General features: G+C 50.1%; 1 protein-coding gene and 1 pseudogene across 1 annotated transcript; one reads left to right on the plus strand and one right to left on the minus strand.

Annotated features, from left to right (window-relative positions):
* Positions 1-18,362: 18,362 nt before the first annotated feature.
* Positions 18,363-18,683, minus strand: LOC142434546 (elongin-C pseudogene; annotated as a pseudogene).
* Positions 18,684-21,427: 2,744 nt separating this feature from the next.
* UTP14A (UTP14A small subunit processome component) lies at positions 21,428-236,581 on the plus strand. The gene is made up of 16 exons (XM_075538716.1): positions 21,428-21,557; positions 22,093-22,243; positions 23,298-23,373; positions 24,117-24,187; positions 25,173-25,237; positions 218,121-218,263; positions 218,562-218,717; positions 224,663-224,782; positions 225,218-225,312; positions 225,784-225,907; positions 225,991-226,068; positions 226,415-226,808; positions 230,118-230,515; positions 232,316-232,509; positions 232,654-232,753; positions 236,175-236,581. The coding sequence occupies exons 2-16, from the start codon at positions 22,221-22,223 to the stop codon at positions 236,457-236,459; spliced, it is 2,322 nt and encodes a 773-aa protein (XP_075394831.1). The 5' UTR covers positions 21,428-21,557; positions 22,093-22,220; the 3' UTR covers positions 236,460-236,581.
* The last annotated feature ends 44,346 nt before the right edge of the window (positions 236,582-280,927 follow it).

The raw sequence follows: 280,927 nt of genomic DNA on the forward strand, positions 1-280,927 counted from the left end.
TTTACCTTCAAGCCTTTAAGACCCCAGACTCAATACCTTTTGATAGCCGGGCACCATCAGCTTTCTTCACCACATTTGCTTATGCACCCATTTGTACTCAGGGATCGTATCATGGAGTTCTGCACCGAATATGATTTTTTGCTTTTTGATGCCTGATAACTGATCCCTTCGGGACCTCGTGATCACACAGGCTTGTGTGTTCTTCCATGTGGGCTCTGGGCTAGATGGCCACTTGTTTATCTTCAAGCTGTTAAGATGCCAGACACTATATCTTTTGATAGCCAGGCACCATCAGTTTTCTCCATCACCTTTGCTTATTCACCTGCTTTGTCTTCAGCGGTAGTGTTGGGAGGGTGAGCATCATAGAATGCCAATTTAATAAAAGAAAGTATTCTTGCATTGAGGGAGTACTTGAGTGGAGACCCAATGTCCTTCTGTTACCTTAATAATAAACCTATAAATATAGGCACATAGATCTATTTCCCCATCCTCATATATAAATATATTTGCATATGTACATGTCTTTATCTAGACTTCTATAAATTCTGTTTGCCTCCCAGCTCTTTCCTCTATTTCCCTTGACTTTCCTCCTGTCCCACTATCATGCTCCGTCTTCACCTGGGTTTCAGCAATACCTCTTCATTACATTACCCTTGATCATGCTCTACCAGGCCTCCCACACCCACTTCACCACCAATTTGGATCACTTGTTGTTCCCTTGCCCCTGGGTTTGCTAACACAACTTCCTTTCCACCCACCTCCCCCTATCCCATGTCCCCCCAGAACTGTCGGTCCCTTTGTTTTTGCCTCCAGATTATTCATCCGGCCTATCTTATTTAGACAGACCTGCGGAGATAATAACATGCACAAAAACAAGACAGAGCAAAACCAAGCAACAATATACAACAAAACAACAACAACAAAGCACTGACAAAGAACAAAACCAAACACAGCAAGAAAGAAAAGCTTGTAGTTAGTTCAAGGATCGTTTGTTGGCCTTTAGGAGTGTTTTCCAGTCCAGTCTGTTGGGGCACCATGCCCTGACCCCAAAGACTACCTTCAGTATTTCCTGGGGATCTTGCCTCTCAATTCCCTTGCTGTTCTGCTGCACTCCCCCAGTGCTTTGTCTCGGTGTGGAGGGATCAGATTGGGTGCAATTCCCACACTGTGTCTCCGGTGCTGTTCCGCACAGGGCCATGAGTCAGTGAGAGGCGTCATGTCCCATAGTGGGGTTGGCTATGTGTTCCTCTCTGTGGACTGGCTGCTCTAATTTGTGTCCTTGTGCTCAAGGCCTGATTGTGCCAGGATGTACTCCACTCTCTCCTACTCGCCCTTCATCTGCTCCCGTGTGCTCTGATCAGATATGTCCCTCTCCCGGAGCTGCAGATTCAATGCCATCCTTTGAAATTAATTCTTTTGGGGGACGGACAGGCGTTCACTCAGTATTTGGTACTAGACCAGCTCCCTAGACTTATCCATTGGTTCCCTACTCCACGCCAGAATGTTGCATTCACACCTTGGTGCACTGGATTGGAGTCTGGTCCCTCTTCCCCTGTGGAGATATAAAAATGCCCTCACCTTGAGTGGGTTGGTGCCCCATGCCCCTGCTCCCCATTTCTTCCTTCTTTCCATCCTTTTTTTTTTTCATTTCCCCACCTCCTCCCCAGCTGTCTACCAATGGCATCCCTGGATTTGATCTGGTCCCCGCCATACTACACAGTCCTCACCCCAAGAGTGTTTGTATACAGTAGCTTTTTCCCTATGAACCTCTTGCATTTATTTTAATGTTTACCTCAGCGCATTCATGTTGTACTTGTCCTTTTGTACCTGACTTACTTTCCTTAGCATGATTTCCTCCAGTTCTTTCCATGCCACGATATGCTTCATACGTTCATCACAGCTTTTTAGCGATGCGTAGTACTCCATTGTATGTATATACCATTGGTTTTTAATCCAATCATCAGTTGATGGAAATTTGCGTTCCTTCCAACTCCTTGCAATTGTGAACTGTGCCACAATGAACATTGGAGCACAGATGTCAGGACTTGCTTTGTTTCTTGCTTCTGGTTATATGCCCATTAGGGGGATTGCTGGGTCATATGGTAACTATTTCCATCTGTTTTAGATATTGCCAGATTAATTTCAATATTGGTCATATATACTTGCAGGTCCACCAGCAGTGGATGAGAGTTCATGTCTCCCCACAGCCCCTCCAACACTTGCTGCTTTCTGATTTTTTTAATTGGGATACCTTTGAGGGTGTCAGGTGGTACCTCATTGTTGTTTCAATTTGCATTTCTCTTATGGCTAAAGATCAGGAACATTTTTTCATATGTTTGTTGGCCATTTGGATTTCTGCCCCTGTGAAACTTCTGTTCAAGTCCTTTGCCCACCTCTCAAGTGGGCAATTAGTTTTTTTTTTTTTTCCTTTTTGGAAGCTAGTAAAGTATTGTAGATTTTAGTAATAAGGCCTTTGTCTGATGTGTCATTGCTAAAGATGTTTTCCCAGTCCGAGAACTCTCTTATTACTCTCTTGGTGAATTCTTTCGATGTACACAGGTATTTTATCTTCAGTATATCCCATTTGTCAATTTGTGCCTCCTCTGTGTTTGTGTCCTTCCCTATTTCTGATAGCCTGTGTATTCCCTGCGCCAAAGTTCTCAAGTTGGTCCCAATTCCCTCATTGATGGCTCTAATAGTTTGGGTTTTAACTTCAAAGTGTGATCCACCTTGAGTTTATTCTTGTGCATGGATTGAGATAAAGGTCTTGCTTCATTTCTCTGCAGGTAAAAATTCATTTTTTCCAGCACCACTTGTTTAGGAGGGCATCTGCTTCCCATTTTGATATTTTTGGGGCCCTTATCAAAGATCAGTTGTCTGTATGCTGATGATTTTATTTTTGGGTTTTCAGTTCTTTTCCATTGGTCTGAGGATCTGTCATTTTACCAATACCATGAGGTTTTGACAACTGTGGCTGCATAGTATGTGCCAAAGTCAGGTAAAGCAAGCCCTACCACTGTGTCCTTCTTCTCGAGGAGTTCTCTGCTAATTCTGGGCTTCTTCCCTCTCCATATGAAGTTGGTAATCAGTTTTTCCATTTATTTGAAGAAAGATGAGGGTAATTGTATCAGGATTGTATTAAACTTATATAGTGCCTTTGGCAGAACTGACATCTTGACTATATTGAGTCTTCCTATCCACGAGCATGGGATATTCTTCCATTTGTTCAGGTCACTCTTGGTTTCTTGAAATAGTGTTCTGTAGTTTTCCCCATATAGATCTGTTGTTCTTTTAGTCAGGTATATCCCTAGATATTTCCATTTTTATTTGGCTATTGTGCAGGGTACCACCTTTTTAATCTCCTCTTCTGTGGTCTTATCTGATGTGTATAACAGTCCGATGGACTTCTGATTGTATCCTGTATCTTGTATCCTGCCACTTTGCCAAATTCCTCTATTGCTTCCAGTACTCCCCTTGTGGAACTTTTGGATTTTCCAAATATAAAATCATATCATCTGCAAATAACGATATTTTCACCTCATCCTTCCCCAGACGAATACCTTTGATGCCTCTGCTTTGCCTTATGCTGTTAGTTAAAACCTCCCGCACGATATTAAATAAGAGTAGGGACAAGGGACATCCTTGTCTGGTCCTCTTTTTCAGTGGGATTGTGTTTGTCTTTTCTCCCTTGACTACCACATTGGCTGTTGGTTTTTCATATAGAGCTTGTATTGTCTTGAGGAACTTTCCTTTCATTCCTATCTTCTCTGGTGTCTTCAACAGGAATTGTTGTTGGATATTGTTGAATGCTTTTTTCTGAATCTATTGATATTATCATGTGGTTCTTACAGTTTTTCATGTTAATGTGATGAATAATACTAATGGTCTTTCATATGTTGAACCATTCCTGCTTCCCTGGTATGAATCCCACTTGGTCATGGTGAATTATTTGTTTTATATACTTTTTTATTTCTCTCTTCTTTTTAAATTATTTTTTAATTAATCTTTTTATTGGGGCTCATACAACTCTTATCATAATCCATACATACATCAATTGAGCAAAGCACCCTTATACATTCGTTGCACTCGTCATTCTCAAAATTCGCCTTCCTTGTATTTTTGTTGGCTAGTATTTTGTTAAGGATTTTTGCATTGGTGTTCATTAGGGATATTGGTCTGTAGTTCTCGATTTTTGTGGGATCCTTTCCCGGTTTTGGTAACAGTTATACTAGCTTCATAGAAGGAGTTCGGGGGTTTGCCATCTTTTTCTGTGTTCTGGAAGAGTTTGTGTAGGATTGGTGTTAGTTCTTCCCTACATGCTTGGTAGAAATCTCCAGTTAAGCCATCTGGTCCAGGGGAATTTTTTTGTTAGTAATCCCTTGTTAGCCTTGTCTATTTCTTCTATTGCTATGGGTCTGTTGAGATTCTTGATGTCCACTGAGGATAGTCTAGGGAGGGATTGTTTTTCCAAGAATTTGTCCATGTCTTCCAAATTGTTGAATTAATTGGAGGACAATCCTTCATAGTACTGTATAAGTATCTTTTTTATTTCATTAGGGTCTGTTGTAATGTCCCCTCTTTCATCCCTTATTCTTGCTATTGAAATTTGTTCCCTCCTTTTTTTAGTTAGGTTTGCCAGTGATCTATCAATTCTGTTTATCCTTTTAAAGAACCAACTTTTAGCAGTATTAATTTTTTCCCATAGTTTTCTTATTTTCCCTCTCCTGAATCTCAGCCCTGATTTTTATAATTTCTTTTTTTTTGCTTTCATAGGATTGTTCTGCTAACTCTGCTCTAGTTGTTGTAAATTTTGTGCCAGCATATCAGTCATGAGTCTCTCTTCCTTTCTCAGGTACGCATGCATTGCTATGAAACTTCCTCTGATGACTGCCTTTGCTGTGTCCCATAAGTTTTGGTACGTCATGTGCTCATTCTCATTGGTTTCTAAAAACTTCCTAATTTCATCTCTGATCTGCACCAGTAAGCACTCCTTTTGCAGTAGAGAGTTATTCATCCTCTAATTGTTTGCTCTTGGTTTCTTTGTCTTCCTTTTGTTGATTTCCAGCCTTATGACACAGTGGTCAGAGAGAGGGGTCTGTATGATTTCAATGTGCTTAAATTTATGTAGATTTGCCTTATGCCCAAGCATGTGGTCTATCTTGAAATATGGGCCATGTGGGCTTGAAAAAAATGTGAATTTATTTTTTGTATTTGGATGAAAATCTCTGTAAATATCTATCAGATCAAATTGTCTAATTGTGGTGTTTAGATCTCTAGACTCCTTGTTGAGTTTCTTTCCCTGTGATCTATCTTTTTCAGAGAATGGTGTGCTGAAGTCACCGACTATAATTGTTGAGGCCGTGATTTCTTTTTTAATCTGTTGGAGTGTTTGGTTGACGTATTCAGCGGGTCTCTGATTTGGGGAATATATCTTTGTCTACAATTACCTTGAGCATTATATAGTGTCCCTCCTTATCTCTTTTTATGGTTTGCACTTTGAGATCAATTTTATCTGAGATTAGGATTGCAACCCCTGCTTCTTTTGTATTGCTGTTTGTTTGGTATGTCTTTCTCCAGCCTTTGATTCTCACCCTGTATTTGTCTGTAGCCTTAAGATGTGTCTCCTGTAGGCAGCAGATTGATGAGTTGTGCTTTCTAAGCCAGTCTGTTATGTCTCAGTCTTTTAATGCCTGAGTTCAGAACACTGATATTCAGAGCTATTGTCTCGATCTGCGGACTCTGTGATGCCATCTTATACCTTTTGTGCTGGGAGTTTTCCTACTTTCTTTTCTCATTAGTGTGTTTTTTTTTTTGTGTGTGTGTGTGTGTGTGTGTGTGTGTGTGTGTGTGTGTGATTCTTGACTTCTTTACATCCTTAAGCCAATGCTATCTTGGGGTCTGTTTTCTCTTTGTTGATCTCTGGGTGAGGTTGTTCTATGTGGCAGTCTCTTATTTATGCTTGATGAGTGTTGTTCTTCTGCCCATACTGGGTCGGCAAGGATCTTTTGTAGAGCTGGCTTTCTTCTAACGTATTATTTGAGCTTTTCCTTGTCTGGGAAGACTCAGACTTCTCCATCTATCTTGTTCAACAATTTGGCTGGGTAGAGTATTCTGGGGTTTGTGTTGTTTTCCTTCCATTTTTGTTATATGTTACTCCACGTTCTCCTCTTCTTCATAGTTTCTGCTGATAGGTCTGAGCATATTCTTATGTGGGAACCTTTATATGTGATTGCTTGTTTTTCCCTAGCTGCTCTCATGATTTTCTCCTTTTCCTCAAAGTTGGATAGTTTAACTATTATGTGCCTTGGTGGCTTCTTGGGTTTTAATCTAGTTGGTGTTCTTTCAGCCTCCTGAATGATTGCCTGGTTTTCATTCATTAATCTGGGGAAGTTTTCCTCCAAGAATTCTCTCACTATTGTTGCAAATGACTTATTTGTTCTGTCTTCCTCTGGTAAGGCAATAATTTTAATGTTGTTCTGCTTCATAGCATCAGACATAGCTCTTAGGTTTTCTTCAGCTTCTCTGATGATCTTATTAAATTATTGTTTGCATTTGTTAAAGTCTACTTGGCTGTCCTCCAAGTCACTGATGCTGTTCTCTGATTCCTCCAGTCGATTCTCAAGGTCCATGTTTCTGCTACTGGTTTTTGTTATCTCCTCCCTACACTCCTGTATTTGCCTTTGGTATATGGCCTTTATCTCCTCTATCATTTCATCCGTTTTCTGTAATGTTTCCCTCATACCCAGCATGACTTCAAGCAGCATTCTGAAAATTTCTTTCTGTGGCAGCTCAATGTCTACTTCTTCTATGTATGTTGCTATGTTCAGAACATCTTCTGACATTTCCTTTTGTTTCTCCTTTTTTTCCCCTTGAGGTCGTTGAGGCTGATGGCTATTGGCGTTGCGTTGTTTCAGAGGAGCCAGGTGCCATTTTCCAGGGAGTCAAAGAGCACTGGCTCTCTCTGGAAGACCTGTAGGAATGTTTCTTCGAACTGCCTACATCTAATTTTACTATGGGATTAACCTACCATTTTATCCTCCTGTGGCTTCCCTGTCAGGAGAGTGCCCCAGAAGGCTGGTGGGTTGTCTGCTTTGGTGTTGTGGAAGTTGGACAGTGGTTCCTGCAACAGCTTGGAATGTTGATGAGTGTTGGCCAAGCTTTCTTATGCCCCCAGGTGCACAGACAGGAATTTCACAGGGTGGAGCTCACCTAGCTGGGTGTGGTGCAGCTATAAATGCCCTAGGTTAATGGGAGTGGTCTGGAGGTCAGCAGTGGAGTGTGAGAGAACAGGAAAGAGACAAAGAGAAGGGAAAAAATTTAAAAGTAAGACCGTTTAGACTGTGCGGAAATATAGGAAAGAGAGGGAAACAAAAGCAACTATGCAGCTGAGTCCCATTCCTCGCCTGTGGAGCCCTGTGCCGAGGCAGCATTGGCAAGGCACAACTGAGCCAAGAAAAAGCCCCTGCGCAGCACTCAAGACCTGACAGGACAGAGAGCAGAGATGTAAACAACAGCAACAATGTAGCTAACCCCTGTTCCCTGCCCGTGGAGCTGTGAGGGTTTACTCCCCACCCAGAAGTGGCGGTGGCAAGCTGTGCCTGTTCCATGAAAAAGCCCCAGCACAGCCTTCTAGGGCTGTAGGGTAACAGAGAGCAGAGATGTAAACAGAAACAACAATGCATCTGAACCCTGATCCCTGCCGGTGAAGCTGCAATGGTCCTGGTCCTGCCCTGAGGCAGATGGGGACAAACTGTGGCTGTGTTGAGAACAAGCTCCCCTACGGACTCCAAATGGTCCCAGCTCTGGCAGAGACAGTGGTGGGGCCAAAGTCAAACCCCAGCCGGCTTCCACTGAGGCAAGCCAAAAGCCCCAACCCCTCAAAACCCCATGGGTCTGTGCCTACTTCTTTATTATGCTCCTCTTGCGTTCCAGCTGTGTTGAATTTCCCTCTAAGAAACTCTCCTGGGCTGGATTCTGCGGATTCCCTCTGGTATGTGTCACTCCATCACCATCTTCCCGGAAGTCCATACTTTGTCATATCTTACACTGTCTGATGTCTCCCTTCACCCACCTTTTTGTTGTCCGTCACCCAGAGAGGAGGTTATATGTAGATCCTTGTAATCAGTTGGCTTTCTACTCTTGTAAAGAATTACAGTAAAAAAGAAAAAGAATTACAGTCAACAGAAATGTGGGTGAAGGGAGACAGTGGATGGTGTAAAATATGAAAACTAATAATTTATCAATTATCAAGGGTTCATGAGGTTGGGTGGGTGGAAGGGTAAGGGAGGGAGGGGGAGGAAAGAGGAGCTGATACCAAGGGCTCAAGTAGAAAGAAAATGTTTGAGAAATGATAATGGGAATATAATATGTACAAATGTGATTGACATAATGGATGTATGAGTCCCAATAAAATGATCTTTAAAAAAAAAGAATTGCAGTTTTAGAAACTCGCAGGGGCTGTTCTACCCTGTCCTATAGGGTCACTATGATTCAGCATTGGCTCAGTGACAATGAGTTGTTATGAGCAAAATATTAAATGATGCAGAAAGCATTAAAAGAAAAGCAAAATAATGAACAGAATCATGGTACCAAAAAGAACTAGTTGACATTCCACCATTTCCGAAGACATCATCTGAGCAAGAACCCATGTTGCTGAAGGGAAAACTGCACTGAAAGCATTCACCAAAAAACAAGGTTCAAGGAATTCATGGAATCCCAATAGAAATGTTTCAACAAATGATGAAGCAATGGAAACACTCATCTATGCCAGGAAATTTGGAGGACACTGTCTTGGCCAACTGACTGGAAGAGATTTGTATTTGTGCCCATTCCAAAGAAAGGTGACCCAACAGGGTGCTCAAATTAGAGAACAATATCATTGATCTCACACGAAAGAGAATTTTGATGAAATTATCCAACAACAGTTGCAGCAGTACATTGATAGAGAGCTGCCAGAAGTTCAGGCTGTAATCAGAAGAGGATGTGGGACAAGAGATATTGTTGCTCATGTCAGATGGATCTTGGCTGAATACCCGAAAGCATAGAATACCCTAAAGATGTTTATTTGTGTTTTATTTAGTATGCCAAGGCATTTGACTGTGTGGATCATAACAAGCTGTAGGTAGCATAGAGGAGAATGGACATTTCAGAACACTTAGTGTACTCACATGGAACCTGTATATGGATCAAGAGACAGAGCTATGCGAACACACCAAGGGAATCCTGCATAGTTTAAAATCAGGAAAGGCATGCATCAGAGTTGTATCCTTTCACCATGCTTATTCAATTTATATATTGAGCAAGTAATCAGAGAATCTGGATTTTATGAAGAGGAATGTGGCATCAGAATTGAAGGACAACTTATTCACAATCTATGATATGCAAATGGAACAGCCTTGCCTTCTGAAAGTGAGGAAGACTTAAAGCACTTATTGATGAGGATCAAGAATCATAGTCCTCAGTATGGATTACAACTCAATGTAAAGAACCCCAGAATCTTAACAACTGGATCAATAGGCAATAACATCATGATAAAGGAGAAAAGATTGAAATTGTCAAGGATTTTGTCTTACTTGAACCCACAATCAGTGCTCACACAAGTAGCAGTCAAGAAATCAAAAGGTGTTTGGGTAGATCTACTGCACAAGACCTCTTTAAAGTGTTGAAAAACAACCAAAAAAGTGTTGAAAAAGAAGTATGTTAGAGGACAAGATGTGCTTTATCCATGCCATGGTGCTTTCTCTTTTAAAAATCCTTTTTATTTTAATAAATCTTTTTACTGGGGGCTCTTACAGTTTTTTTAAAAATCACTTTATTGGGGGCTCATACAACTCATCACCATCCACACACCATCCATTGTGTCAAACACATTTGTACATTCGTTGCCGTTATCATTCTCAAAACATTTGCTTACTGCTTCAGCCCTTGGCATCAGCTCATTTTCTCCCTCCCTCCCCCCTCCCCCTCCCTCACGAACCCTTCATAATTTATAAATTATTATTATTTTATCATATCTTACACTGTCTAATGTCTCCCTTAACCCACTTTTCTGTTGTCCATCTCCAGGTAGGAGGTTTTATGTAGATCCTTGTAATTGATTCCCACCATGGTGTTTTCAATCGCCTCATGTATGTGAAAGTAGGACATTGAAGGAACAGGGAAGACTAAAGAATTGATGTATTTGACTTATGGTGCTGGCAAGTATTATTAGACTGCTGAAAGAACAAATAAATCTTTCTTGAAGCAAGTACAGTCAGACTGATCCTTAGAGGCAAGGATGGTGAGACTTTGTCTCCTGTACTTTGGACATGTTATCAAAAGAGAATACTCCCTGAAGAGGGGCATTGAAAAAGAGGAAGACCCTTCACGAGATGGATTGGCACAATAGCTGAAATGATGGCTCTAGTATAAGAACAAATGTAAAGATGGCGCAGGATAAGACAGTGTTTCCTTCTGTTGTATATAGGGACCCTATGAGTTGAAATCTACTAAACAGTACCTAACAACAATAACAACATAAGAAAAGGGGGTTTGATTGATGTGTCATGGTCACAATTGTCATGTATATTTTAAAAGGGAGCATGAGAAACAAAATTTTCAAAACTATTTATTTAGTTCTTTTTTGCAAAACAATCTTATCACCCACAAAGTACTCTCCATTACACTTAATACATTTGTCAAATCTGATATTTGATTCTTGGAAAGCATTTTAAAAACTCATCTGTTTGGATGGCTGACAACACCTCCCTCATTTTTTTCTTCACCTCTTCTACGTCATCAAATCTCTGACCTTTTATGTGCCTCTCCATTCTCAGAAATAAAAAGAAGTCGATGGAGCAAGTTCAGGTGAGTCAGGTGTGTGGGCAAGAGAGGGATGCTGTTTTTCTTGTCCAAAACTGGTGCACTGAGATGGTTGCATGAGTAGGTGGCAAAACCAGTTCCCTGTCTGCCACAAATCAGGCATTTTTTGTGACACAGGTACACTGTGGCACTATCTTTTCAGAACCTCTAAATAGAAAGCTTGATTAACAATCTGATCTAGTGGAATGAAATCCAAATGCACTATGAGTCAACATTTTCATCTGTTCAGGAAGATGACGAATGTCCAGAACGAGGTTTGTGATCAATCGACATTTCTCCTTTTTTGAACTTAGAAAACCACTCGTACACTGGAGTTCTACCCATAGTGCTGTCCTTGTAATCTGTGTTCAACATCACAACAGTTTCTGTGGCATTTTTCCAGAGCAGGAAACAAAATTTCACAGCTGCATGCTGTTCTTTTGAATTGACCATCACAAAAAACAAGGTTTCAGTGAAGCTGCTTTCATGAAAAAAATTCACTGTGACCAGAGAGAACCATCCCAGGTGAAGCCACTGGGTGCACTAACTTAGAGTGAGTTGCTGGATGCTCGCCTAGTGGGGAAAAATCGTACTATGAAAGCTCTGCCCAGTAGACGGAGATTTTTCCCGTTGGGGGTGGTGGTGGTGGTTAACCTCCTTGTATTTTGAGATATAAATGGATTTTGAATTCCTTTCATTTTAAAACTTTAAAACAATTATTCGTGGTGACAAGTTCAATTTGTGAATGCATGCAGTCTTTAAAGTAACAAAAGTAGAAATATTAGACTTAAAGAAAACATGCACTAGATTTAATTAATCTTTGTGCTTCTAATCGGCACATCTGGTTCAGTCAGGTGCTCGCATAAAGTAAAATGGTGATATAAGATTGTGAAAAAATATTCCATAATAATATATCAGATAAAGAGCTAACTTTCAAAATGTATAGGAAACTATAACATCTTAACAGGAAAAATTAAAATAACCCTATCAAAAAATGGGCAATACATACCTACAGGTCCATCCAGCAGTGTTTGAGAGTTCCTATATCAGCTATGTGGTCAATTTCCCCTTCCCCTAGAAGAACTTACATTAGAGGACTGCACTGAAGCTGCAGCTCGGGGAGAGGGACATGTCTGATCAGAGCACACAGGAGCAAATGAATGAGGAGGAAGAGAGAGTGGAGCACAGCCTGGCCTACCAAGCGTGGAGGACGATATCCCCGCTCCAAACAGCCAATGCACAGAGTGGACCATATGGCTGATCCCACTAAGAGACACAACGTCCTTCATTGAACCATAGCCCTATGTGGGACACCACTGGAGACTCATGGTTGGGATTGGCCTGGACTGACCCTGCTACAGCGAGACAAAACAGTAAAGGCATGCGGCAGAGCAACAGGGAGAACAGAGCAGGGAGCTCCCGAGGGAGTGAAAAGGATAGACTCTGGAGCCAGAGCGTGGCGCAAATGTGGTGCAGAAAGCTGATGGTGACCAGCTATCAAAAGATATAGCATCTGGGGTCTTAAAGGCTTGAAGATAATCAAGCAACCATCTAGCTGAGAAGCAACAAAGCCCACATGGAAGAAGCACATCAGCCTGTGTGACCACGAGGTGTTGGAGGGATCAGGTATCAGGCATCAAAGAACAAAAAATCTTATCATTGTAAATGAGGGTGAGTGCAGAGTGGAGACTCAAAACCCATCTGCAGGCAACTGGACACCCCCTTACTGAAGGGTTGCGGGGAGCAGACGAGCCAGTCAGGGTTCAGGGTAGCAATGATGAAACATACAACTTTCTTCTAGTTCTTAAATGCTTCCTCCCTCCACTATCATGATCCTAATTTTACCTTACAAATATGGCTGGACCAGAGGATGTACATTGGTACAGGTGGGAACTGGAAACACAGGGAATCCAGGACAGATGACCCCTTCAGGAGCAGTGGTGAGAGTGGGGATATCTGGAGGGTGGAGGGAAGGTGGGGTAGAAAGGGCTAACCGATTACAGGGATCTACATATAATCTCCTCCCTGGGGGACGGACAACAGAAAAGTGGGTGAAGGGAGACATCGGACAGTGTAAGATATGACAAAATAGTAATAATTTATGAATTATGAAGGGTTCATGAGGGAGGGGGAGGGGGAGGGAGGGGAAAATGAAGAGCTGATATTAAGGGCTCAAGAAGAAAGCAAATGTTTGAAAATGATGACGGCAACAAATGTACAAATGTGCTTGACACAATGGATATATGCATGGACTGTGATATGAAGTGTATGAGCCCCCAATAAAATGATTTTTTTAATGGGCCAAAGAAAAGGGACATTTAGCAATATATACTCTATTTTGAGCAATGAAACAAGTCTTAGCATATCATAAAGGATTAAAGCCGTAAAATGTATGCCCTCAAGTAAAACGGAAATAGAGGAAAGAACAGGAGGCAAAGGACATTTATAGAGGCCTAAAGACAGGCATGTACATATGTAAATATATATATATATATATATATATATATATATATAATTATAGGGGAATAGAACTATGTACTCATATCTATATGTTAAGAATTAAGGTTGCAGATAGACATAGGACCTCAACTCAAGTACTCCCTTAACACAAGAACACTTTGTTCTAACCATCCGGCATTCTGTGATGCTCACCTACCCGACAAGATCACTGAAGACAAAATGAGTGCATAAGCAAATTTGGTGAAGAAAGCTGATGGTGCCCGGCTATCAAAAGATATAGCATCTGGGGTCTTAAATGCTTGAAGAGAAACAAGTGGCCATCTAGCTCAGAAGCAACAAAACCCTCATAGAAGAAGCACATCAGCCTGTGTGATCATGAGGTGTCAATGGGATCAGGTATCAGGCATCTAAGACCCAGAATAAAACCATACCCAATGTGAATGGGAGGGAGGGGAATGGAGTGGAGACCAACCACCCATTTATAGACAATTGGACATTCTCTCACAGAGGGGTCACAGGAAAGAGATGAGCCAGTGAGGGGGCAGTATAGTACCGATGAAACACACAACTTTTCTCTAGCTCTTTGGTGCTTCCTTCACCCCACTATCATGGCCTCAATTCTACCTTACAAGTCAGATTAGACCAAAGCATGCACACTGCTACAGATAAGAGTCCGCAACATGGGGAATTCAGGATAGATAAACCCCACAGGGCCAACAAGGAGAGTAGAGGAAACAAGAGGATTAGGGGAGGGTGGGGGGGGGAAGGGGAATTGATCACAAGGATCAATCTAGAACTCCCTCCCAGGGAGACAAATAACAGAAAAGTGGGTGAGAGGTGACAGAGGACGATGTAGGATATGGAAAAAATGATTGATAACTTATCAAGGGTTTGTGAGGGAGGGTGGGGGAAGAAATGGGGTGCTGATATCAGGGTCTCCAGTGGAAAGAGAATGTTTTAAATATGATGATGACGGCATATGTGGAAATTTACTTGACACATTGGTGGAATGTATTGATTGTGATAAGAGATGTAAGAGTCCCCAATAAAAGTATTTAAAAAAGAAGTCTGCCCTCCAAACACAATCAAATTACATGATCAATAACAAAAAGATCTCTGAAAACCCCTAAGTATTTGGAAACAGAAACACATTTCTGAATAATTAATGGTTCAAAGAAGAAATTAAATGAAAAATCAGAAGAATTTGATCCAGAGAAAAACCACAAACATAATGCAGGAAAATTTGTGGGATGCTGCAACAAGAGTACATGTGTGGAGGGAGATGTTTACAAATCAAATGTCAATATTAGAAAAGAATAAAGCTTTCCAATCAATGACTTGGCTTCAACTTTAAGAATGTAGGCAATGAAAGACAAATTAAATCTAAAGTAAGGAAAATAAAGAAAAAAGATCACAAACACGAGAAGCCTCCAGTTCATCTGATTAGGAAAAAGAGAAAAATGTCATAAAATAATAATATCAGCAATGAGCGAGATGACATCACTATGGATGGCGCAGATATGAAAATATAATAAGGAAGTTTTATTAATAACTTTATGCCAATAAAAGCTGAAGATCTGAATGAAATGGGAAAATTCCTGACAAGACATAAACTGCATATACGAAAAAAAGTAACTTGAATAGCCCTAACGCTATTAAATAATCTGAACTTGTAATTAAAAATTTTCCCGCAAAGAGAACTTACATCCCTGCACTGGTGAAGTCTAGGAAATATTTACTGCAGAAATAATTGCAATTCTACACAATCTCCTCCAGAAATATTGGAAAGGACTATATCCCAAGCTGTTCTCTAAGGGAAGCAGTACACTGATGTCAAAACCAGACAAACAAATTGCAAGAAAAGAAAGCCACAGACCAAGAAAAAGAAAGAAAAAGCCAGAAAGTCACAAACCGATTATCTTTCATGATTACATGCAAAAATTCTAGGCAACCAATAAATAATACCGAGACATATGGACATCCACATAAAAACTAATGTACTTGGACCCATAACTAATGCCATATGCAAAATCTAACTCAAAATGGATCATAGAATTACCTATAGGAACTAAACAAGTACAATTAGTGGAAAGAAACAGAGTAGCCAACCTTTGTGGTCTTGAGTTAGGGAACAGTTCTTTTTTATTGTTGTATTAGGGGCTAATACAACTCTTATCACAATCCATACATACATCGATTGTATAAAGCACAATTGTACATTCATTGCCCTCATCATTCTCAAAACATTTGCCCTCCACCTAAACCCCTGGCATCAGCTCATTTTCCCCTCCTTCCCCGCTCCCCCTCCCCCTCCCTCATAAACCCTTGATAATTTATAAATTATTATTTTGTCATATCTTTCTCTGTCCTACATCCCCCTTCACCAACTCTTCTGTTGTCTGTCTCCCAGGGAGGAGGTCATATGTAGATCCTTGTAATGTTTCCCTTTTCCAATCCACCCTCCCACTATCGCCACTCACACCACTGGTCCTGAAGGGATCATCTGCCCTGGATTCCCTGTGTTTCCAGTTCCTATCTGTACCAGTATACAACCTCTGGTCTAGCCATATTTTTTGGGGTGGGGTGGGGTGGGAGGAAGCGTTTAGGAACTAGAGGAAAGTTGTATGTTTCATCGTTGCTACATCGCACCTTGACTGGCTCATCTCCTCCCCAATACCCTTCTTCTATAAGGGGATGTCCAGTGGCCTACAAATGGGCTTTGGATCTCCACTCCGCACTTCCCCCCTCATTCACAATGATATGAATTTTTGTTCTGATGATGCCTGATACCTGATCCCTTTTGACACCTCGTGATCATACAGGCTGGTGTGTTCTTCCATATGGGCTTTGTTGCTTTTGAGCTAGATAGCTGCTTGTTTACCTTCAAGCCTTTAAGACCCCCAGACGCTATATCTTTTGATAGCCGGGCACCATCAGTTTTCTTCGCCACATTTGCTTACAGAGCCATTTGTCTTCAGCGATTGTATCATGGAGGTGAGCACACAATGATATGATTTTTTGTTCTTTGATGCCTGATAACTGATCCCTTTGGCACCTTGTGATCACACAAGCTGGTGTGCTTCTTTCATGTGGGTTTTGTTGCCTCTCAGCTAGATGGCCACTTGTTTACCTTCAAGCCTTTAAGACCCCAGATGCTATATCTTTTGATAACCGGGCATGATCAGCTTTCTTCACCACATTTGCTTATTCACATGCTTTGTCTTCAGGGATTATGTCGGGAAAGTGAGCATCATAGAAAGCCAATTTAATAGAAATATTCTTGCATTGAGGAAGTACTTGAGTGGAGGCCCAATGTCCTTCCACTACCTTAATAATAAACCTATAAATATATGCACATAGATCTATTTCCCCATCCTCATATATATATATATATTTACTTAGGTACATGTCTTTATTTAGACTTCTATAAATGACCTAGCTCTTTCCTCTTGTCCCACTATCATACTCAGTCTTCATTTGGGTTTCAGTAATTCCTCTTCGTTATATTACCCTTGATCACGCCCTACCAGGCCCCCTACACCCTCTTCATCACCGATTTGGATCACTTGTTGAGGGAACAGTTCTTTAAATCAATGCCCAAACCATAAATGACAAAAGAAAAAGAAATTGCCTTACATCAAAATGGAAATCTTTTGAAATTCAGTCTTTTATTTATTTTAAGATTATTTACTAGGCACGTAATTTTTCCCTTCCATGTATATTCCTTGTATTTCCATTTTAACATTTTTATTGACATAACAATTGAGTACTATATGATTCATTGGCTTAAATATATTTAAAAGTGGTGCATACAATGTAAGCTTTTGTCATATAACTAATCCAGAAAGAGAAAATATAGCCCAAGGAATAGGGATAATTACAGTTGACTCTTTAACTTGGGTTTGAACTGTGCACGTGCGCTTCTACAAGGGATTGTTTTTATCTTTTATTTTACTTTATTAATCATTCTATTTGGGGGTTCTTAAAAATATTCTAACAGTCCATCATTCAGTTGTATTAAGCACACTTTTACATGCTGCCCTCAATATTTCCTAAACATTTTCTTTCTACCTGAGCCTTTCATATCAGTTCCTCCTTTTTCCCCTCCCTCCCCACCCTTGTAATCCTTTATCAATGATATATTAATTATTGTTATTTTGTATCTTACTCTGTCCTTTGTCTCCCCTCACCCACATTTGTTATTCGTCCGCGGGGGTATGAGGGGGGCGAGGATTGTTTGTAAAATATCATGTGACACTAATCACCTCTGCGTGAGCAGTTCGTCTCCTTAGTTAATTGCATATTGCAGTAACAATTCCTCTTTCCTGGTTCTTGTGTCTTTTTTGTGTTTCATGCAATACCATAGACCTTGCCTAACGTCATGGAATCCATGTGAATTAATGATGCTGGATGCACTCAAGAAGCAAAGTTATGACAAGAAAATTCGAGTTGCTTGATGTGCACTGTGGATTAAGGACTGTAGCTGCGATTGTCAACATGTCAAGATACATGGATCCAAAGTAAGCCTAAAACACCATAACTGCTTCCATCAAGTCGATTCTGACTCACAGTGATCTTATACAAGTCTTCCAGCTTATAAACCTTCACATGAGCAAATAGCCTCATCTTTCTCCCACAGGGCAGCTGGTGGGTTTGAACCTCCAGCCTTGTGCTTGGCAGCCCAATGCTTCCCCAACAGTACCACCAGGGTTCCAGCATAAAAAGGCTTTATGTAAAAAAAGAAAACTAACCAAGCTTCAGCTATGCCAGCATGAGTGAAAAGCTTGCATATTTTGCAAAATACCTTTATACCTAGGCTTGAAAATGCAGCTTTTATTTGGGTGCATACAATAAGGGTTGATCAGTTGCATGTCATGGTTTCTGGTCAACAGCAGGCTGCTGGTAAACTTTGGGGGATTGAAAAGTTATTTGGAATTTTGACCGCACAGGAATTGGTGCCCCTAACTCCCACATTGTTCAAGGAGTGACTGTAATTGGGATTCATATATCTGATAAGAGACTTGCATCCAAAATTAATAATTTTTTATTATAATTTAATTTATTTAACAATCCAAGAAGTTGGTGGCCATCAGCAGTTCCAATGCAATTTCAGGTACAACTGGGAATTCAGGAATCTCAGTGGAGCTGTTAGTGTAGCAAACCTTGTAGGTAAAATACATACATACTTTTGATAACACATTTAATGGGATCGCTCTAAAATTGACCTCACTGGTTTCATTCTCAGCAAACTGACCTGGGCCACTCAACATGGCTTTTATTGTTCCTGATGTTAGTGCATGTTCTCTTTTTACAATAAATTCATGGCCATCAGAAAATATCAGTTTGACATACATGGCATCCAGGCCTTCATAGCCACCTTAAGTTTTTTCTCCTCTCGATCCATTACGCTCTTGTGAAATTCTAATTCACTTCCACAGGAACTTTAGTAGCCTCTTGGTGAGGCAGAACCCCCAGAGCTGGTAACCGGCTTTCGTCTGGCGGAAGTACCCAGCGTCCTCTGCCTTCCTCCATGTCTCCTCATAAAGAATTTGTAGTTAAATGAGCCGCCATGTAGCAGGGAAGCAACAAAGCCCATATGGAAGAAGCACCAGCCTGTGTGATCAAGAGGTGTTGATCGATGTTCAAGAGTGTGAATATAGTAGAGACTCCAAAACCAATTGTAAGATAATTGGACAGTCCCTTTCAGAAGGGCCACACAGAAGGGATGATAAATCCAGGGTGCGGTATGACACTAGTGAACCATATAACTATCCTGTAGTTCAATATTTCCTCCCCTTACTATTATAGTGTTTGTTTTACCTCACTAATCATGCTAGATTTGTGTATAGTCATTTGTATATTTAAGATCATTCAGTATACAAAAGCCAAGACAGATAACCCATTAGAAACAGTAACAGGAGTAATGCATCAGTCCCTGAGGATACGGAAAGAGGGGGATACGGGGGGAATGGGGAGCTGATAACATGTATAACCCCACTTGATGGAACCGAGCAACAGAATTGAATGGGAATGGATATATTGGATTGTGTAAGGTATGGCCAAAAAATCCTATTGTAGGGAAAAAAATTAATAAGGGATGGGGGTGGGAAGGGAAGGGTTAAAGGAGAGCTGATATCAAGGAGTTCAAGAAGTAGGAAAATGTTTTGAAACTTATTGTGGTAACAATTGTACAATACTGCTTGATGCGAATGAACTATGGAATGTTATGATATCTGTAAGAGCTCTCAATAAAATGATTTCAAAAATCATGAAGAACATTGACAACTCAACCATAAAAGGATAAGCCAGCTTTTAAAAATAAACAAAGGCTCTGGATAGACTTTCCTCCAAAGAAGGCATGCATAAGAGATTGATAAGCAGATGAAAGAGTTGCAGATTAACATTTCTAGTCATTTGGGCAAAGCAAATCAAAACCACAATGAGATACCAGTTTACATCCATCAGAAAAGCTATAAATAAAAAGGCAGACAATAATAAGAGTTGAAGATGTGGAGAAATTGGAACCATTGCTAGTAGGAATGTAAAGTGATACAACTAATTTGGAAAACAAGTTGCAATTCCTTTATCAGATGACCCAAAAATTCCACTCAGGTATATGAGTAAAAGAGTCATGCTGTAAAATCATAGAAGTTTTTATTAAACAAAATATTAAAATGTGGGGTTTTCAAATTTCTATTGTTTCAAAGCATATCTTTTATTTAACCCTATCCACTTCTACAGGCAATGTTTCAATCTCTCTAATCCTTCACCAAAGAAGTCTATGCACTTCCATTTACACCACGTCAAAACAGCATCCTCAAGGGACTCAAATCATGTTCCTTTTAAATGGCTTTTGAATTTGGAGAACAAAAGAAGCCTGATGGGGCAACAATCCAGGCTGTAATGTAGATGGGACAAGGTTTCCCAGACAAAAGGCTCATAAGACAGCCCTTGCTACTCTCAAAGAATGAGGTGTATTGTCATGATGGAAAGTACTTTCTCAGTGCAAATTGCCTGGTCTTTTTTTTATCATCAATGCAGTTTTTCATTTTCTTTAACTTTTTCTGAATAATCCCCCATGTTCATCCTGTGTCCTTGAAGAAAATATGTCAAGATTAACCCTTTAGAATTAAAAAAAAAGTCACCTTCTGAGGTGACCTCTCTGGTTTGAATTTAACTGACCCAGCAGATGCTTCCAGAAGCCACTGTTTGATTTGACCCAGCTTTTTGGGTTGTACTGATAAATCCAAGACTCATCCTCAGTTACTATTCATTCCATACGGTTATCTTTTTGCTTTGATCTTGCTCATAGACTGATAGAAAGATCAGTTTTTGGTCTGGCTAATCTCCATGCAGCACTTTGGGTGCCCACTCTTTTTTGAAGACCTCCTACTGAGACAAATATATTACTGAGAGTTTATCGGCAGCCATGTGGAGAAGCGTTGAAAGACATTTTGTTTGAAATAAACACATGCAACCATGACCTAAAGCCACAGCAGCAATGCTTTTTGAAGGATCCTTGTATGCCCCAAAATGAAACATACAAACATTTGTACACACATATTCATCATGTCTGTAGTACCAAAATTAATACCATCATAATAGCTACAAAATGGTGTTCTAGGCAATGGAATACTACTCTGTAATAAAAAGTAATGAAACACTGATACATGCTAGAACATGGATGAACTTTGAAAACATTATGCTAAGTGGGGGGTGGGGGGGAAGAATGCGTCACAAAATATCCATTCACACAAAATATACAGGTACTCCACGAGAGAAAGATGAACTTGTCTACACCCATAAAGATAGATGGTCTCAGAAACCTTATATAGAGCACCATGAGTTGGAATTAACCCCGTGACAAGTGGGTTTGGGATAATGGGAAGCCTGGGAGGATGAGGTCTTTGGAGAATGATGGCTCAAGGATATGAAGTTTCTTTTTAGTGATGCAAATGTTCCAGAATTGTTTGTGGTGATGGCTGCACGACCCTATGTACATAGTGAAAGCCATGGAAATGTACTCTTAAAAATTGTTACCAAAACACTGCAAAGGGAATGCATAGCCAAAACCATTTCCTGAATGACTAAGAAAAATTCACAGTATCAAATGCCAAGTGCCTACCACTGGGGAGACTAAAACTGCGGAAATATCCGTTTTACTGTTTTATTTTACTTTAGATGTCAACCTATGATCTGGTCAAGAGCCGTTTCAGTGGAATGATGGGACAAAAACGAAATGGGAATGGCTTTAAAGAGTAAGTGGCAAGAAAGTTTTTGTGTGTTACTTTTGTACATATATTGTAATTTGGGGAGGGGGTGTTCAGTTTATGGGAGGGGACAAAGAGTAAACCCCCGACACAGCTCTTTCTTAGATAACTCTTGTGGCATAGGAAAAATGAAAACGGCAGCTCTTATTACATTACAAGGAAGTACAAGATCAAAGTGGTTGTTTCCTTTAACTGGGAGGAAATCGGCTTTGTTCGCCGCTGAATAGCCAGAGTCCAGTACAATGCTTGGCATTTCGCAGGCCTTCTGGAGACTACGAGCTGGCCGGCGGCTGACTCGCAGGGTGCTGTCCAAGGCCGAAAAGCACGGGAGTCTTTCACTTCTGTACAAAGGGTCGGCTGGACGCGGGCGGCGCACCCACCTCGGGCCGCTCAAAAGGCGGGGTAGGGAGGGCAGAACCTGCGCTGGGCAACGCCCAGAAGTGGGTGGAGACGGGGATGGCCAGCCTCCGGTTTACCGCGGGCTTCCGGAAGCGCCTCTCATTGCTCGCCCCTCTGCCCGCAGCGCATGGCGGAAGTGCCCTGATGGTGTCGCGCGTGAGTGATGAAAGCCGGAATTGCTTTGCGGCAGCGAGAAAACTGCTCCTCTCTCGACTTCCGCTCCTGACCCACGTGTGAGAACGAGCTGCGAAAATGAGTGCGACCTCGGCAAAGAGGTGAGGGGCTTAACGGGAGACCGGATCGCTTTGGGGCCCCAGGTTCTCCGGTTCGGGGGAAGTGGAAGCACAGTGATGTCTTTCCCAAGGCCCCACTCATCACGATTGCTGCGATCCATTTTAAACTTCTCCTGGAATGCTTTGGGTTTCCTTCGCACCCGTTGCTGTTTAATTTGTCAGCCTAGTCCCTGGGGGCTCCGAGGCGACTAGCTCTCCCTCTCCAGCTAAGTTACTGTTTCTTTTTAGTTCTCACTTGATACCTCCTACTTCCTCCGCCAGTTTTAGTCCTCCGCACTGGCAAATGCATGTTATCCACGTCCATCATGGAAATTTTTGCTAATTGGGAGTCACCCTAACGTTTTCTCTTCTCCGATGTTTTGTTCCCCCCCACCCCCCCCCATGGAAGAACTAGGTGCAATCCGTTTAGTAATGGTTACCGGCAATTGTTGGTATATTACTGTTGGGGAGGGCATTCTGTAATGAAGATTTCTGGATTCATATTCCTCTGTTTAGCAAATACTTTGCCTAGCAAGCCCCCGGGAGAAAGGGCTTACGCACTCAACTGCTTACTTATGTACTCAACTGCTTTTATCCATGTCCTTGTTTCCCCATTCCTGTGAACAAGTGATCAGAAGTCACTTTCTGAGTAGGCTGCGCTTATCAGAATATCTGCCTTGTAGCCTTAGAAATAATTGTGAAACTGCCTTGTTCCAAGCACTGGCAACTTTTGCCACCTTATCTACATCTGGCATTTGTACTGCTTTGTATAAGTCATTGGGAAATGCACTACTAACTATTCACTAAGGAATGTTAATTCAATTTCATAGTTCTGGACTACTTTCCCCAACGACTTCTCACCTCTTAGGGGGAATGCCTAACTTCTGAAGTCCAAATTCACTATCTTGACCAACCTCCAGAGGTGTCTCTATTGTTTGGACTATACTGTTCCTGGGGATAAGGCTGTTTTGTGCTGTTGAGATTGTTTGAACATAAGTTCTTTCAAGTGATAACATGGTTTGTTTGTTTTTGTTTTCTCTATTGCATCCTTTAACAGCCTTCTGGCTTTGAGCCAGCAAGACGAACTCGTGGATTTGCCAAAAGACTTCCCTTTAAGTTCGAGTGAAGATGAAGTAGGTGACAACTATTATCGGCCCTTTCTCCTTTGCCTCCTGCCTGTTAGGCTACTTAGCAATTCCTAGACAAAGGACTAGTGACATTGTATCTGTTTAGCACTCCCAAAGAAATATTGTTTCCTGTACATAACTTTGTATCAAGTGCTAAGAGGATTTGAAGAAGTTAAGATCCAGTTACTTTCCTCAAGTTGCTTGAGTGGTCCTTATTCTATGATTTGACCATTTCCCAAGTGTGGATTCTTGTAAAGTTATATACTGCAGTATATATTGACAAGGTTGTATTTTCAGCTGAATCACCAACAAATGGTATGGAAATTCCTTGTTCCCTTGACCAGATTGATTTTGGGTGGGGGTGGGGGGTGGCATATCACAGAGCACCTGCTTTAATGACAAGGTGTTTTGTGTTCTGGTGTGTTTCTCTCCCCCTCCTGCTATGTAAAAGCTGCCATGGTTAGTGTGTTTGGCCTATGATTTCTACTGTGTCAGGTCAAACACGTTAAGCTAGTCATCACCTGCAGACTCTTTAAGGCTCCAGGGCCCTTATAGTAAGGAGTGTGGTTTGTGAAGCAGTTCCTAGTTTGGATTGGCATTTCTGCACACCAGACCTTCCTTATTTGATTTCCCAATTCCCCACTGACTCACCTTTCCCCACCACCCCAAAAAGGAATGGTACATGAGCCTGGAGTTCTGCAGTATCTTTTCTCTTCATTGCCCTGTGTTTTTCCCTTTCCTGTGTCTAGGGGGAAAATGATGGAGAGAGGAAGCATCAAAAGCTTCTGGAAGCCATTAGTTCCCTCGGTGGAAAGAATAGGTAAGGTTTCCAGCAATTTTGGTGGTTCAGAACTAGCTAGATTCCAGGAGGCTTGCCTGTCACTAGCATTCATTGAATGGTAATACAGTGGATTAGGGTAAAGGCTGCTAGCCGCTAAATGGACAGTTCAAATCCACCAGTTACTCTCAGGGAGAAAGATCAAACTGATAGTTCTGTAAAGATTTCCAGCCTTGGAAACCCTAGGGAACAGTTCTACTTTGTCCTACAGGTTCATTATGAGTTGGAACTAACTCACCAGCAGTGGGTGGATTAAGTCAATTAAGACTTTAGTGTTGGTTAGCACTCAAGTTATTATATAGCTGAGTTAGCAAGACCGTGTGTGGGCAAGCTACTTATCCTCTCTGTACTTCAACTTCTTCAATTATAAAAGGGTAAAAATAACCCTTACTTGTTGAATTGGCATGTTTTGCTATGTATATTTCCACCACAATTAAAAAAGAAAAAAATACTACTTATTTCACAGGGCTTTGAGGTTGAAATGAGTCATGGTCTTATAGTGCCTGGTATATAGTACACATGATCTCTTTGTTAGTTATCACTGTGTTAGGCATGGGTACATTTATATTCCTACTCAATCCATATTTGAGTCTTTGGAAGTACTGAACAGGTATTATTTGGTTGGAAGTCACCCATTTTGCAAAGGGTTCAACTTCAGGTGTCTGAATCCCAGTCCAATTCCTTTTCCACTATATTTACCTTGTCTTTCATGTGTTTTGGAGGAGCACATTTACATTCTACATTAAGAGGAGAGGTGAAGGCTAGATTTCCACCTCTCATTCTAGTAAGGTAAATGTTCATAATCGGTGAATACAATGTCCAGGTTCAGAACTAGTTACCTAGTGATGATGTAACCTAACTCTAGGGGGAAAATACTTCAAAACTAAGCCTTGTTTGAACAGAGAAATTTTTGTTCCCCCAGTAAAACGTACCAGTTCATGCTGTATTCTATTGTGCCTAATTTCAGGTGGAAATTGACTGAGCGTTCAGAGGCCAGTCTGAAGGTGTCAGAGTTCAATGTCAGTTCTGATGGTAAGTTAAAAACAGATAACCATGCATTGATCTTTGTCCCTAGGAACTCTTTCATGTTGTTAATGAATTGTACCATAAATGCCTGAAAGTAGGTGAAGAAGAGAAGTCAGATGCCCTTTAGTTTCTCCCGTTTCTTCTAGGCTAGGGTCAAGGCCTTGTTACTGGGTTTGGTGGAATACTCCTGAAGTAGAAGAATCTGAGAGTGGCTGCCTCTCACTAGCGTAATATTTATATAACTTTGTTAAGTGGTCACAATTTCATTTGTATTTCAGTTCTTACAGCATCCTTCTCAAGAAAGCTCATGATGCGTTCTCAAGGACCTTCATCCTTCTAGTACAGTGTGTCCTTACTTTTAAAAAAATTGTCTTCATAAGCAATCTTTTTTGATTGTTTTCCCCCTCGATTGCCACTTCCTCCTAGCCCCAAGAAATTAAATACTATGGAATAATATTTTGTTGTGTAGGGGTAATCTTTGGAGAGACATAAATCTTGGTGATACTTGAGATTCTACCACTCCTAATTCAACTTTCACCCCATTGGTGGGGAAGGGCACAGTATTTCCCCTCAAGGACACTGGGCAGAATAGTGGCAGAACTGAGATTTTAACCTGATATCAAGTTTAGATGCCAAATCTTTTTTCACCACATTTGCAATTTAACATAGCTTAAAATGAGCTTGCGCTTGTAGTAGATGCTAGTGTAACTTCTCTGAGCAAGAAACAGTGTAGAAGCTTATTAACTCAGAAAATCAATTTTTTCTTCTTCACCAGGTTACAAACATTTAATTTACATGCAATCAGTAATTACAGGCCCCTGGAAAGCCCATTTTGTCTGCTAAATTTTTGAAGTACAGACAATGGCTCATAATGACAAACAGATGCTACTTTACAACAAGCATCAAATATTTTTATTAAAGATGACATAGTAATACTTTTCTTTTTAAAAATAGTTTTATTGGCATATAGTTTACACATCATACAATTAAACTGTTCAATAATATTAAGATGAGATGTGCACATTTCGCCACAATTTCAGAATATTTTCCTCTTGCACTCACTCATTGTTAGCTCTTCATTTCTCCCCATCCTCCCCTGCCATGCCCCTGGTCAATTAGCAATCCAGTTATTGTCTCTATAGATCTACCTATCTTCAATTTCATATAAAGAAACTCATACAACACATAAGCAGGAAGCAAACAAATCAAAGAACAATGACTTGTGCCCATAGAAATAATCTCAGTTGAAAAGCGGAAATTATTAAAACCTGAAACAACTTTAAAATGGGTCAAAAAAAAAGAACAAGTGATAAGGTAATACTTTTTACCTCACTGCACCCTCCATAGTTGATATTACAACGCTCATGTCTTGATAGCCAGGCTATTCATATCCCTTGGACTGTGTATGGAGGGGATTCCCTGGAGACTTAATCCATGTGGGGAACGGGCAAGGAAATTTTGGGCTTTGATTGTTATCTATAGCCTACTGCAAATCAGGTGTTCAAAATTTAAGCTCTGTATCATTCTCTATATTTGAGTTTTTGTCATTTATAATACTTAGATCACACAAGCTGGTGTGCTCTAATAACTGGGCACCTTGTGGTTTCCTCACCAATATATTTAGTGATCACTTTATGAGGGCAAGCATTGAACACTCTTCTTTTTCCCCTTTGGTTGAAATTTAATAAATAAATCACAAAATTTAACAGAAAGGTGAATATACTTTGTTAATCTTAATACAAAAGTAAACATGAACATTTTATCATCTGAAATAGTTAAGTATGAAAACACAAGTCTGAGTGAATGGATAAACATAACTAAATTGATAATTAAAATATAGATTATATTCTTTTAAAAATCATTTTATTGGGGCTCATACAGCTGTTTTCAAATTACATCAATTCATTGTGTCAAGCACATTTGTACATTTGTGGCCATCATCAAAACATTTTATTTCTACTTGAGCCCTTGATATCAGCTCATTTTCCCCCTCCCTAACGAACTCTTGATAATTTACAAATTATTTTTTTCATGTCTTACACTGACCGATGTCTCCGTTCACCCACTTTCCTATTGTCTATCCCCCAGGGAGGGGGTTATTATGTGGATCATTTTGATAGATTTCCCCTTTCTCCCCCCCACCTTCCCCTTCCCCTCCTGGTATCACAACTCTCATTATTGGCTGAGGGGTTTATCTGTCTTGAATTCCCTGTGTTTTCAGCTCCTAACTGTACGTGCACCTCCTCTGGTCTAGACGGATTTGTAAGGTAGAATTGGGGTTATGATAGTGGTGGGGGGGAGGAAGCATTAAAGAACTATAGGAAAATTGTATGTTTCATTGGTGCTATACTGCACCCTGACTGGCTCATCTCTTCCTTGTGACCCTTCTGTAAGGGGATGTCCAATTGTCTACAGGTGGGTTTTGGGTCTGCACTCTGCACTCACCCTCATTCACATTGATATGATTTTTGGCTCTGAGTCTTTGATACCTGATACCTGATCCTATCAATACCTCATGATCACACAAGCTGGTATGCTTCTTCCATGTGGGTTTTGTTTCTTTTGAGCTAGATGGCCGCTTGTTTAATTCCAAGCCTTTAAGACCCCAGACATTATCTTTTGATAGTCAGGCACCATCAGGTTTCTTCACATTTGCTGTGCACCCATTTTGTTTTCAGCGATCGTGTTGGGAATGTGGGAATCACAGAATGTAAGGTTATTAGAACAAAGTATTCTTCCATTAAGGAGTACTTGAGTAGAGGCCCAATGTCTGTCTGCTACCTTTATACTTTTTTTTTGTTTTGTTTTTCTGCTACCTTTATACTTAACATATAAATATGTACATCTATCTATTTCCCTGTTAGATATAAATATATTTATATATATATACATGACTATATTTAGATCTCTATAAATGCCCTTTGTCTCCTAGTTCTTTCCTCTATTACCTTTTATTGTCCTCTTGTCCTACTATCATGTTCAACCTTCATTTGGGTTTCACTAATTCCTCGCAGATACACTGCCCTTGATCAAGCCATACCAGGCCTCCTACACCCTCCCTGCTGTCGATTTTAGATCACTTGTTGTTCCCTTGTCCTTGGGTTTATTAACAACCACTTCCTTATCCCCCTCCTCACCTCCCGTGTCCCCTGAAACCACCATCCCCATTGTTTTCTCCCTTGGATGGTTTCTCTGGCCTATCTTATCTCAATTGGCATACAGAGACAATGATAAGCACAGAAACAATACAGACCAAAACAAAATAACAAAATTAAACCACCAACAGCCAAGGAAAATGACAAGCCTATAAATAGTTCTAAGTCTGTTTGTTGACCTTTCGGAATGTTTTCTAGTCCAGTCTGATGGTGGTATATTTCTGCAGACTTCATTGCTTTACTCCCTTTGCTGCTCTGTTGCATGCCCTTAGTGTTTCGCCTCTGTGATGGGATCAGATCGGGCACAATTCCTTCACTGTGTTTCCAGTGCTGTCCCTTATAGCAATGTGGGTCAGTAACGGACATCTTGTTTCGTGATAGGCCAGCCCTATAGTCTTCTCTGTGCGTTGACTGACTGAGCAGGAATCTTGTCCTCGGGGCTTGATGAGCCACGATGTGTTCCACTGTCTCTCCTTTCCTCTTTGTTTGCTCCTGTGTGCTATGATCAGATGTGCCCCTCTCCCTGAGCTGTAGCTTCAGTGCTGTCCTCTGAAGTGCATTCTTCTTGGAGGGAAGGAGTAGTGTCTACATAGTTGGGATTGGGGCCGGCCCTGCAGACCTCACATAAGCAGTCTTAAGACTAAAAAATACTTTTTAATTTTTTAACAATTAGCATTTTTTGTTGGTTAATCTAATAATATATAACGATTTATGAAAATGAGTCTTAATAATTGTTTTTTGTTTGAGGGTAGAATTGAGTGTGAAAACAAATCTAATCCTATATTACTAAATATGTCTCTGGTTTATTTTACGTGAAAGAACATTATCATTCAACCCATTGGGCATAAGGAAAGTCTATTAATATTGTCATGAATTTAGTCAATGGTATAGAATTTAAAACACTACTAAACAAGGGATATTAGACTTGAATAGAAACTCAGCAAATCTCATAAGAAGTGCTACTATGTTAACAGTATCAGGAACTGCACTAGATCCTAACAGTAAAGTCTTCTTAGTGAGTGGTTCTCAACCTTCCTAGTGCCACATACAATTGCTCATATTGTGGTACCTCCCAACCATAAAGTGATTTTCGTGCTACTTCGTAACTGTAATTTTGCTACTGTTATGAATTGGCCGAACCCTGTGAAAGGCTCGTTCAACCCCCCAAAGGCGTTATGACCCTGAGGTTGACAACCACTGGTTTAGAATACGACATGCCCTCTTGGGCCTTGCATCCTAGTGAAGGAAAACAGGGTAATGCAATAAAGCCAGTCAGTGGCACTTTAGATTATTTTTGTACAAAGGCACAATGCATGGTGAAATAGGGACTCTGGAAAGACAAAGAAGGGACCACCTCATGCTAAGGGATTAAGGCTGGACAAAGTAATACATAGATTAAACCTCTTTAAAGTTGAGGAAGAGTACCAGTATGATTGGAACACATTGGGTGCTGGCAATGCCAGGAGATTAGAGGGGTAGAGCTAGGTAGGATATCGCTTAGGGCAATGGCTTTACATCAATTTGATTTTGATTCCATTCTGAATGTAATCCAGTGATTTTCAGCAAAACATAACACTGTGATTTCTGGCTGAAGAATGGTTTATCCAAGAGTTAGAGGCACAAAGCACAAAAGAAAATAAAAAGATGGTGTTGTCAATGATTGTTTTCTTCTGCCAAACCAAAGTTGTCATGGTAGAATAGTCGTTACACATTGTACTGTTAATAATGCAAAGGTCAGCGGTTCCAAGCAAAAAACAAAACCCTCCAAGGGAGAGAGTTGATATTCTACTACTTCCAAGAGTTATACGTGATTGTAAAGACGTGTCTTCTTGCTCTCACCCAAAGGAGGCAAGTGGCTTTAGTAGTTGTGCGTTGGGCTACTATTCACACTGGATGCAGTGAGCTACAGGGTTTTCTACACCTACAAATGGCGGAAACCATGTTTAATATGTGTCTTCCGTCCTCCAACCGAAAGAACCCAGGAAGCCTCTCACTTGACTGTGGGCTGTTTATAACGGACAGGTGGAATGTTTGAACCAACCAACCAATCCAAAATCAGAGGAAAAAGTTGCTACTCCTATTTAAAGAGTGTCTTGTCAAGAAGTGTCTTCTACCTCCCAACCAAAATTGTCTTTGTGCTGTGTGCTTGCCAACTGCCATTAAAAATGCAGAGGTTGGCTGTTTCAACCCACCCAAGATCCTTGGGATTGATAGAGGCAGAAACCCTGTCCTTCTCTAGACTGTAACAGTCCTTGCTCAAGAACTTTCCCTTCCTCCCACCCCAAGGAACCCTAAATAGCATAGCAGTTGCCTGTGGATCTTTATAACGGACATGTTGATTGGTTCAAGCAACAAACCACTAAAAGAGAGTCTGGTCCTTCCACTCCTGTAGAGTTGCAAGGTTTTATCAGGAAGGGTCTCCCACCTCCCAACCAAATAAGTCTTTGTGGTAGCCCGTTTGGCTGTTAATTACTTGAAGGCTGGCTGTTTGAAACTCCCAGCATGCCGTGAGAGAGAGAGCAACAATGAAGGCGAGTTACAGGGTGTTCTTCACCTTCAAAGAGTAGCAACCCTGTTTAAGAAGTGTCTTCCATCGTCCACCCGAAGGAACCCTGATAGCCTAGTAGTTGCCTGTGGGCCTGTTGATTAAAGATATGTTGATTGGTTCAAGCACCTTCCCCTAGGAAAGAGAGAGACTGGACTTTTTGGTCCCACAAACAGTTGCAGTCTTTTGTCAAGAAGCGTCTCCCACCTCCCAACCAAAGTAGTCTTTGTCGTAGCCTGTTGGGCTGTTAATAACTTGAAGACTGGCTGTTTGAAACCCCCAGCGCTCCATGAGAGAGAGAGAGCAACACTGATGGCGAGGTACAGGGCTTGCTTTGCCTGCAAAGGGTGGCAACCATGTTTAAGAAGTATTCTTCCATCCAATGCACGAAGGAACCCTGTTAGCCTAGCAGTTGCCTTTGAGCTGTTGATAATGGACAGGTTGATTGAACCAGCAGACTGCTCCAAAAGACAGAAGGAGAAAGACAAAGGAAGGACTTTTACTCTCTTATAAAGAGGTACAGTCTTTTGTAAAGAAGGCCTCCCACACCTTCCAAGCAAAGTAGTGTTTGAGGTTGCTCATTGTGCTGTCAGTAACTACTAGGCGGCCTGATTGAAACCCTGATCTGATCCTTGAAAGATAAAGCAACACTGAGAGGAAGCTACATGGCTTTCTAGGCCTACAAATGGTGGCAACCCTGTTTAAGCAGTGTCTTACATAGTCCACCCGAAGGAACCTTGGTAGTCTAGCATTTGCTTGTGGGCCTGTTTACTACGAATAGGTCCATTGGTTTAAGGACCTTCCACTAGGAAAGACAGAGAATGGACTTTCTAGAACTGCAAAGAGTTGCACTCTTTTGTAAAGAAGGGTCTCCTACCTCCCAACCAAAGTAGTCTTTGCGGTTTCCCATTTCACTGTTAATTACTTCTAGGCTGTCTTTTTGAAACGCCCAGCCTCTGCTTGAGAGGGAGAGCAACACTGAAGGCTAGCAACAGGGCTTTCTTCGCATACAAAGGGTGGCAACGATGTTTAAGAAGTGCCTTCCATCCTCCAACTGAAGGAACCCTGGTAGAATAGAGATTGCGCCTTGGGGTGTATACACAGGACAGGTTGGTTATCTCAACCAACCAACCAACTGATCCAAAAGACAGCTGAAGGAGAAACGGGAAGGATTCACTACTCTTATAAAGGGTTACAGCCTCTTGTCAAGAAGGATCTTCCACCTCCCAACCAAAGTATCTTTGTGGTTGCCCATTGGGCTGCTAGTAACTTGTAGAGTAGCTGATTGAAACCCCCAACCACTGCGTGAGAGAGAGAGCAACACTGACAGCAAGTTACAAGGCTGTCTACTCCTACAAAGGGTGGCAACCATATTTAAAAAGTGTTCTTCCATCACCGTACGAAGGAACCCCGTGGCCTAGCAATTGCTTCTATGTATGTTTGTTACGGAGAGGTTGATTGTTTCAACCAAGCAACTGCTCCGAAAGACAACGGAAGGAGAACCGCAGAGGAAGGATTTGCTCCTCCTATAAAGGAAGGCAGCCTTTTGTCAAGAAGGATCCTTCCACCTCCCAACCAAAGCAGTCTTTGTGGTCTCCCGCCGTTTGGGATGTAGGTAAACTTGTAGGCTGGGTGGTTGTAACCCCCAACCGCTCCTTGGGAGAGCGAGCAACACTGGCAGCGAGCGACAGGGCTTTCTACTCCTACAAATGGTGGCAACCCATGTTTTTGCAGTGTCTTCCTCTTCCAATGAAATGAAGTCTCATAGCATAGCGGTTGCCCGTGAGGCTGTTTGTAACGGACAGCTTGATTGCTTGAACCAACCAATAGCTCCGAAACATGGAGGATGGGCTACTCCTATACACACTTAGAGTCTTTTGTCAAGAAAGGTCTTCCTCCTTCCAACGGAGGTAGTCTTTGTGGAAGCCCGTTGGGCTCTTAACCACTTGAAGGCTGGCTGTTTGAAACCCACACCGCTCTCCGTGAGAGACAGAGCAACCCTGACGGCGAGGTACAGGGCTTGCTTTGCCTACAAAGGGCGGCAACCATGTTTAAGAAGTGTTCTTCCATGCACCGCACGAAGGAACCGCGGTGGCCTAGCAATTGCCTCTGTGTCAGTTTGTAACGGAGAGGTTGATTGTTTCAACCAAGCAACCGCTCCCTACAAGTGCGGAAGGAGAAACCGTGAGGTAAACTTGCTACTCCCATAAGGCGTTGCAGCCACTTCTCGAGAAGGGTCTTCCACCTGCCAAACCAAAGTATCTTTGTGGTTGCCTGCTTGGCTTTGACTAACCTGTAGGCTGGGTGTTTGAAACCCTCAACCGCTCCGTGAGATAGAAAGCAACACTCACAGCGAGCTACGGGGCTTTCTACACCTACAAATGTCGGGAGCCCGTGTTTTTTTACTGTCTTGATCCTCTGCCCGAAGGAAGTCTCGTAGCATAGCAGTTGCCTATGGGACTGTTTATAACCCACAGGTGGTTTGCTTAAACCAATCAATGTCCCGGAAAGACAGAGGAAGGATTTGCCACTGCTCTCAAACATGTAGTCTTTTGACAAGAAGGGCCTATCCACCTCCCAACCACAGAAGTCAACTTTTCCTAGAGTTGCCAGTTCCTGTAACCTAAAGGTCGGCTGTTCGAAACCACCCACTGCTCCTTGGGAGAGACGGAGGGACAGGGACACGCTTTCTACTCCTTCAGAGGGTTACAGTCCTTCAAGAAGTGTCTTTTTCCTCACAACCACCGGAACCTGGTAGCATAGCAGCCTGTGGCGGGCTGTTGACAATAGAGGTTGGCTCTTGGAACCCAACGATTGCTCCTTTGGAGAGAGAGAGAGAGAAGGGGGGGGGGGAGAAGGCTTTCGACTCCTTCCAAGGGTAACGGTGCTTGCTCAACAAGTGTCTTTTCCTCCCACCCCAAGGAACCCTGGTAGCACAGCAGGTGCCTGTGGGTCTGGTCGTAACGGACATATTGACTGGTTTAAGCAACCCACCCCTAGGAAACAGAGAGGCTGGGCTTTGTACTCCTACAAAGAGTTGCAAGCTTTTGTCAAGAAACGTCTCCCAAATAAAGTAGTCTTTGCGGTAGCCCGTTGGGCTGTTAATGCCTGGAAGGCTGGCTGTTTGAAACCCCCACACCCCGGGGGAGAGAGAGAGAGAGAGAGAGACAGCAACACTGACGGTGAGGTACAGGGCTTGCTTTTCCCACCAAGGGAGGCAACCATGTTTAAGAAGTGTTCTTCCATGCACCGCACGAAGGAACCCCGGTGGCCTAGCAATTGCCTCTGTGTCAGTTTGTAACGGAGAGGTTGATTGTTTCAACCAAGCAACCGCTCCCTACAAGTGCGGAAGGAGAAACCGTGAGGTAAACTTGCTACTCCCATAAGGCGTTGCAGCCACTTCTCGAGAAGGGTCTTCCACCTGCCAAACCAAAGTATCTTTGTGGTTGCCTGCTTGGCTTTGACTAACCTGTAGGCTGGGTGTTTGAAACCCCCAACCGCTCCGTGAGATAGAATGCAACACTCACAGCGAGCTACGGGGCTTTCTACACCTACAAATGTCGAGAGCCCGTGTTTTTCTACTGTCTTGATCCTCTGCCCGAAGGAAGTCTCGTAGCATAGCAGTTGCCTATGGGACTGTTTATAACCCACAGGTGGTTTGCTTAAACCAATCAATGTCCCGGAAAGACAGAGGAAGGATTTGCCACTGCTCTCAAACATGTAGTCTTTTGACCAGAAGGGCCTATCCACCTCCCAACCACAGAAGTCAACTTTTCCTAGAGTTGCCAGTTCCTGTAACCTAAAGGTCGGCTGTTCGAAACCACCCACTGCTCCTTGGGAGAGACGGAGGGACAGGGACACGCTTTCTACTCCTTCAGAGGGTTACAGTCCTTCCTCAAGAAGTGTCTTTTTCCTCACAACCACCGGAACCTGGTAGCATAGCAGCCTGTGGCGGGCTGTTGACAATAGAGGTTGGCTGTTGGAACCCAACGATTGCTCCTTTGGAGAGAGAGAGAAGGGGGGGGAAAGGCTTTCGACTCCTACCAAGGGTAACGGTGCTTGCTCAACAAGTGTCTTTTCCTCCCACCCCAAGGTACCCTGGTAGCACAGCAGGTGCCTGTGGGTCTGGTCGTAACGGACATATTGACTGGTTTAAGCAACCCACCCCTAGGAAACAGAGAGGCTGGGCTTTGTACTCCTACAAAGAGTTGCAAGCTTTTGTCAAGAAACGTCTCCCAAATAAAGTAGTCTTTGCGGTAGCCCGTTGGGCTGTTAATGCCTGGAAGGCTGGCTGTTTGAAACCCCCACACTCCGGGGGGAGAGAGAGAGAGAGAGAGAGAGAGAGACAGCAACACTGACGGTGAGGTACAGGGCTTGCTTTTCCCACCAAGGGCGGCAACCATGTTTAAGAAGTGTTCTTCCATGCACCGCACGAAGGAACCCCGGTAGGCTAGCAGTTGCCGTTGGGGCAGTTTCTTAGGGACAGGTGGATTGTTAGAACCAACCAACTGCTCCGAAAGACAACGGAAGGAGAACCGCAGAGGAAGGATTTGCTCCTCCTATAAAGGAAGGCAGCCTTTTGTCAAGAAGGATCCTTCCACCTCCCAACCAAAGCAGTCTTTGTGGTCTCCCGCCGTTTGGGACGTAGGTAAACTTGTAGGCTGGGTGGTTGTAACCCCCAACCGCTCCTTGGGAGAGCGAGCAACACTGGCAGCGAGCGACAGGGCTTTCTACTCCTACAAATGGTGGCAACCCATGTTTTTGCAGTGTCTTCCTCTTCCAATGAAATGAAGTCTCATAGCATAGCGGTTGCCCGTGAGGCTGTTTGTAACGGACAGCTTGATTGCTTGAACCAACCAATAGCTCCGAAACATGGAGGATGGGCTACTCCTATACACACTTAGAGTCTTTTGTCAAGAAAGGTCTTCCTCCTTCCAACGGAGGTAGTCATTGTGGAAGCCCGTTGGGCTCTTAACCACTTGAAGGCTGGCTGTTTGAAACCCACACCGCTCTCCGTGAGAGACAGAGCAACCCTGACGGCGAGGTACAGGGCTTGCTTTGCCTACAAAGGGCGGCAACCATGTTTAAGAAGTGTTCTTCCATGCACCGCACGAAGGAACCCCGGTGGCCTAGCAATTGCCTCTGTGTCAGTTTGTAACGGAGAGGTTGATTGTTTCAACCAAGCAACCGCTCCCTACAAGTGCGGAAGGAGAAACCGTGAGGTAAACTTGCTACTCCCATAAGGCGTTGCAGCCACTTCTCGAGAAGGGTCTTCCACCTGCCAAACCAAAGTATCTTTGTGGTTGCCTGCTTGGCTTTGACTAACCTGTAGGCTGGGTGTTTGAAACCCCCAACCGCTCCGTGAGATAGAATGCAACACTCACAGCGAGCTACGGGGCTTTCTACACCTACAACTGTCGAGAGCCCGTGTTTTTCTACTGTCTTGATCCTCTGCCCGAAGGAAGTCTCGTAGCATAGCAGTTGCCTATGGGACTGTTTATAACCCACAGGTGGTTTGCTTAAACCAATCAATGTCCCGGAAAGACAGAGGAAGGATTTGCCACTGCTCTCAAACATGTAGTCTTTTGACCAGAAGGGCCTATCCACCTCCCAACCACAGAAGTCAACTTTTCCTAGAGTTGCCAGTTCCTGTAACCTAAAGGTCGGCTGTTCGAAACCACCCACTGCTCCTTGGGAGAGACGAAGGGACAGGGACACGCTTTCTACTCCTTCAGAGGGTTACAGTCCTTCCTCAAGAAGTGTCTTTTTCCTCACAACCACCGGAACCTGGTAGCATAGCAGCCTGTGGCGGGCTGTTGACAATAGAGGTTGGCTGTTGGAACCCAACGATTGCTCCTTTGGAGAGAGAGAGAAGGGGGGGGGGAAGGCTTTCGACTCCTACCAAGGGTAACGGTGCTTGCTCAACAAGTGTCTTTTCCTCCCACCCCAAGGAACCCTGGTAGCACAGCAGGTGCCTGTGGGTCTGGTCGTAACGGACATATTGACTGGTTTAAGCAACCCACCCCTAGGAAACAGAGAGGCTGGGCTTTGTACTCCTACAAAGAGTTGCAAGCTTTTGTCAAGAAACGTCTCCCAAATAAAGTAGTCTTTGCGGTAGCCCGTTGGGCTGTTAATGCCTGGAAGGCTGGCTGTTTGAAACCCCCACACCCCGGGGGAGACAGAGAGAGAGAGAGAGACAGCAACACTGACGGTGAGGTACAGGGCTTGCTTTTCCCACCAAGGGAGGCAACCATGTTTAAGAAGTGTTCTTCCATGCACCGCACGAAGGAACCCCGGTAGGCTAGCAGTTGCCCGTGGGGCAGTTTCTTAGGGACAGGTGGATTGTTTGAACCAACCAACTGCTCCGAAAGACAACGGAAGGAGAACCGCAGAGGAAGGATTTGCTCCTCCTATAAAGGAAGGCAGCCTTTTGTCAAGAAGGATCCTTCCACCTCCCAACCAAAGCAGTCTTTGTGGTCTCCCGCCGTTTGGGATGTAGGTAAACTTGTAGGCTGGGTGGTTGTAACCCCCAACCGCTCCTTGGGAGAGCGAGCAACACTGGCAGCGAGCGACAGGGCTTTCTACTCCTACAAATGGTGGCAACCCATGTTTTTGCAGTGTCTTCCTCTTCCAATGAAATGAAGTCTCATAGCATAGCGGTTGCCCGTGAGGCTGTTTGTAACGGACAGCTTGATTGCTTGAACCAACCAATAGCTCCGAAACATGGAGGATGGGCTACTCCTATACACACTTAGAGTCTTTTGTCAAGAAAGGTCTTCCTCCTTCCAACGGAGGTAGTCATTGTGGAAGCCCGTTGGGCTCTTAACCACTTGAAGGCTGGCTGTTTGAAACCCACACCGCTCTCCGTGAGAGACAGAGCAACCCTGACGGCGAGGTACAGGGCTTGCTTTGCCTACAAAGGGCGGCAACCATGTTTAAGAAGTGTTCTTCCATGCACTGCACGAAGGAACCCCGGTGGCCTAGCAATTGCCTCTGTGTCAGTTTGTAACGGAGAGGTTGATTGTTTCAACCAAGCAACCGCTCCCTACAAGTGCGGAAGGAGAAACCGTGAGGTAAACTTGCTACTCCCATAAGGCGTTGCAGCCACTTCTCGAGAAGGGTCTTCCACCTGCCAAACCAAAGTATCTTTGTGGTTGCCTGCTTGGCTTTGACTAACCTGTAGGCTGGGTGTTTGAAACCCCCAACCGCTCCGTGAGATAGAAAGCAACACTCACAGCGAGCTACGGGGCTTTCTACACCTACAACTGTCGAGAGCCCGTGTTTTTCTACTGTCTTGATCCTCTGCCCGAAGGAAGTCTCGTAGCATAGCAGTTGCCTATGGGACTGTTTATAACCCACAGGTGGTTTGCTTAAACCAATCAATGTCCCGGAAAGACAGAGGAAGGATTTGCCACTGCTCTCAAACATGTAGTCTTTTGACCAGAAGGGCCTATCCACCTCCCAACCACAGAAGTCAACTTTTCCTAGAGTTGCCAGTTCCTGTAACCTAAAGGTCGGCTGTTCGAAACCACCCACTGCTCCTTGGGAGAGACGAAGGGACAGGGACACGCTTTCTACTCCTTCAGAGGGTTACAGTCCTTCCTCAAGAAGTGTCTTTTTCCTCACAACCACCGGAACCTGGTAGCATAGCAGCCTGTGGCGGGCTGTTGACAATAGAGGTTGGCTGTTGGAACCCAACGATTGCTCCTTTGGAGAGAGAGAGAAGGGGGGGGGGGGAAGGCTTTCGACTCCTACCAAGGGTAACGGTGCTTGCTCAACAAGTGTCTTTTCCTCCCACCCCAAGGAACCCTGGTAGCACAGCAGGTGCCTGTGGGTCTGGTCGTAACGGACATATTGACTGGTTTAAGCAACCCACCCCTAGGAAACAGAGAGGCTGGGCTTTGTACTCCTACAAAGAGTTGCAAGCTTTTGTCAAGAAACGTCTCCCAAATAAAGTAGTCTTTGCGGTAGCCCGTTGGGCTGTTAATGCCTGGAAGGCTGGCTGTTTGAAACCCCCACACCCCGGGGGAGAGAGAGAGAGAGAGAGAGAGACAGCAACACTGACGGTGAGGTACAGGGCTTGCTTTTCCCACCAAGGGAGGCAACCATGTTTAAGAAGTGTTCTTCCATGCACCGCACGAAGGAACCCCGGTAGGCTAGCAGTTGCCCGTGGGGCAGTTTCTTAGGGACAGGTGGATTGTTTGAACCAACCAACTGCTCCGAAAGACAACGGAAGGAGAACCGCAGAGGAAGGATTTGCTCCTCCTATAAAGGAAGGCAGCCTTTTGTCAAGAAGGATCCTTCCACCTCCCAACCAAAGCAGTCTTTGTGGTCTCCCGCCGTTTGGGATGTAGGTAAACTTGTAGGCTGGGTGGTTGTAACCCCCAACCGCTCCTTGGGAGAGCGAGCAACACTGGCAGCGAGCGACAGGGCTTTCTACTCCTACAAATGGTGGCAACCCATGTTTTTGCAGTGTCTTCCTCTTCCAATGAAATGAAGTCTCATAGCATAGCGGTTGCCCGTGAGGCTGTTTGTAACGGACAGCTTGATTGCTTGAACCAACCAATAGCTCCGAAACATGGAGGATGGGCTACTCCTATACACACTTAGAGTCTTTTGTCAAGAAAGGTCTTCCTCCATCCAACGGAGGTAGTCATTGTGGAAGCCCGTTGGGCTCTTAACCACTTGAAGGCTGGCTGTTTGAAACCCACACCGCTCTCCGTGAGAGACAGAGCAACCCTGACGGCGAGGTACAGGGCTTGCTTTGCCTACAAAGGGCGGCAACCATGTTTAAGAAGTGTTCTTCCATGCACCGCACGAAGGAACCCCGGTGGCCTAGCAATTGCCTCTGTGTCAGTTTGTAACGGAGAGGTTGATTGTTTCAACCAAGCAACCGCTCCCTACAAGTGCGGAAGGAGAAACCGTGAGGTAAACTTGCTACTCCCATAAGGCGTTGCAGCCACTTCTCGAGAAGGGTCTTCCACCTGCCAAACCAAAGTATCTTTGTGGTTGCCTGCTTGGCTTTGACTAACCTGTAGGCTGGGTGTTTGAAACCCCCAACCGCTCCGTGAGATAGAATGCAACACTCACAGCGAGCTACGGGGCTTTCTACACCTACAAATGTCGAGAGCCCGTGTTTTTCTACTGTCTTGATCCTCTGCCCGAAGGAAGTCTCGTAGCATAGCAGTTGCCTATGGGACTGTTTATAACCCACAGGTGGTTTGCTTAAACCAATCAATGTCCCGGAAAGACAGAGGAAGGATTTGCCACTGCTCTCAAACATGTAGTCTTTTGACCAGAAGGGCCTATCCACCTCCCAACCACAGAAGTCAACTTTTCCTAGAGTTGCCAGTTCCTGTAACCTAAAGGTCGGCTGTTCGAAACCACCCACTGCTCCTTGGGAGAGACGGAGGGACAGGGACACGCTTTCTACTCCTTCAGAGGGTTACAGTCCTTCCTCAAGAAGTGTCTTTTTCCTCACAACCACCGGAACCTGGTAGCATAGCAGCCTGTGGCGGGCTGTTGACAATAGAGGTTGGCTGTTGGAACCCAACGATTGCTCCTTTGGAGAGAGAGAGAAGGGGGGGGAAAGGCTTTCGACTCCTACCAAGGGTAACGGTGCTTGCTCAACAAGTGTCTTTTCCTCCCACCCCAAGGTACCCTGGTAGCACAGCAGGTGCCTGTGGGTCTGGTCGTAACGGACATATTGACTGGTTTAAGCAACCCACCCCTAGGAAACAGAGTGGCTGGGCTTTGTACTCCTACAAAGAGTTGCAAGCTTTTGTCAAGAAACGTCTCCCAAATAAAGTAGTCTTTGCGGTAGCCCGTTGGGCTGTTAATGCCTGGAAGGCTGGCTGTTTGAAACCCCCACACTCCGGGGGGAGAGAGAGAGAGAGAGAGAGAGAGAGACAGCAACACTGACGCTGAGGTACAGGGCTTGCTTTTCCCACCAAGGGCGGCAACCATGTTTAAGAAGTGTTCTTCCATGCACCGCACGAAGGAACCCCGGTAGGCTAGCAGTTGCCGGTGGGGCAGTTTCTTAGGGACAGGTGGATTGTTTGAACCAACCAACTGCTCCGAAAGACAACGGAAGGAGAACCGCAGAGGAAGGATTTGCTCCTCCTATAAAGGAAGGCAGCCTTTTGTCAAGAAGGATCCTTCCACCTCCCAACCAAAGCAGTCTTTGTGGTCTCCCGCCGTTTGGGATGTAGGTAAACTTGTAGGCTGGGTGGTTGTAACCCCCAACCGCTCCTTGGGAGAGCGAGCAACACTGGCAGCGAGCGACAGGGCTTTCTACTCCTACAAATGGTGGCAACCCATGTTTTTGCAGTGTCTTCCTCTTCCAATGAAATGAAGTCTCATAGCATAGCGGTTGCCCGTGAGGCTGTTTGTAACGGACAGCTTGATTGCTTGAACCAACCAATAGCTCCGAAACATGGAGGATGGGCTACTCCTATACACACTTAGAGTCTTTTGTCAAGAAAGGTCTTCCTCCTTCCAACGGAGGTAGTCATTGTGGAAGCCCGTTGGGCTCTTAACCACTTGAAGGCTGGCTGTTTGAAACCCACACCGCTCTCCGTGAGAGACAGAGCAACCCTGACGGCGAGGTACAGGGCTTGCTTTGCCTACAAAGGGCGGCAACCATGTTTAAGAAGTGTTCTTCCATGCACCGCACGAAGGAACCCCGGTGGCCTAGCAATTGCCTCTGTGTCAGTTTGTAACGGAGAGGTTGATTGTTTCAACCAAGCAACCGCTCCCTACAAGTGCGGAAGGAGAAACCGTGAGGTAAACTTGCTACTCCCATAAGGCGTTGCAGCCATTTCTGGAGAAGGGTCTTCCACCTGCCAAACCAAAGTATCTTTGTGGTTGCCTGCTTGGCTTTGACTAACCTGTAGGCTGGGTGTTTGAAACCCTCAACCGCTCCGTGAGATAGAAAGCAACACTCACAGCGAGCTACGGGGCTTTCTACACCTACAAATGTCGAGAGCCCGTGTTTTTCTACTGTCTTGATCCTCTGCCCGAAGGAAGTCTCGTAGCATAGCAGTTGCCTATGGGACTGTTTATAACCCACAGGTGGTTTGCTTAAACCAATCAATGTCCCGGAAAGACAGAGGAAGGATTTGCCACTGCTCTCAAACATGTAGTCTTTTGACCAGAAGGGCCTATCCACCTCCCAACCACAGAAGTCAACTTTTCCTAGAGTTGCCAGTTCCTGTAACCTAAAGGTCGGCTGTTCGAAACCACCCACTGCTCCTTGGGAGAGACGGAGGGACAGGGACACGCTTTCTACTCCTTCAGAGGGTTACAGTCCTTCCTCAAGAAGTGTCTTTTTCCTCACAACCACCGGAACCTGGTAGCATAGCAGCCTGTGGCGGGCTGTTGACAATAGAGGTTGGCTGTTGGAACCCAACGATTGCTCCTTTGGAGAGAGAGAGAAGGGGGGGGAAAGGCTTTCGACTCCTACCAAGGGTAACGGTGCTTGCTCAACAAGTGTCTTTTCCTCCCACCCCAAGGTACCCTGGTAGCACAGCAGGTGCCTGTGGGTCTGGTCGTAACGGACATATTGACTGGTTTAAGCAACCCACCCCTAGGAAACAGAGAGGCTGGGCTTTGTACTCCTACAAAGAGTTGCAAGCTTTTGTCAAGAAACGTCTCCCAAATAAAGTAGTCTTTGCGGTAGCCCGTTGGGCTGTTAATGCCTGGAAGGCTGGCTGTTTGAAACCCCCACACTCCGGGGGGAGAGAGAGAGAGAGAGAGAGAGAGACAGCAACACTGACGGTGAGGTACAGGGCTTGCTTTTCCCACCAAGGGCGGCAACCATGTTTAAGAAGTGTTCTTCCATGCACCGCACGAAGGAACCCCGGTAGGCTAGCAGTTGCCGGTGGGGCAGTTTCTTAGGGACAGGTGGATTGTTTGAACCAACCAACTGCTCCGAAAGACAACGGAAGGAGAACCGCAGAGGAAGGATTTGCTCCTCCTATAAAGGAAGGCAGCCTTTTGTCAAGAAGGATCCTTCCACCTCCCAACCAAAGCAGTCTTTGTGGTCTCCCGCCGTTTGGGATGTAGGTAAACTTGTAGGCTGGGTGGTTGTAACCCCCAACCGCTCCTTGGGAGAGCGAGCAACACTGGCAGCGAGCGACAGGGCTTTCTACTCCTACAAATGGTGGCAACCCATGTTTTTGCAGTGTCTTCCTCTTCCAATGAAATGAAGTCTCATAGCATAGCGGTTGCCCGTGAGGCTGTTTGTAACGGACAGCTTGATTGCTTGAACCAACCAATAGCTCCGAAACATGGAGGATGGGCTACTCCTATACACACTTAGAGTCTTTTGTCAAGAAAGGTCTTCCTCCTTCCAACTGAGGTAGTCTTTGTGGAAGCCCGTTGGGCTCTTAACCACTTGAAGGCTGGCTGTTTGAAACCCACACCGCTCTCCGTGAGAGACAGAGCAACCCTGACGGCGAGGTACAGGGCTTGCTTTGCCTACAAAGGGCGGCAACCATGTTTAAGAAGTGTTCTTCCATGCACCGCACGAAGGAACCCCGGTGGCCTAGCAATTGCCTCTGTGTCAGTTTGTAACGGAGAGGTTGATTGTTTCAACCAAGCAACCGCTCCCTACAAGTGCGGAAGAAGAAACCGTGAGGTAAACTTGCTACTCCCATAAGGCGTTGCAGCCACTTCTCGAGAAGGGTCTTCCACCTGCCAAACCAAAGTATCTTTGTGGTTGCCTGCTTGGCTTTGACTAACCTGTAGGCTGGGTGTTTGAAACCCTCAACCGCTCCGTGAGATAGAAAGCAACACTCACAGCGAGCTACGGGGCTTTCTACACCTACAAATGTCGGGAGCCCGTGTTTTTCTACTGTCTTGATCCTCTGCCCGAAGGAAGTCTCGTAGCATAGCAGTTGCCTATGGGACTGTTTATAACCCACAGGTGGTTTGCTTAAACCAATCAATGTCCCGGAAAGACAGAGGAAGGATTTGCCACTGCTCTCAAACATGTAGTCTTTTGACAAGAAGGGCCTATCCACCTCCCAACCACAGAAGTCAACTTTTCCTAGAGTTGCCAGTTCCTGTAACCTAAAGGTCGGCTGTTCGAAACCACCCACTGCTCCTTGGGAGAGACGGAGGGACAGGGACACGCTTTCTACTCCTTCAGAGGGTTACAGTCCTTCAAGAAGTGTCTTTTTCCTCACAACCACCGGAACCTGGTAGCATAGCAGCCTGTGGCGGGCTGTTGACAATAGAGGTTGGCTGTTGGAACCCAACGATTGCTCCTTTGGAGAGAGAGAGAGAGAAGGGGGGGGGGGGGAAGGCTTTCGACTCCTTCCAAGGGTAACGGTGCTTGCTCAACCAGTGTCTTTTCCTCCCACCCCAAGGAACCCTGGTAGCACAGCAGGTGCCTGTGGGTCTGGTCGTAACGGACATATTGACTGGTTTAAGCAACCCACCCCTAGGAAACAGAGAGGCTGGGCTTTGTACTCCTACAAAGAGTTGCAAGCTTTTGTCAAGAAACGTCTCCCAAATAAAGTAGTCTTTGCGGTAGCCCGTTGGGCTGTTAATGCCTGGAAGGCTGGCTGTTTGAAACCCCCACACCCCGGGGGAGAGAGAGAGAGAGAGAGAGACAGCAACACTGACGGTGAGGTACAGGGCTTGCTTTTCCCACCAAGGGAGGCAACCATGTTTAAGAAGTGTTCTTCCATGCACCGCACGAAGGAACCCCGGTAGGCTAGCAGTTGCCCGTGGGGCAGTTTCTTAGGGACAGGTGGATTGTTTGAACCAACCAACTGCTCCGAAAGACAACGGAAGGAGAACCGCAGAGGAAGGATTTGCTCCTCCTATAAAGGAAGGCAGCCTTTTGTCAAGAAGGATCCTTCCACCTCCCAACCAAAGCAGTCTTTGTGGTCTCCCGCCGTTTGGGATGTAGGTAAACTTGTAGGCTGGGTGGTTGTAACCCCCAACCGCTCCTTGGGAGAGCGAGCAACACTGGCAGCGAGCGACAGGGCTTTCTACTCCTACAAATGGTGGCAACCCATGTTTTTGCAGTGTCTTCCTCTTCCAATGAAATGAAGTCTCATAGCATAGCGGTTGCCCGTGAGGCTGTTTGTAACGGACAGCTTGATTGCTTGAACCAACCAATAGCTCCGAAACATGGAGGATGGGCTACTCCTATACACACTTAGAGTCTTTTGTCAAGAAAGGTCTTCCTCCTTCCAACGGAGGTAGTCTTTGTGGAAGCCCGTTGGGCTCTTAACCACTTGAAGGCTGGCTGTTTGAAACCCACACCGCTCTCCGTGAGAGACAGAGCAACCCTGACGGCGAGGTACAGGGCTTGCTTTGCCTACAAAGGGCGGCAACCATGTTTAAGAAGTGTTCTTCCATGCACCGCACGAAGGAACCGCGGTGGCCTAGCAATTGCCTCTGTGTCAGTTTGTAACGGAGAGGTTGATTGTTTCAACCAAGCAACCGCTCCCTACAAGTGCGGAAGGAGAAACCGTGAGGTAAACTTGCTACTCCCATAAGGCGTTGCAGCCACTTCTCGAGAAGGGTCTTCCACCTGCCAAACCAAAGTATCTTTGTGGTTGCCTGCTTGGCTTTGACTAACCTGTAGGCTGGGTGTTTGAAACCCCCAACCGCTCCGTGAGATAGAATGCAACACTCACAGCGAGCTACGGGGCTTTCTACACCTATAAATGTCGGGAGCCCGTGTTTTTCTACTGTCTTGATCCTCTGCCCGAAGGAAGTCTCGTAGCATAGCAGTTGCCTATGGGACTGTTTATAACCCACAGGTGGTTTGCTTAAACCAATCAATGTCCCCGAAAGACAGAGGAAGGATTTGCCACTGCTCTCAAACATGTAGTCTTTTGACAAGAAGGGCCTATCCACCTCCCAACCACAGAAGTCAACTTTTCCTAGAGTTGCCAGTTCCTGTAACCTAAAGGTCGGCTGTTCGAAACCACCCACTGCTCCTTGGGAGAGACGGAGGGACAGGGACACGCTTTCTACTCCTTCAGAGGGTTACAGTCCTTCCTCAAGAAGTGTCTTTTTCCTCACAACCACCGGAACTTGGTAGCATAGCAGCCTGTGGCGGGCTGTTGACAATAGAGGTTGGCTGTTGGAACCCAACGATTGCTCCTTTGGAGAGAGAGAGAGAGAACGGGGGTGGGGGGGGAAGGCTTTCGACTCCTTCCAAGGGTAACGGTGCTTGCTCAACAAGTGTCTTTTCCTCCCACCCCAAGGAACCCTGGTAGCACAGCAGGTGCCTGTGGGTCTGGTCGTAACGGACATATTGACTGGTTTAAGCAACCCACCCCTAGGAAACAGAGAGGCTGGGCTTTGTACTCCTACAAAGAGTTGCAAGCTTTTGTCAAGAAACGTCTCCCAAATAAAGTAGTCTTTGCGGTAGCCCGTTGGGCTGTTAATGCCTGGAAGGCTGGCTGTTTGAAACCCCCACACCCCGGGGGAGAGAGAGAGAGAGAGAGAGACAGCAACACTGACGCTGAGGTACAGGGCTTGCTTTTCCCACCAAGGGAGGCAACCATGTTTAAGAAGTGTTCTTCCATGCACCGCACGAAGGAACCCCGGTAGGCTAGCAGTTGCCCGTGGGGCAGTTTCTTAGGGACAGGTGGATTGTTTGAACCAACCAACTGCTCCGAAAGACAACGGAAGGAGAACCGCAGAGGAAGGATTTGCTCCTCCTATAAAGGAAGGCAGCCTTTTGTCAAGAAGGATCCTTCCACCTCCCAACCAAAGCAGTCTTTGTGGTCTCCCGCCGTTTGGGATGTAGGTAAACTTGTAGGCTGGGTGGTTGTAACCCCCAACCGCTCCTTGGGAGAGCGAGCAACACTGGCAGCGAGCGACAGGGCTTTCTACTCCTACAAATGGTGGCAACCCATGTTTTTGCAGTGTCTTCCTCTTCCAATGAAATGAAGTCTCATAGCATAGCGGTTGCCCGTGAGGCTGTTTGTAACGGACAGCTTGATTGCTTGAACCAACCAATAGCTCCGAAACATGGAGGATGGGCTACTCCTATACACACTTAGAGTCTTTTGTCAAGAAAGGTCTTCCTCCTTCCAACTGAGGTAGTCTTTGTGGAAGCCCGTTGGGCTCTTAACCACTTGAAGGCTGGCTGTTTGAAACCCACACCGCTCTCCGTGAGAGACAGAGCAACCCTGACGGCGAGGTACAGGGCTTGCTTTGCCTACAAAGGGCGGCAACCATGTTTAAGAAGTGTTCTTCCATGCACCGCACGAAGGAACCCCGGTGGCCTAGCAATTGCCTCTGTGTCAGTTTGTAACGGAGAGGTTGATTGTTTCAACCAAGCAACCGCTCCCTACAAGTGCGGAAGAAGAAACCGTGAGGTAAACTTGCTACTCCCATAAGGCGTTGCAGCCACTTCTCGAGAAGGGTCTTCCACCTGCCAAACCAAAGTATCTTTGTGGTTGCCTGCTTGGCTTTGACTAACCTGTAGGCTGGGTGTTTGAAACCCTCAACCGCTCCGTGAGATAGAAAGCAACACTCACAGCGAGCTACGGGGCTTTCTACACCTACAAATGTCGGGAGCCCGTGTTTTTCTACTGTCTTGATCCTCTGCCCGAAGGAAGTCTCGTAGCATAGCAGTTGCCTATGGGACTGTTTATAACCCACAGGTGGTTTGCTTAAACCAATCAATGTCCCGGAAAGACAGAGGAAGGATTTGCCACTGCTCTCAAACATGTAGTCTTTTGACAAGAAGGGCCTATCCACCTCCCAACCACAGAAGTCAACTTTTCCTAGAGTTGCCAGTTCCTGTAACCTAAAGGTCGGCTGTTCGAAACCACCCACTGCTCCTTGGGAGAGACGGAGGGACAGGGACACGCTTTCTACTCCTTCAGAGGGTTACAGTCCTTCAAGAAGTGTCTTTTTCCTCACAACCACCGGAACCTGGTAGCATAGCAGCCTGTGGCGGGCTGTTGACAATAGAGGTTGGCTGTTGGAACCCAACGATTGCTCCTTTGGAGAGAGAGAGAGAGAAGGGGGGGGGGGGGAAGGCTTTCGACTCCTTCCAAGGGTAACGGTGCTTGCTCAACCAGTGTCTTTTCCTCCCACCCCAAGGAACCCTGGTAGCACAGCAGGTGCCTGTGGGTCTGGTCGTAACGGACATATTGACTGGTTTAAGCAACCCACCCCTAGGAAACAGAGAGGCTGGGCTTTGTACTCCTACAAAGAGTTGCAAGCTTTTGTCAAGAAACGTCTCCCAAATAAAGTAGTCTTTGCGGTAGCCCGTTGGGCTGTTAATGCCTGGAAGGCTGGCTGTTTGAAACCCCCACACTCCGGGGGGGAGAGAGAGAGAGAGAGAGAGACAGCAACACTGACGCTGAGGTACAGGGCTTGCTTTTCCCACCAAGGGCAGCAACCATGTTTAAGAAGTGTTCTTCCATGCACCGCACGAAGGAACCCCGGTAGGCTAGCAGTTGCCGGTGGGGCAGTTTCTTAGGGACAGGTGGATTGTTTGAACCAACCAACTGCTCCGAAAGACAACGGAAGGAGAACCGCAGAGGAAGGATTTGCTCCTCCTATAAAGGAAGGCAGCCTTTTGTCAAGAAGGATCCTTCCACCTCCCAACCAAAGCAGTCTTTGTGGTCTCCCGCCGTTTGGGATGTAGGTAAACTTGTAGGCTGGGTGGTTGTAACCCCCAACCGCTCCTTGGGAGAGCGAGCAACACTGGCAGCGAGCGACAGGGCTTTCTACTCCTACAAATGGTGGCAACCCATGTTTTTGCAGTGTCTTCCTCTTCCAATGAAATGAAGTCTCATAGCATAGCGGTTGCCCGTGAGGCTGTTTGTAACGGACAGCTTGATTGCTTGAACCAACCAATAGCTCCGAAACATGGAGGATGGGCTACTCCTATACACACTTAGAGTCTTTTGTCAAGAAAGGTCTTCCTCCTTCCAACGGAGGTAGTCATTGTGGAAGCCCGTTGGGCTCTTAACCACTTGAAGGCTGGCTGTTTGAAACCCACACCGCTCTCCGTGAGAGACAGAGCAACCCTGACGGCGAGGTACAGGGTTTGCTTTGCCTACAAAGGGCGGCAACCATGTTTAAGAAGTGTTCTTCCATGCACCGCACGAAGGAACCCCGGTGGCCTAGCAATTGCCTCTGTGTCAGTTTGTAACGGAGAGGTTGATTGTTTCAACCAAGCAACCGCTCCCTACAAGTGCGGAAGGAGAAACCGTGAGGTAAACTTGCTACTCCCATAAGGCGTTGCAGCCACTTCTCGAGAAGGGTCTTCCACCTGCCAAACCAAAGTATCTTTGTGGTTGCCTGCTTGGCTTTGACTAACCTGTAGGCTGGGTGTTTGAAACCCCCAACCGCTCCGTGAGATAGAATGCAACACTCACAGCGAGCTACGGGGCTTTCTACACCTACAAATGTCGAGAGCCCGTGTTTTTCTACTGTCTTGATCCTCTGCCCGAAGGAAGTCTCGTAGCATAGCAGTTGCCTATGGGACTGTTTATAACCCACAGGTGGTTTGCTTAAACCAATCAATGTCCCGGAAAGACAGAGGAAGGATTTGCCACTGCTCTCAAACATGTAGTCTTTTGACCAGAAGGGCCTATCCACCTCCCAACCACAGAAGTCAACTTTTCCTAGAGTTGCCAGTTCCTGTAACCTAAAGGTCGGCTGTTCGAAACCACCCACTGCTCCTTGGGAGAGACGGAGGGACAGGGACACGCTTTCTACTCCTTCAGAGGGTTACAGTCCTTCCTCAAGAAGTGTCTTTTTCCTCACAACCACCGGAACCTGGTAGCATAGCAGCCTGTGGCGGGCTGTTGACAATAGAGGTTGGCTGTTGGAACCCAACGATTGCTCCTTTGGAGAGAGAGAGAAGGGGGGGGGGTGGAAGGCTTTCGACTCCTACCAAGGGTAACGGTGCTTGCTCAACAAGTGTCTTTTCCTCCCACCCCAAAGTACCCTGGTAGCACAGCAGGTGCCTGTGGGTCTGGTCGTAACGGACATATTGACTGGTTTAAGCAACCCACCCCTAGGAAACAGAGAGGCTGGGCTTTGTACTCCTACAAAGAGTTGCAAGCTTTTGTCAAGAAACGTCTCCCAAATAAAGTAGTCTTTGCGGTAGCCCGTTGGGCTGTTAATGCCTGGAAGGCTGGCTGTTTGAAACCCCCACACTCCGGGGGGGAGAGAGAGAGAGAGAGAGAGAGACAGCAACACTGACGGTGAGGTACAGGGCTTGCTTTTCCCACCAAGGGCGGCTACCATGTTTAAGAAGTGTTCTTCCATGCACCGCACGAAGGAACCCCGGTAGGCTAGCAGTTGCCGGTGGGGCAGTTTCTTAGGGACAGGTGGATTGTTTGAACCAACCAACTGCTCCGAAAGACAACGGAAGGAGAACCGCAGAGGAAGGATTTGCTCCTCCTATAAAGGAAGGCAGCCTTTTGTCAAGAAGGATCCTTCCACCTCCCAACCAAAGCAGTCTTTGTGGTCTCCCGCCGTTTGGGATGTAGGTAAACTTGTAGGCTGGGTGGTTGTAACCCCCAACCGCTCCTTGGGAGAGCGAGCAACACTGGCAGCGAGCGACAGGGCTTTCTACTCCTACAAATGGTGGCAACCCATGTTTTTGCAGTGTCTTCCTCTTCCAATGAAATGAAGTCTCATAGCATAGCGGTTGCCCGTGAGGCTGTTTGTAACGGACAGCTTGATTGCTTGAACCAACCAATAGCTCCGAAACATGGAGGATGGGCTACTCCTATACACACTTAGAGTCTTTTGTCAAGAAAGGTCTTCCTCCTTCCAACGGAGGTAGTCATTGTGGAAGCCCGTTGGGCTCTTAACCACTTGAAGGCTGGCTGTTTGAAACCCACACCGCTCTCCGTGAGAGACAGAGCAACCCTGACGGCGAGGTACAGGGCTTGCTTTGCCTACAAAGGGCGGCAACCATGTTTAAGAAGTGTTCTTCCATGCACCGCACGAAGGAACCCCGGTGGCCTAGCAATTGCCTCTGTGTCAGTTTGTAACGGAGAGGTTGATTGTTTCAACCAAGCAACCGCTCCCTACAAGTGCGGAAGGAGAAACCGTGAGGTAAACTTGCTACTCCCATAAGGCGTTGCAGCCATTTCTGGAGAAGGGTCTTCCACCTGCCAAACCAAAGTATCTTTGTGGTTGCCTGCTTGGCTTTGACTAACCTGTAGGCTGGGTGTTTGAAACCCTCAACCGCTCCGTGAGATAGAAAGCAACACTCACAGCGAGCTACGGGGCTTTCTACACCTACAAATGTCGAGAGCCCGTGTTTTTCTACTGTCTTGATCCTCTGCCCGAAGGAAGTCTCGTAGCATAGCAGTTGCCTATGGGACTGTTTATAACCCACAGGTGGTTTGCTTAAACCAATCAATGTCCCGGAAAGACAGAGGAAGGATTTGCCACTGCTCTCAAACATGTAGTCTTTTGACCAGAAGGGCCTATCCACCTCCCAACCACAGAAGTCAACTTTTCCTAGAGTTGCCAGTTCCTGTAACCTAAAGGTCGGCTGTTCGAAACCACCCACTGCTCCTTGGGAGAGACGGAGGGACAGGGACACGCTTTCTACTCCTTCAGAGGGTTACAGTCCTTCCTCAAGAAGTGTCTTTTTCCTCACAACCACCGGAACCTGGTAGCATAGCAGCCTGTGGCGGGCTGTTGACAATAGAGGTTGGCTGTTGGAACCCAACGATTGCTCCTTTGGAGAGAGAGAGAAGGGGGGGGAAAGGCTTTCGACTCCTACCAAGGGTAACGGTGCTTGCTCAACAAGTGTCTTTTCCTCCCACCCCAAGGTACCCTGGTAGCACAGCAGGTGCCTGTGGGTCTGGTCGTAACGGACATATTGACTGGTTTAAGCAACCCACCCCTAGGAAACAGAGAGGCTGGGCTTTGTACTCCTACAAAGAGTTGCAAGCTTTTGTCAAGAAACGTCTCCCAAATAAAGTAGTCTTTGCGGTAGCCCGTTGGGCTGTTAATGCCTGGAAGGCTGGCTGTTTGAAACCCCCACACTCCGGGGGGAGAGAGAGAGAGAGAGAGAGAGAGACAGCAACACTGACGGTGAGGTACAGGGCTTGCTTTTCCCACCAAGGGCGGCAACCATGTTTAAGAAGTGTTCTTCCATGCACCGCACGAAGGAACCCCGGTAGGCTAGCAGTTGCCGGTGGGGCAGTTTCTTAGGGACAGGTGGATTGTTTGAACCAACCAACTGCTCCGAAAGACAACGGAAGGAGAACCGCAGAGGAAGGATTTGCTCCTCCTATAAAGGAAGGCAGCCTTTTGTCAAGAAGGATCCTTCCACCTCCCAACCAAAGCAGTCTTTGTGGTCTCCCGCCGTTTGGGATGTAGGTAAACTTGTAGGCTGGGTGGTTGTAACCCCCAACCGCTCCTTGGGAGAGCGAGCAACACTGGCAGCGAGCGACAGGGCTTTCTACTCCTACAAATGGTGGCAACCCATGTTTTTGCAGTGTCTTCCTCTTCCAATGAAATGAAGTCTCATAGCATAGCGGTTGCCCGTGAGGCTGTTTGTAACGGACAGCTTGATTGCTTGAACCAACCAATAGCTCCGAAACATGGAGGATGGGCTACTCCTATACACACTTAGAGTCTTTTGTCAAGAAAGGTCTTCCTCCTTCCAACTGAGGTAGTCTTTGTGGAAGCCCGTTGGGCTCTTAACCACTTGAAGGCTGGCTGTTTGAAACCCACACCGCTCTCCGTGAGAGACAGAGCAACCCTGACGGCGAGGTACAGGGCTTGCTTTGCCTACAAAGGGCGGCAACCATGTTTAAGAAGTGTTCTTCCATGCACCGCACGAAGGAACCCCGGTGGCCTAGCAATTGCCTCTGTGTCAGTTTGTAACGGAGAGGTTGATTGTTTCAACCAAGCAACCGCTCCCTACAAGTGCGGAAGAAGAAACCGTGAGGTAAACTTGCTACTCCCATAAGGCGTTGCAGCCACTTCTCGAGAAGGGTCTTCCACCTGCCAAACCAAAGTATCTTTGTGGTTGCCTGCTTGGCTTTGACTAACCTGTAGGCTGGGTGTTTGAAACCCTCAACCGCTCCGTGAGATAGAAAGCAACACTCACAGCGAGCTACGGGGCTTTCTACACCTACAAATGTCGGGAGCCCGTGTTTTTCTACTGTCTTGATCCTCTGCCCGAAGGAAGTCTCGTAGCATAGCAGTTGCCTATGGGACTGTTTATAACCCACAGGTGGTTTGCTTAAACCAATCAATGTCCCGGAAAGACAGAGGAAGGATTTGCCACTGCTCTCAAACATGTAGTCTTTTGACAAGAAGGGCCTATCCACCTCCCAACCACAGAAGTCAACTTTTCCTAGAGTTGCCAGTTCCTGTAACCTAAAGGTCGGCTGTTCGAAACCACCCACTGCTCCTTGGGAGAGACGGAGGGACAGGGACACGCTTTCTACTCCTTCAGAGGGTTACAGTCCTTCAAGAAGTGTCTTTTTCCTCACAACCACCGGAACCTGGTAGCATAGCAGCCTGTGGCGGGCTGTTGACAATAGAGGTTGGCTGTTGGAACCCAACGATTGCTCCTTTGGAGAGAGAGAGAGAGAAGGGGGGGGGGGGAAGGCTTTCGACTCCTTCCAAGGGTAACGGTGCTTGCTCAACCAGTGTCTTTTCCTCCCACCCCAAGGAACCCTGGTAGCACAGCAGGTGCCTGTGGGTCTGGTCGTAACGGACATATTGACTGGTTTAAGCAACCCACCCCTAGGAAACAGAGAGGCTGGGCTTTGTACTCCTACAAAGAGTTGCAAGCTTTTGTCAAGAAACGTCTCCCAAATAAAGTAGTCTTTGCGGTAGCCCGTTGGGCTGTTAATGCCTGGAAGGCTGGCTGTTTGAAACCCCCACACCCCGGGGGAGAGAGAGAGAGAGAGAGAGACAGCAACACTGACGGTGAGGTACAGGGCTTGCTTTTCCCACCAAGGGAGGCAACCATGTTTAAGAAGTGTTCTTCCATGCACCGCACGAAGGAACCCCGGTAGGCTAGCAGTTGCCCGTGGGGCAGTTTCTTAGGGACAGGTGGATTGTTTGAACCAACCAACTGCTCCGAAAGACAACGGAAGGAGAACCGCAGAGGAAGGATTTGCTCCTCCTATAAAGGAAGGCAGCCTTTTGTCAAGAAGGATCCTTCCACCTCCCAACCAAAGCAGTCTTTGTGGTCTCCCGCCGTTTGGGATGTAGGTAAACTTGTAGGCTGGGTGGTTGTAACCCCCAACCGCTCCTTGGGAGAGCGAGCAACACTGGCAGCGAGCGACAGGGCTTTCTACTCCTACAAATGGTGGCAACCCATGTTTTTGCAGTGTCTTCCTCTTCCAATGAAATGAAGTCTCATAGCATAGCGGTTGCCCGTGAGGCTGTTTGTAACGGACAGCTTGATTGCTTGAACCAACCAATAGCTCCGAAACATGGAGGATGGGCTACTCCTATACACACTTAGAGTCTTTTGTCAAGAAAGGTCTTCCTCCTTCCAACGGAGGTAGTCTTTGTGGAAGCCCGTTGGGCTCTTAACCACTTGAAGGCTGGCTGTTTGAAACCCACACCGCTCTCCGTGAGAGACAGAGCAACCCTGACGGCGAGGTACAGGGCTTGCTTTGCCTACAAAGGGCGGCAACCATGTTTAAGAAGTGTTCTTCCATGCACCGCACGAAGGAACCGCGGTGGCCTAGCAATTGCCTCTGTGTCAGTTTGTAACGGAGAGGTTGATTGTTTCAACCAAGCAACCGCTCCCTACAAGTGCGGAAGGAGAAACCGTGAGGTAAACTTGCTACTCCCATAAGGCGTTGCAGCCACTTCTCGAGAAGGGTCTTCCACCTGCCAAACCAAAGTATCTTTGTGGTTGCCTGCTTGGCTTTGACTAACCTGTAGGCTGGGTGTTTGAAACCCCCAACCGCTCCGTGAGATAGAATGCAACACTCACAGCGAGCTACGGGGCTTTCTACACCTATAAATGTCGGGAGCCCGTGTTTTTCTACTGTCTTGATCCTCTGCCCGAAGGAAGTCTCGTAGCATAGCAGTTGCCTATGGGACTGTTTATAACCCACAGGTGGTTTGCTTAAACCAATCAATGTCCCCGAAAGACAGAGGAAGGATTTGCCACTGCTCTCAAACATGTAGTCTTTTGACAAGAAGGGCCTATCCACCTCCCAACCACAGAAGTCAACTTTTCCTAGAGTTGCCAGTTCCTGTAACCTAAAGGTCGGCTGTTCGAAACCACCCACTGCTCCTTGGGAGAGACGGAGGGACAGGGACACGCTTTCTACTCCTTCAGAGGGTTACAGTCCTTCCTCAAGAAGTGTCTTTTTCCTCACAACCACCGGAACTTGGTAGCATAGCAGCCTGTGGCGGGCTGTTGACAATAGAGGTTGGCTGTTGGAACCCAACGATTGCTCCTTTGGAGAGAGAGAGAGAGAACGGGGGTGGGGGGGGAAGGCTTTCGACTCCTTCCAAGGGTAACGGTGCTTGCTCAACAAGTGTCTTTTCCTCCCACCCCAAGGAACCCTGGTAGCACAGCAGGTGCCTGTGGGTCTGGTCGTAACGGACATATTGACTGGTTTAAGCAACCCACCCCTAGGAAACAGAGAGGCTGGGCTTTGTACTCCTACAAAGAGTTGCAAGCTTTTGTCAAGAAACGTCTCCCAAATAAAGTAGTCTTTGCGGTAGCCCGTTGGGCTGTTAATGCCTGGAAGGCTGGCTGTTTGAAACCCCCACACCCCGGGGGAGAGAGAGAGAGAGAGAGAGACAGCAACACTGACGCTGAGGTACAGGGCTTGCTTTTCCCACCAAGGGAGGCAACCATGTTTAAGAAGTGTTCTTCCATGCACCGCACGAAGGAACCCCGGTAGGCTAGCAGTTGCCCGTGGGGCAGTTTCTTAGGGACAGGTGGATTGTTTGAACCAACCAACTGCTCCGAAAGACAACGGAAGGAGAACCGCAGAGGAAGGATTTGCTCCTCCTATAAAGGAAGGCAGCCTTTTGTCAAGAAGGATCCTTCCACCTCCCAACCAAAGCAGTCTTTGTGGTCTCCCGCCGTTTGGGATGTAGGTAAACTTGTAGGCTGGGTGGTTGTAACCCCCAACCGCTCCTTGGGAGAGCGAGCAACACTGGCAGCGAGCGACAGGGCTTTCTACTCCTACAAATGGTGGCAACCCATGTTTTTGCAGTGTCTTCCTCTTCCAATGAAATGAAGTCTCATAGCATAGCGGTTGCCCGTGAGGCTGTTTGTAACGGACAGCTTGATTGCTTGAACCAACCAATAGCTCCGAAACATGGAGGATGGGCTACTCCTATACACACTTAGAGTCTTTTGTCAAGAAAGGTCTTCCTCCTTCCAACTGAGGTAGTCTTTGTGGAAGCCCGTTGGGCTCTTAACCACTTGAAGGCTGGCTGTTTGAAACCCACACCGCTCTCCGTGAGAGACAGAGCAACCCTGACGGCGAGGTACAGGGCTTGCTTTGCCTACAAAGGGCGGCAACCATGTTTAAGAAGTGTTCTTCCATGCACCGCACGAAGGAACCCCGGTGGCCTAGCAATTGCCTCTGTGTCAGTTTGTAACGGAGAGGTTGATTGTTTCAACCAAGCAACCGCTCCCTACAAGTGCGGAAGAAGAAACCGTGAGGTAAACTTGCTACTCCCATAAGGCGTTGCAGCCACTTCTCGAGAAGGGTCTTCCACCTGCCAAACCAAAGTATCTTTGTGGTTGCCTGCTTGGCTTTGACTAACCTGTAGGCTGGGTGTTTGAAACCCTCAACCGCTCCGTGAGATAGAAAGCAACACTCACAGCGAGCTACGGGGCTTTCTACACCTACAAATGTCGGGAGCCCGTGTTTTTCTACTGTCTTGATCCTCTGCCCGAAGGAAGTCTCGTAGCATAGCAGTTGCCTATGGGACTGTTTATAACCCACAGGTGGTTTGCTTAAACCAATCAATGTCCCGGAAAGACAGAGGAAGGATTTGCCACTGCTCTCAAACATGTAGTCTTTTGACAAGAAGGGCCTATCCACCTCCCAACCACAGAAGTCAACTTTTCCTAGAGTTGCCAGTTCCTGTAACCTAAAGGTCGGCTGTTCGAAACCACCCACTGCTCCTTGGGAGAGACGGAGGGACAGGGACACGCTTTCTACTCCTTCAGAGGGTTACAGTCCTTCAAGAAGTGTCTTTTTCCTCACAACCACCGGAACCTGGTAGCATAGCAGCCTGTGGCGGGCTGTTGACAATAGAGGTTGGCTGTTGGAACCCAACGATTGCTCCTTTGGAGAGAGAGAGAGAGAAGGGGGGGGGGGGGAAGGCTTTCGACTCCTTCCAAGGGTAACGGTGCTTGCTCAACCAGTGTCTTTTCCTCCCACCCCAAGGAACCCTGGTAGCACAGCAGGTGCCTGTGGGTCTGGTCGTAACGGACATATTGACTGGTTTAAGCAACCCACCCCTAGGAAACAGAGAGGCTGGGCTTTGTACTCCTACAAAGAGTTGCAAGCTTTTGTCAAGAAACGTCTCCCAAATAAAGTAGTCTTTGCGGTAGCCCGTTGGGCTGTTAATGCCTGGAAGGCTGGCTGTTTGAAACCCCCACACCCCGGGGGAGAGAGAGAGAGAGAGAGAGACAGCAACACTGACGGTGAGGTACAGGGCTTGCTTTTCCCACCAAGGGAGGCAACCATGTTTAAGAAGTGTTCTTCCATGCACCGCACGAAGGAACCCCGGTAGGCTAGCAGTTGCCCGTGGGGCAGTTTCTTAGGGACAGGTGGATTGTTTGAACCAACCAACTGCTCCGAAAGACAACGGAAGGAGAACCGCAGAGGAAGGATTTGCTCCTCCTATAAAGGAAGGCAGCCTTTTGTCAAGAAGGATCCTTCCACCTCCCAACCAAAGCAGTCTTTGTGGTCTCCCGCCGTTTGGGATGTAGGTAAACTTGTAGGCTGGGTGGTTGTAACCCCCAACCGCTCCTTGGGAGAGCGAGCAACACTGGCAGCGAGCGACAGGGCTTTCTACTCCTACAAATGGTGGCAACCCATGTTTTTGCAGTGTCTTCCTCTTCCAATGAAATGAAGTCTCATAGCATAGCGGTTGCCCGTGAGGCTGTTTGTAACGGACAGCTTGATTGCTTGAACCAACCAATAGCTCCGAAACATGGAGGATGGGCTACTCCTATACACACTTAGAGTCTTTTGTCAAGAAAGGTCTTCCTCCTTCCAACGGAGGTAGTCTTTGTGGAAGCCCGTTGGGCTCTTAACCACTTGAAGGCTGGCTGTTTGAAACCCACACCGCTCTCCGTGAGAGACAGAGCAACCCTGACGGCGAGGTACAGGGCTTGCTTTGCCTACAAAGGGCGGCAACCATGTTTAAGAAGTGTTCTTCCATGCACCGCACGAAGGAACCGCGGTGGCCTAGCAATTGCCTCTGTGTCAGTTTGTAACGGAGAGGTTGATTGTTTCAACCAAGCAACCGCTCCCTACAAGTGCGGAAGGAGAAACCGTGAGGTAAACTTGCTACTCCCATAAGGCGTTGCAGCCACTTCTCGAGAAGGGTCTTCCACCTGCCAAACCAAAGTATCTTTGTGGTTGCCTGCTTGGCTTTGACTAACCTGTAGGCTGGGTGTTTGAAACCCCCAACCGCTCCGTGAGATAGAATGCAACACTCACAGCGAGCTACGGGGCTTTCTACACCTATAAATGTCGGGAGCCCGTGTTTTTCTACTGTCTTGATCCTCTGCCCGAAGGAAGTCTCGTAGCATAGCAGTTGCCTATGGGACTGTTTATAACCCACAGGTGGTTTGCTTAAACCAATCAATGTCCCCGAAAGACAGAGGAAGGATTTGCCACTGCTCTCAAACATGTAGTCTTTTGACAAGAAGGGCCTATCCACCTCCCAACCACAGAAGTCAACTTTTCCTAGAGTTGCCAGTTCCTGTAACCTAAAGGTCGGCTGTTCGAAACCACCCACTGCTCCTTGGGAGAGACGGAGGGACAGGGACACGCTTTCTACTCCTTCAGAGGGTTACAGTCCTTCCTCAAGAAGTGTCTTTTTCCTCACAACCACCGGAACTTGGTAGCATAGCAGCCTGTGGCGGGCTGTTGACAATAGAGGTTGGCTGTTGGAACCCAACGATTGCTCCTTTGGAGAGAGAGAGAGAGAACGGGGGTGGGGGGGGAAGGCTTTCGACTCCTTCCAAGGGTAACGGTGCTTGCTCAACAAGTGTCTTTTCCTCCCACCCCAAGGAACCCTGGTAGCACAGCAGGTGCCTGTGGGTCTGGTCGTAACGGACATATTGACTGGTTTAAGCAACCCACCCCTAGGAAACAGAGAGGCTGGGCTTTGTACTCCTACAAAGAGTTGCAAGCTTTTGTCAAGAAACGTCTCCCAAATAAAGTAGTCTTTGCGGTAGCCCGTTGGGCTGTTAATGCCTGGAAGGCTGGCTGTTTGAAACCCCCACACCCCGGGGGAGAGAGAGAGAGAGAGAGAGACAGCAACACTGACGCTGAGGTACAGGGCTTGCTTTTCCCACCAAGGGAGGCAACCATGTTTAAGAAGTGTTCTTCCATGCACCGCACGAAGGAACCCCGGTAGGCTAGCAGTTGCCCGTGGGGCAGTTTCTTAGGGACAGGTGGATTGTTTGAACCAACCAACTGCTCCGAAAGACAACGGAAGGAGAACCGCAGAGGAAGGATTTGCTCCTCCTATAAAGGAAGGCAGCCTTTTGTCAAGAAGGATCCTTCCACCTCCCAACCAAAGCAGTCTTTGTGGTCTCCCGCCGTTTGGGATGTAGGTAAACTTGTAGGCTGGGTGGTTGTAACCCCCAACCGCTCCTTGGGAGAGCGAGCAACACTGGCAGCGAGCGACAGGGCTTTCTACTCCTACAAATGGTGGCAACCCATGTTTTTGCAGTGTCTTCCTCTTCCAATGAAATGAAGTCTCATAGCATAGCGGTTGCCCGTGAGGCTGTTTGTAACGGACAGCTTGATTGCTTGAACCAACCAATAGCTCCGAAACATGGAGGATGGGCTACTCCTATACACACTTAGAGTCTTTTGTCAAGAAAGGTCTTCCTCCTTCCAACGGAGGTAGTCATTGTGGAAGCCCGTTGGGCTCTTAACCACTTGAAGGCTGGCTGTTTGAAACCCACACCGCTCTCCGTGAGAGACAGAGCAACCCTGACGGCGAGGTACAGGGTTTGCTTTGCCTACAAAGGGCGGCAACCATGTTTAAGAAGTGTTCTTCCATGCACCGCACGAAGGAACCCCGGTGGCCTAGCAATTGCCTCTGTGTCAGTTTGTAACGGAGAGGTTGATTGTTTCAACCAAGCAACCGCTCCCTACAAGTGCGGAAGGAGAAACCGTGAGGTAAACTTGCTACTCCCATAAGGCGTTGCAGCCACTTCTCGAGAAGGGTCTTCCACCTGCCAAACCAAAGTATCTTTGTGGTTGCCTGCTTGGCTTTGACTAACCTGTAGGCTGGGTGTTTGAAACCCCCAACCGCTCCGTGAGATAGAATGCAACACTCACAGCGAGCTACGGGGCTTTCTACACCTACAAATGTCGAGAGCCCGTGTTTTTCTACTGTCTTGATCCTCTGCCCGAAGGAAGTCTCGTAGCATAGCAGTTGCCTATGGGACTGTTTATAACCCACAGGTGGTTTGCTTAAACCAATCAATGTCCCGGAAAGACAGAGGAAGGATTTGCCACTGCTCTCAAACATGTAGTCTTTTGACCAGAAGGGCCTATCCACCTCCCAACCACAGAAGTCAACTTTTCCTAGAGTTGCCAGTTCCTGTAACCTAAAGGTCGGCTGTTCGAAACCACCCACTGCTCCTTGGGAGAGACGGAGGGACAGGGACACGCTTTCTACTCCTTCAGAGGGTTACAGTCCTTCCTCAAGAAGTGTCTTTTTCCTCACAACCACCGGAACCTGGTAGCATAGCAGCCTGTGGCGGGCTGTTGACAATAGAGGTTGGCTGTTGGAACCCAACGATTGCTCCTTTGGAGAGAGAGAGAAGGGGGGGGGTGGAAGGCTTTCGACTCCTACCAAGGGTAACGGTGCTTGCTCAACAAGTGTCTTTTCCTCCCACCCCAAAGTACCCTGGTAGCACAGCAGGTGCCTGTGGGTCTGGTCGTAACGGACATATTGACTGGTTTAAGCAACCCACCCCTAGGAAACAGAGAGGCTGGGCTTTGTACTCCTACAAAGAGTTGCAAGCTTTTGTCAAGAAACGTCTCCCAAATAAAGTAGTCTTTGCGGTAGCCCGTTGGGCTGTTAATGCCTGGAAGGCTGGCTGTTTGAAACCCCCACACTCCGGGGGGGAGAGAGAGAGAGAGAGAGAGAGAGAGACAGCAACACTGACGGTGAGGTACAGGGCTTGCTTTTCCCACCAAGGGCGGCTACCATGTTTAAGAAGTGTTCTTCCATGCACCGCACGAAGGAACCCCGGTAGGCTAGCAGTTGCCGGTGGGGCAGTTTCTTAGGGACAGGTGGATTGTTTGAACCAACCAACTGCTCCGAAAGACAACGGAAGGAGAACCGCAGAGGAAGGATTTGCTCCTCCTATAAAGGAAGGCAGCCTTTTGTCAAGAAGGATCCTTCCACCTCCCAACCAAAGCAGTCTTTGTGGTCTCCCGCCGTTTGGGATGTAGGTAAACTTGTAGGCTGGGTGGTTGTAACCCCCAACCGCTCCTTGGGAGAGCGAGCAACACTGGCAGCGAGCGACAGGGCTTTCTACTCCTACAAATGGTGGCAACCCATGTTTTTGCAGTGTCTTCCTCTTCCAATGAAATGAAGTCTCATAGCATAGCGGTTGCCCGTGAGGCTGTTTGTAACGGACAGCTTGATTGCTTGAACCAACCAATAGCTCCGAAACATGGAGGATGGGCTACTCCTATACACACTTAGAGTCTTTTGTCAAGAAAGGTCTTCCTCCTTCCAACGGAGGTAGTCATTGTGGAAGCCCGTTGGGCTCTTAACCACTTGAAGGCTGGCTGTTTGAAACCCACACCGCTCTCCGTGAGAGACAGAGCAACCCTGACGGCGAGGTACAGGGCTTGCTTTGCCTACAAAGGGCGGCAACCATGTTTAAGAAGTGTTCTTCCATGCACCGCACGAAGGAACCCCGGTGGCCTAGCAATTGCCTCTGTGTCAGTTTGTAACGGAGAGGTTGATTGTTTCAACCAAGCAACCGCTCCCTACAAGTGCGGAAGGAGAAACCGTGAGGTAAACTTGCTACTCCCATAAGGCGTTGCAGCCACTTCTCGAGAAGGGTCTTCCACCTGCCAAACCAAAGTATCTTTGTGGTTGCCTGCTTGGCTTTGACTAACCTGTAGGCTGGGTGTTTGAAACCCTCAACCGCTCCGTGAGATAGAAAGCAACACTCACAGCGAGCTACGGGGCTTTCTACACCTACAAATGTCGGGAGCCCGTGTTTTTTCACTGTCTTGATCCTCTGCCCGAAGGAAGTCTCGTAGCATAGCAGTTGCCTATGGGACTGTTTATAACCCACAGGTGGTTTGCTTAAACCAATCAATGTCCCGGAAAGACAGAGGAAGGATTTGCCACTGCTCTCAAACATGTAGTCTTTTGACAAGAAGGGCCTATCCACCTCCCAACCACAGAAGTCAACTTTTCCTAGAGTTGCCAGTTCCTGTAACCTAAAGGTCGGCTGTTCGAAACCACCCACTGCTCCTTGGGAGAGACGGAGGGACAGGGACACGCTTTCTACTCCTTCAGAGGGTTACAGTCCTTCCTCAAGAAGTGTCTTTTTCCTCACAACCACCGGAACTTGGTAGCATAGCAGCCTGTGGCGGGCTGTTGACAATAGAGGTTGGCTGTTGGAACCCAACGATTGCTCCTTTGGAGAGAGAGAGAAGGGGGGGGAAAGGCTTTCGACTCCTACCAAGGGTAACGGTGCTTGCTCAACAAGTGTCTTTTCCTCCCACCCCAAGGAACCCTGGTAGCACAGCAGGTGCCTGTGGGTCTGGTCGTAACGGACATATTGACTGGTTTAAGCAACCCACCCCTAGGAAACAGAGAGGCTGGGCTTTGTACTCCTACAAAGAGTTGCAAGCTTTTGTCAAGAAACGTCTCCCAAATAAAGTAGTCTTTGCGGTAGCCCGTTGGGCTGTTAATGCCTGGAAGGCTGGCTGTTTGAAACCCCCACACTCCGGGGGGGAGAGAGAGAGAGAGAGACAGCAACACTGACGCTGAGGTACAGGGCTTGCTTTTCCCACCAAGGGCGGCAACCATGTTTAAGAAGTGTTCTTCCATGCACCGCACGAAGGAACCCCGGTAGGCTAGCAGTTGCCGGTGGGGCAGTTTCTTAGGGACAGGTGGATTGTTTGAACCAACCAACTGCTCCGAAAGACAACGGAAGGAGAACCGCAGAGGAAGGATTTGCTCCTCCTATAAAGGAAGGCAGCCTTTTGTCAAGAAGGATCCTTCCACCTCCCAACCAAAGCAGTCTTTGTGGTCTCCCGCCGTTTGGGATGTAGGTAAACTTGTAGGCTGGGTGGTTGTAACCCCCAACCGCTCCTTGGGAGAGCGAGCAACACTGGCAGCGAGCGACAGGGCTTTCTACTCCTACAAATGGTGGCAACCCATGTTTTTGCAGTGTCTTCCTCTTCCAATGAAATGAAGTCTCATAGCATAGCGGTTGCCCGTGAGGCTGTTTGTAACGGACAGCTTGATTGCTTGAACCAACCAATAGCTCCGAAACATGGAGGATGGGCTACTCCTATACACACTTAGAGTCTTTTGTCAAGAAAGGTCTTCCTCCTTCCAACGGAGGTAGTCTTTGTGGAAGCCCGTTGGGCTCTTAACCACTTGAAGGCTGGCTGTTTGAAACCCACACCGCTCTCCGTGAGAGACAGAGCAACCCTGACGGCGAGGTACAGGGCTTGCTTTGCCTACAAAGGGCGGCAACCATGTTTAAGAAGTGTTCTTCCATGCACCGCACGAAGGAACCGCGGTGGCCTAGCAATTGCCTCTGTGTCAGTTTGTAACGGAGAGGTTGATTGTTTCAACCAAGCAACCGCTCCCTACAAGTGCGGAAGGAGAAACCGTGAGGTAAACTTGCTACTCCCATAAGGCGTTGCAGCCACTTCTCGAGAAGGGTCTTCCACCTGCCAAACCAAAGTATCTTTGTGGTTGCCTGCTTGGCTTTGACTAACCTGTAGGCTGGGTGTTTGAAACCCCCAACCGCTCCGTGAGATAGAATGCAACACTCACAGCGAGCTACGGGGCTTTCTACACCTATAAATGTCGGGAGCCCGTGTTTTTCTACTGTCTTGATCCTCTGCCCGAAGGAAGTCTCGTAGCATAGCAGTTGCCTATGGGACTGTTTATAACCCACAGGTGGTTTGCTTAAACCAATCAATGTCCCCGAAAGACAGAGGAAGGATTTGCCACTGCTCTCAAACATGTAGTCTTTTGACAAGAAGGGCCTATCCACCTCCCAACCACAGAAGTCAACTTTTCCTAGAGTTGCCAGTTCCTGTAACCTAAAGGTCGGCTGTTCGAAACCACCCACTGCTCCTTGGGAGAGACGGAGGGACAGGGACACGCTTTCTACTCCTTCAGAGGGTTACAGTCCTTCCTCAAGAAGTGTCTTTTTCCTCACAACCACCGGAACTTGGTAGCATAGCAGCCTGTGGCGGGCTGTTGACAATAGAGGTTGGCTGTTGGAACCCAACGATTGCTCCTTTGGAGAGAGAGAGAGAGAACGGGGGTGGGGGGGGAAGGCTTTCGACTCCTTCCAAGGGTAACGGTGCTTGCTCAACAAGTGTCTTTTCCTCCCACCCCAAGGAACCCTGGTAGCACAGCAGGTGCCTGTGGGTCTGGTCGTAACGGACATATTGACTGGTTTAAGCAACCCACCCCTAGGAAACAGAGAGGCTGGGCTTTGTACTCCTACAAAGAGTTGCAAGCTTTTGTCAAGAAACGTCTCCCAAATAAAGTAGTCTTTGCGGTAGCCCGTTGGGCTGTTAATGCCTGGAAGGCTGGCTGTTTGAAACCCCCACACCCCGGGGGAGAGAGAGAGAGAGAGAGAGACAGCAACACTGACGCTGAGGTACAGGGCTTGCTTTTCCCACCAAGGGAGGCAACCATGTTTAAGAAGTGTTCTTCCATGCACCGCACGAAGGAACCCCGGTAGGCTAGCAGTTGCCCGTGGGGCAGTTTCTTAGGGACAGGTGGATTGTTTGAACCAACCAACTGCTCCGAAAGACAACGGAAGGAGAACCGCAGAGGAAGGATTTGCTCCTCCTATAAAGGAAGGCAGCCTTTTGTCAAGAAGGATCCTTCCACCTCCCAACCAAAGCAGTCTTTGTGGTCTCCCGCCGTTTGGGATGTAGGTAAACTTGTAGGCTGGGTGGTTGTAACCCCCAACCGCTCCTTGGGAGAGCGAGCAACACTGGCAGCGAGCGACAGGGCTTTCTACTCCTACAAATGGTGGCAACCCATGTTTTTGCAGTGTCTTCCTCTTCCAATGAAATGAAGTCTCATAGCATAGCGGTTGCCCGTGAGGCTGTTTGTAACGGACAGCTTGATTGCTTGAACCAACCAATAGCTCCGAAACATGGAGGATGGGCTACTCCTATACACACTTAGAGTCTTTTGTCAAGAAAGGTCTTCCTCCTTCCAACGGAGGTAGTCATTGTGGAAGCCCGTTGGGCTCTTAACCACTTGAAGGCTGGCTGTTTGAAACCCACACCGCTCTCCGTGAGAGACAGAGCAACCCTGACGGCGAGGTACAGGGTTTGCTTTGCCTACAAAGGGCGGCAACCATGTTTAAGAAGTGTTCTTCCATGCACCGCACGAAGGAACCCCGGTGGCCTAGCAATTGCCTCTGTGTCAGTTTGTAACGGAGAGGTTGATTGTTTCAACCAAGCAACCGCTCCCTACAAGTGCGGAAGGAGAAACCGTGAGGTAAACTTGCTACTCCCATAAGGCGTTGCAGCCACTTCTCGAGAAGGGTCTTCCACCTGCCAAACCAAAGTATCTTTGTGGTTGCCTGCTTGGCTTTGACTAACCTGTAGGCTGGGTGTTTGAAACCCCCAACCGCTCCGTGAGATAGAATGCAACACTCACAGCGAGCTACGGGGCTTTCTACACCTACAAATGTCGAGAGCCCGTGTTTTTCTACTGTCTTGATCCTCTGCCCGAAGGAAGTCTCGTAGCATAGCAGTTGCCTATGGGACTGTTTATAACCCACAGGTGGTTTGCTTAAACCAATCAATGTCCCGGAAAGACAGAGGAAGGATTTGCCACTGCTCTCAAACATGTAGTCTTTTGACCAGAAGGGCCTATCCACCTCCCAACCACAGAAGTCAACTTTTCCTAGAGTTGCCAGTTCCTGTAACCTAAAGGTCGGCTGTTCGAAACCACCCACTGCTCCTTGGGAGAGACGGAGGGACAGGGACACGCTTTCTACTCCTTCAGAGGGTTACAGTCCTTCCTCAAGAAGTGTCTTTTTCCTCACAACCACCGGAACCTGGTAGCATAGCAGCCTGTGGCGGGCTGTTGACAATAGAGGTTGGCTGTTGGAACCCAACGATTGCTCCTTTGGAGAGAGAGAGAAGGGGGGGGGTGGAAGGCTTTCGACTCCTACCAAGGGTAACGGTGCTTGCTCAACAAGTGTCTTTTCCTCCCACCCCAAAGTACCCTGGTAGCACAGCAGGTGCCTGTGGGTCTGGTCGTAACGGACATATTGACTGGTTTAAGCAACCCACCCCTAGGAAACAGAGAGGCTGGGCTTTGTACTCCTACAAAGAGTTGCAAGCTTTTGTCAAGAAACGTCTCCCAAATAAAGTAGTCTTTGCGGTAGCCCGTTGGGCTGTTAATGCCTGGAAGGCTGGCTGTTTGAAACCCCCACACTCCGGGGGGGAGAGAGAGAGAGAGAGAGAGAGACAGCAACACTGACGGTGAGGTACAGGGCTTGCTTTTCCCACCAAGGGCGGCTACCATGTTTAAGAAGTGTTCTTCCATGCACCGCACGAAGGAACCCCGGTAGGCTAGCAGTTGCCGGTGGGGCAGTTTCTTAGGGACAGGTGGATTGTTTGAACCAACCAACTGCTCCGAAAGACAACGGAAGGAGAACCGCAGAGGAAGGATTTGCTCCTCCTATAAAGGAAGGCAGCCTTTTGTCAAGAAGGATCCTTCCACCTCCCAACCAAAGCAGTCTTTGTGGTCTCCCGCCGTTTGGGATGTAGGTAAACTTGTAGGCTGGGTGGTTGTAACCCCCAACCGCTCCTTGGGAGAGCGAGCAACACTGGCAGCGAGCGACAGGGCTTTCTACTCCTACAAATGGTGGCAACCCATGTTTTTGCAGTGTCTTCCTCTTCCAATGAAATGAAGTCTCATAGCATAGCGGTTGCCCGTGAGGCTGTTTGTAACGGACAGCTTGATTGCTTGAACCAACCAATAGCTCCGAAACATGGAGGATGGGCTACTCCTATACACACTTAGAGTCTTTTGTCAAGAAAGGTCTTCCTCCTTCCAACGGAGGTAGTCATTGTGGAAGCCCGTTGGGCTCTTAACCACTTGAAGGCTGGCTGTTTGAAACCCACACCGCTCTCCGTGAGAGACAGAGCAACCCTGACGGCGAGGTACAGGGCTTGCTTTGCCTACAAAGGGCGGCAACCATGTTTAAGAAGTGTTCTTCCATGCACCGCACGAAGGAACCCCGGTGGCCTAGCAATTGCCTCTGTGTCAGTTTGTAACGGAGAGGTTGATTGTTTCAACCAAGCAACCGCTCCCTACAAGTGCGGAAGGAGAAACCGTGAGGTAAACTTGCTACTCCCATAAGGCGTTGCAGCCACTTCTCGAGAAGGGTCTTCCACCTGCCAAACCAAAGTATCTTTGTGGTTGCCTGCTTGGCTTTGACTAACCTGTAGGCTGGGTGTTTGAAACCCTCAACCGCTCCGTGAGATAGAAAGCAACACTCACAGCGAGCTACGGGGCTTTCTACACCTACAAATGTCGGGAGCCCGTGTTTTTTTACTGTCTTGATCCTCTGCCCGAAGGAAGTCTCGTAGCATAGCAGTTGCCTATGGGACTGTTTATAACCCACAGGTGGTTTGCTTAAACCAATCAATGTCCCGGAAAGACAGAGGAAGGATTTGCCACTGCTCTCAAACATGTAGTCTTTTGACAAGAAGGGCCTATCCACCTCCCAACCACAGAAGTCAACTTTTCCTAGAGTTGCCAGTTCCTGTAACCTAAAGGTCGGCTGTTCGAAACCACCCACTGCTCCTTGGGAGAGACGGAGGGACAGGGACACGCTTTCTACTCCTTCAGAGGGTTACAGTCCTTCCTCAAGAAGTGTCTTTTTCCTCACAACCACCGGAACTTGGTAGCATAGCAGCCTGTGGCGGGCTGTTGACAATAGAGGTTGGCTGTTGGAACCCAACGATTGCTCCTTTGGAGAGAGAGAGAAGGGGGGGGAAAGGCTTTCGACTCCTACCAAGGGTAACGGTGCTTGCTCAACAAGTGTCTTTTCCTCCCACCCCAAGGAACCCTGGTAGCACAGCAGGTGCCTGTGGGTCTGGTCGTAACGGACATATTGACTGGTTTAAGCAACCCACCCCTAGGAAACAGAGAGGCTGGGCTTTGTACTCCTACAAAGAGTTGCAAGCTTTTGTCAAGAAACGTCTCCCAAATAAAGTAGTCTTTGCGGTAGCCCGTTGGGCTGTTAATGCCTGGAAGGCTGGCTGTTTGAAACCCCCACACTCCGGGGGGGAGAGAGAGAGAGAGAGACAGCAACACTGACGCTGAGGTACAGGGCTTGCTTTTCCCACCAAGGGCGGCAACCATGTTTAAGAAGTGTTCTTCCATGCACCGCACGAAGGAACCCCGGTAGGCTAGCAGTTGCCGGTGGGGCAGTTTCTTAGGGACAGGTGGATTGTTTGAACCAACCAACTGCTCCGAAAGACAACGGAAGGAGAACCGCAGAGGAAGGATTTGCTCCTCCTATAAAGGAAGGCAGCCTTTTGTCAAGAAGGATCCTTCCACCTCCCAACCAAAGCAGTCTTTGTGGTCTCCCGCCGTTTGGGATGTAGGTAAACTTGTAGGCTGGGTGGTTGTAACCCCCAACCGCTCCTTGGGAGAGCGAGCAACACTGGCAGCGAGCGACAGGGCTTTCTACTCCTACAAATGGTGGCAACCCATGTTTTTGCAGTGTCTTCCTCTTCCAATGAAATGAAGTCTCATAGCATAGCGGTTGCCCGTGAGGCTGTTTGTAATGGACAGCTTGATTGCTTGAACCAACCAATAGCTCCGAAACATGGAGGATGGGCTACTCCTATACACACTTAGAGTCTTTTGTCAAGAAAGGTCTTCCTCCTTCCAACGGAGGTAGTCTTTGTGGAAGCCCGTTGGGCTCTTAACCACTTGAAGGCTGGCTGTTTGAAACCCACACCGCTCTCCGTGAGAGACAGAGCAACCCTGACGGCGAGGTACAGGGCTTGCTTTGCCTACAAAGGGCGGCAACCATGTTTAAGAAGTGTTCTTCCATGCACCGCACGAAGGAACCCCGGTGGCCTAGCAATTGCCTCTGTGTCAGTTTGTAACGCAGAGGTTGATTGTTTCAACCAAGCAACCGCTCCCTACAAGTGCGGAAGGAGAAACCGTGAGGTAAACTTGCTACTCCCATAAGGCGTTGCAGCCATTTCTGGAGAAGGGTCTTCCACCTGCCAAACCAAAGTATCTTTGTGGTTGCCTGCTTGGCTTTGACTAACCTGTAGGCTGGGTGTTTGAAACCCTCAACCGCTCCGTGAGATAGAAAGCAACACTCACAGCGAGCTACGGGGCTTTCTACACCTACAAATGTCGGGAGCCCGTGTTTTTCTACTGTCTTGATCCTCTGCCCGAAGGAAGTCTCGTAGCATAGCAGTTGCCTATGGGACTGTTTATAACCCACAGGTGGTTTGCTTAAACCAATCAATGTCCCGGAAAGACAGAGGAAGGATTTGCCACTGCTCTCAAACATGTAGTCTTTTGACAAGAAGGGCCTATCCACCTCCCAACCACAGAAGTCAACTTTTCCTAGAGTTGCCAGTTCCTGTAACCTAAAGGTCGGCTGTTCGAAACCACCCACTGCTCCTTGGGAGAGACGGAGGGACAGGGACACGCTTTCTACTCCTTCAGAGGGTTACATCCTTCCTCAAGAAGTGTCTTTTTCCTCACAACCACCGGAACTTGGTAGCATAGCAGCCTGTGGCGGGCTGTTGACAATAGAGGTTGGCTGTTGGAACCCAACGATTGCTCCTTTGGAGAGAGAGAGAAGGGGGGGGAAAGGCTTTCGACTCCTACCAAGGGTAACGGTGCTTGCTCAACAAGTGTCTTTTCCTCCCACCCCAAGGAACCCTGGTAGCACAGCAGGTGCCTGTGGGTCTGGTCGTAACGGACATATTGACTGGTTTAAGCAACCCACCCCTAGGAAACAGAGAGGCTGGGCTTTGTACTCCTACAAAGAGTTGCAAGCTTTTGTCAAGAAACGTCTCCCAAATAAAGTAGTCTTTGCGGTAGCCCGTTGGGCTGTTAATGCCTGGAAGGCTGGCTGTTTGAAACCCCCACACTCCGGGGGGGAGAGAGAGAGAGAGAGACAGCAACACTGACGCTGAGGTACAGGGCTTGCTTTTCCCACCAAGGGCGGCAACCATGTTTAAGAAGTGTTCTTCCATGCACCGCACGAAGGAACCCCGGTAGGCTAGCAGTTGCCGGTGGGGCAGTTTCTTAGGGACAGGTGGATTGTTTGAACCAACCAACTGCTCCGAAAGACAACGGAAGGAGAACCGCAGAGGAAGGATTTGCTCCTCCTATAAAGGAAGGCAGCCTTTTGTCAAGAAGGATCCTTCCACCTCCCAACCAAAGCAGTCTTTGTGGTCTCCCGCCGTTTGGGATGTAGGTAAACTTGTAGGCTGGGTGGTTGTAACCCCCAACCGCTCCTTGGGAGAGCGAGCAACACTGGCAGCGAGCGACAGGGCTTTCTACTCCTACAAATGGTGGCAACCCATGTTTTTGCAGTGTCTTCCTCTTCCAATGAAATGAAGTCTCATAGCATAGCGGTTGCCCGTGAGGCTGTTTGTAATGGACAGCTTGATTGCTTGAACCAACCAATAGCTCCGAAACATGGAGGATGGGCTACTCCTATACACACTTAGAGTCTTTTGTCAAGAAAGGTCTTCCTCCTTCCAACGGAGGTAGTCTTTGTGGAAGCCCGTTGGGCTCTTAACCACTTGAAGGCTGGCTGTTTGAAACCCACACCGCTCTCCGTGAGAGACAGAGCAACCCTGACGGCGAGGTACAGGGCTTGCTTTGCCTACAAAGGGCGGCAACCATGTTTAAGAAGTGTTCTTCCATGCACCGCACGAAGGAACCCCGGTGGCCTAGCAATTGCCTCTGTGTCAGTTTGTAACGCAGAGGTTGATTGTTTCAACCAAGCAACCGCTCCCTACAAGTGCGGAAGGAGAAACCGTGAGGTAAACTTGCTACTCCCATAAGGCGTTGCAGCCATTTCTGGAGAAGGGTCTTCCACCTGCCAAACCAAAGTATCTTTGTGGTTGCCTGCTTGGCTTTGACTAACCTGTAGGCTGGGTGTTTGAAACCCTCAACCGCTCCGTGAGATAGAAAGCAACACTCACAGCGAGCTACGGGGCTTTCTACACCTACAAATGTCGGGAGCCCGTGTTTTTCTACTGTCTTGATCCTCTGCCCGAAGGAAGTCTCGTAGCATAGCAGTTGCCTATGGGACTGTTTATAACCCACAGGTGGTTTGCTTAAACCAATCAATGTCCCGGAAAGACAGAGGAAGGATTTGCCACTGCTCTCAAACATGTAGTCTTTTGACAAGAAGGGCCTATCCACCTCCCAACCACAGAAGTCAACTTTTCCTAGAGTTGCCAGTTCCTGTAACCTAAAGGTCGGCTGTTCGAAACCACCCACTGCTCCTTGGGAGAGACGGAGGGACAGGGACACGCTTTCTACTCCTTCAGAGGGTTACATCCTTCCTCAAGAAGTGTCTTTTTCCTCACAACCACCGGAACTTGGTAGCATAGCAGCCTGTGGCGGGCTGTTGACAATAGAGGTTGGCTGTTGGAACCCAACGATTGCTCCTTTGGAGAGAGAGAGAAGGGGGGGGAAAGGCTTTCGACTCCTACCAAGGGTAACGGTGCTTGCTCAACAAGTGTCTTTTCCTCCCACCCCAAGGAACCCTGGTAGCACAGCAGGTGCCTGTGGGTCTGGTCGTAACGGACATATTGACTGGTTTAAGCAACCCACCCCTAGGAAACAGAGAGGCTGGGCTTTGTACTCCTACAAAGAGTTGCAAGCTTTTGTCAAGAAACGTCTCCCAAATAAAGTAGTCTTTGCGGTAGCCCGTTGGGCTGTTAATGCCTGGAAGGCTGGCTGTTTGAAACCCCCACACTCCGGGGGGGAGAGAGAGAGAGAGAGAGAGAGAGAGAGAGAGAGAGAGAGAGAGAGAGACAGCAACACTGACGCTGAGGTACAGGGCTTGCTTTTCCCAGCAAGGGCGGCAACCATGTTTAAGAAGTGTTCTTCCATGCACCGCACGAAGGAACCCCGGTAGGCTAGCAGTTGCCGGTGGGGCAGTTTCTTAGGGACAGGTGGATTGTTTGAACCAACCAACTGCTCCGAAAGACAACGGAAGGAGAACCGCAGAGGAAGGATTTGCTCCTCCTATAAAGGAAGGCAGCCTTTTGTCAAGAAGGATCCTTCCACCTCCCAACCAAAGCAGTCTTTGTGGTCTCCCGCCGTTTGGGATGTAGGTAAACTTGTAGGCTGGGTGGTTGTAACCCCCAACCGCTCCTTGGGAGAGCGAGCAACACTGGCAGCGAGCGACAGGGCTTTCTACTCCTACAAATGGTGGCAACCCATGTTTTTGCAGTGTCTTCCTCTTCCAATGAAATGAAGTCTCATAGCATAGCGGTTGCCCGTGAGGCTGTTTGTAACGGACAGCTTGATTGCTTGAACCAACCAATAGCTCCGAAACATGGAGGATGGGCTACTCCTATACACACTTAGAGTCTTTTGTCAAGAAAGGTCTTCCTCCTTCCAACGGAGGTAGTCATTGTGGAAGCCCGTTGGGCTCTTAACCACTTGAAGGCTGGCTGTTTGAAACCCACACCGCTCTCCGTGAGAGACAGAGCAACCCTGACGGCGAGGTACAGGGCTTGCTTTGCCTACAAAGGGCGGCAACCATGTTTAAGAAGTGTTCTTCCATGCACCGCACGAAGGAACCCCGGTGGCCTAGCAATTGCCTCTGTGTCAGTTTGTAACGGAGAGGTTGATTGTTTCAACCAAGCAACCGCTCCCTACAAGTGCGGAAGGAGAAACCGTGAGGTAAACTTGCTACTCCCATAAGGCGTTGCAGCCACTTCTCGAGAAGGGTCTTCCACCTGCCAAACCAAAGTATCTTTGTGGTTGCCTGCTTGGCTTTGACTAACCTGTAGGCTGGGTGTTTGAAACCCCCAACCGCTCCGTGAGATAGAATGCAACACTCACAGCGAGCTACGGGGCTTTCTACACCTACAAATGTCGAGAGCCCGTGTTTTTCTACTGTCTTGATCCTCTGCCCGAAGGAAGTCTCGTAGCATAGCAGTTGCCTATGGGACTGTTTATAACCCACAGGTGGTTTGCTTAAACCAATCAATGTCCCGGAAAGACAGAGGAAGGATTTGCCACTGCTCTCAAACATGTAGTCTTTTGACCAGAAGGGCCTATCCACCTCCCAACCACAGAAGTCAACTTTTCCTAGAGTTGCCAGTTCCTGTAACCTAAAGGTCGGCTATTCGAAACCACCCACTGCTCCTTGGGAGAGACGGAGGGACAGGGACACGCTTTCTACTCCTTCAGAGGGTTACAGTCCTTCCTCAAGAAGTGTCTTTTTCCTCACAACCACCGGAACCTGGTAGCATAGCAGCCTGTGGCGGGCTGTTGACAATAGAGGTTGGCTGTTGGAACCCAACGATTGCTCCTTTGGAGAGAGAGAGAAGGGGGGGGGTGGAAGGCTTTCGACTCCTACCAAGGGTAACGGTGCTTGCTCAACAAGTGTCTTTTCCTCCCACCCCAAAGTACCCTGGTAGCACAGCAGGTGCCTGTGGGTCTGGTCGTAACGGACATATTGACTGGTTTAAGCAACCCACCCCTAGGAAACAGAGAGGCTGGGCTTTGTACTCCTACAAAGAGTTGCAAGCTTTTGTCAAGAAACGTCTCCCAAATAAAGTAGTCTTTGCGGTAGCCCGTTGGGCTGTTAATGCCTGGAGGGCTGTCTGTTTGAAACCCCCACACTCCGGGGGGGAGAGAGAGAGAGAGAGAGAGAGAGACAGCAACACTGACGGTGAGGTACAGGGCTTGCTTTTCCCACCAAGGGCGGCTACCATGTTTAAGAAGTGTTCTTCCATGCACCGCACGAAGGAACCCCGGTAGGCTAGCAGTTGCCGGTGGGGCAGTTTCTTAGGGACAGGTGGATTGTTTGAACCAACCAACTGCTCCGAAAGACAACGGAAGGAGAACCGCAGAGGAAGGATTTGCTCCTCCTATAAAGGAAGGCAGCCTTTTGTCAAGAAGGATCCTTCCACCTCCCAACCAAAGCAGTCTTTGTGGTCTCCCGCCGTTTGGGATGTAGGTAAACTTGTAGGCTGGGTGGTTGTAACCCCCAACCGCTCCTTGGGAGAGCGAGCAACACTGGCAGCGAGCGACAGGGCTTTCTACTCCTACAAATGGTGGCAACCCATGTTTTTGCAGTGTCTTCCTCTTCCAATGAAATGAAGTCTCATAGCATAGCGGTTGCCCGTGAGGCTGTTTGTAACGGACAGCTTGATTGCTTGAACCAACCAATAGCTCCGAAACATGGAGGATGGGCTACTCCTATACACACTTAGAGTCTTTTGTCAAGAAAGGTCTTCCTCCTTCCAACGGAGGTAGTCATTGTGGAAGCCCGTTGGGCTCTTAACCACTTGAAGGCTGGCTGTTTGAAACCCACACCGCTCTCCGTGAGAGACAGAGCAACCCTGACGGCGAGGTACAGGGCTTGCTTTGCCTACAAAGGGCGGCAACCATGTTTAAGAAGTGTTCTTCCATGCACCGCACGAAGGAACCCCGGTGGCCTAGCAATTGCCTCTGTGTCAGTTTGTAACGGAGAGGTTGATTGTTTCAACCAAGCAACCGCTCCCTACAAGTGCGGAAGGAGAAACCGTGAGGTAAACTTGCTACTCCCATAAGGCGTTGCAGCCACTTCTCGAGAAGGGTCTTCCACCTGCCAAACCAAAGTATCTTTGTGGTTGCCTGCTTGGCTTTGACTAACCTGTAGGCTGGGTGTTTGAAACCCTCAACCGCTCCGTGAGATAGAAAGCAACACTCACAGCGAGCTACGGGGCTTTCTACACCTACAAATGTCGGGAGCCCGTGTTTTTTTACTGTCTTGATCCTCTGCCCGAAGGAAGTCTCGTAGCATAGCAGTTGCCTATGGGACTGTTTATAACCCACAGGTGGTTTGCTTAAACCAATCAATGTCCCGGAAAGACAGAGGAAGGATTTGCCACTGCTCTCAAACATGTAGTCTTTTGACAAGAAGGGCCTATCCACCTCCCAACCACAGAAGTCAACTTTTCCTAGAGTTGCCAGTTCCTGTAACCTAAAGGTCGGCTGTTCGAAACCACCCACTGCTCCTTGGGAGAGACGGAGGGACAGGGACACGCTTTCTACTCCTTCAGAGGGTTACAGTCCTTCCTCAAGAAGTGTCTTTTTCCTCACAACCACCGGAACTTGGTAGCATAGCAGCCTGTGGCGGGCTGTTGACAATAGAGGTTGGCTGTTGGAACCCAACGATTGCTCCTTTGGAGAGAGAGAGAAGGGGGGGGAAAGGCTTTCGACTCCTACCAAGGGTAACGGTGCTTGCTCAACAAGTGTCTTTTCCTCCCACCCCAAGGAACCCTGGTAGCACAGCAGGTGCCTGTGGGTCTGGTCGTAACGGACATATTGACTGGTTTAAGCAACCCACCCCTAGGAAACAGAGAGGCTGGGCTTTGTACTCCTACAAAGAGTTGCAAGCTTTTGTCAAGAAACGTCTCCCAAATAAAGTAGTCTTTGCGGTAGCCCGTTGGGCTGTTAATGCCTGGAAGGCTGGCTGTTTGAAACCCCCACACTCCGGGGGGGAGAGAGAGAGAGAGAGACAGCAACACTGACGCTGAGGTACAGGGCTTGCTTTTCCCACCAAGGGCGGCAACCATGTTTAAGAAGTGTTCTTCCATGCACCGCACGAAGGAACCCCGGTAGGCTAGCAGTTGCCGGTGGGGCAGTTTCTTAGGGACAGGTGGATTGTTTGAACCAACCAACTGCTCCGAAAGACAACGGAAGGAGAACCGCAGAGGAAGGATTTGCTCCTCCTATAAAGGAAGGCAGCCTTTTGTCAAGAAGGATCCTTCCACCTCCCAACCAAAGCAGTCTTTGTGGTCTCCCGCCGTTTGGGATGTAGGTAAACTTGTAGGCTGGGTGGTTGTAACCCCCAACCGCTCCTTGGGAGAGCGAGCAACACTGGCAGCGAGCGACAGGGCTTTCTACTCCTACAAATGGTGGCAACCCATGTTTTTGCAGTGTCTTCCTCTTCCAATGAAATGAAGTCTCATAGCATAGCGGTTGCCCGTGAGGCTGTTTGTAATGGACAGCTTGATTGCTTGAACCAACCAATAGCTCCGAAACATGGAGGATGGGCTACTCCTATACACACTTAGAGTCTTTTGTCAAGAAAGGTCTTCCTCCTTCCAACGGAGGTAGTCTTTGTGGAAGCCCGTTGGGCTCTTAACCACTTGAAGGCTGGCTGTTTGAAACCCACACCGCTCTCCGTGAGAGACAGAGCAACCCTGACGGCGAGGTACAGGGCTTGCTTTGCCTACAAAGGGCGGCAACCATGTTTAAGAAGTGTTCTTCCATGCACCGCACGAAGGAACCCCGGTGGCCTAGCAATTGCCTCTGTGTCAGTTTGTAACGCAGAGGTTGATTGTTTCAACCAAGCAACCGCTCCCTACAAGTGCGGAAGGAGAAACCGTGAGGTAAACTTGCTACTCCCATAAGGCGTTGCAGCCATTTCTGGAGAAGGGTCTTCCACCTGCCAAACCAAAGTATCTTTGTGGTTGCCTGCTTGGCTTTGACTAACCTGTAGGCTGGGTGTTTGAAACCCTCAACCGCTCCGTGAGATAGAAAGCAACACTCACAGCGAGCTACGGGGCTTTCTACACCTACAAATGTCGGGAGCCCGTGTTTTTCTACTGTCTTGATCCTCTGCCCGAAGGAAGTCTCGTAGCATAGCAGTTGCCTATGGGACTGTTTATAACCCACAGGTGGTTTGCTTAAACCAATCAATGTCCCGGAAAGACAGAGGAAGGATTTGCCACTGCTCTCAAACATGTAGTCTTTTGACAAGAAGGGCCTATCCACCTCCCAACCACAGAAGTCAACTTTTCCTAGAGTTGCCAGTTCCTGTAACCTAAAGGTCGGCTGTTCGAAACCACCCACTGCTCCTTGGGAGAGACGGAGGGACAGGGACACGCTTTCTACTCCTTCAGAGGGTTACATCCTTCCTCAAGAAGTGTCTTTTTCCTCACAACCACCGGAACTTGGTAGCATAGCAGCCTGTGGCGGGCTGTTGACAATAGAGGTTGGCTGTTGGAACCCAACGATTGCTCCTTTGGAGAGAGAGAGAAGGGGGGGGAAAGGCTTTCGACTCCTACCAAGGGTAACGGTGCTTGCTCAACAAGTGTCTTTTCCTCCCACCCCAAGGAACCCTGGTAGCACAGCAGGTGCCTGTGGGTCTGGTCGTAACGGACATATTGACTGGTTTAAGCAACCCACCCCTAGGAAACAGAGAGGCTGGGCTTTGTACTCCTACAAAGAGTTGCAAGCTTTTGTCAAGAAACGTCTCCCAAATAAAGTAGTCTTTGCGGTAGCCCGTTGGGCTGTTAATGCCTGGAAGGCTGGCTGTTTGAAACCCCCACACTCCGGGGGGGAGAGAGAGAGAGAGAGACAGCAACACTGACGCTGAGGTACAGGGCTTGCTTTTCCCACCAAGGGCGGCAACCATGTTTAAGAAGTGTTCTTCCATGCACCGCACGAAGGAACCCCGGTAGGCTAGCAGTTGCCGGTGGGGCAGTTTCTTAGGGACAGGTGGATTGTTTGAACCAACCAACTGCTCCGAAAGACAACGGAAGGAGAACCGCAGAGGAAGGATTTGCTCCTCCTATAAAGGAAGGCAGCCTTTTGTCAAGAAGGATCCTTCCACCTCCCAACCAAAGCAGTCTTTGTGGTCTCCCGCCGTTTGGGATGTAGGTAAACTTGTAGGCTGGGTGGTTGTAACCCCCAACCGCTCCTTGGGAGAGCGAGCAACACTGGCAGCGAGCGACAGGGCTTTCTACTCCTACAAATGGTGGCAACCCATGTTTTTGCAGTGTCTTCCTCTTCCAATGAAATGAAGTCTCATAGCATAGCGGTTGCCCGTGAGGCTGTTTGTAATGGACAGCTTGATTGCTTGAACCAACCAATAGCTCCGAAACATGGAGGATGGGCTACTCCTATACACACTTAGAGTCTTTTGTCAAGAAAGGTCTTCCTCCTTCCAACGGAGGTAGTCTTTGTGGAAGCCCGTTGGGCTCTTAACCACTTGAAGGCTGGCTGTTTGAAACCCACACCGCTCTCCGTGAGAGACAGAGCAACCCTGACGGCGAGGTACAGGGCTTGCTTTGCCTACAAAGGGCGGCAACCATGTTTAAGAAGTGTTCTTCCATGCACCGCACGAAGGAACCCCGGTGGCCTAGCAATTGCCTCTGTGTCAGTTTGTAACGCAGAGGTTGATTGTTTCAACCAAGCAACCGCTCCCTACAAGTGCGGAAGGAGAAACCGTGAGGTAAACTTGCTACTCCCATAAGGCGTTGCAGCCATTTCTGGAGAAGGGTCTTCCACCTGCCAAACCAAAGTATCTTTGTGGTTGCCTGCTTGGCTTTGACTAACCTGTAGGCTGGGTGTTTGAAACCCTCAACCGCTCCGTGAGATAGAAAGCAACACTCACAGCGAGCTACGGGGCTTTCTACACCTACAAATGTCGGGAGCCCGTGTTTTTCTACTGTCTTGATCCTCTGCCCGAAGGAAGTCTCGTAGCATAGCAGTTGCCTATGGGACTGTTTATAACCCACAGGTGGTTTGCTTAAACCAATCAATGTCCCGGAAAGACAGAGGAAGGATTTGCCACTGCTCTCAAACATGTAGTCTTTTGACAAGAAGGGCCTATCCACCTCCCAACCACAGAAGTCAACTTTTCCTAGAGTTGCCAGTTCCTGTAACCTAAAGGTCGGCTGTTCGAAACCACCCACTGCTCCTTGGGAGAGACGGAGGGACAGGGACACGCTTTCTACTCCTTCAGAGGGTTACATCCTTCCTCAAGAAGTGTCTTTTTCCTCACAACCACCGGAACTTGGTAGCATAGCAGCCTGTGGCGGGCTGTTGACAATAGAGGTTGGCTGTTGGAACCCAACGATTGCTCCTTTGGAGAGAGAGAGAAGGGGGGGGAAAGGCTTTCGACTCCTACCAAGGGTAACGGTGCTTGCTCAACAAGTGTCTTTTCCTCCCACCCCAAGGAACCCTGGTAGCACAGCAGGTGCCTGTGGGTCTGGTCGTAACGGACATATTGACTGGTTTAAGCAACCCACCCCTAGGAAACAGAGAGGCTGGGCTTTGTACTCCTACAAAGAGTTGCAAGCTTTTGTCAAGAAACGTCTCCCAAATAAAGTAGTCTTTGCGGTAGCCCGTTGGGCTGTTAATGCCTGGAAGGCTGGCTGTTTGAAACCCCCACACTCCGGGGGGGGAGAGAGAGAGAGAGAGAGAGAGAGAGAGAGAGAGAGAGAGAGAGAGAGAGAGAGAGACAGCAACACTGACGCTGAGGTACAGGGCTTGCTTTTCCCAGCAAGGGCGGCAACCATGTTTAAGAAGTGTTCTTCCATGCACCGCACGAAGGAACCCCGGTAGGCTAGCAGTTGCCGGTGGGGCAGTTTCTTAGGGACAGGTGGATTGTTTGAACCAACCAACTGCTCCGAAAGACAACGGAAGGAGAACCGCAGAGGAAGGATTTGCTCCTCCTATAAAGGAAGGCAGCCTTTTGTCAAGAAGGATCCTTCCACCTCCCAACCAAAGCAGTCTTTGTGGTCTCCCGCCGTTTGGGATGTAGGTAAACTTGTAGGCTGGGTGGTTGTAACCCCCAACCGCTCCTTGGGAGAGCGAGCAACACTGGCAGCGAGCGACAGGGCTTTCTACTCCTACAAATGGTGGCAACCCATGTTTTTGCAGTGTCTTCCTCTTCCAATGAAATGAAGTCTCATAGCATAGCGGTTGCCCGTGAGGCTGTTTGTAACGGACAGCTTGATTGCTTGAACCAACCAATAGCTCCGAAACATGGAGGATGGGCTACTCCTATACACACTTAGAGTCTTTTGTCAAGAAAGGTCTTCCTCCTTCCAACGGAGGTAGTCATTGTGGAAGCCCGTTGGGCTCTTAACCACTTGAAGGCTGGCTGTTTGAAACCCACACCGCTCTCCGTGAGAGACAGAGCAACCCTGACGGCGAGGTACAGGGCTTGCTTTGCCTACAAAGGGCGGCAACCATGTTTAAGAAGTGTTCTTCCATGCACCGCACGAAGGAACCCCGGTGGCCTAGCAATTGCCTCTGTGTCAGTTTGTAACGGAGAGGTTGATTGTTTCAACCAAGCAACCGCTCCCTACAAGTGCGGAAGGAGAAACCGTGAGGTAAACTTGCTACTCCCATAAGGCGTTGCAGCCACTTCTCGAGAAGGGTCTTCCACCTGCCAAACCAAAGTATCTTTGTGGTTGCCTGCTTGGCTTTGACTAACCTGTAGGCTGGGTGTTTGAAACCCTCAACCGCTCCGTGAGATAGAAAGCAACACTCACAGCGAGCTACGGGGCTTTCTACACCTACAAATGTCGAGAGCCCGTGTTTTTCTACTGTCTTGATCCTCTGCCCGAAGGAAGTCTCGTAGCATAGCAGTTGCCTATGGGACTGTTTATAACCCACAGGTGGTTTGCTTAAACCAATCAATGTCCCGGAAAGACAGAGGAAGGATTTGCCACTGCTCTCAAACATGTAGTCTTTTGACAAGAAGGGCCTATCCACCTCCCAACCACAGAAGTCAACTTTTCCTAGAGTTGCCAGTTCCTGTAACCTAAAGGTCGGCTGTTCGAAACCACCCACTGCTCCTTGGGAGAGACGAAGGGACAGGGACACGCTTTCTACTCCTTCAGAGGGTTACAGTCCTTCCTCAAGAAGTGTCTTTTTCCTCACAACCACCGGAACCTGGTAGCATAGCAGCCTGTGGCGGGCTGTTGACAATAGAGGTTGGCTGTTGGAACCCAACGATTGCTCCTTTGGAGAGAGAGAGAAGGGGAGGGGAAGGCTTTCGACTCCTACCAAGGGTAACGGTGCTTGCTCAACAAGTGTCTTTTCCTCCCACCCCAAGGAACCCTGGTAGCACAGCAGGTGCCTGTGGGTCTGGTCGTAACGGACATATTGACTGGTTTAAGCAACCCACCCCTAGGAAACAGAGAGGCTGGGCTTTGTACTCCTACAAAGAGTTGCAAGCTTTTGTCAAGAAACGTCTCCCAAATAAAGTAGTCTTTGCGGTAGCCCGTTGGGCTGTTAATGCCTGGAAGGCTGGCTGTTTGAAACTCCCACACTCCGGGGGGGAGAGAGAGAGAGAGAGAGAGAGAGAGAGAGAGAGAGAGAGAGACAGCAACACTGACGCTGAGGTACAGGGCTTGCTTTTCCCACCAAGGGCGGCAACCATGTTTAAGAAGTGTTCTTCCATGCACCGCACGAAGGAACCCCGGTAGGCTAGCAGTTGCCGGTGGGGCAGTTTCTTAGGGACAGGTGGATTGTTTGAACCAACCAACTGCTCCGAAAGACAACGGAAGGAGAACCGCAGAGGAAGGATTTGCTCCTCCTATAAAGGAAGGCAGCCTTTTGTCAAGAAGGATCCTTCCACCTCCCAACCAAAGCAGTCTTTGTGGTCTCCCGCCGTTTGGGATGTAGGTAAACTTGTAGGCTGGGTGGTTGTAACCCCCAACCGCTCCTTGGGAGAGCGAGCAACACTGGCAGCGAGCGACAGGGCTTTCTACTCCTACAAATGGTGGCAACCCATGTTTTTGCAGTGTCTTCCTCTTCCAATGAAATGAAGTCTCATAGCATAGCGGTTGCCCGTGAGGCTGTTTGTAATGGACAGCTTGATTGCTTGAACCAACCAATAGCTCCGAAACATGGAGGATGGGCTACTCCTATACACACTTAGAGTCTTTTGTCAAGAAAGGTCTTCCTCCTTCCAACGGAGGTAGTCTTTGTGGAAGCCCGTTGGGCTCTTAACCACTTGAAGGCTGGCAGTTTGAAACCCACACCGCTCTCCGTGAGAGACAGAGCAACCCTGACGGCGAGGTACAGGGCTTGCTTTGCCTACAAAGGGCGGCAACCATGTTTAAGAAGTGTTCTTCCATGCACCGCACGAAGGAACCCCGGTGGCCTAGCAATTGCCTCTGTGTCAGTTTGTAACGCAGAGGTTGATTGTTTCAACCAAGCAACCGCTCCCTACAAGTGCGGAAGGAGAAACCGTGAGGTAAACTTGCTACTCCCATAAGGCGTTGCAGCCATTTCTGGAGAAGGGTCTTCCACCTGCCAAACCAAAGTATCTTTGTGGTTGCCTGCTTGGCTTTGACTAACCTGTAGGCTGGGTGTTTGAAACCCTCAACCGCTCCGTGAGATAGAAAGCAACACTCACAGCGAGCTACGGGGCTTTCTACACCTACAAATGTCGGGAGCCCGTGTTTTTCTACTGTCTTGATCCTCTGCCCGAAGGAAGTCTCGTAGCATAGCAGTTGCCTATGGGACTGTTTATAACCCACAGGTGGTTTGCTTAAACCAATCAATGTCCCGGAAAGACAGAGGAAGGATTTGCCACTGCTCTCAAACATGTAGTCTTTTGACAAGAAGGGCCTATCCACCTCCCAACCACAGAAGTCAACTTTTCCTAGAGTTGCCAGTTCCTGTAACCTAAAGGTCGGCTGTTCGAAACCACCCACTGCTCCTTGGGAGAGACGGAGGGACAGGGACACGCTTTCTACTCCTTCAGAGGGTTACATCCTTCCTCAAGAAGTGTCTTTTTCCTCACAACCACCGGAACTTGGTAGCATAGCAGCCTGTGGCGGGCTGTTGACAATAGAGGTTGGCTGTTGGAACCCAACGATTGCTCCTTTGGAGAGAGAGAGAAGGGGGGGGAAAGGCTTTCGACTCCTACCAAGGGTAACGGTGCTTGCTCAACAAGTGTCTTTTCCTCCCACCCCAAGGAACCCTGGTAGCACAGCAGGTGCCTGTGGGTCTGGTCGTAACGGACATATTGACTGGTTTAAGCAACCCACCCCTAGGAAACAGAGAGGCTGGGCTTTGTACTCCTACAAAGAGTTGCAAGCTTTTGTCAAGAAACGTCTCCCAAATAAAGTAGTCTTTGCGGTAGCCCGTTGGGCTGTTAATGCCTGGAAGGCTGGCTGTTTGAAACCCCCACACTCCGGGGGGGAGAGAGAGAGAGAGAGAGAGAGAGAGAGAGAGAGAGAAAGAGAGAGAGAGACAGCAACACTGACGCTGAGGTACAGGGCTTGCTTTTCCCAGCAAGGGCGGCAACCATGTTTAAGAAGTGTTCTTCCATGCACCGCACGAAGGAACCCCGGTAGGCTAGCAGTTGCCGGTGGGGCAGTTTCTTAGGGACAGGTGGATTGTTTGAACCAACCAACTGCTCCGAAAGACAACGGAAGGAGAACCGCAGAGGAAGGATTTGCTCCTCCTATAAAGGAAGGCAGCCTTTTGTCAAGAAGGATCCTTCCACCTCCCAACCAAAGCAGTCTTTGTGGTCTCCCGCCGTTTGGGATGTAGGTAAACTTGTAGGCTGGGTGGTTGTAACCCCCAACCGCTCCTTGGGAGAGCGAGCAACACTGGCAGCGAGCGACAGGGCTTTCTACTCCTACAAATGGTGGCAACCCATGTTTTTGCAGTGTCTTCCTCTTCCAATGAAATGAAGTCTCATAGCATAGCGGTTGCCCGTGAGGCTGTTTGTAACGGACAGCTTGATTGCTTGAACCAACCAATAGCTCCGAAACATGGAGGATGGGCTACTCCTATACACACTTAGAGTCTTTTGTCAAGAAAGGTCTTCCTCCTTCCAACGGAGGTAGTCATTGTGGAAGCCCGTTGGGCTCTTAACCACTTGAAGGCTGGCTGTTTGAAACCCACACCGCTCTCCGTGAGAGACAGAGCAACCCTGACGGCGAGGTACAGGGCTTGCTTTGCCTACAAAGGGCGGCAACCATGTTTAAGAAGTGTTCTTCCATGCACCGCACGAAGGAACCCCGGTGGCCTAGCAATTGCCTCTGTGTCAGTTTGTAACGGAGAGGTTGATTGTTTCAACCAAGCAACCGCTCCCTACAAGTGCGGAAGGAGAAACCGTGAGGTAAACTTGCTACTCCCATAAGGCGTTGCAGCCACTTCTCGAGAAGGGTCTTCCACCTGCCAAACCAAAGTATCTTTGTGGTTGCCTGCTTGGCTTTGACTAACCTGTAGGCTGGGTGTTTGAAACCCTCAACCGCTCCGTGAGATAGAAAGCAACACTCACAGCGAGCTACGGGGCTTTCTACACCTACAAATGTCGAGAGCCCGTGTTTTTCTACTGTCTTGATCCTCTGCCCGAAGGAAGTCTCGTAGCATAGCAGTTGCCTATGGGACTGTTTATAACCCACAGGTGGTTTGCTTAAACCAATCAATGTCCCGGAAAGACAGAGGAAGGATTTGCCACTGCTCTCAAACATGTAGTCTTTTGACAAGAAGGGCCTATCCACCTCCCAACCACAGAAGTCAACTTTTCCTAGAGTTGCCAGTTCCTGTAACCTAAAGGTCGGCTGTTCGAAACCACCCACTGCTCCTTGGGAGAGACGAAGGGACAGGGACACGCTTTCTACTCCTTCAGAGGGTTACAGTCCTTCCTCAAGAAGTGTCTTTTTCCTCACAACCACCGGAACCTGGTAGCATAGCAGCCTGTGGCGGGCTGTTGACAATAGAGGTTGGCTGTTGGAACCCAACGATTGCTCCTTTGGAGAGAGAGAGAAGGGGGGGGGGAAGGCTTTCGACTCCTACCAAGGGTAACGGTGCTTGCTCAACAAGTGTCTTTTCCTCCCACCCCAAGGAACCCTGGTAGCACAGCAGGTGCCTGTGGGTCTGGTCGTAACGGACATATTGACTGGTTTAAGCAACCCACCCCTAGGAAACAGAGAGGCTGGGCTTTGTACTCCTACAAAGAGTTGCAAGCTTTTGTCAAGAAACGTCTCCCAAATAAAGTAGTCTTTGCGGTAGCCCGTTGGGCTGTTAATGCCTGGAAGGCTGGCTGTTTGAAACCCCCACACTCCGGGGGGGAGAGAGAGAGAGAGAGACAGCAACACTGACGCTGAGGTACAGGGCTTGCTTTTCCCACCAAGGGCGGCAACCATGTTTAAGAAGTGTTCTTCCATGCACCGCACGAAGGAACCCCGGTAGGCTAGCAGTTGCCGGTGGGGCAGTTTCTTAGGGACAGGTGGATTGTTTGAACCAACCAACTGCTCCGAAAGACAACGGAAGGAGAACCGCAGAGGAAGGATTTGCTCCTCCTATAAAGGAAGGCAGCCTTTTGTCAAGAAGGATCCTTCCACCTCCCAACCAAAGCAGTCTTTGTGGTCTCCCGCCGTTTGGGATGTAGGTAAACTTGTAGGCTGGGTGGTTGTAACCCCCAACCGCTCCTTGGGAGAGCGAGCAACACTGGCAGCGAGCGACAGGGCTTTCTACTCCTACAAATGGTGGCAACCCATGTTTTTGCAGTGTCTTCCTCTTCCAATGAAATGAAGTCTCATAGCATAGCGGTTGCCCGTGAGGCTGTTTGTAATGGACAGCTTGATTGCTTGAACCAACCAATAGCTCCGAAACATGGAGGATGGGCTACTCCTATACACACTTAGAGTCTTTTGTCAAGAAAGGTCTTCCTCCTTCCAACGGAGGTAGTCTTTGTGGAAGCCCGTTGGGCTCTTAACCACTTGAAGGCTGGCTGTTTGAAACCCACACCGCTCTCCGTGAGAGACAGAGCAACCCTGACGGCGAGGTACAGGGCTTGCTTTGCCTACAAAGGGCGGCAACCATGTTTAAGAAGTGTTCTTCCATGCACCGCACGAAGGAACCCCGGTGGCCTAGCAATTGCCTCTGTGTCAGTTTGTAACGCAGAGGTTGATTGTTTCAACCAAGCAACCGCTCCCTACAAGTGCGGAAGGAGAAACCGTGAGGTAAACTTGCTACTCCCATAAGGCGTTGCAGCCATTTCTGGAGAAGGGTCTTCCACCTGCCAAACCAAAGTATCTTTGTGGTTGCCTGCTTGGCTTTGACTAACCTGTAGGCTGGGTGTTTGAAACCCTCAACCGCTCCGTGAGATAGAAAGCAACACTCACAGCGAGCTACGGGGCTTTCTACACCTACAAATGTCGGGAGCCCGTGTTTTTCTACTGTCTTGATCCTCTGCCCGAAGGAAGTCTCGTAGCATAGCAGTTGCCTATGGGACTGTTTATAACCCACAGGTGGTTTGCTTAAACCAATCAATGTCCCGGAAAGACAGAGGAAGGATTTGCCACTGCTCTCAAACATGTAGTCTTTTGACAAGAAGGGCCTATCCACCTCCCAACCACAGAAGTCAACTTTTCCTAGAGTTGCCAGTTCCTGTAACCTAAAGGTCGGCTGTTCGAAACCACCCACTGCTCCTTGGGAGAGACGGAGGGACAGGGACACGCTTTCTACTCCTTCAGAGGGTTACATCCTTCCTCAAGAAGTGTCTTTTTCCTCACAACCACCGGAACTTGGTAGCATAGCAGCCTGTGGCGGGCTGTTGACAATAGAGGTTGGCTGTTGGAACCCAACGATTGCTCCTTTGGAGAGAGAGAGAAGGGGGGGGAAAGGCTTTCGACTCCTACCAAGGGTAACGGTGCTTGCTCAACAAGTGTCTTTTCCTCCCACCCCAAGGAACCCTGGTAGCACAGCAGGTGCCTGTGGGTCTGGTCGTAACGGACATATTGACTGGTTTAAGCAACCCACCCCTAGGAAACAGAGAGGCTGGGCTTTGTACTCCTACAAAGAGTTGCAAGCTTTTGTCAAGAAACGTCTCCCAAATAAAGTAGTCTTTGCGGTAGCCCGTTGGGCTGTTAATGCCTGGAAGGCTGGCTGTTTGAAACCCCCACACTCCGGGGGGGGGGGAGAGAGAGAGAGAGAGAGAGAGAGAGAGAGAGAGAGAGAGAGAGAGAGACAGCAACACTGACGCTGAGGTACAGGGCTTGCTTTTCCCAGCAAGGGCGGCAACCATGTTTAAGAAGTGTTCTTCCATGCACCGCACGAAGGAACCCCGGTAGGCTAGCAGTTGCCGGTGGGGCAGTTTCTTAGGGACAGGTGGATTGTTTGAACCAACCAACTGCTCCGAAAGACAACGGAAGGAGAACCGCAGAGGAAGGATTTGCTCCTCCTATAAAGGAAGGCAGCCTTTTGTCAAGAAGGATCCTTCCACCTCCCAACCAAAGCAGTCTTTGTGGTCTCCCGCCGTTTGGGATGTAGGTAAACTTGTAGGCTGGGTGGTTGTAACCCCCAACCGCTCCTTGGGAGAGCGAGCAACACTGGCAGCGAGCGACAGGGCTTTCTACTCCTACAAATGGTGGCAACCCATGTTTTTGCAGTGTCTTCCTCTTCCAATGAAATGAAGTCTCATAGCATAGCGGTTGCCCGTGAGGCTGTTTGTAACGGACAGCTTGATTGCTTGAACCAACCAATAGCTCCGAAACATGGAGGATGGGCTACTCCTATACACACTTAGAGTCTTTTGTCAAGAAAGGTCTTCCTCCTTCCAACGGAGGTAGTCATTGTGGAAGCCCGTTGGGCTCTTAACCACTTGAAGGCTGGCTGTTTGAAACCCACACCGCTCTCCGTGAGAGACAGAGCAACCCTGACGGCGAGGTACAGGGCTTGCTTTGCCTACAAAGGGCGGCAACCATGTTTAAGAAGTGTTCTTCCATGCACCGCACGAAGGAACCCCGGTGGCCTAGCAATTGCCTCTGTGTCAGTTTGTAACGGAGAGGTTGATTGTTTCAACCAAGCAACCGCTCCCTACAAGTGCGGAAGGAGAAACCGTGAGGTAAACTTGCTACTCCCATAAGGCGTTGCAGCCACTTCTCGAGAAGGGTCTTCCACCTGCCAAACCAAAGTATCTTTGTGGTTGCCTGCTTGGCTTTGACTAACCTGTAGGCTGGGTGTTTGAAACCCTCAACCGCTCCGTGAGATAGAAAGCAACACTCACAGCGAGCTACGGGGCTTTCTACACCTACAAATGTCGAGAGCCCGTGTTTTTCTACTGTCTTGATCCTCTGCCCGAAGGAAGTCTCGTAGCATAGCAGTTGCCTATGGGACTGTTTATAACCCACAGGTGGTTTGCTTAAACCAATCAATGTCCCGGAAAGACAGAGGAAGGATTTGCCACTGCTCTCAAACATGTAGTCTTTTGACAAGAAGGGCCTATCCACCTCCCAACCACAGAAGTCAACTTTTCCTAGAGTTGCCAGTTCCTGTAACCTAAAGGTCGGCTGTTCGAAACCACCCACTGCTCCTTGGGAGAGACGAAGGGACAGGGACACGCTTTCTACTCCTTCAGAGGGTTACAGTCCTTCCTCAAGAAGTGTCTTTTTCCTCACAACCACCGGAACCTGGTAGCATAGCAGCCTGTGGCGGGCTGTTGACAATAGAGGTTGGCTGTTGGAACCCAACGATTGCTCCTTTGGAGAGAGAGAGAAGGGGGGGGGGAAGGCTTTCGACTCCTACCAAGGGTAACGGTGCTTGCTCAACAAGTGTCTTTTCCTCCCACCCCAAGGAACCCTGGTAGCACAGCAGGTGCCTGTGGGTCTGGTCGTAACGGACATATTGACTGGTTTAAGCAACCCACCCCTAGGAAACAGAGAGGCTGGGCTTTGTACTCCTACAAAGAGTTGCAAGCTTTTGTCAAGAAACGTCTCCCAAATAAAGTAGTCTTTGCGGTAGCCCGTTGGGCTGTTAATGCCTGGAAGGCTGGCTGTTTGAAACCCCCACACTCCGGGGGGGAGAGAGAGAGAGAGAGACAGCAACACTGACGCTGAGGTACAGGGCTTGCTTTTCCCACCAAGGGCGGCAACCATGTTTAAGAAGTGTTCTTCCATGCACCGCACGAAGGAACCCCGGTAGGCTAGCAGTTGCCGGTGGGGCAGTTTCTTAGGGACAGGTGGATTGTTTGAACCAACCAACTGCTCCGAAAGACAACGGAAGGAGAACCGCAGAGGAAGGATTTGCTCCTCCTATAAAGGAAGGCAGCCTTTTGTCAAGAAGGATCCTTCCACCTCCCAACCAAAGCAGTCTTTGTGGTCTCCCGCCGTTTGGGATGTAGGTAAACTTGTAGGCTGGGTGGTTGTAACCCCCAACCGCTCCTTGGGAGAGCGAGCAACACTGGCAGCGAGCGACAGGGCTTTCTACTCCTACAAATGGTGGCAACCCATGTTTTTGCAGTGTCTTCCTCTTCCAATGAAATGAAGTCTCATAGCATAGCGGTTGCCCGTGAGGCTGTTTGTAATGGACAGCTTGATTGCTTGAACCAACCAATAGCTCCGAAACATGGAGGATGGGCTACTCCTATACACACTTAGAGTCTTTTGTCAAGAAAGGTCTTCCTCCTTCCAACGGAGGTAGTCTTTGTGGAAGCCCGTTGGGCTCTTAACCACTTGAAGGCTGGCTGTTTGAAACCCACACCGCTCTCCGTGAGAGACAGAGCAACCCTGACGGCGAGGTACAGGGCTTGCTTTGCCTACAAAGGGCGGCAACCATGTTAGGAAGTGTTCTTCCATGCACCGCACGAAGGAACCCCGGTGGCCTAGCAATTGCCTCTGTGTCAGTTTGTAACGCAGAGGTTGATTGTTTCAACCAAGCAACCGCTCCCTACAAGTGCGGAAGGAGAAACCGTGAGGTAAACTTGCTACTCCCATAAGGCGTTGCAGCCACTTCTCGAGAAGGGTCTTCCACCTGCCAAACCAAAGTATCTTTGTGGTTGCCTGCTTGGCTTTGACTAACCTGTAGGCTGGGTGTTTGAAACCCTCAACCGCTCCGTGAGATAGAAAGCAACACTCACAGCGAGCTACGGGGCTTTCTACACCTACAAATGTCGAGAGCCCGTGTTTTTCTACTGTCTTGATCCTCTGCCCGAAGGAAGTCTCGTAGCATAGCAGTTGCCTATGGGACTGTTTATAACCCACAGGTGGTTTGCTTAAACCAATCAATGTCCCGGAAAGACAGAGGAAGGATTTGCCACTGCTCTCAAACATGTAGTCTTTTGACAAGAAGGGCCTATCCACCTCCCAACCACAGAAGTCAACTTTTCCTAGAGTTGCCAGTTCCTGTAACCTAAAGGTCGGCTGTTCGAAACCACCCACTGCTCCTTGGGAGAGACGGAGGGACAGGGACACGCTTTCTACTCCTTCAGAGGGTTACAGTCCTTCCTCAAGAAGTGTCTTTTTCCTCACAACCACCGGAACCTGGTAGCATAGCAGCCTGTGGCGGGCTGTTGACAATAGAGGTTGGCTGTTGGAACCCAACGATTGCTCCTTTGGAGAGAGAGAGAAGGGGGGGGAAAGGCTTTCGACTCCTACCAAGGGTAACGGTGCTTGCTCAACAAGTGTCTTTTCCTCCCACCCCAAGGAACCCTGGTAGCACAGCAGGTGCCTGTGGGTCTGGTCGTAACGGACATATTGACTGGTTTAAGCAACCCACCCCTAGGAAACAGAGAGGCTGGGCTTTGTACTCCTACAAAGAGTTGCAAGCTTTTGTCAAGAAACGTCTCCCAAATAAAGTAGTCTTTGCGGTAGCCCGTTGGGCTGTTAATGCCTGGAAGACTGGCTGTTTGAAACCCCCACACTCCGGGGGGTAGAGAGAGAGAGAGAGAGAGAGAGAGAGAGAGAGAGAGAGACAGCAACACTGACGCTGAGGTACAGGGCTTGCTTTTCCCAGCAAGGGCGGCAACCATGTTTAAGAAGTGTTCTTCCATGCACCGCACGAAGGAACCCCGGTAGGCTAGCAGTTGCCGGTGGGGCAGTTTCTTAGGGACAGGTGGATTGTTTGAACCAACCAACTGCTCCGAAAGACAACGGAAGGAGAACCGCAGAGGAAGGATTTGCTCCTCCTATAAAGGAAGGCAGCCTTTTGTCAAGAAGGATCCTTCCACCTCCCAACCAAAGCAGTCTTTGTGGTCTCCCGCCGTTTGGGATGTAGGTAAACTTGTAGGCTGGGTGGTTGTAACCCCCAACCGCTCCTTGGGAGAGCGAGCAACACTGGCAGCGAGCGACAGGGCTTTCTACTCCTACAAATGGTGGCAACCCATGTTTTTGCAGTGTCTTCCTCTTCCAATGAAATGAAGTCTCATAGCATAGCGGTTGCCCGTGAGGCTGTTTGTAACGGACAGCTTGATTGCTTGAACCAACCAATAGCTCCGAAACATGGAGGATGGGCTACTCCTATACACACTTAGAGTCTTTTGTCAAGAAAGGTCTTCCTCCTTCCAACGGAGGTAGTCATTGTGGAAGCCCGTTGGGCTCTTAACCACTTGAAGGCTGGCTGTTTGAAACCCACACCGCTCTCCGTGAGAGACAGAGCAACCCTGACGGCGAGGTACAGGGCTTGCTTTGCCTACAAAGGGCGGCAACCATGTTTAAGAAGTGTTCTTCCATGCACCGCACGAAGGAACCCCGGTGGCCTAGCAATTGCCTCTGTGTCAGTTTGTAACGGAGAGGTTGATTGTTTCAACCAAGCAACCGCTCCCTACAAGTGCGGAAGGAGAAACCGTGAGGTAAACTTGCTACTCCCATAAGGCGTTGCAGCCACTTCTCGAGAAGGGTCTTCCACCTGCCAAACCAAAGTATCTTTGTGGTTGCCTGCTTGGCTTTGACTAACCTGTAGGCTGGGTGTTTGAAACCCTCAACCGCTCCGTGAGATAGAAAGCAACACTCACAGCGAGCTACGGGGCTTTCTACACCTACAAATGTCGAGAGCCCGTGTTTTTCTACTGTCTTGATCCTCTGCCCGAAGGAAGTCTCGTAGCATAGCAGTTGCCTATGGGACTGTTTATAACCCACAGGTGGTTTGCTTAAACCAATCAATGTCCCGGAAAGACAGAGGAAGGATTTGCCACTGCTCTCAAACATGTAGTCTTTTGACAAGAAGGGCCTATCCACCTCCCAACCACAGAAGTCAACTTTTCCTAGAGTTGCCAGTTCCTGTAACCTAAAGGTCGGCTGTTCGAAACCACCCACTGCTCCTTGGGAGAGACGAAGGGACAGGGACACGCTTTCTACTCCTTCAGAGGGTTACAGTCCTTCCTCAAGAAGTGTCTTTTTCCTCACAACCACCGGAACCTGGTAGCATAGCAGCCTGTGGCGGGCTGTTGACAATAGAGGTTGGCTGTTGGAACCCAACGATTGCTCCTTTGGAGAGAGAGAGAAGGGGGGGGGGAAGGCTTTCGACTCCTACCAAGGGTAACGGTGCTTGCTCAACAAGTGTCTTTTCCTCCCACCCCAAGGAACCCTGGTAGCACAGCAGGTGCCTGTGGGTCTGGTCGTAACGGACATATTGACTGGTTTAAGCAACCCACCCCTAGGAAACAGAGAGGCTGGGCTTTGTACTCCTACAAAGAGTTGCAAGCTTTTGTCAAGAAACGTCTCCCAAATAAAGTAGTCTTTGCGGTAGCCCGTTGGGCTGTTAATGCCTGGAAGGCTGGCTGTTTGAAACCCCCACACTCCGGGGGGGAGAGAGAGAGAGAGAGACAGCAACACTGACGCTGAGGTACAGGGCTTGCTTTTCCCACCAAGGGCGGCAACCATGTTTAAGAAGTGTTCTTCCATGCACCGCACGAAGGAACCCCGGTAGGCTAGCAGTTGCCGGTGGGGCAGTTTCTTAGGGACAGGTGGATTGTTTGAACCAACCAACTGCTCCGAAAGACAACGGAAGGAGAACCGCAGAGGAAGGATTTGCTCCTCCTATAAAGGAAGGCAGCCTTTTGTCAAGAAGGATCCTTCCACCTCCCAACCAAAGCAGTCTTTGTGGTCTCCCGCCGTTTGGGATGTAGGTAAACTTGTAGGCTGGGTGGTTGTAACCCCCAACCGCTCCTTGGGAGAGCGAGCAACACTGGCAGCGAGCGACAGGGCTTTCTACTCCTACAAATGGTGGCAACCCATGTTTTTGCAGTGTCTTCCTCTTCCAATGAAATGAAGTCTCATAGCATAGCGGTTGCCCGTGAGGCTGTTTGTAATGGACAGCTTGATTGCTTGAACCAACCAATAGCTCCGAAACATGGAGGATGGGCTACTCCTATACACACTTAGAGTCTTTTGTCAAGAAAGGTCTTCCTCCTTCCAACGGAGGTAGTCTTTGTGGAAGCCCGTTGGGCTCTTAACCACTTGAAGGCTGGCTGTTTGAAACCCACACCGCTCTCCGTGAGAGACAGAGCAACCCTGACGGCGAGGTACAGGGCTTGCTTTGCCTACAAAGGGCGGCAACCATGTTAGGAAGTGTTCTTCCATGCACCGCACGAAGGAACCCCGGTGGCCTAGCAATTGCCTCTGTGTCAGTTTGTAACGCAGAGGTTGATTGTTTCAACCAAGCAACCGCTCCCTACAAGTGCGGAAGGAGAAACCGTGAGGTAAACTTGCTACTCCCATAAGGCGTTGCAGCCACTTCTCGAGAAGGGTCTTCCACCTGCCAAACCAAAGTATCTTTGTGGTTGCCTGCTTGGCTTTGACTAACCTGTAGGCTGGGTGTTTGAAACCCTCAACCGCTCCGTGAGATAGAAAGCAACACTCACAGCGAGCTACGGGGCTTTCTACACCTACAAATGTCGAGAGCCCGTGTTTTTCTACTGTCTTGATCCTCTGCCCGAAGGAAGTCTCGTAGCATAGCAGTTGCCTATGGGACTGTTTATAACCCACAGGTGGTTTGCTTAAACCAATCAATGTCCCGGAAAGACAGAGGAAGGATTTGCCACTGCTCTCAAACATGTAGTCTTTTGACAAGAAGGGCCTATCCACCTCCCAACCACAGAAGTCAACTTTTCCTAGAGTTGCCAGTTCCTGTAACCTAAAGGTCGGCTGTTCGAAACCACCCACTGCTCCTTGGGAGAGACGAAGGGACAGGGACACGCTTTCTACTCCTTCAGAGGGTTACAGTCCTTCCTCAAGAAGTGTCTTTTTCCTCACAACCACCGGAACCTGGTAGCATAGCAGCCTGTGGCGGGCTGTTGACAATAGAGGTTGGCTGTTGGAACCCAACGATTGCTCCTTTGGAGAGAGAGAGAAGGGGGGGGGAAGGCTTTCGACTCCTACCAAGGGTAACGGTGCTTGCTCAACAAGTGTCTTTTCCTCCCACCCCAAGGAACCCTGGTAGCACAGCAGGTGCCTGTGGGTCTGGTCGTAACGGACATATTGACTGGTTTAAGCAACCCACCCCTAGGAAACAGAGAGGCTGGGCTTTGTACTCCTACAAAGAGTTGCAAGCTTTTGTCAAGAAACGTCTCCCAAATAAAGTAGTCTTTGCGGTAGCCCGTTGGGCTGTTAATGCCTGGAAGGCTGGCTGTTTGAAACTCCCACACTCCGGGGGGGAGAGAGAGAGAGAGAGAGAGAGAGAGAGAGAGAGAGAGAGAGAGAGACAGCAACACTGACGCTGAGGTACAGGGCTTGCTTTTCCCACCAAGGGCGGCAACCATGTTTAAGAAGTGTTCTTCCATGCACCGCACGAAGGAACCCCGGTAGGCTAGCAGTTGCCGGTGGGGCAGTTTCTTAGGGACAGGTGGATTGTTTGAACCAACCAACTGCTCCGAAAGACAACGGAAGGAGAACCGCAGAGGAAGGATTTGCTCCTCCTATAAAGGAAGGCAGCCTTTTGTCAAGAAGGATCCTTCCACCTCCCAACCAAAGCAGTCTTTGTGGTCTCCCGCCGTTTGGGATGTAGGTAAACTTGTAGGCTGGGTGGTTGTAACCCCCAACCGCTCCTTGGGAGAGCGAGCAACACTGGCAGCGAGCGACAGGGCTTTCTACTCCTACAAATGGTGGCAACCCATGTTTTTGCAGTGTCTTCCTCTTCCAATGAAATGAAGTCTCATAGCATAGCGGTTGCCCGTGAGGCTGTTTGTAACGGACAGCTTGATTGCTTGAACCAACCAATAGCTCCGAAACATGGAGGATGGGCTACTCCTATACACACTTAGAGTCTTTTGTCAAGAAAGGTCTTCCTCCTTCCAACGGAGGTAGTCATTGTGGAAGCCCGTTGGGCTCTTAACCACTTGAAGGCTGGCTGTTTGAAACCCACACCGCTCTCCGTGAGAGACAGAGCAACCCTGACGGCGAGGTACAGGGCTTGCTTTGCCTACAAAGGGCGGCAACCATGTTTAAGAAGTGTTCTTCCATGCACCGCACGAAGGAACCCCGGTGGCCTAGCAATTGCCTCTGTGTCAGTTTGTAACGGAGAGGTTGATTGTTTCAACCAAGCAACCGCTCCCTACAAGTGCGGAAGGAGAAACCGTGAGGTAAACTTGCTACTCCCATAAGGCGTTGCAGCCATTTCTGGAGAAGGGTCTTCCACCTGCCAAACCAAAGTATCTTTGTGGTTGCCTGCTTGGCTTTGACTAACCTGTAGGCTGGGTGTTTGAAACCCTCAACCGCTCCGTGAGATAGAAAGCAACACTCACAGCGAGCTACGGGGCTTTCTACACCTACAAATGTCGGGAGCCCGTGTTTTTTTACTGTCTTGATCCTCTGCCCGAAGGAAGTCTCGTAGCATGGCAGTTGCCTATGGGACTGTTTATAACCCACAGGTGGTTTGCTTAAACCAATCAATGTCCCGGAAAGACAGAGGAAGGATTTGCCACTGCTCTCAAACATGTAGTCTTTTGACAAGAAGGGCCTATCCACCTCCCAACCACAGAAGTCAACTTTTCCTAGAGTTGCCAGTTCCTGTAACCTAAAGGTCGGCTGTTCGAAACCACCCACTGCTCCTTGGGAGAGACGGAGGGACAGGGACACGCTTTCTACTCCTTCAGAGGGTTACAGTCCTTCCTCAAGAAGTGTCTTTTTCCTCACAACCACCGGAACTTGGTAGCATAGCAGCCTGTGGCGGGCTGTTGACAATAGAGGTTGGCTGTTGGAACCCAACGATTGCTCCTTTGGAGAGAGAGAGAAGGGGGGGGAAAGGCTTTCGACTCCTACCAAGGGTAACGGTGCTTGCTCAACAAGTGTCTTTTCCTCCCACCCCAAGGAACCCTGGTAGCACAGCAGGTGCCTGTGGGTCTGGTCGTAACGGACATATTGACTGGTTTAAGCAACCCACCCCTAGGAAACAGAGAGGCTGGGCTTTGTACTCCTACAAAGAGTTGCAAGCTTTTGTCAAGAAACGTCTCCCAAATAAAGTAGTCTTTGCGGTAGCCCGTTGGGCTGTTAATGCCTGGAAGGCTGGCTGTTTGAAACCCCCACACTCCGGGGGGGAGAGAGAGAGAGAGAGAGAGAGAGAGAGAGAGAGAGAGAGAGAGAGAGAGAGACAGCAACACTGACGCTGAGGTACAAGGCTTGCTTTTCCCACCAAGGGCGGCAACCATGTTTAAGAAGTGTTCTTCCATGCACCGCACGAAGGAACCCCGGTAGGCTAGCAGTTGCCGGTGGGGCAGTTTCTTAGGGACAGGTGGATTGTTTGAACCAACCAACTGCTCCGAAAGACAACGGAAGGAGAACCGCAGAGGAAGGATTTGCTCCTCCTATAAAGGAAGGCAGCCTTTTGTCAAGAAGGATCCTTCCACCTCCCAACCAAAGCAGTCTTTGTGGTCTCCCGCCGTTTGGGATGTAGGTAAACTTGTAGGCTGGGTGGTTGTAACCCCCAACCGCTCCTTGGGAGAGCGAGCAACACTGGCAGCGAGCGACAGGGCTTTCTACTCCTACAAATGGTGGCAACCCATGTTTTTGCAGTGTCTTCCTCTTCCAATGAAATGAAGTCTCATAGCATAGCGGTTGCCCGTGAGGCTGTTTGTAACGGACAGCTTGATTGCTTGAACCAACCAATAGCTCCGAAACATGGAGGATGGGCTACTCCTATACACACTTAGAGTCTTTTGTCAAGAAAGGTCTTCCTCCTTCCAACGGAGGTAGTCATTGTGGAAGCCCGTTGGGCTCTTAACCACTTGAAGGCTGGCTGTTTGAAACCCACACCGCTCTCCGTGAGAGACAGAGCAACCCTGACGGCGAGGTACAGGGCTTGCTTTGCCTACAAAGGGCGGCAACCATGTTTAAGAAGTGTTCTTCCATGCACCGCACGAAGGAACCCCGGTGGCCTAGCAATTGCCTCTGTGTCAGTTTGTAACGGAGAGGTTGATTGTTTCAACCAAGCAACCGCTCCCTACAAGTGCGGAAGGAGAAACCGTGAGGTAAACTTGCTACTCCCATAAGGCGTTGCAGCCATTTCTGGAGAAGGGTCTTCCACCTGCCAAACCAAAGTATCTTTGTGGTTGCCTGCTTGGCTTTGACTAACCTGTAGGCTGGGTGTTTGAAACCCTCAACCGCTCCGTGAGATAGAAAGCAACACTCACAGCGAGCTACGGGGCTTTCTACACCTACAAATGTCGAGAGCCCGTGTTTTTCTACTGTCTTGATCCTCTGCCCGAAGGAAGTCTCGTAGCATAGCAGTTGCCTATGGGACTGTTTATAACCCACAGGTGGTTTGCTTAAACCAATCAATGTCCCGGAAAGACAGAGGAAGGATTTGCCACTGCTCTCAAACATGTAGTCTTTTGACAAGAAGGGCCTATCCACCTCCCAACCACAGAAGTCAACTTTTCCTAGAGTTGCCAGTTCCTGTAACCTAAAGGTCGGCTGTTCGAAACCACCCACTGCTCCTTGGGAGAGACGAAGGGACAGGGACACGCTTTCTACTCCTTCAGAGGGTTACAGTCCTTCCTCAAGAAGTGTCTTTTTCCTCACAACCACCGGAACCTGGTAGCATAGCAGCCTGTGGCGGGCTGTTGACAATAGAGGTTGGCTGTTGGAACCCAACGATTGCTCCTTTGGAGAGAGAGAGAAGGGGGGGGGGAAGGCTTTCGACTCCTACCAAGGGTAACGGTGCTTGCTCAACAAGTGTCTTTTCCTCCCACCCCAAGGAACCCTGGTAGCACAGCAGGTGCCTGTGGGTCTGGTCGTAACGGACATATTGACTGGTTTAAGCAACCCACCCCTAGGAAACAGAGAGGCTGGGCTTTGTACTCCTACAAAGAGTTGCAAGCTTTTGTCAAGAAACGTCTCCCAAATAAAGTAGTCTTTGCGGTAGCCCGTTGGGCTGTTAATGCCTGGAAGGCTGGCTGTTTGAAACCCCCACACTCCGGGGGGGAGAGAGAGAGAGAGAGAGAGAGAGAGAGAGAGAGAGAGAGAGAGACAGCAACACTGACGCTGAGGTACAGGGCTTGCTTTTCCCACCAAGGGCGGCAACCATGTTTAAGAAGTGTTCTTCCATGCACCGCACGAAGGAACCCCGGTAGGCTAGCAGTTGCCGGTGGGGCAGTTTCTTAGGGACAGGTGGATTGTTTGAACCAACCAACTGCTCCGAAAGACAACGGAAGGAGAACCGCAGAGGAAGGATTTGCTCCTCCTATAAAGGAAGGCAGCCTTTTGTCAAGAAGGATCCTTCCACCTCCCAACCAAAGCAGTCTTTGTGGTCTCCCGCCGTTTGGGATGTAGGTAAACTTGTAGGCTGGGTGGTTGTAACCCCCAACCGCTCCTTGGGAGAGCGAGCAACACTGGCAGCGAGCGACAAGGCTTTCTACTCCTACAAATGGTGGCAACCCATGTTTTTGCAGTGTCTTCCTCTTCCAATGAAATGAAGTCTCATAGCATAGCGGTTGCCCGTGAGGCTGTTTGTAACGGACAGCTTGATTGCTTGAACCAACCAATAGCTCCGAAACATGGAGGATGGGCTACTCCTATACACACTTAGAGTCTTTTGTCAAGAAAGGTCTTCCTCCTTCCAACGGAGGTAGTCATTGTGGAAGCCCGTTGGGCTCTTAACCACTTGAAGGCTGGCTGTTTGAAACCCACACCGCTCTCCGTGAGAGACAGAGCAACCCTGACGGCGAGGTACAGGGCTTGCTTTGCCTACAAAGGGCGGCAACCATGTTTAAGAAGTGTTCTTCCATGCACCGCACGAAGGAACCCCGGTGGCCTAGCAATTGCCTCTGTGTCAGTTTGTAACGGAGAGGTTGATTGTTTCAACCAAGCAACCGCTCCCTACAAGTGCGGAAGGAGAAACCGTGAGGTAAACTTGCTACTCCCATAAGGCGTTGCAGCCATTTCTGGAGAAGGGTCTTCCACCTGCCAAACCAAAGTATCTTTGTGGTTGCCTGCTTGGCTTTGACTAACCTGTAGGCTGGGTGTTTGAAACCCTCAACCGCTCCGTGAGATAGAAAGCAACACTCACAGCGAGCTACGGGGCTTTCTACACCTACAAATGTCGAGAGCCCGTGTTTTTCTACTGTCTTGATCCTCTGCCCGAAGGAAGTCTCATAGCATAGCAGTTGCCTATGGGACTGTTTATAACCCACAGGTGGTTTGCTTAAACCAATCAATGTCCCGGAAAGACAGAGGAAGGATTTGCCACTGCTCTCAAACATGTAGTCTTTTGACAAGAAGGGCCTATCCACCTCCCAACCACAGAAGTCAACTTTTCCTAGAGTTGCCAGTTCCTGTAACCTAAAGGTCGGCTGTTCGAAACCACCCACTGCTCCTTGGGAGAGACGGAGGGACAGGGACACGCTTTCTACTCCTTCAGAGGGTTACAGTCCTTCCTCAAGAAGTGTCTTTTTCCTCACAACCACCGGAACTTGGTAGCATAGCAGCCTGTGGCGGGCTGTTGACAATAGAGGTTGGCTGTTGGAACCCAACGATTGCTCCTTTGGAGAGAGAGAGAAGGGGGGGGAAAGGCTTTCGACTCCTACCAAGGGTAACGGTGCTTGCTCAACAAGTGTCTTTTCCTCCCACCCCAAGGAACCCTGGTAGCACAGCAGGTGCCTGTGGGTCTGGTCGTAACGGACATATTGACTGGTTTAAGCAACCCACCCCTAGGAAACAGAGAGGCTGGGCTTTGTACTCCTACAAAGAGTTGCAAGCTTTTGTCAAGAAACGTCTCCCAAATCCCAACCAAAGTAGTCATTGCGGTAGCCCGTTGGGCTGTTAATGCCTGGAAGGCTGGCTGTTTGAAACCCCCACACTCCGGGGGAGAGAGAGAGAGAGAGAGAGAGAGAGAGAGAGAGAGAGAGAGAGACAGCAACACTGACGCTGAGGTACAGGGCTTGCTTTTCCCACCAAGGGCGGCAACCATGTTTAAGAAGTGTTCTTCCATGCACCGCACGAAGGAACCCCGGTAGGCTAGCAGTTGCCGGTGGGGCAGTTTCTTAGGGACAGGTGGATTGTTTGAACCAACCAACTGCTCCGAAAGACAACGGAAGGAGAACCGCAGAGGAAGGATTTGCTCCTCCTATAAAGGAAGGCAGCCTTTTGTCAAGAAGGATCCTTCCACCTCCCAACCAAAGCAGTCTTTGTGGTCTCCCGCCGTTTGGGATGTAGGTAAACTTGTAGGCTGGGTGGTTGTAACCCCCAACCGCTCCTTGGGAGAGCGAGCAACACTGGCAGCGAGCGACAGGGCTTTCTACTCCTACAAATGGTGGCAACCCATGTTTTTGCAGTGTCTTCCTCTTCCAATGAAATGAAGTCTCATAGCATAGCGGTTGCCCGTGAGGCTGTTTGTAACGGACAGCTTGATTGCTTGAACCAACCAATAGCTCCGAAACATGGAGGATGGGCTACTCCTATACACACTTAGAGTCTTTTGTCAAGAAAGGTCTTCCTCCTTCCAACGGAGGTAGTCATTGTGGAAGCCCGTTGGGCTCTTAACCACTTGAAGGCTGGCTGTTTGAAACCCACACCGCTCTCCGTGAGAGACAGAGCAACCCTGACGGCGAGGTACAGGGCTTGCTTTGCCTACAAAGGGCGGCAACCATGTTTAAGAAGTGTTCTTCCATGCACCGCACGAAGGAACCCCGGTGGCCTAGCAATTGCCTCTGTGTCAGTTTGTAACGGAGAGGTTGATTGTTTCAACCAAGCAACCGCTCCCTACAAGTGCGGAAGGAGAAACCGTGAGGTAAACTTGCTACTCCCATAAGGCGTTGCAGCCACTTCTCGAGAAGGGTCTTCCACCTGCCAAACCAAAGTATCTTTGTGGTTGCCTGCTTGGCTTTGACTAACCTGTAGGCTGGGTGTTTGAAACCCTCAACCGCTCCGTGAGATAGAAAGCAACACTCACAGCGAGCTACGGGGCTTTCTACACCTACAAATGTCGAGAGCCCGTGTTTTTCTACTGTCTTGATCCTCTGCCCGAAGGAAGTCTCATAGCATAGCAGTTGCCTATGGGACTGTTTATAACCCACAGGTGGTTTGCTTAAACCAATCAATGTCCCGGAAAGACAGAGGAAGGATTTGCCACTGCTCTCAAACATGTAGTCTTTTGACAAGAAGGGCCTATCCACCTCCCAACCACAGAAGTCAACTTTTCCTAGAGTTGCCAGTTCCTGTAACCTAAAGGTCGGCTGTTCGAAACCACCCACTGCTCCTTGGGAGAGACGGAGGGACAGGGACACGCTTTCTACTCCTTCAGAGGGTTACAGTCCTTCCTCAAGAAGTGTCTTTTTCCTCACAACCACCGGAACCTGGTAGCATAGCAGCCTGTGGCGGGCTGTTGACAATAGAGGTTGGCTGTTGGAACCCAACGATTGCTCCTTTGGAGAGAGAGAGAAGGGTGGGGGGGAAGGCTTTCGACTCCTACCAAGGGTAACGGTGCTTGCTCAACAAGTGTCTTTTCCTCCCACCCCAAGGAACCCTGGTAGCACAGCAGGTGCCTGTGGGTCTGGTCGTAACGGACATATTGACTGGTTTAAGCAACCCACCCCTAGGAAACAGAGAGGCTGGGCTTTGTACTCCTACAAAGAGTTGCAAGCTTTTGTCAAGAAACGTCTCCCAAATCCCAACCAAAGTAGTCTTTGCGGTAGCCCGTTGGGCTGTTAATGCCTGGAAGGCTGGCTGTTTGAAACCCCCACACTCCGGGGGAGAGAGAGAGAGAGAGAGAGAGAGAGAGACAGCAACACTGACGCTGAGGTACAGGGCTTGCTTTTCCCACCAAGGGCGGCAACCATGTTTAAGAAGTGTTCTTCCATGCACCGCACGAAGGAACCCCGGTAGGCTAGCAGTTGCCGGTGGGGCAGTTTCATAGGGACAGGTGGATTGTTTGAACCAACCAACTGCTCCGAAAGACAACGGAAGGAGAACCGCAGAGGAAGGATTTGCTCCTCCTATAAAGGAAGGCAGCCTTTTGTCAAGAAGGATCCTTCCACCTCCCAACCAAAGCAGTCTTTGTGGTCTCCCGCCGTTTGGGATGTAGGTAAACTTGTAGGCTGGGTGGTTGTAACCCCCAACCGCTCCTTGGGAGAGCGAGCAACACTGACAGCGAGCGACAGGGCTTTCTACTCCTACAAATGGTGGCAACCCATGTTTTTGCAGTGTCTTCCTCTTCCAATGAAATGAAGTCTCATAGCATAGCGGTTGCCCGTGAGGCTGTTTGTAACGGACAGCTTGATTGCTTGAACCAACCAATAGCTCCGAAACATGGAGGATGGGCTACTCCTATACACACTTAGAGTCTTTTGTCAAGAAAGGTCTTCCTCCTTCCAACGGAGGTAGTCTTTGTGGAAGCCCGTTGGACTCTTAACCACTTGAAGGCTGGCTGTTTGAAACCCACACCGCTCTCCGTGAGAGAGAGAGCAACCCTGACGGCGAGGTACAGGGCTTGCTTTGCCTACAAAGGGCGGCAACCATGTTTAAGAAGTGTTCTTCCATGCACCGCACGAAGGAACCCCGGTGGCCTAGCAATTGCCTCTGTGTCAGTTTGTAACGCAGAGGTTGATTGTTTCAACCAAGCAACCGCTCCCTACAAGTGCGGAAGGAGAAACCGTGAGGTAAACTTGCTACTCCCATAAGGCGTTGCAGCCATTTCTGGAGAAGGGTCTTCCACCTGCCAAACCAAAGTATCTTTGTGGTTGCCTGCTTGGCTTTGACTAACCTGTAGGCTGGGTGTTTGAAACCCTCAACCGCTCCGTGAGATAGAAAGCAACACTCACAGCGAGCTACGGGGCTTTCTACACCTACAAATGTCGGGAGCCCGTGTTTTTCTACTGTCTTGATCCTCTGCCCGAAGGAAGTCTCATAGCATAGCAGTTGCCTATGGGACTGTTTATAACCCACAGGTGGTTTGCTTAAACCAATCAATGTCCCGGAAAGACAGAGGAAGGATTTGCCACTGCTCTCAAACATGTAGTCTTTTGACAAGAAGGGCCTATCCACCTCCCAACCACAGAAGTCAACTTTTCCTAGAGTTGCCAGTTCCTGTAACCTAAAGGTCGGCTGTTCGAAACCACCCACTGCTCCTTGGGAGAGACGGAGGGACAGGGACACGCTTTCTACTCCTTCAGAGGGTTACAGTCCTTCAAGAAGTGTCTTTTTCCTCACAACCACCGGAACCTGGTAGCATAGCAGCCTGTGGCGGGCTGTTGACAATAGAGGTTGGCTGTTGGAACCCAACGATTGCTCCTTTGGAGAGAGAGAGAAGGGGGGGGGAAAGGCTTTCGACTCCTACCAAGGGTAACGGTGCTTGCTCAACAAGTGTCTTTTCCTCCCACCCCAAGGAACCCTGGTAGCACAGCAGGTGCCTGTGGGTCTGGTCGTAACGGACATATTGACTGGTTTAAGCAACCCACCCCTAGGAAACAGAGAGGCTGGGCTTTGTACTCCTACAAAGAGTTGCAAGCTTTTGTCAAGAAACGTCTCCCAAATAAAGTAGTCTTTGCGGTAGCCCGTTGGGCTGTTAATGCCTGGAAGGCTGGCTGTTTGAAACCCCCACACTCCGGGGGGGAGAGAGAGAGAGAGAGACAGCAACACTGACGCTGAGGTACAGGGCTTGCTTTTCCCACCAAGGGCGGCAACCATGTTTAAGAAGTGTTCTTCCATGCACCGCACGAAGGAACCCCGGTAGGCTAGCAGTTGCCGGTGGGGCAGTTTCTTAGGGACAGGTGGATTGTTTGAACCAACCAACTGCTCCGAAAGACAACGGAAGGAGAACCGCAGAGGAAGGATTTGCTCCTCCTATAAAGGAAGGCAGCCTTTTGTCAAGAAGGATCCTTCCACCTCCCAACCAAAGCAGTCTTTGTGGTCTCCCGCCGTTTGGGATGTAGGTAAACTTGTAGGCTGGGTGGTTGTAACCCCCAACCGCTCCTTGGGAGAGCGAGCAACACTGGCAGCGAGCGACAGGGCTTTCTACTCCTACAAATGGTGGCAACCCATGTTTTTGCAGTGTCTTCCTCTTCCAATGAAATGAAGTCTCATAGCATAGCGGTTGCCCGTGAGGCTGTTTGTAACGGACAGCTTGATTGCTTGAACCAACCAATAGCTCCGAAACATGGAGGATGGGCTACTCCTATACACACTTAGAGTCTTTTGTCAAGAAAGGTCTTCCTCCTTCCAACGGAGGTAGTCATTGTGGAAGCCCGTTGGGCTCTTAACCACTTGAAGGCTGGCTGTTTGAAACCCACACCGCTCTCCGTGAGAGACAGAGCAACCCTGACGGCGAGGTACAGGGCTTGCTTTGCCTACAAAGGGCGGCAACCATGTTTAAGAAGTGTTCTTCCATGCACCGCACGAAGGAACCCCGGTGGCCTAGCAATTGCCTCTGTGTCAGTTTGTAACGGAGAGGTTGATTGTTTCAACCAAGCAACCGCTCCCTACAAGTGCGGAAGGAGAAACCGTGAGGTAAACTTGCTACTCCCATAAGGCGTTGCAGCCACTTCTCGAGAAGGGTCTTCCACCTGCCAAACCAAAGTATCTTTGTGGTTGCCTGCTTGGCTTTGACTAACCTGTAGGCTGGGTGTTTGAAACCCTCAACCGCTCCGTGAGATAGAAAGCAACACTCACAGCGAGCTACGGGGCTTTCTACACCTACAAATGTCGAGAGCCCGTGTTTTTCTACTGTCTTGATCCTCTGCCCGAAGGAAGTCTCATAGCATAGCAGTTGCCTATGGGACTGTTTATAACCCACAGGTGGTTTGCTTAAACCAATCAATGTCCCGGAAAGACAGAGGAAGGATTTGCCACTGCTCTCAAACATGTAGTCTTTTGACAAGAAGGGCCTATCCACCTCCCAACCACAGAAGTCAACTTTTCCTAGAGTTGCCAGTTCCTGTAACCTAAAGGTCGGCTGTTCGAAACCACCCACTGCTCCTTGGGAGAGACGGAGGGACAGGGACACGCTTTCTACTCCTTCAGAGGGTTACAGTCCTTCCTCAAGAAGTGTCTTTTTCCTCACAACCACCGGAACCTGGTAGCATAGCAGCCTGTGGCGGGCTGTTGACAATAGAGGTTGGCTGTTGGAACCCAACGATTGCTCCTTTGGAGAGAGAGAGAAGGGTGGGGGGGAAGGCTTTCGACTCCTACCAAGGGTAACGGTGCTTGCTCAACAAGTGTCTTTTCCTCCCACCCCAAGGAACCCTGGTAGCACAGCAGGTGCCTGTGGGTCTGGTCGTAACGGACATATTGACTGGTTTAAGCAACCCACCCCTAGGAAACAGAGAGGCTGGGCTTTGTACTCCTACAAAGAGTTGCAAGCTTTTGTCAAGAAACGTCTCCCAAATCCCAACCAAAGTAGTCTTTGCGGTAGCCCGTTGGGCTGTTAATGCCTGGAAGGCTGGCTGTTTGAAACCCCCACACTCCGGGGGAGAGAGAGAGAGAGAGAGAGAGAGAGAGACAGCAACACTGACGCTGAGGTACAGGGCTTGCTTTTCCCACCAAGGGCGGCAACCATGTTTAAGAAGTGTTCTTCCATGCACCGCACGAAGGAACCCCGGTAGGCTAGCAGTTGCCGGTGGGGCAGTTTCATAGGGACAGGTGGATTGTTTGAACCAACCAACTGCTCCGAAAGACAACGGAAGGAGAACCGCAGAGGAAGGATTTGCTCCTCCTATAAAGGAAGGCAGCCTTTTGTCAAGAAGGATCCTTCCACCTCCCAACCAAAGCAGTCTTTGTGGTCTCCCGCCGTTTGGGATGTAGGTAAACTTGTAGGCTGGGTGGTTGTAACCCCCAACCGCTCCTTGGGAGAGCGAGCAACACTGACAGCGAGCGACAGGGCTTTCTACTCCTACAAATGGTGGCAACCCATGTTTTTGCAGTGTCTTCCTCTTCCAATGAAATGAAGTCTCATAGCATAGCGGTTGCCCGTGAGGCTGTTTGTAACGGACAGCTTGATTGCTTGAACCAACCAATAGCTCCGAAACATGGAGGATGGGCTACTCCTATACACACTTAGAGTCTTTTGTCAAGAAAGGTCTTCCTCCTTCCAACGGAGGTAGTCTTTGTGGAAGCCCGTTGGACTCTTAACCACTTGAAGGCTGGCTGTTTGAAACCCACACCGCTCTCCGTGAGAGAGAGAGCAACCCTGACGGCGAGGTACAGGGCTTGCTTTGCCTACAAAGGGCGGCAACCATGTTTAAGAAGTGTTCTTCCATGCACCGCACGAAGGAACCCCGGTGGCCTAGCAATTGCCTCTGTGTCAGTTTGTAACGCAGAGGTTGATTGTTTCAACCAAGCAACCGCTCCCTACAAGTGCGGAAGGAGAAACCGTGAGGTAAACTTGCTACTCCCATAAGGCGTTGCAGCCATTTCTGGAGAAGGGTCTTCCACCTGCCAAACCAAAGTATCTTTGTGGTTGCCTGCTTGGCTTTGACTAACCTGTAGGCTGGGTGTTTGAAACCCTCAACCGCTCCGTGAGATAGAAAGCAACACTCACAGCGAGCTACGGGGCTTTCTACACCTACAAATGTCGGGAGCCCGTGTTTTTCTACTGTCTTGATCCTCTGCCCGAAGGAAGTCTCATAGCATAGCAGTTGCCTATGGGACTGTTTATAACCCACAGGTGGTTTGCTTAAACCAATCAATGTCCCGGAAAGACAGAGGAAGGATTTGCCACTGCTCTCAAACATGTAGTCTTTTGACAAGAAGGGCCTATCCACCTCCCAACCACAGAAGTCAACTTTTCCTAGAGTTGCCAGTTCCTGTAACCTAAAGGTCGGCTGTTCGAAACCACCCACTGCTCCTTGGGAGAGACGGAGGGACAGGGACACGCTTTCTACTCCTTCAGAGGGTTACAGTCCTTCAAGAAGTGTCTTTTTCCTCACAACCACCGGAACCTGGTAGCATAGCAGCCTGTGGCGGGCTGTTGACAATAGAGGTTGGCTGTTGGAACCCAACGATTGCTCCTTTGGAGAGAGAGAGAAGGGGGGGGGAAAGGCTTTCGACTCCTACCAAGGGTAACGGTGCTTGCTCAACAAGTGTCTTTTCCTCCCACCCCAAGGAACCCTGGTAGCACAGCAGGTGCCTGTGGGTCTGGTCGTAACGGACATATTGACTGGTTTAAGCAACCCACCCCTAGGAAACAGAGAGGCTGGGCTTTGTACTCCTACAAAGAGTTGCAAGCTTTTGTCAAGAAACGTCTCCCAAATAAAGTAGTCTTTGCGGTAGCCCGTTGGGCTGTTAATGCCTGGAAGGCTGGCTGTTTGAAACCCCCACACTCCGGGGGGGAGAGAGAGAGAGAGAGACAGCAACACTGACGCTGAGGTACAGGGCTTGCTTTTCCCACCAAGGGCGGCAACCATGTTTAAGAAGTGTTCTTCCATGCACTGCACGAAGGAACCCCGGTAGGCTAGCAGTTGCCGGTGGGGCAGTTTCTTAGGGACAGGTGGATTGTTTGAACCAACCAACTGCTCCGAAAGACAACGGAAGGAGAACCGCAGAGGAAGGATTTGCTCCTCCTATAAAGGAAGGCAGCCTTTTGTCAAGAAGGATCCTTCCACCTCCCAACCAAAGCAGTCTTTGTGGTCTCCCGCCGTTTGGGATGTAGGTAAACTTGTAGGCTGGGTGGTTGTAACCCCCAACCGCTCCTTGGGAGAGCGAGCAACACTGGCAGCGAGCGACAGGGCTTTCTACTCCTACAAATGGTGGCAACCCATGTTTTTGCAGTGTCTTCCTCTTCCAATGAAATGAAGTCTCATAGCATAGCGGTTGCCCGTGAGGCTGTTTGTAACGGACAGCTTGATTGCTTGAACCAACCAATAGCTCCGAAACATGGAGGATGGGCTACTCCTATACACACTTAGAGTCTTTTGTCAAGAAAGGTCTTCCTCCTTCCAACGGAGGTAGTCATTGTGGAAGCCCGTTGGGCTCTTAACCACTTGAAGGCTGGCTGTTTGAAACCCACACCGCTCTCCGTGAGAGACAGAGCAACCCTGACGGCGAGGTACAGGGCTTGCTTTGCCTACAAAGGGCGGCAACCATGTTTAAGAAGTGTTCTTCCATGCACCGCACGAAGGAACCCCGGTGGCCTAGCAATTGCCTCTGTGTCAGTTTGTAACGGAGAGGTTGATTGTTTCAACCAAGCAACCGCTCCCTACAAGTGCGGAAGGAGAAACCGTGAGGTAAACTTGCTACTCCCATAAGGCGTTGCAGCCATTTCTGGAGAAGGGTCTTCCACCTGCCAAACCAAAGTATCTTTGTGGTTGCCTGCTTGGCTTTGACTAACCTGTAGGCTGGGTGTTTGAAACCCTCAACCGCTCCGTGAGATAGAAAGCAACACTCACAGCGAGCTACGGGGCTTTCTACACCTACAAATGTCGGGAGCCCGTGTTTTTTTACTGTCTTGATCCTCTGCCCGAAGGAAGTCTCGTAGCATAGCAGTTGCCTATGGGACTGTTTATAACCCACAGGTGGTTTGCTTAAACCAATCAATGTCCCGGAAAGACAGAGGAAGGATTTGCCACTGCTCTCAAACATGTAGTCTTTTGACAAGAAGGGCCTATCCACCTCCCAACCACAGAAGTCAACTTTTCCTAGAGTTGCCAGTTCCTGTAACCTAAAGGTCGGCTGTTCGAAACCACCCACTGCTCCTTGGGAGAGACGGAGGGACAGGGACACGCTTTCTACTCCTTCAGAGGGTTACAGTCCTTCCTCAAGAAGTGTCTTTTTCCTCACAACCACCGGAACTTGGTAGCATAGCAGCCTGTGGCGGGCTGTTGACAATAGAGGTTGGCTGTTGGAACCCAACGATTGCTCCTTTGGAGAGAGAGAGAAGGGGGGGGAAAGGCTTTCGACTCCTACCAAGGGTAACGGTGCTTGCTCAACAAGTGTCTTTTCCTCCCACCCCAAGGAACCCTGGTAGCACAGCAGGTGCCTGTGGGTCTGGTCGTAACGGACATATTGACTGGTTTAAGCAACCCACCCCTAGGAAACAGAGAGGCTGGGCTTTGTACTCCTACAAAGAGTTGCAAGCTTTTGTCAAGAAACGTCTCCCAAATAAAGTAGTCTTTGCGGTAGCCCGTTGGGCTGTTAATGCCTGGAAGGCTGGCTGTTTGAAACCCCCACACTCCGGGGGGGAGAGAGAGAGAGAGAGAGAGAGAGAGAGACAGCAACACTGACGCTGAGGTACAAGGCTTGCTTTTCCCACCAAGGGCGGCAACCATGTTTAAGAAGTGTTCTTCCATGCACCGCACGAAGGAACCCCGGTAGGCTAGCAGTTGCCGGTGGGGCAGTTTCTTAGGGACAGGTGGATTGTTTGAACCAACCAACTGCTCCGAAAGACAACGGAAGGAGAACCGCAGAGGAAGGATTTGCTCCTCCTATAAAGGAAGGCAGCCTTTTGTCAAGAAGGATCCTTCCACCTCCCAACCAAAGCAGTCTTTGTGGTCTCCCGCCGTTTGGGATGTAGGTAAACTTGTAGGCTGGGTGGTTGTAACCCCCAACCGCTCCTTGGGAGAGCGAGCAACACTGGCAGCGAGCGACAGGGCTTTCTACTCCTACAAATGGTGGCAACCCATGTTTTTGCAGTGTCTTCCTCTTCCAATGAAATGAAGTCTCATAGCATAGCGGTTGCCCGTGAGGCTGTTTGTAACGGACAGCTTGATTGCTTGAACCAACCAATAGCTCCGAAACATGGAGGATGGGCTACTCCTATACACACTTAGAGTCTTTTGTCAAGAAAGGTCTTCCTCCTTCCAACGGAGGTAGTCATTGTGGAAGCCCGTTGGGCTCTTAACCACTTGAAGGCTGGCTGTTTGAAACCCACACCGCTCTCCGTGAGAGACAGAGCAACCCTGACGGCGAGGTACAGGGCTTGCTTTGCCTACAAAGGGCGGCAACCATGTTTAAGAAGTGTTCTTCCATGCACCGCACGAAGGAACCCCGGTGGCCTAGCAATTGCCTCTGTGTCAGTTTGTAACGGAGAGGTTGATTGTTTCAACCAAGCAACCGCTCCCTACAAGTGCGGAAGGAGAAACCGTGAGGTAAACTTGCTACTCCCATAAGGCGTTGCAGCCACTTCTCGAGAAGGGTCTTCCACCTGCCAAACCAAAGTATCTTTGTGGTTGCCTGCTTGGCTTTGACTAACCTGTAGGCTGGGTGTTTGAAACCCTCAACCGCTCCGTGAGATAGAAAGCAACACTCACAGCGAGCTACGGGGCTTTCTACACCTACAAATGTCGAGAGCCCGTGTTTTTCTACTGTCTTGATCCTCTGCCCGAAGGAAGTCTCGTAGCATAGCAGTTGCCTATGGGACTGTTTATAACCCACAGGTGGTTTGCTTAAACCAATCAATGTCCCGGAAAGACAGAGGAAGGATTTGCCACTGCTCTCAAACATGTGGTCTTTTGACAAGAAGGGCCTATCCACCTCCCAACCACAGAAGTCAACTTTTCCTAGAGTTGCCAGTTCCTGTAACCTAAAGGTCGGCTGTTCGAAACCACCCACTGCTCCTTGGGAGAGACGGAGGGACAGGGACACGCTTTCTACTCCTTCAGAGGGTTACAGTCCTTCCTCAAGAAGTGTCTTTTTCCTCACAACCACCGGAACCTGGTAGCATAGCAGCCTGTGGCGGGCTGTTGACAATAGAGGTTGGCTGTTGGAACCCAACGATTGCTCCTTTGGAGAGAGAGAGAAGGGTGGGGGGGAAGGCTTTCGACTCCTACCAAGGGTAACGGTGCTTGCTCAACAAGTGTCTTTTCCTCCCACCCCAAGGAACCCTGGTAGCACAGCAGGTGCCTGTGGGTCTGGTCGTAACGGACATATTGACTGGTTTAAGCAACCCACCCCTAGGAAACAGAGAGGCTGGGCTTTGTACTCCTACAAAGAGTTGCAAGCTTTTGTCAAGAAACGTCTCCCAAATCCCAACCAAAGTAGTCTTTGCGGTAGCCCGTTGGGCTGTTAATGCCTGGAAGGCTGGCTGTTTGAAACCCCCACACTCCGGGGGAGAGAGAGAGAGAGAGAGAGAGACAGCAACACTGACGCTGAGGTACAGGGCTTGCTTTTCCCACCAAGGGCGGCAACCATGTTTAAGAAGTGTTCTTCCATGCACCGCACGAAGGAACCCCGGTAGGCTAGCAGTTGCCGGTGGGGCAGTTTCATAGGGACAGGTGGATTGTTTGAACCAACCAACTGCTCCGAAAGACAACGGAAGGAGAACCGCAGAGGAAGGATTTGCTCCTCCTATAAAGGAAGGCAGCCTTTTGTCAAGAAGGATCCTTCCACCTCCCAACCAAAGCAGTCTTTGTGGTCTCCCGCCATTTGGGATGTAGGTAAACTTGTAGGCTGGGTGGTTGTAACCCCCAACCGCTCCTTGGGAGAGCGAGCAACACTGACAGCGAGCGACAGGGCTTTCTACTCCTACAAATGGTGGCAACCCATGTTTTTGCAGTGTCTTCCTCTTCCAATGAAATGAAGTCTCATAGCATAGCGGTTGCCCGTGAGGCTGTTTGTAACGGACAGCTTGATTGCTTGAACCAACCAATAGCTCCGAAACATGGAGGATGGGCTACTCCTATACACACTTAGAGTCTTTTGTCAAGAAAGGTCTTCCTCCTTCCAACGGAGGTAGTCATTGTGGAAGCCCGTTGGGCTCTTAACCACTTGAAGGCTGGCTGTTTGAAACCCACACCGCTCTCCGTGAGAGACAGAGCAACCCTGACGGCGAGGTACAGGGCTTGCTTTGCCTACAAAGGGCGGCAACCATGTTTAAGAAGTGTTCTTCCATGCACCGCACGAAGGAACCCCGGTGGCCTAGCAATTGCCTCTGTGTCAGTTTGTAACGGAGAGGTTGATTGTTTCAACCAAGCAACCGCTCCCTACAAGTGCGGAAGGAGAAACCGTGAGGTAAACTTGCTACTCCCATAAGGCGTTGCAGCCACTTCTCGAGAAGGGTCTTCCACCTGCCAAACCAAAGTATCTTTGTGGTTGCCTGCTTGGCTTTGACTAACCTGTAGGCTGGGTGTTTGAAACCCTCAACCGCTCCGTGAGATAGAAAGCAACACTCACAGCGAGCTACGGGGCTTTCTACACCTACAAATGTCGAGAGCCCGTGTTTTTCTACTGTCTTGATCCTCTGCCCGAAGGAAGTCTCGTAGCATAGCAGTTGCCTATGGGACTGTTTATAACCCACAGGTGGTTTGCTTAAACCAATCAATGTCCCGGAAAGACAGAGGAAGGATTTGCCACTGCTCTCAAACATGTAGTCTTTTGACAAGAAGGGCCTATCCACCTCCCAACCACAGAAGTCAACTTTTCCTAGAGTTGCCAGTTCCTGTAACCTAAAGGTCGGCTGTTCGAAACCACCCACTGCTCCTTGGGAGAGACGGAGGGACAGGGACACGCTTTCTACTCCTTCAGAGGGTTACAGTCCTTCCTCAAGAAGTGTCTTTTTCCTCACAACCACCGGAACCTGGTAGCATAGCAGCCTGTGGCGGGCTGTTGACAATAGAGGTTGGCTGTTGGAACCCAACGATTGCTCCTTTGGAGAGAGAGAGAAGGGTGGGGGGGAAGGCTTTCGACTCCTACCAAGGGTAACGGTGCTTGCTCAACAAGTGTCTTTTCCTCCCACCCCAAGGAACCCTGGTAGCACAGCAGGTGCCTGTGGGTCTGGTCGTAACGGACATATTGACTGGTTTAAGCAACCCACCCCTAGGAAACAGAGAGGCTGGGCTTTGTACTCCTACAAAGAGTTGCAAGCTTTTGTCAAGAAACGTCTCCCAAATCCCAACCAAAGTAGTCTTTGCGGTAGCCCGTTGGGCTGTTAATGCCTGGAAGGCTGGCTGTTTGAAACCCCCACACTCCGGGGGAGAGAGAGAGAGAGAGAGAGAGACAGCAACACTGACGCTGAGGTACAGGGCTTGCTTTTCCCACCAAGGGCGGCAACCATGTTTAAGAAGTGTTCTTCCATGCACCGCACGAAGGAACCCCGGTAGGCTAGCAGTTGCCGGTGGGGCAGTTTCATAGGGACAGGTGGATTGTTTGAACCAACCAACTGCTCCGAAAGACAACGGAAGGAGAACCGCAGAGGAAGGATTTGCTCCTCCTATAAAGGAAGGCAGCCTTTTGTCAAGAAGGATCCTTCCACCTCCCAACCAAAGCAGTCTTTGTGGTCTCCCGCCGTTTGGGATGTAGGTAAACTTGTAGGCTGGGTGGTTGTAACCCCCAACCGCTCCTTGGGAGAGCGAGCAACACTGACAGCGAGCGACAGGGCTTTCTACTCCTACAAATGGTGGCAACCCATGTTTTTGCAGTGTCTTCCTCTTCCAATGAAATGAAGTCTCATAGCATAGCGGTTGCCCGTGAGGCTGTTTGTAACGGACAGCTTGATTGCTTGAACCAACCAATAGCTCCGAAACATGGAGGATGGGCTACTCCTATACACACTTAGAGTCTTTTGTCAAGAAAGGTCTTCCTCCTTCCAACGGAGGTAGTCATTGTGGAAGCCCGTTGGGCTCTTAACCACTTGAAGGCTGGCTGTTTGAAACCCACACCGCTCTCCGTGAGAGACAGAGCAACCCTGACGGCGAGGTACAGGGCTTGCTTTGCCTACAAAGGGCGGCAACCATGTTTAAGAAGTGTTCTTCCATGCACCGCACGAAGGAACCCCGGTGGCCTAGCAATTGCCTCTGTGTCAGTTTGTAACGGAGAGGTTGATTGTTTCAACCAAGCAACCGCTCCCTACAAGTGCGGAAGGAGAAACCGTGAGGTAAACTTGCTACTCCCATAAGGCGTTGCAGCCACTTCTCGAGAAGGGTCTTCCACCTGCCAAACCAAAGTATCTTTGTGGTTGCCTGCTTGGCTTTGACTAACCTGTAGGCTGGGTGTTTGAAACCCTCAACCGCTCCGTGAGATAGAAAGCAACACTCACAGCGAGCTACGGGGCTTTCTACACCTACAAATGTCGAGAGCCCGTGTTTTTCTACTGTCTTGATCCTCTGCCCGAAGGAAGTCTCGTAGCATAGCAGTTGCCTATGGGACTGTTTATAACCCACAGGTGGTTTGCTTAAACCAATCAATGTCCCGGAAAGACAGAGGAAGGATTTGCCACTGCTCTCAAACATGTAGTCTTTTGACAAGAAGGGCCTATCCACCTCCCAACCACAGAAGTCAACTTTTCCTAGAGTTGCCAGTTCCTGTAACCTAAAGGTCGGCTGTTCGAAACCACCCACTGCTCCTTGGGAGAGACGGAGGGACAGGGACACGCTTTCTACTCCTTCAGAGGGTTACAGTCCTTCCTCAAGAAGTGTCTTTTTCCTCACAACCACCAGAACCTGGTAGCATAGCAGCCTGTGGCGGGCTGTTGACAATAGAGGTTGGCTGTTGGAACCCAACGATTGCTCCTTTGGAGAGAGAGAGAAGGGGGGGGGGAAGGCTTTCGACTCCTACCAAGGGTAACGGTGCTTGCTCAACAAGTGTCTTTTCCTCCCACCCCAAGGAACCCTGGTAGCACAGCAGGTGCCTGTGGGTCTGGTCGTAACGGACATATTGACTGGTTTAAGCAACCCACCCCTAGGAAACAGAGAGGCTGGGCTTTGTACTCCTACAAAGAGTTGCAAGCTTTTGTCAAGAAACGTCTCCCAAATCCCAACCAAAGTAGTCTTTGCGGTAGCCCGTTGGGCTGTTAATGCCTGGAAGGCTGGCTGTTTGAAACCCCCACACTCCGGGGGAGAGAGAGAGAGAGAGAGAGAGACAGCAACACTGACGCTGAGGTACAGGGCTTGCTTTTCCCACCAAGGGCGGCAACCATGTTTAAGAAGTGTTCTTCCATGCACCGCACGAAGGAACCCCGGTAGGCTAGCAGTTGCCGGTGGGGCAGTTTCATAGGGACAGGTGGATTGTTTGAACCAACCAACTGCTCCGAAAGACAACGGAAGGAGAACCGCAGAGGAAGGATTTGCTCCTCCTATAAAGGAAGGCAGCCTTTTGTCAAGAAGGATCCTTCCACCTCCCAACCAAAGCAGTCTTTGTGGTCTCCCGCCGTTTGGGATGTAGGTAAACTTGTAGGCTGGGTGGTTGTAACCCCCAACCGCTCCTTGGGAGAGCGAGCAACACTGACAGCGAGCGACAGGGCTTTCTACTCCTACAAATGGTGGCAACCCATGTTTTTGCAGTGTCTTCCTCTTCCAATGAAATGAAGTCTCATAGCATAGCGGTTGCCCGTGAGGCTGTTTGTAACGGACAGCTTGATTGCTTGAACCAACCAATAGCTCCGAAACATGGAGGATGGGCTACTCCTATACACACTTAGAGTCTTTTGTCAAGAAAGGTCTTCCTCCTTCCAACGGAGGTAGTCTTTGTGGAAGCCCGTTGGACTCTTAACCACTTGAAGGCTGGCTGTTTGAAACCCACACCGCTCTCCGTGAGAGACAGAGCAACCCTGACGGCGAGGTACAGGGCTTGCTTTGCCTACAAAGGGCGGCAACCATGTTTAAGAAGTGTTCTTCCATGCACCGCACGAAGGAACCCCGGTGGCCTAGCAATTGCCTCTGTGTCAGTTTGTAACGGAGAGGTTGATTGTTTCAACCAAGCAACCGCTCCCTACAAGTGCGGAAGGAGAAACCGTGAGGTAAACTTGCTACTCCCATAAGGCGTTGCAGCCATTTCTGGAGAAGGGTCTTCCACCTGCCAAACCAAAGTATCTTTGTGGTTGCCTGCTTGGCTTTGACTAACCTGTAGGCTGGGTGTTTGAAACCCTCAACCGCTCCGTGAGATAGAAAGCAACACTCACAGCGAGCTACGGGGCTTTCTACACCTACAAATGTCGGGAGCCCGTGTTTTTCTACTGTCTTGATCCTCTGCCCGAAGGAAGTCTCGTAGCATAGCAGTTGCCTATGGGACTGTTTATAACCCACAGGTGGTTTGCTTAAACCAATCAATGTCCCGGAAAGACAGAGGAAGGATTTGCCACTGCTCTCAAACATGTAGTCTTTTGACAAGAAGGGCCTATCCACCTCCCAACCACAGAAGTCAACTTTTCCTAGAGTTGCCAGTTCCTGTAACCTAAAGGTCGGCTGTTCGAAACCACCCACTGCTCCTTGGGAGAGACGGAGGGACAGGGACACGCTTTCTACTCCTTCAGAGGGTTACAGTCCTTCCTCAAGAAGTGTCTTTTTCCTCACAACCACCAGAACCTGGTAGCATAGCAGCCTGTGGCGGGCTGTTGACAATAGAGGTTGGCTGTTGGAACCCAACGATTGCTCCTTTGGAGAGAGAGAGAAGGGGGGGGGGAAGGCTTTCGACTCCTACCAAGGGTAACGGTGCTTGCTCAACAAGTGTCTTTTCCTCCCACCCCAAGGAACCCTGGTAGCACAGCAGGTGCCTGTGGGTCTGGTCGTAACGGACATATTGACTGGTTTAAGCAACCCACCCCTAGGAAACAGAGAGGCTGGGCTTTGTACTCCTACAAAGAGTTGCAAGCTTTTGTCAAGAAACGTCTCCCAAATCCCAACCAAAGTAGTCTTTGCGGTAGCCCGTTGGGCTGTTAATGCCTGGAAGGCTGGCTGTTTGAAACCCCCACACTCCGGGGGAGAGAGAGAGAGAGAGAGAGAGACAGCAACACTGACGCTGAGGTACAGGGCTTGCTTTTCCCACCAAGGGCGGCAACCATGTTTAAGAAGTGTTCTTCCATGCACCGCACGAAGGAACCCCGGTAGGCTAGCAGTTGCCGGTGGGGCAGTTTCATAGGGACAGGTGGATTGTTTGAACCAACCAACTGCTCCGAAAGACAACGGAAGGAGAACCGCAGAGGAAGGATTTGCTCCTCCTATAAAGGAAGGCAGCCTTTTGTCAAGAAGGATCCTTCCACCTCCCAACCAAAGCAGTCTTTGTGGTCTCCCGCCGTTTGGGATGTAGGTAAACTTGTAGGCTGGGTGGTTGTAACCCCCAACCGCTCCTTGGGAGAGCGAGCAACACTGACAGCGAGCGACAGGGCTTTCTACTCCTACAAATGGTGGCAACCCATGTTTTTGCAGTGTCTTCCTCTTCCAATGAAATGAAGTCTCATAGCATAGCGGTTGCCCGTGAGGCTGTTTGTAACGGACAGCTTGATTGCTTGAACCAACCAATAGCTCCGAAACATGGAGGATGGGCTACTCCTATACACCCTTAGAGTCTTTTGTCAAGAAAGGTCTTCCTCCTTCCAACGGAGGTAGTCTTTGTGGAAGCCCGTTGGACTCTTAACCACTTGAAGGCTGGCTGTTTGAAACCCACACCGCTCTCCGTGAGAGACAGAGCAACCCTGACGGCGAGGTACAGGGCTTGCTTTGCCTACAAAGGGCGGCAACCATGTTTAAGAAGTGTTCTTCCATGCACCGCACGAAGGAACCCCGGTGGCCTAGCAATTGCCTCTGTGTCAGTTTGTAACGGAGAGGTTGATTGTTTCAACCAAGCAACCGCTCCCTACAAGTGCGGAAGGAGAAACCGTGAGGTAAACTTGCTACTCCCATAAGGCGTTGCAGCCATTTCTGGAGAAGGGTCTTCCACCTGCCAAACCAAAGTATCTTTGTGGTTGCCTGCTTGGCTTTGACTAACCTGTAGGCTGGGTGTTTGAAACCCTCAACCGCTCCGTGAGATAGAAAGCAACACTCACAGCGAGCTACGGGGCTTTCTACACCTACAAATGTCGGGAGCCCGTGTTTTTCTACTGTCTTGATCCTCTGCCCGAAGGAAGTCTCGTAGCATAGCAGTTGCCTATGGGACTGTTTATAACCCACAGGTGGTTTGCTTAAACCAATCAATGTCCCGGAAAGACAGAGGAAGGATTTGCCACTGCTCTCAAACATGTAGTCTTTTGACAAGAAGGGCCTATCCACCTCCCAACCACAGAAGTCAACTTTTCCTAGAGTTGCCAGTTCCTGTAACCTAAAGGTCGGCTGTTCGAAACCACCCACTGCTCCTTGGGAGAGACGGAGGGACAGGGACACGCTTTCTACTCCTTCAGAGGGTTACAGTCCTTCCTCAAGAAGTGTCTTTTTCCTCACAACCACCAGAACCTGGTAGCATAGCAGCCTGTGGCGGGCTGTTGACAATAGAGGTTGGCTGTTGGAACCCAACGATTGCTCCTTTGGAGAGAGAGAGAAGGGGGGGGGGAAGGCTTTCGACTCCTACCAAGGGTAACGGTGCTTGCTCAACAAGTGTCTTTTCCTCCCACCCCAAGGAACCCTGGTAGCACAGCAGGTGCCTGTGGGTCTGGTCGTAACGGACATATTGACTGGTTTAAGCAACCCACCCCTAGGAAACAGAGAGGCTGGGCTTTGTACTCCTACAAAGAGTTGCAAGCTTTTGTCAAGAAACGTCTCCCAAATAAAGTAGTCTTTGCGGTAGCCCGTTGGGCTGTTAATGCCTGGAAGGCTGGCTGTTTGAAACCCCCACACTCCGGGGGGGAGAGAGAGAGAGAGAGAGAGAGAGAGAGAGAGTGAGAGAGACACAGCAACACTGACGCTGAGGTACAGGGCTTGCTTTTCCCACCAAGGGCGGCAACCATGTTTAAGAAGTGTTCTTCCATGCACCGCACGAAGGAACCCCGGTAGGCTAGCAGTTGCCGGTGGGGCAGTTTCATAGGGACAGGTGGATTGTTTGAACCAACCAACTGCTCCGAAAGACAACGGAAGGAGAACCGCAGAGGAAGGATTTGCTCCTCCTATAAAGGAAGGCAGCCTTTTGTCAAGAAGGATCCTTCCACCTCCCAACCAAAGCAGTCTTTGTGGTCTCCCGCCGTTTGGGATGTAGGTAAACTTGTAGGCTGGGTGGTTGTAACCCCCAACCGCTCCTTGGGAGAGCGAGCAACACTGACAGCGAGCGACAGGGCTTTCTACTCCTACAAATGGTGGCAACCCATGTTTTTGCAGTGTCTTCCTCTTCCAATGAAATGAAGTCTCATAGCATAGCGGTTGCCCGTGAGGCTGTTTGTAACGGACAGCTTGATTGCTTGAACCAACCAATAGCTCCGAAACATGGAGGATGGGCTACTCCTATACACACTTAGAGTCTTTTGTCAAGAAAGGTCTTCCTCCTTCCAACGGAGGTAGTCTTTGTGGAAGCCCGTTGGACTCTTAACCACTTGAAGGCTGGCTGTTTGAAACCCACACCGCTCTCCGTGAGAGACAGAGCAACCCTGACGGCGAGGTACAGGGCTTGCTTTGCCTACAAAGGGCGGCAACCATGTTTAAGAAGTGTTCTTCCATGCACCGCACGAAGGAACCCCGGTGGCCTAGCAATTGCCTCTGTGTCAGTTTGTAACGGAGAGGTTGATTGTTTCAACCAAGCAACCGCTCCCTACAAGTGCGGAAGGAGAAACCGTGAGGTAAACTTGCTACTCCCATAAGGCGTTGCAGCCATTTCTGGAGAAGGGTCTTCCACCTGCCAAACCAAAGTATCTTTGTGGTTGCCTGCTTGGCTTTGACTAACCTGTAGGCTGGGTGTTTGAAACCCTCAACCGCTCCGTGAGATAGAAAGCAACACTCACAGCGAGCTACGGGGCTTTCTACACCTACAAATGTCGGGAGCCCGTGTTTTTCTACTGTCTTGATCCTCTGCCCGAAGGAAGTCTCGTAGCATAGCAGTTGCCTATGGGACTGTTTATAACCCACAGGTGGTTTGCTTAAACCAATCAATGTCCCGGAAAGACAGAGGAAGGATTTGCCACTGCTCTCAAACATGTAGTCTTTTGACAAGAAGGGCCTATCCACCTCCCAACCACAGAAGTCAACTTTTCCTAGAGTTGCCAGTTCCTGTAACCTAAAGGTCGGCTGTTCGAAACCACCCACTGCTCCTTGGGAGAGACGAAGGGACAGGGACACGCTTTCTACTCCTTCAGAGGGTTACAGTCCTTCCTCAAGAAGTGTCTTTTTCCTCACAACCACCGGAACCTGGTAGCATAGCAGCCTGTGGCGGGCTGTTGACAATAGAGGTTGGCTGTTGGAACCCAACGATTGCTCCTTTGGAGAGAGAGAGAAGGGGGGGGGGAAGGCTTTCGACTCCTACCAAGGGTAACGGTGCTTGCTCAACAAGTGTCTTTTCCTCCCACCCCAAGGAACCCTGGTAGCACAGCAGGTGCCTGTGGGTCTGGTCGTAACGGACATATTGACTGGTTTAAGCAACCCACCCCTAGGAAACAGAGAGGCTGGGCTTTGTACTCCTACAAAGAGTTGCAAGCTTTTGTCAAGAAACGTCTCCCAAATAAAGTAGTCTTTGCGGTAGCCCGTTGGGCTGTTAATGCCTGGAAGGCTGGCTGTTTGAAACCCCCACACTCCGGGGGGGAGAGAGAGAGAGAGAGAGAGAGAGAGAGAGAGTGAGAGAGACACAGCAACACTGACGCTGAGGTACAGGGCTTGCTTTTCCCACCAAGGGCGGCAACCATGTTTAAGAAGTGTTCTTCCATGCACCGCACGAAGGAACCCCGGTAGGCTAGCAGTTGCCGGTGGGGCAGTTTCATAGGGACAGGTGGATTGTTTGAACCAACCAACTGCTCCGAAAGACAACGGAAGGAGAACCGCAGAGGAAGGATTTGCTCCTCCTATAAAGGAAGGCAGCCTTTTGTCAAGAAGGATCCTTCCACCTCCCAACCAAAGCAGTCTTTGTGGTCTCCCGCCGTTTGGGATGTAGGTAAACTTGTAGGCTGGGTGGTTGTAACCCCCAACCGCTCCTTGGGAGAGCGAGCAACACTGACAGCGAGCGACAGGGCTTTCTACTCCTACAAATGGTGGCAACCCATGTTTTTGCAGTGTCTTCCTCTTCCAATGAAATGAAGTCTCATAGCATAGCGGTTGCCCGTGAGGCTGTTTGTAACGGACAGCTTGATTGCTTGAACCAACCAATAGCTCCGAAACATGGAGGATGGGCTACTCCTATACACACTTAGAGTCTTTTGTCAAGAAAGGTCTTCCTCCTTCCAACGGAGGTAGTCTTTGTGGAAGCCCGTTGGACTCTTAACCACTTGAAGGCTGGCTGTTTGAAACCCACACCGCTCTCCGTGAGAGACAGAGCAACCCTGACGGCGAGGTACAGGGCTTGCTTTGCCTACAAAGGGCGGCAACCATGTTTAAGAAGTGTTCTTCCATGCACCGCACGAAGGAACCCCGGTGGCCTAGCAATTGCCTCTGTGTCAGTTTGTAACGGAGAGGTTGATTGTTTCAACCAAGCAACCGCTCCCTACAAGTGCGGAAGGAGAAACCGTGAGGTAAACTTGCTACTCCCATAAGGCGTTGCAGCCATTTCTGGAGAAGGGTCTTCCACCTGCCAAACCAAAGTATCTTTGTGGTTGCCTGCTTGGCTTTGACTAACCTGTAGGCTGGGTGTTTGAAACCCTCAACCGCTCCGTGAGATAGAAAGCAACACTCACAGCGAGCTACGGGGCTTTCTACACCTACAAATGTCGGGAGCCCGTGTTTTTCTACTGTCTTGATCCTCTGCCCGAAGGAAGTCTCGTAGCATAGCAGTTGCCTATGGGACTGTTTATAACCCACAGGTGGTTTGCTTAAACCAATCAATGTCCCGGAAAGACAGAGGAAGGATTTGCCACTGCTCTCAAACATGTAGTCTTTTGACAAGAAGGGCCTATCCACCTCCCAACCACAGAAGTCAACTTTTCCTAGAGTTGCCAGTTCCTGTAACCTAAAGGTCGGCTGTTCGAAACCACCCACTGCTCCTTGGGAGAGACGAAGGGACAGGGACACGCTTTCTACTCCTTCAGAGGGTTACAGTCCTTCCTCAAGAAGTGTCTTTTTCCTCACAACCACCGGAACCTGGTAGCATAGCAGCCTGTGGCGGGCTGTTGACAATAGAGGTTGGCTGTTGGAACCCAACGATTGCTCCTTTGGAGAGAGAGAGAAGGGGGGGGGGAAGGCTTTCGACTCCTACCAAGGGTAACGGTGCTTGCTCAACAAGTGTCTTTTCCTCCCACCCCAAGGAACCCTGGTAGCACAGCAGGTGCCTGTGGGTCTGGTCGTAACGGACATATTGACTGGTTTAAGCAACCCACCCCTAGGAAACAGAGAGGCTGGGCTTTGTACTCCTACAAAGAGTTGCAAGCTTTTGTCAAGAAACGTCTCCCAAATAAAGTAGTCTTTGCGGTAGCCCGTTGGGCTGTTAATGCCTGGAAGGCTGGCTGTTTGAAACCCCCACACTCCGGGGGGGAGAGAGAGAGAGAGAGAGAGAGAGAGAGAGAGAGAGAGAGAGAGAGAGAGACAGCAACACTGACGCTGAGGTACAGGGCTTGCTTTTCCCACCAAGGGCGGCAACCATGTTTAAGAAGTGTTCTTCCATGCACCGCACGAAGGAACCCCGGTAGGCTAGCAGTTGCCGGTGGGGCAGTTTCTTAGGGACAGGTGGATTGTTTGAACCAACCAACTGCTCCGAAAGACAACGGAAGGAGAACCGCAGAGGAAGGATTTGCTCCTCCTATAAAGGAAGGCAGCCTTTTGTCAAGAAGGATCCTTCCACCTCCCAACCAAAGCAGTCTTTGTGGTCTCCCGCCGTTTGGGATGTAGGTAAACTTGTAGGCTGGGTGGTTGTAACCCCCAACCGCTCCTTGGGAGAGCGAGCAACACTGGCAGCGAGCGACAGGGCTTTCTACTCCTACAAATGGTGGCAACCCATGTTTTTGCAGTGTCTTCCTCTTCCAATGAAATGAAGTCTCATAGCATAGCGGTTGCCCGTGAGGCTGTTTGTAACGGACAGCTTGATTGCTTGAACCAACCAATAGCTCCGAAACATGGAGGATGGGCTACTCCTATACACACTTAGAGTCTTTTGTCAAGAAAGGTCTTCCTCCTTCCAACGGAGGTAGTCATTGTGGAAGCCCGTTGGGCTCTTAACCACTTGAAGGCTGGCTGTTTGAAACCCACACCGCTCTCCATGAGAGACAGAGCAACCCTGACGGCGAGGTACAGGGCTTGCTTTGCCTACAAAGGGCGGCAACCATGTTTAAGAAGTGTTCTTCCATGCACCGCACGAAGGAACCCCGGTGGCCTAGCAATTGCCTCTGTGTCAGTTTGTAACGGAGAGGTTGATTGTTTCAACCAAGCAACCGCTCCCTACAAGTGCGGAAGGACAAACCGTGAGGTAAACTTGCTACTCCCATAAGGCGTTGCAGCCATTTCTGGAGAAGGGTCTTCCACTTGCCAAACCAAAGTATCTTTGTGGTTGCCTGCTTGGCTTTGACTAACCTGTAGGCTGGGTGTTTGAAACCCTCAACCGCTCCGTGAGATAGAAAGCAACACTCACAGCGAGCTACGGGGCTTTCTACACCTACAAATGTCGGGAGCCCGTGTTTTTTTACTGTCTTGATCCTCTGCCCGAAGGAAGTCTCGTAGCATAGCAGTTGCCTATGGGACTGTTTATCACCCACAGGTGGTTTGCTTAAACCAATCAATGTCCCGGAAAGACAGAGGAAGGATTTGCCACTGCTCTCAAACATGTAGTCTTTTGACAAGAAGGGCCTATCCACCTCCCAACCACAGAAGTCAACTTTTCCTAGAGTTGCCAGTTCCTGTAACCTAAAGGTCGGCTGTTCGAAACCACCCACTGCTCCTTGGGAGAGACGGAGGGACAGGGACACGCTTTCTACTCCTTCAGAGGGTTACATCCTTCCTCAAGAAGTGTCTTTTTCCTCACAACCACCGGAACTTGGTAGCATAGCAGCCTGTGGCGGGCTGTTGACAATAGAGGTTGGCTGTTGGAACCCAACGATTGCTCCTTTGGAGAGAGAGAGAAGGGGGGGGGGAAAGGCTTTCGACTCCTACCAAGGGTAACGGTGCTTGCTCAACAAGTGTCTTTTCCTCCCACCCCAAGGAACCCTGGTAGCACAGCAGGTGCCTGTGGGTCTGGTCGTAACGGACATATTGACTGGTTTAAGCAACCCACCCCTAGGAAACAGAGAGGCTGGGCTTTGTACTCCTACAAAGAGTTGCAAGCTTTTGTCAAGAAACGTCTCCCAAATAAAGTAGTCTTTGCGGTAGCCCGTTGGGCTGTTAATGCCTGGAAGGCTGGCTGTTTGAAACTCCCACACTCCGGGGGTGAGAGAGAGAGAGAGAGAGAGAGAGAGAGAGAGAGAGAGAGAGACAGCAACACTGACGCTGAGGTACAGGGCTTGCTTTTCCCACCAAGGGCGGCAACCATGTTTAAGAAGTGTTCTTCCATGCACCGCACGAAGGAACCCCGGTAGGCTAGCAGTTGCCGGTGGGGCAGTTTCTTAGGGACAGGTGGATTGTTTGAACCAACCAACTGCTCCGAAAGACAACGGAAGGAGAACCGCAGAGGAAGGATTTGCTCCTCCTATAAAGGAAGGCAGCCTTTTTTCAAGAAGGATCCTTCCACCTCCCAACCAAAGCAGTCTTTGTGGTCTCCCGCCGTTTGGGATGTAGGTAAACTTGTAGGCTGGGTGGTTGTAACCCCCAACCGCTCCTTGGGAGAGCGAGCAACACTGACAGCGAGCGACAGGGCTTTCTACTCCTACAAATGGTGGCAACCCATGTTTTTGCAGTGTCTTCCTCTTCCAATGAAATGAAGTCTCATAGCATAGCGGTTGCCCGTGAGGTTGTTTGTAACGGACAGCTTGATTGCTTGAACCAACCAATAGCTCCGAAACATGGAGGATGGGCTACTCCTATACACACTTAGAGTCTTTTGTCAAGAAAGGTCTTCCTCCTTCCAACGGAGGTAGTCATTGTGGAAGCCCGTTGGGCTCTTAACCACTTGAAGGCTGGCTGTTTGAAACCCACACCGCTCTCCGTGAGAGACAGAGCAACCCTGACGGCGAGGTACAGGGCTTGCTTTGCCTACAAAGGGCGGCAACCATGTTTAAGAAGTGTTCTTCCATGCACCGCACGAAGGAACCCCGGTGGCCTAGCAATTGCCTCTGTGTCAGTTTGTAACGGAGAGGTTGATTGTTTCAACCAAGCAACCGCTCCCTACAAGTGCGGAAGGAGAAACCGTGAGGTAAACTTGCTACTCCCATAAGGCGTTGCAGCCACTTCTCGAGAAGGGTCTTCCACCTGCCAAACCAAAGTATCTTTGTGGTTGCCTGCTTGGCTTTGACTAACCTGTAGGCTGGGTGTTTGAAACCCTCAACCGCTCCGTGAGATAGAAAGCAACACTCACAGCGAGCTACGGGGCTTTCTACACCTACAAATGTCGAGAGCCCGTGTTTTTCTACTGTCTTGATCCTCTGCCCGAAGGAAGTCTCGTAGCATAGCAGTTGCCTATGGGACTGTTTATAACCCACAGGTGGTTTGCTTAAACCAATCAATGTCCCGGAAAGACAGAGGAAGGATTTGCCACTGCTCTCAAACATGTAGTCTTTTGACAAGAAGGGCCTATCCACCTCCCAACCACAGAAGTCAACTTTTCCTAGAGTTGCCAGTTCCTGTAACCTAAAGGTCGGCTGTTCGAAACCACCCACTGCTCCTTGGGAGAGACGGAGGGACAGGGACACGCTTTCTACTCCTTCAGAGGGTTACAGTCCTTCCTCAAGAAGTGTCTTTTTCCTCACAACCACCGGAACCTGGTAGCATAGCAGCCTGTGGCGGGCTGTTGACAATAGAGGTTGGCTGTTGGAACCCAACGATTGCTCCTTTGGAGAGAGAGAGAAGGGTGGGGGGGAAGGCTTTCGACTCCTACCAAGGGTAACGGTGCTTGCTCAACAAGTGTCTTTTCCTCCCACCCCAAGGAACCCTGGTAGCACAGCAGGTGCCTGTGGGTCTGGTCGTAACGGACATATTGACTGGTTTAAGCAACCCACCCCTAGGAAACAGAGAGGCTGGGCTTTGTACTCCTACAAAGAGTTGCAAGCTTTTGTCAAGAAACGTCTCCCAAATAAAGTAGTGTTTGCGGTAGCCCGTTGGGCTGTTAATGCCTGGAAGGCTGGCTGTTTGAAACCCCCACACTCCGGGGGGGAGAGAGAGAGAGAGAGAGAGACAGCAACACTGACGCTGAGGTACAGGGCTTGCTTTTCCCACCAAGGGCGGCAACCATGTTTAAGAAGTGTTCTTCCATGCACCGCACGAAGGAACCCCGGTAGGCTAGCAGTTGCCGGTGGGGCAGTTTCTTAGGGACAGGTGGATTGTTTGAACCAACCAACTGCTCCGAAAGACAACGGAAGGAGAACCGCAGAGGAAGGATTTGCTCCTATAAAGGAAGGCAGCCTTTTGTCAAGAAGGATCCTTCCACCTCCCAACCAAAGCAGTCTTTGTGGTCTCCCGCCGTTTGGGATGTAGGTAAACTTGTAGGCTGGGTGGTTGTAACCCCCAACCGCTCCTTGGGAGAGCGAGCAACACTGACAGCGAGCGACAGGGCTTTCTACTCCTACAAATGGTGGCAACCCATGTTTTTGCAGTGTCTTCCTCTTCCAATGAAATGAAGTCTCATAGCATAGCGGTTGCCCGTGAGGCTGTTTGTAACGGACAGCTTGATTGCTTGAACCAACCAATAGCTCCGAAACATGGAGGATGGGCTACTCCTATACACACTTAGAGTCTTTTGTCAAGAAAGGTCTTCCTCCTTCCAACGGAGGTAGTCTTTGTGGAAGCCCGTTGGACTCTTAACCACTTGAAGGCTGGCTGTTTGAAACCCACACCGCTCTCCGTGAGAGACAGAGCAACCCTGACGGCGAGGTACAGGGCTTGCTTTGCCTACAAAGGGCGGCAACCATGTTTAAGAAGTGTTCTTCCATGCACCGCACGAAGGAACCCCGGTGGCCTAGCAATTGCCTCTGTGTCAGTTTGTAACGGAGAGGTTGATTGTTTCAACCAAGCAACCGCTCCCTACAAGTGCGGAAGGAGAAACCGTGAGGTAAACTTGCTACTCCCATAAGGCGTTGCAGCCATTTCTGGAGAAGGGTCTTCCACCTGCCAAACCAAAGTATCTTTGTGGTTGCCTGCTTGGCTTTGACTAACCTGTAGGCTGGGTGTTTGAAACCCTCAACCGCTCCGTGAGATAGAAAGCAACACTCACAGCGAGCTACGGGGCTTTCTACACCTACAAATGTCGGGAGCCCGTGTTTTTCTACTGTCTTGATCCTCTGCCCGAAGGAAGTCTCATAGCATAGCAGTTGCCTATGGGACTGTTTATAACCCACAGGTGGTTTGCTTAAACCAATCAATGTCCCGGAAAGACAGAGGAAGGATTTGCCACTGCTCTCAAACATGTAGTCTTTTGACAAGAAGGGCCTATCCACCTCCCAACCACAGAAGTCAACTTTTCCTAGAGTTGCCAGTTCCTGTAACCTAAAGGTCGGCTGTTCGAAACCACCCACTGCTCCTTGGGAGAGACGGAGGGACAGGGACACACTTTCTACTCCTTCAGAGGGTTACAGTCCTTCAAGAAGTGTCTTTTTCCTCACAACCACCGGAACCTGGTAGCATAGCAGCCTGTGGCGGGCTGTTGACAATAGAGGTTGGCTGTTGGAACCCAACGATTGCTCCTTTGGAGAGAGAGAGAAGGGGGGGGAAAGGCTTTCGACTCCTACCAAGGGTAACGGTGCTTGCTCAACAAGTGTCTTTTCCTCCCACCCCAAGGAACCCTGGTAGCACAGCAGGTGCCTGTGAGTCTGGTCGTAACGGACATATTGACTGGTTTAAGCAACCCACCCCTAGGAAACAGAGAGGCTGGGCTTTGTACTCCTACAAAGAGTTGCAAGCTTTTGTCAAGAAACGTCTCCCAAATCCCAACCAAAGTAGTCTTTGCGGTAGCCCGTTGGGCTGTTAATGCCTGGAAGGCTGGCTGTTTGAAACCCCCACACTCCGGGGGGGAGAGAGAGAGAGAGAGAGAGACAGCAACACTGACGCTGAGGTACAGGGCTTGCTTTTCCCACCAAGGGCGGCAACCATGTTTAAGAAGTGTTCTTCCATGCACCGCACGAAGGAACCCCGGTAGGCTAGCAGTTGCCGGTGGGGCAGTTTCTTAGGGACAGGTGGATTGTTTGAACCAACCAACTGCTCCGAAAGACAACGGAAGGAGAACCGCAGAGGAAGGATTTGCTCCTCCTATAAAGGAAGGCAGCCTTTTGTCAAGAAGGATCCTTCCACCTCCCAACCAAAGCAGTCTTTGTGGTCTCCCGCCGTTTGGGATGTAGGTAAACTTGTAGGCTGGGTGGTTGTAACCCCCAACCGCTCCTTGGGAGAGCGAGCAACACTGGCAGCGAGCGACAGGGCTTTCTACTCCTACAAATGGTGGCAACCCATGTTTTTGCAGTGTCTTCCTCTTCCAATGAAATGAAGTCTCATAGCATAGCGGTTGCCCGTGAGGCTGTTTGTAACGGACAGCTTGATTGCTTGAACCAACCAATAGCTCCGAAACATGGAGGATGGGCTACTCCTATACACACTTAGAGTCTTTTGTCAAGAAAGGTCTTCCTCCTTCCAACGGAGGTAGTCATTGTGGAAGCCCGTTGGGCTCTTAACCACTTGAAGGCTGGCTGTTTGAAACCCACACCGCTCTCCGTGAGAGACAGAGCAACCCTGACGGCGAGGTACAGGGCTTGCTTTGCCTACAAAGGGCGGCAACCATGTTTAAGAAGTGTTCTTCCATGCACCTCACGAAGGAACCCCGGTGGCCTAGCAATTGCCTCTGTGTCAGTTTGTAACGGAGAGGTTGATTGTTTCAACCAAGCAACCGCTCCCTACAAGTGCGGAAGGAGAAACCGTGAGGTAAACTTGCTACTCCCATAAGGCGTTGCAGCCACTTCTCGAGAAGGGTCTTCCACCTGCCAAACCAAAGTATCTTTGTGGTTGCCTGCTTGGCTTTGACTAACCTGTAGGCTGGGTGTTTGAAACCCTCAACCGCTCCGTGAGATAGAAAGCAACACTCACAGCGAGCTACGGGGCTTTCTACACCTACAAATGTCGAGAGCCCGTGTTTTTCTACTGTCTTGATCCTCTGCCCGAAGGAAGTCTCGTAGCATAGCAGTTGCCTATGGGACTGTTTATAACCCACAGGTGGTTTGCTTAAACCAATCAATGTCCCGGAAAGACAGAGGAAGGATTTGCCACTGCTCTCAAACATGTAGTCTTTTGACAAGAAGGGCCTATCCACCTCCCAACCACAGAAGTCAACTTTTCCTAGAGTTGCCAGTTCCTGTAACCTAAAGGTCGGCTGTTCGAAACCACCCACTGCTCCTTGGGAGAGACGGAGGGACAGGGACACGCTTTCTACTCCTTCAGAGGGTTACAGTCCTTCCTCAAGAAGTGTCTTTTTCCTCACAACCACCGGAACCTGGTAGCATAGCAGCCTGTGGCGGGCTGTTGACAATAGAGGTTGGCTGTTGGAACCCAACGATTGCTCCTTTGGAGAGAGAGAGAAGGGTGGGGGGGAAGGCTTTCGACTCCTACCAAGGGTAACGGTGCTTGCTCAACAAGTGTCTTTTCCTCCCACCCCAAGGAACCCTGGTAGCACAGCAGGTGCCTGTGGGTCTGGTCGTAACGGACATATTGACTGGTTTAAGCAACCCACCCCTAGGAAACAGAGAGGCTGGGCTTTGTACTCCTACAAAGAGTTGCAAGCTTTTGTCAAGAAACGTCTCCCAAATCCCAACCAAAGTAGTCTTTGCGGTAGCCCGTTGGGCTGTTAATGCCTGGAAGGCTGGCTGTTTGAAACCCCCACACTCCCAGGGAGAGAGAGAGAGAGAGAGAGAGAGAGAGAGAGAGACAGCAACACTGACGCTGAGGTACAGGGCTTGCTTTTCCCACCAAGGGCGGCAACCATGTTTAAGAAGTGTTCTTCCATGCACCGCACGAAGGAACCCCGGTAGGCTAGCAGTTGCCGGTGGGGCAGTTTCATAGGGACAGGTGGATTGTTTGAACCAACCAACTGCTCCGAAAGACAACGGAAGGAGAACCGCAGAGGAAGGATTTCCTCCTCCTATAAAGGAAGGCAGCCTTTTGTCAAGAAGGATCCTTCCACCTCCCAACCAAAGCAGTCTTTGTGGTCTCCCGCCGTTTGGGATGTAGGTAAACTTGTAGGCTGGGTGGTTGTAACCCCCAACCGCTCCTTGGGAGAGCGAGCAACACTGACAGCGAGCGACAGGGCTTTCTACTCCTACAAATGGTGGCAACCCATGTTTTTGCAGTGTCTTCCTCTTCCAATGAAATGAAGTCTCATAGCATAGCGGTTGCCCGTGAGGCTGTTTGTAACGGACAGCTTGATTGCTTGAACCAACCAATAGCTCCGAAACATGGAGGATGGGCTACTCCTATACACCCTTAGAGTCTTTTGTCAAGAAAGGTCTTCCTCCTTCCAACGGAGGTAGTCTTTGTGGAAGCCCGTTGGACTCTTAACCACTTGAAGGCTGGCTGTTTTAAACCCACACCGCTCTCCGTGAGAGACAGAGCAACCCTGACGGCGAGGTACAGGGCTTGCTTTGCCTACAAAGGGCGGCAACCATGTTTAAGAAGTGTTCTTCCATGCACCGCACGAAGGAACCCCGGTGGCCTAGCAATTGCCTCTGTGTCAGTTTGTAACGGAGAGGTTGATTGTTTCAACCAAGCAACCGCTCCCTACAAGTGCGGAAGGAGAAACCGTGAGGTAAACTTGCTACTCCCATAAGGCGTTGCAGCCATTTCTGGAGAAGGGTCTTCCACCTGCCAAACCAAAGTATCTTTGTGGTTGCCTGCTTGGCTTTGACTAACCTGTAGGCTGGGTGTTTGAAACCCTCAACCGCTCCGTGAGATAGAAAGCAACACTCACAGCGAGCTACGGGGCTTTCTACACCTACAAATGTCGGGAGCCCGTGTTTTTCTACTGTCTTGATCCTCTGCCCGAAGGAAGTCTCATAGCATAGCAGTTGCCTATGGGACTGTTTATAACCCACAGGTGGTTTGCATAAACCAATCAATGTCCCGGAAAGACAGAGGAAGGATTTGCCACTGCTCTCAAACATGTAGTCTTTTGACAAGAAGGGCCTATCCACCTCCCAACCACAGAAGTCAACTTTTCCTAGAGTTGCCAGTTCCTGTAACCTAAAGGTCGGCTGTTCGAAACCACCCACTGCTCCTTGGGAGAGACGGAGGGACAGGGACACGCTTTCTACTCCTTCAGAGGGTTACAGTCCTTCAAGAAGTGTCTTTTTCCTCACAACCACCGGAACCTGGTAGCATAGCAGCCTGTGGCGGGCTGTTGACAATAGAGGTTGGCTGTTGGAACCCAACGATTGCTCCTTTGGAGAGAGAGAGAAGGGGGGGGAAAGGCTTTCGACTCCTACCAAGGGTAACGGTGCTTGCTCAACAAGTGTCTTTTCCTCCCACCCCAAGGAACCCTGGTAGCACAGCAGGTGCCTGTGGGTCTGGTCGTAACGGACATATTGACTGGTTTAAGCAACCCACCCCTTGGAAACAGAGAGGCTGGGCTTTGTACTCCTACAAAGAGTTGCAAGCTTTTGTCAAGAAACGTCTCCCAAATAAAGTAGTCTTTGCGGTAGCCCGTTGGGCTGTTAATGCCTGGAAGGCTGGCTGTTTGAAACCCCCACACTCCGGGGGGGAGAGAGAGAGAGAGAGACAGCAACACTGACGCTGAGGTACAGGGCTTGCTTTTCCCACCAAGGGCGGCAACCATGTTTAAGAAGTGTTCTTCCATGCACCGCACGAAGGAACCCCGGTAGGCTAGCAGTTGCCGGTGGGGCAGTTTCTTAGGGACAGGTGGATTGTTTGAACCAACCAACTGCTCCGAAAGACAACGGAAGGAGAACCGCAGAGGAAGGATTTGCTCCTCCTATAAAGGAAGGCAGCCTTTTGTCAAGAAGGATCCTTCCACCTCCCAACCAAAGCAGTCTTTGTGGTCTCCCGCCGTTTGGGATGTAGGTAAACTTGTAGGCTGGGTGGTTGTAACCCCCAACCGCTCCTTGGGAGAGCGAGCAACACTGGCAGCGAGCGACAGGGCTTTCTACTCCTACAAATGGTGGCAACCCATGTTTTTGCAGTGTCTTCCTCTTCCAATGAAATGAAGTCTCATAGCATAGCGGTTGCCCGTGAGGCTGTTTGTAACGGACAGCTTGATTGCTTGAACCAACCAATAGCTCCGAAACATGGAGGATGGGCTACTCCTATACACACTTAGAGTCTTTTGTCAAGAAAGGTCTTCCTCCTTCCAACGGAGGTAGTCATTGTGGAAGCCCGTTGGGCTCTTAACCACTTGAAGGCTGGCTGTTTGAAACCCACACCGCTCTCCGTGAGAGACAGAGCAACCCTGACGGCGAGGTACAGGGCTTGCTTTGCCTACAAAGGGCGGCAACCATGTTTAAGAAGTGTTCTTCCATGCACCGCACGAAGGAACCCCGGTGGCCTAGCAATTGCCTCTGTGTCAGTTTGTAACGGAGAGGTTGATTGTTTCAACCAAGCAACCGCTCCCTACAAGTGCGGAAGGAGAAACCGTGAGGTAAACTTGCTACTCCCATAAGGCGTTGCAGCCACTTCTCGAGAAGGGTCTTCCACCTGCCAAACCAAAGTATCTTTGTGGTTGCCTGCTTGGCTTTGACTAACCTGTAGGCTGGGTGTTTGAAACCCTCAACCGCTCCGTGAGATAGAAAGCAACACTCACAGCGAGCTACGGGGCTTTCTACACCTACAAATGTCGGGAGCCCGTGTTTTTTTACTGTCTTGATCCTCTGCCCGAAGGAAGTCTCGTAGCATAGCAGTTGCCTATGGGACTGTTTATAACCCACAGGTGGTTTGCTTAAACCAATCAATGTCCCGGAAAGACAGAGGAAGGATTTGCCACTGCTCTCAAACATGTAGTCTTTTGACAAGAAGGGCCTATACACCTCCCAACCACAGAAGTCAACTTTTCCTAGAGTTGCCAGTTCCTGTAACCTAAAGGTCGGCTGTTCGAAACCACCCACTGCTCCTTGGGAGAGACGGAGCGACAGGGACACGCTTTCTACTCCTTCAGAGGGTTACATCCTTCCTCAAGAAGTGTCTTTTTCCTCACAACCACCGGAACTTGGTAGCATAGCAGCCTGTGGCGGGCTGTTGACAATAGAGGTTGGCTGTTGGAACCCAACGATTGCTCCTTTGGAGAGAGAGAGAAGGGGGGGGGGAAGGCTTTCGACTCCTACCAAGGGTAACGGTGCTTGCTCAACAAGTGTCTTTTCCTCCCACCCCAAGGAACCCTGGTAGCACAGCAGGTGCCTGTGGGTCTGGTCGTAACGGACATATTGACTGGTTTAAGCAACCCACCCCTAGGAAACAGAGGCTGGGCTTTGTACTCCTACAAAGAGTTGCAAGCTTTTGTCAAGAAACGTCTCCCAAATAAAGTAGTCTTTGCGGTAGCCCGTTGGGCTGTTAATGCCTGGAAGGCTGGCTGTTTGAAACCCCCACACTCCGGGGGGGAGAGAGAGAGAGAGAGAGACAGCAACACTGACGCTGAGGTACAGGGCTTGCTTTTCCCACCAAGGGCAGCAACCATGTTTAAGAAGTGTTCTTCCATGCACCGCACGAAGGAACCCCGGTAGGCTAGCAGTTGCCGGTGGGGCAGTTTCTTAGGGACAGGTGGATTGTTTGAACCAACCAACTGCTCCGAAAGACAACGGAAGGAGAACCGCAGAGGAAGGATTTGCTCCTCCTATAAAGGAAGGCAGCCTTTTGTCAAGAAGGATCCTTCCACCTCCCAACCAAAGCAGTCTTTGTGGTCTCCCGCCGTTTGGGATGTAGGTAAACTTGTAGGCTGGGTGGTTGTAACCCCCAACCGCTCCTTGGGAGAGCGAGCAACACTGGCAGCGAGCGACAGGGCTTTCTACTCCTACAAATGGTGGCAACCCATGTTTTTGCAGTGTCTTCCTCTTCCAATGAAATGAAGTCTCATAGCATAGCGGTTGCCCGTGAGGCTGTTTGTAACGGACAGCTTGATTGCTTGAACCAACCAATAGCTCCGAAACATGGAGGATGGGCTACTCCTATACACACTTAGAGTCTTTTGTCAAGAAAGGTCTTCCTCCTTCCAACGGAGGTAGTCATTGTGGAAGCCCGTTGGGCTCTTAACCACTTGAAGGCTGGCTGTTTGAAACCCACACCGCTCTCCGTGAGAGACAGAGCAACCCTGACGGCGAGGTACAGGGCTTGCTTTGCCTACAAAGGGCGGCAACCATGTTTAAGAAGTGTTCTTCCATGCACCGCACGAAGGAACCCCGGTGGCCTAGCAATTGCCTCTGTGTCAGTTTGTAACGGAGAGGTTGATTGTTTCAACCAAGCAACCGCTCCCTACAAGTGCGGAAGGAGAAACCGTGAGGTAAACTTGCTACTCCCATAAGGCGTTGCAGCCATTTCTGGAGAAGGGTCTTCCACCTGCCAAACCAAAGTATCTTTGTGGTTGCCTGCTTGGCTTTGACTAACCTGTAGGCTGGGTGTTTGAAACCCTCAACCGCTCCGTGAGATAGAAAGCAACACTCACAGCGAGCTACGGGGCTTTCTACACCTACAAATGTCGGGAGCCCGTGTTTTTTTACTGTCTTGATCCTCTGCCCGAAGGAAGTCTCGTAGCATAGCAGTTGCCTATGGGACTGTTTATAACCCACAGGTGGTTTGCTTAAACCAATCAATGTCCCGGAAAGACAGAGGAAGGATTTGCCACTGCTCTCAAACATGTAGTCTTTTGACAAGAAGGGCCTATCCACCTCCCAACCACAGAAGTCAACTTTTCCTAGAGTTGCCAGTTCCTGTAACCTAAAGGTCGGCTGTTCGAAACCACCCACTGCTCCTTGGGAGAGACGGAGGGACAGGGACACGCTTTCTACTCCTTCAGAGGGTTACATCCTTCCTCAAGAAGTGTCTTTTTCCTCACAACCACCGGAACTTGGTAGCATAGCAGCCTGTGGCGGGCTGTTGACAATAGAGGTTGGCTGTTGGAACCCAACGATTGCTCCTTTGGAGAGAGAGAGAAGGGGGGGGGGGGGGAAGGCTTTCGACTCCTACCAAGGGTAACGGTGCTTGCTCAACAAGTGTCTTTTCCTCCCACCCCAAGGAACCCTGGTAGCACAGCAGGTGCCTGTGGGTCTGGTCGTAACGGACATATTGACTGGTTTAAGCAACCCACCCCTAGGAAACAGAGAGGCTGGGCTTTGTACTCCTACAAAGAGTTGCAAGCTTTTGTCAAGAAACGTCTCCCAAATAAAGTAGTCTTTGCGGTAGCCCGTTGGGCTGTTAATGCCTGGAAGGCTGGCTGTTTGAAACCCCCACACTCCGGGGGGGAGAGAGAGAGAGAGAGACAGCAACACTGACGCTGAGGTACAGGGCTTGCTTTTCCCACCAAGGGCAGCAACCATGTTTAAGAAGTGTTCTTCCATGCACCGCACGAAGGAACCCCGGTAGGCTAGCAGTTGCCGGTGGGGCAGTTTCTTAGGGACAGGTGGATTGTTTGAACCAACCAACTGCTCCGAAAGACAACGGAAGGAGAACCGCAGAGGAAGGATTTGCTCCTCCTATAAAGGAAGGCAGCCTTTTGTCAAGAAGGATCCTTCCACCTCCCAACCAAAGCAGTCTTTGTGGTCTCCCGCCGTTTGGGATGTAGGTAAACTTGTAGGCTGGGTGGTTGTAACCCCCAACCGCTCCTTGGGAGAGCGAGCAACACTGACAGCGAGCGACAGGGCTTTCTACTCCTACAAATGGTGGCAACCCATGTTTTTGCAGTGTCTTCCTCTTCCAATGAAATGAAGTCTCATAGCATAGCGGTTGCCCGTGAGGCTGTTTGTAACGGACAGCTTGATTGCTTGAACCAACCAATAGCTCCGAAACATGGAGGATGGGCTACTCCTATACACACTTAGAGTCTTTTGTCAAGAAAGGTCTTCCTCCTTCCAACGGAGGTAGTCTTTGTGGAAGCCCGTTGGACTCTTAACCACTTGAAGGCTGGCTGTTTGAAACCCACACCGCTCTCCGTGAGAGACAGAGCAACCCTGACGGCGAGGTACAGGGCTTGCTTTGCCTACAAAGGGCGGCAACCATGTTTAAGAAGTGTTCTTCCATGCACCGCACGAAGGAACCCCGGTGGCCTAGCAATTGCCTCTGTGTCAGTTTGTAACGGAGAGGTTGATTGTTTCAACCAAGCAACCGCTCCCTACAAGTGCGGAAGGAGAAACCGTGAGGTAAACTTGCTACTCCCATAAGGCGTTGCAGCCATTTCTGGAGAAGGGTCTTCCACTTGCCAAACCAAAGTATCTTTGTGGTTGCCTGCTTGGCTTTGACTAACCTGTAGGCTGGGTGTTTGAAACCCTCAACCGCTCCGTGAGATAGAAAGCAACACTCACAGCGAGCTACGGGGCTTTCTACACCTACAAATGTCGGGAGCCCGTGTTTTTTTACTGTCTTGATCCTCTGCCCGAAGGAAGTCTCGTAGCATAGCAGTTGCCTATGGGACTGTTTATAACCCACAGGTGGTTTGCTTAAACCAATCAATGTCCCGGAAAGACAGAGGAAGGATTTGCCACTGCTCTCAAACATGTAGTCTTTTGACAAGAAGGGCCTATCCACCTCCCAACCACAGAAGTCAACTTTTCCTAGAGTTGCCAGTTCCTGTAACCTAAAGGTCGGCTGTTCGAAACCACCCACTGCTCCTTGGGAGAGACGGAGGGACAGGGACACGCTTTCTACTCCTTCAGAGGGTTACATCCTTCCTCAAGAAGTGTCTTTTTCCTCACAACCACCGGAACTTGGTAGCATAGCAGCCTGTGGCGGGCTGTTGACAATAGAGGTTGGCTGTTGGAACCCAACGATTGCTCCTTTGGAGAGAGAGAGAAGGGGGGGGGGAAAGGCTTTCGACTCCTACCAAGGGTAACGGTGCTTGCTCAACAAGTGTCTTTTCCTCCCACCCCAAGGAACCCTGGTAGCACAGCAGGTGCCTGTGGGTCTGGTCGTAACGGACATATTGACTGGTTTAAGCAACCCACCCCTAGGAAACAGAGAGGCTGGGCTTTGTACTCCTACAAAGAGTTGCAAGCTTTTGTCAAGAAACGTCTCCCAAATAAAGTAGTCTTTGCGGTAGCCCGTTGGGCTGTTAATGCCTGGAAGGCTGGCTGTTTGAAACTCCCACACTCCGGGGGTGAGAGAGAGAGAGAGAGAGAGAGAGAGAGAGACAGCAACACTGACGCTGAGGTACAGGGCTTGCTTTTCCCACCAAGGGCGGCAACCATGTTTAAGAAGTGTTCTTCCATGCACCGCACGAAGGAACCCCGGTAGGCTAGCAGTTGCCGGTGGGGCAGTTTCTTAGGGACAGGTGGATTGTTTGAACCAACCAACTGCTCCGAAAGACAACGGAAGGAGAACCGCAGAGGAAGGATTTGCTCCTCCTATAAAGGAAGGCAGCCTTTTGTCAAGAAGGATCCTTCCACCTCCCAACCAAAGCAGTCTTTGTGGTCTCCCGCCGTTTGGGATGTAGGTAAACTTGTAGGCTGGGTGGTTGTAACCCCCAACCGCTCCTTGGGAGAGCGAGCAACACTGGCAGCGAGCGACAGGGCTTTCTACTCCTACAAATGGTGGCAACCCATGTTTTTGCAGTGTCTTCCTCTTCCAATGAAATGAAGTCTCATAGCATAGCGGTTGCCCGTGAGGTTGTTTGTAACGGACAGCTTGATTGCTTGAACCAACCAATAGCTCCGAAACATGGAGGATGGGCTACTCCTATACACACTTAGAGTCTTTTGTCAAGAAAGGTCTTCCTCCTTCCAACGGAGGTAGTCATTGTGGAAGCCCGTTGGGCTCTTAACCACTTGAAGGCTGGCTGTTTGAAACCCACACCGCTCTCCGTGAGAGACAGAGCAACCCTGACGGCGAGGTACAGGGCTTGCTTTGCCTACAAAGGGCGGCAACCATGTTTAAGAAGTGTTCTTCCATGCACCGCACGAAGGAACCCCGGTGGCCTAGCAATTGCCTCTGTGTCAGTTTGTAACGGAGAGGTTGATTGTTTCAACCAAGCAACCGCTCCCTACAAGTGCGGAAGGAGAAACCGTGAGGTAAACTTGCTACTCCCATAAGGCGTTGCAGCCACTTCTCGAGAAGGGTCTTCCACCTGCCAAACCAAAGTATCTTTGTGGTTGCCTGCTTGGCTTTGACTAACCTGTAGGCTGGGTGTTTGAAACCCTCAACCGCTCCGTGAGATAGAAAGCAACACTCACAGCGAGCTACGGGGCTTTCTACACCTACAAATGTCGAGAGCCCGTGTTTTTCTACTGTCTTGATCCTCTGCCCGAAGGAAGTCTCGTAGCATAGCAGTTGCCTATGGGACTGTTTATAACCCACAGGTGGTTTGCTTAAACCAATCAATGTCCCGGAAAGACAGAGGAAGGATTTGCCACTGCTCTCAAACATGTAGTCTTTTGACAAGAAGGGCCTATCCACCTCCCAACCACAGAAGTCAACTTTTCCTAGAGTTGCCAGTTCCTGTAACCTAAAGGTCGGCTGTTCGAAACCACCCACTGCTCCTTGGGAGAGACGGAGGGACAGGGACACGCTTTCTACTCCTTCAGAGGGTTACAGTCCTTCCTCAAGAAGTGTCTTTTTCCTCACAACCACCGGAACCTGGTAGCATAGCAGCCTGTGGCGGGCTGTTGACAATAGAGGTTGGCTGTTGGAACCCAACGATTGCTCCTTTGGAGAGAGAGAGAAGGGTGGGGGGGAAGGCTTTCGACTCCTACCAAGGGTAACGGTGCTTGCTCAACAAGTGTCTTTTCCTCCCACCCCAAGGAACCCTGGTAGCACAGCAGGTGCCTGTGGGTCTGGTCGTAACGGACATATTGACTGGTTTAAGCAACCCACCCCTAGGAAACAGAGAGGCTGGGCTTTGTACTCCTACAAAGAGTTGCAAGCTTTTGTCAAGAAACGTCTCCCAAATAAAGTAGTGTTTGCGGTAGCCCGTTGGGCTGTTAATGCCTGGAAGGCTGGCTGTTTGAAACCCCCACACTCCGGGGGGGAGAGAGAGAGAGAGAGAGAGACAGCAACACTGACGCTGAGGTACAGGGCTTGCTTTTCCCACCAAGGGCGGCAACCATGTTTAAGAAGTGTTCTTCCATGCACCGCACGAAGGAACCCCGGTAGGCTAGCAGTTGCCGGTGGGGCAGTTTCTTAGGGACAGGTGGATTGTTTGAACCAACCAACTGCTCCGAAAGACAACGGAAGGAGAACCGCAGAGGAAGGATTTGCTCCTATAAAGGAAGGCAGCCTTTTGTCAAGAAGGATCCTTCCACCTCCCAACCAAAGCAGTCTTTGTGGTCTCCCGCCGTTTGGGATGTAGGTAAACTTGTAGGCTGGGTGGTTGTAACCCCCAACCGCTCCTTGGGAGAGCGAGCAACACTGACAGCGAGCGACAGGGCTTTCTACTCCTACAAATGGTGGCAACCCATGTTTTTGCAGTGTCTTCCTCTTCCAATGAAATGAAGTCTCATAGCATAGCGGTTGCCCGTGAGGCTGTTTGTAACGGACAGCTTGATTGCTTGAACCAACCAATAGCTCCGAAACATGGAGGATGGGCTACTCCTATACACACTTAGAGTCTTTTGTCAAGAAAGGTCTTCCTCCTTCCAACGGAGGTAGTCTTTGTGGAAGCCCGTTGGACTCTTAACCACTTGAAGGCTGGCTGTTTGAAACCCACACCGCTCTCCGTGAGAGACAGAGCAACCCTGACGGCGAGGTACAGGGCTTGCTTTGCCTACAAAGGGCGGCAACCATGTTTAAGAAGTGTTCTTCCATGCACCGCACGAAGGAACCCCGGTGGCCTAGCAATTGCCTCTGTGTCAGTTTGTAACGGAGAGGTTGATTGTTTCAACCAAGCAACCGCTCCCTACAAGTGCGGAAGGAGAAACCGTGAGGTAAACTTGCTACTCCCATAAGGCGTTGCAGCCATTTCTGGAGAAGGGTCTTCCACCTGCCAAACCAAAGTATCTTTGTGGTTGCCTGCTTGGCTTTGACTAACCTGTAGGCTGGGTGTTTGAAACCCTCAACCGCTCCGTGAGATAGAAAGCAACACTCACAGCGAGCTACGGGGCTTTCTACACCTACAAATGTCGGGAGCCCGTGTTTTTCTACTGTCTTGATCCTCTGCCCGAAGGAAGTCTCATAGCATAGCAGTTGCCTATGGGACTGTTTATAACCCACAGGTGGTTTGCTTAAACCAATCAATGTCCCGGAAAGACAGAGGAAGGATTTGCCACTGCTCTCAAACATGTAGTCTTTTGACAAGAAGGGCCTATCCACCTCCCAACCACAGAAGTCAACTTTTCCTAGAGTTGCCAGTTCCTGTAACCTAAAGGTCGGCTGTTCGAAACCACCCACTGCTCCTTGGGAGAGACGGAGGGACAGGGACACACTTTCTACTCCTTCAGAGGGTTACAGTCCTTCAAGAAGTGTCTTTTTCCTCACAACCACCGGAACCTGGTAGCATAGCAGCCTGTGGCGGGCTGTTGACAATAGAGGTTGGCTGTTGGAACCCAACGATTGCTCCTTTGGAGAGAGAGAGAAGGGGGGGGAAAGGCTTTCGACTCCTACCAAGGGTAACGGTGCTTGCTCAACAAGTGTCTTTTCCTCCCACCCCAAGGAACCCTGGTAGCACAGCAGGTGCCTGTGAGTCTGGTCGTAACGGACATATTGACTGGTTTAAGCAACCCACCCCTAGGAAACAGAGAGGCTGGGCTTTGTACTCCTACAAAGAGTTGCAAGCTTTTGTCAAGAAACGTCTCCCAAATCCCAACCAAAGTAGTCTTTGCGGTAGCCCGTTGGGCTGTTAATGCCTGGAAGGCTGGCTGTTTGAAACCCCCACACTCCGGGGGGGAGAGAGAGAGAGAGAGAGAGACAGCAACACTGACGCTGAGGTACAGGGCTTGCTTTTCCCACCAAGGGCGGCAACCATGTTTAAGAAGTGTTCTTCCATGCACCGCACGAAGGAACCCCGGTAGGCTAGCAGTTGCCGGTGGGGCAGTTTCTTAGGGACAGGTGGATTGTTTGAACCAACCAACTGCTCCGAAAGACAACGGAAGGAGAACCGCAGAGGAAGGATTTGCTCCTCCTATAAAGGAAGGCAGCCTTTTGTCAAGAAGGATCCTTCCACCTCCCAACCAAAGCAGTCTTTGTGGTCTCCCGCCGTTTGGGATGTAGGTAAACTTGTAGGCTGGGTGGTTGTAACCCCCAACCGCTCCTTGGGAGAGCGAGCAACACTGGCAGCGAGCGACAGGGCTTTCTACTCCTACAAATGGTGGCAACCCATGTTTTTGCAGTGTCTTCCTCTTCCAATGAAATGAAGTCTCATAGCATAGCGGTTGCCCGTGAGGCTGTTTGTAACGGACAGCTTGATTGCTTGAACCAACCAATAGCTCCGAAACATGGAGGATGGGCTACTCCTATACACACTTAGAGTCTTTTGTCAAGAAAGGTCTTCCTCCTTCCAACGGAGGTAGTCATTGTGGAAGCCCGTTGGGCTCTTAACCACTTGAAGGCTGGCTGTTTGAAACCCACACCGCTCTCCGTGAGAGACAGAGCAACCCTGACGGCGAGGTACAGGGCTTGCTTTGCCTACAAAGGGCGGCAACCATGTTTAAGAAGTGTTCTTCCATGCACCTCACGAAGGAACCCCGGTGGCCTAGCAATTGCCTCTGTGTCAGTTTGTAACGGAGAGGTTGATTGTTTCAACCAAGCAACCGCTCCCTACAAGTGCGGAAGGAGAAACCGTGAGGTAAACTTGCTACTCCCATAAGGCGTTGCAGCCACTTCTCGAGAAGGGTCTTCCACCTGCCAAACCAAAGTATCTTTGTGGTTGCCTGCTTGGCTTTGACTAACCTGTAGGCTGGGTGTTTGAAACCCTCAACCGCTCCGTGAGATAGAAAGCAACACTCACAGCGAGCTACGGGGCTTTCTACACCTACAAATGTCGAGAGCCCGTGTTTTTCTACTGTCTTGATCCTCTGCCCGAAGGAAGTCTCGTAGCATAGCAGTTGCCTATGGGACTGTTTATAACCCACAGGTGGTTTGCTTAAACCAATCAATGTCCCGGAAAGACAGAGGAAGGATTTGCCACTGCTCTCAAACATGTAGTCTTTTGACAAGAAGGGCCTATCCACCTCCCAACCACAGAAGTCAACTTTTCCTAGAGTTGCCAGTTCCTGTAACCTAAAGGTCGGCTGTTCGAAACCACCCACTGCTCCTTGGGAGAGACGGAGGGACAGGGACACGCTTTCTACTCCTTCAGAGGGTTACAGTCCTTCCTCAAGAAGTGTCTTTTTCCTCACAACCACCGGAACCTGGTAGCATAGCAGCCTGTGGCGGGCTGTTGACAATAGAGGTTGGCTGTTGGAACCCAACGATTGCTCCTTTGGAGAGAGAGAGAAGGGTGGGGGGGAAGGCTTTCGACTCCTACCAAGGGTAACGGTGCTTGCTCAACAAGTGTCTTTTCCTCCCACCCCAAGGAACCCTGGTAGCACAGCAGGTGCCTGTGGGTCTGGTCGTAACGGACATATTGACTGGTTTAAGCAACCCACCCCTAGGAAACAGAGAGGCTGGGCTTTGTACTCCTACAAAGAGTTGCAAGCTTTTGTCAAGAAACGTCTCCCAAATCCCAACCAAAGTAGTCTTTGCGGTAGCCCGTTGGGCTGTTAATGCCTGGAAGGCTGGCTGTTTGAAACCCCCACACTCCCGGGGAGAGAGAGAGAGAGAGAGAGAGAGAGAGAGAGAGAGAGAGAGAGAGACAGCAACACTGACGCTGAGGTACAGGGCTTGCTTTTCCCACCAAGGGCGGCAACCATGTTTAAGAAGTGTTCTTCCATGCACCGCACGAAGGAACCCCGGTAGGCTAGCAGTTGCCGGTGGGGCAGTTTCATAGGGACAGGTGGATTGTTTGAACCAACCAACTGCTCCGAAAGACAACGGAAGGAGAACCGCAGAGGAAGGATTTGCTCCTCCTATAAAGGAAGGCAGCCTTTTGTCAAGAAGGATCCTTCCACCTCCCAACCAAAGCAGTCTTTGTGGTCTCCCGCCGTTTGGGATGTAGGTAAACTTGTAGGCTGGGTGGTTGTAACCCCCAACCGCTCCTTGGGAGAGCGAGCAACACTGACAGCGAGCGACAGGGCTTTCTACTCCTACAAATGGTGGCAACCCATGTTTTTGCAGTGTCTTCCTCTTCCAATGAAATGAAGTCTCATAGCATAGCGGTTGCCCGTGAGGCTGTTTGTAACGGACAGCTTGATTGCTTGAACCAACCAATAGCTCCGAAACATGGAGGATGGGCTACTCCTATACACCCTTAGAGTCTTTTGTCAAGAAAGGTCTTCCTCCTTCCAACGGAGGTAGTCTTTGTGGAAGCCCGTTGGACTCTTAACCACTTGAAGGCTGGCTGTTTTAAACCCACACCGCTCTCCGTGAGAGACAGAGCAACCCTGACGGCGAGGTACAGGGCTTGCTTTGCCTACAAAGGGCGGCAACCATGTTTAAGAAGTGTTCTTCCATGCACCGCACGAAGGAACCCCGGTGGCCTAGCAATTGCCTCTGTGTCAGTTTGTAACGGAGAGGTTGATTGTTTCAACCAAGCAACCGCTCCCTACAAGTGCGGAAGGAGAAACCGTGAGGTAAACTTGCTACTCCCATAAGGCGTTGCAGCCATTTCTGGAGAAGGGTCTTCCACCTGCCAAACCAAAGTATCTTTGTGGTTGCCTGCTTGGCTTTGACTAACCTGTAGGCTGGGTGTTTGAAACCCTCAACCGCTCCGTGAGATAGAAAGCAACACTCACAGCGAGCTACGGGGCTTTCTACACCTACAAATGTCGGGAGCCCGTGTTTTTCTACTGTCTTGATCCTCTGCCCGAAGGAAGTCTCATAGCATAGCAGTTGCCTATGGGACTGTTTATAACCCACAGGTGGTTTGCATAAACCAATCAATGTCCCGGAAAGACAGAGGAAGGATTTGCCACTGCTCTCAAACATGTAGTCTTTTGACAAGAAGGGCCTATCCACCTCCCAACCACAGAAGTCAACTTTTCCTAGAGTTGCCAGTTCCTGTAACCTAAAGGTCGGCTGTTCGAAACCACCCACTGCTCCTTGGGAGAGACGGAGGGACAGGGACACGCTTTCTACTCCTTCAGAGGGTTACAGTCCTTCAAGAAGTGTCTTTTTCCTCACAACCACCGGAACCTGGTAGCATAGCAGCCTGTGGCGGGCTGTTGACAATAGAGGTTGGCTGTTGGAACCCAACGATTGCTCCTTTGGAGAGAGAGAGAAGGGGGGGGAAAGGCTTTCGACTCCTACCAAGGGTAACGGTGCTTGCTCAACAAGTGTCTTTTCCTCCCACCCCAAGGAACCCTGGTAGCACAGCAGGTGCCTGTGGGTCTGGTCGTAACGGACATATTGACTGGTTTAAGCAACCCACCCCTTGGAAACAGAGAGGCTGGGCTTTGTACTCCTACAAAGAGTTGCAAGCTTTTGTCAAGAAACGTCTCCCAAATAAAGTAGTCTTTGCGGTAGCCCGTTGGGCTGTTAATGCCTGGAAGGCTGGCTGTTTGAAACCCCCACACTCCGGGGGGGAGAGAGAGAGAGAGAGACAGCAACACTGACGCTGAGGTACAGGGCTTGCTTTTCCCACCAAGGGCGGCAACCATGTTTAAGAAGTGTTCTTCCATGCACCGCACGAAGGAACCCCGGTAGGCTAGCAGTTGCCGGTGGGGCAGTTTCTTAGGGACAGGTGGATTGTTTGAACCAACCAACTGCTCCGAAAGACAACGGAAGGAGAACCGCAGAGGAAGGATTTGCTCCTCCTATAAAGGAAGGCAGCCTTTTGTCAAGAAGGATCCTTCCACCTCCCAACCAAAGCAGTCTTTGTGGTCTCCCGCCGTTTGGGATGTAGGTAAACTTGTAGGCTGGGTGGTTGTAACCCCCAACCGCTCCTTGGGAGAGCGAGCAACACTGGCAGCGAGCGACAGGGCTTTCTACTCCTACAAATGGTGGCAACCCATGTTTTTGCAGTGTCTTCCTCTTCCAATGAAATGAAGTCTCATAGCATAGCGGTTGCCCGTGAGGCTGTTTGTAACGGACAGCTTGATTGCTTGAACCAACCAATAGCTCCGAAACATGGAGGATGGGCTACTCCTATACACACTTAGAGTCTTTTGTCAAGAAAGGTCTTCCTCCTTCCAACGGAGGTAGTCATTGTGGAAGCCCGTTGGGCTCTTAACCACTTGAAGGCTGGCTGTTTGAAACCCACACCGCTCTCCGTGAGAGACAGAGCAACCCTGACGGCGAGGTACAGGGCTTGCTTTGCCTACAAAGGGCGGCAACCATGTTTAAGAAGTGTTCTTCCATGCACCGCACGAAGGAACCCCGGTGGCCTAGCAATTGCCTCTGTGTCAGTTTGTAACGGAGAGGTTGATTGTTTCAACCAAGCAACCGCTCCCTACAAGTGCGGAAGGAGAAACCGTGAGGTAAACTTGCTACTCCCATAAGGCGTTGCAGCCACTTCTCGAGAAGGGTCTTCCACCTGCCAAACCAAAGTATCTTTGTGGTTGCCTGCTTGGCTTTGACTAACCTGTAGGCTGGGTGTTTGAAACCCTCAACCGCTCCGTGAGATAGAAAGCAACACTCACAGCGAGCTACGGGGCTTTCTACACCTACAAATGTCGGGAGCCCGTGTTTTTCTACTGTCTTGATCCTCTGCCCGAAGGAAGTCTCGTAGCATAGCAGTTGCCTATGGGACTGTTTATAACCCACAGGTGGTTTGCTTAAACCAATCAATGTCCCGGAAAGACAGAGGAAGGATTTGCCACTGCTCTCAAACATGTAGTCTTTTGACAAGAAGGGCCTATCCACCTCCCAACCACAGAAGTCAACTTTTCCTAGAGTTGCCAGTTCCTGTAACCTAAAGGTCGGCTGTTCGAAACCACCCACTGCTCCTTGGGAGAGACGGAGGGACAGGGACACGCTTTCTACTCCTTCAGAGGGTTACAGTCCTTCCTCAAGAAGTGTCTTTTTCCTCACAACCACCGGAACTTGGTAGCATAGCAGCCTGTGGCGGGCTGTTGACAATAGAGGTTGGCTGTTGGAACCCAACGATTGCTCCTTTGGAGAGAGAGAGAAGGGGGGGGGAAAGGCTTTCGACTCCTACCAAGGGTAACGGTGCTTGCTCAACAAGTGTCTTTTCCTCCCACCCCAAGGAACCCTGGTAGCACAGCAGGTGCCTGTGGGTCTGGTCGTAACGGACATATTGACTGGTTTAAGCAACCCACCCCTAGGAAACAGAGAGGCTGGGCTTTGTACTCCTACAAAGAGTTGCAAGCTTTTGTCAAGAAACGTCTCCCAAATAAAGTAGTCTTTGCGGTAGCCCGTTGGGCTGTTAATGCCTGGAAGGCTGGCTGTTTGAAACCCCCACACTCCGGGGGGGAGAGAGAGAGAGAGAGAGAGACAGCAACACTGACGCTGAGGTACAGGGCTTGCTTTTCCCACCAAGGGCAGCAACCATGTTTAAGAAGTGTTCTTCCATGCACCGCACGAAGGAACCCCGGTAGGCTAGCAGTTGCCGGTGGGGCAGTTTCTTAGGGACAGGTGGATTGTTTGAACCAACCAACTGCTCCGAAAGACAACGGAAGGAGAACCGCAGAGGAAGGATTTGCTCCTCCTATAAAGGAAGGCAGCCTTTTGTCAAGAAGGATCCTTCCACCTCCCAACCAAAGCAGTCTTTGTGGTCTCCCGCCGTTTGGGATGTAGGTAAACTTGTAGGCTGGGTGGTTGTAACCCCCAACCGCTCCTTGGGAGAGCGAGCAACACTGGCAGCGAGCGACAGGGCTTTCTACTCCTACAAATGGTGGCAACCCATGTTTTTGCAGTGTCTTCCTCTTCCAATGAAATGAAGTCTCATAGCATAGCGGTTGCCCGTGAGGCTGTTTGTAACGGACAGCTTGATTGCTTGAACCAACCAATAGCTCCGAAACATGGAGGATGGGCTACTCCTATACACACTTAGAGTCTTTTGTCAAGAAAGGTCTTCCTCCTTCCAACGGAGGTAGTCATTGTGGAAGCCCGTTGGGCTCTTAACCACTTGAAGGCTGGCTGTTTGAAACCCACACCGCTCTCCGTGAGAGACAGAGCAACCCTGACGGCGAGGTACAGGGCTTGCTTTGCCTACAAAGGGCGGCAACCATGTTTAAGAAGTGTTCTTCCATGCACCGCACGAAGGAACCCCGGTGGCCTAGCAATTGCCTCTGTGTCAGTTTGTAACGGAGAGGTTGATTGTTTCAACCAAGCAACCGCTCCCTACAAGTGCGGAAGGAGAAACCGTGAGGTAAACTTGCTACTCCCATAAGGCGTTGCAGCCATTTCTGGAGAAAGGTCTTCCACCTGCCAAACCAAAGTATCTTTGTGGTTGCCTGCTTGGCTTTGACTAACCTGTAGGCTGGGTGTTTGAAACCCTCAACCGCTCCGTGAGATAGAAAGCAACACTCACAGCGAGCTACGGGGCTTTCTACACCTACAAATGTCGGGAGCCCGTGTTTTTTTACTGTCTTGATCCTCTGCCCGAAGGAAGTCTCGTAGCATAGCAGTTGCCTATGGGACTGTTTATAACCCACAGGTGGTTTGCTTAAACCAATCAATGTCCCGGAAAGACAGAGGAAGGATTTGCCACTGCTCTCAAACATGTAGTCTTTTGACAAGAAGGGCCTATACACCTCCCAACCACAGAAGTCAACTTTTCCTAGAGTTGCCAGTTCCTGTAACCTAAAGGTCGGCTGTTCGAAACCACCCACTGCTCCTTGGGAGAGACGGAGCGACAGGGACACGCTTTCTACTCCTTCAGAGGGTTACATCCTTCCTCAAGAAGTGTCTTTTTCCTCACAACCACCGGAACTTGGTAGCATAGCAGCCTGTGGCGGGCTGTTGACAATAGAGGTTGGCTGTTGGAACCCAACGATTGCTCCTTTGGAGAGAGAGAGAAGGGGGGGGGGAAGGCTTTCGACTCCTACCAAGGGTAACGGTGCTTGCTCAACAAGTGTCTTTTCCTCCCACCCCAAGGAACCCTGGTAGCACAGCAGGTGCCTGTGGGTCTGGTCGTAACGGACATATTGACTGGTTTAAGCAACCCACCCCTAGGAAACAGAGGCTGGGCTTTGTACTCCTACAAAGAGTTGCAAGCTTTTGTCAAGAAACGTCTCCCAAATAAAGTAGTCTTTGCGGTAGCCCGTTGGGCTGTTAATGCCTGGAAGGCTGGCTGTTTGAAACCCCCACACTCCGGGGGGGAGAGAGAGAGAGAGAGAGACAGCAACACTGACGCTGAGGTACAGGGCTTGCTTTTCCCACCAAGGGCAGCAACCATGTTTAAGAAGTGTTCTTCCATGCACCGCACGAAGGAACCCCGGTAGGCTAGCAGTTGCCGGTGGGGCAGTTTCTTAGGGACAGGTGGATTGTTTGAACCAACCAACTGCTCCGAAAGACAACGGAAGGAGAACCGCAGAGGAAGGATTTGCTCCTCCTATAAAGGAAGGCAGCCTTTTGTCAAGAAGGATCCTTCCACCTCCCAACCAAAGCAGTCTTTGTGGTCTCCCGCCGTTTGGGATGTAGGTAAACTTGTAGGCTGGGTGGTTGTAACCCCCAACCGCTCCTTGGGAGAGCGAGCAACACTGGCAGCGAGCGACAGGGCTTTCTACTCCTACAAATGGTGGCAACCCATGTTTTTGCAGTGTCTTCCTCTTCCAATGAAATGAAGTCTCATAGCATAGCGGTTGCCCGTGAGGCTGTTTGTAACGGACAGCTTGATTGCTTGAACCAACCAATAGCTCCGAAACATGGAGGATGGGCTACTCCTATACACACTTAGAGTCTTTTGTCAAGAAAGGTCTTCCTCCTTCCAACGGAGGTAGTCATTGTGGAAGCCCGTTGGGCTCTTAACCACTTGAAGGCTGGCTGTTTGAAACCCACACCGCTCTCCGTGAGAGACAGAGCAACCCTGACGGCGAGGTACAGGGCTTGCTTTGCCTACAAAGGGCGGCAACCATGTTTAAGAAGTGTTCTTCCATGCACCGCACGAAGGAACCCCGGTGGCCTAGCAATTGCCTCTGTGTCAGTTTGTAACGGAGAGGTTGATTGTTTCAACCAAGCAACCGCTCCCTACAAGTGCGGAAGGAGAAACCGTGAGGTAAACTTGCTACTCCCATAAGGCGTTGCAGCCATTTCTGGAGAAGGGTCTTCCACCTGCCAAACCAAAGTATCTTTGTGGTTGCCTGCTTGGCTTTGACTAACCTGTAGGCTGGGTGTTTGAAACCCTCAACCGCTCCGTGAGATAGAAAGCAACACTCACAGCGAGCTACGGGGCTTTCTACACCTACAAATGTCGGGAGCCCGTGTTTTTCTACTGTCTTGATCCTCTGCCCGAAGGAAGTCTCATAGCATAGCAGTTGCCTATGGGACTGTTTATAACCCACAGGTGGTTTGCATAAACCAATCAATGTCCCGGAAAGACAGAGGAAGGATTTGCCACTGCTCTCAAACATGTAGTCTTTTGACAAGAAGGGCCTATCCACCTCCCAACCACAGAAGTCAACTTTTCCTAGAGTTGCCAGTTCCTGTAACCTAAAGGTCGGCTGTTCGAAACCACCCACTGCTCCTTGGGAGAGACGGAGGGACAGGGACACGCTTTCTACTCCTTCAGAGGGTTACAGTCCTTCAAGAAGTGTCTTTTTCCTCACAACCACCGGAACCTGGTAGCATAGCAGCCTGTGGCGGGCTGTTGACAATAGAGGTTGGCTGTTGGAACCCAACGATTGCTCCTTTGGAGAGAGAGAGAAGGGGGGGGAAAGGCTTTCGACTCCTACCAAGGGTAACGGTGCTTGCTCAACAAGTGTCTTTTCCTCCCACCCCAAGGAACCCTGGTAGCACAGCAGGTGCCTGTGGGTCTGGTCGTAACGGACATATTGACTGGTTTAAGCAACCCACCCCTTGGAAACAGAGAGGCTGGGCTTTGTACTCCTACAAAGAGTTGCAAGCTTTTGTCAAGAAACGTCTCCCAAATAAAGTAGTCTTTGCGGTAGCCCGTTGGGCTGTTAATGCCTGGAAGGCTGGCTGTTTGAAACCCCCACACTCCGGGGGGGAGAGAGAGAGAGAGAGACAGCAACACTGACGCTGAGGTACAGGGCTTGCTTTTCCCACCAAGGGCGGCAACCATGTTTAAGAAGTGTTCTTCCATGCACCGCACGAAGGAACCCCGGTAGGCTAGCAGTTGCCGGTGGGGCAGTTTCTTAGGGACAGGTGGATTGTTTGAACCAACCAACTGCTCCGAAAGACAACGGAAGGAGAACCGCAGAGGAAGGATTTGCTCCTCCTATAAAGGAAGGCAGCCTTTTGTCAAGAAGGATCCTTCCACCTCCCAACCAAAGCAGTCTTTGTGGTCTCCCGCCGTTTGGGATGTAGGTAAACTTGTAGGCTGGGTGGTTGTAACCCCCAACCGCTCCTTGGGAGAGCGAGCAACACTGGCAGCGAGCGACAGGGCTTTCTACTCCTACAAATGGTGGCAACCCATGTTTTTGCAGTGTCTTCCTCTTCCAATGAAATGAAGTCTCATAGCATAGCGGTTGCCCGTGAGGCTGTTTGTAACGGACAGCTTGATTGCTTGAACCAACCAATAGCTCCGAAACATGGAGGATGGGCTACTCCTATACACACTTAGAGTCTTTTGTCAAGAAAGGTCTTCCTCCTTCCAACGGAGGTAGTCATTGTGGAAGCCCGTTGGGCTCTTAACCACTTGAAGGCTGGCTGTTTGAAACCCACACCGCTCTCCGTGAGAGACAGAGCAACCCTGACGGCGAGGTACAGGGCTTGCTTTGCCTACAAAGGGCGGCAACCATGTTTAAGAAGTGTTCTTCCATGCACCGCACGAAGGAACCCCGGTGGCCTAGCAATTGCCTCTGTGTCAGTTTGTAACGGAGAGGTTGATTGTTTCAACCAAGCAACCGCTCCCTACAAGTGCGGAAGGAGAAACCGTGAGGTAAACTTGCTACTCCCATAAGGCGTTGCAGCCACTTCTCGAGAAGGGTCTTCCACCTGCCAAACCAAAGTATCTTTGTGGTTGCCTGCTTGGCTTTGACTAACCTGTAGGCTGGGTGTTTGAAACCCTCAACCGCTCCGTGAGATAGAAAGCAACACTCACAGCGAGCTACGGGGCTTTCTACACCTACAAATGTCGGGAGCCCGTGTTTTTCTACTGTCTTGATCCTCTGCCCGAAGGAAGTCTCGTAGCATAGCAGTTGCCTATGGGACTGTTTATAACCCACAGGTGGTTTGCTTAAACCAATCAATGTCCCGGAAAGACAGAGGAAGGATTTGCCACTGCTCTCAAACATGTAGTCTTTTGACAAGAAGGGCCTATCCACCTCCCAACCACAGAAGTCAACTTTTCCTAGAGTTGCCAGTTCCTGTAACCTAAAGGTCGGCTGTTCGAAACCACCCACTGCTCCTTGGGAGAGACGGAGGGACAGGGACACGCTTTCTACTCCTTCAGAGGGTTACAGTCCTTCCTCAAGAAGTGTCTTTTTCCTCACAACCACCGGAACTTGGTAGCATAGCAGCCTGTGGCGGGCTGTTGACAATAGAGGTTGGCTGTTGGAACCCAACGATTGCTCCTTTGGAGAGAGAGAGAAGGGGGGGGGAAAGGCTTTCGACTCCTACCAAGGGTAACGGTGCTTGCTCAACAAGTGTCTTTTCCTCCCACCCCAAGGAACCCTGGTAGCACAGCAGGTGCCTGTGGGTCTGGTCGTAACGGACATATTGACTGGTTTAAGCAACCCACCCCTAGGAAACAGAGAGGCTGGGCTTTGTACTCCTACAAAGAGTTGCAAGCTTTTGTCAAGAAACGTCTCCCAAATAAAGTAGTCTTTGCGGTAGCCCGTTGGGCTGTTAATGCCTGGAAGGCTGGCTGTTTGAAACCCCCACACTCCGGGGGGGAGAGAGAGAGAGAGAGAGAGACAGCAACACTGACGCTGAGGTACAGGGCTTGCTTTTCCCACCAAGGGCAGCAACCATGTTTAAGAAGTGTTCTTCCATGCACCGCACGAAGGAACCCCGGTAGGCTAGCAGTTGCCGGTGGGGCAGTTTCTTAGGGACAGGTGGATTGTTTGAACCAACCAACTGCTCCGAAAGACAACGGAAGGAGAACCGCAGAGGAAGGATTTGCTCCTCCTATAAAGGAAGGCAGCCTTTTGTCAAGAAGGATCCTTCCACCTCCCAACCAAAGCAGTCTTTGTGGTCTCCCGCCGTTTGGGATGTAGGTAAACTTGTAGGCTGGGTGGTTGTAACCCCCAACCGCTCCTTGGGAGAGCGAGCAACACTGGCAGCGAGCGACAGGGCTTTCTACTCCTACAAATGGTGGCAACCCATGTTTTTGCAGTGTCTTCCTCTTCCAATGAAATGAAGTCTCATAGCATAGCGGTTGCCCGTGAGGCTGTTTGTAACGGACAGCTTGATTGCTTGAACCAACCAATAGCTCCGAAACATGGAGGATGGGCTACTCCTATACACACTTAGAGTCTTTTGTCAAGAAAGGTCTTCCTCCTTCCAACGGAGGTAGTCATTGTGGAAGCCCGTTGGGCTCTTAACCACTTGAAGGCTGGCTGTTTGAAACCCACACCGCTCTCCGTGAGAGACAGAGCAACCCTGACGGCGAGGTACAGGGCTTGCTTTGCCTACAAAGGGCGGCAACCATGTTTAAGAAGTGTTCTTCCATGCACCGCACGAAGGAACCCCGGTGGCCTAGCAATTGCCTCTGTGTCAGTTTGTAACGGAGAGGTTGATTGTTTCAACCAAGCAACCGCTCCCTACAAGTGCGGAAGGAGAAACCGTGAGGTAAACTTGCTACTCCCATAAGGCGTTGCAGCCATTTCTGGAGAAAGGTCTTCCACCTGCCAAACCAAAGTATCTTTGTGGTTGCCTGCTTGGCTTTGACTAACCTGTAGGCTGGGTGTTTGAAACCCTCAACCGCTCCGTGAGATAGAAAGCAACACTCACAGCGAGCTACGGGGCTTTCTACACCTACAAATGTCGGGAGCCCGTGTTTTTTTACTGTCTTGATCCTCTGCCCGAAGGAAGTCTCGTAGCATAGCAGTTGCCTATGGGACTGTTTATAACCCACAGGTGGTTTGCTTAAACCAATCAATGTCCCGGAAAGACAGAGGAAGGATTTGCCACTGCTCTCAAACATGTAGTCTTTTGACAAGAAGGGCCTATACACCTCCCAACCACAGAAGTCAACTTTTCCTAGAGTTGCCAGTTCCTGTAACCTAAAGGTCGGCTGTTCGAAACCACCCACTGCTCCTTGGGAGAGACGGAGCGACAGGGACACGCTTTCTACTCCTTCAGAGGGTTACATCCTTCCTCAAGAAGTGTCTTTTTCCTCACAACCACCGGAACTTGGTAGCATAGCAGCCTGTGGCGGGCTGTTGACAATAGAGGTTGGCTGTTGGAACCCAACGATTGCTCCTTTGGAGAGAGAGAGAAGGGGGGGGGGAAGGCTTTCGACTCCTACCAAGGGTAACGGTGCTTGCTCAACAAGTGTCTTTTCCTCCCACCCCAAGGAACCCTGGTAGCACAGCAGGTGCCTGTGGGTCTGGTCGTAACGGACATATTGACTGGTTTAAGCAACCCACCCCTAGGAAACAGAGGCTGGGCTTTGTACTCCTACAAAGAGTTGCAAGCTTTTGTCAAGAAACGTCTCCCAAATAAAGTAGTCTTTGCGGTAGCCCGTTGGGCTGTTAATGCCTGGAAGGCTGGCTGTTTGAAACCCCCACACTCCGGGGGGGAGAGAGAGAGAGAGAGAGACAGCAACACTGACGCTGAGGTACAGGGCTTGCTTTTCCCACCAAGGGCAGCAACCATGTTTAAGAAGTGTTCTTCCATGCACCGCACGAAGGAACCCCGGTAGGCTAGCAGTTGCCGGTGGGGCAGTTTCTTAGGGACAGGTGGATTGTTTGAACCAACCAACTGCTCCGAAAGACAACGGAAGGAGAACCGCAGAGGAAGGATTTGCTCCTCCTATAAAGGAAGGCAGCCTTTTGTCAAGAAGGATCCTTCCACCTCCCAACCAAAGCAGTCTTTGTGGTCTCCCGCCGTTTGGGATGTAGGTAAACTTGTAGGCTGGGTGGTTGTAACCCCCAACCGCTCCTTGGGAGAGCGAGCAACACTGGCAGCGAGCGACAGGGCTTTCTACTCCTACAAATGGTGGCAACCCATGTTTTTGCAGTGTCTTCCTCTTCCAATGAAATGAAGTCTCATAGCATAGCGGTTGCCCGTGAGGCTGTTTGTAACGGACAGCTTGATTGCTTGAACCAACCAATAGCTCCGAAACATGGAGGATGGGCTACTCCTATACACACTTAGAGTCTTTTGTCAAGAAAGGTCTTCCTCCTTCCAACGGAGGTAGTCATTGTGGAAGCCCGTTGGGCTCTTAACCACTTGAAGGCTGGCTGTTTGAAACCCACACCGCTCTCCGTGAGAGACAGAGCAACCCTGACGGCGAGGTACAGGGCTTGCTTTGCCTACAAAGGGCGGCAACCATGTTTAAGAAGTGTTCTTCCATGCACCGCACGAAGGAACCCCGGTGGCCTAGCAATTGCCTCTGTGTCAGTTTGTAACGGAGAGGTTGATTGTTTCAACCAAGCAACCGCTCCCTACAAGTGCGGAAGGAGAAACCGTGAGGTAAACTTGCTACTCCCATAAGGCGTTGCAGCCATTTCTGGAGAAGGGTCTTCCACCTGCCAAACCAAAGTATCTTTGTGGTTGCCTGCTTGGCTTTGACTAACCTGTAGGCTGGGTGTTTGAAACCCTCAACCGCTCCGTGAGATAGAAAGCAACACTCACAGCGAGCTACGGGGCTTTCTACACCTACAAATGTCGGGAGCCCGTGTTTTTTTACTGTCTTGATCCTCTGCCCGAAGGAAGTCTCGTAGCATAGCAGTTGCCTATGGGACTGTTTATAACCCACAGGTGGTTTGCTTAAACCAATCAATGTCCCGGAAAGACAGAGGAAGGATTTGCCACTGCTCTCAAACATGTAGTCTTTTGACAAGAAGGGCCTATCCACCTCCCAACCACAGAAGTCAACTTTTCCTAGAGTTGCCAGTTCCTGTAACCTAAAGGTCGGCTGTTCGAAACCACCCACTGCTCCTTGGGAGAGACGGAGGGACAGGGACACGCTTTCTACTCCTTCAGAGGGTTACATCCTTCCTCAAGAAGTGTCTTTTTCCTCACAACCACCGGAACTTGGTAGCATAGCAGCCTGTGGCGGGCTGTTGACAATAGAGGTTGGCTGTTGGAACCCAACGATTGCTCCTTTGGAGAGAGAGAGAAGGGGGGGGGGGGGGAAGGCTTTCGACTCCTACCAAGGGTAACGGTGCTTGCTCAACAAGTGTCTTTTCCTCCCACCCCAAGGAACCCTGGTAGCACAGCAGGTGCCTGTGGGTCTGGTCGTAACGGACATATTGACTGGTTTAAGCAACCCACCCCTAGGAAACAGAGAGGCTGGGCTTTGTACTCCTACAAAGAGTTGCAAGCTTTTGTCAAGAAACGTCTCCCAAATAAAGTAGTCTTTGCGGTAGCCCGTTGGGCTGTTAATGCCTGGAAGGCTGGCTGTTTGAAACCCCCACACTCCGGGGGGGAGAGAGAGAGAGAGAGACAGCAACACTGACGCTGAGGTACAGGGCTTGCTTTTCCCACCAAGGGCAGCAACCATGTTTAAGAAGTGTTCTTCCATGCACCGCACGAAGGAACCCCGGTAGGCTAGCAGTTGCCGGTGGGGCAGTTTCTTAGGGACAGGTGGATTGTTTGAACCAACCAACTGCTCCGAAAGACAACGGAAGGAGAACCGCAGAGGAAGGATTTGCTCCTCCTATAAAGGAAGGCAGCCTTTTGTCAAGAAGGATCCTTCCACCTCCCAACCAAAGCAGTCTTTGTGGTCTCCCGCCGTTTGGGATGTAGGTAAACTTGTAGGCTGGGTGGTTGTAACCCCCAACCGCTCCTTGGGAGAGCGAGCAACACTGACAGCGAGCGACAGGGCTTTCTACTCCTACAAATGGTGGCAACCCATGTTTTTGCAGTGTCTTCCTCTTCCAATGAAATGAAGTCTCATAGCATAGCGGTTGCCCGTGAGGCTGTTTGTAACGGACAGCTTGATTGCTTGAACCAACCAATAGCTCCGAAACATGGAGGATGGGCTACTCCTATACACACTTAGAGTCTTTTGTCAAGAAAGGTCTTCCTCCTTCCAACGGAGGTAGTCTTTGTGGAAGCCCGTTGGACTCTTAACCACTTGAAGGCTGGCTGTTTGAAACCCACACCGCTCTCCGTGAGAGACAGAGCAACCCTGACGGCGAGGTACAGGGCTTGCTTTGCCTACAAAGGGCGGCAACCATGTTTAAGAAGTGTTCTTCCATGCACCGCACGAAGGAACCCCGGTGGCCTAGCAATTGCCTCTGTGTCAGTTTGTAACGGAGAGGTTGATTGTTTCAACCAAGCAACCGCTCCCTACAAGTGCGGAAGGAGAAACCGTGAGGTAAACTTGCTACTCCCATAAGGCGTTGCAGCCATTTCTGGAGAAGGGTCTTCCACTTGCCAAACCAAAGTATCTTTGTGGTTGCCTGCTTGGCTTTGACTAACCTGTAGGCTGGGTGTTTGAAACCCTCAACCGCTCCGTGAGATAGAAAGCAACACTCACAGCGAGCTACGGGGCTTTCTACACCTACAAATGTCGGGAGCCCGTGTTTTTTTACTGTCTTGATCCTCTGCCCGAAGGAAGTCTCGTAGCATAGCAGTTGCCTATGGGACTGTTTATAACCCACAGGTGGTTTGCTTAAACCAATCAATGTCCCGGAAAGACAGAGGAAGGATTTGCCACTGCTCTCAAACATGTAGTCTTTTGACAAGAAGGGCCTATCCACCTCCCAACCACAGAAGTCAACTTTTCCTAGAGTTGCCAGTTCCTGTAACCTAAAGGTCGGCTGTTCGAAACCACCCACTGCTCCTTGGGAGAGACGGAGGGACAGGGACACGCTTTCTACTCCTTCAGAGGGTTACATCCTTCCTCAAGAAGTGTCTTTTTCCTCACAACCACCGGAACTTGGTAGCATAGCAGCCTGTGGCGGGCTGTTGACAATAGAGGTTGGCTGTTGGAACCCAACGATTGCTCCTTTGGAGAGAGAGAGAAGGGGGGGGGGAAAGGCTTTCGACTCCTACCAAGGGTAACGGTGCTTGCTCAACAAGTGTCTTTTCCTCCCACCCCAAGGAACCCTGGTAGCACAGCAGGTGCCTGTGGGTCTGGTCGTAACGGACATATTGACTGGTTTAAGCAACCCACCCCTAGGAAACAGAGAGGCTGGGCTTTGTACTCCTACAAAGAGTTGCAAGCTTTTGTCAAGAAACGTCTCCCAAATAAAGTAGTCTTTGCGGTAGCCCGTTGGGCTGTTAATGCCTGGAAGGCTGGCTGTTTGAAACTCCCACACTCCGGGGGTGAGAGAGAGAGAGAGAGAGAGAGAGAGAGAGAGAGAGAGAGAGAGAGACAGCAACACTGACGCTGAGGTACAGGGCTTGCTTTTCCCACCAAGGGCGGCAACCATGTTTAAGAAGTGTTCTTCCATGCACCGCACGAAGGAACCCCGGTAGGCTAGCAGTTGCCGGTGGGGCAGTTTCTTAGGGACAGGTGGATTGTTTGAACCAACCAACTGCTCCGAAAGACAACGGAAGGAGAACCGCAGAGGAAGGATTTGCTCCTCCTATAAAGGAAGGCAGCCTTTTGTCAAGAAGGATCCTTCCACCTCCCAACCAAAGCAGTCTTTGTGGTCTCCCGCCGTTTGGGATGTAGGTAAACTTGTAGGCTGGGTGGTTGTAACCCCCAACCGCTCCTTGGGAGAGCGAGCAACACTGGCAGCGAGCGACAGGGCTTTCTACTCCTACAAATGGTGGCAACCCATGTTTTTGCAGTGTCTTCCTCTTCCAATGAAATGAAGTCTCATAGCATAGCGGTTGCCCGTGAGGTTGTTTGTAACGGACAGCTTGATTGCTTGAACCAACCAATAGCTCCGAAACATGGAGGATGGGCTACTCCTATACACACTTAGAGTCTTTTGTCAAGAAAGGTCTTCCTCCTTCCAACGGAGGTAGTCATTGTGGAAGCCCGTTGGGCTCTTAACCACTTGAAGGCTGGCTGTTTGAAACCCACACCGCTCTCCGTGAGAGACAGAGCAACCCTGACGGCGAGGTACAGGGCTTGCTTTGCCTACAAAGGGCGGCAACCATGTTTAAGAAGTGTTCTTCCATGCACCGCACGAAGGAACCCCGGTGGCCTAGCAATTGCCTCTGTGTCAGTTTGTAACGGAGAGGTTGATTGTTTCAACCAAGCAACCGCTCCCTACAAGTGCGGAAGGAGAAACCGTGAGGTAAACTTGCTACTCCCATAAGGCGTTGCAGCCACTTCTCGAGAAGGGTCTTCCACCTGCCAAACCAAAGTATCTTTGTGGTTGCCTGCTTGGCTTTGACTAACCTGTAGGCTGGGTGTTTGAAACCCTCAACCGCTCCGTGAGATAGAAAGCAACACTCACAGCGAGCTACGGGGCTTTCTACACCTACAAATGTCGAGAGCCCGTGTTTTTCTACTGTCTTGATCCTCTGCCCGAAGGAAGTCTCGTAGCATAGCAGTTGCCTATGGGACTGTTTATAACCCACAGGTGGTTTGCTTAAACCAATCAATGTCCCGGAAAGACAGAGGAAGGATTTGCCACTGCTCTCAAACATGTAGTCTTTTGACAAGAAGGGCCTATCCACCTCCCAACCACAGAAGTCAACTTTTCCTAGAGTTGCCAGTTCCTGTAACCTAAAGGTCGGCTGTTCGAAACCACCCACTGCTCCTTGGGAGAGACGGAGGGACAGGGACACGCTTTCTACTCCTTCAGAGGGTTACAGTCCTTCCTCAAGAAGTGTCTTTTTCCTCACAACCACCGGAACCTGGTAGCATAGCAGCCTGTGGCGGGCTGTTGACAATAGAGGTTGGCTGTTGGAACCCAACGATTGCTCCTTTGGAGAGAGAGAGAAGGGTGGGGGGGAAGGCTTTCGACTCCTACCAAGGGTAACGGTGCTTGCTCAACAAGTGTCTTTTCCTCCCACCCCAAGGAACCCTGGTAGCACAGCAGGTGCCTGTGGGTCTGGTCGTAACGGACATATTGACTGGTTTAAGCAACCCACCCCTAGGAAACAGAGAGGCTGGGCTTTGTACTCCTACAAAGAGTTGCAAGCTTTTGTCAAGAAACGTCTCCCAAATAAAGTAGTGTTTGCGGTAGCCCGTTGGGCTGTTAATGCCTGGAAGGCTGGCTGTTTGAAACCCCCACACTCCGGGGGGGAGAGAGAGAGAGAGAGAGAGACAGCAACACTGACGCTGAGGTACAGGGCTTGCTTTTCCCACCAAGGGCGGCAACCATGTTTAAGAAGTGTTCTTCCATGCACCGCACGAAGGAACCCCGGTAGGCTAGCAGTTGCCGGTGGGGCAGTTTCTTAGGGACAGGTGGATTGTTTGAACCAACCAACTGCTCCGAAAGACAACGGAAGGAGAACCGCAGAGGAAGGATTTGCTCCTATAAAGGAAGGCAGCCTTTTGTCAAGAAGGATCCTTCCACCTCCCAACCAAAGCAGTCTTTGTGGTCTCCCGCCGTTTGGGATGTAGGTAAACTTGTAGGCTGGGTGGTTGTAACCCCCAACCGCTCCTTGGGAGAGCGAGCAACACTGACAGCGAGCGACAGGGCTTTCTACTCCTACAAATGGTGGCAACCCATGTTTTTGCAGTGTCTTCCTCTTCCAATGAAATGAAGTCTCATAGCATAGCGGTTGCCCGTGAGGCTGTTTGTAACGGACAGCTTGATTGCTTGAACCAACCAATAGCTCCGAAACATGGAGGATGGGCTACTCCTATACACACTTAGAGTCTTTTGTCAAGAAAGGTCTTCCTCCTTCCAACGGAGGTAGTCTTTGTGGAAGCCCGTTGGACTCTTAACCACTTGAAGGCTGGCTGTTTGAAACCCACACCGCTCTCCGTGAGAGACAGAGCAACCCTGACGGCGAGGTACAGGGCTTGCTTTGCCTACAAAGGGCGGCAACCATGTTTAAGAAGTGTTCTTCCATGCACCGCACGAAGGAACCCCGGTGGCCTAGCAATTGCCTCTGTGTCAGTTTGTAACGGAGAGGTTGATTGTTTCAACCAAGCAACCGCTCCCTACAAGTGCGGAAGGAGAAACCGTGAGGTAAACTTGCTACTCCCATAAGGCGTTGCAGCCATTTCTGGAGAAGGGTCTTCCACCTGCCAAACCAAAGTATCTTTGTGGTTGCCTGCTTGGCTTTGACTAACCTGTAGGCTGGGTGTTTGAAACCCTCAACCGCTCCGTGAGATAGAAAGCAACACTCACAGCGAGCTACGGGGCTTTCTACACCTACAAATGTCGGGAGCCCGTGTTTTTCTACTGTCTTGATCCTCTGCCCGAAGGAAGTCTCATAGCATAGCAGTTGCCTATGGGACTGTTTATAACCCACAGGTGGTTTGCTTAAACCAATCAATGTCCCGGAAAGACAGAGGAAGGATTTGCCACTGCTCTCAAACATGTAGTCTTTTGACAAGAAGGGCCTATCCACCTCCCAACCACAGAAGTCAACTTTTCCTAGAGTTGCCAGTTCCTGTAACCTAAAGGTCGGCTGTTCGAAACCACCCACTGCTCCTTGGGAGAGACGGAGGGACAGGGACACACTTTCTACTCCTTCAGAGGGTTACAGTCCTTCAAGAAGTGTCTTTTTCCTCACAACCACCGGAACCTGGTAGCATAGCAGCCTGTGGCGGGCTGTTGACAATAGAGGTTGGCTGTTGGAACCCAACGATTGCTCCTTTGGAGAGAGAGAGAAGGGGGGGGAAAGGCTTTCGACTCCTACCAAGGGTAACGGTGCTTGCTCAACAAGTGTCTTTTCCTCCCACCCCAAGGAACCCTGGTAGCACAGCAGGTGCCTGTGAGTCTGGTCGTAACGGACATATTGACTGGTTTAAGCAACCCACCCCTAGGAAACAGAGAGGCTGGGCTTTGTACTCCTACAAAGAGTTGCAAGCTTTTGTCAAGAAACGTCTCCCAAATCCCAACCAAAGTAGTCTTTGCGGTAGCCCGTTGGGCTGTTAATGCCTGGAAGGCTGGCTGTTTGAAACCCCCACACTCCGGGGGGGAGAGAGAGAGAGAGAGAGAGACAGCAACACTGACGCTGAGGTACAGGGCTTGCTTTTCCCACCAAGGGCGGCAACCATGTTTAAGAAGTGTTCTTCCATGCACCGCACGAAGGAACCCCGGTAGGCTAGCAGTTGCCGGTGGGGCAGTTTCTTAGGGACAGGTGGATTGTTTGAACCAACCAACTGCTCCGAAAGACAACGGAAGGAGAACCGCAGAGGAAGGATTTGCTCCTCCTATAAAGGAAGGCAGCCTTTTGTCAAGAAGGATCCTTCCACCTCCCAACCAAAGCAGTCTTTGTGGTCTCCCGCCGTTTGGGATGTAGGTAAACTTGTAGGCTGGGTGGTTGTAACCCCCAACCGCTCCTTGGGAGAGCGAGCAACACTGGCAGCGAGCGACAGGGCTTTCTACTCCTACAAATGGTGGCAACCCATGTTTTTGCAGTGTCTTCCTCTTCCAATGAAATGAAGTCTCATAGCATAGCGGTTGCCCGTGAGGCTGTTTGTAACGGACAGCTTGATTGCTTGAACCAACCAATAGCTCCGAAACATGGAGGATGGGCTACTCCTATACACACTTAGAGTCTTTTGTCAAGAAAGGTCTTCCTCCTTCCAACGGAGGTAGTCATTGTGGAAGCCCGTTGGGCTCTTAACCACTTGAAGGCTGGCTGTTTGAAACCCACACCGCTCTCCGTGAGAGACAGAGCAACCCTGACGGCGAGGTACAGGGCTTGCTTTGCCTACAAAGGGCGGCAACCATGTTTAAGAAGTGTTCTTCCATGCACCTCACGAAGGAACCCCGGTGGCCTAGCAATTGCCTCTGTGTCAGTTTGTAACGGAGAGGTTGATTGTTTCAACCAAGCAACCGCTCCCTACAAGTGCGGAAGGAGAAACCGTGAGGTAAACTTGCTACTCCCATAAGGCGTTGCAGCCACTTCTCGAGAAGGGTCTTCCACCTGCCAAACCAAAGTATCTTTGTGGTTGCCTGCTTGGCTTTGACTAACCTGTAGGCTGGGTGTTTGAAACCCTCAACCGCTCCGTGAGATAGAAAGCAACACTCACAGCGAGCTACGGGGCTTTCTACACCTACAAATGTCGAGAGCCCGTGTTTTTCTACTGTCTTGATCCTCTGCCCGAAGGAAGTCTCGTAGCATAGCAGTTGCCTATGGGACTGTTTATAACCCACAGGTGGTTTGCTTAAACCAATCAATGTCCCGGAAAGACAGAGGAAGGATTTGCCACTGCTCTCAAACATGTAGTCTTTTGACAAGAAGGGCCTATCCACCTCCCAACCACAGAAGTCAACTTTTCCTAGAGTTGCCAGTTCCTGTAACCTAAAGGTCGGCTGTTCGAAACCACCCACTGCTCCTTGGGAGAGACGGAGGGACAGGGACACGCTTTCTACTCCTTCAGAGGGTTACAGTCCTTCCTCAAGAAGTGTCTTTTTCCTCACAACCACCGGAACCTGGTAGCATAGCAGCCTGTGGCGGGCTGTTGACAATAGAGGTTGGCTGTTGGAACCCAACGATTGCTCCTTTGGAGAGAGAGAGAAGGGTGGGGGGGAAGGCTTTCGACTCCTACCAAGGGTAACGGTGCTTGCTCAACAAGTGTCTTTTCCTCCCACCCCAAGGAACCCTGGTAGCACAGCAGGTGCCTGTGGGTCTGGTCGTAACGGACATATTGACTGGTTTAAGCAACCCACCCCTAGGAAACAGAGAGGCTGGGCTTTGTACTCCTACAAAGAGTTGCAAGCTTTTGTCAAGAAACGTCTCCCAAATCCCAACCAAAGTAGTCTTTGCGGTAGCCCGTTGGGCTGTTAATGCCTGGAAGGCTGGCTGTTTGAAACCCCCACACTCCCGGGGAGAGAGAGAGAGAGAGAGAGAGAGAGAGAGAGAGAGAGAGAGAGAGAGACAGCAACACTGACGCTGAGGTACAGGGCTTGCTTTTCCCACCAAGGGCGGCAACCATGTTTAAGAAGTGTTCTTCCATGCACCGCACGAAGGAACCCCGGTAGGCTAGCAGTTGCCGGTGGGGCAGTTTCATAGGGACAGGTGGATTGTTTGAACCAACCAACTGCTCCGAAAGACAACGGAAGGAGAACCGCAGAGGAAGGATTTGCTCCTCCTATAAAGGAAGGCAGCCTTTTGTCAAGAAGGATCCTTCCACCTCCCAACCAAAGCAGTCTTTGTGGTCTCCCGCCGTTTGGGATGTAGGTAAACTTGTAGGCTGGGTGGTTGTAACCCCCAACCGCTCCTTGGGAGAGCGAGCAACACTGACAGCGAGCGACAGGGCTTTCTACTCCTACAAATGGTGGCAACCCATGTTTTTGCAGTGTCTTCCTCTTCCAATGAAATGAAGTCTCATAGCATAGCGGTTGCCCGTGAGGCTGTTTGTAACGGACAGCTTGATTGCTTGAACCAACCAATAGCTCCGAAACATGGAGGATGGGCTACTCCTATACACCCTTAGAGTCTTTTGTCAAGAAAGGTCTTCCTCCTTCCAACGGAGGTAGTCTTTGTGGAAGCCCGTTGGACTCTTAACCACTTGAAGGCTGGCTGTTTTAAACCCACACCGCTCTCCGTGAGAGACAGAGCAACCCTGACGGCGAGGTACAGGGCTTGCTTTGCCTACAAAGGGCGGCAACCATGTTTAAGAAGTGTTCTTCCATGCACCGCACGAAGGAACCCCGGTGGCCTAGCAATTGCCTCTGTGTCAGTTTGTAACGGAGAGGTTGATTGTTTCAACCAAGCAACCGCTCCCTACAAGTGCGGAAGGAGAAACCGTGAGGTAAACTTGCTACTCCCATAAGGCGTTGCAGCCATTTCTGGAGAAGGGTCTTCCACCTGCCAAACCAAAGTATCTTTGTGGTTGCCTGCTTGGCTTTGACTAACCTGTAGGCTGGGTGTTTGAAACCCTCAACCGCTCCGTGAGATAGAAAGCAACACTCACAGCGAGCTACGGGGCTTTCTACACCTACAAATGTCGGGAGCCCGTGTTTTTCTACTGTCTTGATCCTCTGCCCGAAGGAAGTCTCATAGCATAGCAGTTGCCTATGGGACTGTTTATAACCCACAGGTGGTTTGCATAAACCAATCAATGTCCCGGAAAGACAGAGGAAGGATTTGCCACTGCTCTCAAACATGTAGTCTTTTGACAAGAAGGGCCTATCCACCTCCCAACCACAGAAGTCAACTTTTCCTAGAGTTGCCAGTTCCTGTAACCTAAAGGTCGGCTGTTCGAAACCACCCACTGCTCCTTGGGAGAGACGGAGGGACAGGGACACGCTTTCTACTCCTTCAGAGGGTTACAGTCCTTCAAGAAGTGTCTTTTTCCTCACAACCACCGGAACCTGGTAGCATAGCAGCCTGTGGCGGGCTGTTGACAATAGAGGTTGGCTGTTGGAACCCAACGATTGCTCCTTTGGAGAGAGAGAGAAGGGGGGGGAAAGGCTTTCGACTCCTACCAAGGGTAACGGTGCTTGCTCAACAAGTGTCTTTTCCTCCCACCCCAAGGAACCCTGGTAGCACAGCAGGTGCCTGTGGGTCTGGTCGTAACGGACATATTGACTGGTTTAAGCAACCCACCCCTTGGAAACAGAGAGGCTGGGCTTTGTACTCCTACAAAGAGTTGCAAGCTTTTGTCAAGAAACGTCTCCCAAATAAAGTAGTCTTTGCGGTAGCCCGTTGGGCTGTTAATGCCTGGAAGGCTGGCTGTTTGAAACCCCCACACTCCGGGGGGGAGAGAGAGAGAGAGAGAGAGACAGCAACACTGACGCTGAGGTACAGGGCTTGCTTTTCCCACCAAGGGCGGCAACCATGTTTAAGAAGTGTTCTTCCATGCACCGCACGAAGGAACCCCGGTAGGCTAGCAGTTGCCGGTGGGGCAGTTTCTTAGGGACAGGTGGATTGTTTGAACCAACCAACTGCTCCGAAAGACAACGGAAGGAGAACCGCAGAGGAAGGATTTGCTCCTCCTATAAAGGAAGGCAGCCTTTTGTCAAGAAGGATCCTTCCACCTCCCAACCAAAGCAGTCTTTGTGGTCTCCCGCCGTTTGGGATGTAGGTAAACTTGTAGGCTGGGTGGTTGTAACCCCCAACCGCTCCTTGGGAGAGCGAGCAACACTGGCAGCGAGCGACAGGGCTTTCTACTCCTACAAATGGTGGCAACCCATGTTTTTGCAGTGTCTTCCTCTTCCAATGAAATGAAGTCTCATAGCATAGCGGTTGCCCGTGAGGCTGTTTGTAACGGACAGCTTGATTGCTTGAACCAACCAATAGCTCCGAAACATGGAGGATGGGCTACTCCTATACACACTTAGAGTCTTTTGTCAAGAAAGGTCTTCCTCCTTCCAACGGAGGTAGTCATTGTGGAAGCCCGTTGGGCTCTTAACCACTTGAAGGCTGGCTGTTTGAAACCCACACCGCTCTCCGTGAGAGACAGAGCAACCCTGACGGCGAGGTACAGGGCTTGCTTTGCCTACAAAGGGCGGCAACCATGTTTAAGAAGTGTTCTTCCATGCACCGCACGAAGGAACCCCGGTGGCCTAGCAATTGCCTCTGTGTCAGTTTGTAACGGAGAGGTTGATTGTTTCAACCAAGCAACCGCTCCCTACAAGTGCGGAAGGAGAAACCGTGAGGTAAACTTGCTACTCCCATAAGGCGTTGCAGCCACTTCTCGAGAAGGGTCTTCCACCTGCCAAACCAAAGTATCTTTGTGGTTGCCTGCTTGGCTTTGACTAACCTGTAGGCTGGGTGTTTGAAACCCTCAACCGCTCCGTGAGATAGAAAGCAACACTCACAGCGAGCTACGGGGCTTTCTACACCTACAAATGTCGGGAGCCCGTGTTTTTCTACTGTCTTGATCCTCTGCCCGAAGGAAGTCTCGTAGCATAGCAGTTGCCTATGGGACTGTTTATAACCCACAGGTGGTTTGCTTAAACCAATCAATGTCCCGGAAAGACAGAGGAAGGATTTGCCACTGCTCTCAAACATGTAGTCTTTTGACAAGAAGGGCCTATCCACCTCCCAACCACAGAAGTCAACTTTTCCTAGAGTTGCCAGTTCCTGTAACCTAAAGGTCGGCTGTTCGAAACCACCCACTGCTCCTTGGGAGAGACGGAGGGACAGGGACACGCTTTCTACTCCTTCAGAGGGTTACAGTCCTTCCTCAAGAAGTGTCTTTTTCCTCACAACCACCGGAACTTGGTAGCATAGCAGCCTGTGGCGGGCTGTTGACAATAGAGGTTGGCTGTTGGAACCCAACGATTGCTCCTTTGGAGAGAGAGAGAAGGGGGGGGGAAAGGCTTTCGACTCCTACCAAGGGTAACGGTGCTTGCTCAACAAGTGTCTTTTCCTCCCACCCCAAGGAACCCTGGTAGCACAGCAGGTGCCTGTGGGTCTGGTCGTAACGGACATATTGACTGGTTTAAGCAACCCACCCCTAGGAAACAGAGAGGCTGGGCTTTGTACTCCTACAAAGAGTTGCAAGCTTTTGTCAAGAAACGTCTCCCAAATAAAGTAGTCTTTGCGGTAGCCCGTTGGGCTGTTAATGCCTGGAAGGCTGGCTGTTTGAAACCCCCACACTCCGGGGGGGAGAGAGAGAGAGAGAGAGAGACAGCAACACTGACGCTGAGGTACAGGGCTTGCTTTTCCCACCAAGGGCAGCAACCATGTTTAAGAAGTGTTCTTCCATGCACCGCACGAAGGAACCCCGGTAGGCTAGCAGTTGCCGGTGGGGCAGTTTCTTAGGGACAGGTGGATTGTTTGAACCAACCAACTGCTCCGAAAGACAACGGAAGGAGAACCGCAGAGGAAGGATTTGCTCCTCCTATAAAGGAAGGCAGCCTTTTGTCAAGAAGGATCCTTCCACCTCCCAACCAAAGCAGTCTTTGTGGTCTCCCGCCGTTTGGGATGTAGGTAAACTTGTAGGCTGGGTGGTTGTAACCCCCAACCGCTCCTTGGGAGAGCGAGCAACACTGGCAGCGAGCGACAGGGCTTTCTACTCCTACAAATGGTGGCAACCCATGTTTTTGCAGTGTCTTCCTCTTCCAATGAAATGAAGTCTCATAGCATAGCGGTTGCCCGTGAGGCTGTTTGTAACGGACAGCTTGATTGCTTGAACCAACCAATAGCTCCGAAACATGGAGGATGGGCTACTCCTATACACACTTAGAGTCTTTTGTCAAGAAAGGTCTTCCTCCTTCCAACGGAGGTAGTCATTGTGGAAGCCCGTTGGGCTCTTAACCACTTGAAGGCTGGCTGTTTGAAACCCACACCGCTCTCCGTGAGAGACAGAGCAACCCTGACGGCGAGGTACAGGGCTTGCTTTGCCTACAAAGGGCGGCAACCATGTTTAAGAAGTGTTCTTCCATGCACCGCACGAAGGAACCCCGGTGGCCTAGCAATTGCCTCTGTGTCAGTTTGTAACGGAGAGGTTGATTGTTTCAACCAAGCAACCGCTCCCTACAAGTGCGGAAGGAGAAACCGTGAGGTAAACTTGCTACTCCCATAAGGCGTTGCAGCCATTTCTGGAGAAAGGTCTTCCACCTGCCAAACCAAAGTATCTTTGTGGTTGCCTGCTTGGCTTTGACTAACCTGTAGGCTGGGTGTTTGAAACCCTCAACCGCTCCGTGAGATAGAAAGCAACACTCACAGCGAGCTACGGGGCTTTCTACACCTACAAATGTCGGGAGCCCGTGTTTTTCTACTGTCTTGATCCTCTGCCCGAAGGAAGTCTCGTAGCATAGCAGTTGCCTATGGGACTGTTTATAACCCACAGGTGGTTTGCTTAAACCAATCAATGTCCCGGAAAGACAGAGGAAGGATTTGCCACTGCTCTCAAACATGTAGTCTTTTGACAAGAAGGGCCTATCCACCTCCCAACCACAGAAGTCAACTTTTCCTAGAGTTGCCAGTTCCTGTAACCTAAAGGTCGGCTGTTCGAAACCACCCACTGCTCCTTGGGAGAGACGGAGCGACAGGGACACGCTTTCTACTCCTTCAGAGGGTTACATCCTTCCTCAAGAAGTGTCTTTTTCCTCACAACCACCGGAACTTGGTAGCATAGCAGCCTGTGGCGGGCTGTTGACAATAGAGGTTGGCTGTTGGAACCCAACGATTGCTCCTTTGGAGAGAGAGAGAAGGGGGGGGGGAAGGCTTTCGACTCCTACCAAGGGTAACGGTGCTTGCTCAACAAGTGTCTTTTCCTCCCACCCCAAGGAACCCTGGTAGCACAGCAGGTGCCTGTGGGTCTGGTCGTAACGGACATATTGACTGGTTTAAGCAACCCACCCCTAGGAAACAGAGGCTGGGCTTTGTACTCCTACAAAGAGTTGCAAGCTTTTGTCAAGAAACGTCTCCCAAATAAAGTAGTCTTTGCGGTAGCCCGTTGGGCTGTTAATGCCTGGAAGGCTGGCTGTTTGAAACCCCCACACTCCGGGGGGGAGAGAGAGAGAGAGAGAGAGACAGCAACACTGACGCTGAGGTACAGGGCTTGCTTTTCCCACCAAGGGCAGCAACCATGTTTAAGAAGTGTTCTTCCATGCACCGCACGAAGGAACCCCGGTAGGCTAGCAGTTGCCGGTGGGGCAGTTTCTTAGGGACAGGTGGATTGTTTGAACCAACCAACTGCTCCGAAAGACAACGGAAGGAGAACCGCAGAGGAAGGATTTGCTCCTCCTATAAAGGAAGGCAGCCTTTTGTCAAGAAGGATCCTTCCACCTCCCAACCAAAGCAGTCTTTGTGGTCTCCCGCCGTTTGGGATGTAGGTAAACTTGTAGGCTGGGTGGTTGTAACCCCCAACCGCTCCTTGGGAGAGCGAGCAACACTGGCAGCGAGCGACAGGGCTTTCTACTCCTACAAATGGTGGCAACCCATGTTTTTGCAGTGTCTTCCTCTTCCAATGAAATGAAGTCTCATAGCATAGCGGTTGCCCGTGAGGCTGTTTGTAACGGACAGCTTGATTGCTTGAACCAACCAATAGCTCCGAAACATGGAGGATGGGCTACTCCTATACACACTTAGAGTCTTTTGTCAAGAAAGGTCTTCCTCCTTCCAACGGAGGTAGTCATTGTGGAAGCCCGTTGGGCTCTTAACCACTTGAAGGCTGGCTGTTTGAAACCCACACCGCTCTCCGTGAGAGACAGAGCAACCCTGACGGCGAGGTACAGGGCTTGCTTTGCCTACAAAGGGCGGCAACCATGTTTAAGAAGTGTTCTTCCATGCACCGCACGAAGGAACCCCGGTGGCCTAGCAATTGCCTCTGTGTCAGTTTGTAACGGAGAGGTTGATTGTTTCAACCAAGCAACCGCTCCCTACAAGTGCGGAAGGAGAAACCGTGAGGTAAACTTGCTACTCCCATAAGGCGTTGCAGCCATTTCTGGAGAAGGGTCTTCCACCTGCCAAACCAAAGTATCTTTGTGGTTGCCTGCTTGGCTTTGACTAACCTGTAGGCTGGGTGTTTGAAACCCTCAACCGCTCCGTGAGATAGAAAGCAACACTCACAGCGAGCTACGGGGCTTTCTACACCGACAAATGTCGGGAGCCCGTGTTTTTTTACTGTCTTGATCCTCTGCCCGAAGGAAGTCTCGTAGCATAGCAGTTGCCTATGGGACTGTTTATAACCCACAGGTGGTTTGCTTAAACCAATCAATGTCCCGGAAAGACAGAGGAAGGATTTGCCACTGCTCTCAAACATGTAGTCTTTTGACAAGAAGGGCCTATCCACCTCCCAACCACAGAAGTCAACTTTTCCTAGAGTTGCCAGTTCCTGTAACCTAAAGGTCGGCTGTTCGAAACCACCCACTGCTCCTTGGGAGAGACGGAGGGACAGGGACACGCTTTCTACTCCTTCAGAGGGTTACATCCTTCCTCAAGAAGTGTCTTTTTCCTCACAACCACCGGAACTTGGTAGCATAGCAGCCTGTGGCGGGCTGTTGACAATAGAGGTTGGCTGTTGGAACCCAACGATTGCTCCTTTGGAGAGAGAGAGAAGGGGGGGGGGGGGAAGGCTTTCGACTCCTACCAAGGGTAACGGTGCTTGCTCAACAAGTGTCTTTTCCTCCCACCCCAAGGAACCCTGGTAGCACAGCAGGTGCCTGTGGGTCTGGTCGTAACGGACATATTGACTGGTTTAAGCAACCCACCCCTAGGAAACAGAGAGGCTGGGCTTTGTACTCCTACAAAGAGTTGCAAGCTTTTGTCAAGAAACGTCTCCCAAATAAAGTAGTCTTTGCGGTAGCCCGTTGGGCTGTTAATGCCTGGAAGGCTGGCTGTTTGAAACCCCCACACTCCGGGGGGGAGAGAGAGAGAGAGAGACAGCAACACTGACGCTGAGGTACAGGGCTTGCTTTTCCCACCAAGGGCAGCAACCATGTTTAAGAAGTGTTCTTCCATGCACCGCACGAAGGAACCCCGGTAGGCTAGCAGTTGCCGGTGGGGCAGTTTCTTAGGGACAGGTGGATTGTTTGAACCAACCAACTGCTCCGAAAGACAACGGAAGGAGAACCGCAGAGGAAGGATTTGCTCCTCCTATAAAGGAAGGCAGCCTTTTGTCAAGAAGGATCCTTCCACCTCCCAACCAAAGCAGTCTTTGTGGTCTCCCGCCGTTTGGGATGTAGGTAAACTTGTAGGCTGGGTGGTTGTAACCCCCAACCGCTCCTTGGGAGAGCGAGCAACACTGACAGCGAGCGACAGGGCTTTCTACTCCTACAAATGGTGGCAACCCATGTTTTTGCAGTGTCTTCCTCTTCCAATGAAATGAAGTCTCATAGCATAGCGGTTGCCCGTGAGGCTGTTTGTAACGGACAGCTTGATTGCTTGAACCAACCAATAGCTCCGAAACATGGAGGATGGGCTACTCCTATACACACTTAGAGTCTTTTGTCAAGAAAGGTCTTCCTCCTTCCAACGGAGGTAGTCTTTGTGGAAGCCCGTTGGACTCTTAACCACTTGAAGGCTGGCTGTTTGAAACCCACACCGCTCTCCGTGAGAGACAGAGCAACCCTGACGGCGAGGTACAGGGCTTGCTTTGCCTACAAAGGGCGGCAACCATGTTTAAGAAGTGTTCTTCCATGCACCGCACGAAGGAACCCCGGTGGCCTAGCAATTGCCTCTGTGTCAGTTTGTAACGGAGAGGTTGATTGTTTCAACCAAGCAACCGCTCCCTACAAGTGCGGAAGGAGAAACCGTGAGGTAAACTTGCTACTCCCATAAGGCGTTGCAGCCATTTCTGGAGAAGGGTCTTCCACCTGCCAAACCAAAGTATCTTTGTGGTTGCCTGCTTGGCTTTGACTAACCTGTAGGCTGGGTGTTTGAAACCCTCAACCGCTCCGTGAGATAGAAAGCAACACTCACAGCGAGCTACGGGGCTTTCTACACCTACAAATGTCGGGAGCCCGTGTTTTTCTACTGTCTTGATCCTCTGCCCGAAGGAAGTCTCATAGCATAGCAGTTGCCTATGGGACTGTTTATAACCCACAGGTGGTTTGCTTAAACCAATCAATGTCCCGGAAAGACAGAGGAAGGATTTGCCACTGCTCTCAAACATGTAGTCTTTTGACAAGAAGGGCCTATCCACCTCCCAACCACAGAAGTCAACTTTTCCTAGAGTTGCCAGTTCCTGTAACCTAAAGGTCGGCTGTTCGAAACCACCCACTGCTCCTTGGGAGAGACGGAGGGACAGGGACACGCTTTCTACTCCTTCAGAGGGTTACAGTCCTTCCTCAAGAAGTGTCTTTTTCCTCACAACCACCGGAACTTGGTAGCATAGCAGCCTGTGGCGGGCTGTTGACAATAGAGGTTGGCTGTTGGAACCCAACGATTGCTCCTTTGGAGAGAGAGAGAAGGGGGGGGAAAGGCTTTCGACTCCTACCAAGGGTAACGGTGCTTGCTCAACAAGTGTCTTTTCCTCCCACCCCAAGGAACCCTGGTAGCACAGCAGGTGCCTGTGGGTCTGGTCGTAACGGACATATTGACTGGTTTAAGCAACCCACCCCTAGGAAACAGAGAGGCTGGGCTTTGTACTCCTACAAAGAGTTGCAAGCTTTTGTCAAGAAACGTCTCCCAAATAAAGTAGTCTTTGCGGTAGCCCGTTGGGCTGTTAATGCCTGGAAGGCTGGCTGTTTGAAACCCCCACACTCCGGGGGGGAGAGAGAGAGAGAGAGAGAGACAGCAACACTGACGCTGAGGTACAGGGCTTGCTTTTCCCACCAAGGGCAGCAACCATGTTTAAGAAGTGTTCTTCCATGCACCGCACGAAGGAACCCCGGTAGGCTAGCAGTTGCCGGTGGGGCAGTTTCTTAGGGACAGGTGGATTGTTTGAACCAACCAACTGCTCCGAAAGACAACGGAAGGAGAACCGCAGAGGAAGGATTTGCTCCTCCTATAAAGGAAGGCAGCCTTTTGTCAAGAAGGATCCTTCCACCTCCCAACCAAAGCAGTCTTTGTGGTCTCCCGCCGTTTGGGATGTAGGTAAACTTGTAGGCTGGGTGGTTGTAACCCCCAACCGCTCCTTGGGAGAGCGAGCAACACTGGCAGCGAGCGACAGGGCTTTCTACTCCTACAAATGGTGGCAACCCATGTTTTTGCAGTGTCTTCCTCTTCCAATGAAATGAAGTCTCATAGCATAGCGGTTGCCCGTGAGGCTGTTTGTAACGGACAGCTTGATTGCTTGAACCAACCAATAGCTCCGAAACATGGAGGATGGGCTACTCCTATACACACTTAGAGTCTTTTGTCAAGAAAGGTCTTCCTCCTTCCAACGGAGGTAGTCATTGTGGAAGCCCGTTGGGCTCTTAACCACTTGAAGGCTGGCTGTTTAAAACCCACACCGCTCTCCGTGAGAGACAGAGCAACCCTGACGGCGAGGTACAGGGCTTGCTTTGCCTACAAAGGGCGGCAACCATGTTTAAGAAGTGTTCTTCCATGCACCGCACGAAGGAACCCCGGTGGCCTAGCAATTGCCTCTGTGTCAGTTTGTAACGGAGAGGTTGATTGTTTCAACCAAGCAACCGCTCCCTACAAGTGCGGAAGGAGAAACCGTGAGGTAAACTTGCTACTCCCATAAGGCGTTGCAGCCATTTCTGGAGAAGGGTTTTCCACCTGCCAAACCAAAGTATCTTTGTGGTTGCCTGCTTGGCTTTGACTAACCTGTAGGCTGGGTGTTTGAAACCCTCAACCGCTCCGTGAGATAGAAAGCAACACTCACAGCGAGCTACGGGGCTTTCTACACCGACAAATGTCGGGAGCCCGTGTTTTTTTACTGTCTTGATCCTCTGCCCGAAGGAAGTCTCGTAGCATAGCAGTTGCCTATGGGACTGTTTATAACCCACAGGTGGTTTGCTTAAACCAATCAATGTCCCGGAAAGACAGAGGAAGGATTTGCCACTGCTCTCAAACATGTAGTCTTTTGACAAGAAGGGCCTATCCACCTCCCAACCACAGAAGTCAACTTTTCCTAGAGTTGCCAGTTCCTGTAACCTAAAGGTCGGCTGTTCGAAACCACCCACTGCTCCTTGGGAGAGACGGAGGGACAGGGACACGCTTTCTACTCCTTCAGAGGGTTACATCCTTCCTCAAGAAGTGTCTTTTTCCTCACAACCACCGGAACTTGGTAGCATAGCAGCCTGTGGCGGGCTGTTGACAATAGAGGTTGGCTGTTGGAACCCAACGATTGCTCCTTTGGAGAGAGAGAGAAGGGGGGGGGGGAAGGCTTTCGACTCCTACCAAGGGTAACGGTGCTTGCTCAACAAGTGTCTTTTCCTCCCACCCCAAGGAACCCTGGTAGCACAGCAGGTGCCTGTGGGTCTGGTCGTAACGGACATATTGACTGGTTTAAGCAACCCACCCCTAGGAAACAGAGAGGCTGGGCTTTGTACTCCTACAAAGAGTTGCAAGCTTTTGTCAAGAAACGTCTCCCAAATAAAGTAGTCTTTGCGGTAGCCCGTTGGGCTGTTAATGCCTGGAAGGCTGGCTGTTTGAAACCCCCACACTCCGGGGGGGAGAGAGAGAGAGAGAGACAGCAACACTGACGCTGAGGTACAGGGCTTGCTTTTCCCACCAAGGGCAGCAACCATGTTTAAGAAGTGTTCTTCCATGCACCGCACGAAGGAACCCCGGTAGGCTAGCAGTTGCCGGTGGGGCAGTTTCTTAGGGACAGGTGGATTGTTTGAACCAACCAACTGCTCCGAAAGACAACGGAAGGAGAACCGCAGAGGAAGGATTTGCTCCTCCTATAAAGGAAGGCAGCCTTTTGTCAAGAAGGATCCTTCCACCTCCCAACCAAAGCAGTCTTTGTGGTCTCCCGCCGTTTGGGATGTAGGTAAACTTGTAGGCTGGGTGGTTGTAACCCCCAACCGCTCCTTGGGAGAGCGAGCAACACTGACAGCGAGCGACAGGGCTTTCTACTCCTACAAATGGTGGCAACCCATGTTTTTGCAGTGTCTTCCTCTTCCAATGAAATGAAGTCTCATAGCATAGCGGTTGCCCGTGAGGCTGTTTGTAACGGACAGCTTGATTGCTTGAACCAACCAATAGCTCCGAAACATGGAGGATGGGCTACTCCTATACACACTTAGAGTCTTTTGTCAAGAAAGGTCTTCCTCCTTCCAACGGAGGTAGTCTTTGTGGAAGCCCGTTGGACTCTTAACCACTTGAAGGCTGGCTGTTTGAAACCCACACCGCTCTCCGTGAGAGACAGAGCAACCCTGACGGCGAGGTACAGGGCTTGCTTTGCCTACAAAGGGCGGCAACCATGTTTAAGAAGTGTTCTTCCATGCACCGCACGAAGGAACCCCGGTGGCCTAGCAATTGCCTCTGTGTCAGTTTGTAACGGAGAGGTTGATTGTTTCAACCAAGCAACCGCTCCCTACAAGTGCGGAAGGAGAAACCGTGAGGTAAACTTGCTACTCCCATAAGGCGTTGCAGCCATTTCTGGAGAAGGGTCTTCCACCTGCCAAACCAAAGTATCTTTGTGGTTGCCTGCTTGGCTTTGACTAACCTGTAGGCTGGGTGTTTGAAACCCTCAACCGCTCCGTGAGATAGAAAGCAACACTCACAGCGAGCTACGGGGCTTTCTACACCTACAAATGTCGGGAGCCCGTGTTTTTCTACTGTCTTGATCCTCTGCCCGAAGGAAGTCTCATAGCATAGCAGTTGCCTATGGGACTGTTTATAACCCACAGGTGGTTTGCTTAAACCAATCAATGTCCCGGAAAGACAGAGGAAGGATTTGCCACTGCTCTCAAACATGTAGTCTTTTGACAAGAAGGGCCTATCCACCTCCCAACCACAGAAGTCAACTTTTCCTAGAGTTGCCAGTTCCTGTAACCTAAAGGTCGGCTGTTCGAAACCACCCACTGCTCCTTGGGAGAGACGGAGGGACAGGGACACGCTTTCTACTCCTTCAGAGGGTTACAGTCCTTCCTCAAGAAGTGTCTTTTTCCTCACAACCACCGGAACTTGGTAGCATAGCAGCCTGTGGCGGGCTGTTGACAATAGAGGTTGGCTGTTGGAACCCAACGATTGCTCCTTTGGAGAGAGAGAGAAGGGGGGGGAAAGGCTTTCGACTCCTACCAAGGGTAACGGTGCTTGCTCAACAAGTGTCTTTTCCTCCCACCCCAAGGAACCCTGGTAGCACAGCAGGTGCCTGTGGGTCTGGTCGTAACGGACATATTGACTGGTTTAAGCAACCCACCCCTAGGAAACAGAGAGGCTGGGCTTTGTACTCCTACAAAGAGTTGCAAGCTTTTGTCAAGAAACGTCTCCCAAATAAAGTAGTCTTTGCGGTAGCCCGTTGGGCTGTTAATGCCTGGAAGGCTGGCTGTTTGAAACCCCCACACTCTGGGGGGGAGAGAGAGAGAGAGAGACAGCAACACTGACGCTGAGGTACAGGGCTTGCTTTTCCCACCAAGGGCAGCAACCATGTTTAAGAAGTGTTCTTCCATGCACCGCACGAAGGAACCCCGGTAGGCTAGCAGTTGCCGGTGGGGCAGTTTCTTAGGGACAGGTGGATTGTTTGAACCAACCAACTGCTCCGAAAGACAACGGAAGGAGAACCGCAGAGGAAGGATTTGCTCCTCCTATAAAGGAAGGCAGCCTTTTGTCAAGAAGGATCCTTCCACCTCCCAACCAAAGCAGTCTTTGTGGTCTCCCGCCGTTTGGGATGTAGGTAAACTTGTAGGCTGGGTGGTTGTAACCCCCAACCGCTCCTTGGGAGAGCGAGCAACACTGGCAGCGAGCGACAGGGCTTTCTACTCCTACAAATGGTGGCAACCCATGTTTTTGCAGTGTCTTCCTCTTCCAATGAAATGAAGTCTCATAGCATAGCGGTTGCCCGTGAGGCTGTTTGTAACGGACAGCTTGATTGCTTGAACCAACCAATAGCTCCGAAACATGGAGGATGGGCTACTCCTATACACACTTAGAGTCTTTTGTCAAGAAAGGTCTTCCTCCTTCCAACGGAGGTAGTCATTGTGGAAGCCCGTTGGGCTCTTAACCACTTGAAGGCTGGCTGTTTAAAACCCACACCGCTCTCCGTGAGAGACAGAGCAACCCTGACGGCGAGGTACAGGGCTTGCTTTGCCTACAAAGGGCGGCAACCATGTTTAAGAAGTGTTCTTCCATGCACCGCACGAAGGAACCCCGGTGGCCTAGCAATTGCCTCTGTGTCAGTTTGTAACGGAGAGGTTGATTGTTTCAACCAAGCAACCGCTCCCTACAAGTGCGGAAGGAGAAACCGTGAGGTAAACTTGCTACTCCCATAAGGCGTTGCAGCCATTTCTGGAGAAGGGTCTTCCACCTGCCAAACCAAAGTATCTTTGTGGTTGCCTGCTTGGCTTTGACTAACCTGTAGGCTGAGTGTTTGAAACCCTCAACCGCTCCGTGAGATAGAAAGCAACACTCACAGCGAGCTACGGGGCTTTCTACACCTACAAATGTCGGGAGCCCGTGTTTTTCTACTGTCTTGATCCTCTGCCCGAAGGAAGTCTCGTAGCATAGCAGTTGCCTATGGGACTGTTTATAACCCACAGGTGGTTTGCTTAAACCAATCAATGTCCCGGAAAGACAGAGGAAGGATTTGCCACTGCTCTCAAACATGTAGTCTTTTGACAAGAAGGGCCTATCCACCTCCCAACCACAGAAGTCAACTTTTCCTAGAGTTGCCAGTTCCTGTAACCTAAAGGTCGGCTGTTCGAAACCACCCACTGCTCCTTGGGAGAGACGGAGGGACAGGGACACGCTTTCTACTCCTTCAGAGGGTTACATCCTTCCTCAAGAAGTGTCTTTTTCCTCACAACCACCGGAACTTGGTAGCATAGCAGCCTGTGGCGGGCTGTTGACAATAGAGGTTGGCTGTTGGAACCCAACGATTGCTCCTTTGGAGAGAGAGAGAAGGGGGGGGGAAAGGCTTTCGACTCCTACCAAGGGTAACGGTGCTTGCTCAACAAGTGTCTTTTCCTCCCACCCCAAGGAACCCTGGTAGCACAGCAGGTGCCTGTGGGTCTGGTCGTAACGGACATATTGACTGGTTTAAGCAACCCACCCCTAGGAAACAGAGAGGCTGGGCTTTGTACTCCTACAAAGAGTTGCAAGCTTTTGTCAAGAAACGTCTCCCAAATAAAGTAGTCTTTGCGGTAGCCCGTTGGGCTGTTAATGCCTGGAAGGCTGGCTGTTTGAAACCCCCACACTCCGGGGGGGAGAGAGAGAGAGAGAGAGAGAGAGAGAGACAGCAACACTGACGCTGAGGTACAGGGCTTGCTTTTCCCACCAAGGGCAGCAACCATGTTTAAGAAGTGTTCTTCCATGCACCGCACGAAGGAACCCCGGTAGGCTAGCAGTTGCCGGTGGGGCAGTTTCTTAGGGACAGGTGGATTGTTTGAACCAACCAACTGCTCCGAAAGACAACGGAAGGAGAACCGCAGAGGAAGGATTTGCTCCTCCAATAAAGGAAGGCAGCCTTTTGTCAAGAAGGATCCTTCCACCTCCCAACCAAAGCAGTCTTTGTGGTCTCCCGCCGTTTGGGATGTAGGTAAACTTGTAGGCTGGGTGGTTGTAACCCCCAACCGCTCCTTGGGAGAGCGAGCAACACTGGCAGCGAGCGACAGGGCTTTCTACTCCTACAAATGGTGGCAACCCATGTTTTTGCAGTGTCTTCCTCTTCCAATGAAATGAAGTCTCATAGCATAGCGGATGCCCGTGAGGCTGTTTGTAACGGACAGCTTGATTGCTTGAACCAACCAATAGCTCCGAAACATGGAGGATGGGCTACTCCTATACACACTTAGAGTCTTTTGTCAAGAAAGGTCTTCCTCCTTCCAACGGAGGTAGTCATTGTGGAAGCCCGTTGGGCTCTTAACCACTTGAAGGCTGGCTGTTTGAAACCCACACCGCTCTCCGTGAGAGACAGAGCAACCCTGACGGCGAGGTACAGGGCTTGCTTTGCCTACAAAGGGCGGCAACCATGTTTAAGAAGTGTTCTTCCATGCACCGCACGAAGGAACCCCGGTGGCCTAGCAATTGCCTCTGTGTCAGTTTGTAACGGAGAAGTTGATTGTTTCAACCAAGCAACCGCTCCCTACAAGTGCGGAAGGAGAAACCGTGAGGTAAACTTGCTACTCCCATAAGGCGTTGCAGCCACTTCTCGAGAAGGGTCTTCCACCTGCCAAACCAAAGTATCTTTGTGGTTGCCTGCTTGGCTTTGACTAACCTGTAGGCTGGGTGTTTGAAACCCTCAACCGCTCCGTGAGATAGAAAGCAACACTCACAGCGAGCTACGGGGCTTTCTACACCTACAAATGTCGAGAGCCCGTGTTTTTCTACTGTCTTGATCCTCTGCCCGAAGGAAGTCTCGTAGCATAGCAGTTGCCTATGGGACTGTTTATAACCCACAGGTGGTTTGCTTAAACCAATCAATGTCCCGGAAAGACAGAGGAAGGATTTGCCACTGCTCTCAAACATGTAGTCTTTTGACAAGAAGGGCCTATCCACCTCCCAACCACAGAAGTCAACTTTTCCTAGAGTTGCCAGTTCCTGTAACCTAAAGGTCGGCTGTTCGAAACCACCCACTGCTCCTTGGGAGAGACGGAGGGACAGGGACACGCTTTCTACTCCTTCAGAGGGTTACAGTCCTTCCTCAAGAAGTGTCTTTTTCCTCACAACCACCGGAACCTGGTAGCATAGCAGCCTGTGGCGGGCTGTTGACAATAGAGGTTGGCTGTTGGAACCCAACGATTGCTCCTTTGGAGAGAGAGAGAAGGGTGGGGGGGAAGGCTTTCGACTCCTACCAAGGGTAACGGTGCTTGCTCAACAAGTGTCTTTTCCTCCCACCCCAAGGAACCCTGGTAGCACAGCAGGTGCCTGTGGGTCTGGTCGTAACGGACATATTGACTGGTTTAAGCAACCCACCCCTAGGAAACAGAGAGGCTGGGCTTTGTACTCCTACAAAGAGTTGCAAGCTTTTGTCAAGAAACGTCTCCCAAATCCCAACCAAAGTAGTCTTTGCGGTAGCCCGTTGGGCTGTTAGTGCCTGGAAGGCTGGCTGTTTGAAACCCCCACACTCCGGGGGAGAGAGAGAGAGAGAGAGAGAGAGAGAGAGAGAGAGAGAGAGACAGCAACACTGACGCTGAGGTACAGGGCTTGCTTTTCCCACCAAGGGCGGCAACCATGTTTAAGAAGTGTTCTTCCATGCACCGCACGAAGGAACCCCGGTAGGCTAGCAGTTGCCGGTGGGGCAGTTTCATAGGGACAGGTGGATTGTTTGAACCAACCAACTGCTCCGAAAGACAACGGAAGGAGAACCGCAGAGGAAGGATTTGCTCCTCCTATAAAGGAAGGCAGCCTTTTGTCAAGAAGGATCCTTCCACCTCCCAACCAAAGCAGTCTTTGTGGTCTCCCGCCGTTTGGGATGTAGGTAAACTTGTAGGCTGGGTGGTTGTAACCCCCAACCGCTCCTTGGGAGAGCGAGCAACACTGACAGCGAGCGACAGGGCTTTCTACTCCTACAAATGGTGGCAACCCATGTTTTTGCAGTGTCTTCCTCTTCCAATGAAATGAAGTCTCATAGCATAGCGGTTGCCCGTGAGGCTGTTTGTAATGGACAGCTTGATTGCTTGAACCAACCAATAGCTCCGAAACATGGAGGATGGGCTACTCCTATACACACTTAGAGTCTTTTGTCAAGAAAGGTCTTCCTCCTTCCAACGGAGGTAGTCATTGTGGAAGCCCGTTGGGCTCTTAACCACTTGAAGGCTGGCTGTTTGAAACCCACACCGCTCTCCGTGAGAGACAGAGCAACCCTGACGGCGAGGTACAGGGCTTGCTTTGCCTACAAAGGGCGGCAACCATGTTTAAGAAGTGTTCTTCCATGCACCGCACGAAGGAACCCCGGTGGCCTAGCAATTGCCTCTGTGTCAGTTTGTAACGGAGAGGTTGATTGTTTCAACCAAGCAACCGCTCCCTACAAGTGCGGAAGGAGAAACCGTGAGGTAAACTTGCTACTCCCATAAGGCGTTGCAGCCATTTCTGGAGAAGGGTCTTCCACCTGCCAAACCAAAGTATCTTTGTGGTTGCCTGCTTGGCTTTGACTAACCTGTAGGCTGGGTGTTTGAAACCCTCAACCGCTCCGTGAGATAGAAAGCAACACTCACAGCGAGCTACGGGGCTTTCTACACCTACAAATGTCGGGAGCCCGTGTTTTTTTACTGTCTTGATCCTCTGCCCGAAGGAAGTCTCGTAGCATAGCAGTTGCCTATGGGACTGTTTATAACCCACAGGTGGTTTGCTTAAACCAATCAATGTCCCGGAAAGACAGAGGAAGGATTTGCCACTGCTCTCAAACATGTAGTCTTTTGACAAGAAGGGCCTATCCACCTCCCAACCACAGAAGTCAACTTTTCCTAGAGTTGCCAGTTCCTGTAACCTAAAGGTCGGCTGTTCGAAACCACCCACTGCTCCTTGGGAGAGACGGAGGGACAGGGACACGCTTTCTACTCCTTCAGAGGGTTACAGTCCTTCCTCAAGAAGTGTCTTTTTCCTCACAACCACCGGAACCTGGTAGCATAGCAGCCTGTGGCGGGCTGTTGACAATAGAGGTTGGCTGTTGGAACCCAACGATTGCTCCTTTGGAGAGAGAGAGAAGGGGGGGGGGAAGGCTTTCGACTCCTACCAAGGGTAACGGTGCTTGCTCAACAAGTGTCTTTTCCTCCCACCCCAAGGAACCCTGGTAGCACAGCAGGTGCCTGTGGGTCTGGTCGTAACGGACATATTGACTGGTTTAAGCAACCCACCCCTAGGAAACAGAGAGGCTGGGCTTTGTACTCCTACAAAGAGTTGCAAGCTTTTGTCAAGAAACGTCTCCCAAATCCCAACCAAAGTAGTCTTTGCAGTAGCCCGTTGGGCTGTTAATGCCTGGAAGGCTGGCTGTTTGAAACCCCCACACTCCGGGGGAGAGAGAGAGAGAGAGAGAGAGAGACAGCAACACTGACGCTGAGGTACAGGGCTTGCTTTTCCCACCAAGGGCGGCAACCATGTTTAAGAAGTGTTCTTCCATGCACCGCACGAAGGAACCCCGGTAGGCTAGCAGTTGCCGGTGGGGCAGTTTCTTAGGGACAGGTGGATTGTTTGAACCAACCAACTGCTCCGAAAGACAACGGAAGGAGAACCGCAGAGGAAGGATTTGCTCCTCCTATAAAGGAAGGCAGCCTTTTGTCAAGAAGGATCCTTCCACCTCCCAACCAAAGCAGTCTTTGTGGTCTCCCGCCGTTTGGGATGTAGGTAAACTTGTAGGCTGGGTGGTTGTAACCCCCAACCGCTCCTTGGGAGAGCGAGCAACACTGGCAGCGAGCGACAGGGCTTTCTACTCCTACAAATGGTGGCAACCCATGTTTTTGCAGTGTCTTCCTCTTCCAATGAAATGAAGTCTCATAGCATAGCGGTTGCCCGTGAGGCTGTTTGTAACGGACAGCTTGATTGCTTGAACCAACCAATAGCTCCGAAACATGGAGGATGGGCTACTCCTATACACACTTAGAGTCTTTTGTCAAGAAAGGTCTTCCTCCTTCCAACGGAGGTAGTCATTGTGGAAGCCCGTTGGGCTCTTAACCACTTGAAGGCTGGCTGTTTGAAACCCACACCGCTCTCCGTGAGAGACAGAGCAACCCTGACGGCGAGGTACAGGGCTTGCTTTGCCTACAAAGGGCGGCAACCATGTTTAAGAAGTGTTCTTCCATGCACCGCACGAAGGAACCCCGGTGGCCTAGCAATTGCCTCTGTGTCAGTTTGTAACGGAGAGGTTGATTGTTTCAACCAAGCAACCGCTCCCTACAAGTGCGGAAGGAGAAACCGTGAGGTAAACTTGCTACTCCCATAAGGCGTTGCAGCCATTTCTGGAGAAGGGTCTTCCACCTGCCAAACCAAAGTATCTTTGTGGTTGCCTGCTTGGCTTTGACTAACCTGTAGGCTGGGTGTTTGAAACCCTCAACCGCTCCGTGAGATAGAAAGCAACACTCACAGCGAGCTACGGGGCTTTCTACACCTACAAATGTCGGGAGCCCGTGTTTTTTTACTGTCTTGATCCTCTGCCCGAAGGAAGTCTCGTAGCATAGCAGTTGCCTATGGGACTGTTTATAACCCACAGGTGGTTTGCTTAAACCAATCAATGTCCCGGAAAGACAGAGGAAGGATTTGCCACTGCTCTCAAACATGTAGTCTTTTGACAAGAAGGGCCTATCCACCTCCCAACCACAGAAGTCAACTTTTCCTAGAGTTGCCAGTTCCTGTAACCTAAAGGTCGGCTGTTCGAAACCACCCACTGCTCCTTGGGAGAGACGGAGGGACAGGGACACGCTTTCTACTCCTTCAGAGGGTTACATCCTTCCTCAAGAAGTGTCTTTTTCCTCACAACCACCGGAACTTGGTAGCATAGCAGCCTGTGGCGGGCTGTTGACAATAGAGGTTGGCTGTTGGAACCCAACGATTGCTCCTTTGGAGAGAGAGAGAAGGGGGGGGGAAAGGCTTTCGACTCCTACCAAGGGTAACGGTGCTTGCTCAACAAGTGTCTTTTCCTCCCACCCCAAGGAACCCTGGTAGCACAGCAGGTGCCTGTGGGTCTGGTCGTAACGGACATATTGACTGGTTTAAGCAACCCACCCCTAGGAAACAGAGAGGCTGGGCTTTGTACTCCTACAAAGAGTTGCAAGCTTTTGTCAAGAAACGTCTCCCAAATAAAGTAGTCTTTGCGGTAGCCCGTTGGGCTGTTAATGCCTGGAAGGCTGGCTGTTTGAAACCCCCACACTCCGGGGGGGAGAGAGAGAGAGAGAGACAGCAACACTGACGCTGAGGTACAGGGCTTGCTTTTCCCACCAAGGGCAGCAACCATGTTTAAGAAGTGTTCTTCCATGCACCGCACGAAGGAACCCCGGTAGGCTAGCAGTTGCCGGTGGGGCAGTTTCTTAGGGACAGGTGGATTGTTTGAACCAACCAACTGCTCCGAAAGACAACGGAAGGAGAACCGCAGAGGAAGGATTTGCTCCTCCTATAAAGGAAGGCAGCCTTTTGTCAAGAAGGATCCTTCCACCTCCCAACCAAAGCAGTCTTTGTGGTCTCCCGCCGTTTGGGATGTAGGTAAACTTGTAGGCTGGGTGGTTGTAACCCCCAACCGCTCCTTGGGAGAGCGAGCAACACTGACAGCGAGCGACAGGGCTTTCTACTCCTACAAATGGTGGCAACCCATGTTTTTGCAGTGTCTTCCTCTTCCAATGAAATGAAGTCTCATAGCATAGCGGTTGCCCGTGAGGCTGTTTGTAACGGACAGCTTGATTGCTTGAACCAACCAATAGCTCCGAAACATGGAGGATGGGCTACTCCTATACACACTTAGAGTCTTTTGTCAAGAAAGGTCTTCCTCCTTCCAACGGAGGTAGTCTTTGTGGAAGCCCGTTGGACTCTTAACCACTTGAAGGCTGGCTGTTTGAAACCCACACCGCTCTCCGTGAGAGACAGAGCAACCCTGACGGCGAGGTACAGGGCTTGCTTTGCCTACAAAGGGCGGCAACCATGTTTAAGAAGTGTTCTTCCATGCACCGCACGAAGGAACCCCGGTGGCCTAGCAATTGCCTCTGTGTCAGTTTGTAACGGAGAGGTTGATTGTTTCAACCAAGCAACCGCTCCCTACAAGTGCGGAAGGAGAAACCGTGAGGTAAACTTGCTACTCCCATAAGGCGTTGCAGCCATTTCTGGAGAAGGGTCTTCCACCTGCCAAACCAAAGTATCTTTGTGGTTGCCTGCTTGGCTTTGACTAACCTGTAGGCTGGGTGTTTGAAACCCTCAACCGCTCCGTGAGATAGAAAGCAACACTCACAGCGAGCTACGGGGCTTTCTACACCTACAAATGTCGGGAGCCCGTGTTTTTCTACTGTCTTGATCCTCTGCCCGAAGGAAGTCTCATAGCATAGCAGTTGCCTATGGGACTGTTTATAACCCACAGGTGGTTTGCTTAAACCAATCAATGTCCCGGAAAGACAGAGGAAGGATTTGCCACTGCTCTCAAACATGTAGTCTTTTGACAAGAAGGGCCTATCCACCTCCCAACCACAGAAGTCAACTTTTCCTAGAGTTGCCAGTTCCTGTAACCTAAAGGTCGGCTGTTCGAAACCACCCACTGCTCCTTGGGAGAGACGGAGGGACAGGGACACGCTTTCTACTCCTTCAGAGGGTTACAGTCCTTCCTCAAGAAGTGTCTTTTTCCTCACAACCACCGGAACTTGGTAGCATAGCAGCCTGTGGCGGGCTGTTGACAATAGAGGTTGGCTGTTGGAACCCAACGATTGCTCCTTTGGAGAGAGAGAGAAGGGGGGGGGAAAGGCTTTCGACTCCTACCAAGGGTAACGGTGCTTGCTCAACAAGTGTCTTTTCCTCCCACCCCAAGGAACCCTGGTAGCACAGCAGGTGCCTGTGGGTCTGGTCGTAACGGACATATTGACTGGTTTAAGCAACCCACCCCTAGGAAACAGAGAGGCTGGGCTTTGTACTCCTACAAAGAGTTGCAAGCTTTTGTCAAGAAACGTCTCCCAAATAAAGTAGTCTTTGCGGTAGCCCGTTGGGCTGTTAATGCCTGGAAGGCTGGCTGTTTGAAACCCCCACACTCCGGGGGGGAGAGAGAGAGAGAGAGACAGCAACACTGACGCTGAGGTACAGGGCTTGCTTTTCCCACCAAGGGCAGCAACCATGTTTAAGAAGTGTTCTTCCATGCACCGCACGAAGGAACCCCGGTAGGCTAGCAGTTGCCGGTGGGGCAGTTTCTTAGGGACAGGTGGATTGTTTGAACCAACCAACTGCTCCGAAAGACAACGGAAGGAGAACCGCAGAGGAAGGATTTGCTCCTCCTATAAAGGAAGGCAGCCTTTTGTCAAGAAGGATCCTTCCACCTCCCAACCAAAGCAGTCTTTGTGGTCTCCCGCCGTTTGGGATGTAGGTAAACTTGTAGGCTGGGTGGTTGTAACCCCCAACCGCTCCTTGGGAGAGCGAGCAACACTGGCAGCGAGCGACAGGGCTTTCTACTCCTACAAATGGTGGCAACCCATGTTTTTGCAGTGTCTTCCTCTTCCAATGAAATGAAGTCTCATAGCATAGCGGTTGCCCGTGAGGCTGTTTGTAACGGACAGCTTGATTGCTTGAACCAACCAATAGCTCCGAAACATGGAGGATGGGCTACTCCTATACACACTTAGAGTCTTTTGTCAAGAAAGGTCTTCCTCCTTCCAACGGAGGTAGTCATTGTGGAAGCCCGTTGGGCTCTTAACCACTTGAAGGCTGGCTGTTTAAAACCCACACCGCTCTCCGTGAGAGACAGAGCAACCCTGACGGCGAGGTACAGGGCTTGCTTTGCCTACAAAGGGCGGCAACCATGTTTAAGAAGTGTTCTTCCATGCACCGCACGAAGGAACCCCGGTGGCCTAGCAATTGCCTCTGTGTCAGTTTGTAACGGAGAGGTTGATTGTTTCAACCAAGCAACCGCTCCCTACAAGTGCGGAAGGAGAAACCGTGAGGTAAACTTGCTACTCCCATAAGGCGTTGCAGCCATTTCTGGAGAAGGGTCTTCCACCTGCCAAACCAAAGTATCTTTGTGGTTGCCTGCTTGGCTTTGACTAACCTGTAGGCTGAGTGTTTGAAACCCTCAACCGCTCCGTGAGATAGAAAGCAACACTCACAGCGAGCTACGGGGCTTTCTACACCTACAAATGTCGGGAGCCCGTGTTTTTTTACTGTCTTGATCCTCTGCCCGAAGGAAGTCTCGTAGCATAGCAGTTGCCTATGGGACTGTTTATAACCCACAGGTGGTTTGCTTAAACCAATCAATGTCCCGGAAAGACAGAGGAAGGATTTGCCACTGCTCTCAAACATGTAGTCTTTTGACAAGAAGGGCCTATCCACCTCCCAACCACAGAAGTCAACTTTTCCTAGAGTTGCCAGTTCCTGTAACCTAAAGGTCGGCTGTTCGAAACCACCCACTGCTCCTTGGGAGAGACGGAGGGACAGGGACACGCTTTCTACTCCTTCAGAGGGTTACATCCTTCCTCAAGAAGTGTCTTTTTCCTCACAACCACCGGAACTTGGTAGCATAGCAGCCTGTGGCGGGCTGTTGACAATAGAGGTTGGCTGTTGGAACCCAACGATTGCTCCTTTGGAGAGAGAGAGAAGGGGGGGGGAAGGCTTTCGACTCCTACCAAGGGTAACGGTGCTTGCTCAACAAGTGTCTTTTCCTCCCACCCCAAGGAACCCTGGTAGCACAGCAGGTGCCTGTGGGTCTGGTCGTAACGGACATATTGACTGGTTTAAGCAACCCACCCCTAGGAAACAGAGAGGCTGGGCTTTGTACTCCTACAAAGAGTTGCAAGCTTTTGTCAAGAAACGTCTCCCAAATAAAGTAGTCTTTGCGGTAGCCCGTTGGGCTGTTAATGCCTGGAAGGCTGGCTGTTTGAAACCCCCACACTCCGGGGGGGAGAGAGAGAGAGAGAGAGAGAGACAGCAACACTGACGCTGAGGTACAGGGCTTGCTTTTCCCACCAAGGGCAGCAACCATGTTTAAGAAGTGTTCTTCCATGCACCGCACGAAGGAACCCCGGTAGGCTAGCAGTTGCCGGTGGGGCAGTTTCTTAGGGACAGGTGGATTGTTTGAACCAACCAACTGCTCCGAAAGACAACGGAAGGAGAACCGCAGAGGAAGGATTTGCTCCTCCAATAAAGGAAGGCAGCCTTTTGTCAAGAAGGATCCTTCCACCTCCCAACCAAAGCAGTCTTTGTGGTCTCCCGCCGTTTGGGATGTAGGTAAACTTGTAGGCTGGGTGGTTGTAACCCCCAACCGCTCCTTGGGAGAGCGAGCAACACTGGCAGCGAGCGACAGGGCTTTCTACTCCTACAAATGGTGGCAACCCATGTTTTTGCAGTGTCTTCCTCTTCCAATGAAATGAAGTCTCATAGCATAGCGGTTGCCCGTGAGGCTGTTTGTAACGGACAGCTTGATTGCTTGAACCAACCAATAGCTCCGAAACATGGAGGATGGGCTACTCCTATACACACTTAGAGTCTTTTGTCAAGAAAGGTCTTCCTCCTTCCAACGGAGGTAGTCATTGTGGAAGCCCGTTGGGCTCTTAACCACTTGAAGGCTGGCTGTTTGAAACCCACACCGCTCTCCGTGAGAGACAGAGCAACCCTGACGGCGAGGTACAGGGCTTGCTTTGCCTACAAAGGGCGGCAACCATGTTTAAGAAGTGTTCTTCCATGCACCGCACGAAGGAACCCCGGTGGCCTAGCAATTGCCTCTGTGTCAGTTTGTAACGGAGAAGTTGATTGTTTCAACCAAGCAACCGCTCCCTACAAGTGCGGAAGGAGAAACCGTGAGGTAAACTTGCTACTCCCATAAGGCGTTGCAGCCATTTCTGGAGAAGGGTCTTCCACCTGCCAAACCAAAGTATCTTTGTGGTTGCCTGCTTGGCTTTGACTAACCTGTAGGCTGGGTGTTTGAAACCCTCAACCGCTCCGTGAGATAGAAAGCAACACTCACAGCGAGCTACGGGGCTTTCTACACCTACAAATGTCGGGAGCCCGTGTTTTTCTACTGTCTTGATCCTCTGCCCGAAGGAAGTCTCATAGCATAGCAGTTGCCTATGGGACTGTTTATAACCCACAGGTGGTTTGCTTAAACCAATCAATGTCCCGGAAAGACAGAGGAAGGATTTGCCACTGCTCTCAAACATGTAGTCTTTTGACAAGAAGGGCCTATCCACCTCCCAACCACAGAAGTCAACTTTTCCTAGAGTTGCCAGTTCCTGTAACCTAAAGGTCGGCTGTTCGAAACCACCCACTGCTCCTTGGGAGAGACGGAGGGACAGGGACACGCTTTCTACTCCTTCAGAGGGTTACAGTCCTTCCTCAAGAAGTGTCTTTTTCCTCACAACCACCGGAACTTGGTAGCATAGCAGCCTGTGGCGGGCTGTTGACAATAGAGGTTGGCTGTTGGAACCCAACGATTGCTCCTTTGGAGAGAGAGAGAAGGGGGGGGAAAGGCTTTCGACTCCTACCAAGGGTAACGGTGCTTGCTCAACAAGTGTCTTTTCCTCCCACCCCAAGGAACCCTGGTAGCACAGCAGGTGCCTGTGGGTCTGGTCGTAACGGACATATTGACTGGTTTAAGCAACCCACCCCTAGGAAACAGAGAGGCTGGGCTTTGTACTCCTACAAAGAGTTGCAAGCTTTTGTCAAGAAACGTCTCCCAAATCCCAACCAAACTAGTCTTTGCAGTAGCCCGTTGGGCTGTTAATGCCTGGAAGGCTGGCTGTTTGAAACCCCCACACTCCGGGGGCGAGAGAGAGAGAGAGAGAGAGAGACAGCAACACTGACGCTGAGGTACAGGGCTTGCTTTTCCCACCAAGGGCGGCAACCATGTTTAAGAAGTGTTCTTCCATGCACCGCACGAAGGAACCCCGGTAGGCTAGCAGTTGCCGGTGGGGCAGTTTCATAGGGACAGGTGGATTGTTTGAACCAACCAACTGCTCCGAAAGACAACGGAAGGAGAACCGCAGAGGAAGGATTTGCTCCTCCTATAAAGGAAGGCAGCCTTTTGTCAAGAAGGATCCTTCCACCTCCCAACCAAAGCAGTCTTTGTGGTCTCCCGCCGTTTGGGATGTAGGTAAACTTGTAGGCTGGGTGGTTGTAACCCCCAACCGCTCCTTGGGAGAGCGAGCAACACTGGCAGCGAGCGACAGGGCTTTCTACTCCTACAAATGGTGGCAACCCATGTTTTTGCAGTGTCTTCCTCTTGCAATGAAATGAAGTCTCATAGCATAGCGGTTGCCCGTGAGGCTGTTTGTAACGGACAGCTTGATTGCTTGAACCAACCAATAGCTCCGAAACATGGAGGATGGGCTACTCCTATACACACTTAGAGTCTTTTGTCAAGAAAGGTCTTCCTCCTTCCAACGGAGGTAGTCATTGTGGAAGCCCGTTGGGCTCTTAACCCCTTGAAGGCTGGCTGTTTGAAACCCACACCGCTCTCCGTGAGAGACAGAGCAACCCTGACGGCGAGGTACAGGGCTTGCTTTGCCTACAAAGGGCGGCAACCATGTTTAAGAAGTGTTCTTCCATGCACAGCACGAAGGAACCCCGGTGGCCTAGCAATTGCCTCTGTGTCAGTTTGTAACGGAGAGGTTGATTGTTTCAACCAAGCAACCGCTCCCTACAAGTGCGGAAGGAGAAACCGTGAGGTAAACTTGCTACTCCCATAAGGCGTTGCAGCCATTTCTGGAGAAGGGTCTTCCACCTGCCAAACCAAAGTATCTTTGTGGTTGCCTGCTTGGCTTTGACTAACCTGTAGGCTGGGTGTTTGAAACCCTCAACCGCTCCGTGAGATAGAAAGCAACACTCACAGCGAGCTACGGGGCTTTCTACACCTACAAATGTCGGGAGCCCGTGTTTTTCTACTGTCTTGATCCTCTGCCCGAAGGAAGTCTCATAGCATAGCAGTTGCCTATGGGACTGTTTATAACCCACAGGTGGTTTGCTTAAACCAATCAATGTCCCGGAAAGACAGAGGAAGGATTTGCCACTGCTCTCAAACATGTAGTCTTTTGACAAGAAGGGCCTATCCACCTCCCAACCACAGAAGTCAACTTTTCCTAGAGTTGCCAGTTCCTGTAACCTAAAGGTCGGCTGTTCGAAACCACCCACTGCTCCTTGGGAGAGACGGAGGGACAGGGACACGCTTTCTACTCCTTCAGAGGGTTACATCCTTCCTCAAGAAGTGTCTTTTTCCTCACAACCACCGGAACTTGGTAGCATAGCAGCCTGTGGCGGGCTGTTGACAATAGAGGTTGGCTGTTGGAACCCAACGATTGCTCCTTTGGAGAGAGAGAGAAGGGGGGGGGGAAAGGCTTTCGACTCCTACCAAGGGTAACGGTGCTTGCTCAACAAGTGTCTTTTCCTCCCACCCCAAGGAACCCTGGTAGCACAGCAGGTGCCTGTGGGTCTGGTCGTAACGGACATATTGACTGGTTTAAGCAACCCACCCCTAGGAAACAGAGAGGCTGGGCTTTGTACTCCTACAAAGAGTTGCAAGCTTTTGTCAAGAAACGTCTCCCAAATAAAGTAGTCTTTGCGGTAGCCCGTTGGGCTGTTAATGCCTGGAAGGCTGGCTGTTTGAAACCCCCACACTCCGGGGGGGGGAGAGAGAGAGAGAGAGAGAGAGAGAGAGAGACAGCAACACTGACGCTGAGGTACAGGGCTTGCTTTTCCCACCAAGGGCAGCAACCATGTTTAAGAAGTGTTCTTCCATGCACCGCACGAAGGAACCCCGGTAGGCTAGCAGTTGCCGGTGGGGCAGTTTCTTAGGGACAGGTGGATTGTTTGAACCAACCAACTGCTCCGAAAGACAACGGAAGGAGAACCGCAGAGGAAGGATTTGCTCCTCCTATAAAGGAAGGCAGCCTTTTGTCAAGAAGGATCCTTCCACCTCCCAACCAAAGCAGTCTTTGTGGTCTCCCGCCGTTTGGGATGTAGGTAAACTTGTAGGCTGGGTGGTTGTAACCCCCAACCGCTCCTTGGGAGAGCGAGCAACACTGGCAGCGAGCGACAGGGCTTTCTACTCCTACAAATGGTGGCAACCCATGTTTTTGCAGTGTCTTCCTCTTGCAATGAAATGAAGTCTCATAGCATAGCGGTTGCCCGTGAGGCTGTTTGTAACGGACAGCTTGATTGCTTGAACCAACCAATAGCTCCAAAACATGGAGGATGGGCTACTCCTATACACACTTAGAGTCTTTTGTCAAGAAAGGTCTTCCTCCTTCCAACGGAGGTAGTCATTGTGGAAGCCCGTTGGGCTCTTAACCACTTGAAGGCTGGCTGTTTGAAACCCACACCGCTCTCCGTGAGAGACAGAGCAACCCTGACGGCGAGGTACAGGGCTTGCTTTGCCTACAAAGGGCGGCAACCATGTTTAAGAAGTGTTCTTCCATGCACCGCACGAAGGAACCCCGGTGGCCTAGCAATTGCCTCTGTGTCAGTTTGTAACGGAGAGGTTGATTGTTTCAACCAAGCAACCGCTCCCTACAAGTGCGGAAGGAGAAACCGTGAGGTAAACTTGCTACTCCCATAAGGCGTTGCAGCCATTTCTGGAGAAGGGTCTTCCACCTGCCAAACCAAAGTATCTTTGTGGTTGCCTGCTTGGCTTTGACTAACCTGTAGGCTGAGTGTTTGAAACCCTCAACCGCTCCGTGAGATAGAAAGCAACACTCACAGCGAGCTACGGGGCTTTCTACACCTACAAATGTCGGGAGCCCGTGTTTTTTTACTGTCTTGATCCTCTGCCCGAAGGAAGTCTCGTAGCATAGCAGTTGCCTATGGGACTGTTTATAACCCACAGGTGGTTTGCTTAAACCAATCAATGTCCCGGAAAGACAGAGGAAGGATTTGCCACTGCTCTCAAACATGTAGTCTTTTGACAAGAAGGGCCTATCCACCTCCCAACCACAGAAGTCAACTTTTCCTAGAGTTGCCAGTTCCTGTAACCTAAAGGTCGGCTGTTCGAAACCACCCACTGCTCCTTGGGAGAGACGGAGGGACAGGGACACGCTTTCTACTCCTTCAGAGGGTTACATCCTTCCTCAAGAAGTGTCTTTTTCCTCACAACCACCGGAACTTGGTAGCATAGCAGCCTGTGGCGGGCTGTTGACAATAGAGGTTGGCTGTTGGAACCCAACGATTGCTCCTTTGGAGAGAGAGAGAAGGGGGGGGGGAAAGGCTTTCGACTCCTACCAAGGGTAACGGTGCTTGCTCAACAAGTGTCTTTTCCTCCCACCCCAAGGAACCCTGGTAGCACAGCAGGTGCCTGTGGGTCTGGTCGTAACGGACATATTGACTGGTTTAAGCAACCCACCCCTAGGAAACAGAGAGGCTGGGCTTTGTACTCCTACAAAGAGTTGCAAGCTTTTGTCAAGAAACGTCTCCCAAATAAAGTAGTCTTTGCGGTAGCCCGTTGGGCTGTTAATGCCTGGAAGGCTGGCTGTTTGAAACCCCCACACTCCGGGGGGGGGAGAGAGAGAGAGAGAGAGAGAGAGAGAGAGACAGCAACACTGACGCTGAGGTACAGGGCTTGCTTTTCCCACCAAGGGCAGCAACCATGTTTAAGAAGTGTTCTTCCATGCACCGCACGAAGGAACCCCGGTAGGCTAGCAGTTGCCGGTGGGGCAGTTTCTTAGGGACAGGTGGATTGTTTGAACCAACCAACTGCTCCGAAAGACAACGGAAGGAGAACCGCAGAGGAAGGATTTGCTCCTCCAATAAAGGAAGGCAGCCTTTTGTCAAGAAGGATCCTTCCACCTCCCAACCAAAGCAGTCTTTGTGGTCTCCCGCCGTTTGGGATGTAGGTAAACTTGTAGGCTGGGTGGTTGTAACCCCCAACCGCTCCTTGGGAGAGCGAGCAACACTGGCAGCGAGCGACAGGGCTTTCTACTCCTACAAATGGTGGCAACCCATGTTTTTGCAGTGTCTTCCTCTTCCAATGAAATGAAGTCTCATAGCATAGCGGTTGCCCGTGAGGCTGTTTGTAACGGACAGCTTGATTGCTTGAACCAACCAATAGCTCCGAAACATGGAGGATGGGCTACTCCTATACACACTTAGAGTCTTTTGTCAAGAAAGGTCTTCCTCCTTCCAACGGAGGTAGTCATTGTGGAAGCCCGTTGGGCTCTTAACCACTTGAAGGCTGGCTGTTTGAAACCCACACCGCTCTCCGTGAGAGACAGAGCAACCCTGACGGCGAGGTACAGGGCTTGCTTTGCCTACAAAGGGCGGCAACCATGTTTAAGAAGTGTTCTTCCATGCACCGCACGAAGGAACCCCGGTGGCCTAGCAATTGCCTCTGTGTCAGTTTGTAACGGAGAAGTTGATTGTTTCAACCAAGCAACCGCTCCCTACAAGTGCGGAAGGAGAAACCGTGAGGTAAACTTGCTACTCCCATAAGGCGTTGCAGCCACTTCTCGAGAAGGGTCTTCCACCTGCCAAACCAAAGTATCTTTGTGGTTGCCTGCTTGGCTTTGACTAACCTGTAGGCTGGGTGTTTGAAACCCTCAACCGCTCCGTGAGATAGAAAGCAACACTCACAGCGAGCTACGGGGCTTTCTACACCTACAAATGTCGAGAGCCCGTGTTTTTCTACTGTCTTGATCCTCTGCCCGAAGGAAGTCTCGTAGCATAGCAGTTGCCTATGGGACTGTTTATAACCCACAGGTGGTTTGCTTAAACCAATCAATGTCCCGGAAAGACAGAGGAAGGATTTGCCACTGCTCTCAAACATGTAGTCTTTTGACAAGAAGGGCCTATCCACCTCCCAACCACAGAAGTCATCTTTTCCTATAGTTGCCAGTTCCTGTAACCTAAAGGTCGGCTGTTCGAAACCACCCACTGCTCCTTGGGAGAGACGGAGGGACAGGGACACGCTTTCTACTCCTTCAGAGGGTTACAGTCCTTCCTCAAGAAGTGTCTTTTTCCTCACAACCACCGGAACCTGGTAGCATAGCAGCCTGTGGCGGGCTGTTGACAATAGAGGTTGGCTGTTGGAACCCAACGATTGCTCCTTTGGAGAGAGAGAGAAGGGTGGGGGGGAAGGCTTTCGACTCCTACCAAGGGTAACGGTGCTTGCTCAACAAGTGTCTTTTCCTCCCACCCCAAGGAACCCTGGTTCCACAGCAGGTGCCTGTGGGTCTGGTCGTAACGGACATATTGACTGGTTTAAGCAACCCACCCCTAGGAAACAGAGAGGCTGGGCTTTGTACTCCTACAAAGAGTTGCAAGCTTTTGTCAAGAAACGTCTCCCAAATCCCAACCAAAGTAGTCTTTGCGGTAGCCCGTTGGGCTGTTAATGCCTGGAAGGCTGGCTGTTTGAAACCCCCACACTCCGGGGGAGAGAGAGAGAGAGAGAGAGAGAGAGAGAGAGAGAGAGACAGCAACAGCAACACTGACGCTGAGGTACAGGGCTTGCTTTTCCCACCAAGGGCGGCAACCATGTTTAAGAAGTGTTCTTCCATGCACCGCACGAAGGAACCCCGGTAGGCTAGCAGTTGCCGGTGGGGCAGTTTCATAGGGACAGGTGGATTGTTTGAACCAACCAACTGCTCCGAAAGACAACGGAAGGAGAACCGCAGAGGAAGGATTTGCTCCTCCTATAAAGGAAGGCAGCCTTTTGTCAAGAAGGATCCTTCCACCTCCCAACCAAAGCAGTCTTTGTGGTCTCCCGCCGTTTGGGATGTAGGTAAACTTGTAGGCTGGGTGGTTGTAACCCCCAACCGCTCCTTGGGAGAGCGAGCAACACTGACAGCGAGCGACAGGGCTTTCTACTCCTACAAATGGTGGCAACCCATGTTTTTGCAGTGTCTTCCTCTTCCAATGAAATGAAGTCTCATAGCATAGCGGTTGCCCGTGAGGCTGTTTGTAACGGACAGCTTGATTGCTTGAACCAACCAATAGCTCCGAAACATGGAGGATGGGCTACTCCTATACACACTTAGAGTCTTTTGTCAAGAAAGGTCTTCCTCCTTCCAACGGAGGTAGTCATTGTGGAAGCCCGTTGGGCTCTTAACCACTTGAAGGCTGGCTGTTTGAAACCCACACCGCTCTCCGTGAGAGACAGAGCAACCCTGACGGCGAGGTACAGGGCTTGCTTTGCCTACAAAGGGCGGCAACCATGTTTAAGAAGTGTTCTTCCATGCACCGCAAGAAGGAACCCCGGTGGCCTAGCAATTGCCTCTGTGTCAGTTTGTAACGGAGAGGTTGATTGTTTCAACCAAGCAACCGCTCCCTACAAGTGCGGAAGGAGAAACCGTGAGGTAAACTTGCTACTCCCATAAGGCGTTGCAGCCATTTCTGGAGAAGGGTCTTCCACCTGCCAAACCAAAGTATCTTTGTGGTTGCCTGCTTGGCTTTGACTAACCTGTAGGCTGGGTGTTTGAAACCCTCAACCGCTCCGTGAGATAGAAAGCAACACTCACAGCGAGCTACGGGGCTTTCTACACCTACAAATGTCGGGAGCCCGTGTTTTTTTACTGTCTTGATCCTCTGCCCGAAGGAAGTCTCGTAGCATAGCAGTTGCCTATGGGACTGTTTATAACCCACAGGTGGTTTGCTTAAACCAATCAATGTCCCGGAAAGACAGAGGAAGGATTTGCCACTGCTCTCAAACATGTAGTCTTTTGACAAGAAGGGCCTATCCACCTCCCAACCACAGAAGTCAACTTTTCCTAGAGTTGCCAGTTCCTGTAACCTAAAGGTCGGCTGTTCGAAACCACCCACTGCTCCTTGGGAGAGACGGAGGGACAGGGACACGCTTTCTACTCCTTCAGAGGGTTACAGTCCTTCCTCAAGAAGTGTCTTTTTCCTCACAACCACCGGAACTTGGTAGCATAGCAGCCTGTGGCGGGCTGTTGACAATAGAGGTTGGCTGTTGGAACCCAACGATTGCTCCTTTGGAGAGAGAGAGAAGGGGGGGGAAAGGCTTTCGACTCCTACCAAGGGTAACGGTGCTTGCTCAACAAGTGTCTTTTCCTCCCACCCCAAGGAACCCTGGTAGCACAGCAGGTGCCTGTGGGTCTGGTCGTAACGGACATATTGACTGGTTTAAGCAACCCACCCCTAGGAAACAGAGAGGCTGGGCTTTGTACTCCTACAAAGAGTTGCAAGCTTTTGTCAAGAAACGTCTCCCAAATCCCAACCAAACTAGTCTTTGCAGTAGCCCGTTGGGCTGTTAATGCCTGGAAGGCTGGCTGTTTGAAACCCCCACACTCCGGGGGAGAGAGAGAGAGAGAGAGAGAGACAGCAACACTGACGCTGAGGTACAGGGCTTGCTTTTCCCACCAAGGGCGGCAACCATGTTTAAGAAGTGTTCTTCCATGCACCGCACGAAGGAACCCCGGTAGGCTAGCAGTTGCCGGTGGGGCAGTTTCATAGGGACAGGTGGATTGTTTGAACCAACCAACTGCTCCGAAAGACAACGGAAGGAGAACCGCAGAGGAAGGATTTGCTCCTCCTATAAAGGAAGGCAGCCTTTTGTCAAGAAGGATCCTTCCACCTCCCAACCAAAGCAGTCTTTGTGGTCTCCCGCCGTTTGGGATGTAGGTAAACTTGTAGGCTGGGTGGTTGTAACCCCCAACCGCTCCTTGGGAGAGCGAGCAACACTGGCAGCGAGCGACAGGGCTTTCTACTCCTACAAATGGTGGCAACCCATGTTTTTGCAGTGTCTTCCTCTTCCAATGAAATGAAGTCTCATAGCATAGCGGTTGCCCGTGAGGCTGTTTGTAACGGACAGCTTGATTGCTTGAACCAACCAATAGCTCCGAAACATGGAGGATGGGCTACTCCTATACACACTTAGAGTCTTTTGTCAAGAAAGGTCTTCCTCCTTCCAACGGAGGTAGTCATTGTGGAAGCCCGTTGGGCTCTTAACCCCTTGAAGGCTGGCTGTTTGAAACCCACACCGCTCTCCGTGAGAGACAGAGCAACCCTGACGGCGAGGTACAGGGCTTGCTTTGCCTACAAAGGGCGGCAACCATGTTTAAGAAGTGTTCTTCCATGCACCGCACGAAGGAACCCCGGTGGCCTAGCAATTGCCTCTGTGTCAGTTTGTAACGGAGAGGTTGATTGTTTCAACCAAGCAACCGCTCCCTACAAGTGCGGAAGGAGAAACCGTGAGGTAAACTTGCTACTCCCATAAGGCGTTGCAGCCATTTCTGGAGAAGGGTCTTCCACCTGCCAAACCAAAGTATCTTTGTGGTTGCCTGCTTGGCTTTGACTAACCTGTAGGCTGGGTGTTTGAAACCCTCAACCGCTCCGTGAGATAGAAAGCAACACTCACAGCGAGCTACGGGGCTTTCTACACCTACAAATGTCGGGAGCCCTTGTTTTTCTACTGTCTTGATCCTCTGCCCGAAGGAAGTCTCGTAGCATAGCAGTTGCCTATGGGACTGTTTATAACCCACAGGTGGTTTGCTTAAACCAATCAATGTCCCGGAAAGACAGAGGAAGGATTTGCCACTGCTCTCAAACATGTAGTCTTTTGACATGAAGGGCCTATCCACCTCCCAACCACAGAAGTCAACTTTTCCTAGAGTTGCCAGTTCCTGTAACCTAAAGGTCGGCTGTTCGAAACCACCCACTGCTCCTTGGGAGAGACGGAGGGACAGGGACACGCTTTCTACTCCTTCAGAGGGTTACAGTCCTTCCTCAAGAAGTGTCTTTTTCCTCACAACCACCGGAACTTGGTAGCATAGCAGCCTGTGGCGGGCTGTTGACAATAGAGGTTGGCTGTTGGAACCCAACGATTGCTCCTTTGGAGAGAGAGAGAAGGGGGGGGGAAAGGCTTTCGACTCCTACCAAGGGTAACGGTGCTTGCTCAACAAGTGTCTTTTCCTCCCACCCCAAGGAACCCTGGTAGCACAGCAGGTGCCTGTGGGTCTGGTCGTAACGGACATATTGACTGGTTTAAGCAACCCACCCCTAGGAAACAGAGAGGCTGGGCTTTGTACTCCTACAAAGAGTTGCAAGCTTTTGTCAAGAAACGTCTCCCAAATAAAGTAGTCTTTGCGGTAGCCCGTTGGGCTGTTAATGCCTGGAAGGCTGGCTGTTTGAAACCCCCACACTCCGGGGGGGAGAGAGAGAGAGAGAGACAGCAACACTGACGCTGAGGTACAGGGCTTGCTTTTCCCACCAAGGGCAGCAACCATGTTTAAGAAGTGTTCTTCCATGCACCGCACGAAGGAACCCCGGTAGGCTAGCAGTTGCCGGTGGGGCAGTTTCTTAGGGACAGGTGGATTGTTTGAACCAACCAACTGCTCCGAAAGACAACGGAAGGAGAACCGCAGAGGAAGGATTTGCTCCTCCTATAAAGGAAGGCAGCCTTTTGTCAAGAAGGATCCTTCCACCTCCCAACCAAAGCAGTCTTTGTGGTCTCCCGCCGTTTGGGATGTAGGTAAACTTGTAGGCTGGGTGGTTGTAACCCCCAACCGCTCCTTGGGAGAGCGAGCAACACTGGCAGCGAGCGACAGGGCTTTCTACTCCTACAAATGGTGGCAACCCATGTTTTTGCAGTGTCTTCCTCTTCCAATGAAATGAAGTCTCATAGCATAGCGGTTGCCCGTGAGGCTGTTTGTAACGGACAGCTTGATTGCTTGAACCAACCAATAGCTCCGAAACATGGAGGATGGGCTACTCCTATACACACTTAGAGTCTTTTGTCAAGAAAGGTCTTCCTCCTTCCAACGGAGGTAGTCATTGTGGAAGCCCGTTGGGCTCTTAACCACTTGAAGGCTGGCTGTTTAAAACCCACACCGCTCTCCGTGAGAGACAGAGCAACCCTGACGGCGAGGTACAGGGCTTGCTTTGCCTACAAAGGGCGGCAACCATGTTTAAGAAGTGTTCTTCCATGCACCGCACGAAGGAACCCCGGTGGCCTAGCAATTGCCTCTGTGTCAGTTTGTAACGGAGAGGTTGATTGTTTCAACCAAGCAACCGCTCCCTACAAGTGCGGAAGGAGAAACCGTGAGGTAAACTTGCTACTCCCATAAGGCGTTGCAGCCATTTCTGGAGAAGGGTCTTCCACCTGCCAAACCAAAGTATCTTTGTGGTTGCCTGCTTGGCTTTGACTAACCTGTAGGCTGAGTGTTTGAAACCCTCAACCGCTCCGTGAGATAGAAAGCAACACTCACAGCGAGCTACGGGGCTTTCTACACCTACAAATGTCGGGAGCCCGTGTTTTTTTACTGTCTTGATCCTCTGCCCGAAGGAAGTCTCGTAGCATAGCAGTTGCCTATGGGACTGTTTATAACCCACAGGTGGTTTGCTTAAACCAATCAATGTCCCGGAAAGACAGAGGAAGGATTTGCCACTGCTCTCAAACATGTAGTCTTTTGACAAGAAGGGCCTATCCACCTCCCAACCACAGAAGTCAACTTTTCCTAGAGTTGCCAGTTCCTGTAACCTAAAGGTCGGCTGTTCGAAACCACCCACTGCTCCTTGGGAGAGACGGAGGGACAGGGACACGCTTTCTACTCCTTCAGAGGGTTACATCCTTCCTCAAGAAGTGTCTTTTTCCTCACAACCACCGGAACTTGGTAGCATAGCAGCCTGTGGCGGGCTGTTGACAATAGAGGTTGGCTGTTGGAACCCAACGATTGCTCCTTTGGAGAGAGAGAGAAGGGGGGGGGAAAGGCTTTCGACTCCTACCAAGGGTAACGGTGCTTGCTCAACAAGTGTCTTTTCCTCCCACCCCAAGGAACCCTGGTAGCACAGCAGGTGCCTGTGGGTCTGGTCGTAACGGACATATTGACTGGTTTAAGCAACCCACCCCTAGGAAACAGAGAGGCTGGGCTTTGTACTCCTACAAAGAGTTGCAAGCTTTTGTCAAGAAACGTCTCCCAAATAAAGTAGTCTTTGCGGTAGCCCGTTGGGCTGTTAATGCCTGGAAGGCTGGCTGTTTGAAACCCCCACACTCCGGGGGGGAGAGAGAGAGAGAGAGAGAGAGACAGCAACACTGACGCTGAGGTACAGGGCTTGCTTTTCCCACCAAGGGCAGCAACCATGTTTAAGAAGTGTTCTTCCATGCACCGCACGAAGGAACCCCGGTAGGCTAGCAGTTGCCGGTGGGGCAGTTTCTTAGGGACAGGTGGATTGTTTGAACCAACCAACTGCTCCGAAAGACAACGGAAGGAGAACCGCAGAGGAAGGATTTGCTCCTCCAATAAAGGAAGGCAGCCTTTTGTCAAGAAGGATCCTTCCACCTCCCAACCAAAGCAGTCTTTGTGGTCTCCCGCCGTTTGGGATGTAGGTAAACTTGTAGGCTGGGTGGTTGTAACCCCCAACCGCTCCTTGGGAGAGCGAGCAACACTGGCAGCGAGCGACAGGGCTTTCTACTCCTACAAATGGTGGCAACCCATGTTTTTGCAGTGTCTTCCTCTTCCAATGAAATGAAGTCTCATAGCATAGCGGTTGCCCGTGAGGCTGTTTGTAACGGACAGCTTGATTGCTTGAACCAACCAATAGCTCCGAAACATGGAGGATGGGCTACTCCTATACACACTTAGAGTCTTTTGTCAAGAAAGGTCTTCCTCCTTCCAACGGAGGTAGTCATTGTGGAAGCCCGTTGGGCTCTTAACCACTTGAAGGCTGGCTGTTTGAAACCCACACCGCTCTCCGTGAGAGACAGAGCAACCCTGACGGCGAGGTACAGGGCTTGCTTTGCCTACAAAGGGCGGCAACCATGTTTAAGAAGTGTTCTTCCATGCACCGCACGAAGGAACCCCGGTGGCCTAGCAATTGCCTCTGTGTCAGTTTGTAACGGAGAGGTTGATTGTTTCAACCAAGCAACCGCTCCCTACAAGTGCGGAAGGAGAAACCGTGAGGTAAACTTGCTACTCCCATAAGGCGTTGCAGCCATTTCTGGAGAAGGGTCTTCCACCTGCCAAACCAAAGTATCTTTGTGGTTGCCTGCTTGGCTTTGACTAACCTGTAGGCTGGGTGTTTGAAACCCTCAACCGCTCCGTGAGATAGAAAGCAACACTCACAGCGAGCTACGGGGCTTTCTACACCTACAAATGTCGGGAGCCCGTGTTTTTCTACTGTCTTGATCCTCTGCCCGAAGGAAGTCTCATAGCATAGCAGTTGCCTATGGGACTGTTTATAACCCACAGGTGGTTTGCTTAAACCAATCAATGTCCCGGAAAGACAGAGGAAGGATTTGCCACTGCTCTCAAACATGTAGTCTTTTGACAAGAAGGGCCTATCCACCTCCCAACCACAGAAGTCAACTTTTCCTAGAGTTGCCAGTTCCTGTAACCTAAAGGTCGGCTGTTCGAAACCACCCACTGCTCCTTGGGAGAGACGGAGGGACAGGGACACGCTTTCTACTCCTTCAGAGGGTTACAGTCCTTCCTCAAGAAGTGTCTTTTTCCTCACAACCACCGGAACTTGGTAGCATAGCAGCCTGTGGCGGGCTGTTGACAATAGAGGTTGGCTGTTGGAACCCAACGATTGCTCCTTTGGAGAGAGAGAGAAGGGGGGGGGAAAGGCTTTCGACTCCTACCAAGGGTAACGGTGCTTGCTCAACAAGTGTCTTTTCCTCCCACCCCAAGGAACCCTGGTAGCACAGCAGGTGCCTGTGGGTCTGGTCGTAACGGACATATTGACTGGTTTAAGCAACCCACCCCTAGGAAACAGAGAGGCTGGGCTTTGTACTCCTACAAAGAGTTGCAAGCTTTTGTCAAGAAACGTCTCCCAAATAAAGTAGTCTTTGCGGTAGCCCGTTGGGCTGTTAATGCCTGGAAAGCTGGCTGTTTGAAACCCCCACACTCCGGGGGGGAGAGAGAGAGAGAGAGAGAGACAGCAACACTGACGCTGAGGTACAGGGCTTGCTTTTCCCACCAAGGGCAGCAACCATGTTTAAGAAGTGTTCTTCCATGCACCGCACGAAGGAACCCCGGTAGGCTAGCAGTTGCCGGTGGGGCAGTTTCTTAGGGACAGGTGGATTGTTTGAACCAACCAACTGCTCCGAAAGACAACGGAAGGAGAACCGCAGAGGAAGGATTTGCTCCTCCTATAAAGGAAGGCAGCCTTTTGTCAAGAAGGATCCTTCCACCTCCCAACCAAAGCAGTCTTTGTGGTCTCCCGCCGTTTGGGATGTAGGTAAACTTGTAGGCTGGGTGGTTGTAACCCCCAACCGCTCCTTGGGAGAGCGAGCAACACTGGCAGCGAGCGACAGGGCTTTCTACTCCTACAAATGGTGGCAACCCATGTTTTTGCAGTGTCTTCCTCTTGCAATGAAATGAAGTCTCATAGCATAGCGGTTGCCCGTGAGGCTGTTTGTAACGGACAGCTTGATTGCTTGAACCAACCAATAGCTCCAAAACATGGAGGATGGGCTACTCCTATACACACTTAGAGTCTTTTGTCAAGAAAGGTCTTCCTCCTTCCAACGGAGGTAGTCATTGTGGAAGCCCGTTGGGCTCTTAACCACTTGAAGGCTGGCTGTTTGAAACCCACACCGCTCTCCGTGAGAGACAGAGCAACCCTGACGGCGAGGTACAGGGCTTGCTTTGCCTACAAAGGGCGGCAACCATGTTTAAGAAGTGTTCTTCCATGCACCGCACGAAGGAACCCCGGTGGCCTAGCAATTGCCTCTGTGTCAGTTTGTAACGGAGAGGTTGATTGTTTCAACCAAGCAACCGCTCCCTACAAGTGCGGAAGGAGAAACCGTGAGGTAAACTTGCTACTCCCATAAGGCGTTGCAGCCATTTCTGGAGAAGGGTCTTCCACCTGCCAAACCAAAGTATCTTTGTGGTTGCCTGCTTGGCTTTGACTAACCTGTAGGCTGAGTGTTTGAAACCCTCAACCGCTCCGTGAGATAGAAAGCAACACTCACAGCGAGCTACGGGGCTTTCTACACCTACAAATGTCGGGAGCCCGTGTTTTTTTACTGTCTTGATCCTCTGCCCGAAGGAAGTCTCGTAGCATAGCAGTTGCCTATGGGACTGTTTATAACCCACAGGTGGTTTGCTTAAACCAATCAATGTCCCGGAAAGACAGAGGAAGGATTTGCCACTGCTCTCAAACATGTAGTCTTTTGACAAGAAGGGCCTATCCACCTCCCAACCACAGAAGTCAACTTTTCCTAGAGTTGCCAGTTCCTGTAACCTAAAGGTCGGCTGTTCGAAACCACCCACTGCTCCTTGGGAGAGACGGAGGGACAGGGACACGCTTTCTACTCCTTCAGAGGGTTACAGTCCTTCCTCAAGAAGTGTCTTTTTCCTCACAACCACCGGAACTTGGTAGCATAGCAGCCTGTGGCGGGCTGTTGACAATAGAGGTTGGCTGTTGGAACCCAACGATTGCTCCTTTGGAGAGAGAGAGAAGGGGGGGGGAAAGGCTTTCGACTCCTACCAAGGGTAACGGTGCTTGCTCAACAAGTGTCTTTTCCTCCCACCCCAAGGAACCCTGGTAGCACAGCAGGTGCCTGTGGGTCTGGTCGTAACGGACATATTGACTGGTTTAAGCAACCCACCCCTAGGAAACAGAGAGGCTGGGCTTTGTACTCCTACAAAGAGTTGCAAGCTTTTGTCAAGAAACGTCTCCCAAATAAAGTAGTCTTTGCGGTAGCCCGTTGGGCTGTTAATGCCTGGAAGGCTGGCTGTTTGAAACCCCCACACTCCGGGGGGGAGAGAGAGAGAGAGAGAGAGACAGCAACACTGACGCTGAGGTACAGGGCTTGCTTTTCCCACCAAGGGCAGCAACCATGTTTAAGAAGTGTTCTTCCATGCACCGCACGAAGGAACCCCGGTAGGCTAGCAGTTGCCGGTGGGGCAGTTTCTTAGGGACAGGTGGATTGTTTGAACCAACCAACTGCTCCGAAAGACAACGGAAGGAGAACCGCAGAGGAAGGATTTGCTCCTCCTATAAAGGAAGGCAGCCTTTTGTCAAGAAGGATCCTTCCACCTCCCAACCAAAGCAGTCTTTGTGGTCTCCCGCCGTTTGGGATGTAGGTAAACTTGTAGGCTGGGTGGTTGTAACCCCCAACCGCTCCTTGGGAGAGCGAGCAACACTGGCAGCGAGCGACAGGGCTTTCTACTCCTACAAATGGTGGCAACCCATGTTTTTGCAGTGTCTTCCTCTTGCAATGAAATGAAGTCTCATAGCATAGCGGTTGCCCGTGAGGCTGTTTGTAACGGACAGCTTGATTGCTTGAACCAACCAATAGCTCCAAAACATGGAGGATGGGCTACTCCTATACACACTTAGAGTCTTTTGTCAAGAAAGGTCTTCCTCCTTCCAACGGAGGTAGTCATTGTGGAAGCCCGTTGGGCTCTTAACCACTTGAAGGCTGGCTGTTTGAAACCCACACCGCTCTCCGTGAGAGACAGAGCAACCCTGACGGCGAGGTACAGGGCTTGCTTTGCCTACAAAGGGCGGCAACCATGTTTAAGAAGTGTTCTTCCATGCACCGCACGAAGGAACCCCGGTGGCCTAGCAATTGCCTCTGTGTCAGTTTGTAACGGAGAGGTTGATTGTTTCAACCAAGCAACCGCTCCCTACAAGTGCGGAAGGAGAAACCGTGAGGTAAACTTGCTACTCCCATAAGGCGTTGCAGCCATTTCTGGAGAAGGGTCTTCCACCTGCCAAACCAAAGTATCTTTGTGGTTGCCTGCTTGGCTTTGACTAACCTGTAGGCTGAGTGTTTGAAACCCTCAACCGCTCCGTGAGATAGAAAGCAACACTCACAGCGAGCTACGGGGCTTTCTACACCTACAAATGTCGGGAGCCCGTGTTTTTTTACTGTCTTGATCCTCTGCCCGAAGGAAGTCTCGTAGCATAGCAGTTGCCTATGGGACTGTTTATAACCCACAGGTGGTTTGCTTAAACCAATCAATGTCCCGGAAAGACAGAGGAAGGATTTGCCACTGCTCTCAAACATGTAGTCTTTTGACAAGAAGGGCCTATCCACCTCCCAACCACAGAAGTCAACTTTTCCTAGAGTTGCCAGTTCCTGTAACCTAAAGGTCGGCTGTTCGAAACCACCCACTGCTCCTTGGGAGAGACGGAGGGACAGGGACACGCTTTCTACTCCTTCAGAGGGTTACAGTCCTTCCTCAAGAAGTGTCTTTTTCCTCACAACCACCGGAACTTGGTAGCATAGCAGCCTGTGGCGGGCTGTTGACAATAGAGGTTGGCTGTTGGAACCCAACGATTGCTCCTTTGGAGAGAGAGAGAAGGGGGGGGAAAGGCTTTCGACTCCTACCAAGGGTAACGGTGCTTGCTCAACAAGTGTCTTTTCCTCCCACCCCAAGGAACCCTGGTAGCACAGCAGGTGCCTGTGGGTCTGGTCGTAACGGACATATTGACTGGTTTAAGCAACCCACCCCTAGGAAACAGAGAGGCTGGGCTTTGTACTCCTACAAAGAGTTGCAAGCTTTTGTCAAGAAACGTCTCCCAAATCCCAACCAAACTAGTCTTTACAGTAGCCCGTTGGGCTGTTAATGCCTGGAAGGCTGGCTGTTTGAAACCCCCACACTCCGGGGGAGAGAGAGAGAGAGAGAGAGAGACAGCAACACTGACGCTGAGGTACAGGGCTTGCTTTTCCCACCAAGGGCGGCAACCATGTTTAAGAAGTGTTCTTCCATGCACCGCACGAAGGAACCCCGGTAGGCTAGCAGTTGCCGGTGGGGCAGTTTCTTAGGGACAGGTGGATTGTTTGAACCAACCAACTGCTCCGAAAGACAACGGAAGGAGAACCGCAGAGGAAGGATTTGCTCCTCCTATAAAGGAAGGCAGCCTTTTGTCAAGAAGGATCCTTCCACCTCCCAACCAAAGCAGTCTTTGTGGTCTCCCGCCGTTTGGGATGTAGGTAAACTTGTAGGCTGGGTGGTTGTAACCCCCAACCGCTCCTTGGGAGAGCGAGCAACACTGGCAGCGAGCGACAGGGCTTTCTACTCCTACAAATGGTGGCAACCCATGTTTTTGCAGTGTCTTCCTCTTCCAATGAAATGAAGTCTCATAGCATAGCGGTTGCCCGTGAGGCTGTTTGTAACGGACAGCTTGATTGCTTGAACCAACCAATAGCTCCGAAACATGGAGGATGGGCTACTCCTATACACACTTAGAGTCTTTTGTCAAGAAAGGTCTTCCTCCTTCCAACGGAGGTAGTCATTGTGGAAGCCCGTTGGGCTCTTAACCACTTGAAGGCTGGCTGTTTGAAACCCACACCGCTCTCCGTGAGAGACAGAGCAACCCTGACGGCGAGGTACAGGGCTTGCTTTGCCTACAAAGGGCGGCAACCATGTTTAAGAAGTGTTCTTCCATGCACCGCACGAAGGAACCCCGGTGGCCTAGCAATTGCCTCTGTGTCAGTTTGTAACGGAGAGGTTGATTGTTTCAACCAAGCAACCGCTCCCTACAAGTGCGGAAGGAGAAACCGTGAGGTAAACTTGCTACTCCCATAAGGCGTTGCAGCCATTTCTGGAGAAGGGTCTTCCACCTGCCAAACCAAAGTATCTTTGTGGTTGCCTGCTTGGCTTTGACTAACCTGTAGGCTGGGTGTTTGAAACCCTCAACCGCTCCGTGAGATAGAAAGCAACACTCACAGCGAGCTACGGGGCTTTCTACACCTACAAATGTCGGGAGCCCGTGTTTTTCTACTGTCTTGATCCTCTGCCCGAAGGAAGTCTCATAGCATAGCAGTTGCCTATGGGACTGTTTATAACCCACAGGTGGTTTGCTTAAACCAATCAATGTCCCGGAAAGACAGAGGAAGGATTTGCCACTGCTCTCAAACATGTAGTCTTTTGACAAGAAGGGCCTATCCACCTCCCAACCACAGAAGTCAACTTTTCCTAGAGTTGCCAGTTCCTGTAACCTAAAGGTCGGCTGTTCGAAACCACCCACTGCTCCTTGGGAGAGACGGAGGGACAGGGACACGCTTTCTACTCCTTCAGAGGGTTACAGTCCTTCCTCAAGAAGTGTCTTTTTCCTCACAACCACCGGAACTTGGTAGCATAGCAGCCTGTGGCGGGCTGTTGACAATAGAGGTTGGCTGTTGGAACCCAACGATTGCTCCTTTGGAGAGAGAGAGAAGGGGGGGGGAAAGGCTTTCGACTCCTACCAAGGGTAACGGTGCTTGCTCAACAAGTGTCTTTTCCTCCCACCCCAAGGAACCCTGGTAGCACAGCAGGTGCCTGTGGGTCTGGTCGTAACGGACATATTGACTGGTTTAAGCAACCCACCCCTAGGAAACAGAGAGGCTGGGCTTTGTACTCCTACAAAGAGTTGCAAGCTTTTGTCAAGAAACGTCTCCCAAATAAAGTAGTCTTTGCGGTAGCCCGTTGGGCTGTTAATGCCTGGAAGGCTGGCTGTTTGAAACCCCCACACTCCGGGGGGGAGAGAGAGAGAGAGAGAGAGACAGCAACACTGACGCTGAGGTACAGGGCTTGCTTTTCCCACCAAGGGCAGCAACCATGTTTAAGAAGTGTTCTTCCATGCACCGCACGAAGGAACCCCGGTAGGCTAGCAGTTGCCGGTGGGGCAGTTTCTTAGGGACAGGTGGATTGTTTGAACCAACCAACTGCTCCGAAAGACAACGGAAGGAGAACCGCAGAGGAAGGATTTGCTCCTCCTATAAAGGAAGGCAGCCTTTTGTCAAGAAGGATCCTTCCACCTCCCAACCAAAGCAGTCTTTGTGGTCTCCCGCCGTTTGGGATGTAGGTAAACTTGTAGGCTGGGTGGTTGTAACCCCCAACCGCTCCTTGGGAGAGCGAGCAACACTGGCAGCGAGCGACAGGGCTTTCTACTCCTACAAATGGTGGCAACCCATGTTTTTGCAGTGTCTTCCTCTTGCAATGAAATGAAGTCTCATAGCATAGCGGTTGCCCGTGAGGCTGTTTGTAACGGACAGCTTGATTGCTTGAACCAACCAATAGCTCCAAAACATGGAGGATGGGCTACTCCTATACACACTTAGAGTCTTTTGTCAAGAAAGGTCTTCCTCCTTCCAACGGAGGTAGTCATTGTGGAAGCCCGTTGGGCTCTTAACCACTTGAAGGCTGGCTGTTTGAAACCCACACCGCTCTCCGTGAGAGACAGAGCAACCCTGACGGCGAGGTACAGGGCTTGCTTTGCCTACAAAGGGCGGCAACCATGTTTAAGAAGTGTTCTTCCATGCACCGCACGAAGGAACCCCGGTGGCCTAGCAATTGCCTCTGTGTCAGTTTGTAACGGAGAGGTTGATTGTTTCAACCAAGCAACCGCTCCCTACAAGTGCGGAAGGAGAAACCGTGAGGTAAACTTGCTACTCCCATAAGGCGTTGCAGCCATTTCTGGAGAAGGGTCTTCCACCTGCCAAACCAAAGTATCTTTGTGGTTGCCTGCTTGGCTTTGACTAACCTGTAGGCTGAGTGTTTGAAACCCTCAACCGCTCCGTGAGATAGAAAGCAACACTCACAGCGAGCTACGGGGCTTTCTACACCTACAAATGTCGGGAGCCCGTGTTTTTTTACTGTCTTGATCCTCTGCCCGAAGGAAGTCTCGTAGCATAGCAGTTGCCTATGGGACTGTTTATAACCCACAGGTGGTTTGCTTAAACCAATCAATGTCCCGGAAAGACAGAGGAAGGATTTGCCACTGCTCTCAAACATGTAGTCTTTTGACAAGAAGGGCCTATCCACCTCCCAACCACAGAAGTCAACTTTTCCTAGAGTTGCCAGTTCCTGTAACCTAAAGGTCGGCTGTTCGAAACCACCCACTGCTCCTTGGGAGAGACGGAGGGACAGGGACACGCTTTCTACTCCTTCAGAGGGTTACATCCTTCCTCAAGAAGTGTCTTTTTCCTCACAACCACCGGAACTTGGTAGCATAGCAGCCTGTGGCGGGCTGTTGACAATAGAGGTTGGCTGTTGGAACCCAACGATTGCTCCTTTGGAGAGAGAGAGAAGGGGGGGGGGAAAGGCTTTCGACTCCTACCAAGGGTAACGGTGCTTGCTCAACAAGTGTCTTTTCCTCCCACCCCAAGGAACCCTGGTAGCACAGCAGGTGCCTGTGGGTCTGGTCGTAACGGACATATTGACTGGTTTAAGCAACCCACCCCTAGGAAACAGAGAGGCTGGGCTTTGTACTCCTACAAAGAGTTGCAAGCTTTTGTCAAGAAACGTCTCCCAAATAAAGTAGTCTTTGCGGTAGCCCGTTGGGCTGTTAATGCCTGGAAGGCTGGCTGTTTGAAACCCCCACACTCCGGGGGGGGGAGAGAGAGAGAGAGAGAGAGAGAGAGAGAGACAGCAACACTGACGCTGAGGTACAGGGCTTGCTTTTCCCACCAAGGGCAGCAACCATGTTTAAGAAGTGTTCTTCCATGCACCGCACGAAGGAACCCCGGTAGGCTAGCAGTTGCCGGTGGGGCAGTTTCTTAGGGACAGGTGGATTGTTTGAACCAACCAACTGCTCCGAAAGACAACGGAAGGAGAACCGCAGAGGAAGGATTTGCTCCTCCAATAAAGGAAGGCAGCCTTTTGTCAAGAAGGATCCTTCCACCTCCCAACCAAAGCAGTCTTTGTGGTCTCCCGCCGTTTGGGATGTAGGTAAACTTGTAGGCTGGGTGGTTGTAACCCCCAACCGCTCCTTGGGAGAGCGAGCAACACTGGCAGCGAGCGACAGGGCTTTCTACTCCTACAAATGGTGGCAACCCATGTTTTTGCAGTGTCTTCCTCTTCCAATGAAATGAAGTCTCATAGCATAGCGGTTGCCCGTGAGGCTGTTTGTAACGGACAGCTTGATTGCTTGAACCAACCAATAGCTCCGAAACATGGAGGATGGGCTACTCCTATACACACTTAGAGTCTTTTGTCAAGAAAGGTCTTCCTCCTTCCAACGGAGGTAGTCATTGTGGAAGCCCGTTGGGCTCTTAACCACTTGAAGGCTGGCTGTTTGAAACCCACACCGCTCTCCGTGAGAGACAGAGCAACCCTGACGGCGAGGTACAGGGCTTGCTTTGCCTACAAAGGGCGGCAACCATGTTTAAGAAGTGTTCTTCCATGCACCGCACGAAGGAACCCCGGTGGCCTAGCAATTGCCTCTGTGTCAGTTTGTAACGGAGAAGTTGATTGTTTCAACCAAGCAACCGCTCCCTACAAGTGCGGAAGGAGAAACCGTGAGGTAAACTTGCTACTCCCATAAGGCGTTGCAGCCACTTCTCGAGAAGGGTCTTCCACCTGCCAAACCAAAGTATCTTTGTGGTTGCCTGCTTGGCTTTGACTAACCTGTAGGCTGGGTGTTTGAAACCCTCAACCGCTCCGTGAGATAGAAAGCAACACTCACAGCGAGCTACGGGGCTTTCTACACCTACAAATGTCGAGAGCCCGTGTTTTTCTACTGTCTTGATCCTCTGCCCGAAGGAAGTCTCGTAGCATAGCAGTTGCCTATGGGACTGTTTATAACCCACAGGTGGTTTGCTTAAACCAATCAATGTCCCGGAAAGACAGAGGAAGGATTTGCCACTGCTCTCAAACATGTAGTCTTTTGACAAGAAGGGCCTATCCACCTCCCAACCACAGAAGTCATCTTTTCCTATAGTTGCCAGTTCCTGTAACCTAAAGGTCGGCTGTTCGAAACCACCCACTGCTCCTTGGGAGAGACGGAGGGACAGGGACACGCTTTCTACTCCTTCAGAGGGTTACAGTCCTTCCTCAAGAAGTGTCTTTTTCCTCACAACCACCGGAACCTGGTAGCATAGCAGCCTGTGGCGGGCTGTTGACAATAGAGGTTGGCTGTTGGAACCCAACGATTGCTCCTTTGGAGAGAGAGAGAAGGGTGGGGGGGAAGGCTTTCGACTCCTACCAAGGGTAACGGTGCTTGCTCAACAAGTGTCTTTTCCTCCCACCCCAAGGAACCCTGGTTCCACAGCAGGTGCCTGTGGGTCTGGTCGTAACGGACATATTGACTGGTTTAAGCAACCCACCCCTAGGAAACAGAGAGGCTGGGCTTTGTACTCCTACAAAGAGTTGCAAGCTTTTGTCAAGAAACGTCTCCCAAATCCCAACCAAAGTAGTCTTTGCGGTAGCCCGTTGGGCTGTTAATGCCTGGAAGGCTGGCTGTTTGAAACCCCCACACTCCGGGGGAGAGAGAGAGAGAGAGAGACAGCAACACTGACGCTGAGGTACAGGGCTTGCTTTTCCCACCAAGGGCGGCAACCATGTTTAAGAAGTGTTCTTCCATGCACCGCACGAAGGAACCCCGGTAGGCTAGCAGTTGCCGGTGGGGCAGTTTCATAGGGACAGGTGGATTGTTTGAACCAACCAACTGCTCCGAAAGACAACGGAAGGAGAACCGCAGAGGAAGGATTTGCTCCTCCTATAAAGGAAGGCAGCCTTTTGTCAAGAAGGATCCTTCCACCTCCCAACCAAAGCAGTCTTTGTGGTCTCCCGCCGTTTGGGATGTAGGTAAACTTGTAGGCTGGGTGGTTGTAACCCCCAACCGCTCCTTGGGAGAGCGAGCAACACTGACAGCGAGCGACAGGGCTTTCTACTCCTACAAATGGTGGCAACCCATGTTTTTGCAGTGTCTTCCTCTTCCAATGAAATGAAGTCTCATAGCATAGCGGTTGCCCGTGAGGCTGTTTGTAACGGACAGCTTGATTGCTTGAACCAACCAATAGCTCCGAAACATGGAGGATGGGCTACTCCTATACACACTTAGAGTCTTTTGTCAAGAAAGGTCTTCCTCCTTCCAACGGAGGTAGTCATTGTGGAAGCCCGTTGGGCTCTTAACCACTTGAAGGCTGGCTGTTTGAAACCCACACGGCTCTCCGTGAGAGACAGAGCAACCCTGACGGCGAGGTACAGGGCTTGCTTTGCCTACAAAGGGCGGCAACCATGTTTAAGAAGTGTTCTTCCATGCACCGCAAGAAGGAACCCCGGTGGCCTAGCAATTGCCTCTGTGTCAGTTTGTAACGGAGAGGTTGATTGTTTCAACCAAGCAACCGCTCCCTACAAGTGCGGAAGGAGAAACCGTGAGGTAAACTTGCTACTCCCATAAGGCGTTGCAGCCATTTCTGGAGAAGGGTCTTCCACCTGCCAAACCAAAGTATCTTTGTGGTTGCCTGCTTGGCTTTGACTAACCTGTAGGCTGGGTGTTTGAAACCCTCAACCGCTCCGTGAGATAGAAAGCAACACTCACAGCGAGCTACGGGGCTTTCTACACCTACAAATGTCGGGAGCCCGTGTTTTTTTACTGTCTTGATCCTCTGCCCGAAGGAAGTCTCGTAGCATAGCAGTTGCCTATGGGACTGTTTATAACCCACAGGTGGTTTGCTTAAACCAATCAATGTCCCGGAAAGACAGAGGAAGGATTTGCCACTGCTCTCAAACATGTAGTCTTTTGACAAGAAGGGCCTATCCACCTCCCAACCACAGAAGTCAACTTTTCCTAGAGTTGCCAGTTCCTGTAACCTAAAGGTCGGCTGTTCGAAACCACCCACTGCTCCTTGGGAGAGACGGAGGGACAGGGACACGCTTTCTACTCCTTCAGAGGGTTACAGTCCTTCCTCAAGAAGTGTCTTTTTCCTCACAACCACCGGAACTTGGTAGCATAGCAGCCTGTGGCGGGCTGTTGACAATAGAGGTTGGCTGTTGGAACCCAACGATTGCTCCTTTGGAGAGAGAGAGAAGGGGGGGGGAAAGGCTTTCGACTCCTACCAAGGGTAACGGTGCTTGCTCAACAAGTGTCTTTTCCTCCCACCCCAAGGAACCCTGGTAGCACAGCAGGTGCCTGTGGGTCTGGTCGTAACGGACATATTGACTGGTTTAAGCAACCCACCCCTAGGAAACAGAGAGGCTGGGCTTTGTACTCCTACAAAGAGTTGCAAGCTTTTGTCAAGAAACGTCTCCCAAATCCCAACCAAACTAGTCTTTGCAGTAGCCCGTTGGGCTGTTAATGCCTGGAAGGCTGGCTGTTTGAAACCCCCACACTCCGGGGGAGAGAGAGAGAGAGAGAGAGAGACAGCAACACTGACGCTGAGGTACAGGGCTTGCTTTTCCCACCAAGGGCGGCAACCATGTTTAAGAAGTGTTCTTCCATGCACCGCACGAAGGAACCCCGGTAGGCTAGCAGTTGCCGGTGGGGCAGTTTCATAGGGACAGGTGGATTGTTTGAACCAACCAACTGCTCCGAAAGACAACGGAAGGAGAACCGCAGAGGAAGGATTTGCTCCTCCTATAAAGGAAGGCAGCCTTTTGTCAAGAAGGATCCTTCCACCTCCCAACCAAAGCAGTCTTTGTGGTCTCCCGCCGTTTGGGATGTAGGTAAACTTGTAGGCTGGGTGGTTGTAACCCCCAACCGCTCCTTGGGAGAGCGAGCAACACTGGCAGCGAGCGACAGGGCTTTCTACTCCTACAAATGGTGGCAACCCATGTTTTTGCAGTGTCTTCCTCTTCCAATGAAATGAAGTCTCATAGCATAGCGGTTGCCCGTGAGGCTGTTTGTAACGGACAGCTTGATTGCTTGAACCAACCAATAGCTCCGAAACATGGAGGATGGGCTACTCCTATACACACTTAGAGTCTTTTGTCAAGAAAGGTCTTCCTCCTTCCAACGGAGGTAGTCATTGTGGAAGCCCGTTGGGCTCTTAACCCCTTGAAGGCTGGCTGTTTGAAACCCACACCGCTCTCCGTGAGAGACAGAGCAACCCTGACGGCGAGGTACAGGGCTTGCTTTGCCTACAAAGGGCGGCAACCATGTTTAAGAAGTGTTCTTCCATGCACCGCACGAAGGAACCCCGGTGGCCTAGCAATTGCCTCTGTGTCAGTTTGTAACGGAGAGGTTGATTGTTTCAACCAAGCAACCGCTCCCTACAAGTGCGGAAGGAGAAACCGTGAGGTAAACTTGCTACTCCCATAAGGCGTTGCAGCCATTTCTGGAGAAGGGTCTTCCACCTGCCAAACCAAAGTATCTTTGTGGTTGCCTGCTTGGCTTTGACTAACCTGTAGGCTGGGTGTTTGAAACCCTCAACCGCTCCGTGAGATAGAAAGCAACACTCACAGCGAGCTACGGGGCTTTCTACACCTACAAATGTCGGGAGCCCTTGTTTTTCTACTGTCTTGATCCTCTGCCCGAAGGAAGTCTCGTAGCATAGCAGTTGCCTATGGGACTGTTTATAACCCACAGGTGGTTTGCTTAAACCAATCAATGTCCCGGAAAGACAGAGGAAGGATTTGCCACTGCTCTCAAACATGTAGTCTTTTGACATGAAGGGCCTATCCACCTCCCAACCACAGAAGTCAACTTTTCCTAGAGTTGCCAGTTCCTGTAACCTAAAGGTCGGCTGTTCGAAACCACCCACTGCTCCTTGGGAGAGACGGAGGGACAGGGACACGCTTTCTACTCCTTCAGAGGGTTACAGTCCTTCCTCAAGAAGTGTCTTTTTCCTCACAACCACCGGAACTTGGTAGCATAGCAGCCTGTGGCGGGCTGTTGACAATAGAGGTTGGCTGTTGGAACCCAACGATTGCTCCTTTGGAGAGAGAGAGAAGGGGGGGGAAAGGCTTTCGACTCCTACCAAGGGTAACGGTGCTTGCTCAACAAGTGTCTTTTCCTCCCACCCCAAGGAACCCTGGTAGCACAGCAGGTGCCTGTGGGTCTGGTCGTAACGGACATATTGACTGGTTTAAGCAACCCACCCCTAGGAAACAGAGAGGCTGGGCTTTGTACTCCTACAAAGAGTTGCAAGCTTTTGTCAAGAAACGTCTCCCAAATAAAGTAGTCTTTGCGGTAGCCCGTTGGGCTGTTAATGCCTGGAAGGCTGGCTGTTTGAAACCCCCACACTCCGGGGGGGAGAGAGGGAGAGAGAGAGACAGCAACACTGACGGTGAGGTACAGGGCTTGCTTTTCCCACCAAGGGCAGCAACCATGTTTAAGAAGTGTTCTTCCATGCACCGCACGAAGGAACTGAGGGAGAGGGACAGAGAGACTTTCTGCTCCTTCAAAGGGTTACAGTTCTTTCCCAAGAAATATCTTTTCCTCCCACCCCAAGGAATTCTGGTAGCACAGCCGTTGCCTGTTGGGCTGTTTATAATGGATAGGTTGATTGCTTCAAGAAACCAACTGCTGAGAAAGAAAGACACCGAACTTTCTATACCTATAAAGGTGTACAGTGTTTTGTCAAGAAGTATCTTCCCCCTCCCCAAAAGAGCCTCCTGACCTACTGGTTGCCCAGTGCCTTTAATAACGTTATGGTTGTCTGCTCCAACACACCAACCGATTCTCGGGAGAAACAGAAGGACAGGGACAGACTTTGTACTCCTACAAAGGGTTACTGTCCTTGCTCAAGAAGGTTCTTTTCCGCCCACCCAAAAGGACCCTCGTATCATAGCACTTTCCTGTGGGGCTGGTAGTAACGGACAGGTTGATTGGTTCAAGTACCCACTGCTAGAAAGAGAGAGACTGGACTTTCTCCTATAAAGAGTTAGATTCTTTGTCAAGAAACGTTTTCTGCCTCCCAAGCAAAGTAGGCTCCTGTGTCTGTGGTTGCCCATTGCCTTTAATAACATAAAGTTCGTTTTCCACCAGAGGCAAGCAGCTCTGTCTCATGTTTCTTGGACATAGCTGACAGACAGCAGCATGGCCCCTAAACGCCAGTCTTTGAGCTTGCTTCAAATGAAGAAACCTGAGTTGCAGGGACCGTGGCCTCCCCGAAGGAAGGAAAAGGCCAGCATGAAGCACTGGAACGTATTGATGAAGTAAAAAATTCAATATACCGACTTAATGAACAAGCCAGCAAGGAGATTTTGAAAGTACAACAGAAATGTAACAAACTCCCGCCAACCATTCTTTCAGAAGATGTCAGAATTGTCCGCCACAATCCCCAATTTGGGCGTAAGAACATTTGGCAACCATCCACGAGTGCCTGCGTTGCGTGGGGGAACTGCACTATTTGACCCCGCTTGAAGTGACAGAATTTGAAGAAAGCCTGGTAGCATAGCAGTTGCCTGTCGGGCTGTTTGTAACGGACAGGTTGATTGGTTCAAGCAGTCCACCGCTAGGAAGGAAGAGACCGGACTTTCTAGTCCTATAAAGAGTTAAAGTTTTTGTCAAGATGTGTCATCTGCCTCCCTAACAAAGGAGGCTTATGGCTTAGTGGTAGCCCGTTGGGCTATTAATAACGTGTAGGCTGGGTGTTTGAAACCCCCAACCACTCCTTTAGAGAGAGCGCAACACTGACAGCGAGCTACAGGGCTTTCTACTCATACAAATGGTGGCAACCCATGTTTTTGAAGTGCTTTCACCTCCTTCCAATCGAAGTCTGATAGCTTAGCAGTGGCCTGTGGTTCTTTTCATAACGGACAGGTTGATTGCTTGAAACAACCAACCGGTCCGAAACACAGAGGAAGGATGTGCTACTGCTGTAAAGGGTTGCAGCCTTTTGTCAAGAAGGCTCTTCCACCTGCCAACCAAAGTAGTCTTTTATGTTGCCCGTTGTCTTTAATAATGTAAAGGTTGACTGTTCGAACCCACCCACTGCTCCTTGGGAGAGACGGAGGGACAGGGACAGGCTTTCTACTCCTTCAAAGGGTTACAATTCTTGCTCTGTAAGTGTCTTTTCCTCCCACCCCCAAGGAACCCTGGTAGTTTAGCGGTTGCCTGTGGGGCTGTTTATAACCAACATGTTGATTGGTTCAAGCAACCAACCGCTAGGAAAGAGGGGGTCTGGACTTTCTATTCCTATAAAGAGTTGCAATCTTTTGTAAAGAAGGCCTCCCACCTCCCAAACAAAATAGTCTTTGTGGTAACCCGTTCGGCTATTAATAACGTGTAGGCTGGGTGTTTGAGAAAGAGAGTGTAGGCTGGGTGTTAGAGAGAGAGCAACACCGACAGCGAGCTTCATGGCTTTCTACTCCTACAAAGAGTTACAGTCGTTTGTCAAGAGTTGCTTTCTCCTCCCACCCAAAGGAGGCCTGTTGGCATAGAAGTTGCACATTTGGCTGTCAATAGCATAAGGGTCATCTGTTCAAAACTACCAACCCCTCTTCAGTAGAGTGAGAAACAGGTCTTTCTATTTCTACAAAGAGTTAGTCTCGGGAACCCTCGGGAGTAGTTCAGCCCTGTCTTGCAGACTCAATGTCAGTCACAATTGACTGAATGGGGGTTAACTGGGTTTTCTTTTCTACCAAGTGACTCGCAACACATTAGGGCATGTATGAGAATGGTCGTGTTGCTGCTGCTGGGGATAGGGATAAGGGATCAGGAGTTGCTGTCAGTGCCTCCTCCTAACCGTGTGGTTCCCCCATGCATGATACTGACCAGGAACTCTGTTCCTTTGTACAGGAACTAGAGAGAAGCTGGTCCTGTCTGATCTGCTTCAGTCTGTTAAAGCCTCGTCATCCTTGGTCACTATCAAAAAGCAGCTGACTCGAGTCAAATCCAAGAAGACTGTGCAGTTGCCCCTCAACAAAGAAGAGGTGGCCCAGGTAAGTCCTAGAGATGATAGACACTTTCACTGAGAAGATTTAGCTGCCAAGGAAAGGGTGTTGGATCAGAAAACAAGGGAGGGAGGTGGAAGGAGGCAGGAAAGTTGAGATTTCTTTACCCTGGCATTGGTTACAATGCTCCAGGGGCATTTGCCTTGCTGAGCCATGAGCAGGAGCTCGTCCCCACCGTCCCAGCTTTCTCTGGCTCAGCAGCATCGCCTCCTGAGTCCCTGTTTGCTTGTGGAGTTCCATCCTCAAGCTTGCGGCTCTCTCCTTTTATTTCCATGTCCTGACTCAGATCCACAGAGAAGTGGCATTCAATAAAACCTCCCAAGCCCTCTCCAAATGGGATCCTATCGTTCTCAAGAACCGCAAGGCAAAGCAGCTGGTTTTTCCCTTGAAGAAGGAGCAGGCTGCCTTTGCACCACTTGAGCATGTGGTCGGGGGCTGGAAGGTGAGTACAAGAGTGGTGAGTAGATGGCACCTGGTGGTCCCCAGTCCTGCGCTGAATGAAGCTAAACCCAAGCTTCAGAAAATGGGGTGGCCCATCTTCACTGCCAGGAAGGCAATAAACGGAGTGGCTGTGTGGGCACCCTTCATTAGACTCTTGTGGGCATGTAAGGTACAAACTTAATTCTGTGTTTTTGTAGTTAAACATTAGCTCATCAGGATAGAGGGATCTACTTTCTTTTTTATATCCAAGTTTTAACATGCCATTTAGAGCTTCATGTGAATCCTAGGAAAATAAGGACCTCCATAGCATTAGTGATGCCTTACCCACTAAAAAGAACCCTAGTGGCATAGTGGATCCACATTGGGCTGCTAATTACAAGGTCTGTGGTTCAAAACCATCCCCCGTCCTTGCATTGATTCCTATTCATAACCACCCTCCCACAGGGTTTCTGAGGCTATCAATCTTTACGGGAGCAGATGGCCTCATCTTAGAGATTTGTGAGCAGTAAGACCCCAAATTTTACTTGTAGAGGACTCCCACTTTAAAACATAAGGTCTTGGGAGAATTATTAGAATCTTAAGAAATAAAACCCCCCAAAGGAAATTAAAAACCTGTTGCCATCGGATCCATTCCAACATGCAGCATGTCATGACCCCTCTAAGCTACCAGTAAGCAGATAAAGCTTGTTCAGAGCTTTTCTCTGACAAGTGTGGTGGGTGGCTTATAAAGTGGCCCACTGTTCTTTATGATGAGGTTACTCTTTGCACACTACTGGTGTTGGGATGTCTTTTCTCACGGGGAGTTCCAATCCAAAACACGGAACTGCCGTGGAATCAATTCCAACTCATAGTGACCTTAGAGTCGAGGGTAGAACTGTCTCTGAGTTTCCCAGACTGCAACTCGTTAAGCAAGTGAAAGCCCTGTTTTTCTCCAACGGAGTGGCAAGTAGTTTCAAACTGCTGACTTTGCATTTAGCAACCCAGTATATAAGCACTCTATCACCAGTGCTCCTCTTAGGGAGGCAAGGGTAGGGGAGAGTTGTACTGTCCTGACTTAATCAAAATTAGAAGCTGGCTATCAATTCAGCCCTTACTACACATGTAACTCCTCAGAAGGGCAAGAATCACAATTGATGTAAGCCATGTAGAAAAACGTTGTTGTTGTTTTCGTTAGGTGTCATGAGTCAATTCTGACCCCAATGAAGTGGTTTCAAACTGCTGACCTTGCAGTTGGCAGCCAATGTATAAGCACTAGACCATCAGAGCTCCTCTTAGGGAGCTGGCTTAGCACAATAAGAAGCTGGCAAGCCTCTGTTGTTTTTAGGTGCCATCAAGTCAGTTCCAACCCGTAGCGATAATCCCTAAAGTCTCCAACGTTCTTAGGTTGAAACCCCAAAACCTGTGAACAGCTGCTTTAGAAGAGCCAGTCTTTCTTTGCCTGCTCACCACTGTGTGGCCGGTAATGGGATGTTCTCTCTTCAACTGGAAATAAATCTGTCGGCAGCCCCCAAGCCGTGGACAGTGGGGTCCTTTGTGCTTCTCCTTTGGACTTTCCAAAAGCTTGAGGGAGGGAAATGCTGATCGAAAGAAACCTGTTGGCCACCATCACTAGAAAGTTAGAAGTTTCTCACTTCTTACCAGCATGCACTGGGCTCATGGTGCTGATGTTGAAGTCACCGGCGGTTTTTCTAGGTCACTCCCCTCTCCGTCTTGAGATAGAGATCAGGTGTAAAGTACGGCTGTAGGATGAAAGAGAGAATTTGTATTATCATTATTGTTGTCAGGTGGCACACCCACTCAGTTCTGACCTATAGTGACCCTATGCCTAACAGAACAACCAAACAGTGCCAGGCCCTGCACCATCCTCTTAATTGTTCCTGTGTCTGAGCCCACGGTTACAGCCACTGTGTCAATCCTTCTTGTTGAGGCTTTCCTCTCCTTCTCTGGCCATCCACTTTACCAAGCAGCATGTCCTTGTCTAGGGACTGGTCTCTCCTAAAAACAGGAAGTCTCACCGTCCTTGTCTCCAAGAAGCACTCTGGCCAGACAGATGGGTTTATCCTTTTAGCAGACCATGGTTCTTTCGGTACTCATTCAATGTCCACCTTTCACGTGCACATGAGGCAATTCGAAGAGGCAGGGTGAAATTAAGAATACAATTTGTCGGCCTGAAAAAGAAAAGATATGGAAAATGTTTGTTAAACTTCCCATTTTCTCTATGTATTGAGATATATCTCTATATTTTTATAATGGGCAGTATGCCATCAATATCTGGTATATTTCCTAATGGGGAAGAGGGTGGGCTTATTAAAACCAAAAGAAATACATAAGCATGTCCCACTCCTAAGTTGTTTGGTAGGTAGGTGGTGCCCAATCAGGACAGCGCGATGGTGGCTCTTCAGGAAAGGAAAGCCAAATGGGGCCCGAGGACTAGATGTTGAAGACATCGGGCTGGTCACTTTCTCAAGGATTTCTCTTTCAGAAGTCATGCCCCAGGGTCACAAAGGAATAAGGAGATTCCTAGGGACACTTTCTAGCTAGCAACTCCCCACTCTTGCCTTACAACGTACCAAGGTTAAGTGTGTACTAGGTTTCTGGAGTTGGAGAATCATGAGTCCACCCCACCATTTTGGTCCAAACCCAACTTTCTGGCTTCGAGTCTGTCCTGATTCAGAGCGACCATGCAAGACAAAGTAGAACTGCCTGTAGCGCTTCCAAGGCTGTGGGTAACACCTTTCTCCCATAGAGCATCTGGTGGTTTTCAACCACTGCTCTTTGCCTTAGCGGCCTTGCGCTTTAATCACTGCCGCACCAGAGCACCTTCACTTTCATCCAAAATGTGTCATTCGAGCTGAGAAGAATGAAAGCACAGTGCATTTGCAGAGTGTTACAAGAAATGATAAAAGCAGAGCCCCTTATCTCTTTCCCCCCATGAGCAGACATTGTTTTCTGTACCAGCACCTTCCAAAGTGCTCCCCAAACCTCACTCCGTCAGCATGCCCTCACAGTGGGACAGGGAGGGGTGTTTCTATCGCTAGAGAAGACTACACGTTACCTGTTCAGTCCCAAGCTTGGTGACTCAGTCCATACTTAGCATATTAAAAGATAAAAAATAAAAACAAGTCCCCTGCCCTTTTTGTGACCAAGTTCAACCTCAGACTCACTGACATTGAATTGATTCTGACTCATAGCGTGACCCACTAGGACAAGGTAGAACTGCCCCTGTGAATTTCCAAGACTGTAATTGTTTCTACAAGAGTAGAAAGCCCTGTCTTTCTCCCAAGAAAGAGCTGGTGGTTTCAAACTGCTGATCTTATGCTTCACAGCGCAACGTATAACTACTATGCTACCAGGGCTCCTCTAGGCAGTAAAGAAACCCAGGTGTATATGCTGGTTTTACATAGAAGTAAATAAATGTAATTAAAATGCCATTTTAGACATTTTCAAAACCCTTGTAAATCAGGTCCATTCCTAGAATGGCATTCTGAGGATCAGGCTTAGGGCAAAGCTACTTGTCTGCCCCTACTGCTCCCTCCACTCACCTCCTAAGGTGGCACACTTTCTTCCTCTGACAGAAACCTCTCTCAGAGGGTCAGCCAGGCCCCATCCTTGTCTCCAGCCTGTTCTTCAAAAATCCCCCCTTGGCTTCCCGGGAGTGCTCCTAGGTCCCCTCTCCACTGCAATCTGTCTGGCTTCTCTTTCTTGGTTCTCTTGATTTCGGCTCTGTAAACTCCATGGACGAGGCATGGCTATCCCAGTATATGCAACAGATCCCTCTCAACCCCACATCCACCTCCACCCAGGGCCACAGTCCACTGAAAAGCAGGGTCTCCCCTGCACATGATAACTTGTTGTGCCCCAAACTGAGTGTCTGGTTCTCCTTCCTCCAGCCCCCAAGCCCTACACCCCCACCTGCCTTCTCCAACTCCATTCCCAGCCCTGCTTGCTGCCCCAATTCCTCCCTCAGACCGTAGCTGGCTCCTGTCCCATCTGGTGGCTAGTGTCAGGCCCCTCCTTTCCCCACACTTCTTACAACCCCCTAAGCCTTACATCTGTACATCCCCACAGACTTTTCTTTCCAACATACAAAACTGATGGGACATGCTCTGCCCGAAATCCTTCCAAGGAACCCCACTTCAAGGAGGAAAGGAATGCGCCTGGTGTCGTAGTTACACGGGCCCGGACACACCGCTCGCTCCCATATATGAGGCTTCAAAACGAAAAAAATGAACGCAACAAAGAATAGACATTTCCCACCTACTTTTGAAGCCACCTCATACTTCCAGGCCAACCTGCAAGCCCTCCTCAAACCCCACTTCTCGTCATATCAGACTATTCCTTCCTCTGCTCACACCATCAAGTGGCATCTAACCTGTTGTTTTCAGTGGGGTAGCCGTCAGCTCTTTGCAGGCAGGAGCGGTCTTCATCAAACGTGCCTTCCCAGCAAGCAGCCAGCGCCAGCACCTAGGATGTAGCTGCAATCAATAAGGGTTTTTTTTTTTAATTGAATGGGATTGAAGGGAGATTGGGACATGGTGCTGTAACTCACCTCGGAGCCTGTGATTGATCACTGCTGCAGATACTAAACGTGGAGGCCCTGCACCTTCCACTGGTGGGTAGAACAGGTTTATGGTTAAGTCAATAGCCTCGTGTACCACATGATGCGTGTGCATGCATTGGCCCAAATCTTTGTGAGGTTTAACGCTGACCATGATGTATCTGACGAATGAAGAAAGCCACATGGAGGGGGTGGGGGTGTAAGTGCGTCCATGGCCCGAGGGCCATCTTTGTGACCTAATTGGTGTGATTACAGTCGTACTCACAGCATCATTCGGTAGCTCGAGGGGTCTCTCAGTGACATCTGAAACAAGGCGATGACAACTCATCGCATTTGTCCTTCTGTTGGAGGTGCCCAGTGGTGTAGTATGGGGCTGCTAACACAGGTTACACGAGGCCTGCAGCTGTGACGCTGGACCACCTTGGAAACCCACAGGGGCCATTCTACTCCGCTCCATGGAGGTCGCTATGAGTCTGAATTATCTCCAAGGCAGTGAGTTTGCTTGTTTTAATTCAGCCCTTTTGAGCTTGGAGATTAAAACATGGTCGATGCCTAAACACACGAGTCCGGTCAGTGTAGTGGTCAGGCATTGGCCTGCTAACTACAAAGTCAGCAGTTCGAAACCACCAGCTGCTCTGTGGGACAAAGACGAATGAGGATTTCTCTTCCTGTAGAGGCAGTCTTGGAAACCCACAGGGGCAGGTCCGAGTCAGCATCAGCTCGATGGCAGTGAGTTATATGTTGAAATACATCAGGCCTTTCTCATTTCTTCTCGTCAGGAAATAACGCTCCAAGAAGACACATATAACATGGTTCGTAGCTTTTGCCTATGGTTGAACAACAAAAAGAAATAAACCTTGAGGTCTCCCGATGAGCTCTTCTGCAGAGCTGCTTCCTGGGGATCCACTTCCCCCTTCTTCCAGAAATATTCCTAAAAGGAACCTCATGATACAAAGCTGAGAGTAACTCTAAGGTCATGGTCATCGGTTCCAAATAGGCTTTACCGTGCAGGGACTGTTTTGTAGCTTCAAAACTGTGACAGTCTAGTATTATGTGACTTCTGTCCTTCCAGCATTTCCAAAAGGGCTTCTGATTATTAGTTCCTTAAGAGGAGGTAATTCTGGTTTGCACAATTGATCACTTAGACCCAAGAGTCATCCCCTTGATGATAACAGAGCTAATACCCCAGGCCCCCTGCTATTGTCTTTAAGTCCAAATAAGGCTCTCTGTACCCAGCTGCACAGCGAGGCTAGAACTGTGTGGCGACACCCCTTCTGCTCCGTCGTGAGTATGATCCAATTAAGAGTGTTGTCAAAATGACAGTTGGGGAGGTGGGGTAGGAGTTAAAGAGTACAAGGTAAGAATGAGTATGCTGTCTCCTCCGGAAGGCAAGGACTCCCCTGGAGCAGGAGATTCTCAATGTCCTCCAGAAGAACAAGCAGCCAGTGACGGACCCTTTACTGACGCCAGCGGAAAAGGCCTCTCTTAAAGCCATGAGCCTGGAAGAGGTATGTGGAAAGGGCCCTCTGATGCACCAATGGATGCCCTCACGTAGTTGCGGTTGTTAGATACTGTCAAGTTGATTCCAACCCATAAATCTGTATCACAGAACAAAACATTGCTCGGGCCTGTGCCATCACCATTGCTCCTATGCTTGAGCCTGTTGACGTGGCCACTGTGTCAGTCCATCTCGTTGAAGCCTTCCTCCCTTTCACTGGCCCTCTATCAAGTATGATGCCCTTCTCTGACAACATCGCCAAAGTATGTGAGACCAAGTCGTGCCATCCTTGCTTCAAAGGAGCGCTCTGGCTGTACTTCTTTCAAGACGATTCAGTTTGTCCTTTTGAGCGACCATGGCACTTTATTTTACGCCAGCACTGCAATTCAAGTGGCTCGATCGATTCTTTAAGCCCAGGGGTCATTGAAATGTCATTTTGTCATAGGCTAAGATGCGCAGAGCCGAGCTGCAGAGGGCCCGGGCCCTACAGTCCTACTATGAAGCCAAGGCTCGAAGAGAGAAGAAAATCAAAAGCAAAAAGTAAGACGGCCCCTGGGGCCTGGCCTTGAGTTTGCCAAGAGGAAGTGATGGGCTAAGTCACACGTCTAGGAAAGTCTATGGTGTAGTGTGGTAACTGGGGCCATGGGGAAGTAATCCCAAATTGGGGGAGGGGGGAGCACCCTTTCCTCCCTTCCAGACCAGCCTCCTAGTTTTGCCTGCTCCAGTCATGCCCTACTGCTGTCCTTTGCCTCTGACCCGCATTGTTGATCTTGCTAAGGACTGTTAAGTGGCTCACTCCCTTCCAGGGCCTTGCAGTGGGCTTCCTCAGTGCTGAGCCATGCCGTTTCCTTTGAACTCACTCTTTCCCTTCCTCCCTTAGGGCCCCAGATGGCCCCATGGTCTCTGAGGGGTCCAGCCCCCAACAAGCAAAAGCCCCCTAGGCGGTGTGGGCACATTGGGGTGTGGAGTGTGTGCTTCTGCTCAGTCTAACTTCACTCTTCTGCCTTCTAGGTATCACAAGGTCATCAAGAAAGGTAAAGCCAAGAAAGCCCTACAGGACTTCGAGAGCCTTCGGCAGGTCAATCCCAGTGTGGCACTTGAAGAACTGGAAAAAGTGGAAAGGGCCCGGATGATGGTGAGATGTCCTCTGGCCCCTGCTCCTGGAAGGCTGCTGCCCTAAGCAGCCAACAGCAATCTCACACTGTCCTTTCTCTCCAGGAACGAATGAGCCTCAAGCACCAGAACAGTGGCAAATGGGCGAAGTCAAAGGCCATCATGGCCAAATATGACCCAGAGGTAGGAGACCCTCGGCCAGGAGGAGGTGTGGAGAACCAGTGTCTTAGATAGGGAGGGAAAGGAACTAGGTGGGCTAGTTAGGTGAAAGGGCATCGGCATTGAAGGCGAGTCCAGGAAAGGCCAGGTGGGGGGGGGGAGGCTCCTTCTCGTGTCACATGTCAGTTCTTCGAAGGGCAGAGAGCGTGTCTTCTTATTTATCCCAGAGGGGTTAAGCTGTGGGTATTCAAAGGTCTCTTGGTCATGGTGCATTGAGAGGGGACCAGTTTTCAAAACCAGGCCCAGAGAGGTGGGGGGCGTGGTCGCTGGCTGACAAGGCTCTCCCCTGCTGTGGCTTCCCTTCCTCCAGGCTCGCCAGGCCATGCAGGAACAATTGGCCAAGAACAAAGAGCTGACACAGAAACTCCAAGTCTCCATGGAGAGTGAGGAAGAGGAGGGTGGGGTGGACGAGGAGGAGCTTCTGGTCCCCGATGCCGTGAATGAAATCCAAATGAAGGCAAATGGACCAAACCCCTGGATGCTCCGAAGTGTCACCCTGGCGGTCAGTGAAGCCGATGAGCAGCAGGACCCAGTACAACTTTCCTGTGAGCCCACTGCTGGCGAGGATTCTGAAAGCGACGGGGAAGGGAACTCTGGAGCCACAGAGGAAACCGAGCTGAGAGAATTGGAGGAAAGGCGGTCCCTTAGGAAAAGGTCTGAGCTCAGTCATGTGGCTGAGGCCAGGGACCATCCGGAGGCACGAGGTGAGTTGTGAGATGTCACCTTTACGTACCAAACAGCGAGGCATCCGCCGACGCACACAGCCACGTGCAGGCTCTGGGGACCGTGAAGAGCATGAGCACTGGATCCCTGAAGACAAAGTCAATTCCTAAGAGCTGGCTTTCTGTGGGCGGGGAGTAGGGGACGACTTTTGGACTTCAACAGCCATCCTTGAAGGAATGGTCTTGAGTTGCCTTGACTGTAGCCATAACAGTGGCCTATGATCCAGAGAGAAGCCAGGGGGTGGGCGCCGGGGGGGGTGGCATAGCTGGAGAAATCCAGTGACACCTACAGTAGAGGATGGCAAGGCATTTAGGAACAACTTGAAAACATTTCTTCGGTTTCAGGGGGTTGTGCAGTTGGTAAGATGGGAGGGGTGCATGGAGCGCTTCAGAGTTCAGGTTTATGTCCCCATTGGAGTAAGAGTAGCCCAGACTGAGTGGCCCCACAGTCGACATAGTTAAGTCAGAGTTGCCGCTCCCTGGTCGGGTTCTTCCTTGCGTGTTATACTGCTTGCCAATTGCTTAAAACGATTTTCCTTCAAAAGGTCATTTGCGAATGGTTCTGACCCATAGCGACCCTATGAACATGAGAACAAAACGCTACCCAGTCCTGTGCCATCCTTACAGTGGCTCTTACATGTGAGCCCACTGTTGCAACCATCGTGTCAGGATGTCCTTCAGGGACTGGTCTCTCCGGGCCACATGTCTAAAGTTTGTTATATGAAGTCTTGGCACCCTGGCCTCTAAGGAGCACTCTGGCCATTTTCTTCCAAGACACATCGGCTTGTCCTTTGAGCAGTCCACGGAACACTCGGTATTCTTCTGCAGCACCGCCATTCAAATGCACGGGAGGGAGAAAAAAAGCATGCAGCTGGTTAGTTTTACTCTCTGTTGGGAGTTCCAGTTAATATAAAACCCGGCAAAGATGCTTCATTTCCAATTGCTGCATTTACACTACAGTGCCCAGTACCTATTTCATTGAATTGGCAGAGCCAACCACTAACATTAGATGGCTGTAAATAGCTGCCCCATACTAGACATTAGAGACAGCTTCAAAAAGTTTGCGGAAAATTGTAAAGAAAAAAATAGTGGCATGTTTTCATGAACTTTTTGGAACCTCATGTGCTTTTTTTTTTTTATATAATTGTGGCAAGCATTCATCTCAAAGAGAATGTTTGCCATTTTGGTATTGAACTTTCAGATATATACACAGAACGTTTTTGTTTTCTTTTGGCAAATAGATGTAGAAAATAGGTCCCCAAACTGATTTGGCCTACCGGTTCCCTTTTGCGAGGAGGAGGAGGAGTGAAAAAAAAAAAAAAGCCTCAGCACCACCCCCTGGAAATTAAAACCATTTGTGCTGTAGCACATAATCTAGAATAAAAATGTGCTCTTTTGCTGTGGTCTCTCTCTCTCTCTCTCAATCCTTTCTTTCCCCCTCCCCCCTCTCTCCCCTCTTTCTCGTCTCCTCTCCTCTCTTCTCTATCACCTTCTCTCCTTAATAAAAATCCATTTGGATCCCCAAAAAAAAAAGAATAAAAATGTGTGTATCTGCTTTTGCAGCTCCCCTGGATCATTCCAACACCCCTGGGGGGGGCGGTATTGCCACCAATTCTGAAACAACCAGCGAGTCAGCAGCATTAGTCAACCTCTCCAGATCTTTTATCTTGAAGAACTTTAATGGTTAACAGCTCTAGCACCCTAAAGACAGGTCAGAGAGCCTGGGGATACAAACAAAACATACCGAATTCACTGCCATTGAGTTCATTCTGGCTCACAGCAACCCTGTAGGACAGAGCAGAACTGCCTCTGTGGGTCTCTGAGACTAACTCTTCATGGAAGCACAACGCCTCATGTTAATCCCACAGAGCAGCTGGTGGTTTTGAACTGCTGGCTCCATGGCTAATGGCTCAAAGCGCAACTCACTGCACCACCAGGAGCTCCTTGCTCTGGGGCTAAGCCAGCGTCTTATCAAGCTTGCTTAGGAAACAGTCCACATTCCAAAATCACCCGGCTCTCCAGATGAATTCTCACATCTGTTAAGATTTCCTTCAAGGAATAGTGCATTAGATGACAGCAAGTCCATTTTCGCATGGCAACCATTTTCATTGAAAAAGCTGTCGTTTGGGGAATCTTTACACCCAGGGTTTGCAGCGGGCGGGTCCTGGGAGTGGTTGGCACAAGCAGTGGCTCCAGGGGATTTGAGAAACCTGGTGGCGGCGCCCCCTCCCCCCACCCCAACAGCTCAAGATATGATGCAGTTGGGTACGTCACAGACACACGGGAGAGGGATTTAGATTTCCTAGAGGAATAAAACCAACTTTCTTAAAAGACGAGGAAGTAGTGGGCCCCAGACAGACTGGAGACAAAAGCTTGATTCAGGAGAAATAAACATGTAGGTGGCTGAAGATCGCGACTCAGCCGCTTTGTAGAGCAGCTTCAAGTCAGAGTTAAGAGAGCAGGGTTACCAGGGTACTGGGCAAAGAGCAGTTCGCCTAGAGACTGCTGGTGACAGGAGAGTGTCACACACACACACACACACACACACACACTGTTACCAGGGTACTGGGCAAAGAGCAGTTCGCCTAGAGACTGCTGGTGACAGGAGAGTGCCACACATACACACACACACACACACACACACACACACAGCAGACAGAAGCTGCCTGCCTTGGTCACAGCCTCTGGCGAGAATCTAACGTCCAGGTAAGTCCAGGCAAGGTGTGGGCAAATATAGAGGAAATGAAGGGGCCTTGGTGGCACAGGAGTTGGCAGTTGGAACACAACCAGGGGCTTCACGGGAGAAAGAGCTGCCCATCTCATCTGCCCCATCCCGGCGGCCGCCTAGAAAACCCTATGAGCAGCTCTGCTCTGTCAGAAGGAGTCACCCAGAATGAGAATTGATGGCCCCTGACAAAAACATAGAGGACAATGGCATCACATCCAGGGGCCACATGATTAAATGCTTCCCTTGAATATCTGGAATCTGGGGCGGGCTCCCTGCGGGGGAACTCAGCCTCGGTCCCAGTTCTGCAGTGAGTCACTGGCAGGGCTAGGAATAGGACCCAGGACATCTGCTTCCCAACACCATACTTTTAACCTCCAAACCCTGCTGCCAGTTGTGTGACAGGTAATGATTAGGGAGCCCTCTGGAGGCTCCCACACGTGGACTGTCAGGGTGCACCCAGCACCCAGTGGGTGCTGACTGTTGGCTGTGCTCAATAAGTGCTCGTTGATAAAGGCCCCTTCCTACTTTCTTAGCTGACTGCTCTGACTCTCCACTGCCCCCAGATACCAGCAGTCAGGAGGTGCTGCTGGAAGTGCGAAGACTGGCCCAGAAGCTCCCTAAAGAAACCCAGCCATCCCAGCCCTCAAAAGGGAGCTCCACGGGGGCTGCTCCCCCAGCCCTGGAGAAGGAGCAGGCGGCCGAGGAGGAGCCCCTGTTACTGCAGAGGCCAGAGCGAGCGAGGACTCTGGAAGAGCTGGACGAGCTGAGTGGAGAAGGCTGTTGCCCAAACCTAGAGCTTCCCAGCCCTGTGTCACAGGGGCTGCACGCAGGGAGGAGCCCCAAGAATCAGCCTGCTGATCCCAAGAAGAAAGGGAAAATGCAAATGATTGATCTGCAGAACCTCCTCACCACCAGATCTCCTTCAGGGAAGTCTTTGGCAGTTCCCACAACCGTGGAGGAGGTGAGCAGAGCATGGGGTGTGTGGGCGGGGGGAGGGGGGGACCCTCCATGGACAGAGCTAGTGCAGAAAGTGTCACAGTGTCCCATGCACTGGAATTGGCGAGGCTCTGCTGCAGTGGGGGCATGCATCAGTAGTTGAGTGGTCCCCAACAGTGTTTGGGCAGACAGGCTTACATTTGAGGCTACAAACCACGAGGTCAGCAGTTGGGACACACCAGCCACTCCCAAAGAGCAAGGTGAGACTGCCTGCCCCTAGGAAGACTTTAGAGTCTTGGGAACCCAAAGGGACAATTCTACTGTGTCCTGTATGGCCACTGTGAGTCAGAATTGACTCCAGGAAGTTTGGTCCTGGTGATCATTTGTAAATATAGGTGTTCCTGATGCTGAGACCCCAGATACTGAACCCTGAGTGACACCCTATGCTTAGCTGCTCTCTCCAGCCCAAGCCAGCTCCCAGGCAGGACAGCTCAGGGGGTGTACACTATTGCCAAGGTTCTCCTCCCCTTGGAGGGACCCAGATGATTGAACTTCCAGGTCAGTAACTTGGAACTACAGGAGCACTGGCACTTGTTTCTCAGAGGACATACGCCACAGAAAGGCTGCGTTTTGGCTTCTAGGCCACTCATTCCATCACCTACCCACACACCACCACCACCCCTCTCACAGCTACCTTGCTGTAAGTTTTAAGTTGCATCATGTGATAAATACACAAGGGAAGATACTTGACCCCACAATAAATGTGATTTTCCCCAGGACAGTTCTTGGAAGCACAGTCCCACTCACCGCTGCACTTGGTAACCAAAAGCAAACTTTCAGCCCTACAAAGGCCAAAATAGGAAACCAACAAGTCAGGGCCGATGTAGTCTAAGCTGACTAGCACTCCCATTACTGCCTCAGGTGTAACCAGGTCAGGTTTAGCTTTGGGGGGGTGGGGGCGTCTCAAGAAAACTTCTGACCCATCCATTCAGTGTTTATAGAGTTCAGATGACATAGTGGGGCTGCTAACTACATGGTCAGCAGTTTGAACGCACCAGCAACTCTGACACAAAAAGCTGAGGTTTCCTGCCTAGGAAAGATTTGCTGCCTCAGAAACACAAAGGGGCAGGGCAGTTTGATTCAGTGCATTAGGGTTGCTGAGTCAAAACTGACTAGATAGCAGCTGAGCCTGAGCTGAATGACATTTCCCAGAAGGTTCTGAAGTGAGAATGATCTCCCCTTGGCAAATTTGCCCTCCTTTTCTGGACCTGTCCAAATCTTGAGTGTAGGAACTCAAGTTCGGAAAGGAAACTCACCTCAAATGCTTTCTGTGAGTCTACTGGAGTGTAATTTGAAGAGGTGGTGCAAACCTTTTTACAGGGCTGCAGCCAAGCACTGGGAGGAATCTTAACCTAGGACTAAATTCTCCACCACACGTTTCCTAGACCAGTGGTTCTCAACCTTCCTATTGCCGCGGACCCTTTCATACAGTTCCTCGTGTGGTGGTGAAACCACCCACAACCATCAAATTATTTTCGATGCTACTTATTCTACCGTTATGAATTAGGCGACCTCTGTGAAAGGGTCCTTCGACTCCCCCGTTGGGACCCACAGGTTGAAAACTGCTGTCCTAGAGGAATCTATGGTATGACCCTAGAGAGAAGGAAATTCAGGCTCGATCGGTTTTTCAGACCAAAGTTGTTCCACACGCTCCCCCTAGGGGGCGCTAAAATGTCGTGACCCAAACTTCCCATCCTGCCATGCACCTTTACCACAGGGCTCCCAAAGGCGAGCCCGGCAGCCCTCGCTCTTGTTTTTGTCCCAGGAAGACGAAGGGGAGAGAGAGCAAAAGCAAACGATAAAGGAAGCTTTCGCTGGGGATGACGTCATGGCAGACTTCTTGAGAGAGAAGAGGGAGGCTGAGGAGGCCAGTAAGCCAAAGGACGTGGACCTGACGCTGCCCGGCTGGGGCGAGTGGGGCGGCGTGGGCCTGCAGCCCAGTGCCAAAAAACGCCGCCGGTAAGGAGGATGAAGAATTGGGGTGGGGGGGTCCGGAGGGCACTGCGCGTTATTCCTCTTCACCCCAAAGTGCCCTCACGACCCTTTTGATGAAGGCCTTCACTGAGAGCTCTTAGTCAGGCCGCCTGCTGCCCTGCTTTACAGGTTTTTCATAAAAGCCCCGGAGGGGCCGCCAAGAAGAGACCAGAAGTTGCCAAACGTGATACTCAGTGAGAAGCGCAACATCCACGTAGCGGCTCACCAGGTGAGGGCCTGTGGGGAGGCAGCTTGTGCTCTGGGCCGCCGGGCCCCCTCACTGCAGCTCCCCTCCCACCCACCCCCAAACGCACAGGAGGCTCAGAGGAGGGTCCCTCTCCTACTCTGCTGCAGCTGGGATGCCCCCCAAGCAAGTGCCTTAGATCATTCCACTGCAGATGAGGCCACCTGGGTAGGATCAAAGGAATGGCTTCAAAAGGAGGCCCTGGTGGTGGAAGCACCTAAATGCCCAGCTGCTTACCGGCAAAGGCAGCGGGTTCGAGCCCACCGGCTGATAGTCCATGAAGTGGGTAGTCTAGGAAAACCCTGTCACATAGGGTCACCATGAGTCATACACAATGCACTTATGCACCAGAACCACTACCAAAGTTCACACCCGGCGATTTCTACTCCTGGGGACCTTGGCCTGTCAGAGGAGGACTGCGCTGAACAGGGTTCACCATGGCTGGCTTTTCAAAAGCAGGTCTCCAGCCTTGCATCCAAGTCCCCTCTGCATGGACTGGAACCTTTGGCCTTGGGGTTGGGTACCAAGTGCACTGACTATGGGCACCAGCCAGGGACTAGAAGGTACAAGACCTTGCCCTTAAGAAAAATGAAGTAAAGGAGAGAGAAAGGATTGAAAATTGTGTCGTGTGATGTTCTGAGGGTGTTTACCTCAGAACTGTATATTGAAGCTTTTGAGTTGAACTCTGCTTTTCCTGAGTGACTGCCATGGGGGAGGAACATGTGTACAGGGGACCTCAAAAAGGTTGCGCTAGAGCAATGCTTCTCAGCCTGTGGGTTTCAACCCCTTTGGGGGTCGAGCGACCCTTTCACGGGGGTCGCCTGATTCATCACCGTAGCAAAATGACAGTGATGAAATAGCAACGAAAATCATTGTATGGGTGAGGGGTCCCCACCATATAAGGCACTGGGTGAAAAGGTCGTGGCGTGAGGAAGGTGGAGAACCACTGCTCCAGAGGGCCTTGATATGCCCCTTCAGTTCTGTCCCTAGCCGTTGTAGTCATGAAACGAGTTGGCAGTTGTCCTCCATAAGAAAACAAACTTTAGGGGGCATCAGGAAATTCATGGAAAAGTGAAATAGAAAGATAGTGGAATTTTCACCAGTTTCACAGCCCCACCCATCCTCAACAAAAACCAAGCCAACAAAGCTCACTGCCTTCTAGTCCATTCCAATTCATGGCAACCCTATAGCACAGGGCGTGCTATCTTAATGCATATGCTCCTTGATCTCTGCACTTTAATATTCACGGCAGTGGCCACACAGAACTTAAAAACTTCCTGATTAAAAGGGTTTGTTAAGGAAGTTAACAAGTTGTGATGCCAATGAGAAATGCTGATAGTGTTGTTTATCCGAAAAATCTGTCAGGCCTGCTAACAATGCCACTCTGCCCTAAGTGTCATCCAGAGGGTATTTGGCTGAAGCTAACACAGCTCCCCTCAATGACATGCCCAGAGGCACCCCACCCCAGTAAACCTCAGCCCAATGGCACTCCATTCCATGGGTCAGGCAAGCCCCATTCCCCCTAATTAAGTGCCCAGAAGCACCCTACTCTGCAAGCCAGCCTCCTACACAGAAACGCTTAGTTTCACCTGCTCCATGGGCTGGGAAGTCCAGCACTCAGTTTCATGCTCTGGCTCCTGGTTCTGCTGACTGGCGGTATAGCTGTCCTCTGGATCCAGGAGGGTCATTGCACAGGGTTCTCAGGTCCAGAGGACATGATTCACTCCTGGTTCTTGCTGGTAATGAGATTTCCCCCTTTTGGCTTTTCTGAGGGCTCATTTTATACACGGCAGGATGGCATTTCAGGCCATCCATTCCACAATCACTCACAGGTGAATCCTATTAGTATCTCCCCTACCTCCTTCCCAGACCCATGTATGCAAAAGGTCAACTGATGGAAGTTACAGACTTTGTGTAAGAGTCACATTAAATAATTCACTGCCCCTGCATAGGGTGGAACTGCTCCTTCTGGATTTCCAAGGCCGTAAATCTTGATGGGGACACAGAGCCTTATCTTTACCCATGGAGCTGCTGGTGGGTTTGAACCACCAACCTTGTGGTGAGCAACCCAGTGCGATAGCCTGCCTCACCACCAGGTCTCCTATTTAAGAGTTCTAGTAGAAGGCTGAGAAAACACTTATGTCAATGCTCTGTCTGGTCTTTTGTTTTGAACCAGCCACCTCAGACATTTGAACAGTAACCACCACAATCTTCCTTGAGCACAAACAACCCTGAGATGGGCAGCAAGCAGTCAATTACAGGAAAGAGAGGCACCACGGGAGCTTTGCTCCCAGATTCCAGGGAAAGGGTAGAATTGAGCCTTAACAAAGGCCCCTGTCCCCTCCCGAGGTCTTGTCTACAATACAGCCCCCAGCAGGGCATGTTCCAAGAATCTCAATTTTTTTTTCCCCATCTTTGACATAAGCTAGAGACCCTAGGCCCTAGTGTGCATCGAGTGTGTCAAAGTAAATCTTTTGGCCAGATGGTAGGTGGTTGGTGGTGGTTTCTCATCTCACCCTAGGTGACATGCACAGCTCTTGCTGACAAGCCCCGTAAGGCGCTGATATGATGGCCGGTCCTGGGCTTCACTACCACACAGCAGAATCCAGCTTTTCTTATGGGTTTCATCAAACATCCCAGTTCTCTGCTCACTTTCCCCACTCCGGCCATTGCTCAGGTGATGATGATGGTAACAACACTTTGGCCAAGGGCAGTGTGGACCAAGCAGGGAAACGGGTGCTGACTCCACTGTCCCACACTGCTCTGGTTTACTTGGGCCGGGCCCTTGCCCTCCCTGCACCCAGCTGCACTGCCCTCTGGGATGTGACTGGGATGGACTACAGTTTTGTCTCCTGGGTGTCCAGTCACCCTTTGGATCCCTTAGACCAAAGTGCCTTAAACTAGAACTGAATTGGGGGAGGGGGGGTTGTCACAAAAATTCTGACATCAAAAATGTTTCAGCACATGGAACAACCAAAAACTATTTCAAAGTCAAACTCGTAATGGGCAGAGTGTGCCCATGTTGCAGATTTCTCCGTCGAAAAGGTATCTTGCCAATGGAAAGAGTTTACGCAGCCCTGCCTTAGCCCTTGACCTCTGCGTATCAAGAGAGGGAGAGAAGGGGAGCAGATAGGACCCATAGGCCCAGGTACTGCCTATGATCTAGCGTGAGACAGAACAGCTAGGAGTAGCTTGCCACCCACCGCCCCCAGATGGTTGGATAAACACAGGGTACCGGATGAGGAACCTCTGCTCCCCAGTGCACCTAAGTGGGTTGGGGATCCTCCAAGTAGCTGGGAGCAGTCTGGCTTACTTGACAACGTTGTGCCCATTGAAGCAAGGCCCTAATTGCTCCCCTCCACCTGGCCTGACACCCCAGTCATACCCTCCCTCCATCCCTTTCCAGGTCCACGTGCTCCCATACCCATTCAGCCACCACCACCAGTTTGAACAGACCATCCAGACCCCAATAGGATCTACCTGGAACACCCAGAGGGCCTTCCAAAAGCTGACCACGCCCAAGGTTGTCACCAAGCCGGGGCATATCATCAAGCCCATAAAAGCCGAGGATGTCGGCTACCGGTCGTCCTCGAGGTCCGACCTGTCTGTGGTACAGCGGAATCCCAAGCAGCTCTCCAAACGGCACTGGAAACAGCTGAAGAAGAACTCGCCTGAGGCGCTGGAGCAGTGATGTTCCGAGGCCTGGCTGCTTTCTCCTTCCGGTGGGCTAAGGGTTACAGGATCCCAGACGGGCCTGCACACTGCCTCAGGTTCAACTCTGAGTTGGCAATAAAGGCGTTTTTCTTTATTGAACTAGAGTGATTCTGTGTTGTCTCCTAGTGGGGGTCCTCTCGAGTCAAACATGTGACACCCCACGCACCCCCTCACCCACCCACCATGTTTCTCCAGTGGCACTTTTCAGAGAAGCCTCACGTTCTCACTAACGATCAGGTTGTGAGTTGTCAGCTGACAGTGAGCCGGTCCCAAACTCCTGGCAGCACCACACACCATGGGATCAGACCACTGGGACCCATTGGGTTTTCTAACTCCAAGGTCAGTAGTTCAAACCCACTGACCGCTCTGCAGGAGGAAAACGAGGCCTTCTGTTCTCAAAATGAGTTGGTCTCAGAAACCCACAGGGGTAGTTCTACTTTGTCCAGCACAGGCACCAAGTCAGAATTGACTCATTGGATGTGAGTTTTTTTAGACTGCCAGGCCTTCCTTTCTTCCTGATCCCTCTTACTCTGGAAACTACACTGAAATTTTTCCTTATAGCAACGCGCAAGCCTTCACTGACAGATAGTCGGGACTGCATTTGAGGTACATTGGTTGGGCTCAGGGCTCTGGCATGCATGGAGGGCGAGGTGTCTACCACCGAACCCGCACTGCCCCCTCCAAGTTGATGACACTGTGTCACAATCAGAATGGAGAGAATGAGCCCAGGTGGCATTGCCGGGTGAAGATTGGATTGCTGATCTTGTGATTCAAAACCTGCCCTTTCAAACCACAAGCCGCGTGGAGGGAGAAAGATGAGGCTAATCTGCTCCAGTAAAGATTGACAGCCTCCAGCGCCCTAGCGAAACGCACAATGGGTTGGCATGATCAGAAATACATCCCAGTAGATGGGAAAACATGATTCCCTGGTGACAACTATCAATGACTTAAGATTCTGACAAAAGGCTGTGTATCTTCCTCACCTCTGAGCCCAGGAGCACAAACTGCAGTTGTACTCTGCTCTGCTCTAAGTCTGCCTGAGGACCAGAAGGGCAAGCCAGTATCTGGGCCCACAAGTCTAGCCACTTTCTAAAATGATGTGGGGGGGGGGGGGGGGAGCCTGACAGATTGCAAAGATGGCTGCCTAGAGCAGCTGGCACTTATTTTCTTACCTCTTGTCCTAACTAGGCAGGTAGGGTAGATGAGCTTTCCAGAAGTACAGCCCTAGTCCCTTTCCTTCCAAACTCAGCCAGCCAGCTCCTCACCACTGGGTCAGATGCTCCTTGGCTTCTTGATTCACACAGTACTTGCTCTAGGGCAGCTCCCCTGGGTTTCTCAGCACTGGGGGACTGGCCTCTCCAAGAAAAAAATTTAAGGAAAGAACCCCCGCCCGTGTCCCACTCCTCCATGCCCCCCCCAACCCACCATGATTCCTAGCAAGAAATTTAGGAACTGTTTTGTCCCTCTAATTCCAAAGGACAGGCTATGGAAACCACCATTCCTAGGGACAAGGAATACTGTTTGTGTGGGGGGGGGGGTATCCCCTAGCCCTTCTAAACCAAAACAGCATAAAATGTGTGTCACAGACCCCTCTGAGAAGCTAGTCACCCACCCCCTCACCCCAAAATGCACCAACATGTTAGATACACCGTTTCAAGGGTTTGGACATTTCCAGACCTAAAAAGCTCGTGGCCACACTCCACTGTCGTTTGCAGAGCATCCCACGTTACCCCTATATGGCCCTGTTTTCCCAGCATCCCACCACCTTCCAAGGCCAATCAACTCCTTTGAGAACTCAAGAGGTCGCTCTCATTTCCTGCCATCAAGTCGATGCCAACTCATAACCACCTTATAGAGGGCAGGGTAGAACTGCTCCTGAGGGGTTTCCATGACTCTTTTCATGGGTGAAGAAAGCCTAGTCTTTCTCCCTTGAAGTGTCAGGGGATTTTGAACTGCTGACCTTGCAGTTAGCAGCCCAACCATAACTACTACCCCACCAGGGCCTTCAGAGGTGCATCAAACAAAATTCACTGCCATCAGTCGATAGCGACTTATAGTGAGTTTATCGGAGCGGTTCTCTGTGGGCTTCTGAAACTAACTCTTAGAGGACAGAAAGCCTCATTCTTGCTCTCAAGGAGGGGCTGGTGGTTTCAAATTGCTGACCTTACAGTTACCAGCCCAACATCTAACCACTATTCCACCAGCACTCAGTGGTCAGGAGCTACCCTGGATTTGATAGGTAAAGATTCCAAAGTGATGTATCTAGTGTTATACATTAGATTAGTGGCCTAAGAGGGATCAGAACTCTAAACTAACTTGGAAGCCGTAAGAGCCATAAATTGGCCCCAAGTTCCCTGTGGTGGCAGCAGGCCCCTGCCATTGCTCATCCTCTGTGGAGCAAGAAAGGGCCACAAATACGCGGGCCAATGCGCAGAGCCCAAAAGGCGCTTTTAAATTATCCTTTGGCTTGAGACTATCCACTTGGTGGTTGGCACTTAAGAGGGCAGTAGCCAGTAGTGCGGAGATGAGGGACACCCACCCACCTACCCCTTCCTCCCACCCACCTACCCCTGCCTCTGTCTAAGAGACCACAACCTTCTCTCTCACTCTTGGGAGCACAAAGCTGCCACCTCAGTCTGACCCACACCCGAATTGAGACGCCCAATCAAGTGTCCCCCACCCGAGAAACGGCCAATCCCTGTCTACTTTGCCGGGACCCTCTTCAGTTCCAGGCGCGGCCAGCCGCCCCGGGGTGATGCGAGCAAGCCCAGCCTTCCAAGAGAGGGCAGGCGCCGGAATGTGTTAGCAAGGAAGCCCACTCCCAGCCTTCCAAGCCCCCAAACGGATTCGATTGTTGTTTCGTGGGGCTTTTTTTTTTTGCCTTCCTCCGAACCTCCGAAGTGTTCTCCCTTCCCATTGGCCGAAGCTGCCCCTTGACGCTACCCTGGCCTTGCTCACTGATTGGTCCATTCTGGATGTGCCCAAGCCTTTTTCCCAGGGTGTGGCGCACCCCCGCCCCAACAGGGTTCTGACCCCTGGCTCCTCCCTTCCCCCCAAGCCCCCCTCTCTGTTCCAAATGGTACCGCCCTGGCTCGGCTTCCCCAAGGCCCAGGCCGCTGCCCTTAGGGCCCCCGGACGGGGCGGGGCAGGCTGGGGACGGGCAGAGGGCGGTGGTGGCGCCTTCCTGCCGAGCCCAAGGCCGCCCCCGCCACCCTACTCCAGTCCCGTAGGTCTCACTTTCCCCGGGACCGTCCTCGCCCTGCCTCAGTAGCCCGTCCCGTCAGTGTGGCCCCCACCACGGTCTCTGGGCCTTCCTGGTCGGCTGTGTCCAGTCTGCCCTCGGCGCAGCACGCACGCCCATCCGCCTCCGCCCCGCAGGTCCGCTGAGATCGGGGGTCCCCTTCCCCGCCCACCCCGATGCAGGCTCGGTTCCCCGCCTCGCTGTCCCCAGGACTCCCCTCCCTGTGTGTGGCCGTCCCTCTCGCGGTCCCCCGCCCCTCAGTGGCCTGCTCGCTGGGCCCCCTCCAAGCCCCCCTCCTGACTCCCGGCTCCCTCCTTGTGTTGTCCCTTCACGTCCGGCCCAAAGCCCCGCCCACTCGGCTCCCCGACACACACCCCACCCCCCAGGCGCCCCCCCCCGCGCCCCGCCCCTAGCCCGCGGTCCAGGCTCCGCCCCCTACCCCGTCCTTTTGTCTCCTCTTTGGTCTCCCGCCCCCCCCCTCGCTCCCGCCCTCCCGCCCAGAGCACGCTCTTATCTGTTAGGCGGCGCCCCGCCCAGGCCGCGCCCGCCTGTCCTCCTCGGCCCGAACCCCCGCTGGCCCCCTCGGACCCTGTGCCAGCTCACCCTCAGAAGCCACCCAGGCGGTCCCCGTCCATCCCAAGTGACTGGGGGACTGGCCGGCTGGCGCTCTCTGGAGAGCGGGCGTGCACCCCAAACCTATGCCTGACACACGCGACACGCACCAGGGACTCACAGCTAGTGGGACGCGGACTGTGTTCTGTCCCCCCCAAAATACCCTAAAGCCCCGAGGGTCCGTAGCTGGGGACCGTGAGGCCCGACAAGGTGAAGAGAAGACCGGTGACATGCCCGGGCCACCCAGGGAGAGGGCCAGCCCGTGTCCAGCGCTGCGGTCCCCACCCCCGAGCCGGGCCTTCTCCCCACTCCGCTCAAAGCCACATTGCCTCTGGTCCTTTGTATTGGCTCCTCCAGCGGAGAGCTGGCAGGAAAGCCGCCTGCGCGCCGGGCCGGTCGAGTGCCAGCGCCAGCCAACAGGCGGCTCTGCCACATGCCCAAAGGCACTCTTTTCAAGTCTTTTGGTGATGCCCAGGCTGGCTGCTTCCTCTCCTGAACATCACGTCCCAAGCAGTACCTAGGTCTCATTAACAAACCAGACTGGAAGCTCTTTGAAGGGGATCCTGTGTGTCACTGTGCCTCACTCAATGGGACACTTGTGATTGGTGGACAAGTGGATGTATTTGTTAATTACCCGCCTTTGGGATCTGTGTCAGTATTGTGTGACTTGGGTTGTAAGCTAGGGAGGGTCAGGGCCTGGTGGCGACTACTAGCTCGTGCCTGGCACAGCGTGATGCCAAAGGATGGGTCATGGTTGCTTCATGCGGCAGGCACATGCCTACCTCTTCCCAGTCCCCAGAACTCACAGTCCGGCGCTGGACAGCCAAGCCAGGGAGAAAACCAAGGAGCTGTCTCCCAACCCAGGGCATCCTTGCTGGGGACCAGGGTCCAACTGATGTCGCCCTCACCCCCAGACTGCAATACTGGGAATGGGTCTGCAAGTTACACTTGACTCTGACTCCCATGGTTTGCAACTAGATCTGGACGAAGGGAAATAGCCAACTCCCCCCCTCCCACACATACACAGAGTGATGCCAAATGACCCATATTAGGATCCAACCTGTGGCATCCATTGCACCCCCTCCCCCAAGGTTGAGTTGTCAGAAGAGGGAGGCGGCATGCGAGTGACACTAGATCACAGCAGTTAGCCCAGAGCAGGGGAGCCTGTGCAAGCTTGCCTTCCACCCATTTATGGATGCATTACTGTCTTCTTTGCTGAAGACTCATTTGTAACCTGGTCACTTTACAGTTAGTCCATCTCCCCACCTACTTCACACCCACGCCCCCAGCTGGACAGGTCCGCGGTGGGGCCCTTCCTCAGCCCTCCAGTCTTCTCCCAAGCCAGCGTGCTCTACATGGACAAGGTCAGTGATCCAAGCAGAAACTAAAACGGTAACAATTGGATAGTGTCAAGAGCCGAGGGCAGAGATGCCTCGGAGCGCCCGGCCAGCCACATCCTCTGCCTTGGCACAGATGTGCTTATTGTCTAGGAAAGAAGTATCAAATACCATCCCCAAGCATGGGGGGGGGTGGACATTCTACAGGGACTAAGCTTCCAAGGCCAGAGTTGCCTGCCTAGCCCAGCCCCTCTGCTACCTAATTATTCCAACTGGGAGGGTCAGAGGTACCCATTGCTTTTCTCCATCCTAGCCAAGTTTGACCTGCCGCACCATGTCTCCCTCGTACCCAGGCGCCGGTGGGTGGATGGACTGGAGCAGCTGGAGAAGGGTGCTAAGCTCTGCAGCTTCCTGTTAGAAGCCAACAGAGCATCAAAGTACATATTTGGAAAATGCTCACTATTAACACAGGGAGACAAACAGTAAACACAGTGTCACTGTGCCAGGCTCAACAGTTTGATTTCGTTCCGTTTCAATGCTAATGGGCTCAGGTGGGGAGCAGCATCCATCAGTTAAATGAACAAACCATAAGTTGCAGACTGGAAAGTGTCAACACATAACTAATCTACTAATTGGGAGAAAGCATGATATGGTGAGGGGCAGGGCAGCAAGTGCCCACCAACAAGGGCTGGGAAGCCAACAGGACTTGAGTTCAAATCTTCCCTCTGCCCGTTGCTAGTTGTGTGGCCTTCTATGTGTCCTGGCTCTGAGCCTCAGTTTCCCATTCCGTCCAATGGAAACAATGATGGTACCTGTGTCCTCAGATGGTTGTGGGAGTTAACTGAGGGCATGTGAGTTCTTGGGGCTGCGCCTGCCAGACTGTGCCCTCTGTAACTGATGGTAATAAAAGTGCCTGGTACACAGCAGAAACTCAATGGATGGCAGCAGCGAAGATGAAAATGAATTCATTTATGGTGACTGGATGTTGTTGCATGCCACTGAGTTGATTTTGACTCATAATGATCCCATGTGGCAAAGTAAAACTTCCCCCAATAGGATTTTTCCATAGAGCAGAGTGCTCCTGAGAAACAAGTATGGTGAAATTTCATCTCATGTACTTTGGACATGTTGTCAGGAGAGACCAGCCCCCAGAGGAGAACCTCATGTGTGGTAAAGTAGAAGGGCAGCGAAAAAGAGCAAGACCCTTGACAAGATAACCATGGACTCAAACCTAAGAACCATTGTGAGGCTGGCACAGGACCAGGCAGTGTTTTGTTCTCATGTTCATAAGGTTGCTGTGAGCCAGAACAGACTCAATGGTATCTAAGGGTAACACAATGTTCATGGAAGCAAGTCTTTCGTGCTAGGCCTTTTCTTCTGAGGAGTAGCTGGGTGGGTTCGACTTTGGTGACAGCAGCTGAGAACTTAAGCGTGGTGCCATCTGGACTCTAAGCTTGCTAGCTATTCATTGCCATCGAGTCAGTTCTGACTCACAGGGCCCCTCACATAGGCCCCCTCACTGCCCCTTAGGTTTTCCAACCACTGACCTTCGGCTCCCAGTCCAACATGTAACCTCCTACACCACACTTCCTGACTCTCGCTAGATTGACAAAACCAACTCCCTGCTGGTTCCAACTCACAGCAACCCTCTAGGGCAGAGTAGAACTGGCCCCGTTTTGTCTCAGCTTTGCTGAACTCCGGGGCCATCTCCTCTGGCATCTGCCCAAGCAGCTTGGGCTAAGCTGGCCCGCCCCCATGGGGCCCAGCCTGCAGCCTCTTGAGCCTCCGTCTGCTGCCAGCCAAGCCCACCCTGCAGAAAGCATTGTGAGGCCCCTTGTCGTGTGTGGAGATCGGTGTTGGTCACAGTCTTGAGTGTAGGGGGAAGGGCAGGACCCCTGTCCCCTGGAGAACTGGGTACCTCTTTACTTCCCTGTCCCACCCCCGTCTTCTGCAGCCTGCTGTCCTCTCTCTGAGGACAAGGGATGGCTCAATAGCAAGTGCTCAGCTGCAAACCAAAAGGACAGTGGCTGGAAAACAAGGGAAGAAGATGAGGCAGCAGCTCTGCTTTTCTAAAGAACCCACGGGGATCTTTCAACTGTGTCCTATAGGGTTGTGGTGACTCGGCATCCACTCCACAACAATGGATTTTTGATTGTTTGCTTCCTTGCTTGTTCTTGTTCGGACCTCTCTTACCTGCCAAGTAGCCCTGCTGGTGCTCTGAGTTAGGTGTTGGGTTGCTAACCCTAAGGTTGGAGGTTCAAACCCATCTGCCACTCCATGTGAAAATAGGCAAGGCTGCCTGTTCCTGTAAAGACTTAACAGCCTCAGAAACCCTAGGGAGTAGTTCTACTGTGTCCTAGAGGGTCCCTGTGAGTTCGAATGGACTCTGGCAATGGAGCAGGGAGTGCTGCCTTCAGTCAAATACGGGCTTTTTTCCCCTCACTTGCTGGTGAGTTCTTTGTGGACTCCCCTCTCCCCTCCCCTTGTTCGGGGTGTGTGTGTATGGGGGGGGTTCTTTCTTGCTATCTGGAAGGTTGTCAAGGACTGGCTTAAAGAATTCCCTCTGCACAGGTAAGGAGTGGCTTAACACCTTCCCCAGGCCATGGTGTTTCATTGGCGCCCCTCCCCCCACAACTTGAGAAAACCCTCAAGATGTCTGCAAAGGATTGAAAGCAGGTACAGGAGTTGTAGGCGCGCACAGGGCAGGCGCAAAGGATTTCCTTTCACTTGGATCCTCGATCAATGCTCATGGAAGCAGCAGTCAAGAGAGCAAATGAGCACTGCATTGGGCAAACCTACCTCTGTTAACGCTTTGAAAAGCCCTGCATGTTGCTTTGAGGACTAAGGTGGGCCTGCCACAACCCAAGGTCTTTTCTAGTCGCCTCCTATGCGTGTGAGAGTTGAACACTGCTTAAGGAAGACCAAAGAACTGATGCCTTTACATTATAAAGCTGGCAAAGATCACTCAAAGTGCTACCAACTGCCAGAGGAGCACACAAAGTACGACCAGGGTGCTCCTTGGAGGCTAGGACGGCAAGACTTCATCCATCACACTACTTTGGACATATTACCAAGAGACCAGTCTCTAATGAAAGACATCATAGGGGCAGCAAAAAAAAAAAAAAGAGGGAGGCCCTCATGGAGAGTCACTGACCCCGCCCTCATGGAGAGGTACTGACACCACAATGGGCTTAAACATAAAAAACGATTGTGAGGACGGCGCAGGACAGGGCAGTGTTTCCCTCTGTTGTACACAGGGTCGCTATGGGTCGGAGCTGACACAATGGCCCCTAACAACAACAAAAGTCCTACCTTGAACTCGGGGCACTGAAAAAGACCCACTGTAACCCCAGCAGGCACCCTCTGCTCCCGTGCGACCCCTGGGATGCTGCCCTCCCCAAGAACCAGGCCAGTTCTCAAACCCTCCCCTTCACCCCCATCTCCCAGCTGAGCACAGAGAACTAGCTGGTACTAACAGTTAACGCACCCTGGTGGTGTTAGCTAACCCAAACAGAGGTTTCTGTTCAAAACGGCGCCCAGCCCCAGCTCCGGGGTGGGGGTGGGGGGGACAAAAGAGCACAAGACCATGTGCTCTCCCCACCCCCACAGAGCTAGCTTTACACCGAGCAGGGGAGGCAAGACATCCTCGTGCAACACTGAGTGGACGTGAAGCAAGGAGGCAGTGAGCGACTGAGACGCGGCTCCGCCTCACCTCGGTACTCTGGGTGGGCAGAGGAGGGCACTGGGAACCAGGGGCCTGTAGAATGTTGTAGAAGACCCAGGGCTTCGCTGAGGCCTTAACGCGCTGAGGCCCTGAGATTGGTGGCATGCCGGAGCCATCTGGAGTCCTTAGGTTCCTTACTCATCAGCTAACTGAAAGGCTGGAGTTTAGCGTCCAGATAAAGGACGCTAAAAAGGCCTGGCACTCGATCTCCAGAAAACAGCAGCCATTGAAAACCCCCTTGATTGCGACACACCCGAGGTCACCAGGAGCGGGAATCTACTCCACAGCAACTACTGGGTTAGTGGCTCTGCACTTAGCCAACAAACAGCAGGTCAGCCGCACCAATAAGGCCATCTCCCTGGCTGGTGATGGGGTGCTAAGGGGTTCATGTTTGCCCCTCCTGCCACACCCAACCAGGCTGCAGTGCTCAAAGCACACCAGACACCCCCTCTGCTTCACTCTCTGATCCCAGACCCAAGACCCCTTACCTTGTTCTCTGCACACCAAATTCTCTCCCAAGGGTCAGCTTGAAAGCCCCTGCTCCCAGAAAGCTGCCCGAAGTGCCCCAGATGAAGTCTCCTTTACCTCCGACCTCCGACCGGCTCACAGCTCTCCTCTCCGCTCAGAGGCGGCAAGCCCTGCAGCCTGCCCCCGCAGACCTGCTCCTCTGCGGGCTGCAGCTGGAGCCGGGAGGACTGGAAGTGCTTCTGCTTGGTTGCGTAGCTTGCTTTCCTTTTAAAAATAAGTGATTCCCCCCGCCCCCTGGGAGGCCCAACAGTGAAGCTTTTGCTACATTTGTATATTCAGATGTTTGTCTGGGCAGCTCCTTCCCACCCACAGGTGTTGAAAGTTACAACACTTTTAACCTAAAGCTCAAGAAAGGAGCGAGGCTAGCAGCTGCAGGTTCCTGAGGTGAGCCAGGTCAAAGTTAGATTTATTTGGAACCTACCAGGAGTCTGGAGCATGGTTTACAGTTCATCCCATTCCCCTTCCTCCCCGTGGTCACCTTGCAGCAAGGACTGTGATTCACCCCTGTTACAGAGCAGAAGACAGGACACACAGGACTGTCCCTTGTTTCCGTCACTCAGATGGGCCATGGCAGAGGGGCCATTTGAATCCAAGGCCTGCACCCTTCTTATTGTTCCAGGCTGCCTACCTCAAAGGGTGCCAAACAGGCTGTCATCTGTTCTGCTTCGGTCCCAGAGGACAGGATGCGCCTTGTCTGTTCCCTGGCAGAGTAGCATGTGCTCATGCACATGTGTGCACGCACATGCACATGCGTGCACACTCACACAGCAACCCTCAGGAGAGTCACCATGGATTTTTGTCGATGTGATCCCTCTCTTTGTAGCATAAGTTTGTCGCCGTTCCAACAGCAGGCGACTCCGTGTGTTCCCAAGCAGGACTGTGTCTCGAGAGGGCTTTCTTGGCCAGGTCTTTCTTCCAGGGCACCTCAAGGTGGGTTCAAAGAGCCAGCCTTTGGGTTTAGCAGATCCAAATGCAACTTTATTCCTGCAAGCTGGGGGAAGGGGAGAGGATGTGAGAAGGCAGACGGCTGAGTCTGGAAAAGCCTCCTGGGTCCACAAAGTTCTCCCAAAAAAGAAACAAAGTCTCCTTTCGCACCAGACAGTACATTTCCTTGCTTCTCAACAACCTTGCCACAAACAACACGCTGCTCTTTGCTTCCTTTGTCCTTGCCCCACCTCCCCTCCCCTTGCCTGGGGCTCCTGTTCACCTCCAGCTTAGGACTCTCCCCACCAGTCCATAGAGGGGAAAGCCTCAGGACAAGGAGCAAGGCTTGCCTACTCCCAGAAGCCCTCCTAGATTCAGACCACCTCTCCACCTCTGGATCTTGTTAATTTTGTTTTCCTTTTTTCATACTGGACTCACTCTGTTCTCTTATTGTCTCTTGCTTGCTGTTTCCTTGGCCACACTGTCAGCCTCTTGAAAACGTGTGGAGCACAGTGTCAGTCACAGAGACAGCAAGGCACGTCGATATAAGTCTTTCCGAAGAGACACGTGGTCAGCTTCCTTCTTCCCACAGACCTCTTGCTTCCTCGGGTCTGTCCCTTGGGTGGCTTTCTGTGCTGCCACTGGCAATTTTTTTTACAAAGGCCATGAGGTGAGAAAGAGATTCGCACATTTATCTCATCTCCTTGTTAGCTGTTATTCTTGTCGCTCACTTGCCCAGGTGGGCAGATGGCTAACTGGAGTCTGAAAACACCTTAAACCCCAGAGAAGCCACCTTCAAGCTACTCTTCGGTTTCACAGATCTCTCTCTCTCTCTCTCTCTCTCTCTCTCTCTCTCTCTCTCTCTCTCTCTCTCTCTCTCTCTCTCTCTCTCTGAAAAGGGAAGCAAAATCTATTGGGCAGTTAAGGCCTGCCTTGTCCCTCCCTGGCACACACACCGACACACAATTACAGGTACACACAGTCCATTTCCCAGATTTCAGGAACTCTGGGTAGATAAAGGGTGACATGTCAACGCTGCACAGACTGAAAGCTAGGACCACCTCATGCCACCACACGAATTCTTTCCATTTGGAAAAAAATGCTGAGCATTGAGGAGCCACCTTAATCTTTGTGTTGTGACAGCCTCCCAGGCCTGGGCGGCCAGACAGGCAGGGCCCTTAAAAAAGGCCTAGGCCAAATGCCCGGCCTTCTAGAGTCTGACAGTAATGGCGTCAAACTTGAATGATAACTTTCTTTGAGTTTCATAGATCTCCCTCCTCCCAGCTGGGCCGGAAACGAATGTGTCTTCGGGTTCATTGTAGAGTCACCTTATGCCTTCTCAGAGAGGCTGTTGCTGCTTGAACGTTCAGATGGGGAAAGTGAAGCACTGAGAGAAGACGGGACTGATCCGATTTGCTCCCAAGCAGGGGAGTTTCCTTCCAGCTTAGGGGACCTCACTGTGCCTGGGACATCCCAGTAATTCCCACTAGAACTCTGGACAGAACTTCCAGGAATGGAAGTGATCGTCCACTCCATTCAGTCACTTCAATTCCTTTCCATGGCTGCTCGGCTTCTCTGGGCCTGGTACTTGGGATCCAGCTGACCTTGGGCCCCGAAAAGCCACAGAGCCTAGCGAGAAAAAGCCAGGCTCCCCGCAAGTTAGGGCTCTGGCTCACAGCAGCCTCTACTGGAGGCTGGGACTTACCCTTGCCCTTCCTTTTAAAGGTGCCTCCCCACCTTTGAGGTAATGCCTCCCTTGATGCATCACCATAGGGAAGAGGTGACAGTCACTCACATGCTGCCCTTGTCCCTCTTTCAACTCGAGGCACAGATTTGTTGTAGGGTGGGTGTGGGATAATAAAGGGCTCATTGTACTACACAGCTCAGGATGCAGAACTGGTCCACATGTGGCATTGACGGGGGCGTCTGTGGCCTGGACTAGTCAGGTGAGGATGCAGTGGTGGGCAGGATTTGAATTCAGGTCAAGTGTTCTCTCTTTAGGAGTCCTGGTGGCGCAGTGGTTAAGGGCCAGCGATTAGAACCCACTAGCTGCTTCGGTCAAGATATGTAACCTCGAAAACTCAAGGAAGCAGTTCTCCTCTGTTCTCTAAGGGTGTGTTAGTCTGGGTTGACTAGAGAAACAAATCCAGAGACACTCGTGTGTAAGAAAGAGCTTTATATATGAGGGCAATTGGATATGGAAAAACTTCCCATCCCAGTCCAGATCAACTCCATAAGTTCAATATTAGCCCATATGTCCAGTACTAGTCCATAAATTCCTCTTTAGACTCATGCAGCCATACAATGATGCTGAATGCAGGAAGATCACAGGCCAGGGGGTAGACAGTCTTGTGGACCCACTGGCAGTAGAAGCATCTCAGTGCTGGCAGGGGTCTTCATGTGGCTCCTCCAACTTCCAGGGCTCTGGCTGTATCAGCGTCACTCTATCAGGCTCGTCATCAGTAATGTCTGGCAGGGAATGAGCGAGTGTGTTACACCTCCAGAGAGCTATTTATCGCCTTTGCACCTCCAATGAGGTCATCAAGCTGTAACCTGATTGACAGGCTAAACTCCACCCCTTCACTCTTAAGTCTCAAATTGACAACAGATTATGTAACTACCACAAAGGACCACTCTTTCTCACTGCCATCGAGTCAATGCTGACTCATAGGGACCACCATGTGAATTTCTGAGACTGTAACTCTTTACAGGAGTAGAAAGTCCAGTCTTTCTCCTGGAGAGCTGCCGACCATGTGGGTCACAGCCCAACTTAGCTACTATGCCACCAAGTCTCATAAGGGCCACTGGGAGTTAGAATCAACTCAGTAACCACTGGTTTGGTTTGGAGATGGTGGAGGTTATCCAATCTTTGGGATATCATACTCAAAGAATGTCTAGACACGGTCCCTATCACCAACTGGATTAAACTGGAATATCTCGTTCTATCTAAGATGCAGTGAAGGACACCTGAAGGGGGTCTGGCTCCTAGTCCTGGATCTGACACCAGTAGCCTGTGTGACCTTCAGCAAGTCACTTCCTTTCTCTGATCATCAGTTTCTTTACCTACCCAGTAAGAAAGTCCATCTTAATCTCTGAAAGACCTATCTACTCTGAAAAGTTAGGAATTGGGATTCGTGGAAATTCAATGAAAGTCATTCTGTTTATCTTGTCGGAAGGGCTGGCAGCACAGTGGTTAAAACACTAACACCAGGCTGGTGGATAAAGGGGTGGCAGAGTACTTTCAGAAAGAGGTACCACCTCGGAAACCCGAAGGGGCAGGTCTACTCTGTCCCAGAGACTCACTGTGAGTCGGAATCGGCTCAACAGAACTGAGTTTGTTTGGTTTGGGGTCTTCTTGATCTTATGGAGTTAAAAAGAAGATATTATATAAATGAGAACCTAATTCATGGTATAAACTAGTCCCTCAAAGCAATAAAATTTTGGGGGAAGAGAAAACATTACAAGGGAAAACAATTGGGAAAAATGCAAAGCACCAAATGAACGACTATTCTTCCTCCACTAAAAAATATCATCAAAGTACCACATGTTCATTGAAAATATTTGGAAAATGTAGAAAATTGGGGGGGGGGACCGTCCTTGTAGTCCTACCTTAGCATTTACAAGTCTTTTATTTATATTTATTACATATTTTAAACTGAAAAAAAGGAATTGTGTTCAAGATAACTACTTGGCAGCCTGTTATTTATTTTTCATTTTACATGTGTAATGTGTTTTTCAATGAACCATTATTTGCAAACATGATTCTTCAAGACTCCGTCGTCATGATAGTGGTCCATTCAATAGCTGGGTCAGTCCTCTTCCTCCGGGTCTTCCTGTCCTGTACCTTCCTTTCCTTTGTTATCATTTCTAATGAGCAGCGCATCGAAGGCGTGATGAAGAGGAGTCGGAGTGCATACCACAAATGTCGGGTGGAAATGTCCCAATAGCATGCGGAAGCAAAATAATACGAAGGGGCCGCAAAGAGTTTGTGGTAATGGAGCTTTTCCAAGGGTTTTGCTTTGGGCGTTTTGTAAAATAACCGTGCCCCACCCACCCCACTGCCGAGCCCTTATGCTTGCCATCCAGTTTCAGTAGTTTCGATTCTGAGTCCATCTTGTTAGAGCCATACCTTCATCCATTTTCCTTGGACAGTGGATTATTTTGAAGCAAATCCCAGAATCTCAACATTTGGATGTAAATTTTCAACATTTTGGCCAAGGCACTAAATAGTCCATTCAAAATTTTCACCCCTTTACAAAACCAACCCAAACTCAATGCTGACTCATAGTGACCCCATAGGACAGGGAAGAACTGACACCCCTATGGATTTCTAAGACTATAACTCTTTATGGAAGTAGAAAGCCCTGTCTTTCTCTCCTGGAGCGGCTAGTGGTTTTGAACTGCTGACCTTGCTTTCAGCAACCCAATTTGTAACCACTATGCCGCCAGGGCTCCCGTCACTTATTTGTAGTCCTCTCAAAATATTCACAGCTGTTTTATTCACCACACACTAGAAACAACCCAAATGACTCACTCAAACTCACTTCTGACCTTGTGGTTAGCAGCTCAACTCCTAACCACTACCAAAACCAAAACACCAAGCTCACTGCTACTGAGTCACCATTGACTCAGAGTGGCCCTATAGGACAGGATAGAACTGCCCCCTGTGAGTTTCTGAGCCTTTATGGGAGTAGAAAACCCATCTTTCTCCTAAGAAAGGCTGGTGGTTGAACTGCTGACCTTGTGGTTTACAACCCAACTTGTAACCACTACACTACCAGGGCTCCTTCGTAACCACTTCATCAGGGATTAATACATGTTTTTGGTTAATACAATGGACCACTGCTCAGTGATGCAAAGGATGATTTCAGCATGCAACAACTTGGGTCCATCTCAAAAGCACTGTACTGACGGAAAGAAGCTAGATAAAATATACTATACAGTGATCTAAATAAAATTCTAGAAAATGTAAACTATTTTTTTTTTGAAAATGTAAACTATTATGGCATACTTTCAAACCTCAAGGTCAATAGTTTGGAAACACTAACTGCTGTGAGAGAGAGAGAGAGAGAGAGAGAGAGAGAGAGAGAGAGAGAGAGAGAGAGAGAGAGAGAGAGAGAAAGCTGTCTGCTTCCTGTAAAGAGTTACCATCTGGGAAACTCACTGGGGCAGTCCTACCCTGTCCTATAGGGTCACAGTGAGTTGGAAATGACTCCATGGCAGGGCGTGAGTGATAGTGACAGAAAGCAGATCAATGGTTATCTGGGAACAGAGGCAGAGGCCGGAATAGATTACCAAGAAACATGCAGAAAGTTTAGAGGTGAGGAATATGATGTCTTTCATTGTAGCAGTGAATTCATGGAATGCAGCTCATTGTACATAAATTATATCGCAATAAAGTTAATTTTGAATGTCCCTAACCAAACTGTTGCTGACATAGGGTGGTCGTGGTGGTTAGGTGCCATTGAGTTGGTTCCAACCCTAGCAACCCTATTCACAGCAAAACAAAACACTGTCTGGTCCTCACAACTGCCACTCCACTGAATCAAACCAGCTCATGGAGGTGCTTCCTCTTTTTCACTGCCCCGCTACTTCTCCAAGGGCTGGTCTTTCCTGACAGCATGTCCAAAGTCTGTGAGAAGTCTCTCCATCCTCGATGTTAAGGAGCATCCTGATTGCACTTCTTCCAAGACAGATTTGTTTTTCTTCTGGTAGCCAAAGGTGCTGTAATCTTCCTTCCAGCACCATAATTCAAGCGTATCAACTCTTCTTTGGTCTTCCTTATTCACTGACCAGATTTCACATGCATCCTGACAGAGTATCATCATTAAATAATAGCATGCGGAAGCAAAATAATACGAAGGGGCCGCAAAGAGTTTGTGGTAATGGAGCTTTTCCAAGGGTTTTGCTTTGGGCGTTTTGTAAAATAACTGTGCCCCACCCACCCCACTGCTATCTAGTGGATTCCGACTCATCGCCCCATAAGTAGCGCTTTCCCAAGGCAGTCAATCTTTATGGGAGCAGAAAGCCTCATCTTCCTCCCCTCGGAGTGACTAGTGGATTTGAGCCATCCACCTGGCGGTTAGCAGCCCAACGCTTACCGGACATTGACACCATGGCTTCATATATACCTAAGGCCTCATGGTTAAGTTCTGGGCTGCTAACCTTGGTGGTTTCAACCCATCCAGTGGCTCTTGGGGAGAAAGACCTGGTGATGTGTTTGCATAAAGATGACAACTATTTTAATGTTTCTAAATAAGTAATGATGCCTTACATTTTCATACTTTTGTTTATGCTAAACTGTAACATAGCCCATAAATGCAACAAAAAGAAGTCCAGTCACTCTGTAGGGCAGTTCTACTCTATCAAGTGGGGTCACTATGAGTTAGAATCAACTCCCCTGCAACAGGTTAATAAAATGAAGAGACCAATCCACAGGCAACATATACAGACTGTAGTCATATATATATTTGCCAACTTGATTGACCCCCCCCCAAAAAAAAGCATGTCAGTATCTCAGTACTTTAATTAATGCATCTTCAGGATGCTTGAATTTTTTTTTCTAGTTCACCGGCCATTAATCTGTCTTTTTTTGTGAATGGACAATTCCTACCTTTGGCCCAGTTTTCAATGAGGTGTTTCTGTCCTTTTTGCTTCTGGATTTGTATGACTTCTTCATATACCAAGGCTACAAGACCTTGGGTGTAGATGGTAAAGATGCTTTGCTGGTCGGCTTTTTTATTGTACTTTTTTCAATTGTGGGGTGTTTGGGGTTTTGTTTTGTTTTTCATTTTGTATCCATTTATTTTTTTTTAATATTTTTTTCAGCAAATTAGGTTCTCCTTTGACGACGTCTACACAGATTGCTTTCATTTTTCAAGAGAAGGTTTATGGCTTTACACAGCCAAATCTATTACCATGCCCTTTATTGTTTCGTTTACCTTTATGTCTAAAAAGGCGTTTCCCCTTCCTGCCAGGATCAGAGAAAGATTCGCCTATTTTCTGCCAGGTTCTTTATTGCTTTTCTGCCAGCCATTCCGGACTGCTCTGAAGCCACTGACTTGCTGTAGCTTCCTCACCTAGAAAATGGGGCTGCAAATAGTTGCCAACTTACAGCACTGTGTGAAGCTGCACGTGAAAGAAAATCTGTCAAGCAGTTGGCCAGCACCTGGTACATGTTGTTGAGTGTCGTGGAACGAATTTGAACTCACAGCTACCCCACCTGACAGACTAGAACTGTCCCATAGCGCTGTCTGGGCTGCCATCTTTAAGAAAGCTGCTCCCCAGGTCTTGTGCCCTTGGATCCACTGGGTGGGTTTGAACCGTCAACCTTGTTTGCATCTGAGCAGTTAACTGCAACCCCATAAGAGCTCCTTACGCACCTAGCTCGAGAAACAGCAGCTACCGTCATTGACATTTTGGGTTTGGGTTGCTAAGCATCCAAACACTCTGATGATTTGAAGCAAATCTGGAGAAATGTGGAAAGCAGCTAGTTACCCCCTCTCCCCTGTCCACTGGCAGCCAGGTAGTATTGCTGCGACTGGAGCTGGGGCTCCGCCTATCAGTTGTTCACCCCCCTCCGGACTGCAGAGCTCGGGTGTTATGGCACTGTAGGGGAAATCAGACGCTAGTCTGGGAGGACTTGGAGCCAGAAGTTCAGCAGCGCAGTCACACCATGCTGAACCGGCCAGTTCTGGGGCCTGATCCTGACTGCACCTACTCCCCTTCGTTCCTCCCCTGGTCTTGAGGCTGGTTCTACGAGTGTCCTGTCACACAGAGACATCCCCTAATAGCCTTCCAACAAACTTCTTTCTGTAGAAAGGGAGCTAAAATCAGATTTTGTGCTCTGCAAGCAAGAGCCTTGTTGTGCAGGCTCCTATGATGTCACTCTGGCATTTTGCTTTAGTGGACAGCCTGAGAAGAGGGGATTCCTTCCCCTCGTCCAAGTGACCAGAGATTTCCAAGCCAGCACTTCCCACTGAGTCACAATGGATGATGTCTCCATGGATCAACTAGACCCCACACTCCTCCTTGAACCCTATGGGCCTTTTATTCTCTTCTTCCCAAGGAAAGCCCGTCTTCTAGAGCATGGGTGGAGAGTGTCTAGCCAGAGGACTGTGTAAAGCCCGGAAAATCATTAGTGCCAGCTACCATCACCCACCTCACCAAAGAGAAGTCCTTCCGCCATAGCATGAGGGGCGAGTTTGTGAAATGTTTGACCACACAGAGCAAATATTTCAGTTTATTATTTTATATTATCCACAAAGGAGGTTATAAATAGCCAAATGGCCTGTGGCAGGAAAAAAAGGCTCCCACACCTGCTCTTGAGCCTCCGAGTGGACCCTCCAGATAGCAACAGGTCTCCCTAGCTCCGGGCTGGAGAACTTTAGGTCTCACCCCAGCAAGACAATGATCAGCCACCTCCAGCCCCAGCTGGAATTAAAAGTGTTGAAAAGCACGGGTGTCACTTTGAAGACTAAGATAAGCCAGACCTAAGCCATGGGGTTTTCAATTTCCTCATGCCTGTGAAAGTTAGACGCTGAAGAAGTAAGACCGTGGGAACAACAGTGCATATGAACTATGGGGTTGGCAATGAATATTGAAAGTACAGTGGGCTTCCTCTAACTGTAGCGGCCTGAGGTGACCTGCCAAGATGCTTCGCTACTCACTCGACCCAGAAAACCCTACAAAATCCTGCAAATCAAGAGGGTCGAACCTCCGGGTCCACTTCAAGAACACCCGTGAAACTGCCCAGGCCATCAAAGGCATGCACATCCAGAAAGCCACCAAATACTTGAAAGACGTCACTCTGCAGAAGCAATGTGTGCCTTTCTGACGGTACAATGGTGGTGATGGCAGGTGTGCCCAGGCCAAGCAATGGGGTTGGACCCAGGGTCGGTGGCCCAAAAAGAGTGCTGATTTTTTGCTTCACATGCTTAAAAATGCAGAAAGTCATGCCGAACTTAAGGGTTTAGATGTGTATTCTCTGGTCATTGAGCACATCCAGGTGAACAAAGCCCCCAAGATGCACCGCCGGACTTACAGAGCTCATGGTCGGATCAACCCATCCATGAGCTCCCTCTGCCATGCTGAGATGATCCTGACAGAGAAGGAACAGATCGTTCCCAAACCAGAAGAGGAGGTTGCACAGAAGAAAAAGATTTCCCAGAAGAAACTGAAGAAGCAAAAACTCATGGCTCGGGAATAAATTAAGTTTAAAATAATAAAAGTTAAAGCGCTAAAAAAAAAAAAAGAAATTACAGTGGACTGCCAAAAGAACCAACAGATCTGTCTTAGACAAAGTACGACCAGAATGCTCCTTAGAGGCAAGGATGGCCAGACTGTCTTAACTACTTTGGACATGTTGTCAGCAGAGGCCAGTCCCTGCAGTAGGACATCATGCTTGGGAAAGTGGAGGGGCCGCAACAAAGAGGAAAGCCCTCAAGGCTACGGACTGACATGGTGGTTGCAACCATGGACTCCATGGACTCCAAGAAAAGAACAACTGGGGGGATGGTGCAGATGTGGGCAGGGTTTCAGTGTGTTGTACCCAGAGGCTGTATGAGTCAACACCACATAACAACAACTGTCCCAGCTGGGAAGAGCCCAAAAGGATGCAATGAGTTTTTCCCAATACTTCCAAAAACAAAACATTTCAATCAAGAAAAGCACTCACTACCACCCCATCCTGCTCAGTCATTCTCATTCTCCACACGTGCCAATATCCAGGAGAGAAGAGACTCTACCTTCCTCCAGACCCAGGACCTTGCCTGGTCCCCACGGAGGCCTGCCAGAGGCTGCATTGCTTGCTTCCTGGCCTACTTGCCTGGTGACATCAAAACTGCCTACAGAGCTGTGGGGATGCCATCAGGAGTCCCAGTGGCACAGTGGGTAAGCACTCATCTGCTATCCAAAATGTTAGTGGTTTGAGCCCATCAGCATCTCCATGGGAGAAAGGTGTGGCCGTCCACTTCTGGAAAGATGGCAGCCTTGGACATCCCATGGGCCAGTTAGACTCTGTCCTACAGGGTGACTATGAGTTGAAATAGAGTTGTTCAACAGCAACAAGAGGAGGTAGAATCTTTTCCTGAAACATTGGCAAATAGTACTGGCCTCCAGCCAGTCCATGTGGACCCTCTCACACGGGCACCCCTGCCTGCAGTCAGGGAAGGAAGAGAGGATGCTTGGGGGCAGGGGCTGGCTTGTTGACTTCCAACATGGCACTCTAGGGTCTGCGCACACCTTGGATGCCATTAAGTGCCTAGAGGGGCAGACACTTGTGGAAATGTCCAAGTCAAAATAGCGCTCCAAATCAAGGCCTCAGGAAAGAAAAGGATCTGAGTGGGGAAGCCGGGACCTACCTCCAGGGGAATTACTGGATTGGTCATGGGGCAAAGGAAGGAACTGATGGTCTACTGCAAGGTTAGCAGTTCGAACTCACCAGTCACTTCATGGGCAAAAGAGGCGGTGTGTGTCTGTAGGTTAAAAGTATTGGGAATCCTACGGAGCAGTTCTTCTCTGGCCTACAGGGTCTCTCTGAATCGAAATCAATCTGTGGCTGTGGGTTTAAGGTGCAAAGGAGACATAGGTCTGGGAGCTTTGAGAAAGCAAGAGGAATCCACACCATGGGTGATTACCCATCCCCAACAACAACAAAAATACTTACAAAGATCTTTGTTACTAACATGAGGAAATTCTTATTATAATTTTAGGTTTTGGGGTTTTTTCCCCAATTTTGTTTTTTTAAAAAAGATTGTTTATTCAGTTGAATAACAAATTATGTGAGCAAAGTATGTATCAGAGAGAGGCAGAAAGACTGGAAGGAAAGGCCCCAGCCATTGATTGTCTTTAGAAGGGGCGTTAGGTAACCATCCTAGCTACTCACACAATGGTGCCCTTAGGAGTTGACTTGGCTGCTCCTCACAGGACCCCCCTGCGCACAACAGAACAAAGCACTGCCCTGTCAGCTGCCATCCTTCCCACTGATGATGTGTTTGAGCCCATTGTTGCAAACAAAATATTAAGCACCTGGTAAGCGCCAAGTTCTGAATTTGGCATCTTATGTAAATGACTGCCTTGCATTTGCACAACAACCCTTGGAAGCAATTGCTGCCACTTCACAGGTGAGAAAATGGAGGCTCTCAGAGACGAAGTAGGCTAAATCTACACAGCTTGCAAATGGCATGATTGCACATTGTTGATTAAAAGGCATTTATCGGCTTTTCTCTCTTTTCTAGAATTTTGACAATGGGCATGAATTTCTCTGCCTTTCCCCAACTGCCCCTTTCTCCACTGAACTGATCCTCGCATTCCCAACCAAGGGAAGCAATCTCTTCAACTCCATAGAATGTGTGATCTTTTTTTGGTTTCAATAGAGTGCAAGGAACCATGTGGCATAGCGGGTGTTACGAGTTGGGTTGCTACCCTCAAGTCACAAATTCAAACCCATCAGGTACAACTGTGGAGAAAAAGGAGGTAATCTGCTCTAACGAATGTGCTTTATACAGTTGATGGATGTATGGAATGTATGGATTGTAATAAGAGTTGTATGAGCCCCCAATAAAATGATTTTTTTAAATTGTAGCCTACATCCTAGGGCCCTGGTGGCATAGAGGGTTATGAGTTACATTTGCTTCAAGGTCTGTAGTTCTAAACCACTAGCCACCCCAAAGGCGAAAGATGAGGCTTTCTACTCCTGTAGAGTTAGCTCGGAAACCCACAGGGGGCAGTTCTACCCTGTCCTGTAAGGTCGATATGAGTCAGAATTGACTTGATGGCAGTGGGGTTTTCTCCAGGTGGGCAAGGACTCTGTCCTCAGGCTGCAGACTGGAACTTGGCGCACATTGGCGACATACCCAGATACTCTAATAATCAACAATCACAAAAGAGTTCCTTGCAACACTGTTCATGCTTTGCACATACAGGAGGTGCTTGGGAGAGGAGGAGGGGCTGCCTTATCACCAGAAGGGCAAAGAGTCTGCTTCCTCTGCGCCATTGGTCCCCTTGCCCTGAGTAGTCCAGCCAGCCACTGTCTCATGTCTCAGATGGTATCCTGAGTCTTAGAGCCCAATGCTCAGGGCATGCCACCCTCAACGGTAGCTACCATGTCCGCAGCCAGGATACACCTGTGTCTGCCCAGGCCCCACTCCCATGTGACTGAGACAGGGCTGAGTCTAGTCAAGGAGCTGCTGCAGGGACCATCTTCTCAGAGGCCTGGGAAGGCCCCCTTTGGAAAACTGGGAATTGACTGTATTTTGCAAACTACAAAGGGTAACAGATGAAAGGGTGGACGTGATTCGTAAGACAATTTAAAAAAATGGGTCAGGACAACCAAGGAGCACCTAACTTGTTCATATGGACCTGCCTTTGCTGTCTCACCTTGGTGATTCCAGTGGCAAGGCCATCTGTATGCTGGGAGGGGAGGGTGATGCCTCTCAGGGGCCTGGGTCCACAGGCCTCCTATCCGTGTGGGGCAGAGGGAGAGGGGACAGTCTATTGACTTCAATTCCTCCTGTCTCAGCCTTCCCCCATGGAGAAAGCAGCTAGAGGAAAGTTTGCATTGAACTGGTAGCACTTTGGAAAATTATAGCCGATTCCCAGTAATCAGCAGCAACGAGGGGCCAACAGTAGGGCCTGCAATTAGATCAAGAAAAAGAGCAATGCTTACAATCCAATTTGTTTTAAAGTAACAGCTTTTGGGGAGAAGGGGCTGGCGTGTGCTCTGGGCTTTGTGATCCAAATAATACCTCCACCTGCCACTGCGCCCCAGCCCCCTTCTGGACACCAAAGCAGGTCTCCCTAAACCCTCAAGACCTTGCCTCCATCCTACGACCTTGGGTCATTTCTCCTTCCTCCACACTCCCCTCTAGCAGGATCCTAGCACTTGGTACATAACTCCTTTCATTGTGGTCCTTTGTGTCTTGTCTGCCAGTTGCTCTCTGTCCTGTAGAAGCTTCCAGAAGGGAGGCAGCACTGTTGTCCACCTCAGCATGGTGCCTAGCACAGAGGACTCATCCATGAGTGGCCTTTGTTGTTGTCCAGTAGAATGGACTCCTGGGGCCTACCTGGGCCCTGAACTGCCAGAGGATGGTGTATACTCTCATTCTCTCTCTCTCTATCTCTCTGTCTGATCAGGAGGTAGCCAATCCCGGGCCCTGGGAAAGCCCCCTGAGAGAACAGTAGAGAGTTTTCTGTAGTTTTCGAGCTTTTCAAGCAGCTTCGGCTTCGTGGCCCCTGTTACAGCTAACGCTGACCTGTCCCGGTGGGGAAGTGGCAAGCCCTGGCTGCGTAAACAGAAGCTGACTGGCTGGCTGAGAATCAGGGGGAGGATGGGAGTCCCTGGGGGGCCCCCAAGTGTAAGTCCCGAGAGTTAAGGTTGAGGAGAGGGAGGCCCGAGGTCATGCTCTGGGCTTTCTCCTGCTCCTCTTCCTCCCGGGCCCGCTGGCTCTTTGTCTGTCGGTTGGTCTGTCTGTTGCTTGCTGGCGTGCAGGTCCGCCGCTCGCCCGCCTGGTTCACGTGACCCGCCTGCTCTCAACGGCTCTGATCACCTCTTCCTGAGGCAGTACCTTTCGGTTGATAAAAGGAGACACACGGGTGTAGGAGGCAGGAGGGTTTCCTGCCCCCATGGCTTGTGTTCCTTGTCCGCTCCCAGCCCCTACCCGGCTCGCCCCTCCCCCCCCCTCGCGGGGACAGACAAAAGGACCCTGACGGGCACCTCGAGCTACACCGCCCTCTTCAGTCTGCAGGCACCCCCTTCCCGGCCAGAGGTCTGGGGAGCCTGGCCCCAAGCTGCTTTTCTGGACCGCGGGGCGCGCCTCTCACTCGCTGGGCTGCTGCCGCGAGTACTGAACTGCCCGGCGCCACAGACACGGAGGAGGACTGCATCTGGGCGCCGGTCCCTCGGGTCCCAGGTTTGGGAACTGGTCAGCCTCTGGGAGGAGAATCGGTCCCCGCTGCCAGAAGGCTCCTGGTCCTGGAGAGGCTGGGGTGGGGGGGGGGGTGCTAACACTTCGATCACTGGGAGCCTGGCAAACCCAGGCTTCTTCCCGTAGGTAGCACAAACTTGGCCGTGTGTGAGTTAAGTGTGGACCTTTGTGAGCCTCTGTCAGAGCCAGGTCGCTTCCCACTAAGCCTAACCCACCCCCTTCTCCAGCAAGTCGCTGCTCCCCATCCTACCAATTCCCACATTTGAAATTAAAACGGAACTCCCTCCCATTTCACACCAAGGTGTATTTCGAAACAAAGACCATTTAGATTGGAAGTGATCAAGTAAATCAGACCCAACCCTGTCAGAACTGCCTCACTCTGAATGGACACTAGCCAGTACACCAGGCTGACCAGGCCTGCTTCCCTCAGCACGGCCCACCCCCACCCCCAGCTGACCACTCATCCCATAGTGGACAATACAGGCAAGTCCCCTCCGGAGGACTGTAGTCAGAATCTATTCCTGGCCAGTCCGATAACAAATGACCTAAATGCTAGGGGGGATGAGGGAAGAGCCAGAGGGAAATCTCCAAGACCACGGGAAGGGACTTGAGCTGAGAAGGGGCTGAATTTGACAGGTACCAGACAGAATAGTACTTGCTTGTCACATGATCGAACAGGAAAAGTCACTGTAGCTACTATTTATTGAATACTTACCACGGAGTGTCAAGTTCATCAGACACACCATCTCTAGTTCTAATAGCTGTCTCATGTGGGAGGTACTATTATGATCCCCATGTAACAGGGAAGAAACTGACTCAGAGGAGGTAACTAACTTGAAGAGGTCACACAGCTGGCTAGTGGCAGAGAGCTGGGTTTGGAATCCACAATGGGTCAAGACTCAAGACAAGCTCCTTAGCTATGGTGTTTCCCCACTTCTCAAAGATAGGACCTGAACAGAGCCTGGCAGAGAACTAGCTATTAATCAAAAGAGGGTCTCAGAGTCACTCAGCTGGATTTATCAGTGCCGTGGCCTCACTGAATAAAAGCTTGGACTCCTAGGTACCGACTGACTCTAGAAGCCACACATGATGCATCCCATTGGCCTGTCCACAGAAATCATCCCACCGGGCTAGCAGGGTTTGAACCCTCTGAGGCCCTGGGTGAGCTTCACTGAGGGAGAGTGGTAGTGTTATGGGGAGCAGGCGGTGGGCTTGATAATGGACCCCAACTGCCCTAACCCCAGTCCTCCCTAGAGGGAGGACAAATAGGCCCATTGATTGGAAACTCTCCCAGAGGGCATTAGAGGAATGACTTTAGACTGTGCAATGCCTACACCCCCCACCCGCGACCTCCTGGCTGACCCCTGCCCTGGGAGGTTCCAAAGGCCACAAATCTCTGTTGCTTGTAAGCCATGTGGTTTTGTGGCTGTTGGTAGTTTTGGAGGGGAGGGGGAAACGACAGGGTAAGGGGACACTGCCCCTCACTGTGCTGAGTTTCCCAAGAGGACTGGCCCAGGGCGGGCACGGCCCTTTCCAAACCCTGCCAAGACACACTGCTACCACTGATAGCGCTCCCTCATTTATTTTTGAAAGCAGCAGGGCTCTCGGCTCATTTGCATAAATGTTTGCGCTGCCTGCTGCATTTGGTGTGGGAGAAGAGGGCCAGGGCACAGAACATACTCAACACATTTGTAACTGGAAGCTTCATCCTGCCTCTGGCTAGGTGAGCTAACCAGCCAGCCAAAGATGGCCTCTCACCCTCTGTGTCTGCTTCTGAAAGTTCCTCTATGTGCAGAGCCCAGTCCTAGGGACACGTGGCAACAGAAAGCTCTCACTCCCAAGAGGACAGGTAGATAAAGTAACCTTTTGGACATGAAAAGGGCTGGGAATTAGACTCTAATTTCTGTCATTCAATAAGACACATCTATTACCTTCTTTCTATGGGCAAGCACGTTACTGGGTACGGATAGAACATAGAGTAACTCTGGTGGTGTAGTGACTGCGTGTTGGGCCGCAAACCTCAAGGTCAAGCAGTTCAAAATGTACTAATGAAAGATGAGACTTTCGACTCCGGTAAAGAGGTATAGTCTCAGAAACCCACAGGGCAGTTCTACCCTGTCCTATAGGGTCACTATGAGTCTGCATTGACTCAAGGGCAATGAGGAGAGAACACAAGTATCAAGACCTTCTTTCCACCACTGAGGTGCTCAGTCTATCATGGGGGACAGAAACAATACTAACGATAATAAGATGCTAGTGCAGTGTGGTATGTACTATGAAGGCTGCTAAAGTGGGGGGTGGGTGGGTGAGGGGCCTGGAAAGTAGGGGAGATTGAAATGTGATCCATTAATATGAGTCTTAGCATCAAGCACCCCATCCTCAAGCTGTGTTTGAACTTGTGAACCAACTCCCTGAGGAAGCTCAGCACAAGTTTAACCTCTGTCTTTTGCGTCTGTCTTGTGTGCCCTACCTCCCACCTGGCCTGGTCCACTATCCTAACTGCCTGATTCCCCCAAGCTGTCAAGCAAACACGCGGCAGAGTGTTTGGGAAGATTGCCAGGTTGTGGAAGTAGAAGAGAGATGTGGTTGAGTGCAGGAGATGTTGCCCTAAAGGTAGGAGGGCGGCTCCCGATAGAGGTAGGGGTTCTCCAGAGAAGGGCATCATGCTTGATTAGGTAAAAGGTCAGCGAATCAGAGGAAGCCCCTCCACGGGCTGCACTGCCAGTGACTGCAACAATGAGCTCCAACATAGCAACGACTGTGGGGATAACTCAGGACCGGGACGTGTTGCGTTCGACTGTACATGGGGGTGCTATAAGTCTGAACCGACTGCCGGCACCTAGCAACAATAATGTATTTGACCATCTTTCCCAGGCCGCTCCTCCCCGTGCTGGCTTGAAGCGGAATGGGGTTACTGGGCAGGCAGCTAGCTAGCGGGCAGGAGTCATTGGCTTCAGTTCAGTGCCCCCAGCAGCCTGGTCCTGAGGGCTGGGCTGCCCTTTCCAGCCTCTACCCCAATGGATCCAGCCAGTCCTCTTCGTTCCTCTCTGGAGTCTAGCATTTGTTCGCACCTTTCTCCTCCACCCACCTCCCTTCCATTATCCCAAATCTGGACCAGCTTTGGGGAGGGGGCCAATCGTTTTCTTCTCGCGGAGTTAACAAGGACTTCCTGGGGCTGGCCCCAAACGACCCGCTTCGGATTCGCGTGGGGGCCCGCAAGGTTCAGGTCCGCGCTAAGCCGAGTCCAGTGGGCAGCGCAGAGGCTCCGGCTGTGCTGCGCTGGGAGGGCGGGCGCGGCCAGGTCGGCCAAACTCCGGCCTCCTCCCGGGCGCCCGCCTCTCGGCTCCCAGGCCCCGCCGCTACCCGCGGCCGCGCCCCGCCCTGGCAGAGGCCCCGCCCCGCCTCGGCGCGGGGCCTCCCTGCCACCTGCCCGCGGCCCGGCCCACAGGCAAAGCGTGACGGCGAGCGAGCGGCCGAGCGCGCCCACCCGGCCTGCGCCGCCGCCGCCGCCGTGGCCGCGGCCGCCACCGCCCGGCCATCCGCGCTTACCCAGCATGCACTTCCAGGCCCCGAGCTATCTGGGCGGCACGGCCGCCCCGGGGTCAGGGCGGCCGGAAGAAACAGGAAGTTTGGGACAGTCCTCTTCGTGGAGCCTGGAGACCTCCCCGCCAGCCGGAGCTCTGCGAGGCCATCCCTCACCCCCCCCCCATCCCCAAGCCCTCCCTCTGGCTGGCTTCCCTGGGGTCCGTTTTGGGGGCTGGCCCGAACTCCAAAAATCCAGATGTGTTTGGGGGTCATTCAAGGCACACTCCCAGGGTTCCCTTCGCGGTCGCATCTCTGGCTTTCAGGATCTAGGGGTGGGAAGGGGAAAGAGTCCCTGAGGGCGGAGAAGGGGAAAGGCATAAGCGATGGGGTGGGTGAGCCGAGGCTGGAGGTTGGTTTTCCCTGGCTCTCCCTTGGACAGGTAAGGCAGTGATTAGAGACTGGTCCAAAGAAGGCCAGGGTTATTGTTCCATCCTGATTCCCCACTCCTGACCCAGTTAGTTATGCTCTAATCTTGGCATCCATCTCACAAATGGGCACTGTTGTTCACCAAGAACACCAGGCAATGAGGTGGGGAACAACGCCTGTGGGCCCCTTCCTAGTATGGAAACCGCTTAGGTCCTGCCCTGTTGGGAGATGGTCTCCATCTGAACAACTCCTTGGGGGCCAGGTGAGGACTGGATTCTCCATTCCTTGGGCCTGGCCTCCCTTTCAGTCCCTACCCCCTACATCAGTTAAACCAGTGACACAGGCAACCTCCAGGACCCATGCTTGAATCTCTCTTGCAGCCTCTGGCTGAGAGGGGGACAGGTCCCAGTTGGTCCCAGTGAACCTTATTGATCCTACTGCACCATTTGTTCAGTACTTTCTAGGCTGCCATGCAAACAAGGCCTTTGTGTGCACACATTCATTCTCTTCTCCCAGCCAGGCACTTCTCTTTCCCTTCACTAGGGGCTTCCCAGTTCTTCCTGTTGCCTTCAGCTGGCTGAGCATCTTCCTAGTTGTCCTGGAGGAAGGGGGAAGAACCAGGATGAATATTTATTGTGGAAGTAGGAAAGTGCAGACAAAAACTCATTGGTTGTGGAATGATTGCAAAGTGAGACTGTCACAAGCAGAATTTTCGTCCCATACACCTCCAAGCAGAAGGACTCGGTCTTTCATGTGTTTCTATAGCATTCTTTTCTCTGCCTCTGTCATCACCATCACATCATTATTTGTGTACGTGTCTCTCTCACCCCTGATAGACGGTGAGCACATGGAGGGCAGAATTATTTATAAATAATGCCTTATTTCTGCAGCCCCCATGCACAGATCCTAGCTCACAAACCCAAACCAAATCCATTGCTGTCCAGTCGATCCCCACTCACCGCCACCCTGTAGAGTCAAATAGAGTCAAATAGAACTGCCTCCATAGGGCTTCCAAGACTAAATCGTTACAGAAGCAGCCTGCCACATCTTTTTCCCCGGAGGAATAGCCGGTGGGTTCAGACCGCCAACCTTTGGGTTAGCAGTCAAAGCACTTAACCACTCTGCTCCCAGGGCTCTTTAACTCTCCCCTCTCCCCACCAAAACACATCAAGCTCATCGATAATGGACCCTATAGGACAGAGTAGAACTTCCCCTGTGGGTTTCTGAGACTAACTAGGAGAATAGAAAGCCTTGTTCTTCTCCCTGCAGAACACCTAGTGGTTTCAAATTGCTGACCTTGGGGTTAGCAGTGCAGTGCATAACCCCCACACTACCAGGGCCCCTATAAATGAAGATGAAATGGAAAGGACTGGATGAGATGGCCCCGTTCAGCTCTAATATTCTGTGATACAACTTCAACATGTACCCATCAACATGCCCACACACATGAAAATACACCAACACCATTGGGCGTCAGTCTAAGGCCACTCCCTTGGAAAGTAAACAGAGGTGACATGCTGCCAAGTAAGTGGCCTTTTTGAAAGTACAATCTGCAAACCTAAACCTCTGAAGTGTGGACAGCCAATGTCACAATCAGTCTGGTTTGGCTGATCCCCCCCCAAACACCCCTGTTTGCCATGACTCATTAAGCAGCCACAGTCCTATGTGAACATTGTGAACACAACAATGAACATGAGCTGAAAAGGCCCTCAGAGATGCCCTGGGCCCAGTCCCTTCCTTTTACAGAGGAGCTTGTCCCCGTCCAAAGTCACAGGCAGAACTGGGAGTAGTAGAACCCCTAGAAACTTCTCACTTGGAAAGTGCGCATGTATGACACATGTGCATATGTAGACACCTGTCTGGATGTGCACACCGCCTGCTGACATACCTAAAATTGAAGGCCACTACAGTACTTAACGTACAGGCCAAACTCCCCCACTCCCCAACAGAGACCCAGTGGGCAAAGACGGCCTCATACCGGTAAAGAAGGAGGAGGCAGAGGCTGGGGGCCAGGGCCTCATCCAAGACCTGGGCAGCCCTTGCTAGTGTGCGCACAGGGACTGCGAAGCGATAGGTCTGCAGCTGTCATTTAGCGTGCTCGGCTGGCCCAGCTCCTCTCGGCTCTACTGCGTCTGTCTGCAGAGGGCGAGGAGACATTCCCGGCTCATTCCGGCGAGCCCTGTGCACACTGCGGGCGTGGTGTGTAAGAGAGCGAGCGGCGCGCTTCCAGCTGCCGCCTTACACTTCGAGGGCTGACAGGCAGCCCCCTCCCCCCAGACAGAGCGCTTTACCCACAGGCTTTGCCTCACGCGGGCATGATTACTGCCCCCAGGGTTGTCACAAACCTTCCCCAGTGGAGAGAAAAGGCAACTTTCCCTCTTCTGCCCGCCCTTCCTGAGGGTTCTTCTTTCTCAGACCCACCTCCAACTTGAAACGTACCCAGACTAACCCCCTACTGGTCTCTGATTGCCCCACAAAGGCGTGCTCCTTTCAGCTGGCCCTTGAACCAAGGCTGCCTACTGTTTCCCCAGCAGGCGCCTCTCCATGAACTTGCTTTGAATAGTGCCCTAGAACCTCCCAAGCACCTGCCCACCCTTGTCTTACTTTACTTTTACCACAGCTTGCCAAGGCAAGTCTCAGTAGCTTCATTCGCCAACTCTGGCGACTGGAGCTCAGAGAAGAGAAGCAAGCTGCCGAAGGTCACACAGCGCATACGTGGGAGTGGGGCAGGGCGACAATCTCCATCTCTGACTACAATGTGCTTGCATGCTCTGCCCAGTCAGACCAGCCTAATGGCCAGTTAGTTGATACCTGCCCCCACTCCGCCCCAAGGAGAAGGGGATGACTCTGATCTCTGATTCTTTTGTACTTCCGAGGTGTCTGGTGTAGGGCAGACTGGGTACCCTTTGGGCATTTCCAGGCCTGGGGTAGACAGACTGACAGACAGATGCTAGAATCTGCCAGCAGTTTCTGGAAGCTCCAGGAGGGGCCAGGCAGTGAGGACTAAAGGTATTGATCACCTGGGAGTCTATTCGGCAGCCCCCACCCGTTCTCCCTCTTTTCTGTCCTTCCAGGGGTGAGGGCGTCCTCGGGGTGTAGCCACCTCCTCTCGCTCTTCCCTCTCCTTCTTCTTTGGAGTTTCAGCGTTTTCCGATCTCAGGAATAAAGCGAACTACTCGGGAACTGGCCAGGGTGGGAATATTGTCTGGAGCCTTCCTCGTAGGGACGGGTTGTACCAATAGAATGTCCCCAGGCCTCAGCCCTTTCGCTCGGGTTGGCAGGCTGGCTAGTAGCTCCCCTTCCCCGCCCCTGGCCCTTTTATGAGTCTCAGCTGATCTCCCCTGAGGGCCGCCACACTCGGCAGTCCCCTCCCCCTCCCCGGACGCCCTCTCCGTACCTGGGCCCCGCCCCTACTGTCCTCGGGGGCGGGGCCAGCCCTAGGGCAAGCTGGGGCAGGAAGTGGTTGCAATTACACACTCCCGCCCCGCGCTGGCTGCCACTGCCGTAGCGACAACGCGCCCTCGGCCAGCCCCAAACGTCAGGGCGGGGGCTGGAGGAGGGCTCTCGGGCCAGGGGTTCCTGGGCTGAAGGCAGTGGGTCTCCCTTTCCTGCGAAAAGGAAGTTTCCCAGGCTGAGCGAGGCTGGAAGGCTCCATCAATTGCTCATGGCATTCTGGGATGAAGGGAGGGGATCGTGGGTCGCCGTCCCCACCTCAGCATGGCAGCCACTCAGCTCCAGCATCCCCTTTGAACCCAACCACTAGCTAAATGCCACTTTCCCCTGTCGCTGGAGCCCCTGGCCAGGCACAGCCAGGCCAGCGGGCCTCACCCCTTTTATATGGAGGGGCCAGAGGTTTTGATCCTTCGCTACTGCAAATGCTACTGCAAATCACTGCAGTGGAGCCCTGGGCCTCTCTCTCCCCGAGTCCCTGGGGAATTCCCATGGGAGCAGCACTGGTGGCATCATGCCCACCGCTGGGTACCAGAGCTAAGTAGCCGGGAGAGGGAGGGGCTAGGGGATCTTGAGAATATTGGGCTGGGTTGAAATTGCATGAATAGCATCTTTAGCTCAAAAAAGAGAGGCTACATTGGGGGCAGGAGGGGCTCAATGGTGAAGAGACCCCCAGGGAAGGAAAGAAGATAGGGGAGGTAAGGGAGAAGATGGGGAGGAAGAAAGTTGTTTTGTTTTGAAAAGTCTAGAAATCCTATGGCTATCTATCCTCCCTCGGGGTAGGATTTCTCCTTTGCCCTTGGAAAGCATCTTCTCTCCCCCTTAGCCCCAGGTACTTGGCCATGTCAGAACCCAACAAAGCCTTCCCTAAGCAATGACCTCCCTCCCCAGTGCTTGAGCCCCAGGGCACCTTCCATTCATTGTGTTCATGAAAGTGCACCCTTTGGGCCAGACCTGGTTACCCAGGTGGGTAGGGTCCATTACTGGGCTGTTTGAAGGGAAATCTCTCCTCTCCAGTCCTCCACACCCACCCTCCTCAGCAGATGGCAGAAGCTTTGTGGCCTGGCTTCCCGGCTAGCTGACCAGCAATCCTTTTTCCTGGGCCCCAAACACTGGAGAGGCTGGGCAGCTCGGCTGACCACTCCAAGGTCCACCAACAACCAGAACTCACAACTCAACTCACTGCAATGTTCTGACTCACAGTGACTCTATAGGACAGTGGTTCTCAGCTTTCCTAATGTCTCTACCCTTTAATACAGTTCCTCATGTTGTGATGAGCCCCCCAACCATAACATTATTTTCATTGCTACTTTTTGCTACTTTAACTAATTTTGCTACTGTTATGAATCGGGGGACCCCTGTAAAAGGGTTGTTTGACTCCCAAAGGGATCGAGGCCCGCAGGTTGAGAACTGTTGCTATAGGGCAAGGTAGAACCGCCTCTGTGGGGTTCCAAGACTGCAACTCTTTATGGGAGTAGAAAGTCTCATCTTTCTTCCGTGGACTGGCTGGCTGGTGGTTTCGAACTGCTGACCTTCTGCTTAGCAGCCCAACTCATAACCACTGTGCCACTAGGTACGCCACCAGAGCTCCTCTCGTTGATATTAAAGAGCTCGCCCATTATTTTATTAATCTGACAACCAGAAGAGAGAAAGAAAAAAGGCTGGGCAAAAACCATAGAAACACCTGGCCATTTTGTCTGCTACTAGGGTGCAGAAGGGATTGTCAGTGGCACCTTAGTCTGGCTTCACTCACAGTTGGCAATTCCCATCAGGAGATTGCCCTTGAATATGAAGGATGGTGACGCAGGCCCAGGATCAAGTAAGGTAATCAACATGAAAAGGTTTGTAAAATATGCTTTATACAGATGTGAGGAATTACTCTTATGATTGCTATGCAGTACCAACTTTCCTATCTTCCATGGACCTGGTTTATTCAATATACACTTTAGTAGAGAAGCTGAGATCAGCCCTGGAGGCTTAGGGGCCCAACGTAAAACAATGTGTGTGTGCGTGTGTGCAACAAACCAAAAATACAAACCCACTGCCATAGAGTCAATGCTGACTCATAGTGACCCTATAGGACAGGGTAGAGCTACCCCTATGAATTTCCAGGAGTGGAAAGTCCTATCTTTTTCCCTTGAATCAGCTGGTGGTTTTGAACTTCAGACTTTGCAGATTGCAACCCAATACATAACCACTATACCACCAGGGTTCCCATTGTAAGGTGCACACAAACAACATATTCAGTAGTGGGAAAGCATCGTGGGATATTTGCACCTTCTTCTGACATTTGTATGCTGCCTAAATGGGGTGATAAAGGACAAGCAGGAAAGAGCTGAAGGAGAAGTGACCTCAAAAATGCACGAGGTATGTGGCAGGAGGTCAGTCTTGCTCACCTCTGCTATCCCCTCCACACCTAGGACAAGCTGGGGAAGCAGGCTCACCTGAAGTGTTTACTGAGTTGAATGATGGATGGAATGGAATTGCGGAGGGGCTTCCAACCTCATCTCTCTGCTATCACTCAAGCGTTGAGCCACCTCCTTCTAGTTCAGCCCCCTATACCGAGATACTTTCCTGAAAAATATGTGGCAAAAAGTCACTAGGTCCCTGTCACAAGAGACCTGGTGTTCAGAGGCCCAGCACACAACCAGTGACATGTCACTGTCAATTGAATCTTCACTAGGCCCCTCAGGGGCTTGCAAAGCCTCTGGCCAGTGAGGAACATCAATCAGCACACACACATGGTTGTGGATAAGAAAGTCCTTGGTGAGCGGCAAAAGCCCCGTACAAATGTAAGAGATTATTGTGTTGTGTTGCAAGCGAGCTTTCGGATTCTTTGAGGGTTGTAGTCATTTGGATTTGGGCAAGCAGGAGTTGACTGTATTGTAGCCAGAGCCCTGCCTGGCAAAGGGCACGTACAAGGAATCATTTTGACCCAAGCAAAGCCAGTATCCGGAGGTGAGTGAGCATTCTGGCTCCCTCTCTTTTTTTCAATATACTTTTAGACACGTGCTCTCATTAGTTTCCCCCCACAACACTAGGCCACTGTTAAATCCCCCGGACTTTAGTTCAGTAACATAAAGCACACAGTGAGTTTGCAGGATTCTCTCTTGGAGACTGACGGGCTCTGAGAACTTTGCCTGGGAGAAAAGTTCGGAGAGAGAAAAACGTGGTCTGTGTTGGTCCTGGCAGGGCCCTGCAGACCTATGCCAAGTTCCCTCCATTCTCTGTCCCCACAGAGCCACTCCACGATGCCTGCACAAGGACCTCCACACCAAGAAGAAGACTGTGTTTCAGCCAATCAGCAACCATGTGTTTCCAGCAGTGTCAGGCCTCCTGGTAGGCCCTGGAGCTATGAGGAAGATGAACCGAACCGTTCACAGCTCACATTCCACCTCTCATGACCTTCCAGAGCCATGTTTTAGGGTCTTTTTCTCTCTTTTGGCTTATTCTGCTGAGGGAAGTCAGGGTTGAGGATTTAAACCCAGCCCGGAGCAACTTGGTCACTGACCGGCCTAGAAGAGACCGACACCACTGGAGAGGGTAGCACTCAGGACCTCAGATGGTGCCTTCAGGCGTGGAATGTGGGTGTCACACAAACCTCCAGAGGAGATGCAAGCCTGTTTACTTATTTTTTGTCCACACCCTTGAAAAGTTGGGAGAAAAATCATGTGATCACCTCTGAGTTGGAATAGCATTCTCACCTCAGGGTTTGTGGGAGCAGACGCTCTCGGTCTAGAAGGCCTCTCTGGGAAGTCTGCCTTAGACTGTTACCGTTCAGGGCGACTGTCTTATTGGTCCCCAGGACATGATCTTGTGCATCTTTTGTGTTGAAACTCTAATGAACTAGAATGTCTCTGGATTTGGGAATTCTCCACTTGACCAATGGTTAATTCGTAATTCCTCTTATTTGTTCATTTATTTTGTCCTGCTGTGTAGAGTGGAAAATCTTTGGATTATACATGAGCCCACTTTCTGGATTGCCAACAGAGTCTACCTGATAGAGCTGCTCTCTGTTGGTTTATTTGAATTTTAACAGTTTTATTGGCATATAATTCACATATCATACAATTCTATGTCTGAAATATATTAAAAAGGGCTGTACAAACATCACCTCAATCAATTTTAGAGCATTGCCTTCATTCTTGGGCTCATTATTATTAGCTCTCCGTTTCCCCTCAACCTGCTGTGCTGCAACTCTTAAGAAATTATTAATCCAGTTACTGTCTCTATAGACTTACCTATCCTGGATTTCATATAGAGAAAAACATACCCCAAAAAACAAGCAACCAACAACAATAAAATAAAACAAAAATTTCCATTAAAAAGAAAGTTGAAGTGCTGTTGATTGGACATCTTACCCTCAATAGATCCCAAACTGGGGTCCCTAAGCCCAGAAAAGCTTGTGGGAAGCTCTGTGGCTTGTGTATAGTATTTCATGCACTCCAGTGAAACCGATTGGTAAATATAGACAACCAGCGAGAAGGAGGGTAGCCTTCAGTGAGATGGATTGACACTAGCTGCCATGATGGGCTCGGACATGCAAGAATGGCACAGGACCAGACAATATGTCCTTTTATTGCACATGGAGTGGACATGAGTTAGAGCCAACTCAACACACACACACACATACACAATAAATAAAGAAAACAAAAAATTCACTGTCATCGAGTTGATGCTGACTCATAGCAACCGGATGGTTTCCAAGACTATAACTGTTTGCAGGAGTAAAAAGCCCTGTCTTTCTCCTAAGGATCAGCTTGTTGTGTTGAACTGCTGACCTTATGCTTAACACTCCAATGCATAACCATAACCACTATGCTACCAGGGACACACACATACACACAGTAAAACCTCACTTGTACCTGCATGAGGATGCAGAGGCCATCTATAATATCCAGAACTTTCTGGCTTTGGCTAGTTTAATCTCAGTGTGGCCACATTCTAAACCACCAACACTCCACGGGAGAAAGATGAGGCTTTCCACTCCTGTAAAGTGTTACAGTCTCAGAAACCCACAAAGGCAGTTCGACACTATCACAGAGGGTCATTATGAGTCGGAATCTACTCTATGACAGTAAGTTTGGTTTTGGAGTGGCTACTTCAGGCTGATCTGAAGCCCTGATATGAAAATCATATTAATGCATTACATGAACATACATTTTGTTTAAAAAGATGATCACAGAGTGGTCAAGAGGACAGACCTTGAAGTTAGGCCACCTGGACTTTAAACCGTCCTAGCTGGGGAGAAACAAAAGCCAAGCAAGCAAATGACAATGACAACGACACAAAACGTATTAGCTAGAAATGGATAAACACCTTGTGGCATATCAATATAATGAAGTAGCAATACACCCTACAACAGATGGACCACGAAAACATGATGAGACGTTTATGATTCACTCACATAAAATGTCCAGAGCAGGTAAATTGAGATAAGTGAAAGCAGTTTGGTTGTTGCCAGGGCCTGAGGGAGAACAGGAGTGGCTACAGAATCTGATTGGGGTGTGGGGGCGATGATGAAAATATTCCAGAAGTACATAATGGGGATGGTTGGACAACACTGGGAAAGTACTATATATCTCTGATTTGTTCACTTTAAAATTGTTAATTTTATGTCGTGAACTTCACCTTAATTGGGAAAACAAAACCAAGCCTTATTAGCTGGACAACCTTGGGAATGTCACTGAACTTCTCTGTGGCTCAATTTCTTCATTTGTGAGGGGGGAAATAATAATAGCAACCTCAAGCCATAGTATTTTCAATCACCTGATATGCATGTGAAAGTTGGACATTGAAGGAAGAATTGATACACTTGAATTCTGGCGCTGGAGAAGAATAGGGAAAGTACCATGGACTGCCAAAAGGACAAGCACATCTGTCTTGGAAGAAGCAGGGCCAGAGAGCTCCTTAGAGGAAAGGATGGTGAGACTTCATCTCACACGCTTTGGACATGCTTGGTAAAGTAGAGATGCAGCGAAAAAGAGGAAGGCCCTCAAGGATTGACACCATTGTTGCAACAATGGACTCAAACGTAAGGCTAATTGTGAGGACGGTACAGGACCAGGCGATATTCTGTTCTGTTGTACAGAGGGTCGCTGAGTTGGAACTGACTTGACAGCAGCTAACAACAACAAAACCAATATGAGGTTGTTATGAGTTAATATTTGTAAAATTTATAGAGTACATACTAAGTGCCATATAACTTTGTTAAAATGAATCTATGAGGGAAAGAAATACTAAAATCCTTGTTAGTGAAAAGTTTGGGCATTGCTGGTAAAGATGAAAATGGGGGGAATTGCTCAGCATCTTTCAATGTGTTGCCAAGGATCCTCTCATTTAGAAATATCTGGAAACGTCCAAAAATGCATCTAGGCATCACCCCAGATCAATTCATTAAGACCCTGGGCAGGAGGGGGCCTTGGAATCTGAATTTTAACTAGCTCTCCCTAGTGATTCTTTCATATATTACAGTTTGAGAGACATTGGTATAAGAGTTGTTTAGATTTAATGTATACTGATTGATGGAAGAGAATTCATCCCTTGAATTAAAAAAATAATTTAAATTCCATATCTTACCTGGTTTAAAAAATCACTTTGTGATTCTATCTTCATAAAATGGACAACTCTTCCTCTGGAGTCCCTTTCAGTTTACCAAACAGGAAGAGACACAAAGAATTTATAAGTTCTCTCTCTCTCTCTCTCTCTCTCTCTCTCTCTCTCTCTCTCTCTCTCTCTCTCTCTCTCTCTCTCTCTAACACCAAGGTTGATTCATAGCAACTCTCTGTGGGTTTCTGAGAGACTCTAACTGTTTTTGGGAGTAGAGAGCCCAGCCCAAGGAGCTGCTTGTGGTTTTGAACTGCCAACTTGAGGATAACAGACCATCTCGTAACCACTAGACCACCAGAACTCCACACACAAACCTCAAATAAGAATGGCATGGAGACAAACAACAGAAACCCTGGAGGAAGGGAGATGGCATTTGGTGTAAGATATGAAAATAATAACATAATTTATCAAGGGGTCATGGGGGTAGGGAAAAAAGAGGAGCTGATACCAATCACTCAATAGAAAGTAAATGTCTAGGAAAGAATGATGGCAACATATGTACAAATATGCCTGATACAATTGATGTGTGGATAATTATTTATAAATTATTGAGGGTTCATGGGGGGGGGGGAATGGGGACGGGGGAAATAAGGAACTGATGGCAAGGGCTCAAGTAGAAAGCAAATGTTTTAAGAATGAGGAGGGAGACAAATGTACAAAAGTGCTTGACACAATCGATGGATGTATGGATTGTGATGAGTTGTACGAGCCCTCAATAACATGATCTTTTAATAATAATTTTTAAAAGAATGGCATCTTTACCAGGTTATTGATAGCAGCAACATTATGTGCTGTTAATGTCAGAATTGCTACCCTGAGCCGGGCAGAGGACACTGGGAAATGGTCCCTTGTCTTCTAGATCTTTCCAAATTCTAGGAGATAAGATGGCTACGGAAAAGGCTAGTATAGTGTGCAGGCTATGGGGTGTTGGGAGAAGGCATGGCAGGTAGGACTTGAGAGGGCCTGTTCTCTGCTCTCCATGAATCATTCCCTTCAATCATTCCCAAAGTCTTCCTTGAGTGCTGTCTGCACTCTTGCTGCCAAGCATTGTAGGGGGCGCCTTCTATGACAAGGTGCTTGCCCTCAGATTGGTGCAGTGGGGGGTCCAAACTAGCATAGAGCCCAGAAAAGCGTGAAGTGCTAAGCTGAGAGTTCAGGGATGAGAGCGTTTGGAGGCTGGTTTGTGTGGGCTGGGCTTTGCAGGATTTGGCCTGGTGGGGAAGCAAGCAGGGGGAGGCACGTGGCCAGGAGTAAAAATGGCATGCATCTGAGTTCCCTAGGGCTGCTATGACAGAAACACCACATGTGGGTAGCTTTGACAAACAGACACTTATTCTCTCATAGTTTAGGAGCTGAGAAGGTTGAGTTCAGGGTCCTGGCTCCAGGGAAAAGTTTTCTCCCTTGATCAGCTCTGGAGGAAGGTCCAAATCTCTGTTGAGCTTTACTTCTCTTGGCTTCTCTCTCTCTCCTCCCCCATTTCTTCTTGCTAGCTGGCATTTCATCTCTTTTCTCTCTCAAAAGAGATTCCTTCAATATGCACCCTATATCAAGCCCGCTTCACTGATATAACCAAGACCACCCAGTCCCAAATAAGATAAGAATTGCAGGCAAAGAGGTTAGGATTTACAACACAGAGTTTTGGAGGACCCAAAATTCAATCCATAACTGTCTGTGTGGGTTTGGCAGAGCACCTCCGTCATGCCAATTCCTGACCACCACCGCAAGACAAACACAGCCATCCATTGAATGCTGGCCACTAAACTGGTTGATAGCCTCCACACACCCTGCCCCCCAATATACTTTACCCTCTTTTGGGGGGGAGTGGGGTGGGTGGGTGATAGCTTTACTAAAAGATCTTGTGGAATTTCATGTCATTCCCATTACTGAAAAGATTCTGTCTCTTTATGTTCAGGTTGTGTGGCCTTTAGGCCTCAGCTCCAGCAGGTGTTCTTCAGATCTGAACTCGTAAAAATGTCCTCCAATCTAAAACACACTGAAATTGTGCAACAACCAGGTACTAGGAACTCGTCGAGTCTTTATAAAAAGTTCAGGAAGCATTGCTTTACTCTCACTGTTTAAATGAGGAAACTGAGGCTGTGAGAGAAGTTAGGAGCCCAAGGAGCTATCCCTAGAAAGTGGCAGAGCCAGAGATGGTGTGTGTCACCATGATTTTGGATGAGAAAGACAAAGAGAGACCAAAACCTGAAGATGAGTGTTTAACTAGCAAGTAGAGAAACCAGGTTTCCCCAGTGGGAAAAAAGTGAGAGAGGGAGGCGGTTGGGCTAGATCATTTGTTCATTCATTCACTTAAAAAACATTTCTATAAGACCACTATAACTTGGCAGTGAGTTTGTTTTGTTTTACTCTGTGTTAAGGTGATGATGAAGGGGCAAAGAAGTAAGAGACTCTTCATTCAAGAAATTGAAAATATAGTTGAAGTAGTGGAGTGCTAAATAAAGGGATAAGCTGAGTACTGTGGGGGTACCCCAGAGGACCTGTTAACTTCCATGGGGGGCCAGGGGGCAGGGAAGGCTTGAGTAATGGTTGAGTGGGATTTCAATAAGCCGAGAAGGGCATACAAAAAACCGGGCACCAGGCATCAAAGAACAAAAAATCGTATCATTGTGAAAGAGAGGGAGTGCAGATTGGAGTCCCAAAGCCCATCTGTAGGCAACTGGACACCCCTTACAGAAGGGTCCTGGGGAAGAGACGAGCCAGTCAGGGTGCAGTGTTGCAACAATGAAACATACAACTTTCCTCTAGTTCCTGAATGCTGCCCCACCCACCCACCCCCACCCCCAATCATGATTCCAATTCTACCTTCCAAATCTGGCTAGACCAGAGGATGTACACTGGTACAGATAGGAACCGGAAACACAGGGAATCCAGGACAGATGAACCCTTTAGGACCAGTGGTGAGAGTGGTGATACTGGAAGGGTGGAGGGAAGGTGGTGTCGAAAGGGGGAATGGATTACAAGGATCTACATATAACCTCCTCCCTGGGGGACAGAAAACAGAAAAGAGGGTAAAGGGAGATGTCGGACAGTGTAAGATATGACAAAATAATAATAATAATTTATAAATCATCAAGGGTACATGAGGGTGGGGGGGTGAGGAGGGAGGGGGGGGAAATGATACCAAAGGCTCAAGTAGAAAGCAAATGTTTTGGGAATGATGAGGGCAATAAACGTACTAGTATGCTTAACATACACTGGATGGATGTATGGATTGTGATGAGTTGTATGCGCCCCCAATAAAATGATTAAAAAAAAAACACAAGCGAGCAGAGTCAAGAAAGTGCATGTCATGTCTGAGGAATGGTGATGGGGCTGGTTTAGTTAGAACCCAGGGCTGGCCATGGGGGTAGGGACGGGGGCTATGGAAGGAACCAGATCAGGGAGCACCCTCAAAGATAGGTGACAGCTCATGAACTTGATTTTGTCAGCAGTGGGCAGCCATGGCCAGTTTTCCAAAAGAGCAGGTCATTTCTCCACATTCTCGCCACCCCTCACACCATCTGTTTGATTAAGAATCTGGTGAAGAGGGAAGCTTCAGCCAGCTGGACAGGACTGGACTTAGTGAGGCATCTGGGGGTGAGTCTAGCCCCCTTCCTCATTTCTCCAGTCCTCTTTGGCCACAAAAGTCAGAAAACTCGTTGGTTGTTGACGGGTTCTGTCTAACCAGACAGGTTGGCTCACCATCTAGATTCACAGCCCTAAAAAGGCAGAGCCCAGGCCTTCTGTGGGCTCTGGACGGACATTTGTTCTATGTGAGCCAGCACTCGGTCTCCAGTCCTCCTGGGCCACTGGAGTATGTGATTGTGAGATGTAGGCATAGCTTGCTTCGAGTCCTGCCTGTCCCTCCCCAGAACATAAGTGAAACATTGGCCAACTCCCTGTGGAGGCATGGCCAGCTCTGTGGACCACTCCCACACTCCATTCCAGCAAGTGGGAGTCTCTTGCTATCCTTCTCACCTCTAGTCCCTTTCCACCAGAGTGACCTACAAATAAGCCTTCTAGCAGCCTTGAGACTGTGCATCCCAAACTGACTTCACCTTCAACGGACTGGGCTGTAGTAATCGAGAAGACAACCCAAAGCCTCACATTTGCTTCTCTCCGGGACTCTGAAAACATAAAGGGGATATATATATAAAATATTTTTATTCCTTTCTCAGGCTGGGCTGTTTTGTTAGAGAGACAAGGCCTCTGATTGCAGAGAAAATCAGAGAATCGAAGCAATTATCCTATGAATTTCGTCAGACGTTTGTGAGGGGCCTAAATTAACCTGGGACCCCCCCACACCCCAAAGTCTTGCTTTGTTTGGTATGTTGCAGGAGGCTGGGGCTCAAACTCAAGGCATCCCTAGGCCTCTGTATTACATAAGCCCAGTAGCTTCAGGTGGACAAAACTCTTTTCCACCTTTTACCTGATACGCTACATACAGAAGCGTGGTAGGTACCGTGATTTCCATCTTCTGGGGGGTTGGGGGCAGAAAAGAGACCTCAAAACATAGCCTCTTGCATCAAGCTGCCACAACTCAGTCAAATGTTAGGGTTTGTTTGCGGTCACATGGCTAGTTTTTGACAAGACAGAATTAGGACCTGGCTCATGGAACTTCACAACCATCCTCTTTCCATTATACCAAGCTGCCTCTCCAAGAGTCTAGGCCCAGATCAGTAGATTTTATTGGTGGGGGATATAATTTGAACAACCCCCTGCCAAAGAAAGAAAAAAAGTTTCCGATAAACAACAACCACTTTGTCTGAACAGGGTGATGTTGGTATTAAATGGAATCACTGTACTTTATTGAGGAGCCCTGGTGGCGTAGTGGTTACACATCGGGCTGCTATCCTCAAGGTCAGCAGTTCAAAAGAGACCTGCTCTGTGGGAGAAAGACAGGGCTTTCTATTCCCAAAAAAAGTTACAATCTATCTCAGAAACCCACTGAGGCAGTTCTACCGTGTCTTACAGGGTCGCTATGAGTCAGAATCGACTGGATGACAAACTCGGTTTGGCTTGGTACGACACTGAGAAGAACTCTGGGTGGATGGTCAGGACTTCCAGGAGTTGAATCCTGCCTCAGGACCTCATGAGCCAAGTGCTCTTAAGCTTTAAGTCACTCCTAGGCTCACTGACTCCGTTTTCTCAGTTTCGAAGTTGAGTATTGGGAGAAAGAAAAAGAAAGACCATTAAAGGAGGGCCTCGCAAACATGCCGATGCTGTACAAAAGTAAGTCCTTATTAGTATGGTTATGTTGTGCTCCTCATCTCCAATACAATCATCATTAATACCTGCATTCTTCACAAGCCTCCCCACAATCCTCCACACCCTGCTCTTGGTTTCCCATCATCTCCTGTAGGCAGGAAGCCTGGCCCCCAACAGGAAAGGGCTCCTGAAGCTGGAGCTCCAGCCAGGAAGTAACCATTTTGCCCCAACCTTCATCTCCCCAGATGAATGAAGCAGCCAAATGGTGAGCTGAAGACCAGTGTGAAGGGAGGGGCCCAGAATCCACTTCAGCCTCAAACCCTTCAGACAAGTGTTCCTAAAGCCCCAAGGGCCTTAAGAGAAACCCAGAGTTTGGAATTACTAGATGAGTCCAAATGAACAAAGGCAGTCAACTTCAATCAAAGCAGAATTAGTGGAACCCCTAGAGGTGATCCCTTGTCCCAATAATGCACTTTGAATTCACGTGTGTATCCATCTAAAGAACTTTTCCCCAAAACTTCCCCTTGGTGCAACTTAGGCCGAATGCTTTTTAGGGGAGGTAGGTGGGGTGTGTGTGCATGGGAGGGTGAAGTGGCCAAGCCAAACAAGCTAGTGAAGTTTCCCAAAGTGAAGCAAAAATGGCCAGCCCCATGTCCATTCGGCTAACAACAGATTATGAGGACAAGCAGGCAGGATCACAGAACACCAGGCCTCAAGCAAGAGCAAAGCCACTGTAACCTTAGAGAATTCACTCTCTCCATCAACCCCCATACCCATCCCTCAAACCAGGTAAGGACCCCTGCCAACTTAACAGATGGATCTTCCCAGACCTGGGAAAACGGAGGGGTCCAGGAGGAGGGGTTGCAGGCATTCATCAGGCAGGGCTGCCTTGTAGCTCCCAACATTCTCTGGTTTTTACCTTAGAGTTGAAAATATATA

Source organism: Tenrec ecaudatus, chromosome X (genome assembly GCF_050624435.1).
Source record: "Tenrec ecaudatus isolate mTenEca1 chromosome X, mTenEca1.hap1, whole genome shotgun sequence".
NCBI lineage: Eukaryota > Metazoa > Chordata > Mammalia > Afrosoricida > Tenrecidae > Tenrec > Tenrec ecaudatus.

Coding starts and splice junctions, on each gene's coding strand:
- UTP14A (XM_075538716.1), top strand. CDS start 22,221: ATGAGTGCGACCTCGGCAAAGAG. Junction 23,374..24,116: donor TAAGTTCGAGTGAAGATGAA/GTAGGTGACAAC, acceptor TCCTGTGTCTAG/GGGGAAAATGATGGAGAGAG. Junction 25,238..218,120: donor GTTCAATGTCAGTTCTGATG/GTAAGTTAAAAA, acceptor TCCTTTGTACAG/GAACTAGAGAGAAGCTGGTC.